This window comes from Aulonocara stuartgranti, assembly GCF_965226115.1.
Source record: "Aulonocara stuartgranti genome assembly, chromosome: 12".
In the NCBI taxonomy this organism is placed as follows: domain Eukaryota; kingdom Metazoa; phylum Chordata; class Actinopteri; order Cichliformes; family Cichlidae; genus Aulonocara; species Aulonocara stuartgranti.
Genome location: NC_138948.1, coordinates 5,357,759 through 5,624,416, shown reverse-complemented (window position 1 = coordinate 5,624,416; position 266,658 = coordinate 5,357,759). Strand labels below are relative to the sequence as shown.

Sequence of the window (266,658 nt, the reverse complement as noted above, 5' to 3'; positions counted from 1 at the left end):
GTTAGTTTTCCTCCCTCCATAGAAGTTTGATTTGAAGTTTCATGTGCAGTTTTTTTCTCTTCAAATCCTTCGATAAAAACATTTTGATTCAAAGTGAGCTGCAGGACAGCAAACTGTGAACCAGACAGACGAGAAGCTTTATCTCTCCTGTTTATTGAGGGCAATAAGTCTGAAGGGAGGTTTTAAAGCTTCGCACTTACTGCAGGTAAGAGTCACTGCAGAAGGAACCTGTCAAGGTAAAAAAAAAAACAACAACAAAAAACCCAACTTCTCTATATCTGAATGAACGGCTGCTGTGGGCATGAATTTAAGGGGTTCTGTTTTCTTTTTTTATCTCTGTCTTATCTGCATGTGAAATCAATAAACAGATCAACAAATTTCAGGTCAAAATCTTTCTTACTGTTTGGTTTTATACTCGGCATTCAGGGATGATTTCTTAAGTCTGATCTTCATTTAGTAATCTTATAAACATACAGTAATGGGACACTCAGTTTATAATTTACTGCCTTAATTACTAATTTATGTGACGCTAATCCTGCTGTGATATCCTGCAGATGTGACTTTCTTTTATTTCATTCACTTACCTGAAGTAATTTCTATACATTGTATGTAAGGGCATGTGATACTGGTACTATTTAGATTCAGAGCTGGTTCTTTTTTCATTCATTTTGTTTCATTTTTAGAGAAAGATTTCTGTAAATAGGGATTTATATTTGATGAATTGTAGCAACATAGCTGTGTATATGGGTACAGTCATTTACAAACACCAGTGATCTTTACATAAACAACAAAATAACAGTCTTTTCTAACAATACACTATTTAAATATATATATTTTAAAGTACACAAGCTAAGTCAGCTGTGTGTGTCAAAGGCTCATCACACACAGGCAGAGTAATCAGCAAAGTGTTGTATATATTATGCATACAAATGTAAAAGTTTATAAATGCATCTTATTGTATAAAGTTCTCACGTCTATTTTCTGACTAAATATTTATATCAATAAACTAAAAGTCAAGTAATATAATTTTGATTGCCTCGGACATGAATAATAATTCTTTCAATGTATTCTGACTTGTCCAACGCAGATTACTGGTAAGTATTCCTCTATATCTGTTTAATTAAAAATAAGCAAAAAATTAATTGGATTAAATTTGACTCCTATTTTTAATAGTTTTCCATTTTTTTTCCATTGATTTAAAACTGTGTTGACCACATGAGTTTTTTAATGGTTGTTTATTTTTAGCTTTTAGAAGTGTACATTTCCATGTTGCAGCGTTCGCGCACAGTGATTGCCAACTGATGATGACATACTACTGCTGGTGTTTCTTTGTGTGTCCAGATGAGGTGGTGTGTTGCTGTTCTCCTGGCAGTGCTGCAGCTGTGCAGCCCGGCGCTGCAGTCTGACCCGCTGCTCTACGTTTTCCAGCTGCAGGATAGGGAAGAAAAACCCAGCAGTCAGTCACATTATAATCCTACAGTTTATCACAGCATGTTACTTTAATGACTACATGACTCCTCCCACTAGAAAAATAAGAACCGTATCTGAGCTCCAGTTCTAATCACTTGCACCTGTAATTTCAACACTCGAACTTGCACACAGCTGAATCATCTACTTCTGTGTCAGACTGATAAAACCTGTATGTCAAGGATCATCAGTGTTCGTGAGAGCAAAGTCTGCAGTTTGAAGACTTCTAACTTTTAAAAAATGCATTGCTTAAAAATGTGTTTTAAAATTTATTTAGGTTTTTCAGGGGAGAAAAATTACACTGATAATTTAAAGTCTTAAAACTTAAATAAACTCATGTATCAAATATGACACACTGGGCATTAAGGGGTTAAAGCACTGGAAAAGGGAGATTTTTCTGGCCACACCAACCCTACTCAGCCTTCTTGGCAGATTTGGATTTCTTTATTTTAGTTTTTTCTCATTTTGTTTCCCCCAAAATATATTCAAATGATGCATTGGTCTTTTGGCTCTGTAGAACATATCCAACTTGCATCCGAGATGTGTAAGTCCAGTTAGTCAGGCTGGGACTAAAAATAAGAGGAATGTTGGAAAAGGTTCAGAGGAAATAGCAACCAGGTTTAATCGAAGGGATTGCTTTGTAACACTTTTTCCCATCACCTCATGTATGGTGTTATGGTGTGTTAAGATTGTGAAGGTGCTGAATTTATATTAAGACCCTAACCCAATAACTGTCACTAGTGGATACACTTTCACCCTCATGGTGCTTAAAAAATAGGTATGAAACTACCTGATGTCAACAATGTTTCTTTCTGCTTAACACTTTGGTTGAAAGCAAGTGTCAGTCTTTCATTCAAACTCTATTCTGCTTTTTTTATTTTTTAAGAACACGTCTTAACAGTTTTGGTAGTAAATGTTTCAAATGAGTTGAAACTTTTGTTTGTCTAGAATAAATCCTACAGCCACTATCTTTCTATCTTGTCTTACAGAGCCATGGCTTAACCCCACCTTGGGAAATGTTGTTCCTTCCCGGGGAGCTCTCAGCCCCCCTAAAGTTGTAGAAACCTCAGAAACTGAGACGACTTCACACTCAAGCCCCATGTTTGGTGAACATGTCAACCTTAGGTGGGTCACATGGAGCGGTTCCCTCCCAAATGGCGCTGTTGCCATCTTCAACGGCTACACCGAACGTACCGACTATGTGTGCAAAGTCAACTGTGAGGCTGGTTTCTACACTCCCAGCAAAGGGAACTTCTGCCAGTACCCCTACGCTGACAAAGAGTATGCATCCTCCAAGTTCGAAGTCCTGGTTAACGTGGACCACTTTGAGTTCCTGCAGTGGGTTGAAGATTCATATGGCTCTGTTCCTGAGTATGCCATCAAAACCTGTCCCAACTCAGACATATATGTGGGTAAGAATAAGTATGGTCTTGGTAAAGTGGTGACCAAACATGAAGCCTTCTTCCTCCCCTGGGAGGGGGATGAGTACTGGTACAAAAACTACCAGGTGCTTGCTATCAACAGAGACAGCTACAGCCAGCACATCTCTCATGTGGAGTATGCCATTGACCAGATGGAGCTGTTCCACCATCCTCCAGAAGCCCTGAAGCTCACTAAGGTCACCAACCTGGAGTGCAGAAATGTGGAGAAGACAGTCACACTGGAGAAGACCAGCACAGTGGAGAAGAAATGGGACATCGGCAGGGAGACCCGCAATGGCTCTGTGTCCACCATGACAGCCAAAGTTCCTATCTTTGGTCCGGGTAATGTGGAGTTGTCCAAGGAGCAGACGGTGACCTTCTCAAAGGGGACCACCATTGTGGAGTCAATCAGTCACGCTGTCTCTGTGGAGCTGCTGGTCCCACCCAATCACTCCTGCACCGTGAGGATGGATGGCAGAAAGATGAAGGCTGACATCCCTTTCACCGGCCGGCTGAGCAGGACCAACCACAACGGAGACACCCACTGGACCTACATCACTGGCACCTATGACGGCGTGAGTGTTGGCGAAATCAATGCTGTGGTGGAACGGTGTCAGCCAGTGCCTGATGCTGTCCCCTGCTCCCCAGATCAAAACTGATGATGAGTCTGCTGATGCTTTGTTTTTCAAATAAAGCGCAATCAAAATTCAAGGTGAATCGTTGTTTTGCATTCTTTAATTTTTGGAGGATTTAAAAGAATTTTGACTCATCGAGCTCCAAAGCCCTACTGCTTATTTTGATATCTACACACTAATTTTAAACATGTGGCATGCATTACATTTTGCTGTTCATCCGTTGATGAAAAGTTTCCAAAAGTTCAAGTGAAAGGGAAATTGCCAGAAATTGGGAAACTACTGTGTTCCACCACAGCCACAGCCATTAAACACAACAACAAAAAGTAGTTCTAAATAGAGAAGATGAAGTAAAATAAAGTAAAATAAAATTCAGTTTGTACATAAAAACACATTTCGATAAATGTAATCAAAACTCGTTTAAATTCAATATTTATTGAAATGTAAATAGTGTTAAAAGGTTCATTGTTTGCTATTTTCAGTCAATAGACTTCCAAATTTGTGTTTGCTGTAATAATCAAGTCGCCGAGCTAGATGGCGCTGTGTCCCCACAGAGGAGAAAAAGTCTGTCCGCCATGTTTTCTTGCTAGCGCTCGTTGAGCGGTTGGTAGCATGACAGGAGGGCAGGAAAAGGTTACTTCACATTTTAAAGACTGGTAATAATTACGGAAATTCTTATGATTAATTACAAACAGATAATAAATATCTGACAAAGTTACAGTTCATATAGTGAACCCCAGACGAAATCGATGAATTGACAGAATCGACATGAATGCCCGAACAGGTACTGTTGCTTCATGACTGTAAATACATGTGGAAACGCCTGATTTCTTATTAACTGTCAAGAGAAGACGACCGGTTCTATGAGCCGAATGAAAAAGGGCTCAGTTTTAAGTAAGTTTTGCCAGTATTTGTTAAACTTTTTCAAGAAGTTGATTAACTTTCTAATGATGCGACGACTTTTGACGAGAGTCATAAACAGAGTTCTGCTGAGTGATCCGTTTTCACCTGCGATGATAATCGAAGCAGAAATACACAATCAAGGCCGCCGAAAGATGGTAAGTGTTAAACCTCGTAATCAGCTATATACTGTCTACTACACTCCAAGTTCTCGGGCAGCTGTATGTGTTTACTGCTATAGGTTTTGTAAGCCCCTAAAACCAGTCGTCAGATCTCGCCAAACTCCATTGAAAGATCTGAGAACTTAAAATTTTTGTAGGGTTTGTCATATTGTTCATCAACTTACTACATTTTCAAAACACTTACTGAGTTACTCAAACCCCCCTTTGTAATTTGGCGTAATTGTCCTTAAAGTAATTACTGGTTAATGTGGGGATAATTTTAGAAGGAAAATGCTTTCTGAGCCAGCTTGGGTCTTTCCTTATTGTTGTATTTTTTTCTATTTTATTTTAATCAGCATATCTAACAGTTTTATTTTAAAATGATGTCAGCTGTCCTCCCCTGTGTTAACTTGTCTTTGCCTTCATAGGCTTTTGTTAAAAATGAATGAAACCTCAATAAAGACCCTACAGTGTTTGCAGTTTGTAACATTACAATGTTGTCTATAGTTGTTTTTCCTGTTAACAGAGCTGTTACTGCTGCCAGTGTATCAGTACCATCAATACAAGGCAATGGCTGTATATTCTACGTGTCCAAAACACAAAATATCTCGTGTTTCTGTTGTTGTTGTTTTTCCCCCACTTAAAAACATGATCACTGCTCAGATGAAGCGAATACCAAATGAACGAAATTTACACTCAAGTTCAGTTATATCGCTGAAGTTTGTGTTAATGAGTTTTTGGTCATTTTTAAGTCTAAATCTAGAATCTCTCTGTGTTTGCATCTAGCTCCAGTTTAAAAAGCTTATTTACTCAGTTGCTTTTACTTTGTCTGAATATATGTGTAAATATGTATAAAAATGTAACAGTCTGCTTCCTTTGACTCAGACAGTCTTCTGTTCCTGTAGCTTCACTGCAGAGGTGTATGCCTTTAACTGTGTGTCTGCGTTTGCTTCAGGTGGTGGGGCTGGGTAATCCGGGGATGGAGGGTACCAGACACAGCGTTGGTATGACAGTACTTGGTGCTCTCGCTGCCCGGCTCGGTGTGGCAGACCGCTGGCGTGGCGACAAGTACGTGTCCAGTGAGGTCATTTTGTCAGAAGTCCAGCAAACGAATGTGGTGCTGCTTCGTCCCCGGCTGCTGATGAATGTCAATGGAGTATCAGTGGCCAAAGCAGGTGAGGTCATTTCTGTCTTTGTAAGTGATTTTCATTAAATAAATTAGGCTTTTTTTCTTTCTTATCATCAGCTGTGAAATGTGGCATGTCTCTGCACAAGCATACTGAGGTGGTTCAACCTCCGTCATCTGTCACTCAGGCAGCCAGAAACAATTCAAGCTGGAAATTTAACTCCATTGAGGTTCAACCTGTGTTATTCAGCCCTGTCACTATATCAGACTTCTGTCTATGTGATTGAAAACAATCAGTGAATTATATTATTGAATGTAAAGAAAATTTAGTCCATGAATTGGAGACTTGTACAATATTTTATGTAGAGAAGCAGCTGCTCAGTACATGCCTTGGATGGATTCTGAGAGTTCTGTCTACTCATTCCTGCTTTTATAATATCATAATTGTAGGAGCCATTTTTGTGTTGTTACCTTATGTGTAACATTTTTGTGTTTTCACAGGATGTTGTGTTTATGGGACTGTATAGACGTGTAATTAGCATCAGGTGTTGTTGGTCAGAAGAAGTGAACAGTTTGTGACCGCTGCGCTGTTGTGAGTTATGTTAAATGACGTTGGATACTAAGAGAACTGTTGAACAACAAATACAACCGATGGAATGCAATAAAGATGTTAAACAGACAAGATAAGTACGGCTCGAGTTATTGGACTAAGTCAAGTTTCATTCCTAACAGTGGCACCGCATGACCCCCACCATCGAACACCTCAGTGGCTTCAGGCGTAGGCTTAGCCTCTACAACAATAATAAAAATGTTCAATCTCACAGAAAACCAAAAAGACTCGACCACTTCACGCGGCCTTCATTGGACATCGCTTCTGCTGAGAGGAGTCTTGTGTTGATCTTCTGATTGTGTGCTCAGTTTGCTTTAGGCTGAATAAAGACTTTGACACATCTTCTTTATTTTACATGTGAGAACTTTGATTTTTATTATTCTTATTTCAGACTTTTTGACAGTTTACAGGTGTACGTGATGTCTGTGTGTTTATTTTACTTGCACATTTATATGAACAGAAGGAAGCTCAGGTTCAAAGTGTTTAAGGGTTCTGTACTAGTAAAGTTTTGTTATCCTGCTATATTATTAGAAGCAACCAAACTAAGAAACTTTTTTTTTTGTATGTTTTGATTTGTTTAGCTGCCAAATATGGCGTCAAGGCTGAAGATATCCTGCTGGTCCACGATGAACTGGACAAACCTCTGGGGAAAATCGCCATCAAACATGGAGGAAGCGCCAGGTGGGTCATCCTCTATCATAGTGTTGGGTCTTGGATTGCTTCGGACTCGCCGCGATCTGTTTACATCACCAACAGTATTCATTATCTTAAGCGATGTATTGACATTGGTGAGGGAAAGCAGTCACTAAAGTATCGTCAGGGTACATTTAACATTAACTTTAAGGCCAATAAACAAATATACTTCTGCGTGGAAGTGCAAGTGCGGCTTTTAAACTGCATTTGCACTCATTCGTCCAAACTTTCAGACTGGAAAGTTTCTGTCTTCATGGGGAAAAAACAACAGCAACAAGGCTCCACTATATTTTAAAGACCTGACAGTGTCTTGTCCCAATAGAGCACTTCTCTCTCACACTGCAGGTTTACTTTAGAGCTTCCAAAAGTAGAATAGGAGGCAAAGCCTTCAGCTTTCAGGCTCTTCTTCTGTGTAATCAGCTCCAGTTCGGGTTCAGGAGACAGACAGCCTCGCTACTTTTGAAACTAGGCTGAAAACTTCACTTGAAACTTATTTTTTAATCAAACCTGGATCAGATGGAGGGATCAGGTGACCTCAAAGCATCCATTAGTGATGCTGCTATAGTCTCAGGTTGTTCAGGGACTTCCCATGATGTGCTCAGCACTTCTCTCCACCCCCTTTATTCACTCCCTGTGTGTTTATGCGTCACCACTGCAAGTCATTAACTCGAGTCTTCTTTCCTATGCAATTTGTGTTTGTCCTTATTCTCTCTATACTCTCCTTTTTTCCACTTCTCTTTTATCTGTTCTCTCTAATATTTTAGGGTCTTTACCTTTCACTATTAAGCAATTTGAAGCAACTGCTGTTGGGAATTGTCTTTGTACACATAAGATTGAATTCTCAACACCTCAGTGTTCAAACTTGGAGCATGTGTGAGCTGCTTGAGCTCTGCCTGCTGTAAACCTTGGTGTCTTCCCGATGTCGAGACGAGAAGACAGAAGCAGCACAACCAGAAATAACAGCGAAATGAGGCCTGTATTTTAAAACCAACAAACTTCTAATCAGCACACACAGCTTCTCTCTTGGGCCTTAGTCATTCTGGTTCGTCTCTTGTCTCTTTTCTTCCTCCTGCTACTATTTTTGCTCTTGATTGCTCTGTTGTGATGAAGCCTCCCCGAGCTCTTGAGACTCTTATGGCTGACTCTCTTGCAAATGGTCTGTTTTTATTAATTTTATGCCATGACGCTGGTTGTATCTCATTAACTGTTTTGTCATTTTACTTACTAACAATAAGAATGGTGTTCAGTTAAGAGGCATCCCCTATCAGTACGCTTCTCCTTGCTACTCAGAACAAGCTGTATGAAGCAGTTTAATCCTGCTTGAAAAGCTACGTTAGGCATTCCAGCCGTGTATAACCAGATGGTGATTTATGAAAATTTAATGTAATGCAAGAAACTGCAACTGGTGCATCTGGTATCCTGAAGATGGACAACAAAACCAAAGAAGAAAAGAGGTTGTCAGATTGATAAAATAAATGTCGCTTCTCCTTCCCCACAGAGGTCATAATGGAGTCCGCTCCTGTGTGGACTGTCTTCAGACTGATGTAAGTCACTGCTCTGTGTGTGTGTGTGTGTGTGTGTGTGTGTGTGTGTGTGTGTACTATCACACTGAATTCTGCTCTTTTTTTTTATTTTAATGTCAGATTTATACTGAGAAACGTTTCGTCACTCATCCAAGTGGCTTCTTCAGTCTCAGCTGACTGCAGGTTTCCCCAAATGTATAAACAGTACATTTGCATAATGACTGAAACCAGTCCACTGAAGGATCAATGGGCTGGGAGGTCAGTTAGCTGAGACTGAAGAAGTCACTTGGATGAGTGACGAAACGTTTCTCCCACTACGCTACGTCCAGATGAACAGAATCAACTTTTGGAGATTTACTTTCCTGGATGATTGAGCATGCATCAAGACGAAACTGTTAACATAGTTTGCCGGTCACTTAATATCCATATGCAAAAGTCCTGAGCCGCCCCTCATTTGTTTATACTTTGCTAGGAAAATGGGAAATAGATGTAACGATTTATTGAAACATGCAAACATACATGGAAGTGCAGTTTTCAGTTCTAGCAGGCTGGTATGACCACCATCATTCTTATTCAACACATTCTGAACTCTGTGAGCAGCTTTCTTGTAATTTACTTAAATAGTCTTCAGGAATAGTTCTCCAGGCTCTTTGGATGTTTCTGCATTTTGTTACAATCTCTGTTAAGATGATCCCACACTGCTTCAATAATGTTGAGGTCCAGGCTCTGATGAAGCCAGTCCATGACTGGTAGTGCTCCACTGTGTTTTTCTATCCATGTATGCTTTAACTACACTGGCAGTGTGTTTGGGATAAGTGCATCAAGGGACAGGTGCATGCATCAAGATGTGTTTGGGATCATTTAATGCTTAAATATGAAGCCATTGCCAATCAGATGCTTTCCAGATGGTATTGCATTGTAACATTTTGCACTTCATTATGTTCATGACTTATTCTGTTTTGACATGATCCCTAACAGCACTCGCTGCTGTACCTCTTTCTCGACCTCCTCTGTACATATTGATGACAGTTTGAATCATGACGCTTCCTCAAACAGTAGATGGATCAGCTGCAGGTCTTTTCTGGATTTTTTCCCCACAGTTTCTTAGGAACCTGACTTTCAGATATCTAGAGCAGATCATCTGCTGTAGATATTATTTAGGCATGGCACTCAGCAAAAGAAAAGATATTGGTCAGGTAAAAGGACTGGACTGAAAAAGTAAAAAAAATAGGCCGTGTCCTAAGAAAAAGTTTGAAAACCCTTCTGAAAGGTGGAGAACTATTTCTCAAGCTTTAAAAATTGAGGTGTAGAGACTTTAGTATTTTACTGTAGTCAAATGCACTTTGAAAACATGGACATATACTCAACCAAATCTAAAATAGTAGCAAATAACAATTAGATGAAGATATGTGTTTACAGCTTAAAACGCAGAAATAAAAAACATGTACATTGTTTAACACCAGGATCTTTTGTCTCCTGCAGGTGATGCCTAGACTTCGGATCGGGATTGGCCGCCCGACAGGGAAAACGTCTGTCGACCGTCATGTTCTGGGCAGATTCACCACAGAGGAACAAAAACTCCTGGATTCTGTTTTGGTCCAGAGTGTGGACCTCCTCCTTTCCCAGCTTTCCCAGCAGGACTCACAACAGGACTCCCCGCTCCCCTCCTCACCAGCAGGGGGCAGACAAGCTGCACAGAAGAGAAACGAGAGGGCCCGCTCAGGCTCACCAGCTGAGGACTCTGCAGCAGCTCAGAGCTGAAGCTGAAACCTGAACTCTGTTATCACACATAGAACTGCCTCAAAGAGAAAACATGAACCACTTTATCTGTATTTATTCACTTAAAGGTGATGTTGTTACATGAAAAGTCTCAGAGAACAAGAGGAGAACCGAGAAATCTTGTTGTCTTCAGGTTTGTTCCCTACACGATGAACCAGTTTTCTTTATTCACTTCGCTGAAAAGCCGGAAGTGAAGCCAGAAGCTTGGCTCAGTCTGTAGCAGAGGACAGTCTGTCTGTGAGATATGAAAATAAATCGTTATTAAACGAAATAAATTTGATTATCTGATTTTCATGCACATTAAGAGCAGTTGAGCATTTATTTACATTAAAAACATTTAAAATCTGCAAACTATAGACTCTCTGACACCAGTACTACTATACTAATACTAATAATACCTGCCCTGACCGACTAATTCTAATAAACTCACTGACCACTTCATGAGCTTCACCGTGCTCATACAGGTCTGGACTCCCTTTTGCCTTCAGAGCTGCCTTAATTCTACCTGGCACAGATTTAACAAGCTGCTGGAAACAGTCCTCAGAGATTTTGGTCCATGTTGACACGATAGCATCACACAGATGCTGCAGATTTGTTGACTGCACATCCATGATGTGCATCTCAAAGGTGCTCTATTGGATTGAGATCTGAGATCTGTTGAAGCTGTTAAAGTACAGCAAAGCCATGATATGTTCAAGAAGTTTGAGACGATTTGAGCTTCATGGTGTGTTTTCCTGCTGGAAGAGGCCCCTCTGATCATAAAGTGATGGACGTGGTCAACAACAATAGGTGGGCTGTGGCTTTAAAGTAATCCTCAGCTGGTAATAAGGGGCCCAAAGCGTGCCAAAAAATATTTATAATATGAATATGTCCTCACAAAGATAGCCAAACTAACATGCATGTATCTGTGTGAGAGTCCTACACACAGAGTGGAGCAGGCGGTCACTATGCTGGTAATAGAAAACAATTTTGAGCCAAACCACCACCCTAATCCTACCGCACTCACTCTGATTCACAGCAGTTCACTCATAGTTGCAGACACACTGACATATCTAAAAATATTCAATTTACCTCCCACAAGTGACGCATACAATATATGAAATACTCTTCTTAATATGTGATGGGATGCTAACAACAGTTTATTATACTTTGCACTCTGCATTTGCACTTTCTTCTTGCAGTCGGTCAAAGGTCAAAGTCTCTGAGCCTTCAGTCGTGTGTTATTGATTTTTTTGTTCTTTATTTGATGATCATGTTCTTTAAGTTAGAGGCTTCCTGGGTGTTTTTTATTCGTGAGCAATGTCAGTAGAAGGAGCTGAACCGCTCTAAAACAAAGACTTGTTGAAGCTCATCTTCTCTTTTTTTGTATCTGAGAGTCCACATGTGACTCTGCCCCCGACATACGGTTCTCCTCTCCAGCTCGTCCTCCCTGTTGTGGCTCTTTTGGCCAAAAACATATTGATTTCCTCTTCCGATTGTCCCACTAATTGCGCCTCTTCATCAATTATGTGTCTTTAATGAGTTGCATCCCGTCAAGAGGTGCGCTGCATTCTCACACTGCTGAGAATGCCAGAGGAAGGTTAGCGGAGGAATGGAGGGTTCGGCGGGGGAGGTGGCGTACAAAAAAAGGGCAGAAAACAGCGGAAAGAGGCTGACGAGCCGCTGAATGAGGGAAATCAATACAAAGGAGGCCAGTAGATTGCGATGGAGGGCAGAAGAAGAAAGGCAGGCGAGAAACAAAAGGGGGCAAACATTGTTTAGACCCAGATTTTTGAGGCCTTCTGTCCTGCTGTAGCTCAGAGGTACAATAGCTGTAGGGACACACTTGTGGACATGAGGGAGAAAAAGGGGGGAGCTCAAAGGAAACTTCTATGACACCCCCCAGCACACACACACACGAACACCCTTCGCCCTCCTAAACCCCCCATCTTTCTCTGCTGTGACCCCGTTGAGCCACCTTTTGCTTCCATCAGGCCACTTTCCCAGCCCTTCCTCTCTGGTCAGCTTTATGAGGCCTTACCAGCAGCTTCAGTAACTTTTCTTCTGTGTGGGTCAAAGGTCAAAAGCAGGCTGAACACCCAACCTTTAGAGAAAAAAAATAAATTTATTCAAGAACAGCCCTCAAACCCTCCCCCTGCGCTCTATTCCCTGGAATAGCAGCCCAGTGGGGGGTCTTCCCTCTAACTCTGAAGTAGCACAAAACGAGCCCTCGGACTCCGCTGGCAGTGGGAATTTAGATAATTTAGCTTATTAAGCAGAGCTATGTTAATGGTATGTATATGTTTAATCAATGATACTTTATATTTGGCCCTTTAGAACATCATTTTCCACACTTGAATAAAAGTTGGTCCTCACTTGGTGAACCCTACTCCCGACTTTTCCCAAAGCTTGACCAAAGACTTATATTTCTGAGTGAAATGTCTCAACTTTAATGGATTATTTCGCACATTTCTAGCTCCATGTTTTTATACTTTGACTCTACCAGGGCAGCTCAGGGCAATTCAGAGTTCAAAATAATCCTTATTCATCTTACATTGGGAAGTGCTGCAGCCCCTCAGTTTATCCCTAATGTGAAATAAGCTGTTGGGGGTCCTCTTTCTTTAAGGTGATCCTGCCTTTAAACTAGCTTCCTTCTGATTGGTTTCAGGAGGTTTGAAACGCAGGTAGGTGGGGCTTCCTGTCTTTATGACAGCATACTGATCCAAATGTAGGAAAAAACTCCTTGAAACTAAGTGTCTGAAGCCTGAACTTTTGGGATAACAGGGATTGTCTTTACATGCAGTGACCTCATAATATGATTATCTGAACCTTTAGGAATGTTAAAGGATAAGGCCTGAACCTCCATTTTAGCAGAGTAGACTTCCCTGGAAAAGCACAACAAGTCTTTGATGAGTTTTGATTAGGCAGAAGTGTGGGGACAGCAGCTTATTGAATTTGAGGATGTTTTTTCAGTGGGATAAACAAAATCAAGAACTATCCTCAGAGTATTCTTGGGTTTTTCAAGTTAAATCTAAAACCACTAAACTAATGTCTTAGCTCTGACTCAGCTTAGAGGTTCATAACGTACATACAGTGTCAATGATCACGTACTTCCATACTTTGAATATGTACTTTGACTCTGTAAATGTTGTCATGCTATAAAAACAAAGCTACAATAACTATTATCAGAGAGAGAGAGAGAGAGAGATGCCTCTTTAATGACACAAGTTTGAATTTATTTTGGATTTTCTCTAATACACACAAGGTCAAAAGTATACATAAAGGCTCAAATACATACACTCACTTAAATCTTTTAATAAGTGGGGCTAAAGCTTCTTCTAAGTTGACAAGGCCTAACCTAACTTCTCTTTAGTAATCATGATTGACTATAGCTGGTAGTTTTTCTTTCTGAACTCATCGGATTGATCATTGTTCAAAGCAGTGGGAAAGTCCAAGAATAGTAGAGTTGCACAATTTTACCTAAGTACAAGTTATTCTAATATGTCGCCCCTTTGCCAGCGTCTGGAACAACACCCAAAATGTCACCAGTGCAGTCCAGAAGATAATTGATTAGGATGTTCAAGAACAAACCCAGAAGCCACCAAGACTCAAGCCTGCCATGAATTGAAAGTGCTGGAACACCAGGGTGCTGGCAGAGAAAGAAGCTTCTGCTCAATGACTGACATGTTCAAGCTTGACTGAAATTTTCTGCAAGCCAAATGCCTTCTGGAGAAAAAGGTTTTATGGTGAAACGAGACAAAGCTGTCCGATAACTTCATGAGTCTTTGGACAGCCTATAATGTAAACTACATAAGTGGCCAACATCATTGTTGGAATTTATGCTGTGGTGGTACAATATGTGCAGTTGTGGCAAACGCGCTCCTGTGAAGTCCTCCAAAATCCTAATTGTGCATCTTTGGAAGATAAATCCTGTTCCATAAATGCAATTACATCAAGTCAGTGCAGTCCACAATACTGTGACTGGTCTGATTGTTCCTGTGAACTTTTTCTGTGCTACTTTTTGGCGGCAGTATTGTGTACAAAATATGTACAAATATATTTGCCCCCCCTCATCTACATCCTAACTTACAACGTAACCAGAAACCCCTCTTAACCGTACACAACATTTTACGCCATTCATGTTGTAATGGGCTGGGTGGACCCAACATGTAGTTAAATTTCTCGAGAGGTGCACGTCAAGTTACATTGAAGGTTAAGGTAGGGTTTAGAGCTGTTTCCGGTTACGTCATAAGTTACAACGTAGATCTCCCAAAGCATAATTAAGCCGTTACTCCTTAAGTTGCGATGTAGGGTTTCAGAGGAGTTTGCACCTATGTAGCTACGGCACAGATTTCCCGCTGCAGTAACAGTAAAGGTGAGGCTTGTAAACCTAAGAATTCTATTTTTGTTGTTGTTTTTCTGACTGGTGCCAATATTTTTTTTTTTACAGCTGAAATTTTGTTAACCTATTTAAAATTATATTCTTACAATGCTGTACTGAGTTATGATGATAGTATGGCTGAGAATACCTTCATGATTTCCTAAATATATCCTTTATATATCCTAAGGGACTCACTGTGGTGCTAAATAGTAAGCTAACAGCGACCTTAGTGTGTTTTATCTCTTCATTTATTACTGTAATGTTACAGCAGGGACATGTGCTGCATCTGAGGTCCTTCAGTATCACTACAGTTTCTTTTTTTTTTCTTCCATCATCACAGAATAGACTGAAGCCATCCTGGTTTCCCATGGCAGTTCAGCGTGTTACAGTGAATCCAGGCCCATTGGGGACCCCTTTCTCATTCGCCTCTTTCCGATGAGCAAGCATTAATAACGCGTCCTTTTCTCCTTTCATAGCCATAATCTCCAGTGATCTCAGGCCTCCCGCACTAAATTATTCTTACAGGCCCATGAAAAGGCAGCAGCGGGGCCCTTTAAGAGGCAAATGAGCATCCAACGTGCAAAGATGTTCCCAGCAACGGAAATGTTAACTCACCGTATAGAGCAGAGCAGGGCAGAGGGAAACCACTGGCATGTCTGATGAGAAGGGATGGAAACATTTGCCATCGCCCTGAAGGCAAAGCCTGCTGGGTAATTTATCCTTTAACCCCTTGTCTAACTGTTTACATTTGGCTTTAAGCTGATGGGTTTATTTAGAGCAGTGCTCAAGGAGTGCAACCGTAGAATAAAAAGAATGTTGACTCCACAATGTAGGATTTATTTCAAGCTTTCAGACCACCATGAAAAACCAAATGTCAACCATGACCGATGCCAATATTTAGATATACTTTGGATTTCACACACAGCCGTACATTTCTAAGCATTTCTCTCATTTTGTATAATTCTGCACCAAGTGATTTTTGTTTGTAGTGCAGTAGGTAGTAACACTTTCAAAGTAAAATACAATTTATAATCATATTGTTTCCAAAATCCTTAACATACTGTAGTTGCCACATTCAGATATTTTAGAACTATAGAAATATTTTGGTAAATGTGTAAAATACACAGCTTTGCACATAATTTTTGCCAGAATATCTTTCTTTTTCTTTAAAAGACATCATTTCATAACAGAGACAGCTGAAACAAGTATTTACACTGTCATTTTTCAAATAAAATAACACATATGCTATATTATTACTGTTAAACCAGATATAAGAGGTTTCTCTTAGATGGCCCTCAAGGTTTCAGTATAGGAAAGGGCGCCTCTTCTGCTAATTTCCAGCTTCGATATATTTAATCTTGCATTATACAAAAGTGCTTGAGTGATCCAGACCTCTATCTATGTTCGGTTGGGCACTGGAGCAGCCCCTCAGTTAATAGTCTGTCTAAAACGAGCTCTTTTACCCCCCCTCCCTGTGAGACAACTTTAATCTGACTGGTTGCCCCTCATAAAGAGAAAGTTTGAATAGCAGGTGGGTGGGGCTTCCCTGCTTCAGATGACCATATTAGGGATGTCTCTTTTAATGACATCATACAGATCCAAGTGTTGAAAAAAAAAGTCTCACAAATTCAGCCTGTTAGAACCGTCTGAAACCTGAGCTTTGTTCTTATAAGATTAATGGTTGACTGACTTCATCGTTTGAAACTTTGGCCATGTTTAATTTAAACATTCACCATGGAAACAATGTATAAATACAACTGAAGGTAAGGATTAAGTGATCATGTATCAACCCTGCGCTCATTGAAGTTCTCATCTTTTTAACGTGCTATATCAGTCATTGAAAGCTGAGTCTTGGGCCAACTAAGATTTAAGAGTGGACATTAAGCTTAGTTTCGGGAGATTTTCATAGCACATAATCTAAACCATGTAGAAACATTGTAATGATCAACCTCATGTTGTGGATGGACTTCTTTTAGATGTTTTCTTTGCAGATGTTTGATACATTCATCTCTTTTAAGACCTGAGGGAACAATTTAACCCTCACATTTTCCCCATACTAAAGTGTTTAATTAGCCTAACCTTAGTACTAGCTATATCGTTATATGTCAGCTAGCCCATTTCACTAACCTCGTCAAGCCTCTATGGCATTTAATTTTTCTTCTTTGTTTGTGTACAAAATTATAGCAATTAAATGGCAAAACATAAGGAGTTATATTAGAGGAAACAAAAAGGGTTGTTTCTGCCACTGTAAAAAAAAAAAAATCGGATCAAAATTTCAAGTTATTTCCTCAATTTTGAGCTATTGTCCCAGATGTTAGTGAGTAAACTGTTTGACCTCAAAAAACTTTTGAGATTTTTTATTTTTATTTTCTGGTAGTGCAAACAAGCTCTCTTGGTAATGTGATTTTTATCATTTAAAATAGCTACCAAACTGAGAGTTTGTGATTTGTCTGTGAGTTTTACTTTTATGATTGTTCACTACCATAAACTGTGAATATGTTCACAGCTGCTGACAATAAAGTAATTGCACACTTATATCAGTAGATATATGAGGAAAAGTGTTCCTTGATGGGTTAACAGTGATCAAAACAGGAAAGTTTACATTGTTATTAATTATTATTTTCAAAATCTAAACAAAGGTCATTTTTAATTTTTTTTTAAATTAAATTTTACATTTCTCTTTAACTTTAATATGGTAAGTTTATTTATATATACTTTACTATAAGTTGGATTAAGGATAAAATTTAACAAAAACCTCTGTTTATGTTTTCTTAATAATCTGATGATAAATTGGAGAGAGTTCTTTATGGATTAACCAAAAGCTTAACCACAAAATATTAATTTGCGTCAATTAATTTTTTTAAGGTGTTAGGTCTGCAACACAAACATGGCTCAAAGTGTGTTTATTATTTGACTTAAAAAAAATTATGATTCATTAGCAGGAATAGATTTTTATGCTTATGTTGACTTACAAGGTCAAAAAGGCTTTTACTTGTTTTTTTATTTGTTTTGTTTTGTTTTTTGTGGGCAAACATAGAAAAGCTGTAGGAAAGTTTAGTTTTCATGATCCACAGCTCATATTACAACATCCGTTCTGTCACGTGATAGAAAAAAAGACGCATTTTTTGCATTTTTACAGGTTGTTGACCACCTTTAAATCCTTCTTTAATCTTTATTTACTAATGAATTAATTTTAATTTGTCTTGTACAAAGCTCCATCTTCCCAGTCAGATGGAGAGACCCAGAAGAGAATTTCATTAGCTTTTAGCTTAGCATGATTACTGAGATAAGGTGGGAAATTCTATAACTGCTCGCTGATCGTGGTTTCTTTCATGCTCCTAGTTAAATTAATGAACAGCTAGAATCTAGAATTTACATGCTAATAAATGTACAGTTTTATAATTTACATGATTTCTTTCTTAATTAAAATATTTTCCAAGCACATACATAACAGACATATTCAAAAATGTAATTATTACAACCAACGAAAGTTTCTCTATATTTTTAATTATATATTTTAATTAAGACTCACTTTCACAGGCTCCTGTGATTGGAACCAGCAGCATTTCTTCTTTAAATGTTGTTTCTAACTTTCAAGCTCAACAAAAAAATTTGATCTGCTTCAGGACAGAAATAAAGAATATAATAAAGAATGAATAAAGACCTTTTCTTTAAAATAGGGAGCATTTTACGGGTAAAAAAAAAAACACTGGCTGTTTATGATGCACAAGTTTCCTTAAAAAAAATCTCTTTGCTTGAGGTCACTGTGATTTTATGTCCCCCTCTTTGTTTGTTGTTGTTATTGTTGTTGTTTTCCCACCATCACATCATCAGCGAGGGAAGTCTCTGCAAGCTCCAACTATCTTAGCAAAAAGGAAAACGTCATGCACACACAGTGTGTGTGTGTATGTGCGTGCGTGTGTGTGACAGAGAGAGAGAGTTACAGTGCAGTGTTTGTGTAGGAGGGTTAACAGTGTTTTGATTGTAATTAGGAAAGAAGAAAAAGCTGAAAAAGAGAGAGAGAAAGGGGGAAAATGAGACCGTTGTTTCTTTAAGAGGTTTGCTCCTTCATTGGCAGCTGCTCTCTCTCTCTCTCTCTCTCTCTCAGTGCAGATTCATTACTTCTTCTTCTTCTTCTCCTCCTCGGGGCACAATGGGCATTTATCATCACCCCCGCGGTGCGTGTGTATGTGTTTATTCAAATCTCTGTACCAAGAGCGGAGCGGCCCCACTCCGGAGCTCTCTCTCGGTGACACGGACGCACGGGGGCTCATTGTTGGAGGAGCCCCAGAAAAAGCCCACCAAATCGGCCAGTAGGAGAGAATGAGGAGGATGAAGAGGAGGAGGAGAGCAGCAGCGACAGAAGGAGTCGGGAGTCAGCAGCTGCGGTGCTGTTGATGGTAGCGGCATGCTGTCCACTCGCACGCCGTCTCTCCATGCGACCATCCGGGGGAGCGTCCAGCTTCGCTGTCCGTCTCTTTGCTTCCATTTCCAGCATCTTTTTCTCTCTTTTTCTCTCCGTGCTGCTGGAGTAGCCTGCTGCTTCCAATTCGCTCTCCTGGAACTACACGCGGAGGAGCAGGTGCATCATGCAACCTGCGTGTCATTTGTCCTTTTTCTTTTCAGGGGAAAAAAGATGAAAAAGAGGTAGATGGTAGTTTCATCTTTTCTTTTCTTTTAGCTTTTTTTTTTCTTTTTCGGGGGGTAATGAGGGGGGGCGACAAGGGGAAAGGAAGGATGGGAGGATGGAGGAGAGATGCGTCTTAACAGGTGCAGATATGGCGGAGAGGAGGGTTTTTTTTTTTTTTTTTTTGGGCACAAAACTGCTTTGATTCCCGGATTCCTCCTTTGGTCAGCAGATGAGTTCGTGTCTGGGTTTGGTGTTTGTGAATGGAGGGAGATTTCCCTTTTCCCGCTCCATCAGCTGCTGTTTTGGGAGATTTTATTTTGGAGAGTGGCTAATTAACGGCTGTAATTGGATAATGTGGCTTTATGTGGCGCTGCTGTTGACCTCACTTTGAGCTCAGATTGAATCGTGATGAAGGAGAGTCACTTGTAAACACCTGAACCCCCTCCTTTAAAGCCTCTCTCTCCCTCACGAGCGTCTCAGTTTGGCTCCTTTTCATTTTTCTGGTTCATTTATTTGTCTTATTTTGAGCTCTAGCTGCTGATTGTCCAAACGCAATTCTTGTGAAATTTCAAATCCAACCCGAGAATTGTGCCTGGACATCTGTTGCTGGACGCTCCTGCACCTCCTGCTCCTCCTTCACCAGGATAAAGTCTGTTTTTTCCCTCCTCTGCATGTTCCTCGTTTGGTTTTTCTTTTAAAAGCATGATCACGTTTAACGCGTTTGTTTCCATTTTGATGTGTGCTGAGGGATTTCTATCAGAGGACCACTGTAGTTTTTTTTCCTGACATCTTAAACTTTCATTTCTCCTCATTTTTGATTCATTTTAGCGAATCAGAAAACATTTAAACACTCGCTTTCCCTCCCCTCCAGATTTCGTTTCATTACGGGCCTGCAGGAGTTGGAAGAGAAGGAGGAGGCCAAGCAAAATAAGTAAATAAATAAATAAAGACTGATAATTAAGTATTTTACAAGCTGAGACGTTTTTTCCAAGTTGTTGGAGTGAAACTAATATTTCTCCGGCAGGCCCAGCTCCACAGCTTCTCTCTTTATTCGCACTTTTCCTGCTGAAAACCTCGCTGGGAAGGTTTGTTGTCGCTCCACTGGTGAGGTTTTGTTACCGCCTTTTGTTGGCGTTTTGGGGATTATAATTTGCATAATTCTTCAGGAATGTATCATTTTAATTTTGTTTAACAAACCGTGACCTTTTCCAAACCCTTTATCCTTTTGATAAAGGACGCCATTACAAGCCAATAAAGAGGAATTCGTTTGTACTCATTCTACTGTTAATGAATAATAAAGAATTAATGATCATTGGAAGAATCCGATTTTTTTTGTTCCATTTTTCTTCTTTTCTTCATGTTTTTGTGTTTATTTCCCTCCACATGCATCACTTTTTTTTTAATTATATTTAATTTATCAGAGCATAAGTTAAAGTTTATCATGTTAAAAAGTTGGAAAAGGAATGAATGAAATGAAATTTTCTTTTGATCCAAAAGGCCCACCATGTTCAGTTTCTTTGGGTGCTTGGTTTTGGAGTCCCAGTTTATTTTCTTTTTCATGAGAAGTTTGGATTTTGGCAAAGAAAAGAAAAGAAAAAAAGAAATAAACGGCCAAGTTTGGGAAAAATTTTGGTTCTTAAGTTCATTAGATGTAAGACAAACTAAATAAATCCATTAAAAAATACAATTGCAATTCATATCAATATTTTTTTTAATAGAATTGTTCCCACAGTGAGATTTTTCTATCTGAAACAACCCACTGAAGATTTTTAATTGTATTTTTTCAGTTAAAATCGTGTGAAAACTGTGGCACCACAGGAATCTGAAAAGCTGTCAGCAGCAGGGTAAACCAAACGCTCAGTTTAACTTTGGCCTCCTTTGGGTTTGGGACAGGGGTCTGTTTGATTTTCACACCACAGCATCACCTCAGCTCGGATGCGTTGGGTGTCCTCAGACTAATTTGCTGCTGTAATCCGCTCTCAGCGTGTTGCCTGAGGAGCCGAGCTGCTCTGGGATGGAGCTCACAGGATTAAAAACTCAGGGAGGTGTGTGTGTGTGTGTGTGTGTGTGTGTGTGTGTGTGTGTGTGTGTGTGTGTGTGTGTGTGTGTGTGGTAAATGCACCACCACCCAAGTTGGGGAGACAAAAGAAAGAAAGAAAGAAAACCACAATGTTTGTCTGCTGAGTGTCACTGAATGCCCCATAATGAGTGGATCAGACAGGAGACCCTCTCATATCCAAACAACATCTTGAGATCAGGAATGCTTTAAATTTGAGTTTCAGGTAACAAAATTAGCCATAATTTGGATAAAACACTAGATTTTCCTTTAAAACCAAAGAGTGTTTTATTCAGGAAAAGTTCTTGTAGCCGGTATCAGTTTTGAATTGGCAAAATCTGGAATTATGAGGTTAAAAGTAAAAATCAGAAATCTCTGTTTTCTGATTTTGTTTCTTGATGTACAGACTCAGACTGGTTAATCAAAAAATGTCTGGTTCTTCCACTTTTCTGTAAAACTCTACATAAAACCAGTTCTCTTTTTGCAACCCCTCATCTGTGCTCGCTTTCATTTCTTTTAGATGCCCGAGGAGATAAAAATCATCAAGTAATTTACTAGAAAATTGCAAAATTTTAAAGCAAGAGCCCTAAAACAAAAAAAACTAATAACTGTGTAACATTGGCAGGGATTTCTGGGCTTCTGACTAATTGGTTTAAATTTGCTGGATTATTACACTTGGTTTGATTTTCAGCTTTTTAAAAAATTATTCTGAGGAATAATTTTTGAAAATATAAAATTATAAATGATAACATTTCTAGTGGGAATGTTATATAGTCATTCAGCTTTGAAGAGCATTCAAGCATAGAACCAAACGCTCAGTTTATTTCCCATCATTTGAAGAAATTCTACAAAGTCGCAAAAACGTTTGCAGCTGAAGTGCTGATGTAGCTGAAGCTTCACTCGTTGTGGCATTGAGGGTAACTTCAGGCGCACTTGCAGCTGAGTGCAGCTCAACGAGGGATTGATCAGTATCGGCAGTAATATTGATGACAAAGATATCTTGAGGAAACAATTAGGAGAGCAGTGTAATGATTAGAGGGATCATTAGAGCCATTTAACCTCCATGGCATCTGCTGATGAGGTATGGACTGATCGCTGATGTGTTTCCACTAACTCTGGGGTCCTGAAAGCTCGATGGTGAAACTCGGGATTGTTTGGTGTAACTTGAAATCTTTGTGCTTGAAATCACAAACTATAGGGGAAAAAATGAGCATTTGGACATATAGGTTTGAAAAAGCTCCTTTGTGAGCTGCCGCTTCACTGTTTCAGGCAGACATCTTTGGCCTGCATCTCAGAACAAAAGGACGAGTTCATGTCCGTCTACATGTCTTTGTCTCATCACACATATTCTCCGGATTAATTGAATAGAAATATGATTTCAGGTGCTGACGCAGCTTTAAAACCTTTGAAAATGCTTTCTCTTCCGGTTTCGGCCTCCATGTTGGTCACTGCCGGACGGCATTCGTCTCGCTTGCGTTCTGCTCTGGGTCACTCACTTCCTCCTTCACATGCCACCTCCTTCTGTTCCCAAGAACACCATCACTTCCACAGTCACATGACCCAGGTTGTGTCATCGTCAGGACACACACGCGCACACACACATTTAACGCCGCAGAGTATAAAGCACGGAGGACGGAGATAGAGATGAAGGGAGGGGACCGGATGTGGGCGGAGGAGGAGGTAGAAGAAAAGGAGGGGGTGTGGGAGCATCACAGAGGTGACGTCACATCACGACCTCCTTCCCAGCATCCCTCCCTCCCTTATTCCCATCACACACACACACACACACACACTCAGGCAGCAGAACCAGCATCTCACAGGCGCCTACAGGAACGCCACGGAAATGACCTCCTGTGACTCCACGGAGACGTGACGTCTTTTCAGTAGACGCGAGGAGGCCGTTCGTAGGTACATCTGTGTGGGTGAGCCCCTTCGTCTGCAGAGGCGGTTGTGGACAGGTACAATAAGCGGGTCGCCCCCGCTGAGTGCTGGTGAGGCTGAAAGGGGTTAATGCTTTTGGTTGGAGGTGTCAGAGGGACTGCAGATGTCCATATGATATGATCCCCTCCCCTTCTCATTCCCAGCAACGCACACCCACCCAAACGCCATCATCAGCGGCAGCAGTGAAAATATCACCGCCGCTGGCGCTTTGCAGGGAAAACTGGCGGCCATGTTTTGGCCCTTAAAACAACGGATCTAAAAAAAGTGGCTACCTTTACGACTCACGCACACGAAACACTAAAGTGCGTGCTGCCTGTGTGAACTTACACCCTTTTCATCCTTACATCCTTTTCTTTGCGCCGCCATTTGCTCTACCATTTCATCGCCAGCCAGCAACGCCTGGGACGTCTTCACCCGTCTGCGACCGGGCTGCCATCACTACCATACCACCCCCCCACCACCACCACCTTCTCTAACCCCACACTGCACCACTGTTCAATCCCAGTGCAGACACACAGCTGCAGTTCAGCAGGGGCGCTCTGACATCACCGCCTCCTTCCAGCCAATCATCTGCTTTGTTTATTTTAAGCAACATTTACTGCTTGGCCAGTGGAGGACATGCTTTTTTTATGTAGCAGCAATTTCACATGTCTTTGTGGTCGACTGTTCCTGTAACGAGGAGTAGAGGTGTTTTAATCAATATCGTAAAGAGGGTGGGAGGTTTTTTGGGGTTTTTTTAAACAGTGAATAGAAAGAAAAGTCCTTCAACTATCAACGCAGCAATGCATCACTGCGATGACGCCTGTGCGGTTGCAATAAATGCAGCCATGCAGAGTTTGGCTAAAGTGCCACAAATAAAAAAAGACAGCTTTAAAAAAAAAGCCTTCATGGAGGAAAGGCCGGACTGACCTCAGGTCGCGGTGCTTTCTCAATAAATCAGTCAAGGAATTCCTTTCATTCATGTTCAGCACTTTGCGTTGGCTCTATTTTAGGCTGTCGTCTTGCTTTCAAAGCACTAATATTTAAAGACAATGTTATTAGAGCTCTTTAATTCCCTGATTTAATTACTCTGAATCATCACTAACTGATTGTGTCTGGTTAGCAGTTGGAAAGAGTCAAAGAATCTGGGTGAAGATTTATGGGTAAATTTGTTAACAGTAAAGATGCTGGTTGGAGTATAACTTCCAGAAGTTGTTTAATTGTTCAGTTGAAATGATTATTTTCCTTCTTTCCCTGATTTGGGATCTTACCCTATCCCAGCATCCTCCTGTCACACCAACTTCATTACAACCGCGAATCTTCTCTGTGGTCTTCCTGGCAGCTCCATCTTAAACATCTTTTAGCCGGTACATCCACTATCCCTCCTCTGCACCTGTCCACTCCATCTCAGCCTTGCCTCTCTAACTTTATAAAACTGCCCAACCTGAGCTGTTGCTGTGATGAACTCATTTCTAATCCTGTCCATCGTGGTCACTACCAATGAAAATCTTAGCATCTTAACCCACAAGAAAGTGGTCCGTTTTTCATAACAGCCTCCCTGCTGTCAATCACAGTCTTTAATCTGGCATCTGGCAACTGTACAGAACGACTGAGGCTCCTTTTAACAGAAGTGTTAAGGATTTTCTCAGGAGGTGTGAGTGTGTATACTGCTCTAATAATAATGTTTGACACAGAAAAATCAGAAGGCACACCTGGCCGTGCCTCGCAGCATACCAATGTACCTCAGCACACCATTTGGGAACCATTAAACAACAGAGGTGTCAAAATCATTTTGGTCCATATACAAATCAAGTAAAATCGCTGCGATCCATTCTAAAAAACCTCCAAAACAATGCTTCCAGCTGTATGCTAGACACTCCTGGTTAGAGGATAAACTGACTGGGTTATAGTATTTTTGCACTGTTGAGAATTAGAAGGAAGCTCCAAGGATTTTGCACCTGTGATTTAGACTATTATTGAGCAATTTTGGAAGAAAAAGAAAAGTCATAGCACCCCGCTGTCTCGAAATACAAAGAAGTGATTAGTTCTAGATTACTCTGTTTAAACAGTGTTCACATGAATAAAAATGTAACAAGGCTGTAAAGTGTAGATTGTTTTCTAAATGAAATAACTTGAAGCAATCTTTCTTTTCTCCAAGTTACATGATTTTCCTTCTTTTCAGCGAATAGATTTATTTATACATTTTGAAGAAAAAAAATAAATCTGACACATCTTGGATTAAAGGTTTCAGAATTTGAGAAAAATATTTTTTAAAAAGCACATGTATGGTGGGGAAAAAAACAATAAAACAGTATTTAACTATTATTTTTAAGCAAACAATGTCTATAAAATGTTAAAGTATTTTAAACTATGTGTTAAACTATGTGAAACCCTTTGATTGGATTATGATATTTAGACTGGATACAATATGGGGTTTAAAAAGTAAATAAATAGTCAATTCAAATAATTTACTATTATTATTACCTAAGGGTCAGGAGGGTTTTGTGTGTGGGAAGGTTAAATTTAGAGGGAAAAAAATCTTTAAATGTGCAAAGACTATAAAAGATGGAAAACTTAATAAACACATATATTTCCTCTTCCACACATACACACCCATGAGGCTTTTGGTGCACTCATTCCTGCACGTAAACAATCTGCCTAAATGACATCTACTTTTAAAAGCAAACACTGCGATTGTGCTGCTGCTTGTTCGGTGGGATCAGCGAGCTGTGCAGAGCAGCTGCAGAGTCGCAGCTCCTCATCTCTTTCAGCGCTATTACCATAATATGTGGTGGGAAAGAAATCGCTCATCAATCAGAAGTGTTGGGAAAGTGACCACGCCAAAGACCCGGGGCTGGCTGTTTGAGCAGCAGGCTCACAGGGGTCAGCTGGGGTGCTCTGTGTGTGTGTGTGAGCGTGTGTGTTTTGTCATTAATCACTGCAGGTTTGAAGAGAGCGAGAGGCGTCACACCCTTTATCCTTCCCTGCTCTTCATCCTCTGCCTCCTCCCACACGGCCGGTGGCCTTCGCACCCCATCTGACCATCACATTGAGGCCAAGGTCAACCTGATCACACACCCCCCCCCCCCCCCCCCCCCGACTAACAACTCATCTCCCATCAGCCCTCTCCAGGAATCAACCTTCACCCCCAGCCCACTCGGAGACGTCCTCGCCTCACATTCCCCCCACTGCGTCCCCTTTGTTAACCTGTTGTCCTGGAGACTCGATTGCCACTGAGACCACCCTCTACTGTGTGTCCATGTGTGTGTGTGTGGCAGAGGTCAGGACAGAAGCTAAAATAACAGATAATCCCACAGAGCACCGATCAGGCTATGACACCATGGAGGCCACTCAGAGGCAACCTAAACAACAATAATTTCACAAAAGGAAAATTACACTTATCACATAAAATACGCGCACAACATAGAAACAAACAACTTAAAGCTTTTTTCCAAAACACCAATCTGGAAGCTTTCTGGCTTCTCTTTAGTCTCCTTCTATTAGCCAATCAGGTCTGAGCAGGTAGCGTGCCGGTTAATAGGGAATGCCAAAAAAAGGGAACGCCAAAATTCAACGTTGGAACCTCTGAAAAAGCCAATTGCAGACAAATTGGCTTTTTCATTGGGTTTTTTAAACTCACCTGCTGCTTTTAACAGTGACTGACACATGGAACAGGACGTCTTAGCTAAAAGCTCTGTGAGGCACCATTTCAAGGTTAATGCTCATCTTGGGATGTAAAATAAGGCAGCTCTATCACATGGTACAGGGGTATTACCTTGTCGCACATTATGTCCTTTGGGTGCCTTGATGCAGTGGCTGCAGTCAAACAGGCCACTGAGAAGTAACGGTCCAGTTTAAGCTATATCCACACGTACACGGTATTTCTGAAAATAGAGATTTTACTCTTTCATTTTTACAAAAAACCCCTTAAATCCATAAATCTATATCAAGATGCTAAAGCAACAAGTAATGATATAACCCCAAAAGTATCAAAATGTTAGCTAATCAGAAGCCTAAAGGTAAACATTATTAGGCGAACACAGATGAAGAAATGAGTCTTCTATTTAGAGAAACAATAAGGCTGAACTAGTGTCAGTGTCACTCTGGAGAAAACGTGGACTGGGAGACACGTCAGGAAAAATCCGTCGACATCTGTGCTCTGTTCTTACTCACCCCGATGCCTCAGTGTTTCTAAGTGTGGGGACAGTAGCTGTGGGCAGACAGTAAGATTAACAGCAACTGTCATTTACTATGCACTGAGAGATCAGAGTGATGGCAGCTACATAAATTGCTGGTTGGTCGACCAGCTGGTTGGAATACTTTGTTTCGTTTTTTTCCCCATGCACATTAGATTTAGGCACTCAAAAACATGCTTTGATCTCAAACATTGTGTTATTTCCTTCTGAATTATTACTTAATCTAACTGTTTCATCCCAAAAACATAATCTTATTCCTAAACCTAACCTAAAGTTCTTTTTTGTCAGGTTGAAATCAAAGGTTGACCCAATGCAGACCAAAAACAAACAGGAAAAGCAACTAAATGAGAACAAATCCAAAATGCACAGGCTCAGACAAAGAGGAAGGAAGGACTATTTATACACCGAGGAGTAACCAGGGACTAGAAACAAACAAACAGATGAAAGTAATCAAGACAACAATCTATCAACCAATCTACCAAAGTAAAAAAGGTCACAACCTAAAACACCTGTTCCTAAACATGGAGACAAGAATACTCCCATCAAACACGAAAACACGATGAAGGGAACACAGAAGGACAAATGCATAAACACAGAAAGCGAGAAAGGACAAATGAAAAGGGAAACACTGAGGGAACTAAACACTGTAATAAAACTAAAGTTAACCATCCAAGAATACTAAAGAAGAAAAAAATCAGGAATAAAAAAAAAAAAATCTCACTTAAAATCAAAACGTCAAACATAACAAATATGGTCAAACCTAAGCAGAAACCCAAACTTGAATATATTAAAAGAGTTATCTAGTGGCGTGAAAATTTAGGAGGTACTGACACAAGTATTTTAATATGGCGTGTCATGATCTGCCATCAAAGAGCACCTTCTGTGTAAAGGAACCATATCTGTTTAATAAAGTAGCATTTTACATCTGCCAAGGCTGGCAAAAATGTCACCAGATATATCAAGTATAATCAAAATGTTGGACTCGAAATAATAGTCTAGTCTGCTGTAAGCTTTGTTACAGGTTACTGAATGGTACATTCCATTCTCCTTTCGTGTCCCCACCATATTGTCTAGTGTGTGTATACACCCCACCAACCAGCCCTGTGTTTGCTGTCCATTGAGATGAACTGGAGAAGCTGGGTTGGATCACCGTTCCTATTGTAAAGAGGACTGCAGCACCTTGCAAGCTGTAAATAATTATATTAGAATGACAGCTGTGGTTGTAAATTGTTCTGCACAGGTTGCTGTTCTTGTCTAGTTTTTGGGTTTTTCTGGGGTTGGAGACACTTTGTTAAATGTTAAATTCTGAGACTTTGTTTCTAGCATCTCACCGTGACTTCAGAAAGACACAAGAATGTGACTTTTCCTGGAAGAGAAGAAGAAAAATTGCTAGTGAGTCTGATCCAGGCAGCAATTTGACAAATATTTAGTTGGCAAAAGCATATTAACTTGAAGAAGGAAAGCTTCTGCAGGCTTTTTCACTAAACCACAGCTGTCAGCACCACAACATCTGGTGGCAGGTTTTCTGATCCAGAAGCTGCAGTGCTTAAAAAATGTATTCGACCGTATTTCAGACATCTGTCAACTTGTTTAAAACTTATTTATTTGGCAAATAACAAACAAAAATCAAGTTAGTGGCAGCTTAAATTTGGCTAAGTCGGTAATTAATTAAATATAGCATTCCACCATTAAAATGAAAATATTCTGTTCAGGAATGCAAGTAAACAAAAGTAATTTAACAACAAAATAAGCTCTTTGCCATTTTTTACAGCTTCTTTGTAAAACAGCACATTTTAAAATTCATTGATAATGACAGCAATTGTATTTTAGCATTAAAATATTATTTTGATTATAGAGCTTGCGCATAATGGTAAAGTGACGCTTACAGAAACATTATCTTGGTAACTACCAATGCTATTTATTTACGGTACCTATTAACCACTGTCTATGACTCTAGCACGTCAAAAGTGATTATATTGAGACCATTGTAGTGCTTAGCTGTCAGCTAATGCTACCAAGTTCGGTTCTTCATCAACAAATGTCATGAATGCAGCAAAGACACAGATACTTCCTAATTAGTGATGAGTAACATGCGTAACCTGTGTCGTTGTTGTATCATTCTGTTCTGTCTGGGGTTGCACTGTCTTGGTTTTGGTTTTTTTGTAATTTTTGCACACTTGCACTTTATGTAGCCCTGTGTTGATTGCCTATGTCACATGTAGCACCATGGTCTTGGAGGATCGTTGTCTTGTTTTGCTGTGTACTGTACCATTGCACATGGTTGGAATGACGACAAAGCAATTTGACTTGACTTGAAAAAAACAACAACTAAAATTACACTGACGGCAACGCAGACTTCTTGAATGGTTGTGAATACAATTAATCTCACAACAACCCAGATTATTGGTCACATAGTTGCAGTAAAATTCCTTTAAGAGACTTTAGCAGAATATGTAGCAGTCCATTTCAGTTACTCGATTGTGGCTTGGACAGTCTCGGTCGTTGTGTCCTTGGGCAAAACACTTCACCCATTGCCTACTGGTGGTGGTCAGAGGGCCCGGTGGCGCCAGTGTCCGGCAGCTTCACCTCTGTCAGTGCGCCCCAGGGTGGCTGTGGCTACAATGTAGCTGCCATCACCAGTGTGTGAATGAGTGGATGACTGGATGTGTAAAGTGCTTTGGGGTCCTTTGAGACTAGTAAAGCGCTATACAAGTACAGACCATTTACTCAGTTAGCTGAGAGTGTACTTTGCAGACATTTTGCAGCTGGAGCTACCTGTGTTTCAAACACACCTGTTAATCAAAATATCTACATCTCTTCTCCTGTAACCTGCTTTGTATACCAGCTATAATACTGGGGGATACTGGCTACAGTAAACATGTTTACTTCTCTGGTAAAGCTGGGTTTTTTAATATGGGAGTCCGTGGGGTCGGACTTGCTTTGGCAGGCTTCTTTCTTTCTTGATTATTACATCATGTGTTTGAACTTTATGGTTTCGGTTAGATGTCAAACACTTGGTGTCTTCACCGAGTGCTGCTGCTGTCGAAATATAAATCATAAAAGCCTGACACTGCTGAAGCTGCAGTATTGTACACTGTACAGGATCAGATATGTTTGGAAGTCAAACTTCAGGCAGTAGATTACTAAAATGACGGTTATTCCATATTTATTTTCCCCATTACATTTAAAGGTTGATAGAAGCCAGCGTGGTCACAATTATATTTCCTTTTAAAATCTATGAACTTTTGCATATGATGGTATGCTATTCTACACACACAAATTTATTGAAATATCATGTGCAACTTTTGAGTGAGCTCTCACTCTGGTCATTCCTACACCTCATTCCTACATGCCGTCCCATTCCTCTCCATCCTACTGGGGGGACAGCCGGCTGCAGGAATGCAGGCCCGTCCCAACCGTCCCAAATGACTGCACACACAAAAAAGGATTTAACTCTTTGTCACAATTGTCCCCTCACACTCCGGCCTGCAAAGGGAGGAAAAAAAACAAAACAGCACAAGACTCCTGAATCCACTGCCCCTCCACCATCTCGCCACCCTCAACCATGACCCACCCCCCTCCCTCCACTGTGGCCCCTACCTTTCTCCTGACCCCGGCCGCGTGCATAAAAGACCCATCAGAAGTATCGCTGGCCACATTTACAAGTGAAAGAGGCTTAATAATGGAGCGGTTAGGGAGAAGAATGAGAAGACAGAGGGGCACTCACAGATGTGGAGGTGCAAAGGGAGGGGGGAGGAAGGAGCAGCGTCCCATTGTTGCCCCCGCCACCGTCACCACCCAGCTCTGGTGGAAGGAAGGAAGAAGGGAGGGTTGGCGAGGGGTGAGGAGGTAAAGTGTGAGGTGAAAGTTACTTTTTACACAGATTTTGATGGAGGAGCAGAGAGGAGGAAGTAAATGTGGTGAATAGGAGGTTGGGGGTGGAGCACAACATTAAATTGCAGAAGAATAAATTAATACAACTACACTACTCTTACCTAGGAAAAAATAAAGGCTTGTCCAGCTGTTCTACTGGGAGCGTGTGAAAAAAAAGCTCAAAGGTCGCGGTGTGTGTGTGTGTGTGTGTGTGTGTGTGTGTGTGTGTGTGTGTTACGGTCATCCTGGCTTTTTCTTTCCCTGCGTCTCTCATTGTCCTGAACTGCATAGATGGCAGCACACAGCAACAGCAGCTGGGGTGAAGAGGCCTCTAAGCTGACCTTTGAACCCCTCCTCTTCCTCACACAGCCTGTGTGGTGGTGCTATTGGTGGGTGGGGTGGAGGGCGGAGAGCAGAGGGTGGGGGTTGATGAAGTCATCACAGCAGGGTCGTGGTGAGATGTGGCATATATAGGAGGCAGCCTGGTGCCTTTTGAAAGGATGAGGAGATGTTTCCAAAATTTCATCAAGCAGAGAGGAAACTGAAGTTTGGAGGTTTTGGCTGGTTTCCTGTTTGGTCGGTCACCTCCAGCAGGTGAGAAAAATGGCAGTTGGGCATCTCCAAAGAAACCAAGTTGGCTGAGAAAACAAGCTACAGTAATCTGTAGTAAATCTGGCAGCATCTGAAAAGTTTTCATTGGCCTTGGCTCAAAATTTGACATTTAAATGACAAACTTGACTCTAATGTTGTTTAACTTGACGTTTCTTGGGGTGCATACTTCAAGCACATCTCGTTGCTCAAGAGAGTAAAATCTGACAAAATGAAGAAACAATATTTAAACCAAATTTTGTCTCACGCCAACCTCATCTCCTAACATGAATCTACAACCAAACTGCTTCATTATGTTTGAGAAACGACCATGTTCTCAAATCTCAGAAGCACCGTGCACCATGATTCTTACTTTGGATGACACCAACATGACCTACAGTTCTTCTGTGATGAATATTTTTGATGATTTGTGATTAATTTATGTTCTTTAATTCAAATAAGTCTGCCTTCTTTCATCTGGGAATACTGGTAAAAATCAGAAACTTCCAGTAATGCACCTCTCCTCCAGTTTTCCCATGAATTTATGTGGCACAATTCCTTATTTTGTGTAGTTTCTGCTCACACTCTAACCAGTCACTTTAGATAGCTGCCCCTCCCTGAGCCTAGTTCTGCCTCTTCGTGTTTAAAGGGAGTTCTTCCTCCCTACAGTTGCCAGGTGTTGTTTAAACAGGTAAATTATACTTCTGTGTCAGATCATCGTTACTTACATCATGACGGGACCCCATTTTAACTCTACGTTGAAACCTGACGTGCACCTCCCTCCCAGGAAACGTAACTACACGTCGTGTTGACACATACCACGGCGTGAATGTGTGAAAGTGCAGTGTGGGGATAAAGGTAGTTTCCGTTTACATCTGTTAGGTTTACCTAAAATAAAGACAAACAAAACCTAGAAGTCTGTCGCACAAAGAGAAACTCAAGAAGTTAACCCAAAGTACACTGCTGCTCACACACACTACCAACAAAGGTATTCTGGCACTGGAGTGCTCTTCTTTCTCGTGCTCCCTTATCTAATTACTGAATGCGTTTAGCTGTAAGACGCGGTACCTAAGGCAGCAGAGAGAAAATGCAACACATGTCCACACATGCAAAATGGGCGCTACACAATAAAACTGAATTGAAATGAACATATGAAGATGTAAATTTTTAAAAATAACTTTCACCCCAGAGTTTTGACTCCAGGGTTCATTTTTAAATCTCATGTTTAGGTGACTGTGTGGTAGGATTTAGAAAAAGCCAATTCCAAAAAAAGTGGCCAGACAGTGTAAAATGTAAAGAAAAACAAATACAATTGTTACAAATCTCATAAACAGTTATTTTATTCACAATATAGAAAACATATCAAAACTTTAAAGTAAGAACACTGAATACTTTGAAACCATACTGTTAATGATAGTATGAGTGCTTTTAACAAGCCAGAAGGCCACTCTCCTCTTTAGTCTGGAGGATGGTGCATCCATGTTTTCCACTTTGCCTCAGTTGATAATAAACAAGCTTTGGGCCAGAGAATGAGATCTGTACAGATATGACTTCTTCCATATATAATGGAGCTTTGCTCTGCATTTGTGGATGGCTCCATGAGCTGTTCAGACACTGATTGGTGGAAGTGTTCCTGAGCCCATGCAATGATTTCTATGAATTAATCATGCCTGTTTTTTAATCCAGTGTTGCCCTGCAGGCCATAAGATCACAGGCATCCAATTTAGTTTCCAAACCTTTATCCATTACACAATCTCTGACTCATTTGATATCATGTACTGTAGGTGATGAGATATTTTATACTTTATACTGCTCGTATCATTCCCAATCATGTTACTAATCTCCATCTATCCTAACCTGTTACCAGTTAAATACACGATATTGCTCCAGCGGTTTTCTTTAAGTAACACCAACGTTTTACAGCATTTTGCTGTCCCTGTCTCAACTTTTTTGAGACATCTTGCTGCCATCAAACTCAAAACTAGCTCTTTTGAAATATATATTTTCTAATTTTTTTTTGTGATTAAAATGTGCATCTATGAGATTTGCAAATTATTGCATTCTTTTTTTTTTATTTACATGCTACTCAGTGTCCCAATAGAGGGTAGATAAGAAATCTGATGGGGTGGTGCTTTTACCTAAATATTAATATCAGCTGATGTGATGATGTTTATCAGGTATAATTGTCTAGGTTAGGTGGATGAGAATCTCAGCCTCAACATGAACAGGAACATCTAGTCTAGGGACTGTGAAGTATTGCCAATATTTATATCGAAATCAATGCAAGAACTTTTTCACAAATTGTACATAAAATAATGTGAGTTAGTTATAAATTCAGTGATTTGTCCCATATTTCAAGACCATCTTGCACCAGCCTTCCCTTTTGTTTCTCCAGTGAAACGTCCAGAATTTGATCGCTAAATTTTAATTTACAAAATGGTCAATGGTAGTGATGAAGAACCACTCACCAGTGCTGTCACCTATTGGTTAATGAACTCCAGTTTCGAGGCTTCGTGCATTTGAGCCGCTGTTGTGTTGAAATCAGATGTGACAGCAAGGGACAGATCTACTGGCTAATGACTTGTCAATCTCAAATTGTTAATTAACGAGCATACCCAGGACAATTCTCCTTTCTGAAACTTGAAAATCATAACCATGTGAGATAAAATGAGTGATTTAGCCCAAAAACCATCATCAAAGTTTTTTCAGTCCAAGACCTGTTTCCCCTTAGACTTCTGTGGGACTTGAAGATGTTTTTGCAAACACGTGTATCGCCCCCTGTTGGCAATTAAAGAATGCAGCTGGATGCGTAATGATCACCATGTAATTTAACCCCAACTGTGTCTTTACCAGAGAGAACCCACACAGAAAGGATTCAAACCCAGGACCTTCCTGCTGTGAGAGGATGGTGCTAAGTACCACCCCACTGTGCCAACTCAGTGTAAAAATGAGGTGTCATGCGTAAATGAGTTGGATCTAATGTCAAGTAAGTTAAGAGAAATGTCCACACAAGTGAGAATGTAGCTTCACGGACTGAAAAGAGTGAACAAACACAGCCTCCTGAAGACCTCTGACACCTGTTCATTTCCGATGGAGAAACTATTAATTTCCTGCTCAACGAGATATCAGAGCTACGTCTTTCTCAGAGATCTAATCAGCATCGCATCTCGTACAGAGAGCTGATACACAGCAGCTCCAGTCATTCACAATCAAGGACAGGTGGATAAAAAAAAAAAAAAAAAAAAATCATGCTTCACCCTTTTTGAAGCAATTTGTAATAAAATACCAGAAAAACAGGCTTTTGTAAAGTTTTCAGTGCTGGATAATGTTGAGAAAGGATGAGTTTTAAATGAACATGTTGTTGTATTACATGACCATTATCTACTTGTTGAGTTACAGCAAATAACAGTCGTTAACCACTCTATGTGAAGAACACTGACTTCACTGCAGGTTTTACAGATGTCTTTCAGTCTCTTGATATTTCAACTGTTAGACTATGCATATGTAATTACCGTACAAAACAGTGACTTATCTTTAAAAAGCATCGTCAGTGTAGTAAATTTAACAGCAGCTTTTTCATGCACAGTCTTGACCCCCAAAGTCTTGATGCATGCTCAATCATCCAGGTAAGTAAATCCCAAAAGGTTGTTTCTGTTCCTGCAGTCAGCTGAGACTGAAGAAGTCACTTGGATGTAGCGTTTTCTCCCATTGAAAATGCTACGGCCGGATGAACAAAATCAACCTTTTGGGGTCTTGCTCCTCAAAGTTTTTCAATGAATGCGGCAGCAAATGTCTTAGTTTTTTGTGATTGTGGGGTCTTACTAAGCATTTTCAGTATGAGTGTCATTATGATTGGAGGAATAATTATCTCAGATTGAGAAACACAGAACTCCGAATTTATTTACGTTAAACAACTTCTCGATTCAGTCGCTCCGAGCACTTGGGTTTCCAGTGTGGCAAATAAATCACAATAAATGATAAACAGAAGAATGAAGGTAACTTCGAGTTGGTTAAGCGAAAAAAAAAAAAAGAAACTGGAGATTAATTTAGCAAAAGAATGGGGAATGCCAGGCCTCAAGGGCCGGTGTCCTGCAGGGCCTTGATCCAAAACAGCTGATTTAAATGGCTAAATTACCTCCTCAACATGTCTTGAAGTTTTCCAGAGGCCTGGTAACGAAGTAATTATTGGATTCAGGTGTGTTGACCCAGGGTGAGATCTAAAACCTGCAGGACACCGGCCCTTGAGGCCTGGAGTCCTGCAGTGACCTCTGCAGTGACCAGTTGCCTGATTCAACATAAAGCACCCAAAGGGTTAAAAAGTAATTGGACCCTTTAATATCTTTCTTTGAAAGTTTGAAAATTTGAAATCAGAGTGGTGATTGTTAAAAAACTGAATCAAAAATAAATAAACAAATAAAGCTGTAGTTACATGTCATATTCACAGAAGTAATAGGAACAACTTTATTAGGTGATCAAACGCGTTTCAGCTTATGGCCTTCACCAGGATCAACTGAGTCTTCATGCCATCAGATGTTTGATCTTTTCCATGCACCTTGGAATTGGTGAAGTTGTCCCAGAAATATTTGTTGATATTCTCAGAAGTAAAAAGAATATTTTCTATTAAAATGCAAGAAAACAGAGAAAGCTCCCTGTTTTAATAAATAAATACTGGACAAAAGGCACAGAACACCTTTCTTGTGCCATTACATTTTATTTTTGCTTTACATTGTAGCAGTAAAAGGTGCACAATACCTCAAACGCTTCAGTCACGAATGTTCAGAAGCTGGACCTGAAACTTGTGTAACTCAGAAGAAACAACAAGGACAAAAACCAAAGTGTTTTGTTGTGGAGATTGTATTAACCGTGGTAGTGTGAGGAGTCTAACTGTCGCCGATTATGGATGGCATAAAAATTTTCATACAAAACATGACTGAGTTTTAGCCTGGAGTCTGCCTTCTCCATAGCAACACAGCAAAGCTGAGTGGAAAAAGTAAAAATCAATCAAAAAAAACTGGCGTTTGATTTGACTATTAGACTTTTCTGTACTGAAAGCAAAGCTAATGAACGCTGATCCCTGCGGCTGTCTTGAGTTTCACGAGCCTCTGTGTGTGTCAACCTTCACCCTGATACGATAAGAATTTCATCTTCATCCTGTGAACTCCGTTACCCTTGTTCTTCACTGCATTTAACACGCAATTTATTACAAGAAAAAATTAATACTTTATAATTAGTAATTTGGTGTAAACAATCCAAACTTTTGGAAATATTTCATAATTGACAAAGAACACCAGGTCTTTTTAATACTCCATAAAGTGCACTTTCAGTGTTTTAAAAACATCCCTACCTGCTGCCTTTACAGTACAGTTTAAAGCAATGAAACAAAATAAAAGCACTACAGAACTCACTCACATGGGAGTAAGTGAATTAAAATGCACTGAGCTCTTGGTGAACTCAGCTTCACCTCCGTTACACTTGTCTAAAACAAAGTCTTTACTGCCACCTGATGGCAGAAGTGGTCACATGCTCCCAAAATATGGCACCGAGCCTGCAGGGCTGCAGCACACAAGTTGGGTTTTTTTTCCCCAAAGTAAAACTCATCTCTTCTTCTTTCATTTGCTTTAAAATGATCTGGCAAAGGAGCTCCTTTATCCTGTGACCTCTTTCAGTCCTAAAATATATTCTACTTTCTAATAAGCCGACTGATGACGTGTACTTTCATGTCAAGCTCTCTTTGCCACAAGCCAAATATGTCGCTTCATCCGGGTGAAAAACTTGGATAATGATCGTCGAAAGTCAACACTTAGCAAAAATCCCATTGCTGACAAATGTTACCCAAAATAAAAACAATCTTGTGTGATCCCTTTTGGGAAAAATATTAGAAAAATGAAATGAAGACAAAACAAACAAAAAAAGGTCTTCGCTCACTCAGCAAAGAACCTCCAGCTGTTTAGTCCGCTCTGGACACCTGTGACAATTCCTCATCAGTGTGACCATGGAGGGATGGCAGTGTTGACAAAGAATAAATTAAGACTGGATAAATAATGAGCCTAAAAACAAGAAAACATCAATTAATGACTTCCAGTTGAAGCCTTTGAAACCTGAAACCACAACATACCAACAAAAATATATAAAAATTAAAAGGTAGAGCTGGGTTTGAGGTAGAGTGTGGCATGACTCCTGAAAAAGTCAGAAAATGCCAACTATACCTTCATGGAGATTGCAATATACAATCACTGATTGCAAATCCGGACAGTCAGGAGTTTCACGCCCCTTGATTTCATGCTCCCAGGGCATCCTAGCCTCCAGATGCTGCTCTGACCTGCATGTGAGCATCTTTCTCAGATTTTCCCTTTCAGTCCTAAAAGTTAAACCCAGTTCCCCTCAGCTCACAGGAAAAAGTTGATTTTGGCAGGGACAGTCTTACAGCCAGTGTTGGAGAAGTACTTTCCCTTAGCTGGAGTGTAGTTCATGTCTCCCCCTACTGCCTCCACCACGTCATTGCGGCTGCAGCTGCCCCGCTGGCAGAGCTGTGAGTGCACGCAGCGCTCAACGTGGTATCGGCTCAGGGGCAGGAAGGGAACAAAGCGGGTGATGAGCTTCTGCTGAATGATGTTGGACTTGAAGAGGCCGCCTGAATGGGGGGTAAAAACTCACTTCAGTTACTGAAGTAATGAAAGCTTTCATCAGCAATGTACTGGAAAATTAGCTCAAAGAGGCTGCTTAATTTCTGTGTTCATTATGATGCACTGCTGCAGAGCAATGATGCTGCTTCTATTATGGGCTTTAATTTTATATTCATGATTAACTTAAATGAATCAAAGTCAGAAGACCAGTTTTAGCTCTGGAAGAGCACCAAAGCATCAGTATCACTGCCTTCTTCCTCTTCTAGTGAACATACAGTAAAAAAAAACAAAAAAAACACTGTGTTTGAACAAACCAAGGTGAGAACACTGACATGAAAAAAACTATTTTACCTCCTGACACCAGCATTTAAAATGTCTTAACCTTCTCACACTTTCAACATACATCTTCACCTGCTTCAACTGAAAATCCAGGTTGTACAGAAGCCGGAGTCATCACATCACACCTTTCCCTAAACCTCCTGATAATGGCTCACAGTATGACTTAGAATTGATTTTAGGATCTATTTCAAGGTCCTTCATGGCTTCTCTCTGTGCTACATATCTGAACTATGAGACCTTTACTCAACAATCTGAGTCTTTGTCCAGGCTCTCATGTGACTGTTATCTGGTGCTGAGGCTACAGCCTACTGGCCAAGCGTTTATGACCCATTTCATTTGATTGCAGTTACTTCTTTTTTAATTTATTTCTCCCTTTAAATGTTATTGAACGCAAGTATTGATCTGTAAAGCATTTTATGTGCTCTGTAAATAGAAAACATTAATATTTTATCATGGTTATTGTTACTTTTACTTTTTCTACTTCAAGCACTTTGCAACTTGTTCTCTAATATTTGCCTTCCTCTTGTTTTTGTCTATATTTCTCCTTTTTGTTATTTCTACTATATTTACTATTATTTATATTTTATTCAGTTCTCAGTTGATCAGCTGAGAACTCCCACAATTTCGTTGTACATGTACAATGACAAGGGCCATTCTATTCTGTTTTATTCTATCCTATACACAGAAAATACCGTACTGAACTTTAATCAAACTCTGAAGCGGTTTGGGATGAAACCACCTTACCCTAAGAGTGTGGAGTACTTAAACATGTAAAATGAGTCTTACTTGTGTTATTGTTGTAAACTGCCTGTGCGATGGCCTCCTGCAGGTTGTCCAATTTGATCTCCTCTCTCTCTCGTCCAGCCTGACGGTTCTCCAGAGCCACTTTGTTTATCACCTCCTCTCCTGCAGTGCTGCACACAAGAAACACAAAATAAGCTGCCTGTCCCTTTGTAATAAAAAAAAAAGTTTCTTCTTTAAGCATCACCGGGAGAGAAATAAAGTTTTGAGCATTAACCGTTCATGAAAGCTTTAAGTTATTTTGACAAAGAGAATACAAGAACTTCTTTTGGAGAGAGTTCATATCTGCAGAATTAGTGTCATATAGATCCTTCTTGGTGCTTTAGGAAGCTAAACACTGGACATGCCTCACTGGATTAGGGGAGTGTTAAGTACCTGATAAAGAGGTATATCGCCTTGCGGTAGTTGGTGCGAAATACAACATGAGACGGACCCAAAAAGGGCTCCAGGACATCAATGAGGCCTGGAGGCATCTTCTCCATCTCATCAAAAATGAAAACTGAGCGAGCGCACTCCGTCAGGTTTCCCTGCACCCAGTCCTTCAGCTCCTCCTACAAAACCAAAGGATGGATATTTAATTTCACAAGCTCCCAACACATCACCTATGACTGCAACTAACAATGCTTTTAATTACGTCTGCTGCTGTTCTGCTTTTATTACTTAATTATAGGCTGTGTAACATGTATAACTGCAAATACTGTTGTCTGAAAGGCGGCACTCGCTTGTGAACTTTTAGTATATAATTAAATGATTAGTAACTAGTTCCCACTTAGTTAATTCTATAGACAGAGTCTGCTGAACATAAAACAAAAATGATCATATGAGTCAAGTATCTTTTTTGTGTCTACTTGTGTGATCATTTTTGTTTTGACCAGCCCATCTTCCCTGAAATTGGGAGCAAAATCACAGGACTCTCTTGTAAGTTCTAAATGTATGTTCCTAAGAAGAAAGCAGTGTCCTGTTTGCACATTAGGAATGACAGCATTCAAACTTCCCTTTGTTATGGTCAACAAACATTTTATATTGAACACACAATAAAACGACTAGTACATTACTTCAGATTTTAGATATAACCATTTGTATTTCTCAACATACCCTGTACTGCTTGACTCGGTGGGGCAAGGGGAAGTGCAGCGTGGGGACAAACTGGTGGACATACGGGCTGCTCATGGCTGAGCCGTACAGATGATTTCCCAGCATAGAGCTGACCAGCGTCTTTCCCGTCCCAGAGGAGCCGTGGAAAGACAGCACCAGTGGCTGACTGGGGCTTTTATTATGAAGGAACCTCCCCACCTCCTCTGACACAATGTCCTGAGCCAGATGCTGTCCATAGACATTCTTGTAGAGGTCCCACTCCAAGTCTGGCGATCAGAAAAAAAGAACAGTCACAATCTTTGTTGGTGCAATACTACAGGGCTGGGGTGCCCTGTAATAACCACAATAAAGGGTTATAGGAATAAGCTTCAGGAACAAAACAGAGCAAGAAAAATCTACTTCTCGTGGCTGTTGTCATGAAAAACCTGCAAAGTAGACAACTAGCTAATTTAATTACAGATATTGTAAGAAATTTCTTTTATTCAGCCAGCTAGCATACCAGTTAGAAAATCAGCAATAAGCTACAATGAAAGCCTTAATTGCCTCCTCGGGAACACTGTACACTAAAAAAACAAAAAACAGTTAGCGGATATAATTTTTATAGGAAACATATGTAGTATAATACAGCAACAATAAAATACAGTTTCATATACAAGCTAGCTTGCTAACACGAAGCAGCCTCCGTAGGTTAGCATCCACAAGTACGTCTCACCTCTAATATTCGGCTTAAAGTCACAGTCGCAGCTGTCCGATATGGTGCAGTAAAGTTTCTGGAAAACGCAGCAGACTGGGTTACAAAAGAACAAAAACAGCACAAACAGTGTCGCCAACATTTTGGCTGCCTGCTTGTAGACAGAAAAGCTCAGTTTGGAGCTTCTCCTTATCGCTACCGGCTGATTTTGTAGTTTTTTCCTCCCCGGAAGGCGCCCAGAAAGACGTAGCTCAGTGACAAACTGGACTACAATTCCCAGAGAGCATCCAGCACGGGCCGTGAATTGTAGGACACGTTGGAGGATCACAGTCCAGAAAAACGTAAGACTTTGGCAAACTTTACTAGAAATCTTCCTGACAGATTACTTTAACTGGAATGGGGAATAAGAGGGCGAAACGGTCTGGTATCAGGATTTTTTTGTTTGTTTGTTTGTTTGTTTGAAAGAAAGTTGTGACAGCACGTTTAACAGAGTTGTTGCTAACAAGTCACAAACTTTCTTGTTTTTAGTCGAAACATCAAACCTGAACCCGAGACTTACAGTTAATTCACAGATATTCCATATGGCGTTTAGGTAACAGTGAAACAGAAGCAGAAGGTAGACTAATAAGTGCGGAAAGGCCACATACATAATGTAGCCTTCAATTTTACTAGATAAATAGAATCTTGCATACTGGAACATGGGTGAAAATAGGAAACATGGTGTAAAGTAATAGGTTATATAATTTATATTCATAAACCTAAATGGGATGGATCTAAACCTCATTTTTTATCACTTTGATGTTTATTTATTTATTTACTTATTTACCTGGTATGATTCCATACTTTCTAGGAACTTTAAACAACAGGATATTAAAAAAAAAAAAACGTTGTTGTTGTAGCTCCAAATGAAACAGAGACAAACCATCTGGGTTAAAATATCATACTTAAAAATGCAATTCAAGTAATTTCTTAAACATGTTTAATATCCATTTTATGTAATTATGCATGTAGATTTTTGAAAAATTCAAATAAAATGTGTTTGTGTTTGTGAAAGGTCTTCTATTAGCAAGTCAAAACAAAAAACAAAAAAACCCCCAGAGCTATAAATCCAAGTTGTGTCCTGCATACAGCAGAGGGAGCTATTAATGTGAAAATGATCTTTGATGGAGTCATGTGTTATAACATTCTGGGTCCTTGCAAAATAAAATAACTTAATTTGTTTGTTTAGGGTTTTTTTCCCCTCACTTTTTGTCATGGACAGCACACTTCAGATATGCACCTCAGTGAGATGTCTGTTTTTGTAGTTTTATTAACAGTGACCTAAGCTTCATGCATATGATTAAACCTTTTTTTTTTCAAACTAAAATACAATATTTTGCAATGTTACATTTTAAAACATCTTGAATAATGGTAATTGGGTGTATATTTCAGTTCTACAGGTTTATGGTTTTGAGGTTTGGGGAACAGACTAAGGAATGTTGGTGCTGCTTCAGCACAGGATGTGCTTTGAGCGTTTTAGTGTTTTGACTTCCTGTCTTTGGTTTATCACTCTAGGGACTCTTTTCACCTAACCAGTGTTCCACTGTATCATTTTTAATGAGAGTTTTCTTGCTGTTCTTTGTAGTTGGGTTGTTTTCCTTTATACTCTGATCATTTTCTCTAGTTTCTTGACTCAGACTTTTTGACTGATTGTCTTCATTGCTTCCAGCTGTCTCCTGTTTCCCATCCCCGTTCAGCTCACAGTGTAAAAAATAGACCTGTCATTCTCTTGTGATGTGTTATCTCTACACGTTTCTGTTACGTCTTCTGCAGCTCTTTTAATTTATTCTGTTGCTCCCCTTGCTTAAGTTTTTAAACTTAGAATCTTCACTTAAAACTTGAACTTTATGTTCAGTGTTCTCTACCTCCTGCATATGGGTTTTGGCACTGACGCATTTTTAATGAAGCATTTCCATGATTTGTTTGTATGGTCTTTGTAATACGTGTTACCCTGTAACAAAAGTCACGAATTTTTAATTCAATTCAATTTTATTTATACAGCGCCAAATCACAACAACAGTCGCCTCAAGGTGCTTTATATTGGAAGGTAGTCCCTACAATACATACAGAGAAAACCCCAACAATCATATGACCCCCTATGAGCAAGCACTTTCACGACAGTGGGAAGGAAGAACTCCCTTTTAACAGGAAGACACCTCCAGCAGAACCAGGTGCAGGGAGGGGCGGGGCCATCTGCAGTGACCGATTGAGGTGAGGGGAGGAAGACAGGACAAAAGGCATGCTTGGGAAGAGAGCCAGAAATTAACAAGTTTACAACTGAACAGGTATTTTAGAGGTTTTGCGCAAATGGAAGACATATTCCAAGGTTCCTCACACTGTTACTAGAGGCCAAAGTAATGTGATCTGGAGTAAGATATCATATTTCTCATCATATTAGACTTTGGGTCCTATTCCAATAACCTCAGTTTTATCTGAACTTAGAATCGCAAAGTTACAGGTCATCCAGGTCTTTATGTCTTTTCCTGCAGTTTAACTAATGAGTGTCAAAAATCTGAAGTGGTTTTGTTAATTTCATTTTCCTGATTGTAACTGAGTTTAGAAGCAGGTGATTCACTTTGAAATGTAAGTTCACCACAGCAGAAGAATACAGGAAGAGTTTGGTATTTAGGGCCCGAGTTCATCACTCCGCAAAAATATGCTACACACAGACTGACATTGGGGAGTGATCGGTAACCTCCTCAAGCCTGTAGGTAAAAGCTTTAATGGTGGAAGCGTTGAAACAGTAGGGCAGTGATTTAGAAAAGCTTCAGCACCGACATGTCAAAGGCAGAGAGGGGAAATTTACAGCTAAACAGACCAAAAAAAATAGAGGTTGCCTTTGTTATATGGCCCGGGGAAAGTGAGGCATGTTAGTGTGTATGCTGCAGCGCGGCTCGAGTTGCCAGCTAGCTCACAAGCATGACTGTTTTTATTCAATAAAACAACCTCCAGTGAAATAAATGTTTATTTACACTTTTTGATAAATAAAAAGTAAAACTGTTTAAGATTACAAAAATGATCTGCACCTGTGTGCCGTACTCGTGCAGTTAGGATCAGTTCACTCCCCTTACATTAAAAGTGACATTGTTATAATAAGAAGAAAAGGAAACAAAGAGGAAACACGAACTGACCCCAGGTTACATTTAATAATCTCTTCAAATTATAAAATCCTAATTACTGAAAAGATACAAAAAACTAAACAAAAACTGAAATACAGATGTACAGTTATTCTGTTATTACATTCTACAATGTGACATATGTTTGTGGATTTAGCTAAGGTCCAGCCTTTAGGGAGATTAAAACATTTACAAACATGAGCCTATCAGACTGAGGCACAGCCTCGGTAACCTAAAGGGCACCAAATATTTACACTTCCAAATCATGTCGCCCTGTGCCACTGTGGAGTACATGCAGTCCTTTGTTAGGTAAACTAACACAGGACAATGTTGATCTGTGACGTTGTTGAAGGAGTGCAAGTCCTCAGTCAAAAATAAAAACACCCTCTGGAGACTCCATCAAAGCATTTAGTGGTTTCTTTCACAAACTGTCGTCATTCTGCTGAAGCTTTCAGACAAAGTTCCTCAACCTTGAGTTACATCAGTTTAGCTTCAAAAGAAACTGGAAAAGTGCTGGTATGGGAAGGTAAGCATTTATAAAATTTCAGTCTCACTCTTCAAGTATCCCGGTCTGCTACATGTGACAGATTTGAACTAAGTGGGTGCACTGCTTCGTTCTGGTGTCTACACGCTTAGGAAGCCTCCTTGTTTGAAAGATCACAGCGCTTTCCCTTTTAATGAGCTTTCAGTGGAGGAGCTTCTCAGTGTCCAACACAGTAATTGTCCATGTATGTAGGCATGAGCTCATAAACAAGGCCTCTAAAAACAGTGCTGGGGTCAGTGTCGTCTGATGGGTGGCTCCAGCTTGTTGGACAGGGCGGTGAGCACCTGGTCAAACTTAGAGTATCGCAGAGCCTGTTGCTCCTCGGCCCCCCGGCTCCCCCACAGCAGCCGCATCTGGAAATCAGTCAGGAAAAGCTCCAGGACTTCGGCCTGCTCCCCGAAACCTGCAACATCACATCAGTTTAACATTATTAGCAGCACAGGAGTGTAGAAAGGAACCGGAGACTACCATTTCTACCACAGAGGTCCCTGTAACTGGACCTGTCTCAAACATGAACAAGAACAGAATATATGTGTGTGAATAAGAGGGATGGACAGGGAAGCTGCAAGGAGCAGAGGTAATGAAGGTAGAGTTTAAATATCAGAGGTCAACTATCAGAATAGACATAAAGTGCACAAGAAAGGTGAAGAAGAGAGTGAAGCCAGGGTGGAGGGGGTGTGGATGAGCACGAGGGGTGATGTGTGACAGAAGCCAGAGCGAAAGAGAAGTTTTATTACATGGAAGTGAGACCTGCGGTTGGCGTGACAAGAGGTGACATGACATCATACCCATAGGGAATAGGGTGCTCCTGATGGATGAAGACCCCATCAGGAGCAGAAGAAGCAAGGAAGAGTTTATTTACAGGAAGTGAAAGAGGAAGTTCTTGCAGTTCACTATACAGCCTTGGGTTGTTCATTTGGCCTACCAGTCGTGAAGCTATTTCTTACTGATTGATAATAATATAAACTTCAACTTAAAATAAACCATCAGCTCAAGAATGACCTTAGAATGGGATTTAGGAAATTAAAACACTTTTCCTAATTATTTTTTTATAATCAGATTATTTAATGCTGCAGCATGTACCAGTCTCTTCAATAAAAGGTTTCAAATGTAGTTTGACTTGCATGCATTTCATGCATGCCTCAATCTGACTTTATTATATTTTATTGCAGGTTGCCACCTGGTTGGAACCAGTGTGTTGGACTTTTTCCAGATTGAAAAAAAATACATGCTCTAGTCTACCAACGCTTAAGTGGCTGCTAAGAAATGCTAGGCTACTTTTCTGCTAGAACTTGAGGAAAGCAGTATTTAAAAAAAGAAAGGGGAAAACGTGAAAGCACATTAGAAACAACATGAAGAACAGCAGTAAGCTGCAGCACCTAACATGCGATCCGTGTTCCTGCAGTGGAATGGCAACTGTGTGGAGAGTAAATACAGCAGGTCCCAAGACGGATCCTTTCGTGTTTAAATTTTCTAAAGGTTTGTATTTAATTTGCTAATGTTATAAAGCAGACATACTGCATTTTGTTTTCGTCTCTCACCTTGTAATTTGCTCTCAGCGTTAGAGCGGTAGATGCCCCCTAGCTGGGCAATGGTTCTCGCCGCCCCGAGGTGGAACATGACCACTTCCACCCCAACTTCCACCGTCTCCCATAGTTCTGTCCCCTCCTCACCCACCACTGCATTCTTCTCCATCAGAGTCAGAAGAGGGAGGACGTGGGGGAAAGTGGTGTTGGACAGCGGACAGCTTTCTGGAGAGTTGAAAGACAGATACAGAGATCATGTTTGTTGTGGAAACAATGGTGTAGCACCAAGATATGAGCAGGAATTGTTTCTCCATGCTTTTATCATGTGGTGTCGAGTTCAGGAGACGCTCTACCTCTTCCATCGTTCAGGCTCTTCATAAATGGCCTGAGAGTTTTTTCATAGAGAATGGCACCTTCTGTGTGCCGCTGCCGTAACGCCATCCAAGTCTCCTGCAGACGGGACACCTGAAAGACCGAAGAACAACACTATTGCTTTTGTGCCTTCCTCTCGTTTTGTATATATTTGTTTTATTCAATTTGTCTTACTATTTGTATTACCTGCACAGCTGAACCCACAATTGTTTGACAGCTAATCTTATAGAAATTGTCCCTGTCTTTATTTTTTTCAGTCTGAAAATATAGTTGAGATGTATATGATTCCTAAAAATATTCAGAGGTGATGTCTTTTTTTATGTAAAGACAGTTTTGAATATATACAGAAACTTTGCCAGAAAAGACAGGCCAAGTTAAAAATATATATTAACAATAACTAAGAAAAAATATAAAATGAAGAAACTTTTCTGCATTTGAGTTAATAAAATCACTGAAAGGTTAATAAGTTATCAATAAATGACTTTGCACCTTTTGTTTGAGGATGTGATGAAGCACCCTGATATCAGAATTGTGACATTTTACAGCCTGACACCTTGAGGCAGGGAAACCCAAAAGAAGGCCGAAGGCTAAATCATGTAAGTGATAACATTAAATATCAGTGGGCCTCTTAGCTATTCCTGAAATTAAGCATCTTCACTAAAGGTGAGTCACAGTAATAATAATAATAATAATAATAATAATAATAATAATAATAATAATAATAATGGATTGCATTTATATAGCACTTTTTGGGGCCCTCAAAGCGCTGTACAATTCCACTATTCATTCACTCTCACATTCACACACTGGTGGTGGCAAGCTACAGTTGTAGCCACAGCTGCCCTGGGGCAGACTGACAGAAGCGAGGCTGCCATATTGGGCCATCGGCCCCTCTGGCCATCACCAGTAGGCGGTAGGTGAAGTGTCTTGCCCAAGGCCCGGGGCTCGGACAGTCACATATTAAACAAATATGTAAGACTGCGGTCTTCCATTTGCGCAACATCTCTAAAGTTAGAAATATCCTGTCTCAGAGTGACGCTGAAAAACGAGTTCATGCATTTATTACTTCCAGGCTGGACTACTGTAATTCATTATTATCAGGATGTCCAAAAAACTCGCTGAAAAGCCTTCAGCTAATCCAAAATGCTGCAGCAAGAGTCCTGACAGGGACTAGAAAGAGAGAGCATATTTCTCCTGTTTTGGCTTCCCTTCATTGGCTTCCTGTTAAATCCAGAATTGAATTCAAAATCCTGCTCCTCACATACAAGGTCTTAAATAATCAGGCCCCATCTTATCTTAATGACCTTGTAGTACCATATCACTCTATTAGAGCACTTCGCTCTCGCTCTGCAGGCCTACTTGTTGTTCCTAGAGTATTTACAAGTAGAATGGGAGGCAGAGCCTTCAGTTTTCAGGCCCCTCTTCTGTGGAACCAGCTTCCAGTTTGGATTCGGGAGACAGACACTAGCTCTGCTTTCAAGATCAGGCTTAAAACTTTCCTTTTTGCTAAAGCATAGTTAGGGCTGGACCAGGTGACCCTGAATCCTCCCTTAGTTACACTGAGTTATTAATCTCTGTCTCTCTTCCACAGCATGTCTTTTATCCTGTCTTCCTTCTCTCACCCCAACCGGTCGCTGCAGATGGCCCCGCCCCTCCCTGAGCCTGGTTCTGCCGGAGGTTTCTTCCTGTTAAAAGGGAGTTTTTCCTTCCCACTGTCGCCAAAGTGCTTGCTCATAGGGGGTCATATGATTGTTGGGTTTTTCTCTGTATCTATGAAGCGCCTTGAGGCGACTTTTGTTGTGATTTGGCGCTATATAAATAAAATTGAATTGAATTGAATTGAACCGGCAACCTTCCGGTTACAAGACGAACTGCCAACTCTTTGAGCCATGATTGCGCCCTTATCAGTATACACAGTAGGCAAGGGGTTACAGCCTCATGTTTGTTGTACTACGCTGTTCCATTAAGTCAATATTTGTTAATCTCTTACCTATACCCTGGTTTAACTTTACCCCGGGCAACCTTTGTTACACATCCCTTGCTCTTCCGGCTGTTTCCTGCGTGCTTCCCCTATCTCCATGAACACAAATAACCAAAGCTCCGTGCAGTGCATGTTTACCTGCGGAAGCTCCAAGGCTCTCATGACTGCAGCGAAGCCAAACATATTGCCCATTGTGCTCTTGAGCTCAGCAGCGATTTGGATGATTTTGTGAAGCAGGCAGGCTCGTTCTTCAGTCGTCCCCGTGCAGCCCAACACGTGCACAGCCAACATAATCGACATGGTTTGAAACCTGCAGGAATGTTATGTTATATCAGGTCATGTCAGCCCACACAGTGATCACACTTTGCTTAAAGAGGTCCTTAAAGTCAGAACAAGACTTCCAACAGCAGGAATAGGGAGACAACATTGAAAGGGAAAGCAGACATATGACTAAATAAATCACGTAGTTAAAAGAAGGCTAAAAAAAAGATGGAAAGAATTATAAATTACTATGAATAAATTAGGAATAACACACCATGTCATTGCTGTTGTGACACTCCTGTGTATAAATGCCCCACTTAACAGCAGAAAGTCTTATAGCCTGGTAACAAAGCCAGGTTGGTCTCTCTAGTCTAGTCTACTAACTTAATTAGCAGCATTATAGTTTATGGTTCCAGTTTGTAAAAACATTTGATAGTAGATAAATTTGCAGATAACTAAAAACCAACTTGGTGGACAAAAGTCTAATAAGGCTCATGTCAGATATACACCGTTCTATCACGCTAATGAACAGCTGAACTGGTTGAACAGTATTCACCTCTCCAGCAGGTCTAGTCTTAACTGTTGTCCATGTGGCAGCGTGAGCAGCTCCATCCCGGAGGTAACGCCCATCATTCTTTGCACCTCTGGCGTGACCTCCAGAATTCTGGCCACCTAGGAACACACACAGATGTAAGAACTGCTGCATTAGATTTCAGTTAGCGGAAACAGGATGAGCAGGAAAATACACTTTAAAATCTCCTGAAACATCTGCATGTTTTCACACATCAGTAACACTTTGATTTAGAAATGGTTTAGAATTTGCATTCAAACAAATACCCCATAGTTTACCTGTTATCACTAACGCATAGCTAGCCCTAGATTTCCTTCAGCATAGTTGCCACTGCGTTCAGACTAAAATAAAGAAATCCCTAAACCTTTCTGCAGAGCTGCAGTCCATCCTTAAAAAAGTCCCTATTACTTTACAAATATTGATTAGAGCAGCTATAAACAGTACCATGCAGTCAGCCTTGGTGATGTGTTTGGCCATTGTCCTGGGATCGACCTCCACCAGAAGCTCCTTCACCCTCCGCAGGACGCCCACTTCTAGAGGCTTATTCTCTTTTCCCATCAGTGGTGACTGGTACCTGCTGGGTTTGAAACAGGAGACCGTCTCCACCACAGGTGAAAAGTACACATTCCCATCCTCGGCCCTCAGTGGGTCGACTCCCGCTGACCCCTCTTCTGCCTGCAGCCTCTCCACATAGCTCTGAGGACCAGGGTACAGCTCTGTGTAGCAGCTCCCGTCTGCATGAGAGGAGGGAGAGACCTGGGTGTGGTGAGGTTGGGGTCTGTCAAGATGCTGTCTCTGTAGGGTGCTGCTGGGAGAGGGCAGAGGTTGGACGGTGTCCGAGCGCCTCGGCAGGGACGGAGTCACAGTGGGAGTCCGGCTGCTGGACGGAGTTCTGGATGTGGGGGCTGAAGAAGAAGGGAGGGAAAATTAGGAAAAAGATGTTTACAAATATTTATCCGAATAAAGCAGAATAAATATATACATTTCGGACACTACTTGAGATACATAATAAGAGGAAGTGGCACATTCTATGTGGATGATTATTATAGACTAATGAACCCATGACAATGAAATATACTGATAGAAATATCATCAGTATAGCTGATCACTGTGGTTAATAGTTTTGAACAATTAATTTAGGGCTCTAAGGCAGAGAGGAATATTATACCATCATGGCTTTTGGGTTGACTCATAGTTAATTAATGGTAAACTTTCATATTTGTGCGCCTCTTATTTTCACCTTAGTCTGTGTCTTGGTGTTTCCCTTTTCCAGTTTAGTTCCTGCTTTATTTTGAAGGATAATTTCTTTTTTGCTTTCTGCATTTTCACTTCCTTTCTGTCAGTTTATTTCTGCCTTCATTATTGTCTAGACTGAGTTTACTGGTGCCATGATATTTCTCTCCCCGATTTGGATCTTTACTTTCATGTCATTTAGTTTATTCACCGTCTTGGTTTCTTTGACTTCACTCAGTCATGTCAGTTAATATCAAGCGGCGCTGCTCAATTTGTTTTTTAATAAACAGAAATGTAGATTCCTTTTTATCTTTAATTGTTGTCTCTGACTGCAATTAATCTACCGTGTGAGGACATCCAGTAGAATCATGTGAATCATTTAATTAATTAGTCAATTAATAGGACACACCTACAGTATAATGTATCTTTTGAAGACTTGCATTAACTCTTTCGAACTCTATTGCAGCTTTACTTGGGAATTTTTTCTTGTTAATGTTTTTTTTCCTGATCATTAGCTCATGGCCTGCTATTTGTTTTAATGTGCAATTTATTTGTCTTGTGAAACAACACGTTCACTTTTTTAAGTCAGAGGGCGAGGTAATGAAGTTCATGTAGATGAACTCACTATTTGAACACACTGTTTGATTAATGCACGCCAATAACCTTCTACTTACATCACACTCAATTACAACAGTTTATTTCTATGTTGCCTCCAATTTTTCAATTACTTCCATTTTATCCTCAAATGTCTTCACCCAAAACCATTCATTCATTTCAGATACACTTGTCTTTGTCTATAGTAACCTGTAGCAACAGTATTATCTACTACATCTATAGATCAGAGTTCACAACATTTGATCCAGTTTTCTCTTATACAACCAACCTTGCTGCTGAAAACTACAAAAGGCTCTGAACCAGAGCCCGATGGCAGTCATTCACTCAGAGACCGGTGAAGCAGGCTGGACACACAACCAACAGGCTCTGGTTGAAACGTGAGATCTTTTTACAGGGACGCTCTAGGTAAGATCAGCAAGAGTTTTAGAAGATAAAATGGCATTTTAATGTAAACCCCAAATACCTTTAATGCTGTTTTAGAGCATTTCTTTGTGTAGTTACGCTGCGAGTTCTGTTCTGAAATATGCATGACCAACCAGCTAAGTAGTAGCATATGGATTCTCACAGAGGAACAGAATATTTCCCAGATGTCTCCTCTCAACAATAACAAGGCTGAGCTTTATGATTGCATGGAGGAATCTCACTATATAAACCATCCTCATTCACAGTCATAGTTTGTTCTGATCACAAGGAACAAAAGCAAGAAAAAGAATGAATTGTTTTGGAATCGGATGCATTTCAGCTTGGAAATTTGTTTTCTTTCGAAAAAAAGAAGGGAGCTTCAAAGGTCACACAAGTTCAGACTTTCTCAAATTAAATACAGAGAGAACATGGAGTTACTTTTTTTGATGCAAAACAAAGATTTTTCTTATAAAGTTTTGTTTTGATTATTTTAAATTCGGAACTAAGGAAAAAATGTTAAGTCTTGCAAGCACAAAAGGTCTTTTGACTGGTGGTGGTCAGAGGGCCCGGTGGCGCCAGTGTCCGGCAGCCTCGCCTCTGTCAGTGCGCCCAAGGGTGGCTGTGGCTACAATGTAGCTGCCATCACCAGTGTGTGAATGTGTGGGTGGATGACTGAATGTAGTGTAAAGTGCTTTGGGGTCCATAGGGACTAAGTAAAGCGCTATACAGATACAGTCCATTTACCATTTAACATTAATCAATGGCAGCTTTTACAATATTTATAATTGTTGCTTTATAATTGCTTTATAATTTCATACCCACTAATGCTGGCAGCTGTGAAACAGGGAACAAAAAACAGCTTTGTTGCCTGCTTTTAAACCTCCTGAGATTTAGAGGCAGGAATTTTCACACTGCAGTTGAACCAGTGAGCTGCAGAAAATCTGGAAGCTATGCAAGTATTAAAGTAGGGTGCCTCAGCTTAGTGAAAAACAACTGGAAATCTTTTGTAGAAAGACTGGTGGTGGTGTGAATCAGGGTGGTTTTAGCTATATGGCAACCTTTGCTGTCAAACATAAACTGAAATGACTGAGTTATATTATTTACTCAGATTAGTAATCTAGATCACTAATGATGTACATTATAAAATACCAAAGTATTTTACAATGCCACATTCCCAAAGTGAAATTACAAGGCTCAGAAGTTAGCTTTTTAAATACATCCCGACTTCTAATCAGGAAAATAAATTGGCCTCTTGGATTTAACTGTCATTCTTATGTTTAATAAGAATCACTAGATAGCATCTAATGTGTTCTTAAACATTCATAACTTACGTTTTGGTTGTCATCATTGCAAGTTGCAGAAATCCATTGTCATTTCTTGATCTGGAGTCACTACATCACTGCCAATATCTTCCAGTGTGTATGCAGGAAGGAATTTTTTTAATAATTTTTCTTTGTTTTTAAGTTCATAGAAACCCTTAAACTCAAGGCCCTTACTAAACAGAAGGAGAGATTTAACATCTTGACATCTCTGTCAGAATCTCTTTCAGAGATGTGCCATCCAAGCTTGCTGGCAGTGCTGCTATAACGTCACAGAGCACACGGTGTCTATTATTGTGTAGACATTTATAAATAAGAGCTTAATGAAGATGCTTAATTTCTTAAGAAATAAACAGGTGGCGTGATCTTTATCAAAAGTGGATGTTGCATCTGTGGCTAAACCCCTGTACCCAAAAACTTTAAAAATCTACTGTGTGTGAGGCTGTGTAAGTAAAGCTTGCCCTTTACATTTTATTACAGCTATTATTAAATGGAGAGTCCTCTTCACACACTGAGGTTAATTATGAAGCTCCACAGGCTTCTGTGCAAAGACCAGTTCTGTTTACATTATACGTGCTTTAGAAGACATAGCATACCACAGGTCAGCTCAGCAACATTTCGACTTTGGCTTGTTTTTTCTGGTTAACGTTAATTACGTAATTTAGAATTAAAGTTTAGTGTTCTTAGCATTTAGGATGGCCGTGGCGAGTAACTCGAGTGCTGTAAACATTTCATGAAACCTCATCAAAAGTTATCTGAGTTGGAAGGGTGGCTGTTAATAAGCCATTCTTAAGGAAGGAGAACAGAGAAAAATAAGGCTGAGGTGTGCCAAATTACACAAGAAATTGACTGGAAAAAGAAATCAGCTGTAATATGTCTTATGGAGTAATGAATCCAAATTTGAAATATGCATGGAAGAGGTCCGAAGAGAGATACAACAGTGAATGTCTATAGCCGTCTTTAACACAGCGTGGATACTCTACCGTGCTTTGAGGCTGGATTTCAGCCAGTGTTGTTGGAGCTCTTATCCAAATTAATCAAATTATGAATGTAGAAAAGTTCCACCAGATTTTGATCGACCATGTAATACCACGTAGTGTCTGATTGGCTTCAACTTCATTTTTCAGTACGACAATGATCGCAAACATACTGCCAATGTAGTCAAAGTATGCCTGGATGAAACAACGCATCAGTCATGGATTGATCTCTCCAGGGTTCGAACCTCAAGATAATCGAAGCGGTGTGGGATCATCTTGACAGAAAACAAAACAAAAGGCAGCCAGCATCCAAAGAAGAGTCTCGGATGTCTTTCAAGAAGCCTGCAGAACTAAGAAATTACAAGAAAGCTTACCTATTAGAGTTTAAGCTGTGTTGAAGAATGAAAGGCAGCTTTAACTGAACAAAAGGGGAAAAAAATCCCACATTGACAGCTAACTCAAGAGACAAAAAGCATTAGAACTCAAGTCATTACCTTACTTAAGGATAAATAAGTTAATTAATTACATTAATGCATAAGCAGAAAATAACCTACAGTAACTGCTTTGCGATATGGAAGTGCAAAAGACAACTGAAAGGGAGGATAGTTTCTATATATGTGGTTTCTATTAAGGGACAGAGGAACGATAAGAAACGATAAGAAATCAAGGACAAGGAGTGTGGTGTAGATAAGTGAGGAAATCCGATCATTACTACAAATTTAGTTGAAATTTAAATATTTTAACTATGGTGTGTGAGGTGGGCCCCTGGGTGCCTCCTGTGAGGGCTGTCTGTTTTCCACATTCTGCAACGGTAAAATACGACTTAGAGGCGGATATTTGTTTTACTTTATGGGCAACAGTTGTTCTTGCTCGCCTCCTGTTGACAAAACTCGCCTCATGGTTGACTCTGAGAAAAAAACTCTTTCTCACAGAGGGGAATAAACTTATTCGAATATAATAATAATAATAATAATAATGGATACTTTATTGATCCCCATGGGGAAATTACTTGTTTTTCTCTGCATTTGACCCATTCACTCAGTGAAGCAGTGGGAAGCCCACTAAGCAGGCGCCCGGGGAGCAGTGTGTAGGGACGGTACCTTGCTCAGGGGTACCTCAGGGTAGCCGTTAAGTGGATTCGAACCGCCGACCTTCCAATCATGGGGCGACCACTTTACCTACTGAGCTATCCCTGCCCCCTAATATGAGCTTTTTTCCACTAAGGCTTATTTTATGGGGAGATGTACGAAATTATTTACCGGGTTACAAGCAATGATAATATCGGCTGTTGACTCCTCAGCGTCATCATTTTCTGTCTATTGAGAAAACCCATTGTAAAAGTAATGAAGAAAAAAACTCTACCAAGGAGCAGGCTGCGCAAAAGCTACCTCATATAGATGTTTTAATAATAATAATAATTTTTTGGAGGACGCGTTATAGGTTATAAGCATTGAGAAAAAACTGATATCTGCTGTCTCATTCCTCCTTGACCCGCGGTGTGTGTGTGTGTGTGTGTGTGTGTGTGTGTGTGTGTGTGTGTGTGTGTGTGTGAGAGAAACAAGAGCTCCTGTCACGGCTATTATGGTTTGTTTTTCAGTCTCTTGTAAAAAGGACTCTCAAAGGGAAAAGTAGTATTCACTAAGGGATATTTATTCATTTTTACACATAGGCAGCCTGTAGGTTACAAGCGGATAGAAAGTTCTTATTTTCATCACAAGCTATGGCGTATCTTAAAGGTTTTTTTACTGCGTCTGTATTATAGGAAAATAAAATACTATTGAAAGAAACGGTTCTCTACAGGAAGTCACTCTTTATTCCCATTACAAACGCCGGTGCAGCTTAAGAAAGTAAAATTACATCCGCTATTGTAAAAAAAAAAAAAGAAATACAGAGAAAATTGTCATAATATCGAAACAGAATTCAAACTATGAGTTTGTGGAAAACTAACTGCCGCTCTGTCTCTCTATACAGCACAGAGTCAACTGCTGCGTCACCGCTGTGCTTCAGGAACCCTCTCTGATCTCCCCCCAGCAACCATACCCCTCCCCTCATGCTTAGGGAACATGACGCATCAGGTCTGAAAATGACTAGACACTTCCGGAGTATTTCCGGTAGGGTCATAAGGTCCGGATCGAGGCCTTCCATAGTAAATATGCTGTATTTGAATATGTCATATTCAAAGCCTTCTTTGGGAGAGCAGATTTCTTCGCCGTCCAAGTACACAGGAGCGCTGCTGGGCTGCAGAAGGAAATCCATCTTGCGTCTGTGCCTTAGAAATTGTGCTCCTCCTCTCTGCTTTTATTCTCCTCCCTCTAAAAACTTTTTTCTTTTTTTTCCCAACAACAGGTGCCGCGCTTCCGGGGGTTCCCCCTCCCTTCTCCGGATGCAATTCGTCACGCTTAGGGGATCAAATTACACACTTCCGGGGGGGGAGGGGGGAGGTCAAAAGGTCATGATTAGGGCCATCAATCAAATCGGATCAAATTTTGTCATAAGCTGTAGGGAGTATCTCTCTAACTAGTTAAAACATATATTCAGGATTTATTAAAGTTTTCCATCTGACACCTATTTATTATGCAATTTTTCTTTTTTCATTGAGGGATAATTGAAGTCACTATTTTTGTCAAGTTTCAGCTTTACCATTTTGTTACATGAAACATTTTAAAAGTTCTTATTGTTTTTACTCTTAAACTTTTTGAGGTCGAAGTCATCATCAGCAATGACCCCCAACCCCGAGTAGTATTTATTTAAAACTGTTTCCCAAGGTTTTGATCATCAGACGAAAAACTACTAAACATTCTCACTGACGATATATGAAAAACTATGAAGGGTTAGGTTTAACGTGATTACCTTTCATGAAGCACTAACGTCTTATTTGCTGCGTGAGTAAAGTGAAGTATTGGACTGTATCACTTTACTGGAAGAACGTGAAAGCTGAAGAATTTGTTCAAACTGGTCTTATCCTGAAGAACAGAAATTTTCCATCACTTTCTAATAAGAAATAAAGAAGCTTATCGGTGTTTCCTTACATTATTTAAATTGACCTGAATCAATGCAAGTTTTTAGTTATTGAAACCAAAGAAGACTTGTAGAACAATCTCATAGTGTTTAGAGTTTCACTTTAGTTTTTCAAATTCACCCGCATTTCATTATTTTTTTTTTAAATTTAATTTATTTTTTTCAAATGTTACAGTGAATTCTGCCTTTTTCCCCCTCATATTTACACTTTAATTAAGATCATATGAACAGTCTGGGGTTCCACACCACAATCACCTTTACTGTGCAACATGCTCGTCTCTAGCTCCCAAACTTCTTGTCAGCCTCTATTTACTGAAGGAACACAAACTTTAACTTATCTCTTAAAAGAAAACATTACTGCAGATAATGAGCAAAGTCATATTTAAAAACAAAAAGTAAAAGATTAAATGTTTAACATGAATATTCATAAGAATCAACGAAGTTTACATATATAAATGTTGACTCTAGAATTCAAATCAAGTACAAAAAGGTTTAGCTGATTGTAACGTTTGAAATGAACTAATCAAGAGGACAAGTTTCACGTTTTTTGTTGGAATCATTGTTTAGTCATACAGAAGTTATTTCTTGTTTTGCTGTTTCTTTGTGACTACGGTGTTAAAAAGGTATGAAAATTTAGCGGCAAAGTCACTAACTTATCAATAATGAGATCAACAGGAGATACTCACTGCTGTGAGTAAGAGGCTCATGACTTTAAGATAATAATCTACATCTATAACTTAACCTTTAAATCTGAGTTTTTATCTTAAAAGCCAAAACCAAAGCAGACCTGGCAAATACATCTGACCTCCAAATTTATATATTGGCCAGTCCATATTTTCCCAACTTAAACTTTATCTCAGGTATATCTGTCATTAGTTATTAGGGTGATACAAGCTCTTGAACTCAAACCATTTGCTTAAGAAATAATCTAACATCTTGACATTTTTGTCAGAATCTCTTTCAGAGATGTGCCATCCGAACTTGCTGGCACTTGCAGTGCTGCTATGCTCTACATTGTTGGTAAATGGAGGGAAAGTCTTGGTGTTCCCTGTGGATGGAAGTCACTGGATCAACATGAATATCATCATCGCAGAGCTTCACTCCAGAGGTCATGAAGTCACAGTGGTGCGGCCAAACGACACCTGGTACATCAAGTCAGAGTCCCCTCACTACAAGACCATCACTATAAATTCCTCGGCCGGATTTGATGAAGAGCGTTTTGGGGGATTTGTTATGAAAACACTAATCATGCGTCGACAAGGTGCTTCTCTTTGGACACGTTTATCAATGGAATATGATTTAGTGAAAGAGTTTTATGAAATGAATAAGAAGGTGCTTGAGATGGTGGAACGCATGTTTGAGGATACCAAGCTGATGCAGAGCCTCCGTGATGCCAAATATGATTTGGTTCTGACTGATCCTACGATTGGTACAGGTGTTCTTATGGCTCATCGTTTGGGTCTTCCACTTGTCTTTAATGTCCGATGGACTATTCAGGGTGAAGGCCATCTAGCAATTGCACCTTCCCCACTCTCTTACATCCCCATACCAGGGACAGAGCTGACTGACAAGATGACTTTCATTCAGCGTGTCCAGAATATGCTCTACTTTTTCTTCACATGTTTTCAAATTTGGTACGTCACAGAACCAAACTACAAACCATTTGTCCATCGTCATTTTGGCAGTGATGTACATTACATGGAGCTGTTTCAGTCAGCAGACATCTGGCTGATGAGAAACGATTTCACCTTTGAGTTCCCTCGACCCTCAATGCCAAACGTTGTCTACATGTCAGGATTTCAGTGCAAACCCTCCAAGCCCCTGCCTAAAGAGCTAGAGGACTTTGTCCAGAGCTCAGGTGAACATGGTGTCATTGTGATGACACTGGGGACGCTGGTAGAAGAACTTCCAGAGGACATCGCTGAAGACATTGCTGCTGCTTTTGCAGAACTTCCTCAGAAGGTGATTTGGAGGCACAAAGGCAAAAGACCATCCACCCTTGGTAATAACACGCGAATCTTGGACTGGTTGCCCCAAAATGACCTCCTGGGTCACCTCAAAACCAGAGTGTTTGTGGCCCATGGAGGCACCAATGGGATACAGGAGGCCGTTTACCACGGTGTGCCCCTGGTTGGCCTGCCACTTATGTTTGACCAGGCTGATAACTTCTTCAGGATGAAAGCAAGAGGTGTGGCCAAAGTCCTTGATATTGCAACAGTGAACAAAGAAAACTTCTTGGAGGCGCTAAAGGAGGTACTCTACCAACCATCCTACAGGGAGAAGATGAAGGAGCTGTCCAGCATCCAAAGAGATCAGCCTATGAAACCGCTGGACCGAGCCATGTTCTGGATCGAGTTTGTCATGCGGCACAAAGGAGCGGCGCACTTAAGAACGGAGTCTTACAAGATGTCCAGCATCCAGTACTACTCGATCGATGTGGCAGCCTTTCTGCTGGCAGTTATTCTGCTAGTATTTACCATTTTTATATCAGCAGTCAGGTTTCTATTGCGTAAGTTATTTTACAGAAACAAAGTCAAAAAGGAATGATGATTGTGTTGCAAACTGTGTATGCTTGCCATCTGTTGTCTATTCAGGAGAAGAACAGAGATAAATTTGTACTGGTAGTGTAACAACCTTGAGTGTGTGCAGCTCAGTGCAACAATACAAACCTCACATTTTCTAATGACCTCAGTCTACTCATATTTTAGATGTCTTTTTGTTTATTTGCATTTGGATCTTGAAACTTTGAAACGGAAATACATTGCAGGAAAGTTTGGTGACAAAGTAGAAAATAAGTAAAGGAATGAGTTGTGGGTTTAAATTAATATGATTTTGAATATTTTGCTGTTCTAAACACTTTAAGAATCACCACATTTCCTAAAATTGTCTAACAGTTAAACAGGAAGACAATTAAATGTTTCTCATGCCTGTATGGTGATGATGTTTAATGCGTTATTAAGAGCACATAAGAAGAGTTTGGCCTCGTGCAGTGCTCAACTATAGAATATATTTTATTACATGTATTGCTGCAGAAATTTCACAAAACTTTTTTGGAGATATTTTTCAAATTTATTAAAAAAAAAAAACTTCTGTAACCTGACCAACATATTCACAGTAATATAGAAACAGTGTGCAAGTAACTGAAGTTCACTGTGCAGGGCTCTAGAGTGCGACCAATTTGGTCGCAAATGCGACCAAATTTTTCAGTGGTGCGACTAAAAAAAAATATTTGGTTGCACCTGTGCGACCAACTGTTCGGGTAGCAAAAAAAAAAAAAAAAAATCTGCAACCTTCCCTGTGGTCAACAACAGACACACATTTTGCCCCTATCGTGGACTTAACCAATCAGAGATAGTCAGGGGCGGGACCTCTCTGATTGGCCGTGGTCCAGTTGAAAGTGCAGGTGGAAGTGGGAGGTGAGGAGCTTGAATAAAGCGATATCAATTCATTAAATCCTGAATCGACTTTTAAATATAACTGTGTTTTGCCAGAAACGCCAGATTCTCAGATTAAAGCTGACAAAACCATTTCAACAACAACCAAACAGCAAATGAGAGCAGGTACACGGATTCCACACAAAGACGTAAACACAGAACGGACCGACGCATCAGAATCAACTTTGTCTTTCTCGGCTTTCTCACCCGACGGCCCGTAGACGGACACGCTGTCGGAGCTTAGCGATCCTGATGCGTCCGGTACGCGCTGTGATTACGTCTTTTTGCGCTGATTCTGAGCTGCAGGTTTTGTCTCTCTCCAACCAAAATTCACCGAGCCAGCAGCAAAAGAAGCAGCAAACTGCGCTTCACATTTGATCAATGTCGTCATGAATTTTGCTGTTTTGCTTCCACGACTATTAAAATCACACTTCATGCACAGTTAGCTCTCTCTCTATCTCTCTCTGTACTTCAAGAACAGTTTCCCGTCTCCAATCTCTGTTTTCTGTGTTATTCATTCGCTTATTACCCACCAGTCTACTGTTGTTTACAGCGCTGTGGCTGCTGTCTTTTTCTTTTTCACTTAAATGACCTCGGACAAGAAAGCCTGTTTTTTCTGTTATTCAATACTGAAGAAATTTAAACTTTATATGCAGAACATTGTAGAATATTTTTAAGGTTATCTGCTATAAAAAGCCAGACCAGGAAAATCTCCTTCATGTTTTTCTGTGTTTTATTCTCAGTTACTTTCACACAAAGGCATCTGCTGTGATGTTCACAATTCTGAAGAAGTCAGTACTGATAAATGATGAGAATTATAATATTTCTGACTGTCTGAGGCTAAGTTGAATCGAATTGGGACTTTGAAAACCGGAATCGAATGGATTATAGAAATCAGTGATGATACCCAGCCCTAGTGAGCAGCCTAGGCACGACAGAAGTGGATGTAGCTTTAATAGGAAAAGAACTATTGCTAACTTTTCTGTTAAGGCCTGATCCTTCTGAAATTCATAGCCAGTGCTCTGACACGGTGTCATCAATCTTTGAATGCTGAAAAAGCACAGTGTATCCAGAAAAACACATTATATTATAGAAATTATTATAAAATTTGTGTACGCCTAACTTTTGTGCCGGTACGCCCATGGCAAAAAGTTAGTCTAGAGCCCTGCTGTGTACTGTATATTTTTCCCACTTTATTTTAAATGTTGCTGGAATAGAAAATAAAGTAAGTTGAAATCTGATACAACCATTTTGGTGCACTGTATTACATATTACCATAGAACACTATTGATCACTTTGTTGATTTAAAAAAATATATACAGCAATGTCTCCATTGTTACATTTATTTTTAACTTAACTACATTTAACTACAGAGCCCCGCAAGGGACATTGGAGGAAAAAAAAAAAAAAGATGAACTTTAGTGAAACCTCGCAAAATAGGCTGCAATCCTTCACAGGTCGCATTTGAAGGCTGAGTCGGTGTATCCTTCGTGGCTACTTAGTTTTAATATTACTCTTTCTGGGTGACAAAATAAACTTTTAAGATATTTACAGGCATGAATGTAGCTGTGTAAACTTCAAATATCTGCACTTTTTATCAAGACATCAATTATTTGCAAAAGTGCACCGACGTTTTCGGAGACATCTGTTACCCACCAGCTCAAAGTTGACCGGGAGGTCGAGGCCCACTAGAGCTGGGGGGAACACCGTACTCGCAAAAGTTTTGCGAGATCTCGCAGAAGTTCATCTTCTTCTTTTTTTTTTTTTCTGCAATGTCCCTTGCGGGGCTCCGTATTTAAGTACTTGAATCATATATTCAGGATTTAGGAAAGTTTTTCATCTGACACCGATTTATCATGTGAGTTTTCTTTAGAAGTCAAGTTTTTTTGTCAGATTTGAGAAGTACACTTTTTTGTTTTCTTTTTTTAAAACATGAAATATTTGAAAAGTTCTTATTGTTTTTACTTTTAAACTTTGAGGTCTAAGTCGACATCGGCATTGACCCCAACCCTAACATTAACCCTATGCAAACAGAATATGAGTAAAGTGATATATTGGACTGTACTACTTTACTGGAAGAACGCAAAGGCTCACGAATTTGCTCAAATTGGTCTCATCCTGAAGAACACAAATATTTGGTCACTTTCAAATAAAAAATAAAGACGCTTATTGGTTTTTCCTAAAATTATTTAATTTGACCTGAATCAATACAAGTTTTTAGTTACTGAAACTAAAGAAGACTTCATGGAACACTAAATTGGTTAACAATTTAAAGCTGTTCTGCAGCAATGGAGGTTGATCAAGCCTTGAAAGCTGGTGCTACTAATTCCTACAGGTGTCCCAATTTTTTGGATCACTTACACCCCCCTCTGTCTGCATAAAAGCAGTGTGGGAACACACTGTGTTACCAGACCCAAATGAGCATCAGTTGAACAGTATTGTACAGCAGAAAGCAGTGTGTTGCTACAAAAATGGCGAGAAAAAGACAATTAACAGTGGAAGAGAGCCAGACCATCATAACAATTAAAAATTTAGGTCTGTCCTACAGAGAAATTGCAAAGAAAGTCAAGGTGTCAGTGAGTACAGTTTCCTTCAACATCAAGAGGCACTCAGAAACTGGGCAAACTCTGACAGGAAGAGGTCTGGAAGACCCAAAGCCACAACTGAATCAGAGGACAAGTTTCTGTGAGTTAACAGCTTGAATGATAAGCGGCTCACAGGACAACGGCTTCAAGCACAGCTTAATGGTCGTAGTAAGCAAGTCTCAGTTTCAACTACGAAAAGAAGACTTTGAGCTGCAGGTTTGACAGGACGAATTGCAGCAAGAAAGCCTTTGCTAAGGTGTAGGGATGGGTATCGTTTAGGTTTTATCCGATACCGGTGCCAAACCAGTACTTTTGAAATGGTGCCAGTGCTTAAACGGAGCTCGAACTGGTGCTTAAAGAATGGAGAACACAAACTTTGTCCAAAAATCTCTCATATTTAGCTGTTTTTTTCTAAAAAGATAACAATGTTAGCCTTTTCTGCGGCTATAGGGCATATATGGCATCACTCTGGGCTGGAAGCAGTTCTTAAACAATGGAAAAACACAAACTTTGTCCAAAAACCTCTCATGTTTAACAGAGTTGTTGCTAACAAGTCACAAACTTTCTTGTTTTTAGTCGAAACATCAAACCTGAACCCGAGACTTACAGTTAATTCACAGATATTCCATATGGCGTTTAGGTAACAGTGAAACAGAAGCAGAAGGTAGACTAATAAGTGTGGAAAGGCCACATACATAATGTAGCCTTCAATTTTACTAGATAAATAGAATCTTGCATACTGGAACATGGGTGAAAATAGGAAACATGGTGTAAAGTAATAGGTTATATAATTTATATTCATAAACCTAAATGGGATGGATCTAAACCTCATTTTTTATCACTTTGATGTTTATTTATTTATTTACTTATTTACCTGGTATGATTCCATACTTTCTAGGAACTTTAAACAACAGGATATTAAAAAAAACAAAACTTTGTTGTTGTAGCTCCAAATGAAACAGAGACAAACCATCTGGGTTAAAATATCATACTTAAAAATGCAATTCAAGTAATTTCTTAAACATGTTTAATATCCATTTTATGTAATTATGCATGTAGATTTTTGAAAAATTCAAATAAAATGTGTTTGTGTTTGTGAAAGGTCTTCTATTAGCAAGTCAAAACAAAAAACAAAAAAAACCCCAGAGCTATAAATCCAAGTTGTGTCCTGCATACAGCAGAGGGAGCTATTAATGTGAAAATGATCTTTGATGGAGTCATGTGTTATAACATTCTGGGTCCTTGCAAAATAAAATAACTTAATTTGTTTGTTTAGGGTTTTTTTCCCCTCACTTTTTGTCATGGACAGCACACTTCAGATATGCACCTCAGTGAGATGTCTGTTTTTGTAGTTTTATTAACAGTGACCTAAGCTTCATGCATATGATTAAACTTTTTTTTTTTTCAAACTAAAATACAATATTTTGCAATGTTACATTATAAAACATCTTGAATAATGGTAATTGGGTGTATACCTTCAGTTCTACAGGTTTATGGTTTTGAGGTTTGGGGAACAGACTAAGGAATGTTGGTGCTGCTTCAGCACAGGATGTGCTTTGAGCGTTTTAGTGTTTTGACTTCCTGTCTTTGGTTTATCACTCTAGGGACTCTTTTCACCTAACCAGTGTTCCACTGTATCATTTTTAATGAGAGTTTTCTTGCTGTTCTTTGTAGTTGGGTTGTTTTCCTTTATACTCTGATCATTTTCTCTAGTTTCTTGACTCAGACTTTTTGACTGATTGTCTTCATTGCTTCCAGCTGTCTCCTGTTTCCCATCCCCGTTCAGCTCACAGTGTAAAAAATAGACCTGTCATTCTCTTGTGATGTGTTATCTCTACACATTTCTGTTACGTCTTCTGCAGCTCTTTTAATTTATTCTGTTGATCCCCTTGCTTAAGTTTTTAAACTTAGAATCTTCACTTAAAACTTGAACTTTATGTTCAGTGTTCTCTACCTCCTGCATATGGGTTTTGGCACAGACGCATTTTTAATGAAGCATTTCCATGATTTGTTTGTATGGTCTTTGTAATACGTGTTACCCTGTAACAAAAATCATGAATTTTTAATTCAATTCAATTTTATTTACACAGCGCCAAATCACAACAACAGTCGCCTCAAGGTGCTTTATATTGGAAGGTAGTCCCTACAATACATACAGAGAAAACCCCAACAATCATATGACCCCCTATGAGCAAGCACTTTCACGACAGTGGGAAGGAAGAACTCCCTTTTAAGAGGAAGACACCTCCAGCAGAACCAGGTGCAGGGAGGGGCGGGGCCATCTGCAGTGACCGATTGAGGTGAGGGGAGGAAGACAGGACAAAAGGCATGCTTGGGAAGAGAGACAGAAATTAATAACAAGTTTACAACTGAACAGGTATTTTAGAGGTTTTGCGCAAATGGAAGACATATTCCAAGGTTCCTCACACTGTTACTAGAGGCCAAAGTAATGTGATCTGGAGTAAGATATCATATTTCTCATCATATTAGACTTTAGGTCCTATTACAATAACCTCAGTTTTATCTGAACTTAGAATCGCAAAGTTACAGGTCATCCAGGTCTTTATGTCTTTTCCTGCAGTTTAACTAATGAGTGTCAAAAATCTGAAGTGGTTTTGTTAATTTCATTTTCCTGATTGTAACTGAGTTTAGAAGCAGGTGATTCACTTTGAAATGTAAGTTCACCACAGCAGAAGAATACAGGAAGAGTTTGGTATTTAGGGCCCGAGTTCATCACTCCGCAAAAATATGCTACACACAGACTGACATTGGGGAGTGATCGGTAACCTCCTCAAGCCTGTAGGTAAAAGCTTTAATGGTGGAAGCGTTGAAACAGTAGGGCAGTGATTTAGAAAAGCTTCAGCACCGACATGTCAAAGGCAGAGAGGGGAAATTTACAGCTAAACAGACCACAAAAAGTAGAGGTTGGCTTTGTTATATGGCCCGGGGAAAGTGAGGCATGTTAGTGTGTATGCTGCAGCGCGGCTCGAGTTGCCAGCTAGCTCACAAGCATGACTGTTTTTATTCAATAAAACAACCTCCAGTGAAATAAATGTTTATTTACACTTTTTGATAAATAAAAAGTAAAACTGTTTAAGATTACAAAAATGATCTGCACCTGTGTGCCGTACTCGTGCAGTTAGGATCAGTTCACTCCCCTTACATTAAAAAGTGACATCGGTATAATAAAAAGAAAAAGAAACAAAGAGGAAACACGAACTGACCCCAGATTACATTTAATAATCTCTTCAAATTATAAAATCCTAATTACTGAAAAGATACAAAAAACTAAACAAAAACTGAAATGCAGATGTACAGTTATTCTGTTATTACATTCTACAATGTGACATATGTGTTACGATCTTGTATGTCCATGTGTTTGTTTGTGCAGGTGTTGTGTTTTTTCTATGTTAATTTAGCTGTGCCAGGGCCCTGTTCCGATTGGTGCGTGGATATACTGCCCCGGCGTGATTGGATCCAGCTGGAGAACCCGCCCATTAAAAGGAGGCTGGAGTGCTACAGCGAGAGAGGTCCTCGCGTTTCTCCTCATCACCCAGCAGTAGTCCTGTGGTAGCCGCTGGCTGCAGTACGTTTGAAAGTTGTGGAAGTGGAGTGGGTAGGGGTGAGCTGCCGTTTCTTTTGATCACCCGTTTTCTCCTGTTTTGAGTTAGTTAAGGAGGTCAGACTCGGTCTTTATTTTTGACTTTGTTTTGGTAAGGTCAGGGGTGCGGGATTTGTGTAGGTTTGTTCTGTTTATTGTTTTGGCCTTGGCTCACCCTGAAGTGTTGACACTCCCGTTTTGGTTCTCTTTATTCACATTGTAAATAAATCACCTCATATCTAACGGATTCGTTTCGTGTGACTGCTTGGGTCTTGGGGGGGAAGCGAGTGCCTCGCTAATGTTATGGCCTGGCCCTAGACGGGTCGTAACATATGTTTGTGGATTTAGCTAAGGTCCAGCCTTTAGGGAGATTTAAACATTTACAAACATGAGCCTATCAGACTGAGGCACAGCCTCGGTAACCTAAAGGGCACCAAATATTTACACTTCCAAATCATGTCGCCCTGTGCCACTTTGGAGTAGATAGAGTCCTTTGTTAGGTAAACTAACACAGGACAATGTTGATCTGTGAGGTTGTTGAAGGAGTGCAAGTCCTCAGTCAAAAATAAAAACACTCTCTGGAGACTCCATCAAAGCATTTAGTGGTTTCTTTCACAAACTGTCGTCATTCTGCTGAAGCTTTCAGACAAAGTTCCTCAACCTTGAGTTACATCAGTTTAGCTTCAAAAGAAACTGGAAAAGTGCTGGTATGGGAAGGTAAGCATTTATAAAATTTCAGTCTCACTCTTCAAGTATCCCGGTCTGCTACATGTGACAGATTTGAACTAAGTGAGTGCACTGCTTCGTTCTGGTGTCTACACGCTTAGGAAGCCTCCTTGTTTGAAAGATCACAGCGCTTTCCCTTTTAATGAGCTTTCAGTGGAGGAGCTTCTCAGTGTCCAACACAGTAATTGTCCATGTATGTAGGCATGAGCTCATAAACAAGGCCTCTAAAAACAGTGCTGGGGTCAGTGTCGTCTGATGGGTGGCTCCAGCTTGTTGGACAGGGCGGTGAGCACCTGGTCAAACTTAGAGTATCGCAGAGCCTGTTGCTCCTCGGCCCCCCGGCTCCCCCACAGCAGCCGCATCTGGAAATCAGTCAGGAAAAGCTCCAGGACTTCGGCCTGCTCCCCGAAACCTGCAACATCACATCAGTTTAACATTATTAGCAGCACAGGAGTGTAGAAAGGAACCGGAGACTACCATTTCTACCACAGAGGTCCCTGTAACTGGACCTGTCTCAAACATGAACAAGAACAGAATATATGTGTGTGAATAAGAGGGATGAACAGGGAAGCTGCAAGGAGCAGAGGTAATGAAGGTAGAGTTTAAATATCGGAGGTCAACTATCAGAATAGACATAAAGTGCACAAGAAAGGTGAAGAAGAGAGTGAAGCCAGGGTGGAGGGAGTGTGGATGAGCACGAGGGGTGATGTGTGACAGAAGCCAGAGCGAAAGAGAAGTTTTATTACATGGAAGTGAGACCTGCGGTTGGCGTGACAAGAGGTGACATGACATCATACCCATAGGGAATAGGGTGCTCCTGATGGATGAAGACCCCATCAGGAGCAGAAGAAGAAAGGAAGAGTTTATTTACAGGAAGTGAAAGAGGAAGTTCTTGCAGTTCACTATACAGCCTTGGGTTGTTCATTTGGCCTACCAGTCGTGAAGCTATTTATTACTGATTGATAATAATATAAACTTCAACTTAAAATAAACCATCAGCTCAAGAATGACCTTAGAATGGGATTTAGGAAATTAAAACACTTTTCCTAATTATTTTTTATAATCAGATTATTTAATGCTGCAGCATGTACCAGTCTCTTCAATAAAAGGTTTCAAATGTAGTTTGACTTGCATGCATTTCATGCATGCCTCAATCTGACTTTATTATATTTTATTGCAGGTTGCCACCTGGTTGGAACCAGTGTGTTGGACTTTTTCCAGATTGAAAAAAAATACATGCTCTAGTCTACCAACGCTTAAGTGGCTGCTAAGAAATGCTAGGCTACTTTTCTACTAAAACTTGAGGAAAGCAGTATTTAAAAAAAGAAAGGGGAAAACGTGAAAGCACATTAGAAACAACATGAAGAACAGCAGTAAGCTGCAGCACCTAACATGCGATCCGTGTTCCTGCAGTGGAATGGCAACTGTGTGGAGAGTAAATACAGCAGGTCCCAAGACGGATCCCTGTGGTCTTTCGTGTTTAAATTTTCTAAAGGTTTGTATTTAATTTGCTAATGTTATAAAGCAGACATACTGCATTTTGTTTTCGTCTCTCACCTTGTAATTTGCTCTCAGCGTTAGAGCGGTAGATGCCCCCTAGCTGGGCAATGGTTCTCGCCGCCCCGAGGTGGAACATGACCACTTCCACCCCAACTTCCACCGTCTCCCATAGTTCTGTCCCCTCCTCACCCACCACTGCATTCTTCTCCATCAGAGTCAGAAGAGGGAGGACGTGGGGGAAAGTGGTGTTGGACAGCGGACAGCTTTCTGGAGAGTTGAAAGACAGATACAGAGATCATGTTTGTTGTGGAAACAATGGTGTAGCACCAAGATATGAGCAGGAATTGTTTCTCCATGCTTTTATCATGTGGTGTCGAGTTCAGGAGACGCTCTACCTCTTCCATCGTTCAGGCTCTTCATAAATGGCCTGAGAGTTTTTTCATAGAGAATGGCACCTTCTGTGTGCCGCTGCCGTAACGCCATCCAAGTCTCCTGCAGACGGGACACCTGAAAGACCGAAGAACAACACTATTGCTTTTGTGCCTTCCTCTCGTTTTGTATATATTTGTTTTATTCAATTTGTCTTACTATTTGTATTACCTGCACAGCTGAACCCACAATTGTTTGACAGCTAATCTTATAGAAATTGTCCCTGTCTTTATTTTTTTCAGTCTGAAAATATAGTTGAGATGTATATGATTCCTAAAAATATTCAGAGGTGATGTCTTTTTTTATGTAAAGACAGTTTTGAATATATACAGAAACTTTGCCAGAAAAGACAGGCCAAGTTAAAAATATATATTAACAATAACTAAGAAAAAATATAAAATGAAGAAACTTTTCTGCATTTGAGTTAATAAAATCACTGAAAGGTTAATAAGTTATCAATAAATGACTTTGCACCTTTTGTTTGAGGATGTGATGAAGCACCCTGATATCAGAATTGTGACATTTTACAGCCTGACACCTTGAGGCAGGGAAACCCAAAAGAAGGCCGAAGGCTAAATCATGTAAGTGATAACATTAAATATCAGTGGGCCTCTTAGCTATTCCTGAAATTAAGCATCTTCACTAAAGGTGAGTCACAGTAATAATAATAATAATAATAATAATAATAATGGATTGCATTTATATAGCACTTTTTGGGGCCCTCAAAGCGCTGTACAATTCCACTATTCATTCACTCTCACATTCACACACTGGTGGTGGCAAGCTACAGTTGTAGCCACGGCTGCCCTGGGGCAGACTGACAGAAGCGAGGCTGCCATATTGGGCCATCGGCCCCTCTGGCCATCACCAGTAGGCGGTAGGTGAAGTGTCTTGCCCAAGGCCCGGGGCTCGGACAGTCACATATTAAACAAATATGTAAGACTGCGGTCTTCCATTTGCGCAACATCTCTAAAGTTAGAAATATCCTGTCTCAGAGTGACGCTGAAAAACTAGTTCATGCATTTATTACTTCCAGGCTGGACGACTGTAATTCATTATTATCAGGATGTCCAAAAAACTCGCTGAAAAGCCTTCAGCTAATCCAAAATGCTGCAGCAAGAGTCCTGACAGGGACTAGAAAGAGAGAGCATATTTCTCCTGTTTTGGCTTCCCTTCATTGGCTTCCTGTTAAATCCAGAATTGAATTCAAAATCCTGCTCCTCACATACAAGGTCTTAAATAATCAGGCCCCATCTTATCTTAATGACCTTGTAGTACCATATCACTCTATTAGAGCACTTCGCTCTCGCTCTGCAGGCCTACTTGTTGTTCCTAGAGTATTTACAAGTAGAATGGGAGGCAGAGCCTTCAGTTTTCAGGCCCCTCTTCTGTGGAACCAGCTTCCAGTTTGGATTCGGGAGACAGACACTAGCTCTGCTTTCAAGATCAGGCTTAAAACTTTCCTTTTTGCTAAAGCATAGTTAGGGCTGGACCAGGTGACCCTGAATCCTCCCTTAGTTACACTGCAATAGACGTAGGCTGCCGGGGGATTCCCATGATGCATTGAGTTTTTCCTTTCCAGTCACCTTTCTCACTCACTATGTATTAATAGACCTCTCTGCATTGAATCATATCTGTTATTAACCTCTGTCTCTCTTCCACAGCATGTCTTTTATCCTGTCTTCCTTCTCTCACCCCAACCGGTCGCAGCAGATGGCCGCCCCTCCCTGAGCCTGGTTCTGCCGGAGGTTTCTTCCTGTTAAAAGGGAGTTTTTCCTTCCCACTGTCGCCAAAGTGCTTGCTCATAGGGGGTCATATGATTGTTGGGTTTTTCTCTGTATCTATGAAGCGCCTTGAGGCGACTTTTGTTGTGATTTGGTGCTATATAAATAAAATTGAATTGAATTGAATTGAACCGGCAACCTTCCGGTTACAAGACGAACTGCCAACTCTTTGAGCCATGATTGCGCCCTTATCAGTATACACAGTAGGCAAGGGGTTACAGCCTCATGTTTGTTGTACTACGCTGTTCCATTAAGTCAATATTTGTTAATCTCTTACCTATACCCTGGTTTAACTTTACCCCGGGCAACCTTTGTTACACATCCCTTGCTCTTCCGGCTGTTTCCTGCGTGCTTCCCCTATCTCCATGAACACAAATAACCAAAGCTCCGTGCAGTGCATGTTTACCTGCGGAAGCTCCAAGGCTCTCATGACTGCAGCGAAGCCAAACATATTGCCCATTGTGCTCTTGAGCTCAGCAGCGATTTGGATGATTTTGTGAAGCAGGCAGGCTCGTTCTTCAGTCGTCCCCGTGCAGCCCAACACGTGCACAGCCAACATAATCGACATGGTTTGAAACCTGCAGGAATGTTATGTTATATCAGGTCATGTCAGCCCACACAGTGATCACACTTTGCTTAAAGAGGTCCTTAAAGTCAGAACAAGACTTCCAACAGCAGGAATAGGGAGACAACATTGAAAGGGAAAGCAGACATATGACTAAATAAATCACGTAGTTAAAAGAAGGCTAAAAAAAAGATGGAAAGAATTATAAATTACTATGAATAAATTAGGAATAACACACCATGTCATTGCTGTTGTGACACTCCTGTGTATAAATGCCCCACTTAACAGCAGAAAGTCTTATAGCCTGGTAACAAAGCCAGGTTGGTCTCTCTAGTCTAGTCTACTAACTTAATTAGCAGCATTATAGTTTATGGTTCCAGTTTGTAAAAACATTTGATAGTAGATAAATTTGCAGATAACTAAAAACCAACTTGGTGGACAAAAGTCTAATAAGGCTCATGTCAGATATACACCGTTCTATCACGCTAATGAACAGCTGAACTGGTTGAACAGTATTCACCTCTCCAGCAGGTCTAGTCTTAACTGTTGTCCATGTGGCAGCGTGAGCAGCTCCATCCCGGAGGTAACGCCCATCATTCTTTGCACCTCTGGCGTGACCTCCAGAATTCTGGCCACCTAGGAACACACACAGATGTAAGAACTGCTGCATTAGATTTCAGTTAGCGGAAACAGGATGAGCAGGAAAATACACTTTAAAATCTCCTGAAACATCTGCATGTTTTCACACATCAATAACACTTTGATTTAGAAATGGTTTAGAATTTGCATTCAAACAAATACCCCATAGTTTACCTGTTATCACTAACGCATAGCTAGCCCTAGATTTCCTTCAGCATAGTTGCCACTGCGTTCAGACTAAAATAAAGAAATCCCTAAACCTTTCTGCAGAGCTGCAGTCCATCCTTAAAAAAGTCCCTATTACTTTACAAATATTGATTAGAGCAGCTATAAACAGTACCATGCAGTCAGCCTTGGTGATGTGTTTGGCCATTGTCCTGGGATCGACCTCCACCAGAAGCTCCTTCACCCTCCGCAGGACGCCCACTTCTAGAGGCTTATTCTCTTTTCCCATCAGTGGTGACTGGTACCTGCTGGGTTTGAAACAGGAGACCGTCTCCACCACAGGCGAAAAGTACACATTCCAATCCTCGGCCCTCAGTGGGTCGACTCCCGCTGACCCCTCTTCTGCCTGCAGCCTCTCCACATAGCTCTGAGGACCAGGGTACAGCTCTGTGTAGCAGCTCCCGTCTGCATGAGAGGAGGGAGAGACCTGGGTGTGGTGAGGTTGGGGTCTGTCAAGATGCTGTCTCTGTAGAGTGCTGCTGGGAGAGGGCAGAGGTTGGACGGTGTCCGAGCGCCTCGGCAGGGACGGAGTCACAGTGGGAGTCCGGCTGCTGGATGGAGTTCTGGATGTGGGGGCTGAAGAAGAAGGGAGGGAAAATTAGGAAAAAGATGTTTACAAATATTTATCCAAATAAAGCAGAATAAATATATACATTTCAGACACTACTTGAGATACATAATAAGAGGAAGTGCCACATTCTATGTGGATGATTATTATAGACTAATGAACCCATGACAATGAAATATACTGATAGAAATATCATCAGTATAGCTGATCACTGTGGTTAATAGTTTTGGACAATTATTTTAGGGCTCTAAGGCAGAGAGGAATATTATACCATCATGGCTTTTGGGTTGACTCATAGTTAATTAATGTTAAACTTTGTGCGCCTCTTATTTTCACCTTAGTCTGTGTCTTGGTGTTTCCCTTTTTTAGTTTACTTCCTGCTTTATTTTGAAGGACAATTTCTTTTTTGCTTTCTGCATTTTCACTTCCTTTCTGTCAGTTTATTTCTGCCTTCATTATTGTCTAGACTGAGTTTACTGGTGCCATGATATTTCTCTCCCCGATTTGGATCTTTACTTTCATGTCATTTAGTTTATTCACCGTCTTGGTTTCTTTGACTTCACTCAGTCATGTCAGTTAATATCAAGCGGCGCTGCTCAATTTGTTTTTTAATAAACAGAAATGTAGATTCCTTTTTATCTTTAATTGTTGTCTCTGACTGCAATTAATCTACCGTGTGAGGACATCCAGTAGAATCATGTGAATCATTTAATTAATTAGTCAATTAATAGGACACACCTACAGTATAATGTATCTTTTGAAGACTTGCATTAACTCTTTCGAACTCTATTGCAGCTTTACTTGGGAATTTTTTCTTGTTAATGTTTTTTTTCCTGATCATTAGCTCATGGCCTGCTATTTGTTTTAATGTGCAATTTATTTGTCTTGTGAAACAACACGTTCACTTTTTTAAGTCAGAGGGCGAGGTAATGAAGTTCATGTAGATGAACTCACTATTTGAACACACTGTTTGATTAATGCACGCCAATAACCTTCTACTTACATCACACTCAATTACAACAGTTTATTTCTATGTTGCCTTCAATTTTTCAATTACTTCCATTTTATCCTCAAATGTCTTCACCCAAAACCATTCATTCATTTCAGATACACTTGTCTTTGTCTATAGTAACCTGTAGCAACAGTATTATCTACTACATCTATAGATCAGAGTTCACAACATTTGATCCAGTTTTCTCTTATACAACCAACCTTGCTGCTGAAAACTACAAAAGGCTCTGAACCTTACTCCTGCTACCTTAGAGCCAATGCGGTCAGAGGTGTTTTGCTCGTCAGAGCCCGATGGCAGTCATTCACTCAGAGACCGGTGAAGCAGGCTGGACACACAACCAACAGGCTCTGGTTGAAACGTGAGATCTTTTTACAGGGACGCTCTAGGTAAGTACTTAGATCAAAAACCCAAGATCAGCAAGAGTTTTAGAAGATAAAATGGCATTTTAATGTAAACCCCAAATACCTTTAATGCTGTTTTAGAGCATTTCTTTGTGTAGTTACGCTGCGAGTTCTGTTCTGAAATATGCATGACCGACCAGCTAAGTAGTAGCATATGGATTCTCACAGAGGAACAGAATATTTCCCAGATGTCTCCTCTCAACAATAACAAGGCTGAGCTTTATGATTGCATGGAGGAATCTCACTATATAAACCATCCTCATTCACAGTCATAGTTTGTTCTGATCACAAGGAACAAAAGCAAGAAAAAGAATGAATTGTTTTGGAATCGGATGCATTTCAGCTTGGAAATTTGTTTTCTTTCGAAAAAAAGAAGGGAGCTTCAAAGGTCACACAAGTTCAGACTTTCTCAAATTAAATACAGAGAGAACATGGAGTTACTTTTTTTGATGCAAAACAAAGATTTTTCTTATAAAGTTTTGTTTTGATTATTTTAAATTCGGAACTAAGGAAAAAATGTTAAGTCTTGCAAGCACAAAAGGTCTTTTGACTGGTGGTGGTCAGAGGGCCCGGTGGCGCCAGTGTCCGGCAGCCTCGCCTCTGTCAGTGCGCCCAAGGGTGGCTGTGGCTACAATGTAGCTGCCATCACCAGTGTGTGAATGTGTGGGTGGATGACTGAATGTAGTGTAAAGTGCTTTGGGGTCCATAGGGACTAAGTAAAGCGCTATACAGATACAGTCCATTTACCATTTAACATTAATCAATGGCAGCTTTTACAATATTTATAATTGTTGCTTTATAATTGCTTTATAATTTCATACCCACTAATGCTGGCAGCTGTGAAACAGGGAACAAAAAACAGCTTTGTTGCCTGCTTTTAAACCTCCTGAGATTTAGAGGCAGGAATTTTCACACTGCAGTTGAACCAGTGAGCTGCAGAAAATCTGGAAGCTATGCAAGTATTAAAGTAGGGTGCCTCAGCTTAGTGAAAAACAACTGGAAATCTTTTGTAGAAAGACTGGTGGTGGTGTGAATCAGGGTGGTTTTAGCTATATGGCAACCTTTGCTGTCAAACATAAACTGAAATGACTGAGTTATATTATTTACTCAGATTAGTAATCTAGATCACTAATGATGTACATTATAAAATACCAAAGTATTTTACAATGCCACATTCCCAAAGTGAAATTACAAGGCTCAGAAGTTAGCTTTTTAAATACATCCCGACTTCTAATCAGGAAAATAAATTGGCCTCTTGGATTTAACTGTCATTCTTATGTTTAATAAGAATCACTAGATAGCATCTAATGTGTTCTTAAACATTCATAACTTACGTTTTGGTTGTCATCATTGCAAGTTGCAGAAATCCATTGTCATTTCTTGATCTGGAGTCACTACATCACTGCCAATATCTTCCAGTGTGTATGCAGGAAGGAATTTTTTTAATAATTTTTCTTTGTTTTTAAGTTCATAGAAACCCTTAAACTCAAGGCCCTTACTAAACAGAAGGAGAGATTTAACATCTTGACATCTCTGTCAGAATCTCTTTCAGAGATGTGCCATCCAAGCTTGCTGGCAGTGCTGCTATAACGTCACAGAGCACACGGTGTCTATTATTGTGTAGACATTTATAAATAAGAGCTTAATGAAGATGCTTAATTTCTTAAGAAATAAACAGGTGGCGTGATCTTTATCAAAAGTGGATGTTGCATCTGTGGCTAAACCCCTGTACCCAAAAACTTTAAAAATCTACTGTGTGTGAGGCTGTGTAAGTAAAGCTTGCCCTTTACATTTTATTACAGCTATTATTAAATGGAGAGTCCTCTTCACACACTGAGGTTAATTATGAAGCTCCACAGGCTTCTGTGCAAAGACCAGTTCTGTTTACATTATACGTGCTTTAGAAGACATAGCATACCACAGGTCAGCTCAGCAACATTTCGACTTTGGCTTGTTTTTTCTGGTTAACGTTAATTACGTAATTTAGAATTAAAGTTTAGTGTTCTTAGCATTTAGGATGGCCGTGGCGAGTAACTCGAGTGCTGTAAACATTTCATGAAACCTCATCAAAAGTTATCTGAGTTGGAAGGGTGGCTGTTAATAAGCCATTCTTAAGGAAGGAGAACAGAGAAAAATAAGGCTGAGGTGTGCCAAATTACACAAGAAATTGACTGGAAAAAGAAATCAGCTGTAATATGTCTTATGGAGTAATGAATCCAAATTTGAAATATGCATGGAAGAGGTCCGAAGAGAGATACAACAGTGAATGTCTATAGCCGTCTTTAACACAGCGTGGATACTCTACCGTGCTTTGAGGCTGGATTTCAGCCAGTGTTGTTGGAGCTCTTATCCAAATTAATCAAATTATGAATGTAGAAAAGTTCCACCAGATTTTGATCGACCATGTAATACCACGTAGTGTCTGATTGGCTTCAACTTCATTTTTCAGTACGACAATGATCGCAAACATACTGCCAATGTAGTCAAAGTATGCCTGGATGAAACAACGCATCAGTCATGGATTGATCTCTCCAGGGTTCGAACCTCAAGATAATCGAAGCGGTGTGGGATCATCTTGACAGAAAACAAAACAAAAGGCAGCCAGCATCCAAAGAAGAGTCTCGGATGTCTTTCAAGAAGCCTGCAGAACTAAGAAATTACAAGAAAGCTTACCTATTAGAGTTTAAGCTGTGTTGAAGAATGAAAGGCAGCTTTAACTGAACAAAAGGGGAAAAAAATCCCACATTGACAGCTAACTCAAGAGACAAAAAGCATTAGAACTCAAGTCATTACCTTACTTAAGGATAAATAAGTTAATTAATTACATTAATGCATAAGCAGAAAATAACCTACAGTAACTGCTTTGCGATATGGAAGTGCAAAAGACAACTGAAAGGGAGGATAGTTTCTATATATGTGGTTTCTATTAAGGGACAGAGGAACAATAAGAAACGATAAGAAATCAAGGACAAGGAGTGTGGTGTAGATAAGTGAGGAAATCCGATCATTACTACAAATTTAGTTGAAATTTAAATATTTTAACTATGGTGTGTGAGGTGGGCCCCTGGGTGCCTCCTGTGAGGGCTGTCTGTTTTCCACATTCTGCAACGGTAAAATACGACTTAGAGGCGGATATTTGTTTTACTTTATGGGCAACAGTTGTTCTTGCTCGCCTCCTGTTGACAAAACTCGCCTCATGGTTGACTCTGAGAAAAAAACTCTTTCTCACAGAGGGAATAAACTTATTCGAATATAATAATAATAATAATGGATACTTTATTGATCCCCATGGGGAAATTACTTGTTTTTCTCTGCATTTGACCCATTCACTCAGTGAAGCAGTGGGAAGCCCACTAAGCAGGCGCCCGGGGAGCAGTGTGTAGGGACGGTACCTTGCTCAGGGGTACCTCAGGGTAGCCGTTAAGTGGATTCAAACCGCCGACCTTCCAATCATGGGGCGACCACTTTACCTACTGAGCTATCCCTGCCCCCTAATATGAGCTTTTTTCCACTAAGGCTTATTTTATGGGGAGATGTACGAAATTATTTACCGGGTTACAAGCAATGATAATATCGGCTGTTGACTCCTCAGCGTCATCATTTTCTGTCTATTGAGAAAACCCATTGTAAAAGTAATGAAGAAAAAAACTCTACCAAGGAGCAGGCTGCGCAAAAGCTACCTCATATAGATGTTTTAATAATAATAATAATTTTTTGGAGGACGCGTTATAGGTTATAAGCATTGAGAAAAAACTGATATCTGCTGTCTCATTCCTCCTTGACCCGCGGTGTGTGTGTGTGTGTGTGTGTGTGTGTGTGTGTGTGTGTGTGTGTGTGTGTGTGTGTGTGTGTGTGTGTGAGAGAAACAAGAGCTCCTGTCACGGCTATTATGGTTTGTTTTTCAGTCTCTTGTAAAAAGGACTCTCAAAGGGAAAAGTAGTATTCACTAAGGGATATTTATTCATTTTTACACATAGGCAGCCTGTAGGTTACAAGCGGATAGAAAGTTCTTATTTTCATCACAAGCTATGGCGTATCTTAAAGGTTTTTTTACTGCGTCTGTATTATAGGAAAATAAAATACTATTGAAAGAAACGGTTCTCTACAGGAAGTCACTCTTTATTCCCATTACAAACGCCGGTGCAGCTTAAGAAAGTAAAATTACATCCGCTATTGTAAAAAAAAAAAAAGAAATACAGAGAAAATTGTCATAATATCGAAACAGAATTCAAACTATGAGTTTGTGGAAAACTAACTGCCGCTCTGTCTCTCTATACAGCACAGAGTCAACTGCTGCGTCACCGCTGTGCTTCAGGAACCCTCTCTGATCTCCCCCCAGCAACCATACCCCTCCCCTCATGCTTAGGGAACATGACGCATCAGGTCTGAAAATGACTAGACACTTCCGGAGTATTTCCGGTAGGGTCATAAGGTCCGGATCGAGGCCTTCCATAGTAAATATGCTGTATTTGAATATGTCATATTCAAAGCCTTCTTTGGGAGAGCAGATTTCTTCGCCGTCCAAGTACACAGGAGCGCTGCTGGGCTGCAGAAGGAAATCCATCTTGCGTCTGTGCCTTAGAAATTGTGCTCCTCCTCTCTGCTTTTATTCTCCTCCCTCTAAAAACTTTTTTCTTTTTTTTCCCAACAACAGGTGCCGCGCTTCCGGGGGTTCCCCCTCCCTTCTCCGGATGCAATTCGTCACGCTTAGGGGATCAAATTACACACTTCCGGGGGGGGAGGGGGGAGGTCAAAAGGTCATGATTAGGGCCATCAATCAAATCGGATCAAATTTTGTCATAAGCTGTAGGGAGTATCTCTCTAACTAGTTAAAACATATATTCAGGATTTATTAAAGTTTTCCATCTGACACCTATTTATTATGCAATTTTTCTTTTTTCATTGAGGGATAATTGAAGTCACTATTTTTGTCAAGTTTCAGCTTTACCATTTTGTTACATGAAACATTTTAAAAGTTCTTATTGTTTTTACTCTTAAACCTTTTGAGGTCGAAGTCATCATCAGCAATGACCCCCAACCCCGAGTAGTATTTATTTAAAACTGTTTCCTAAGGTTTTGATCATCAGACGAAAAACTACTAAACATTCTCACTGACGATATATGAAAAACTATGAAGGGTTAGGTTTAACGTGATTACCTTTCATGAAGCACTAACGTCTTATTTGCTGCGTGAGTAAAGTGAAGTATTGGACTGTATCACTTTACTGGAAGAACGTGAAAGCTGAAGAATTTGTTCAAACTGGTCTTATCCTGAAGAACAGAAATTTTCCATCACTTTCTAATAAGAAATAAAGAAGCTTATCGGTGTTTCCTTACATTATTTAAATTGACCTGAATCAATGCAAGTTTTTAGTTATTGAAACCAAAGAAGACTTGTAGAACAATCTCATAGTGTTTAGAGTTTCACTTTAGTTTTTCAAATTCACCCGCATTTCATTATTTTTTTTTAAAATTTAATTTATTTTTTTCAAATGTTACAGTGAATTCTGCCTTTTTCCCCCTCATATTTACACTTTAATTAAGATCATATGAACAGTCTGGGGTTCCACACCACAATCACCTTTACTGTGCAACATGCTCGTCTCTAGCTCCCAAACTTCTTGTCAGCCTCTATTTACTGAAGGAACACAAACTTTAACTTATCTCTTAAAAGAAAACATTACTGCAGATAATGAGCAAAGTCATATTTAAAAACAAAAAGTAAAAGATTAAATGTTTAACATGAATATTCATAAGAATCAACGAAGTTTACATATATAAATGTTGACTCTAGAATTCAAATCAAGTACAAAAAGGTTTAGCTGATTGTAACGTTTGAAATGAACTAATCAAGAGGACAAGTTTCACGTTTTTTGTTGGAATCATTGTTTAGTCATACAGAAATTATTTCCTGTTTTGCTGTTTCTTTGTGACTACGGTGTTAAAAAGGTATGAAAATTTAGCGGCAAAGTCACTAACTTATCAATAATGAGATCAACAGTAGGAGATACTCACTGCTGTGAGTAAGAGGCTCATGACTTTAAGATAATAATCTACATCTATAACTTAACCTTTAAATCTGAGTTTTTATCTTAAAAGCCAAAACCAAAGCAGACCTGGCAAATACATCTGACCTCCAAATTTATATATTGGCCAGTCCATATTTTCCCAACTTAAACTTTATCTCAGGTATATCTGTCATTAGTTATTAGGGTGATACAAGCTCTTGAACTCAAACCATTTGCTTAAGAAATAATCTAACATCTTGACATTTTTGTCAGAATCTCTTTCAGAGATGTGCCATCCGAACTTGCTGGCACTTGCAGTGCTGCTATGCTCTACATTGTTGGTAAATGGAGGGAAAGTCTTGGTGTTCCCTGTGGATGGAAGTCACTGGATCAACATGAATATCATCATCGCAGAGCTTCACTCCAGAGGTCATGAAGTCACAGTGGTGCGGCCAAACGACACCTGGTACATCAAGTCAGAGTCCCCTCACTACAAGACCATCACTATAAATTCCTCAACCGGATTTGATGAAGAGCGCTTTGGGGGATTTGTTATGAAAACAGTAATCATGCGTCGACAAGGTGCTTCACTGTGGACTCGATTATCAATGGAGCATGACTTAGTGAAACAGATGTATCAAATACATGTCAAGGTGCTTGAGATGGTGGAGGGAATGTTTGAGGATACCAACCTGATGCAGAGCCTCCGTGATGCCAAATATGATTTGGTTCTGACTGATCCTACGATTGGTACAGGTGTTCTTATGGCTCACCGTTTGGGTCTTCCACTTGTCTTTAATGTCCGATGGACTATTCAGGGTGAAGGCCATCTAGCAATTGCACCTTCCCCACTCTCTTACGTCCCCATACCAGGGACAGAGCTGACTGACAAGATGACTTTCATTCAGCGTGTCCAGAATATGCTCTACTTTTTCTTCTTAACTTTACAAAATTGGTATATGACAGAACCAAACTACAAACCATTTGTCCATCGTCATTTTGGCAGTGATGTACATTACATGGAGCTGTTTCAGTCAGCAGACATCTGGCTGATGAGAAACGATTTCACCTTTGAGTTCCCTCGACCCACAATGCCAAACATTGTCTACATGTCAGGATTTCAGTGCAAACCCTCCAAGCCCCTGCCTAAAGAGCTAGAGGACTTTGTGCAGAGCTCAGGTGAACATGGTGTCATTGTGATGACACTGGGGTGTGTGGTGGAAAAACTTCCAGAGGACATCGCTGAAGACATTGCTGCTGCTTTTGCAGAACTTCCTCAGAAGGTGATTTGGAGGCACAAAGGCAAAAGACCATCCACCCTTGGTAATAACACGCGAATCTTGGACTGGTTGCCCCAAAATGACCTCCTGGGTCACCCCAAGACCAGAGTGTTTGTGGCCCATGGAGGCACCAATGGGATACAGGAGGCCGTTTACCACGGTGTGCCCCTGGTTGGCCTGCCACTTATGTTTGACCAGGCTGATAACTTCTTCAGGATGAAAGCAAGAGGTGTGGCCAAAGTCCTTGATATTGCAACAGTGAACAAAGAAAACTTCTTGGAGGCGCTAAAGGAGGTACTCTACCAACCATCCTACAGGGAGAAGATGAAGGAGCTGTCCAGCATCCAAAGAGATCAGCCTATGAAACCGCTGGACCGAGCCATGTTCTGGATCGAGTTTGTCATGCGGCACAAAGGAGCGGCGCACTTAAGGACGGAGTCTTACAAGATGTCCAGCATCCAGTACTACTCAATCGATGTGGCAGCCTTTCTGCTGGCAGTTATTTTGCTAGTATTTACCATTTTTGTTTCAGCAGTCAGGTTTCTGATGTGTAAGTTTTACAGAAACAAAGTCAAAAAGGAATGATGATTTTTATGCTTGTCATCTGTTCTCTATTCAGGAGAAGGACAGAGATAAATTTGTACTGGTAGTGCAACAAACCTGAGTGTGTGCTCAGCGCAGCAATGCAAATCTCACAATTGTCTAATAAACTCGGTTTAATCACATTTCAGATGTGTTTTTGTTGTTGTTGTTTTTCAATCTTAAAAACTTAAAATGTATATAATTTTCAGTGTTTTTCAGTAAAAAGTTAGAAAATGAGGCAAGTAAATCAATAAATTAGTTACGGGTTTAAATTCATGTGACTTAGAATATTTTGCTGTTGTAAACACTTTAAGAATCACCACATTTCCTAAAATTGTCTAACAGTTAAACAGGGAGATAATTAAATTTTCCTACACCCGTATGGTGATGATGTTTAAACCTTCATTAAGAGCACATAAGAAGATTTTGGCCTCATGCAGTGCTCAACTATAGAACATATTTTATTATATGTATTGTTGTAGAAATATTACAGAATTTGATGGTGATATTTTTCATGTGCATAAAAAAAACTTATGTAACCTGACCAACATATTGACAGTAACATAGAAACAGTGTGCAAGTAGCTGAAATTCACTGTGTACGGTATATTTTTCCCACTCTATTTCAAATGGTGCTGGAATAGAAAATAAAGTAAGTTGAAATCTAATACAACTATTTTGGTGCACTGAATTACATATTACCATAGAACACTATTGATCACTTTGTTGATTTAAAAAATATATATACAGCAATGTCTCCATTGTTACATTTATTTTTAACTTAACTACATTTAACTACAGAGCCCCACAAGAGACATTGGAGGAAAAAAAAAATAAAGATGAACTTCAGTGAAATCTCGCAAAATAGGCTGCAATCCTTCACAGGTCGCATTTGAAGGCCGAGTCGGTGTATCCTTCGTGGCCCAACCTATCCCAGAATTCATAACACGGCCCAGCCAATTCCAGTTTCTAACAATGGCGGCAAATATCTGGACTTTTTATCAAGACATCAATTATTTGCAAAAGTGCGCCGATGTTTTCGGAGACATCTGTTACCCACCAGCTCAAAGCTGACTGGGAAGTCGAGGCCCACTAGAGCTGGGGGGAACACCGTACTCGCAAAAGTTTTGCGAGATCTCACAGAAGTTCATCTTCATTTTTTTTTCTGCAATGTCCCGTGTGAGGCTCCGTATTTAACTACTTGAATCATATATTCAGGATTTATGAAAGTTTTTCATCTGACACCGATTTATCGTGTGAGTTTTCTTTACAAGTCAAGTTCTTATTGTTTTTACTCTTTAACTTTTTGAGGTCTAAGTCATCACTGGCAATGACCCCAACCCTAACATTAACCCTATGCAAACAGAATATGAGTAAAGTGATATATTGGACTGTACTACTTTACTGGAAGAACGCAAAGGCTCACGAATTTGCTCAAATTGGTCTCATCCTGAAGAACACAAATATTTGGTCACTTTCAAATAAAAAATAAAGACGCTTATTGGTTTTTCCTAAAATTATTTAATTTGACCTGAATCAATACAAGTTTTTAGTTACTGAAACTAAAGAAGACTTCAGGGAACATTAAAATGGTTAACAATTTAAAGCTGTTCTGCAGCAATGGAGGTTGATCAAGCCTTGAAAGCTGGTGCTACTAATTCCTACAGGTGTCCCAACTTTTCTGGATTACTTGCACCCCCCTCTGTCTGCATAAAAGCAGTGTAGGAACACACTGTGTTACCAGACCCTAATGAGCATCTGTCAGTGCGCCCCAGGGTGGCTGTGGCTACAATGTAGCTTGCCATCATCAGTGTGTGAATGTGTGTGTGAATGGGTGGATGACTGGATATGTAAAGCGCTTTGGGGTCCTTAGGGACTCGTAAAGCGCTATATAAATACAGGCCATTTACCATTTTGAACAGTATTGTACAGCAGAAAGCAGTGTGTTGCTACAAAAATGGCGAGAAAAAGACAATTAACAGTGGAAGAGAGCCAGACCATCATAGCAATTAAAAATGTAGGTCTGTCTTACAGAGAAATTGCAAATAAAGTCAAGGTGTCAGTGAGTACAGTTTCCTTCAACACCAAAAGGCACTCAGAAACTGGGCAAACTCTGACAGGAAGAGGTCTACTCTGGCAGACCCAAAGCCACAACTGAATCAGAGGACAAGTTTCTGAGAGTTAACAGCTTGAATGATAAGCGGCTCACAGGACAACAGCTTCAAGCACAGCTTAATGTCGTAGTAAGCAAGTCTCAGCTTCAACTATGACAAGAAGACTTTGAGCTACAGGTTTGAAAGGACGAGTTGCAGCAAGAAAGCCATTGCTAACGTGTCATAATAAGACAAAAAGGCTTGCCTGGGTCATGAAACGCCACCATTGGACCACTGAAAACTAGAAGAAGGTATTATGGACTGACGAATCAAAACTTGAAATCTTTGGTTAATCAGGCAGGATCTTTGTACGCCATCGAGTAGACGAAAAGATTGACTTTGACTTTGACTGTGGAACAAAGTCAAAGTCAACTTTATTTGTCAATTCTGCCACATGTACAGGACATACAGAGAATAGAAATTTCGTTACTCTCAAACCCTAGATGAAATAGCAAATGAACATTTAAATATAAGAGAGTGATTAAAAAATGCAAATAAAATAAATTAAAAAGTAAAAATTTAAATAAATACAATACAATTTAACAAGAAAGCTATGCAATATACAATATACAATATTCAGGTAAGGGTAAATGACATTGAGTGTAAACCAGGCAGAGTAGTGCAAATAGGCAAATAGTGCAAATGGAGATTTAGTAATATACGGTAAGAGATAGTATAACAACAAAGTCTTATGAGGTAATGGCAGTCCAATGCTCCACAAAGTGACTGGTAACTGGTGCAGGCCAGTGAGTGAGTCAGAGAGAGAGAGAGAGTGTGAGTGAGTGAGTGAGTGAGTGAGTGAGTGAGTGTGTGTGTGTGTGTGTGTGTGTGTGTGTGTATGTGACAGAGTTCAGTGAGACCATGGAGGAGAAGAGGGGAGAGGGGGCAGAATCGGGAGGGAGTTAAGCTTCCTGACAGCCTGATGGATGAAGCTGTCCTTCAGTCTGCTGGTCCTGGCCTGGAGACTCCGCAGTCTCCTCCCTGACGGCAGCAGCTTGAAGAAGCTTTGCATTGGGTGCGTGGGATCAGCCGCTATGCAAAGGGCTTTTTTAGTGAGACGGGTGCTGTAAATGTCCTGGAGGGAGGGGAGAGAGACACCAATGATCCTCTCTGCAGCTCTCACTATGCGTTGGAGGGTTCTATGACAGGACACATTGCAGGCTCCAAACCACACAGTGATGCAGCTCGACAGGATGCTCTCGATGGTGCCTCTGTAGAAAGTGTACATGATGGGGGCTGGTGCTCCTGCTCTTCTTAGTTTGCGGAGAAAGAAGAGACGCTGCTGTGATTTCACTGTGATTTCACAGTGTGTGCCATCCACTGTCAAACATGGAGGAGGAAGTGTGACGGTCTGGGGCTGTTTTGCTGGATCCAGGGTTGGTGATTAGGACAGAATGAGCAGCACCCTGAAACAAAACAGCTACCACAGCATTCTGCAGTGCCATGCAATACCTTCTGCGCCTAGTTGGTCAGAGGTTCATCTTACAGCAAGTATTAGGAAAATATATTTTCTAGTATTTATTTGCTGTGTATTTTGTTTTATGCATTGAATAACAGGCCAGTATATTACAGGCCACTTTTCAGTTATAAACTGTGTCATAGGTCATTGCTTAGCAGAGATGGGCAGTAACGCCTTACTTGTAACACTGATTACTTTTTTCAAGTAACGAGTAAAGTAAGGGATTACTATTGCAAAAACGGTAATTAGATTACCGTTACTTTCCCATAGGAACGCTGCGTTACTGCGTTACTAAAACCGTGATTTTTTTGTCAGAATGTCTCACGACAGTGACGTAAGCGAGTGCGCTGTTAGTGACAACAGCTGTGTGCAGATCAACAATGGATCATATATCGAGTGCAGAGAGAGTATGAGCGTGCAGCGTTTAAAGCGTGGAAGTACTGACCTTACTTTGAGTTTGATTCCATAAAAAATAACAAAAACATTAGCGTCCATCGTGCGTGGGAAGAAAACTTCTTTTTACAGCGAAAAAAACCCCAAAACTTCCAAGCAAGCACCAAGTGCACAACGAGGTAATGGGAAATTCACAGAGAAACTCGCGGATTCTTCAACTGACCGCGGCACACCTGCACCAGGGTAAACCTCCGCCTCCCACAGTCCTGCTTTACAGGTGAAAATAGAGCAACAGGACCGCTGAGTCTTTGACTTTATTTATTTTCTGCTGTGTTTTACTTGCATCTATTTGAAAGAGTGAGTGTAAACACAAAAAATATTTTATTTTATGTGCGGGAATGTGTAGAAAATAGGTTTAAATGTTAAACTAATTTATTCAAGTCAGAGAATGTTGCATATAATTAAATTTTTACTTGATGCATAAAGTTAAAAGATTAAAACTGATAAAACAAGTTAAAAAAAGAGACTTTTCCATTTGATTACATTTTGTATGATGGATTATGTAGAAAAAATAGAATTGGGCTGAAAGATCTATCGCTTTATCACCTATTCAGGTTGTAAATCGTGTTTTTAAAAAGTAACTAAGTAATTATTACTTTTGAAAATAAGTAATCAGTAAAGTAACGGGATTACTTTTTGGGGGAAGTAATCAGTAATTAGTTACTGATTACTTTTTTCTTTTTTCAAGTAACTTGACCAACACTGTTGCTTAGCAAGACTGAAACTGTGCAGAATAGGAAGCTGCAGAGTTGCAGAGAGCATGGCGTGCGTTTGCTCTGCTAAGAGAGAACAAAAGGAAACCCTGGGGCAAGAGGCAGTTAAGAAAGATTTCTAAGTAATTGCATAAGATCACGGAAAAAGGAATTGTGTCTTACTGTCACTAACGGTAACTGATGCGTGTTATGTTATCTGCTTACACATGAGGGGGCGTGAAACCTGACATATAAAACAGTATGACGTGTGCTTCCTCTTTGAGATCTATGCAGAGGGTGACGTTGTGTACATCTCCCACATATGTGTTTAATAAATAATTGTTGTTGACTGGACTTGATCTGAGTATTGGTTGTTTATTCTCAGCACATCAAAAAAGAATCGGGACAGTTTTTGGTGTTTCTGCCCGGTTGATGTGAGTCTGAGTGTTAAATTGAGGAGGACAGAGTCCAGTGTCAGACGGACAGGAATCAGCAGATCAATCGGGTGGACGGGGCCCACTAAATTAAAGGTAAGCACAACCTTTTGATTAATAACTGAATTGTGCTGAATTGGAAAGCTAAACTAAATTAGCACTTTCGTTTGTGGTACTGAATCTGATACATATCTGATGTTTTAGAAAGTGACTGCTGTTTGAATGGTCATGTCGCGTTACGTCACTGACACAAGACAGACGCCAATTATCAGCACCGCAGAAGCGCCCGAGAAGACATCGTGAACGCTTCCTGGCCATCCAGTGAAACATGAACATTTTATTTGTACTGTATAATCTGCAGATTCTGACAGAAATCTGCAACTATCCTTTGAAGCACCGCTCCTCTCTAAAACAGCAATAAGGATAATTATTAGGCCATATGTAAATAACACCATAACTTTATAACTTAAAGCACAATTGGAAAACAAAGTCCGAAACAACTCTTTACATTAAGGGCCATCAGTCAAACAATACTGTTTGGTCTGGGTCTAAACAGAGCGCGTTGTGTGACGTCTTCTTTTGCGCATGTGGGCCTCTTTGAGGGTTCACACTAGAGCACGTTTGCTGTCACATTTTATTTGTAGTGTGAACAAGCAGACAAAAAAAATCGGATTAGATCAAAAAATCAGAATTGAGCATTAAGACTTGCAGTGTGAACGCAGCCTTAGTTGGAAACTGTGGTCCTTAGACTGAGTGTATCAAAGCAACGAGGATGTGGTTCTGATTGTGTTGTTTTTGTTAGACTCAATACAGACGAGTGAAAGCTAGATGTAACCCACATCAGATTTGTGGGTTGTGCTGCTGCATAAGGTTGGAGGTGTAATTTTCCCTCCCCGCCGCTAGGAGGCGAGTATGCCTTGAGATGACTTTCTGTTAGTCAACATTTCCTGTTGTGGAAGCCATTACTCACGAGGCAACCGCTACTCACGAGGCAACCGCCAAATTAGCTGAAAGATCCTGGATCTGAGATCTGTGAAATACGGCCGTGGGAAGCTGCGTCAGCTGGACGAGCTATCTCACCACGAGCTCCGGTAAGGGATGCTACATGAATGTTAGCACCATAAAGACATGTAGTTGACTGCTGTCAATATATTTTCTGCTTTAAAAAATAAAACCAGTCGGAGTTGTGATATTTATGTTTAAAGTACTGTAAGATCACTGATGTGCAGATGTTTAATTTTAAGTGCTAAAGTATACATTAGAATGTGCCCAGCTAACCGCTAGTATTAAGTTACTGCTTAGCGATCTCTGTGTTCTAACATTACTGTGATTCATCTGAGTTTGTTAGCTTTCCAAAACGTTGGAGAAGCAGTAATATTGTCATGTAGTGCTTAAATGCACCCTTTCAGTTTTGTTGACTTAGAAGTTAATTCATTTGATGAAGATGCAAAAAGTTCATAAAATGTGATTATAAAATGTGAGGGATCTCATTACTCTGTTGAATGTGTTAATGTTTAAAGAAGTTGATATATTTTTCTGAGAAATAATTCAGGTTGAAATATCTGAAAAAAGAACAGTTAAAAGCAAGCTGTTAAAAGGATAAATATGGGAGAGTGAATCTTATAAGTTTATTTATTCCCAAAAGGGTAAATATAAGGTATATTTTCTGTTGCACTAAGACCTTGTGTGATGTAACTCAAATTATTTTAGGATGGTTGAGACATTGTATAACTAAAATAATTTGTTATACTTGAGCAATACTTGACTGAAAGACGAGTGATGGAAGAAGAATAGATAAAATAGTAATGTATGCACTCTGCACTGTGTGCATAGATTGGTTTTTGACCAGGACTGGATCATTTGAGATCTGAACCCTGTGGGTTCAGTGGCGAGCCAATCCCGAGAGTGACTGTCGACGGACCCGAGTGCGGTGTGGCCAGCCGTGGGATCCATCTTCAGCGAACCTCAGGACTATTACTACCTTCCTTGATACAGATAAGACTAACACTTTAAAAATCGACCCGGGTAGTGTTCGAACCAATGGACAGAAACACACACACAAGGAACTCTAATTTCTCTTTCTAAAGAGAAGTGGACTGAGCAACGGGAGCCGAAGCTCTTTAATTGAAACTCTTTGGAGAATTTCCTTAAAGAGGATGTTGTTTTGATTTTATTTTTGGGCCCTTTAATGTGCGTTTGTGCACTGTAGGAAGCCGGCTTTAGACAGGCAGGGTTTGTAAACTTTACAACTTTCAATACAGTTTCTACTCAAATCACATCTATTCTATCATTGTGTGGTTCCTTCTCTGCTGATCCTTTCAAGGCTCCATAGTCTTACCTAGAACTTTCTGATACTGGTCCAAAGTCGTCGAGACAATAATTTAATGCATATCTCATGTTGTTTAATTGTAATACCTGTTACATAGAGCTGGGTGTAAGTATTATTCATTCATCTCTCCTCACTATTCCCCCTGCTTAAGGGCACAACATTAGGTTTCACATGATTACATTTAATGAAGGACTAAAGACTTATTTGCTGCATGAGTAAAGTGAAATATTGGACTTTACCACTTTACTGGTAGAACATGAAGGATCAAGAATTTGCTCAAATTGATCTTATCCTGAAGAACAGAAATGTCTGTCTCTTTCAAATAAGAAATTAAGAAGCTTATTAGTGTTTCCTTACATTATTTAATTTAAACTGAATCAATGCAAGTCTTTAGCTACTGAAACCAAAGAAGACTTGAATATGGGCTCAAAATGTGGTCATAAATATTTTGTACTTGTAAAAAAGATTTGTGTGTGTGTGTAAAAAAGATTTGTATGTGTAAAAAGAATTTGTATGTGAGTAAAAAAGATTTGTGTGTGTAAAAAAGATTTGTGTGTGTAAAAAAGATTTGTGTGTGTAAAAAGGATTTGTATGTGTGTAAAAAAGATTTGTGTGTGCGTAAAAAAGATTTGTGTGTGGACTTAGAAAAAAAAACCCTGCAAGTTACAAGTGCGAATTTTGACCCTATTTTTCTTCCTTTCATCTGATTGGTCAATGTCATGTCAATCACAAATGTAACAATCCAATCGGAGAACAGATGGGTTTGGCTGTCGGAGGGGCGCTTTTTTGAACTGCAGGTCCTTGAAGGGTGATACAGTTTGAAGCTGCAGGATCTCTATATAAATATCCGATAGCAGCTAGGTCCCCTAACTTTCAGTAGCTGTTGAAAGGATAAAGTTGTGGTATATCAGTGGTTAGAAATACCATTATTACTTTAGGATTAGTTTAACACAAAGTCAGGGCTGACCCAGGACCATTGCTGTGAGTCACAGTGCGCAGCATAAAAGTCATTTCACATCGGACGCAGGATGTGCTGCTAATGCTAACTGCTAACTAAAAGCAAAGGATCCAGAATTTGTTGCGCTGGCTGCTGGGCTCTGTGGGTTTTTGCAGCAGCTCTACCTGTACTAGATGCACCTGCTCCTTGTCTTTTCTATCTCTGACTTTATGTCCTCTACAAGAGTTTCTGGTTTTTTTGCTGGTTCCTCAAATGTTCAATAAAAACATGTATGCTAATTCATAACGAAGAAAGCTTTGTAATGAAGACTGTCATTTCCAAAACACTGCCCGCCCCCACCCCGCGGTCCGCAGCGCTGTTGAAAAGGCTGTGGAAGTCCCTGTATTAAACACGTAGACCTGTGACACAAAAATCACCAAACTCGGACGACCACAGACTGTTTTCCTTCGTGGTGATGAAGGAAAACGCTGGGTTGGCATGTAAAAGGGCATTTATTCCCTTCAAAGACCTGCAGTTCAAAAAAAGCGCCCCTCCGACATCCAAACCCATCTGTTCTCTGATTGGATTGTTACATTTGTGATTGACATGACATTGACCAATCAGATGAAAGGAAGAAAAATAGGGTCAAAATTCGTACTTGTAACTTGCAGGGTTTTTTTTTTTTCTAAGTCCACACACAAATCTTTTTTACGCACACACAAATCTGTTTTACACATACAAATCTTTTTTACACACACACAAATCTTTTTTACACACACACAAATCTTTTTTACACACACACAAATCTTTTTTACACACACACAAATCTTTTTTACAAGTACAAAATATTTATGACCACATTTTGAGCCCATACTTGAAGGACAATCTCATAGTGTTTAGAGATTCACTTTAGTTTCTTATTTCTTATTTTGCTTTTTGTGACTGCGATGTTAAAAAGGTATGAAAATTTAGCAGCAAAGTCACTAACTTATCACTAATGAGGTCAACTGTACGAGATGCTCACTGCTGTGAGTAAGAGGCTCATGACTTTAAGATAATAATTCACATCTTTATCTTAACCTTTAAATTTACGTTTTTATCTTATCTAAGCCAAAACCAAAGCAGAGCTGGCAAATACGTCTGACATCCAGTGGTCAAGTTTAAATATTGGCCAGTCCATATCTTCTCAACTTAAACTTTATCTCAGGTATTTCTCCTTATTTATTAGGGTGATTCAAACTTTTAAACTCAAACTCCATCTCCTCATAAGAGATGATCTAACATCCTGACATCTTTGTCTGACTCTTTCAGAGATGTGCCATCCAAACTTGCTGGCACTTGCAGTGCTGCTATGCTCTACATTGTTGGTAAATGGAGGGAAAGTCTTGGTGTTCCCTGTGGATGGAAGTCACTGGATCAACATGAATATCATCATCGCAGAGCTTCACTCCAGAGGTCATGAAGTCACAGTGGTGCGGCCAAACGACACCTGGTACATCAAGTCAGAGTCCCCCCACTACAAGACCATCACTATAAAGTTCTCGAATGGTTTTAACAAAGAGCACTTTGAGGCATTTGTAATGGAAACACTAATCATGCGTCGCCAAGGTGCTTCACTGTGGACTCGATTATCAATGGAGCATGACTTAGTGAAACAGTTGTATCAAATGCATGTCAAAGTGCTTGAGATGGTGGAGGGAATGTTTGAGGATACCAAGCTGATGCAGAGCCTCCGTGATGCCAAATATGATTTGGTTCTGACTGATCCTGCAATTGGTACAGGTGTTCTTATGGCTCATCGTTTGGGTCTTCCACTTGTCTTTAATGTCCGATGGACTATTCAGGGTGAAGGCCATTTTGCAATTGCACCTTCCCCACTCTCTTACATTCCCATACCAGGGACAGAGCTGACTGACAAGATGACTTTCATTCAGCGTGTCCAGAATATGCTCTACTTTTTCTTCTTAACTTTACAAATTTGGTATATGACAGAACCAAACTACAAACCATTTGTCCATCGTCATTTTGGCAGTGATGTACATTACATGGAGCTGTTTCAGTCAGCAGACATCTGGCTGATGAGAAACGATTTCACCTTTGAGTTCCCTCGACCCACAATGCCAAATGTTGTCTACATGTCAGGATTTCAGTGCAAACCCTCCAAGCCCCTGCCTAAAGAGCTAGAGGACTTTGTGCAGAGCTCAGGTGAACATGGTGTCATTGTGATGACACTGGGGTCTGTGGTGGAAAAACTTCCAGAGAACATCGCTGAAGACATTGCTGCTGCTTTTGCAGAACTTCCTCAGAAGGTGATTTGGAGGCACAAAGGCAAAAGACCATCCACCCTTGGTAATAACACGCGAATCTTGGACTGGTTGCCCCAAAATGACCTCCTGGGTCACTCCAAGACCAGAGTGTTTGTGGCCCATGGAGGCACCAATGGGATACAGGAGGCCGTTTACCACGGTGTGCCCCTGGTTGGCCTGCCACTTATGTTTGACCAGGCTGATAACTTCTTCAGGATGAAAGCAAGAGGTGTGGCCAAAGTCCTTGATATTGCAACAGTGAACAAAGAAAACTTCTTGGAGGCGCTAAAGGAGGTACTCTACCAACCATCCTACAGGGAGAAGATGAAGGAGCTGTCCAGCATCCAAAGAGATCAGCCTATGAAACCGCTGGACCGAGCCATGTTCTGGATCGAGTTTGTCATGCGGCACAAAGGAGCGGCGCACTTAAGGACGGAGTCTTACAAGATGTCCAGCATCCAGTACTACTCGATCGATGTGGCAGCCTTTCTGCTGACAGTTATTCTGCTAGTATTTACCATTTTTGTTTCAGCAGTCAGGTTTCTATTGCGTAAGTTATTTTACAGAAACAAAGTCAAAAAGGAATGATGATTGTGTTGCAAAATTTGTATGCTTGTCGTCTGTTCTCTATTCAGAAGAAGGACGGAGATAAATTTGTACTGGTAGTGTAACAAATCTGAGTGTGTGTGCAGCTCAATTCAGCTATACAAACCTCACATTTTCTAATGACCTCGGTCTAGCCATATTTCAGATGTATTTTTGCTTATTTGTCAGTATCTTAAAAACTTAAAATAGAAATTATTTTCAGTGTTGTTCAGGGAAAAGTTAGTAAATGAAGCAAGCAAATCAATGAATCAGTTATGGGTTTATATTCATTTGATTTGGAATAGTCTGCTGTTTAAACACTTTAAGAATCACCACATTTCCTACAATTGTCTAACCGTTAAACAGGGACACAATTAAATGTTTCTGACTGTCGTATGGTGATGATGCCTAATCCTTTATTAAGAGCACATAAGAAGAGTTTGGTCTCATGCAGTGCTCAACAATAGAATATATATTTTTTATATGTATTTTTGTAGAAATTTCACAGAATTTTATGGTGATATTTTTAAAATTTATTACTAAAACTTATGTATCCTGACCAACTTATTCACAGTAATATAGAACCAGTGTGCAAGTAGCTGACGTTCACTATGTACTGTATATTTTCCCACTCTATTTTAAACGTTGTTGGAATACAAAATAAAGTAATTTGAAATCTGATACAACTTGATACACGCACTTTATTATATTTTAACTATGGATCACTATTCATCACTTTGCTGTTTTAACAAAAAATAAATACAGAAATGTCTTCATTGTTAAATTTAATAACATGACTACATTTAGCTAGAGAGAGATACTCCCTACAGCTTATGACAAAATTTGATCCGATTTGATTGATGGCCCTAATCATGACCCTTTGACCTCCCCTCCCCCCCCGGAAGTGTGTAATTTGATCCCCTAAGCGTGACGAATTGCATCCGGAGAAGGGAGGGGGAACCCCCGGAAGCGCGGCACCTGTTGTTGGGAAAAAAAAGAAAAAAGTTTTTAGAGGGAGGAGAATAAAAGCAGAGAGGAGGAGCACAATTTCTAAGGCACAGACGCAAGATGGATTTCCTTCTGCAGCCCAGCAGCGCTCCTGTGTACTTGGACGGCGAAGAAATCTGCTCTCCCAAAGAAGGCTTTGAATATGACATATTCAAATACAGCATATTTACTATGGAAGGCCTCGATCCGGACCTTATGACCCTACCGGAAATACTCCGGAAGTGTCTAGTCATTTTCAGACCTGATGCGTCATGTTCCCTAAGCATGAGGGGAGGGGTATGGTTGCTGGGGGGAGATCAGAGAGGGTTCCTGAAGCACAGCGGTGACGCAGCAGTTGACTCTGTGCTGTATAGAGAGACAGAGCGGCAGTTAGTTTTCCACAAACTCATAGTTTGAATTCTGTTTCGATATTATGACAATTTTCTCTGTATTTCTTTTTTTTTTTTTACAATAGCGGATGTAATTTTACTTTCTTAAGCTGCACCGGCGTTTGTAATGGGAATAAAGAGTGACTTCCTGTAGAGAACCGTTTCTTTCAATAGTATTTTATTTTCCTATAATACAGACGCAGTAAAAAAACCTTTAAGATACACCATAGCTTGTGATGAAAATAAGAACTTTCTATCCGCTTGTAACCTACAGGCTGCCTATGTGTAAAAATGAATAAATATCCCTTAGTGAATACTACTTTTCCCTTTGAGAGTCCTTTTTACAAGAGACTGAAAAACAAACCATAATAGCCGTGACAGGAGCTCTTGTTTCACACACACACACACACACACACACACACACACACACACACACACACACACCGCGGGTCAAGGAGGAATGAGACAGCAGATATCAGTTTTTTCTCAATGCTTATAACCTATAACGCGTCCTCCAAAAAATTATTATTATTATTAAAACATCTATATGAGGTAGCTTTTGCGCAGAGTTTTTTTCTTCATTACTTTTACAATGGGTTTTCTCAATAGACAGAAAATGATGACGCTGAGGAGTCAACAGCCGATATTATCATTGCTTGTAACCCGGTAAATAATTTCGTACATCTCCCCATAAAATAAGCCTTAGTGGAAAAAAGCTCATATTCGAATAAGTTTATTCCCTCTGTGAGAAAGAGTTTTTTTCTCAGAGTCAACCATGAGGCGAGTTTTGTCAACAGGAGGCGAGCAAGAACAACTGTTGCCCATAAAGTAAAACAAATATCCGCCTCTAAGTCGTATTTTACCGTTGCAGAATGTGGAAAACAGACAGCCCTCACAGGAGGCACCCAGGGGCCCACCTCACACACCATAGTTAAAATATTTAAATTTCAACTAAATTTGTAGTAATGATCGGATTTCCTCACTTATCTACACCACACTCCTTGTCCTTGATTTCTTATCGTTTCTTATTGTTCCTCTGTCCCTTAATAGAAACCACATATATAGAAACTATCCTCCCTTTCAGTTGTCTTTTGCACTTCCATATCGCAAAGCAGTTACTGTAGGTTATTTTCTGCTTATGCATTAATGTAATTAATTAACTTATTTATCCTTAAGTAAGGTAATGACTTGAGTTCTAATGCTTTTTGTCTCTTGAGTTAGCTGTCAATGTGGGATTTTTTTCCCCTTTTGTTCAGTTAAAGCTGCCTTTCATTCTTCAACACAGCTTAAACTCTAATAGGTAAGCTTTCTTGTAATTTCTTAGTTCTGCAGGCTTCTTGAAAGACATCCGAGACTCTTCTTTGGATGCTGGCTGCCTTTTGTTTTGTTTTCTGTCAAGATGATCCCACACCGCTTCGATTATCTTGAGGTTCGAACCCTGGAGAGATCAATCCATGACTGATGCGTTGTTTCATCCAGGCATACTTTGACTACATTGGCAGTATGTTTGCGATCATTGTCGTACTGAAAAATGAAGTTGAAGCCAATCAGACACTACGTGGTATTACATGGTCGATCAAAATCTGGTGGAACTTTTCTACATTCATAATTTGATTAATTTGGATAAGAGCTCCAACAACACTGGCTGAAATCCAGCCTCAAAGCACGGTAGAGTATCCACGCTGTGTTAAAGACGGCTATAGACATTCACTGTTGTATCTCTCTTCGGACCTCTTCCATGCATATTTCAAATTTGGATTCATTACTCCATAAGACATATTACAGCTGATTTCTTTTTCCAGTCAATTTCTTGTGTAATTTGGCACACCTCAGCCTTATTTTTCTCTGTTCTCCTTCCTTAAGAATGGCTTATTAACAGCCACCCTTCCAACTCAGATAACTTTTGATGAGGTTTCATGAAATGTTTACAGCACTCGAGTTACTCGCCACGGCCATCCTAAATGCTAAGAACACTAAACTTTAATTCTAAATTACGTAATTAACGTTAACCAGAAAAAACAAGCCAAAGTCGAAATGTTGCTGAGCTGACCTGTGGTATGCTATGTCTTCTAAAGCACGTATAATGTAAACAGAACTGGTCTTTGCACAGAAGCCTGTGGAGCTTCATAATTAACCTCAGTGTGTGAAGAGGACTCTCCATTTAATAATAGCTGTAATAAAATGTTCTGGCCGACGGTGTTAAACGCTGCACTTGTGTCTAGCAGGGAAGATTTCAACTTTTCAATATGAATGAAGGCTGAAAACTGATTAGATTAATGTCTGATGATCTTTTCTGTGCTTCTTCAAGTTTGTAACACCAAACATATTAAAGGATGATGTAAGGTTCACAGGAAGAGTTTAATTAGACACACATTTACTATTTTCTTTATACTCTTTCTTTCTTGACATGTTTAATATGCTTACTATCAGAGGAGAAAATGACCCTTGTGTAGTTTAAAAACTTTTTATTTAATCAAACTGTAATGTTGTTGAACTCTGACGGACGTGTCTTTTAATCTTGTCAACAAATCCTTAATCACCTAAATCTGCCATTTATCATCTAGTAAAATGTTCCCTCTGCTTCTGTTGCACATCTCCCCCGACACTCTCTGCTTCACCTGTCCTGTGCAGGTGGTCCAACCCCTGCCTGCCTCCTTAAACCGGGGTGTTTAAATCTCTTTACCTCTGTTGTGAACTTCACACAAAGTTTGTGGTAACAAAATCAAACTGACGAGGATCTCGTTTGAAAAAAAAACAAACACACACACAGTCACGAGACAAAATAAAAACAGACTGCTCAAAGCAAAAGCAGAGCCCTCACAGCTGGTAGTACAAAACACAGCGACAACATGCGTATTAGATACCCTCAGTGCCAAAAGCATAAATATGAAAAAGGTGGGATCACCAAGAATATCCTAAAAACGGCGTTGAGGTGGGTGTTACAGTGAAAAAACAAAAAGCAGCCAAATTTTCATCTGAAAATGTTGAATTTTAGTAAAAACAATGCTCTGTAGTTTGATACTGTCGTTACAGACAAAGCAGATGTTTAAAGCCTTCGGACGCTCATTTGAAATGCACACATTCTCCTTATCAGCTGGAAACATTAAAGCCGTAAAATGACTTTTTCGAACGGATAAAAACTATTGAACAGCAGCAATGTTGAGCCTGTTCCAGAATTTGAATGTACATGTGTTGAAGGTGTGGGTCTTGTTGAATTATTAAACATACTTTCTTTAATTTTTCGAGCCACAAAAAAAACAACTTTTAATTTCTTCTGCTTGAGTATCGGCCTCGGGTAGCTCTACTTATCATTGCTCAGTCAGTCGTCTGTTTGCGCTACTTTTTCAAGGAGCAGCGGATTATTGGTAAGGGTGACTTTATGTGTTTAGCTACTTAAGTGGAAGTACTGTGGATAGTTTTACCTTACATACATAGATCTACCAGTACAGCTTCTGAGGTAACTGTTTACAAAATGTTATAATCTATCCACAAGTTCTTTGCAATTTTACATTGATAAACATTATCCTTAACACATTTGGCCCACGTAAAGTGCTATGGCCATCACACTGTCATTTAGAATTGTTTAAATAACTCGTGTCTTAAGTCCTTCCATCAAACAGAAAATAAAAAAATAAAAAAAGTCGCATGGTTCACTTTATATTTCTAACATTTTGTGATATAAAGTCGTTCATAACAAACTGAAAGGCCGGGAGTTTAAAATGGAAACCGATGGAAGCAGAAGTAGAAGACTATAATGTCACAGAGCACACGGTGTCTATTATTGTGTAGACATTTATAAATAAGAGCTTAATGAAGATGCTTAATTTCTTAAGAAATAAACAGGTGGCGTGATATTTATCAAAAGTGGATGTTGCATCTGTGGCTAAACCCCTGTACCCAAAAACTTTAAAAATCTACTGTGTGTGAGGCTGTGTAAGTAAAGCTTGCCCTTTACATTTTATTACAGCTATTATTAAATGGAGAGTCCTCTTCACACACTGAGGTTAATTATGAAGCTCCACAGGCTTCTGTGCAAAGACCAGTTCTGTTTACATTATACGTGCTTTAGAAGACATAGCATACCACAGGTCAGCTCAGCAACATTTCGACTTTGGCTTGTTTTTTCTGGTTAACGTTAATTACGTAATTTAGAATTAAAGTTTAGTGTTCTTAGCATTTAGGATGGCCGTGGCGAGTAACTCGAGTGCTGTAAACATTTCATGAAACCTCATCAAAAGTTATCTGAGTTGGAAGGGTGGCTGTTAATAAGCCATTCTTAAGGAAGGAGAACAGAGAAAAATAAGGCTGAGGTGTGCCAAATTACACAAGAAATTGACTGGAAAAAGAAATCAGCTGTAATATGTCTTATGGAGTAATGAATCCAAATTTGAAATATGCATGGAAGAGGTCCGAAGAGAGATACAACAGTGAATGTCTATAGCCGTCTTTAACACAGCGTGGATACTCTACCGTGCTTTGAGGCTGGATTTCAGCCAGTGTTGTTGGAGCTCTTATCCAAATTAATCAAATTATGAATGTAGAAAAGTTCCACCAGATTTTGATCGACCATGTAATACCACGTAGTGTCTGATTGGCTTCAACTTCATTTTTCAGTACGACAATGATCGCAAACATACTGCCAATGTAGTCAAAGTATGCCTGGATGAAACAACGCATCAGTCATGGATTGATCTCTCCAGGGTTCGAACCTCAAGATAATCGAAGCGGTGTGGGATCATCTTGACAGAAAACAAAACAAAAGGCAGCCAGCATCCAAAGAAGAGTCTCGGATGTCTTTCAAGAAGCCTGCAGAACTAAGAAATTACAAGAAAGCTTACCTATTAGAGTTTAAGCTGTGTTGAAGAATGAAAGGCAGCTTTAACTGAACAAAAGGGGAAAAAAATCCCACATTGACAGCTAACTCAAGAGACAAAAAGCATTAGAACTCAAGTCATTACCTTACTTAAGGATAAATAAGTTAATTAATTACATTAATGCATAAGCAGAAAATAACCTACAGTAACTGCTTTGCGATATGGAAGTGCAAAAGACAACTGAAAGGGAGGATAGTTTCTATATATGTGGTTTCTATTAAGGGACAGAGGAACAATAAGAAACGATAAGAAATCAAGGACAAGGAGTGTGGTGTAGATAAGTGAGGAAATCCGATCATTACTACAAATTTAGTTGAAATTTAAATATTTTAACTATGGTGTGTGAGGTGGGCCCCTGGGTGCCTCCTGTGAGGGCTGTCTGTTTTCCACATTCTGCAACGGTAAAATACGACTTAGAGGCGGATATTTGTTTTACTTTATGTGCAACAGTTGTTCTTGCTCGCCTCCTGTTGACAAAACTCGCCTCATGGTTGACTCTGAGAAAAAAACTCTTTCTCACAGAGGGGAATAAACTTATTCGAATATGAGCTTTTTTCCACTAAGGCTTATTTTATGGGGAGATGTACGAAATTATTTACCGGGTTACAAGCAATGATAATATCGGCTGTTGACTCCTCAGCGTCATCATTTTCTGTCTATTGAGAAAACCCATTGTAAAAGTAATGAAGAAAAAAACTCTGCGCAAAAGCTACCTCATATAGATGTTTTAATAATAATAATAATTTTTTGGAGGACGCGTTATAGGTTATAAGCATTGAGAAAAAACTGATATCTGCTGTCTCATTCCTCCTTGACCCGCGGTGTGTGTGTGTGTGTGTGTGTGTGTGTGTGTGTGTGTGTGTGTGTGTGTGTGTGTGTGTGTGTGTGTGTGTGTGTGTGTGAAACAAGAGCTCCTGTCACGGCTATTATGGTTTGTTTTTCAGTCTCTTGTAAAAAGGACTCTCAAAGGGAAAAGTAGTATTCACTAAGGGATATTTATTCATTTTTACACATAGGCAGCCTGTAGGTTACAAGCGGATAGAAAGTTCTTATTTTCATCACAAGCTATGGTGTATCTTAAAGGTTTTTTTACTGCATCTGTATTATAGGAAAATAAAATACTATTGAAAGAAACGGTTCTCTACAGGAAGTCACTCTTTATTCCCATTACAAACGCCGGTGCAGCTTAAGAAAGTAAAATTACATCCGCTATTGTAAAAAAAAAAAAAGAAATACAGAGAAAATTGTCATAATATCGAAACAGAATTCAAACTATGAGTTTGTGGAAAACTAACTGCCGCTCTGACTCTCTATACAGCACAGAGTCAACTGCTGCGTCACCGCTGTGCTTCAGGAACCCTCTCTGATCTCCCCCCAGCAACCATACCCCTCCCCTCATGCTTAGGGAACATGACGCATCAGGTCTGAAAATGACTAGACACTTCCGGAGTATTTCCGGTAGGGTCATAAGGTCCGGATCGAGGCCTTCCATAGTAAATATGCTGTATTTGAATATGTCATATTCAAAGCCTTCTTTGGGAGAGCAGATTTCTTCGCCGTCCAAGTACACAGGAGCGCTGCTGGGCTGCAGAAGGAAATCCATCTTGCGTCTGTGCCTTAGAAATTGTGCTCCTCCTCTCTGCTTTTATTCTCCTCCCTCTAAAAACTTTTTTCTTTTTTTTCCCAACAACAGGTGCCGCGCTTCCGGGGGTTCCCCCTCCCTTCTCCGGATGCAATTCGTCACGCTTAGGGGATCAAATTACACACTTCCGGGGGGGGAGGGGGGAGGTCAAAAGGTCATGATTAGGGCCATCAATCAAATCGGATCAAATTTTGTCATAAGCTGTAGGGAGTATCTCTCTCTAGTTAAAACATATATTCAGGATTTATTAAAGTTTTCCATCTGACACCTATTTATTATGCAATTTTTCTTTTTTCATTGAGGGATAATTGAAGTCACTATTTTTGTCAAGTTTCAGCTTTACCATTTTGTTACATGAAACATTTTAAAAGTTCTTATTGTTTTTACTCTTAAACTTTTTGAGGTCGAAGTCATCATCAGCAATGACCCCCAACCCCGAGTAGTATTTATTTAAAACTGTTTCCCAAGGTTTTGATCATCAGACGAAAAACTACTAAACATTCTCACTGACGATATATGAAAAACTATGAAGGGTTAGGTTTAACGTGATTACCTTTCATGAAGCACTAACGTCTTATTTGCTGCGTGAGTAAAGTGAAGTATTGGACTGTATCACTTTACTGGAAGAACGTGAAAGCTGAAGAATTTGTTCAAACTGGTCTTATCCTGAAGAACAGAAATTTTCCATCACTTTCTAATAAGAAATAAAGAAGCTTATCGGTGTTTCCTTACATTATTTAAATTGACCTGAATCAATGCAAGTTTTTAGTTATTGAAACCAAAGAAGACTTGTGTTTAGAGTTTCACTTTAGTTTTTCAAATTCACCCGCATTTCATTATTTTTTTTTTAAATTTAATTTATTTTTTTCAAATGTTACAGTGAATTCTGCCTTTTTCCCCCTCATATTTACACTTTAATTAAGATCATATGAACAGTCTGGGGTTCCACACCACAATCACCTTTACTGTGCAACATGCTCGTCTCTAGCTCCCAAACTTCTTGTCAGCCTCTATTTACTGAAGGAACACAAACTTTAACTTATCTCTTAAAAGAAAACATTACTGCAGATAATGAGCAAAGTCATATTTAAAAACAAAAAGTAAAAGATTAAATGTTTAACATGAATATTCATAAGAATCAACGAAGTTTACATATATAAATGTTGACTCTAGAATTCAAATCAAGTACAAAAAGGTTTAGCTGATTGTAACGTTTGAAATGAACTAATCAAGAGGACAAGTTTCACGTTTTTTGTTGGAATCATTGTTTAGTCATACAGAAGTTATTTCTTGTTTTGCTGTTTCTTTGTGACTACGGTGTTAAAAAGGTATGAAAATTTAGCGGCAAAGTCACTAACTTATCAATAATGAGATCAACAGGAGATACTCACTGCTGTGAGTAAGAGGCTCATGACTTTAAGATAATAATCTACATCTATAACTTAACCTTTAAATCTGAGTTTTTATCTTAAAAGCCAAAACCAAAGCAGACCTGGCAAATACATCTGACCTCCAAATTTATATATTGGCCAGTCCATATTTTCCCAACTTAAACTTTATCTCAGGTATATCTGTCATTAGTTATTAGGGTGATACAAGCTCTTGAACTCAAACCATTTGCTTAAGAAATAATCTAACATCTTGACATTTTTGTCAGAATCTCTTTCAGAGATGTGCCATCCGAACTTGCTGGCACTTGCAGTGCTGCTATGCTCTACATTGTTGGTAAATGGAGGGAAAGTCTTGGTGTTCCCTGTGGATGGAAGTCACTGGATCAACATGAATATCATCATCGCAGAGCTTCACTCCAGAGGTCATGAAGTCACAGTGGTGCGGCCAAACGACACCTGGTACATCAAGTCAGAGTCCCCTCACTACAAGACCATCACTATAAATTCCTCGGCCGGATTTGATGAAGAGCGTTTTGGGGGATTTGTTATGAAAACACTAATCATGCGTCGACAAGGTGCTTCTCTTTGGACACGTTTATCAATGGAATATGATTTAGTGAAAGAGTTTTATGAAATGAATAAGAAGGTGCTTGAGATGGTGGAACGCATGTTTGAGGATACCAACCTGATGCAGAGCCTCCGTGATGCCAAATATGATTTGGTTCTGACTGATCCTACGATTGGTACAGGTGTTCTTATGGCTCATCGTTTGGGTCTTCCACTTGTCTTTAATGTCCGATGGACTATTCAGGGTGAAGGCCATCTAGCAATTGCACCTTCCCCACTCTCTTACATCCCCATACCAGGGACAGAGCTGACTGACAAGATGACTTTCATTCAGCGTGTCCAGAATATGCTCTACTTTTTCTTCACATGTTTTCAAATTTGGTACGTCACAGAACCAAACTACAAACCATTTGTCCATCGTCATTTTGGCAGTGATGTACATTACATGGAGCTGTTTCAGTCAGCAGACATCTGGCTGATGAGAAACGATTTCACCTTTGAGTTCCCTCGACCCTCAATGCCAAACGTTGTCTACATGTCAGGATTTCAGTGCAAACCCTCCAAGCCCCTGCCTAAAGAGCTAGAGGACTTTGTGCAGAGCTCAGGTGAACATGGTGTCATTGTGATGACACTGGGGACGCTGGTAGAAGAACTTCCAGAGGACATCGCTGAAGACATTGCTGCTGCTTTTGCAGAACTTCCTCAGAAGGTGATTTGGAGGCACAAAGGCAAAAGACCATCCACCCTTGGTAATAACACGCGAATCTTGGACTGGTTGCCCCAAAATGACCTCCTGGGTCACCTCAAAACCAGAGTGTTTGTGGCCCATGGAGGCACCAATGGGATACAGGAGGCCGTTTACCACGGTGTGCCCCTGGTTGGCCTGCCACTTATGTTTGACCAGGCTGATAACTTCTTCAGGATGAAAGCAAGAGGTGTGGCCAAAGTCCTTGATATTGCAACAGTGAACAAAGAAAACTTCTTGGAGGCGCTAAAGGAGGTACTCTACCAACCATCCTACAGGGAGAAGATGAAGGAGCTGTCCAGCATCCAAAGAGATCAGCCTATGAAACCGCTGGACCGAGCCATGTTCTGGATCGAGTTTGTCATGCGGCACAAAGGAGCGGCGCACTTAAGAACGGAGTCTTACAAGATGTCCAGCATCCAGTACTACTCGATCGATGTGGCAGCCTTTCTGCTGGCAGTTATTCTGCTAGTATTTACCATTTTTATATCAGCAGTCAGGTTTCTATTGCGTAAGTTATTTTACAGAAACAAAGTCAAAAAGGAATGATGATTGTGTTGCAAACTGTGTATGCTTGCCATCTGTTGTCTATTCAAGAGAAGAACAGAGATAAATTTGTACTGGTAGTGTAACAACCTTGAGTGTGTGCAGCTCAGTGCAACAATACAAACCTCACATTTTCTAATGACCTCAGTCTACTCATATTTTAGATGTCTTTTTGTTTATTTGCATTTGGATCTTGAAACTTTGAAACGGAAATACATTGCAGGAAAGTTTGGTGACAAAGTAGAAAATAAGTAAAGGAATGAGTTGTGGGTTTAAATTAATATGATTTTGAATATTTTGCTGTTCTAAACACTTTAAGAATCACCACATTTCCTAAAATTGTCTAACAGTTAAACAGGAAGACAATTAAATGTTTCTCATGCCTGTATGGTGATGATGTTTAATGCGTTATTAAGAGCACATAAGAAGAGTTTGGCCTCGTGCAGTGCTCAACTATAGAATATATTTTATTACATGTATTGCTGCAGAAATTTCACAAAACTTTTTTGGAGATATTTTTCAAATTTATTAAAAAAAAAAAAACTTCTGTAACCTGACCAACATATTCACAGTAATATAGAAACAGTGTGCAAGTAACTGAAGTTCACTGTGCAGGGCTCTAGAGTGCGACCAATTTGGTCGCAAATGCGACCAAATTTTTCAGTGGTGCGACTAAAAAAAAATATTTGGTTGCACCTGTGCGACCAACTGTTCGGGTAGCAAAAAAAAAAAAAAAAAATCTGCAACCTTCCCTGTGGTCAACAACAGACACACATTTTGCCCCTATCGTGGACTTAACCAATCAGAGATAGTCAGGGGCGGGACCTCTCTGATTGGCCGTGGTCCAGTTGAAAGTGCAGGTGGAAGTGGGAGGTGAGGAGCTTGAATAAAGCGATATCAATTCATTAAATCCTGAATCGACTTTTAAATATAACTGTGTTTTGCCAGAAACGCCAGATTCTCAGATTAAAGCTGACAAAACCATTTCAACAACAACCAAACAGCAAATGAGAGCAGGTACACGGATTCCACACAAAGACGTAAACACAGAACGGACCGACGCATCAGAATCAACTTTGTCTTTCTCGGCTTTCTCACCCGACGGCCCGTAGACGGACACGCTGTCGGAGCTTAGCGATCCTGATGCGTCCGGTACGCGCTGTGATTACGTCTTTTTGCGCTGATTCTGAGCTGCAGGTTTTGTCTCTCTCCAACCAAAATTCACCGAGCCAGCAGCAAAAGAAGCAGCAAACTGCGCTTCACATTTGATCAATGTCGTCATGAATTTTGCTGTTTTGCTTCCACGACTATTAAAATCACACTTCATGCACAGTTAGCTCTCTCTCTATCTCTCTCTGTACTTCAAGAACAGTTTCCCGTCTCCAATCTCTGTTTTCTGTGTTATTCATTCGCTTATTACCCACCAGTCTACTGTTGTTTACAGCGCTGTGGCTGCTGTCTTTTTCTTTTTCACTTAAATGACCTCGGACAAGAAAGCCTGTTTTTTCTGTTATTCAATACTGAAGAAATTTAAACTTTATATGCAGAACATTGTAGAATATTTTTAAGGTTATCTGCTATAAAAAGCCAGACCAGGAAAATCTCCTTCATGTTTTTCTGTGTTTTATTCTCAGTTACTTTCACACAAAGGCATCTGCTGTGATGTTCACAATTCTGAAGAAGTCAGTACTGATAAATGATGAGAATTATAATATTTCTGACTGTCTGAGGCTAAGTTGAATCGAATTGGGACTTTGAAAACCGGAATCGAATGGATTATAGAAATCAGTGATGATACCCAGCCCTAGTGAGCAGCCTAGGCACGACAGAAGTGGATGTAGCTGTAATAGGAAAAGAACTATTGCTAACTTTTCTGTTAAGGCCTGATCCTTCTGAAATTCATAGCCAGTGCTCTGACACGGTGTCATCAATCTTTGAATGCTGAAAAAGCACAGTGTATCCAGAAAAACACATTATATTATAGAAATTATTATAAAATTTGTGTACGCCTAACTTTTGTGCCGGTACGCCCATGGCAAAAAGTTAGTCTAGAGCCCTGCTGTGTACTGTATATTTTTCCCACTTTATTTTAAATGTTGCTGGAATAGAAAATAAAGTAAGTTGAAATCTAATACAACCATTTTGGTGCACTGTATTACATATTACCATAGAACACTATTGATCACTTTGTTGATTTAAAAAAATATATACAGCAATGTCTCCATTGTTACATTTATTTTTAACTTAACTACATTTAACTACAGAGCCCCGCAAGGGACATTGGAGGAAAAAAAAAAAAAGATGAACTTTAGTGAAACCTCGCAAAATAGGCTGCAATCATTCGCAGGTCGCATTTGAAGGCTGAGTCGGTGTATCCTTCGTGGCTACTTAGTTTTAATATTACTCTTTCTGGGTGACAAAATAAACTTTTAAGATATTTACAGGCATGAATGTAGCTGTGTAAACTTCAAATATCTGCACTTTTTATCAAGACATCAATTATTTGCAAAAGTGCACCGACGTTTTCGGAGACATCTGTTACCCACCAGCTCAAAGTTGACCGGGAGGTCGAGGCCCACTAGAGCTGGGGGGAACACCGTACTCGCAAAAGTTTTGCGAGATCTCGCAGAAGTTCATCTTCTTCTTTTTTTTTTTTTCTGCAATGTCCCTTGCGGGGCTCCGTATTTAAGTACTTGAATCATATATTCAGGATTTAGGAAAGTTTTTCATCTGACACCGATTTATCATGTGAGTTTTCTTTAGAAGTCAAGTTTTTTTGTCAGATTTGAGAAGTACACTTTTTTGTTTTCTTTTTTTAAAACATGAAATATTTGAAAAGTTCTTATTGTTTTTACTTTTAAACTTTGAGGTCTAAGTCGACATCGGCATTGACCCCAACCCTAACATTAACCCTATGCAAACAGAATATGAGTAAAGTGATATATTGGACTGTACTACTTTACTGGAAGAACGCAAAGGCTCACGAATTTGCTCAAATTGGTCTCATCCTGAAGAACACAAATATTTGGTCACTTTCAAATAAAAAATAAAGACGCTTATTGGTTTTTCCTAAAATTATTTAATTTGACCTGAATCAATACAAGTTTTTAGTTACTGAAACTAAAGAAGACTTCATGGAACACTAAATTGGTTAACAATTTAAAGCTGTTCTGCAGCAATGGAGGTTGATCAAGCCTTGAAAGCTGGTGCTACTAATTCCTACAGGTGTCCCAATTTTTTGGATCACTTACACCCCCCTCTGTCTGCATAAAAGCAGTGTGGGAACACACTGTGTTACCAGACCCAAATGAGCATCAGTTGAACAGTATTGTACAGCAGAAAGCAGTGTGTTGCTACAAAAATGGCGAGAAAAAGACAATTAACAGTGGAAGAGAGCCAGACCATCATAACAATTAAAAATTTAGGTCTGTCCTACAGAGAAATTGCAAAGAAAGTCAAGGTGTCAGTGAGTACAGTTTCCTTCAACATCAAGAGGCACTCAGAAACTGGGCAAACTCTGACAGGAAGAGGTCTGGAAGACCCAAAGCCACAACTGAATCAGAGGACAAGTTTCTGTGAGTTAACAGCTTGAATGATAAGCGGCTCACAGGACAACAGCTTCAAGCACAGCTTAATGGTCGTAGTAAGCAAGTCTCAGTTTCAACTACGAAAAGAAGACTTTGAGCTGCAGGTTTGACAGGATGAATTGCAGCAAGAAAGCCTTTGCTAAGGTGTAGGGATGGGTATCGTTTAGGTTTTATCCGATACCGGTGCCAAACCAGTACTTTTGAAATGGTGCCAGTGCTTAAACGGAGCTCGAACTGGTGCTTAAAGAATGGAGAACACAAACTTTGTCCAAAAACCTCTCATATTTAGCTGTTTTTTTCTAAAAAGATAACAATGTTAGCCTTTTCTGCGGCTATAGGGCATATATGGCATCACTCTGGGCTGGAAGCAGTGCTTAAACAATGGAAAAACACAAACTTTGTCCAAAAACCTCTCATGTTTAACAGAGTTGTTGCTAACAAGTCACAAACTTTCTTGTTTTTAGTCGAAACATCAAACCTGAACCCGAGACTTACAGTTAATTCACAGATATTCCATATGGCGTTTAGGTAACAGTGAAACAGAAGCAGAAGGTAGACTAATAAGTGTGGAAAGGCCACATACATAATGTAGCCTTCAATTTTACTAGATAAATAGAATCTTGCATACTGGAACATGGGTGAAAATAGGAAACATGGTGTAAAGTAATAGGTTATATAATTTATATTCATAAACCTAAATGGGATGGATCTAAACCTCATTTTTTATCACTTTGATGTTTATTTATTTATTTACTTATTTACCTGGTATGATTCCATACTTTCTAGGAACTTTAAACAACAGGATATTAAAAAAAAAAAACGTTGTTGTTGTAGCTCCAAATGAAACAGAGACAAACCATCTGGGTTAAAATATCATACTTAAAAATGCAATTCAAGTAATTTCTTAAACATGTTTAATATCCATTTTATGTAATTATGCATGTAGATTTTTGAAAAATTCAAATAAAATGTGTTTGTGTTTGTGAAAGGTCTTCTATTAGCAAGTCAAAACAAAAAACAAAAAAACCCCAGAGCTATAAATCCAAGTTGTGTCCTGCATACAGCAGAGGGAGCTATTAATGTGAAAATGATCTTTGATGGAGTCATGTGTTATAACATTCTGGGTCCTTGCAAAATAAAATAACTTAATTTGTTTGTTTAGGGTTTTTTTCCCCTCACTTTTTGTCATGGACAGCACACTTCAGATATGCACCTCAGTGAGATGTCTGTTTTTGTAGTTTTATTAACAGTGACCTAAGCTTCATGCATATGATTAAACCTTTTTTTTTTCAAACTAAAATACAATATTTTGCAATGTTACATTATAAAACATCTTGAATAATGGTAATTGGATGTATACCTTCAGTTCTACAGGTTTATGGTTTTGAGGTTTGGGGAACAGACTAAGGAATGTTGGTGCTGCTTCAGCACAGGATGTGCTTTGAGCGTTTTAGTGTTTTGACTTCCTGTCTTTGGTTTATCACTCTAGGGACTCTTTTCACCTAACCAGTGTTCCACTGTATCATTTTTAATGAGAGTTTTCTTGCTGTTCTTTGTAGTTGGGTTGTTTTCCTTTATACTCTGATCATTTTCTCTAGTTTCTTGACTCAGACTTTTTGACTGATTGTCTTCATTGCTTCCAGCTGTCTCCTGTTTCCCATCCCTGTTCAGCTCACAGTGTAAAAAATAGACCTGTCATTCTCTTGTGATGTGTTATCTCTACACATTTCTGTTACGTCTTCTGCAGCTCTTTTAATTTATTCTGTTGCTCCCCTTGCTTAAGTTTTTAAACTTAGAATCTTCACTTAAAACTTGAACTTTATGTTCAGTGTTCTCTACCTGGGTTTATATATATGGGTTTTGGCACAGACACATTTTTAATGATGCATTTCCATGATTTGTTTGTATATTTTTTGTACTCATGTACATGTTACCCTAAAAGAAAAATCATGAATTTTTAATTCAATTCAATTCAATTTTATTTATACAGCGCCAAATCACAACAACAGTCGCCTCAAGGCACTTTATATTGGAAGGTAGTCCCTACAATACATACAGAGAAAACCCCCAACAATCAATATGACCCCCTATGAGCAAGCACTTTAGCGACAGTGGGAAGGAAAAACTCCCTTTTAACAGGAAGAAACCTCCGGCAGAACCAGGCTCAGGGAGGGGCGGGGTCATCTGCAGTGACCGATTGAGGTGAGGGGAGGAAGACAGGACAAAAGGCATGCTTGGGAAGAGAGACAGAAATTAATAACAAGTTTACAAGTAAACAGGTATTTTAGAGATATTGAGCAAATGGTAGTAAGTAGTCCTACATATTCCAAGGTTCCTCACAGTGTTACTGGAGGCCAAGGTAATGCCATCCAGAGTAAGATATCATATTTCTCATCATATTAGACTTTAGGTCCTATTACAATAGCCTCAGTTTTATCTGAATTTAGAATCGCAAAGTTACAGGTCATCCAGGTCTTTATGTCTTTTCCTGCAGTTTAACTAATGAGTGTCAAAAATCTGAAGTGGTTTTGTTAATTTCATTTTCCTGATTGTAACTGAGTTTAGAAGCAGGTGATTCACTTTGAAATGTAAATTCACCACAGTAGAAGAATACAGGAAGAGTTTGGTATTTAGGGCCCGAGTTCATCACTCCGCAAAAATATGCTACACACAGACTGACATTGGGGAGTGATCGGTAACCTCCTCAAGCCTGTAGGTAAAAGCTTTAATGGTGGAAGCGTTGAAACAGTAGGGCAGTGATTTAGAAAAGCTTCAGCACCGACATGTCAAAGGCAGAGAGGGGAAATTTACAGCTAAATAGACCACAAAAAGTAGAGGTTGGCTTTGTTATATGGCCCGGGGAAAGTGAGGCATGTTAGTGTGTATGCTGCAGCGCGGCTCGAGTTGCCAGCTAGCTCACAAGCATGACTGTTTTTATTCAATAAAACAACCTCCAGTGAAATAAATGTTTATTTACACTTTTTGATAAATAAAAAGTAAAACTGTTTAAGATTACAAAAATGATCTGCACCTGTGTGCCGTACTCGTGCAGTTAGGATCAGTTCACTCCCCTTACATTAAAAGTGACATTGTTATAATAAGAAGAAAAGGAAACAAAGAGGAAACACGAACTGACCCCAGATTACATTTAATAATCTCTTCAAATTATAAAATCCTAATAATTGAAAAGATACAAAAAACTAAACAAAAACTGAAATACAGATGTACAGTTATTCTGTTATTACATTCTACAATGTGACATATGTTTGTGGATTTAGCTAAGGTCCAGCCTTTAGGGAGATTAAAATATTTACAAACATGAGCCTATCAGACTGAGGCACAGCCTCGGTAACCTAAAGGGCACCAAATATTTACACTTCCAAATCATGTCGCCCTGTGCCACTGTGGAGTACATGCAGTCCTTTGTTAGGTAAACTAACACAGGACAATGTTGATCTGTGACGTTGTTGAAGGAGTGCAAGTCCTCAGTCAAAAATAAAAACACCCTCTGGAGACTCCATCAAAGCATTTAGTGGTTTCTTTCACAAACTGTCGTCATTCTGCTGAAGCTTTCAGACAAAGTTCCTCAACCTTGAGTTACATCAGTTTAGCTTCAAAAGAAACTGGAAAAGTGCTGGTATGGGAAGGTAAGCATTTATAAAATTTCAGTCTCACTCTTCAAGTATCCCGGTCTGCTACATGTGACAGATTTGAACTAAGTGAGTGCACTGCTTCGTTCTGGTGTCTACACGCTTAGGAAGCCTCCTTGTTTGAAAGATCACAGCGCTTTCCCTTTTAATGAGCTTTCAGTGGAGGAGCTTCTCAGTGTCCAACACAGTAATTGTCCATGTATGTAGGCATGAGCTCATAAACAAGGCCTCTAAAAACAGTGCTGGGGTCAGTGTCGTCTGATGGGTGGCTCCAGCTTGTTGGACAGGGCGGTGAGCACCTGGTCAAACTTAGAGTATCGCAGAGCCTGTTGCTCCTCGGCCCCCCGGCTCCCCCACAGCAGCCGCATCTGGAAATCAGTCAGGAAAAGCTCCAGGACTTCGGCCTGCTCCCCGAAACCTGCAACATCACATCAGTTTAACATTATTAGCAGCACAGGAGTGTAGAAAGGAACCAGAGACTACCATTTCTACCACAGAGGTCCCTGTAACTGGACCTGTCTCAAACATGAACAAGAACAGAATATATGTGTGTGAATAAGAGGGATGGACAGGGAAGCTGCAAGGAGCAGAGGTAATGAAGGTAGAGTTTAAATATCAGAGGTCAACTATCAGAATAGACATAAAGTGCACAAGAAAGGTGAAGAAGAGAGTGAAGCCAGGGTGGAGGGGGTGTGGATGAGCACGAGGGGTGATGTGTGACAGAAGCCAGAGCAAAGAGAAGTTTTATTACATGGAAGTGAGACCTGCGGTTGGCGTGACAAGAGGTGACATGACATCATACCCATAGGGCATAGGGTGCTCCTGATGGATGAAGACCCCATCAGGAGCAGAAGAAGAAAGGAAGAGTTTATTTACAGGAAGTGAAAGAGGAAGTTCTTGCAGTTCACTATACAGCCTTGGGTTGTTCATTTGGCCTACCAGGCGTGAAGCTATTTCTTACTGATTAATAATAATATAAACTTAAATAAACATAAACTTAAATATCAACTTAAAATAAACCATCAGATCAAGAATGACCTTAGAATGGGATTTAGGAAATTAAAACACTTTTCCTAATTATTTTTTTATAATCAGATTATTTAATGCTGCAGCATGTACCAGTCTCTTCAATAAAAGGTTTCAAATGTAGTTTGACTTGCATGCATTTCATGCATGCCTCAATCTGACTTTATTATATTTTATTGCAGGTTGCCACCTGGTTGGAACCAGTGTGTTGGCCTTTTTCCAGATTGAAAAAAGAAAAAAAACATGCTCTAGGCTACCAACGCTTAAGTGGCTGCTAAGAAATGCTAGGCTACTTTTCTACTAAAACTTGAGGAAAGCAGTATTTAAAAAAAGAAAGGGGAAAACGTGAAAGCACATTAGAAACAACATGAAGAACAGCAGTAAGCTGCAGCACCTAACATGCGATCCGTGTTCCTGCAGTGGAATGGCAACTGTGTGGAGAGTAAATACAGCAGGTCCCAAGACGGATCCCTGTGGTCTTTCGTGTTTAAATTTTCTAAAGGTTTGTATTTAATTTGCTAATGTTATAAAGCAGACATACTGCATTTTGTTTTCGTCTCTCACCTTGTAATTTGCTCTCAGCGTTAGAGCGGTAGATGCCCCCTAGCTGGGCAATGGTTCTCGCCGCCCCGAGGTGGAACATGACCACTTCCACCCCAACTTCCACCGTCTCCCATAGTTCTGTCCCCTCCTCACCCACCACTGCATTCTTCTCCATCAGAGTCAGAAGAGGGAGGACGTGGGGGAAAGTGGTGTTGGACAGCGGACAGCTTTCTGGAGAGTTGAAAGACAGATACAGAGATCATGTTTGTTGTGGAAACAATGGTGTAGCACCAAGATATGAGCAGGAATTGTTTCTCCATGCTTTTATCATGTGGTGTCGAGTTCAGGAGACGCTCTACCTCTTCCATCGTTCAGGCTCTTCATAAATGGCCTGAGAGTTTTTTCATAGAGAATGGCACCTTCTGTGTGCCGCTGCCGTAACGCCATCCAAGTCTCCTGCAGACGGGACACCTGAAAGACCGAAGAACAACACTATTGCTTTTGTGCCTTCCTCTCGTTTTGTATATATTTGTTTTATTCAATTTGTCTTACTATTTGTATTACCTGCACAGCTGAACCCACAATTGTTTGACAGCTAATCTTATAGAAATTGTCCCTGTCTTTATTTTTTTCAGTCTGAAAATATAGTTGAGATGTATATGATTCCTAAAAATATTCAGAGGTGATGTCTTTTTTTATGTAAAGACAGTTTTGAATATATACAGAAACTTTGCCAGAAAAGACAGGCCAAGTTAAAAATATATATTAACAATAACTAAGAAAAAATATAAAATGAAGAAACTTTTCTGCATTTGAGTTAATAAAATCACTGAAAGGTTAATAAGTTATCAATAAATGACTTTGCACCTTTTGTTTGAGGATGTGATGAAGCACCCTGATATCAGAATTGTGACATTTTACAGCCTGACACCTTGAGGCAGGGAAACCCAAAAGAAGGCCGAAGGCTAAATCATGTAAGCGATAACATTAAATATCAGTGGGCCTCTTAGCTATTCCTGAAATTAAGCATCTTCACTAAAGGTGAGTCACAGTAATAATAATAATAATAATAATAATAATAATAATAATAATGGATTGCATTTATATAGCACTTTTTGGGGCCCTCAAAGCGCTGTACAATTCCACTATTCATTCACTCTCACATTCACACACTGGTGGTGGCAAGCTACAGTTGTAGCCACGGCTGCCCTGGGGCAGACTGACAGAAGCGAGGCTGCCATATTGGGCCATCAGCCCCTCTGGCCATCACCAGTAGGCGGTAGGTGAAGTGTCTTGCCCAAGGCCCGGGGCTCGGACAGTCACATATTAAACAAATATGTAAGACTGCGGTCTTCCATTTGCGCAACATCTCTAAAGTTAGAAATATCCTGTCTCAGAGTGACGCTGAAAAACTAGTTCATGCATTTATTACTTCCAGGCTGGACGACTGTAATTCATTATTATCAGGATGTCCAAAAAACTCGCTGAAAAGCCTTCAGCTAATCCAAAATGCTGCAGCAAGAGTACTGACAGGGACTAGAAAGAGAGAGCATATTTCTCCTGTTTTGGCTTCCCTTCATTGGCTTCCTGTTAAATCCAGAATTGAATTCAAAATCCTGCTCCTCACATACAAGGTCTTAAATAATCAGGCCCCATCTTATCTTAATGACCTTGTAGTACCATATCACTCTATTAGAGCACTTCGCTCTCGCTCTGCAGGCCTACTTGTTGTTCCTAGAGTATTTACAAGTAGAATGGGAGGCAGAGCCTTCAGTTTTCAGGCCCCTCTTCTGTGGAACCAGCTTCCAGTTTGGATTCGGGAGACAGACACTAGCTCTGCTTTCAAGATCAGGCTTAAAACTTTCCTTTTTGCTAAAGCATAGTTAGGGCTGGACCAGGTGACCCTGAATCCTCCCTTAGTTACACTGCAATAGACGTAGGCTGCCGGGGGATTCCCATGATGCATTGAGTTTTTCCTTTCCAGTCACCTTTCTCACTCACTATGTATTAATAGACCTCTCTGCATTGAATCATATCTGTTATTAATCTCTGTCTTTCTTCCACAGCATGTCTTTTATCCTGTCTTCCTTCTCTCACACCAACCGGTCGCAGCAGATGGCCGCCCCTCCCTGAGCCTGGTTCTGCCGGAGGTTTCTTCCTGTTAAAAGGGAGTTTTTCCTTCCCACTGTCGCCAAAGTGCTTGCTCATAGGGGGTCATATGATTGTTGGGTTTTTCTCTGTATCTATGAAGCGCCTTGAGGCGACTTTTGTTGTGATTTGGCGCTATATAAATAAAATTGAAGTGAATTGAATTGAACCGGCAACCTTCCGGTTACAAGACGAACTGCCAACTCTTTGAGCCATGATTGCGCCCTTATCAGTATACACAGTAGGCAAGGGGTTACAGCCTCATGTTTGTTGTACTACGCTGTTCCATTAAGTCAATATTTGTTAATCTCTTACCTATACCCTGGTTTAACTTTACCCCGGGCAACCTTTGTTACACATCCCTTGCTCTTCCGGCTGTTTCCTGCGTGCTTCCCCTATCTCCATGAACACAAATAACCAAAGCTCCGTGCAGTGCATGTTTACCTGCGGAAGCTCCAAGGCTCTCATGACTGCAGCGAAGCCAAACATATTGCCCATTGTGCTCTTGAGCTCAGCAGCGATTTGGATGATTTTGTGAAGCAGGCAGGCTCGTTCTTCAGTCGTCCCCGTGCAGCCCAACACGTGCACAGCCAACATAATCGACATGGTTTGAAACCTGCAGGAATGTTATGTTATATCAGGTCATGTCAGCCCACACAGTGATCACACTTTGCTTAAAGAGGTCCTTAAAGTCAGAACAAGACTTCCAACAGCAGGAATAGGGAGACAACATTGAAAGGGAAAGCAGACATATGACTAAATAAATCACGTAGTTAAAAGAAGGCTAAAAAAAAGATGGAAAGAATTATAAATTACTATGAATAAATTAGGAATAACACACCATGTCATTGCTGTTGTGACACTCCTGTGTATAAATGCCCCACTTAACAGCAGAAAGTCTTATAGCCTGGTAACAAAGCCAGGTTGGTCTCTCTAGTCTAGTCTACTAACTTAATTAGCAGCATTATAGTTTATGGTTCCAGTTTGTAAAAACATTTGATAGTAGATAAATTTGCAGATAACTAAAAACCAACTTGGTGGACAAAAGTCTAATAAGGCTCATGTCAGATATACACCGTTCTATCACGCTAATGAACAGCTGAACTGGTTGAACAGTATTCACCTCTCCAGCAGGTCTAGTCTTAACTGTTGTCCATGTGGCAGCGTGAGCAGCTCCATCCCGGAGGTAACGCCCATCATTCTTTGCACCTCTGGCGTGACCTCCAGAATTCTGGCCACCTAGGAACACACACAGATGTAAGAACTGCTGCATTAGATTTCAGTTAGCGGAAACAGGATGAGCAGGAAAATACACTTTAAAATCTCCTGAAACATCTGCATGTTTTCACACATCAGTAACACTTTGATTTAGAAATGGTTTAGAATTTGCATTCAAACAAATACCCCATAGTTTACCTGTTATCACTAACGCATAGCTAGCCCTAGATTTCCTTCAGCATAGTTGCCACTGCGTTCAGACTAAAATAAAGAAATCCCTAAACCTTTCTGCAGAGCTGCAGTCCATCCTTAAAAAAGTCCCTATTACTTTACAAATATTGATTAGAGCAGCTATAAACAGTACCATGCAGTCAGCCTTGGTGATGTGTTTGGCCATTGTCCTGGGATCGACCTCCACCAGAAGCTCCTTCACCCTCCGCAGGACGCCCACTTCTAGAGGCTTATTCTCTTTTCCCATCAGTGGTGACTGGTACCTGCTGGGTTTGAAACAGGAGACCGTCTCCACCACAGGTGAAAAGTACACATTCCCATCCTCGGCCCTCAGTGGGTCGACTCCCGCTGACCCCTCTTCTGCCTGCAGCCTCTCCACATAGCTCTGAGGACCAGGGTACAGCTCTGTGTAGCAGCTCCCGTCTGCATGAGAGGAGGGAGAGACCTGGGTGTGGTGAGGTTGGGGTCTGTCAAGATGCTGTCTCTGTAGGGTGCTGCTGGGAGAGGGCAGAGGTTGGACGGTGTCCGAGCGCCTCGGCAGGGACGGAGTCACAGTGGGAGTCCGGCTGCTGGACGGAGTTCTGGATGTGGGGGCTGAAGAAGAAGGGAGGGAAAATTAGGAAAAAGATGTTTACAAATATTTATCCGAATAAAGCAGAATAAATATATACATTTCGGACACTACTTGAGATACATAATAAGAGGAAGTGGCACATTCTATGTGGATGATTATTATAGACTAATGAACCCATGACAATGAAATATACTGATAGAAATATCATCAGTATAGCTGATCACTGTGGTTAATAGTTTTGAACAATTAATTTAGGGCTCTAAGGCAGAGAGGAATATTATACCATCATGGCTTTTGGGTTGACTCATAGTTAATTAATGGTAAACTTTCATATTTGTGCGCCTCTTATTTTCACCTTAGTCTGTGTCTTGGTGTTTCCCTTTTCCAGTTTAGTTCCTGCTTTATTTTGAAGGATAATTTCTTTTTTGCTTTCTGCATTTTCACTTCCTTTCTGTCAGTTTATTTCTGCCTTCATTATTGTCTAGACTGAGTTTACTGGTGCCATGATATTTCTCTCCCCGATTTGGATCTTTACTTTCATGTCATTTAGTTTATTCACCGTCTTGGTTTCTTTGACTTCACTCAGTCATGTCAGTTAATATCAAGCGGCGCTGCTCAATTTGTTTTTTAATAAACAGAAATGTAGATTCCTTTTTATCTTTAATTGTTGTCTCTGACTGCAATTAATCTACCGTGTGAGGACATCCAGTAGAATCATGTGAATCATTTAATTAATTAGTCAATTAATAGGACACACCTACAGTATAATGTATCTTTTGAAGACTTGCATTAACTCTTTCGAACTCTATTGCAGCTTTACTTGGGAATTTTTTCTTGTTAATGTTTTTTTTCCTGATCATTAGCTCATGGCCTGCTATTTGTTTTAATGTGCAATTTATTTGTCTTGTGAAACAACACGTTCACTTTTTTAAGTCAGAGGGCGAGGTAATGAAGTTCATGTAGATGAACTCACTATTTGAACACACTGTTTGATTAATGCACGCCAATAACCTTCTACTTACATCACACTCAATTACAACAGTTTATTTCTATGTTGCCTCCAATTTTTCAATTACTTCCATTTTATCCTCAAATGTCTTCACCCAAAACCATTCATTCATTTCAGATACACTTGTCTTTGTCTATAGTAACCTGTAGCAACAGTATTATCTACTACATCTATAGATCAGAGTTCACAACATTTGATCCAGTTTTCTCTTATACAACCAACCTTGCTGCTGAAAACTACAAAAGGCTCTGAACCAGAGCCCGATGGCAGTCATTCACTCAGAGACCGGTGAAGCAGGCTGGACACACAACCAACAGGCTCTGGTTGAAACGTGAGATCTTTTTACAGGGACGCTCTAGGTAAGATCAGCAAGAGTTTTAGAAGATAAAATGGCATTTTAATGTAAACCCCAAATACCTTTAATGCTGTTTTAGAGCATTTCTTTGTGTAGTTACGCTGCGAGTTCTGTTCTGAAATATGCATGACCAACCAGCTAAGTAGTAGCATATGGATTCTCACAGAGGAACAGAATATTTCCCAGATGTCTCCTCTCAACAATAACAAGGCTGAGCTTTATGATTGCATGGAGGAATCTCACTATATAAACCATCCTCATTCACAGTCATAGTTTGTTCTGATCACAAGGAACAAAAGCAAGAAAAAGAATGAATTGTTTTGGAATCGGATGCATTTCAGCTTGGAAATTTGTTTTCTTTCGAAAAAAAGAAGGGAGCTTCAAAGGTCACACAAGTTCAGACTTTCTCAAATTAAATACAGAGAGAACATGGAGTTACTTTTTTTGATGCAAAACAAAGATTTTTCTTATAAAGTTTTGTTTTGATTATTTTAAATTCGGAACTAAGGAAAAAATGTTAAGTCTTGCAAGCACAAAAGGTCTTTTGACTGGTGGTGGTCAGAGGGCCCGGTGGCGCCAGTGTCCGGCAGCCTCGCCTCTGTCAGTGCGCCCAAGGGTGGCTGTGGCTACAATGTAGCTGCCATCACCAGTGTGTGAATGTGTGGGTGGATGACTGAATGTAGTGTAAAGTGCTTTGGGGTCCATAGGGACTAAGTAAAGCGCTATACAGATACAGTCCATTTACCATTTAACATTAATCAATGGCAGCTTTTACAATATTTATAATTGTTGCTTTATAATTGCTTTATAATTTCATACCCACTAATGCTGGCAGCTGTGAAACAGGGAACAAAAAACAGCTTTGTTGCCTGCTTTTAAACCTCCTGAGATTTAGAGGCAGGAATTTTCACACTGCAGTTGAACCAGTGAGCTGCAGAAAATCTGGAAGCTATGCAAGTATTAAAGTAGGGTGCCTCAGCTTAGTGAAAAACAACTGGAAATCTTTTGTAGAAAGACTGGTGGTGGTGTGAATCAGGGTGGTTTTAGCTATATGGCAACCTTTGCTGTCAAACATAAACTGAAATGACTGAGTTATATTATTTACTCAGATTAGTAATCTAGATCACTAATGATGTACATTATAAAATACCAAAGTATTTTACAATGCCACATTCCCAAAGTGAAATTACAAGGCTCAGAAGTTAGCTTTTTAAATACATCCCGACTTCTAATCAGGAAAATAAATTGGCCTCTTGGATTTAACTGTCATTCTTATGTTTAATAAGAATCACTAGATAGCATCTAATGTGTTCTTAAACATTCATAACTTACGTTTTGGTTGTCATCATTGCAAGTTGCAGAAATCCATTGTCATTTCTTGATCTGGAGTCACTACATCACTGCCAATATCTTCCAGTGTGTATGCAGGAAGGAATTTTTTTAATAATTTTTCTTTGTTTTTAAGTTCATAGAAACCCTTAAACTCAAGGCCCTTACTAAACAGAAGGAGAGATTTAACATCTTGACATCTCTGTCAGAATCTCTTTCAGAGATGTGCCATCCAAGCTTGCTGGCAGTGCTGCTATAACGTCACAGAGCACACGGTGTCTATTATTGTGTAGACATTTATAAATAAGAGCTTAATGAAGATGCTTAATTTCTTAAGAAATAAACAGGTGGCGTGATCTTTATCAAAAGTGGATGTTGCATCTGTGGCTAAACCCCTGTACCCAAAAACTTTAAAAATCTACTGTGTGTGAGGCTGTGTAAGTAAAGCTTGCCCTTTACATTTTATTACAGCTATTATTAAATGGAGAGTCCTCTTCACACACTGAGGTTAATTATGAAGCTCCACAGGCTTCTGTGCAAAGACCAGTTCTGTTTACATTATACGTGCTTTAGAAGACATAGCATACCACAGGTCAGCTCAGCAACATTTCGACTTTGGCTTGTTTTTTCTGGTTAACGTTAATTACGTAATTTAGAATTAAAGTTTAGTGTTCTTAGCATTTAGGATGGCCGTGGCGAGTAACTCGAGTGCTGTAAACATTTCATGAAACCTCATCAAAAGTTATCTGAGTTGGAAGGGTGGCTGTTAATAAGCCATTCTTAAGGAAGGAGAACAGAGAAAAATAAGGCTGAGGTGTGCCAAATTACACAAGAAATTGACTGGAAAAAGAAATCAGCTGTAATATGTCTTATGGAGTAATGAATCCAAATTTGAAATATGCATGGAAGAGGTCCGAAGAGAGATACAACAGTGAATGTCTATAGCCGTCTTTAACACAGCGTGGATACTCTACCGTGCTTTGAGGCTGGATTTCAGCCAGTGTTGTTGGAGCTCTTATCCAAATTAATCAAATTATGAATGTAGAAAAGTTCCACCAGATTTTGATCGACCATGTAATACCACGTAGTGTCTGATTGGCTTCAACTTCATTTTTCAGTACGACAATGATCGCAAACATACTGCCAATGTAGTCAAAGTATGCCTGGATGAAACAACGCATCAGTCATGGATTGATCTCTCCAGGGTTCGAACCTCAAGATAATCGAAGCGGTGTGGGATCATCTTGACAGAAAACAAAACAAAAGGCAGCCAGCATCCAAAGAAGAGTCTCGGATGTCTTTCAAGAAGCCTGCAGAACTAAGAAATTACAAGAAAGCTTACCTATTAGAGTTTAAGCTGTGTTGAAGAATGAAAGGCAGCTTTAACTGAACAAAAGGGGAAAAAAATCCCACATTGACAGCTAACTCAAGAGACAAAAAGCATTAGAACTCAAGTCATTACCTTACTTAAGGATAAATAAGTTAATTAATTACATTAATGCATAAGCAGAAAATAACCTACAGTAACTGCTTTGCGATATGGAAGTGCAAAAGACAACTGAAAGGGAGGATAGTTTCTATATATGTGGTTTCTATTAAGGGACAGAGGAACAATAAGAAACGATAAGAAATCAAGGACAAGGAGTGTGGTGTAGATAAGTGAGGAAATCCGATCATTACTACAAATTTAGTTGAAATTTAAATATTTTAACTATGGTGTGTGAGGTGGGCCCCTGGGTGCCTCCTGTGAGGGCTGTCTGTTTTCCACATTCTGCAACGGTAAAATACGACTTAGAGGCGGATATTTGTTTTACTTTATGGGCAACAGTTGTTCTTGCTCGCCTCCTGTTGACAAAACTCGCCTCATGGTTGACTCTGAGAAAAAAACTCTTTCTCACAGAGGGGAATAAACTTATTCGAATATAATAATAATAATAATAATAATGGATACTTTATTGATCCCCATGGGGAAATTACTTGTTTTTCTCTGCATTTGACCCATTCACTCAGTGAAGCAGTGGGAAGCCCACTAAGCAGGCGCCCGGGGAGCAGTGTGTAGGGACGGTACCTTGCTCAGGGGTACCTCAGGGTAGCCGTTAAGTGGATTCGAACCGCCGACCTTCCAATCATGGGGCGACCACTTTACCTACTGAGCTATCCCTGCCCCCTAATATGAGCTTTTTTCCACTAAGGCTTATTTTATGGGGAGATGTACGAAATTATTTACCGGGTTACAAGCAATGATAATATCGGCTGTTGACTCCTCAGCGTCATCATTTTCTGTCTATTGAGAAAACCCATTGTAAAAGTAATGAAGAAAAAAACTCTACCAAGGAGCAGGCTGCGCAAAAGCTACCTCATATAGATGTTTTAATAATAATAATAATTTTTTGGAGGACGCGTTATAGGTTATAAGCATTGAGAAAAAACTGATATCTGCTGTCTCATTCCTCCTTGACCCGCGGTGTGTGTGTGTGTGTGTGTGTGTGTGTGTGTGTGTGTGTGTGTGTGTGAGAGAAACAAGAGCTCCTGTCACGGCTATTATGGTTTGTTTTTCAGTCTCTTGTAAAAAGGACTCTCAAAGGGAAAAGTAGTATTCACTAAGGGATATTTATTCATTTTTACACATAGGCAGCCTGTAGGTTACAAGCGGATAGAAAGTTCTTATTTTCATCACAAGCTATGGCGTATCTTAAAGGTTTTTTTACTGCGTCTGTATTATAGGAAAATAAAATACTATTGAAAGAAACGGTTCTCTACAGGAAGTCACTCTTTATTCCCATTACAAACGCCGGTGCAGCTTAAGAAAGTAAAATTACATCCGCTATTGTAAAAAAAAAAAAAGAAATACAGAGAAAATTGTCATAATATCGAAACAGAATTCAAACTATGAGTTTGTGGAAAACTAACTGCCGCTCTGTCTCTCTATACAGCACAGAGTCAACTGCTGCGTCACCGCTGTGCTTCAGGAACCCTCTCTGATCTCCCCCCAGCAACCATACCCCTCCCCTCATGCTTAGGGAACATGACGCATCAGGTCTGAAAATGACTAGACACTTCCGGAGTATTTCCGGTAGGGTCATAAGGTCCGGATCGAGGCCTTCCATAGTAAATATGCTGTATTTGAATATGTCATATTCAAAGCCTTCTTTGGGAGAGCAGATTTCTTCGCCGTCCAAGTACACAGGAGCGCTGCTGGGCTGCAGAAGGAAATCCATCTTGCGTCTGTGCCTTAGAAATTGTGCTCCTCCTCTCTGCTTTTATTCTCCTCCCTCTAAAAACTTTTTTCTTTTTTTTCCCAACAACAGGTGCCGCGCTTCCGGGGGTTCCCCCTCCCTTCTCCGGATGCAATTCGTCACGCTTAGGGGATCAAATTACACACTTCCGGGGGGGGAGGGGGGAGGTCAAAAGGTCATGATTAGGGCCATCAATCAAATCGGATCAAATTTTGTCATAAGCTGTAGGGAGTATCTCTCTAACTAGTTAAAACATATATTCAGGATTTATTAAAGTTTTCCATCTGACACCTATTTATTATGCAATTTTTCTTTTTTCATTGAGGGATAATTGAAGTCACTATTTTTGTCAAGTTTCAGCTTTACCATTTTGTTACATGAAACATTTTAAAAGTTCTTATTGTTTTTACTCTTAAACCTTTTGAGGTCGAAGTCATCATCAGCAATGACCCCCAACCCCGAGTAGTATTTATTTAAAACTGTTTCCTAAGGTTTTGATCATCAGACGAAAAACTACTAAACATTCTCACTGACGATATATGAAAAACTATGAAGGGTTAGGTTTAACGTGATTACCTTTCATGAAGCACTAACGTCTTATTTGCTGCATGAGTAAAGTGAAGTATTGGACTGTATCACTTTACTGGAAGAACGTGAAAGCTGAAGAATTTGTTCAAACTGGTCTTATCCTGAAGAACAGAAATTTTCCATCACTTTCTAATAAGAAATAAAGAAGCTTATCGGTGTTTCCTTACATTATTTAAATTGACCTGAATCAATGCAAGTTTTTAGTTATTGAAACCAAAGAAGACTTGTAGAACAATCTCATAGTGTTTAGAGTTTCACTTTAGTTTTTCAAATTCACCCGCATTTCATTATTTTTTTTTTTAATTTAATTTATTTTTTTCAAATGTTACAGTGAATTCTGCCTTTTTTCCCCTCATATTTACACTTTAATTAAGATCATATGAACAGTCTGGGGTTCCACACCACAATCACCTTTACTGTGCAACATGCTCGTCTCTAGCTCCCAAACTTCTTGTCAGCCTCTATTTACTGAAGGAACACAAACTTTAACTTATCTCTTAAAAGAAAACATTACTGCAGATAATGAGCAAAGTCATATTTAAAAACAAAAAGTAAAAGATTAAATGTTTAACATGAATATTCATAAGAATCAACGAAGTTTACATATATAAATGTTGACTCTAGAATTCAAATCAAGTACAAAAAGGTTTAGCTGATTGTAACGTTTGAAATGAACTAATCAAGAGGACAAGTTTCACGTTTTTTGTTGGAATCATTGTTTAGTCATACAGAAATTATTTCCTGTTTTGCTGTTTCTTTGTGACTACGGTGTTAAAAAGGTATGAAAATTTAGCGGCAAAGTCACTAACTTATCAATAATGAGATCAACAGTAGGAGATACTCACTGCTGTGAGTAAGAGGCTCATGACTTTAAGATAATAATCTACATCTATAACTTAACCTTTAAATCTGAGTTTTTATCTTAAAAGCCAAAACCAAAGCAGACCTGGCAAATACATCTGACCTCCAAATTTATATATTGGCCAGTCCATATTTTCCCAACTTAAACTTTATCTCAGGTATATCTGTCATTAGTTATTAGGGTGATACAAGCTCTTGAACTCAAACCATTTGCTTAAGAAATAATCTAACATCTTGACATTTTTGTCAGAATCTCTTTCAGAGATGTGCCATCCGAACTTGCTGGCACTTGCAGTGCTGCTATGCTCTACATTGTTGGTAAATGGAGGGAAAGTCTTGGTGTTCCCTGTGGATGGAAGTCACTGGATCAACATGAATATCATCATCGCAGAGCTTCACTCCAGAGGTCATGAAGTCACAGTGGTGCGGCCAAACGACACCTGGTACATCAAGTCAGAGTCCCCTCACTACAAGACCATCACTATAAATTCCTCAACCGGATTTGATGAAGAGCGCTTTGGGGGATTTGTTATGAAAACAGTAATCATGCGTCGACAAGGTGCTTCACTGTGGACTCGATTATCAATGGAGCATGACTTAGTGAAACAGATGTATCAAATACATGTCAAGGTGCTTGAGATGGTGGAGGGAATGTTTGAGGATACCAACCTGATGCAGAGCCTCCGTGATGCCAAATATGATTTGGTTCTGACTGATCCTACGATTGGTACAGGTGTTCTTATGGCTCACCGTTTGGGTCTTCCACTTGTCTTTAATGTCCGATGGACTATTCAGGGTGAAGGCCATTTTGCAATTGCACCTTCCCCACTCTCTTACATTCCCATACCAGGGACAGAGCTGACTGACAAGATGACTTTCATTCAGCGTGTCCAGAATATGCTCTACTTTTTCTTCTTAACTTTACAAAATTGGTATATGACAGAACCAAACTACAAACCATTTGTCCATCGTCATTTTGGCAGTGATGTACATTACATGGAGCTGTTTCAGTCAGCAGACATCTGGCTGATGAGAAACGATTTCACCTTTGAGTTCCCTCGACCCACAATGCCAAACATTGTCTACATGTCAGGATTTCAGTGCAAACCCTCCAAGCCCCTGCCTAAAGAGCTAGAGGACTTTGTGCAGAGCTCAGGTGAACATGGTGTCATTGTGATGACACTGGGGTGTGTGGTGGAAAAACTTCCAGAGGACATCGCTGAAGACATTGCTGCTGCTTTTGCAGAACTTCCTCAGAAGGTGATTTGGAGGCACAAAGGCAAAAGACCATCCACCCTTGGTAATAACACGCGAATCTTGGACTGGTTGCCCCAAAATGACCTCCTGGGTCACCCCAAGACCAGAGTGTTTGTGGCCCATGGAGGCACCAATGGGATACAGGAGGCCGTTTACCACGGTGTGCCCCTGGTTGGCCTGCCACTTATGTTTGACCAGGCTGATAACTTCTTCAGGATGAAAGCAAGAGGTGTGGCCAAAGTCCTTGATATTGCAACAGTGAACAAAGAAAACTTCTTGGAGGCGCTAAAGGAGGTACTCTACCAACCATCCTACAGGGAGAAGATGAAGGAGCTGTCCAGCATCCAAAGAGATCAGCCTATGAAACCGCTGGACCGAGCCATGTTCTGGATCGAGTTTGTCATGCGGCACAAAGGAGCGGCGCACTTAAGGACGGAGTCTTACAAGATGTCCAGCATCCAGTACTACTCAATCGATGTGGCAGCCTTTCTGCTGGCAGTTATTTTGCTAGTATTTACCATTTTTGTTTCAGCAGTCAGGTTTCTGATGTGTAAGTTTTACAGAAACAAAGTCAAAAAGGAATGATGATTTTTATGCTTGTCATCTGTTCTCTATTCAGGAGAAGGACAGAGATAAATTTGTACTGGTAGTGCAACAAACCTGAGTGTGTGCTCAGCGCAGCAATGCAAATCTCACAATTGTCTAATAAACTCGGTTTAATCACATTTCAGATGTGTTTTTGTTGTTGTTTTTTTTCAATCTTAAAAACTTAAAATGTATATAATTTTCAGTGTTTTTCAGTAAAAAGTTAGAAAATGAGGCAAGTAAATCAATAAATTAGTTACGGGTTTAAATTCATGTGACTTAGAATATTTTGCTGTTGTAAACACTTTAAGAATCACCACATTTCCTAAAATTGTCTAACAGTTAAACAGGGAGATAATTAAATTTTCCTACACCCGTATGGTGATGATGTTTAAACCTTCATTAAGAGCACATAAGAAGATTTTGGCCTCATGCAGTGCTCAACTATAGAACATATTTTATTATATGTATTGTTGTAGAAATATTACAGAATTTGATGGTGATATTTTTCATGTGCATAAAAAAAACTTCTGTAACCTGACCAACATATTGACAGTAATATAGAAACAGTGTGCAAGTAGCTGAAATTCACTGTGTACGGTATATTTTTCCCACTCTATTTCAAATGGTGCTGGAATAGAAAATAAAGTAAGTTGAAATCTAATACAACTATTTTGGTGCACTGAATTACATATTACCATAGAACACTATTGATCACTTTGTTGATTTAAAAAATATATATACAGCAATGTCTCCATTGTTACATTTATTTTTAACTTAACTACATTTAACTACAGAGCCCCACAAGAGACATTGGAGGAAAAAAAAAATAAAGATGAACTTCAGTGAAATCTCGCAAAATAGGCTGCAATCCTTCACAGGTCGCATTTGAAGGCCGAGTCGGTGTATCCTTCGTGGCCCAACCTATCCCAGAATTCATAACACGGCCCAGCCAATTCCAGTTTCTAACAATGGCGGCAAATATCTGGACTTTTTATCAAGACATCAATTATTTGCAAAAGTGCGCCGATGTTTTCGGAGACATCTGTTACCCACCAGCTCAAAGCTGACCGGGAAGTCGAGGCCCACTAGAGCTGGGGGGAACACCGTACTCGCAAAAGTTTTGCGAGATCTCACAGAAGTTCATCTTCATTTTTTTTTCTGCAATGTCCCGTGTGAGGCTCCGTATTTAACTACTTGAATCATATATTCAGGATTTATGAAAGTTTTTCATCTGACACCGATTTATCGTGTGAGTTTTCTTTACAAGTCAAGTTCTTATTGTTTTTACTCTTTAACTTTTTGAGGTCTAAGTCATCACTGGCAATGACCCCAACCCTAACATTAACCCTATGCAAACAGAATATGAGTAAAGTGATATATTGGACTGTACTACTTTACTGGAAGAACGCAAAGGCTCACGAATTTGCTCAAATTGGTCTCATCCTGAAGAACACAAATATTTGGTCACTTTCAAATAAAAAATAAAGACGCTTATTGGTTTTTCCTAAAATTATTTAATTTGACCTGAATCAATACAAGTTTTTAGTTACTGAAACTAAAGAAGACTTCAGGGAACATTAAAATGGTTAACAATTTAAAGCTGTTCTGCAGCAATGGAGGTTGATCAAGCCTTGAAAGCTGGTGCTACTAATTCCTACAGGTGTCCCAACTTTTCTGGATCACTTGCACCCCCCTCTGTCTGCATAAAAGCAGTGTAGGAACACACTGTGTTACCAGACCCTAATGAGCATCTGTCAGTGCGCCCCAGGGTGGCTGTGGCTACAATGTAGCTTGCCATCATCAGTGTGTGAATGTGTGTGTGAATGGGTGGATGACTGGATATGTAAAGCGCTTTGGGGTCCTTAGGGACTCGTAAAGCGCTATATAAATACAGGCCATTTACCATTTTGAACAGTATTGTACAGCAGAAAGCAGTGTGTTGCTACAAAAATGGCGAGAAAAAGACAATTAACAGTGGAAGAGAGCCAGACCATCATAGCAATTAAAAATGTAGGTCTGTCTTACAGAGAAATTGCAAATAAAGTCAAGGTGTCAGTGAGTACAGTTTCCTTCAACACCAAAAGGCACTCAGAAACTGGGCAAACTCTGACAGGAAGAGGTCTACTCTGGCAGACCCAAAGCCACAACTGAATCAGAGGACAAGTTTCTGAGAGTTAACAGCTTGAATGATAAGCGGCTCACAGGACAACAGCTTCAAGCACAGCTTAATGTCGTAGTAAGCAAGTCTCAGCTTCAACTATGACAAGAAGACTTTGAGCTACAGGTTTGAAAGGACGAGTTGCAGCAAGAAAGCCATTGCTAACGTGTCATAATAAGACAAAAAGGCTTGCCTGGGTCATGAAACGCCACCATTGGACCACTGAAAACTAGAAGAAGGTATTATGGACTGACGAATCAAAACTTGAAATCTTTGGTTAATCAGGCAGGATCTTTGTACGCCATCGAGTAGACGAAAAGATTGACTTTGACTTTGACTGTGGAACAAAGTCAAAGTCAACTTTATTTGTCAATTCTGCCACATGTACAGGACATACAGAGAATAGAAATTTCGTTACTCTCAAACCCTAGATGAAATAGCAAATGAACATTTAAATATAAGAGAGTGATTAAAAAATGCAAATAAAATAAATTAAAAAGTAAAAATTTAAATAAATACAATACAATTTAACAAGAAAGCTATGCAATATACAATATACAATATTCAGGTAAGGGTAAATGACATTGAGTGTAAACCAGGCAGAGTAGTGCAAATAGGCAAATAGTGCAAATGGAGATTTAGTAATATACGGTAAGAGATAGTATAACAACAAAGTCTTATGAGGTAATGGCAGTCCAATGCTCCACAAAGTGACTGGTAACTGGTGCAGGCCAGTGAGTGAGTCAGAGAGAGAGAGTGTGTGTGTGTGTGTGTGTGTGTGTGTGTGTGTGTGTGTGTGTGTGTGTGTGTGTGTGTGACAGAGTTCAGTGAGACCATGGAGGAGAAGAGGGGAGAGGGGGCAGAATCGGGAGGGAGTTAAGCTTCCTGACAGCCTGATGGATGAAGCTGTCCTTCAGTCTGCTGGTCCTGGCCTGGAGACTCCGCAGTCTCCTCCCTGACGGCAGCAGCTTGAAGAAGCTTTACATTGGGTGCGTGGGATCAGCCGCTATGCAAAGGGCTTTTTTAGTGAGACGGGTGCTGTAAATGTCCTGGAGGGAGGGGAGAGAGACACCAATGATCCTCTCTGCAGCTCTCACTATGCGTTGGAGGGTTCTATGACAGGACGCATTGCAGGCTCCAAACCACACAGTGATGCAGCTCGACAGGATGCTCTCGATGGTGCCTCTGTAGAAAGTGTACATGATGGGGGCTGGTGCTCCTGCTCTTCTTAGTTTGCGGAGAAAGAAGAGACGCTGCTGTGATTTCACTGTGATTTCACAGTGTGTGCCATCCACTGTCAAACATGGAGGAGGAAGTGTGACGGTCTGGGGCTGTTTTGCTGGATCCAGGGTTGGTGATTAGGACAGAATGAGCAGCACCCTGAAACAAAACAGCTACCACAGCATTCTGCAGTGCCATGCAATACCTTCTGCGCCTAGTTGGTCAGAGGTTCATCTTACAGCAAGTATTAGGAAAATATATTTTCTAGTATTTATTTGCTGTGTATTTTGTTTTATGCATTGAATAACAGGCCAGTATATTACAGGCCACTTTTCAGTTATAAACTGTGTCATAGGTCATTGCTTAGCAGAGATGGGCAGTAACGCCTTACTTGTAACACTGATTACTTTTTTCAAGTAACGAGTAAAGTAAGGGATTACTATTGCAAAAACGGTAATTAGATTACCGTTACTTTCCCATAGGAACGCTGCGTTACTGCGTTACTAAAACCGTGATTTTTTTGTCAGAATGTCTCACGACAGTGACGTAAGCGAGTGCGCTGTTAGTGACAACAGCTGTGTGCAGATCAACAATGGATCATATATCGAGTGCAGAGAGAGTATGAGCGTGCAGCGTTTAAAGCGTGGAAGTACTGACCTTACTTTGAGTTTGATTCCATAAAAAATAACAAAAACATTAGCGTCCATCGTGCGTGGGAAGAAAACTTCTTTTTACAGCGAAAAAAACCCCAAAACTTCCAAGCAAGCACCAAGTGCACAACGAGGTAATGGGAAATTCACAGAGAAACTCGCGGATTCTTCAACTGACCGCGGCACACCTGCACCAGGGTAAACCTCCGCCTCCCACAGTCCTGCTTTACAGGTGAAAATAGAGCAACAGGACCGCTGAGTCTTTGACTTTATTTATTTTCTGCTGTGTTTTACTTGCATCTATTTGAAAGAGTGAGTGTAAACACAAAAAATATTTTATTTTATGTGCGGGAATGTGTAGAAAATAGGTTTAAATGTTAAACTAATTTATTCAAGTCAGAGAATGTTGCATATAATTAAATTTTTACTTGATGCATAAAGTTAAAAGATTAAAACTGATAAAACAAGTTAAAAAAAGAGACTTTTCCATTTGATTACATTTTGTATGATGGATTATGTAGAAAAAATAGAATTGGGCTGAAAGATCTATCACTTTATCACCTATTCAGGTTGTAAATCGTGTTTTTAAAAAGTAACTAAGTAATTATTACTTTTGAAAATAAGTAATCAGTAAAGTAACGGGATTACTTTTTGGGGGAAGTAATCAGTAATTAGTTACTGATTACTTTTTTCTTTTTTCAAGTAACTTGACCAACACTGTTGCTTAGCAAGACTGAAACTGTGCAGAATAGGAAGCTGCAGAGTTGCAGAGAGCATGGCGTGCGTTTGCTCTGCTAAGAGAGAACAAAAGGAAACCCTGGGGCAAGAGGCAGTTAAGAAAGATTTCTAAGTAATTGCATAAGATCACGGAAAAAGGAATTGTGTCTTACTGTCACTAACGGTAACTGATGCGTGTTATGTTATCTGCTTACACATGAGGGGGCGTGAAACCTGACATATAAAACAGTATGACGTGTGCTTCCTCTTTGAGATCTATGCAGAGGGTGACGTTGTGTACATCTCCCACATATGTGTTTAATAAATAATTGTTGTTGACTGGACTTGATCTGAGTATTGGTTGTTTATTCTCAGCACATCAAAAAAGAATCGGGACAGTTTTTGGTGTTTCTGCCCGGTTGATGTGAGTCTGAGTGTTAAATTGAGGAGGACAGAGTCCAGTGTCAGACGGACAGGAATCAGCAGATCAATCGGGTGGACGGGGCCCACTAAATTAAAGGTAAGCACAACCTTTTGATTAATAACTGAATTGTGCTGAATTGGAAAGCTAAACTAAATTAGCACTTTCGTTTGTGGTACTGAATCTGATACATATCTGATGTTTTAGAAAGTGACTGCTGTTTGAATGGTCATGTCGCGTTACGTCACTGACACAAGACAGACGCCAATTATCAGCACCGCAGAAGCGCCCGAGAAGACATCGTGAACGCTTCCTGGCCATCCAGTGAAACATGAACATTTTATTTGTACTGTATAATCTGCAGATTCTGACAGAAATCTGCAACTATCCTTTGAAGCACCGCTCCTCTCTAAAACAGCAATAAGGATAATTATTAGGCCATATGTAAATAACACCATAACTTTATAACTTAAAGCACAATTGGAAAACAAAGTCCGAAACAACTCTTTACATTAAGGGCCATCAGTCAAACAATACTGTTTGGTCTGGGTCTAAACAGAGCGCGTTGTGTGACGTCTTCTTTTGCGCATGTGGGCCTCTTTGAGGGTTCACACTAGAGCACGTTTGCTGTCACATTTTATTTGTAGTGTGAACAAGCAGACAAAAAAAATCGGATTAGATCAAAAAATCAGAATTGAGCATTAAGACTTGCAGTGTGAACGCAGCCTTAGTTGGAAACTGTGGTCCTTAGACTGAGTGTATCAAAGCAACGAGGATGTGGTTCTGATTGTGTTGTTTTTGTTAGACTCAATACAGACGAGTGAAAGCTAGATGTAACCCACATCAGATTTGTGGGTTGTGCTGCTGCATAAGGTTGGAGGTGTAATTTTCCCTCCCCGCCGCTAGGAGGCGAGTATGCCTTGAGATGACTTTCTGTTAGTCAACATTTCCTGTTGTGGAAGCCATTACTCACGAGGCAACCGCTACTCACGAGGCAACCGCTACTCACGAGGCAACCGCTACTCACGAGGCAACCGCTACTCACGAGGCAACCGCCAAATTAGCTGAAAGATCCTGGATCTGAGATCTGTGAAATACGGCCGTGGGAAGCTGCGTCAGCTGGACGAGCTATCTCACCACGAGCTCCGGTAAGGGATGCTACATGAATGTTAGCACCATAAAGACATGTAGTTGACTGCTGTCAATATATTTTCTGCTTTAAAAAATAAAACCAGTCGGAGTTGTGATATTTATGTTTAAAGTACTGTAAGATCACTGATGTGCAGATGTTTAATTTTAAGTGCTAAAGTATACATTAGAATGTGCCCAGCTAACCGCTAGTATTAAGTTACTGCTTAGCGATCTCTGTGTTCTAACATTACTGTGATTCATCTGAGTTTGTTAGCTTTCCAAAACGTTGGAGAAGCAGTAATATTGTCATGTAGTGCTTAAATGCACCCTTTCAGTTTTGTTGACTTAGAAGTTAATTCATTTGATGAAGATGCAAAAAGTTCATAAAATGTGATTATAAAATGTGAGGGATCTCATTACTCTGTTGAATGTGTTAATGTTTAAAGAAGTTGATATATTTTTCTGAGAAATAATTCAGGTTGAAATATCTGAAAAAAGAACAGTTAAAAGCAAGCTGTTAAAAGGATAAATATGGGAGAGTGAATCTTATAAGTTTATTTATTCCCAAAAGGGTAAATATAAGGTATATTTTCTGTTGCACTAAGACCTTGTGTGATGTAACTCAAATTATTTTAGGATGGTTGAGACATTGTATAACTAAAATAATTTGTTATACTTGAGCAATACTTGACTGAAAGACGAGTGATGGAAGAAGAATAGATAAAATAGTAATGTATGCACTCTGCACTGTGTGCATAGATTGGTTTTTGACCAGGACTGGATCATTTGAGATCTGAACCCTGTGGGTTCAGTGGCGAGCCAATCCCGAGAGAGTGACTGTCGACGGACCCGAGTGCGGTGTGGCCAGCCGTGGGATCCATCTTCAGCGAACCTCAGGACTATTACTACCTTCCTTGATACAGATAAGACTAACACTTTAAAAATCGACCCGGGTAGTGTTCGAACCAATGGACAGAAACACACACACAAGGAACTCTAATTTCTCTTTCTAAAGAGAAGTGGACTGAGCAACGGGAGCGGAAGCTCTTTAATTGAAACTCTTTGGAGAATTTCCTTAAAGAGGATGTTGTTTTGATTTTATTTTTGGGCCCTTTAATGTGCGTTTGTGCACTGTAGGAAGCCGGCTTTAGACAGGCAGGGTTTGTAAACTTTACAACTTTCAATACAGTTTCTACTCAAATCACATCTATTCTATCATTGTGTGGTTCCTTCTCTGCTGATCCTTTCAAGGCTCCATAGTCTTACCTAGAACTTTCTGATACTGGTCCAAAGTCGTCGAGACAATAATTTAATGCATATCTCATGTTGTTTAATTGTAATACCTGTTACATAGAGCTGGGTGTAAGTATTATTCATTCATCTCTCCTCACTATTCCCCCTGCTTAAGGGCACAACATTAGGTTTCACATGATTACATTTAATGAAGGACTAAAGACTTATTTGCTGCATGAGTAAAGTGAAATATTGGACTTTACCACTTTACTGGTAGAACATGAAGGATCAAGAATTTGCTCAAATTGATCTTATCCTGAAGAACAGAAATGTCTGTCTCTTTCAAATAAGAAATTAAGAAGCTTATTAGTGTTTCCTTACATTATTTAATTTAAACTGAATCAATGCAAGTCTTTAGCTACTGAAACCAAAGAAGACTTGAATATGGGCTCAAAATGTGGTCATAAATATTTTGTACTTGTAAAAAAGATTTGTATGTGTAAAAAAGATTTGTGTGTGTGTGTGTAAAAAAGATATGTATGTGTAAAAAGAATTTATGTGTGTGTAAAAAAGATTTGTATGTGTAAAAATGATTTGTGTGTGTGTGTAAAAAAGATTTGTGTGTGTGTGTGTAAAAAAGATTTGTATGTGTAAAAAGAATTTGTATGTGAGTAAAAAAGATTTGTGTGTGTGTAAAAAAGAATTTGTATGTGAGTAAAAAAGATTTGTGTGTGTGTAAAAAAGATTTGTATGTGTAAAAAAGATTTGTGTGTGTAAAAAAGATGTGTGTGTAAAAAAGATTTGTGTGTAAAAAAGATTTGTGTGTGTAAAAAGAATTTGTATGTGTGTAAAAAAGATTTGTGTGTGCGTAAAAAAGATTTGTGTGTGGACTTAGAAAAAAAACCCCTGCAAGTTACAAGTGCGAATTTTGACCCTATTTTTCTTCCTTTCATCTGATTGGTCAATGTCATGTCAATCACAAATGTAACAATCCAATCGGAGAACAGATGGGTTTGGCTGTTGGAGGGGCGCTTTTTTGAACTGCAGGTCCTTGAAGGGTGATACAGTTTGAAGCTGCAGGATCTCTATATAAATATCCGATAGCAGCTAGGTCCCCTAACTTTCAGTAGCTGTTGAAAGGATAAAGTTGTGGTATATCAGTGGTTAGAAATACCATTATTACTTTAGGATTAGTTTAACACAAAGTCAGGGCTGACCCAGGACCATTGCTGTGAGTCACAGTGCGCAGCATAAAAGTCATTTCACATCGGACGCAGGATGTGCTGCTAATGCTAACTGCTAACTAAAAGCAAAGGATCCAGAATTTGTTGCGCTGGCTGCTGGGCTCTGTGGGTTTTTGCAGCAGCTCTACCTGTACTAGATGCACCTGCTCCTTGTCTTTTCTATCTCTGACTTTATGTCCTCTACAAGAGTTTCTGGTTTTTTTGCTGGTTCCTCAAATGTTCAATAAAAACATGTATGCTAATTCATAACGAAGAAAGCTTTGTAATGAAGACTGTCATTTCCAAAACACTGCCCGCCCCCACCCCGCGGTCCGCAGCGCTGTTGAAAAGGCTGTGGAAGTCCCTGTATTAAACACGTAGACCTATGACACAAAAATCACCAAACTCGGACGACCACAGACTGTTTTCCTTCGTGGTGATGAAGGAAAACGCTGGGTTGGCATGTAAAAGGGCATTTATTCCCTTCAAAGACCTGCAGTTCAAAAAAAGCGCCCCTCCGACATCCAAACCCATCTGTTCTCTGATTGGATTGTTACATTTGTGATTGACATGACATTGACCAATCAGATGAAAGGAAGAAAAATAGGGTCAAAATTCGTACTTGTAACTTGCAGGGTTTTTTTTTTTCTAAGTCCACACACAAATCTTTTTTACGCACACACAAATCTGTTTTACACATACAAATCTTTTTTACACACACACACAAATCTTTTTTACACATACAAATCTTTTTTACACACACACAAATCTTTTTTACACATACAAATCTTTTTTACAAGTACAAAATATTTATGACCACATTTTGAGCCCATACTTGAAGGACAATCTCATAGTGTTTAGAGATTCACTTTAGTTTCTTATTTCTTATTTTGCTTTTTGTGACTGCGATGTTAAAAAGGTATGAAAATTTAGCAGCAAAGTCACTAACTTATCACTAATGAGGTCAACTGTACGAGATGCTCACTGCTGTGAGTAAGAGGCTCATGACTTTAAGATAATAATTCACATCTTTATCTTAACCTTTAAATTTACGTTTTTATCTTATCTAAGCCAAAACCAAAGCAGAGCTGGCAAATACGTCTGACATCCAGTGGTCAAGTTTAAATATTGGCCAGTCCATATCTTCTCAACTTAAACTTTATCTCAGGTATTTCTCCTTATTTATTAGGGTGATTCAAACTTTTAAACTCAAACTCCATCTCCTCATAAGAGATGATCTAACATCCTGACATCTTTGTCTGACTCTTTCAGAGATGTGCCATCCAAACTTGCTGGCACTTGCAGTGCTGCTATGCTCCACATTGTTTGTAAATGGAGGGAAAGTCTTGGTGTTCCCTGTGGATGGAAGTCACTGGATCAACATGAATATCATCATCGCAGAGCTTCACTCCAGAGGTCATGAAGTCACAGTGGTGCGGCCAAACGACACCTGGTACATCAAGTCAGAGTCCCCCCACTACAAGACCATCACTATAAAGTTCTCGAATGGTTTTAACAAAGAGCACTTTGAGGCATTTGTAATGGAAACACTAATCATGCGTCGCCAAGGTGCTTCACTGTGGACTCGATTATCAATGGAGCATGACTTAGTGAAACAGTTGTATCAAATGCATGTCAAAGTGCTTGAGATGGTGGAGGGAATGTTTGAGGATACCAAGCTGATGCAGAGCCTCCGTGATGCCAAATATGATTTGGTTCTGACTGATCCTGCAATTGGTACAGGTGTTCTTATGGCTCATCGTTTGGGTCTTCCACTTGTCTTTAATGTCCGATGGACTATTCAGGGTGAAGGCCATTTTGCAATTGCACCTTCCCCACTCTCTTACATTCCCATACCAGGGACAGAGCTGACTGACAAGATGACTTTCATTCAGCGTGTCCAGAATATGCTCTACTTTTTCTTCTTAACTTTACAAAATTGGTATATGACAGAACCAAACTACAAACCATTTGTCCATCGTCATTTTGGCAGTGATGTACATTACATGGAGCTGTTTCAGTCAGCAGACATCTGGCTGATGAGAAACGATTTCACCTTTGAGTTCCCTCGACCCACAATGCCAAACGTTGTCTACATGTCAGGATTTCAGTGCAAACCCTCCAAGCCCCTGCCTAAAGAGCTAGAGGACTTTGTGCAGAGCTCAGGTGAACATGGTGTCATTGTGATGACACTGGGGACGCTGGTAGAAGAACTTCCAGAGGACATCGCTGAAGACATTGCTGCTGCTTTTGCAGAACTTCCTCAGAAGGTGATTTGGAGGCACAAAGGCAAAAGACCATCCACCCTTGGTAATAACACGCGAATCTTGGACTGGTTGCCCCAAAATGACCTCCTGGGTCACCCCAAGACCAGAGTGTTTGTGGCCCATGGAGGCACCAATGGGATACAGGAGGCCGTTTACCACGGTGTGCCCCTGGTTGGCCTGCCCCTTTTGTTTGACCAGGCTGATAACTTCTTCAGGATGAAAGCAAAAGGTGTGGCCAAAGTCCTTGATATTGCAACAGTGAACAAAGAAAACTTCTTGGAGGCGCTAAAGGAGGTACTCTACCAACCATCCTACAGGGAGAAGATGAAGGAGCTGTCCAGCATCCAAAGAGATCAGCCTATGAAACCGCTGGACCGAGCCATGTTCTGGATCGAGTTTGTCATGCGGCACAAAGGAGCGGCGCACTTAAGGACGGAGTCTTACAAGATGTCCAGCATCCAGTACTACTCGATCGATGTGGCAGCCTTTCTGCTGGCAGTTACTTTGCTAGTATTTACCATTTTTGTTTCAGCAGTCAGGTTTCTGTTGCGTAAATTATTTTACAGAAACAAAGTCAAAAAGGAATGATGATTGTGTTGCAAAATTTGTAACCACTTTCGTTTCTGAAAATGAGCTCAATATAAATGTCTTTTGAATTTTCATCTTGTCAAGTGTGAATACAGATAAACAAGACAATGTTGCTGACTGACATTACTGATTATGTATAATCTTTATAATCCATACATGTACCCTTCAAAAAGTTAAATGAAATTAAAATGTAATTACAGGAAAAAAAACATTCGCAATTTGGCCATTATATTTACCATAATACAGACACAGTGTGCAATATATATAATGAAAACCATACTGTTGCACTGTCTTACCTGTCAGCATTAATCACAATCTGTCAGGATTGGTTATTTAAGAAAATGGCTAAATGTTTTTATTGCTGATGTAATTATTAATCTTGCTATATTAATAATTACTACATGATTTTGGGATTTCTGCTATCTAATTAGTTTGCAGCTTCAAAAAACACAATTTAAATTCTTAATAATAGTTTTGTCTTTTAAACCTTTGATGTCTACAAATGTTTGGACACACCTTCTCATTTAATGGGTTTTCTTTATTTTCTTGAGTATTTACATTGTAGACTCTCTGTCAAGGCATCAAAACTATGAATAAACACATACCGAATTTAAACAAAAAAGTGTGAAATAACTCAAAAAATATTTTTGATTTTAGATTCTTCAAAATAGCCTCCCTTTGCTTAGATTACTGCTATGCACACTCTTGGCATAATCTTGTTCAGCTTCATGAGGTCATGCGAAATACTTTTCCGACAGTCTTGAACGAGTTTCCAGAGATCACAAGCACTTGTTGGCCTTTTTGCCTTCACTTTGCTGTCCATATCATCCCAAACCATCTCAATTGGGTTTAGGTCAGGTGACTATGGAGGCCAGGCCATCTGGCACAGCACTCTATCACTCTCCTTCTTTATCAAATAGCCCTTACGCAGCCTGGAGGTGTTGTTTAGGTCATTGTCCTGTTGAAAAATAAGGACAATGACCTATATCTATCTATCTATCTCTCTCTCTCTCTCTATATATATATATATATATATATATATATATATATATATATATATATATATATATATATACACACCTTTATCAACAGCCTGATGTCTTTATTAGAATTCCTGATTATTCTTGCCCAGATCTTGTTATACTTTGCTCTTTTTTCTGTTTCCTTGTTCCTTTTGTGTTTAAAACATTGAAATATAAATATTCTTCATTATACATTATACATAATCATACATTAAACTCAGAGACCCATCCTTGCATTAAACATCAGCTAGATTACAGCAACTATGTTTGTGTCCAGCCTGTCCACTGTCATGCTTCTCTTAAGACTGAACTAATGCACATTTAGTATCTAAATTCTGGATAAGGAAACACTTTAAGCTTTGAATAAATTTTGAATGATTTCTTTTAACTCTTACTATTCATCAGATGTCATCTTTTACTGGAAAAGCAAAATGACTACATTTAAAACATAAAATCATGTCGATTGTGAAAAATGTTAAAAGGTTAAAGTGTCTAAGGGTTTAGCCCAGGTCTACACAAGTGACCTGCTGCTGAGGTTATACAAGCCAGAGAGCAAACAGCCACAGATCCTCTGAATCAGGTTGAAGTTCCTGGCTGTTGACTAAAAGCCAGGCAGACCAGGCTGTTGGGGCAATAACAACCCAATTAAGACTCTTTTTTTGACCTTCTTCCTACTGCTGTACTATTGATTTTTCATAATACTGATGAGTATTTAGGGATTATCAAGCTGTGAGGCAAGAAGAGAAAAAGTTTAACTTACAGCGGCTAGAAGGAGTAGAAAGAAACAATTCTCCAGGACTCAGCTGGCCATCCTGTTCCCTGTTCACGTCTGCCTCCTTGTGGTTGTTAGAGGAAGGACTACATGGAGAGAGATGGCACATATTACAGAACCACAGTACTCATTTTAATTTCATCCACCACATTTACTGTAGCAGATTAATACAAGATTGTAAAGAGGATGAGTTCATGTTTTTAATTAACTGCTCTATGAAGCCCTCCATTGTTTTTCCCCAAGTGAATCAAGAAATTCAACGTGGCAAACTTTTTATTGGATTATGTTTTTCTTTCTTACTATAAAATAAACTTTATAGCCTTAAACAATCAAAAGTCAGACAATTCATTTACAGTCCTTGTGTGCCATAGTTTTTCACATGAGTTCACGCTGTGCGTTTATTATGTTACACATAAAAATCGTAACTTAAAAGGAATTAAACAAGTGGAACCGCACCTTCTCGGACAGACCCTCTCCTCTCCTCCCATGCTACCGTTCCTCAGCCCCCTTTGACCCGATGAGGTGACGGCAGTGGTGCGGAAAGCCGTCTCCAGGTAGCTAAGTGGCAAGGTCCTGTTGACTGGCTGGTGAATCTGAGCTCCGCTCCACCGAGTCAGAGCCGCCCGGCTGCCCACATAGAAATGAACAAGGGCAGGTAAGGAGTCGAAGGCCTCGCCCTCCAAGCTGTACTGAACCCGAGTGTACGTCTCAGCGGACTGAACCACCGCCTTCCCGATGAGGAAGTGAAGCGTTTTCTGCTCCCACCGGCTGGTAAGGACAAAGTCACCCTGACTGGACTGAGAGTCCCTGACAAGAAAGTCACCATGGTTCACCACAAGGCTCTCCGACACCTGAACAGATGTTTTAATTTCTGTTAGTTATTAGACGTTTCATCATTTTTACATTTATACCGATGTGATTAAAGATGCAGTGTGATGTTTGACTTTTATTTTATGTTGTCTAATTGATATATTAATTTTATTTCAAAAAATGTTTGGAATGAATTGGGTTAAAAAAATACAATAATAGTCACATAACTTAAAATGTATCTGTTTTTAATAGTGATGTAAACAATATTTGTGAAAGTTTTTTTACATTTGCACATCTAAACACTCAGACACAGAGGAAGAAATCCAAGTTAGTTTAAATCTCATTCCTGAAAGTGTTTCTCAAACTTTGAGGGTTGGATAGGGCTGCTGCTGGAGGGTGAAACCACCAGGGGAAAAATAAAGTCAAACTAATTTAAATAAACAGGAGTCATGAAAAATAAACACGCATTTCCAAACACTATCATGCTGACCTTTATTTCACTAAATTCCCTTTTTGTATTGACACTAAATGATTTATAAGAATTGTGGAAGCATCAACGTTTCTGCTTCTGCTTTTTTGATTTTTGTATTTAAAATGAAAACTAAGAATAGAGGCTGGCATGTATTGAACAGAGAGAAAAACCTTTTGAAGGGGTTTTGTAATATAAAGTATACCTGAACTCCTTCTAACATCATTCTGTCTCCAAAGTTTAGCCAGACGCTCCCCCTTGTGGCCTAATAGCTACATGACTGTGGTATCTGAGTAAATGCTGTAGTAAGCTTTGCAGTCTGGGCTTTGCTGTGTGGGGTTTGCAGGTTCTCCCTGTGACTGTATGGGTTCTCTCTGGGTTTTGCGAATCTGAATGTTTTCTGTCTCTCTGTTAGCACTGCGATAAACCGGCAAACTGTCCAGAGTGTAGCCACCTTTCACCCTCTGTCTGCTGGGACAGGCTCCATTGACTCTCAACTGGATAAGCAGTTAAGAAAACTGATGGAAGTTATTTCTACAGGTTCTGATTGTTCAGTTCTGCTCTGAATCCAGTTCTAGCTGGATGGGGCAAATGCATTTCTTTAAAACAAGCTTGCTTTAATAATATGTTTTTTAAAACCCAAAGATACTCTCTGTTTTATCAGGAAGCAATGCAGCAAATCTGACAGAAAAAGAAAAGATGCAAAAGAAAAGGTGTTCTAATGGTGATATAGTTATCCATGCTTCAGTGAGCTCATTAGTCTCTTAGATTGAAGATGCTTTTTAACCAGCATGCGCTTTTCCCCTGAAACAACAACCTTTTCCCTTCAGGTAGCCTTCATTCCCACATCAGCCTATCAGCTTGTCCTGCCATCATAGGATGTTGGATACATCTGACTTTTTGATAGGTGCATTGCATATTTTTTAAACTTCATTTTATGTTTTAGTTTTCTTCTTTATTCTCTGTAGAACTACTTGGTTACATTACTCTTTATGTTACTTTTTTGTTACTCAGTATCACCTGTGTAGATTCCGATTAACAATCTAACACTAAACCTTTCATATTCACACATATCTGCACAAAACAATCCCTGTTCTAATAAGGAGAACACCTAAAAGTCCTTTCCTTTCACAGCCTAGACAAATATCTGACAAAACCAACAACCGATTCGGTGAAGAAACAGCCCACAGAGCACATCACAGGAAAAATATTTTTCCGTTAGTGGGCTCGACTGTATGAACAAGTATGGAAATGTACACTCCTACAAGACTTTTGTTGCGTGTTGAAAAACAAACTTTGACTCTTTGGTTCACGCTCACTTACACTCTGGGTCAGGAGATGTGTAGTACTCCTGAAGGTTTCCCTGATTGGTTAAGTATACTAATTTTCTTTAGCTCCAGTTGCTTCATCACAAGCCTCGCAACTTTGGTGATGAAGCAGCTGGAGTCCAATGTTTTAAAAAAGTGAAAGGAAAAGTAAAGAAACTAAAATTAAACCAACCTTTGAGAGCATACCCCCCCTCCCCCCATTCACTACCATCCTCACACCCACTTAACCACCACCGCCCACTATTTCCACTCTCTTGTTTTTGTTTCATTGCTGCATTTCTAATCGATTACTATCCCACGCTCTAGTCTGTAGTGACGTCGATCAGTAACTAAGAAACTAAAGCCATTTTTGTTACGTAATGTTCACAGCTGGTTTGTGGTGAAAACACGTGCTTGCTTGCTTGCAGGGCAGATGCTGGGAACTGTTTTTTTTCTCCCCCACATGTACTTTTCCAGATATTACCTGACGTAGCCGTCAGAACCACAGTTGGGCAATTGGACTATAAATAGACCTAGCCATTGTGAGATCACCCACTGATTTAAGCCTCTGCATTTTGAAGCTTCGTCTTTGGTCAATACCACATTTCTTAGTTTCTTAGAGCTGGAATATTCATACATATTTAAACTTACTAGCTAATGCTACCTACAACCAAATTCATGGAAAGTATTTACTACAAAGCAAGCCATATTATTTGCCAGATAACATCATTAAAAGTGCTCCGCAAGATACCAAACATGGTTGAGAGGTCTAGTTCGGTGAGTCAATTTAATGGAGGTCAGGCCTAGCAGGTAGTTGTTGGGTCTACCTGTTGACTCACCTGTCATTCAAAACAGTCATACCATTAAGATTAATAAAATTCATACAGTGGATAAGAGAGCTCAATAGTGTTTTTTGAACAAGGCTGTAAACATGTCTGTTTGCTGGATATACTTTGACATGGGCGTCAGCCTCAAGTGGCCATTAGAGGAACTGCATGTTTTTGTCACTTCAGTGTTGGTTTCTTTTTGCAGCCCTGGAAATGCTTGGTCAAAATTAAACAGTCCATTAGAGTCTGGCCCGTGTGATGCCCAGTTCCATGCAAGTGACGCTGTGTAATTGTCTCGTAACAACTGAGTACCCCTCGATGCCTAAACATTGAACAACTGCTGAGTGCTGCATAAGTAACAGTGCATAAAGTCCAGAACTGATTCTCTCAACATTGTCTGACCTTAATGCATGAAAGCTAAAAACATCCTTTATTCATATCCTTTTTGTGTAACCCTAAATGACACAAGTAATGAGAAGCGTTTTTAAAAATTATGACATTTTCATGCAACAGCTGCAAAAAAAAAAAAAAAGTGTGTATTTGCATGTGCGTATGTCAGAGGCAGACCTGCCAGGGGATGCATCCGTGGTACCAAGCGTGGCTCTTCAGGTTTGTGCCGCTCAGCCTCAGCTCTTCCTCCAGCTGCTTCCTCAGCTTCTCAGACGGCGCCTCCAACCAGAACTTCTCCTTGGAGAACTTAAAAGACATGACAGGCGCACGTTGAGAAACAACCTCCCCATGTACGAACACAGGAAGGCAACAACATGAGTTTAAGCCATTGTGTGACCTCTGCTGGCTAAAGGTCAAATCCCAGCAGAGTCTTTTATCTCCTGCGTTTTTCCTTCCTGAAAAAAAATGTAAACCAGATTGGCTTTTTAAAGAAATGGCTAAAATACAAGCATGTAGCCAATCTGCAGCCTTCTCTGCTGTTTTTGTGTGAATGTCTGTTAACAGAGGAAAGAGTGGGATGAGGGAGGAGGAATAGAGAGAGGGAGGATTGACAGCTCTGGCATTCCCACACTGGCATCCACAGTGGCGGCACCAGAGGCCCAAAACCCAGACCCATGCTGGAGTTTTGGCCTTGTCACTGTGGCAACGTCATTGTTAGATGGGGGTCATCGCTCAGCGGCCTTTGTCTGTCGTGTCTTTATGCAAAAAGAAGAAGAAGAAGAAGCTACTGTATACAAAAATTTATGTTAAGGACAAGCTGGGAATACTGGGAGTGTGGACACACACACAAACACATTCCTCAGCTTTATAGGTGACATGTTGTTTTTCTGGTCCCTGACACCTCCCACCCCCTTCTTCTTTGACAGAATGGTTTGCCCCGTTGAACTGGGAATCAAAGACTGGGAACGGGGCCAGGACCACTTCAAAACAAAATAAGATGGTGTGTGTGTTGTGAGGTAAAGACCTGGAAGCCTCCAGCTCTAATTTCATTAACATTATCATTCACTGGCAGCTTGTAACATTTAGAGAAGTGTGTTTGTCAAGTATCTAATTATAAGTCAATGGAGTGGAAATCATCTTGCTCTCCGGGTCTCTCTCCACCTTTCCTAAACAAGGCCGCCGGCCGAGACGCCACCATTTCCAGCGGTAACCAAGTCAGCTCAAAAGTATGTCACCGCAGAGGGGCTGCATTCCCCGAGGCTTTTCTGTCACTGTCCTGATTGAATTAGAGCCACAGAGCCGAGTGTAGGGAATCACAGAGGTTTGCTGAGAGGTCCATATACAGCTGGAAAAAGGCTTGACCACAGGAAGTGAGAAAGCAAAAGGAAGCTGAATCAAAATGAGAGTCAAATGTACTTTAAAGTCGCACAAAAAGGTAAGCTTACTTTCACATATTCTCCTCCACCATCTGTCATGTCCTGATGCCTAAAAAACAAAGGAAACAAGTTTGATTTATTAAGAATATTAGTTTGAAATTTTTCTTGTAAGAGTCCCCAGTTACCTAACAGCTAATAATTCACAGGAAAGTTTCTAAAAAAAAAAAAAAGAGTCTAATGAGGTATTAATAACAGGGCAAAATAAATATTGAACTAAGCAAATTATAGAAGAGGGTTCTCTCTCTTCAACACATCCAATGCCACAAATAAGCTCTAGGTGATCTGAGCAGAGTTTAGCAGATGTCAATCAAGTAAATAAATAAATAACTACGATTAACACATTTTAGAAAAATGTGTTTGTTTCATCTGTCTGCTAGAAAAAAACTAAATCACCAAATATCAGTATCAGTCTTTAAAATCCTGTATTGGTCAGGTTAGTATTTGTTTATTTATTTTTCTTCTACTTTTAATTTTTTGTTATTTATTGGATGCGATACAAGCACTGTGTTTTCATGAATGATGGCTGCTCTGAATAAATTAAGTTGTTTTTTTTCTTTGTTCATGAATTGCTCAGTAGAGATCAACAGAGCAGCTATGGGAAAAGAAAAATCGACCAACATACAATAAAGATCCAAGCAGGAAGAATCTGGGACCAATGACTAGTTTCTGTGTCGGAAAAGTCAAGCCAAAGTGGTAGTGCCCTAAATGTGTATTCTTTTTAATGACCACCAGGGGGACAAAGACGTTGTATAGAAGTCGATGTGAAACAGCACTCAGCGCATTGCTGTATGACCTCACTAAACACAATTTTAAATAGTTTCTGGTCTCAGTTGCTACTTTAAGCTCATATTGTAATCAAGTATGTAATCGGTCTGTCTGTTAGCAGTCTAGTGTTTTTAACATATGATTCTCATATTTTGTGTCTTCAACAGCATCTAGCGCTGATTTAATTTAGGTGAAAAAGATCACAGCAAATGTGACAATCATTAAAAACTTTATATTACCCAGAAAGTTTTTATGGATCGTCTTCAAACTTCACAACAGTAAGCTAGGCCTTGGGGGTCACGAGTACCTAGGTAGGGTAAGCATTTGCCCTTGATCATATTGTAATAAAAAAAAATGGCTGACGTCAGCATGTTATTAAAAAAAATCATAAAACATCAAAGTTTCAGTATAGCTCTCGTGTTTCTCAGGGAGCCTTGTTAGAGGAGAGAGAATCGCCCGCCGCTTGATCAGCTGCCAATGACTTGTAATTGAGAAGTTGTTAACTAGCAACTGTGGGGTGGTTCAGTCAGACCTCTCCCCCCGCCCACCTCCGCCTGTCATGTCTGGTTTCAAACTACCAAGAGGCCGCTGAGCTCAAAGCTTCATGACGGTGTTTTACTAACCAGTATGAGACGCCACAATATTTATGTCCAACTTTTATACAGTCTATAGCTGGGAGTCAGTTAAAACACTGCAGCTGAGTGTTTGCATGTCATGTTTACACCATACCATGTCGTCCTAACCCCCCATCTGCTCTGTGCAGCTACAGCTGGCACTATTTTTAGAGTTGCCGAGAAGAGGGTCGCTTCTGCGACGCGTCAGAATCAAAGTAGAGTCTGCAAGGTGGTGAAATAGCTGACACTGCTACATCATCCACTGAAGCTCCACAGGATTCAGTGTGTCTGAGTCAGGTAACTACTAAATGTAGCCAGGGGGTCTACAGCGCCTGCTGTTTCCAGAAACCACATTTTATGCAACTTTCAACAAACATTCAACGTGTTTTGTAATTTTCATCTACTGTGACATATTTCCTGTCGCACTCATGTAAGATTAGAGTTTAAACTGTTGCAGAGTCGTGGTCATTGACATAGCAACTCTATGGTATCAGATAAAACAGCAAACAACTGTCATCACGGTCACATTCAGCTTTTGTCTTTTATTGTTCAGCCTTGATTAAAGGCTGGAAATCCAACAGCCCTGTTTTCAAACAGCACGTTTTCCTTATTGTTTGTCATCATAATTTACTTGATTTTTAAAAAAATCCCATATCTTGATAAGTGAGTAGCAGTATTATCAGTTAGTTCTGGTAGCAGCAGCAGAAGTTGTACATGCTTTATGCTGTCTGCTGTCCATTGGCCCTCTTGCGAAACTCTCTGACAGCAGCAGTGAGTTCATTCGACACCGCCCAGCAACAACATGCAACCCAACAAACTCCTCCAGGGAGGATCGGGAATATTCCCGCTCGTATCTGCAAACCGTCTGTTTTTCAAGACTGAAGCAAAAGAAACATTTTTTCTCCATGATGTCCATCCACACAACAGCTGGATCCTCACCAAATCTGAGGCCTGTGGGGCTCACAAAACTAAACTCAGCACCCAGAGGACCACTGACACTTTTCAAATGATGCTTTAAACAAAAAAAACTCCCAAAAAGCAAAAGCTTTGTTTCTTTCTGACAGCTTTGATGCATTATGTCAGCGCAGAAACACAGCACACTGGCAGGGTGAAACTCTCTGCTCTTCCTCAACTGGCTGCATACTTCCAAGAGTCAAGGGAGGTGACCTTTTGTTCCCAAATACAAACTCTGAGAACAGGCAGCACACACTCACAGATGTGGACATACAGCATGAGAAACGCGCTGGCATTCAAAAACTAAACCCCACGCAGATGATTTTGAGCCCTGATATACTGCTTGTGCTGTTTGGGAATGATGCCAACGCTCACTGGCTGTTTTAATTATTAGATTAAACCCTTTAGGGCTAGGAAGGAGGAGGAGGGTATTTTTATGGCATTATTGAGGACAATATAATAAACAGGAAGTCAGACGAAGACAAAACTCCCAGGTTACAACACGGCACCCCATTCATTCCAGTAAAAGCTGCTCCATACCTGCTTTTTCAAACTCAGGACTGAAAAACTCCAAGTTTCCAAGTATCAGGATGTTCCAATTCTGAGATCCTTGGAGCAAATAAAAACAGAGAGCACCTCTCCCTCACAGGATAAAATAAAATAAATGAAAGCCTCTTCTAGATGTTCCAAATGGTTCAAAAGCGAGTATGGATACAGTCGTCCGATGTGGATCAGATATCGGGTGACAGCAAACGACCACAGTGATAGCAGTAAATACTGAAAGTGCAAATGCAAATTTTTTTTTACATTTTTTCTTTTTATCTATCTTGTAATTGACTGTAGCTTATTACTTAACCAATAAATGCAGGTTCAGAACATTTATATTGTATTATATTATATATTTGTTATATTCATGTAATTATTTATAAAAAAGTTAAGCTGATTTTTCCATTCAAAACACATAATGACTCAGTCATTTCCTTGCAATGAGGAATGTAGCTTATTACTTATTAATGACGAATTCTGTAAAAATAGGATGTGAACCTCCTTGAGAACAGGAAAAAAGCTGGTGGTTGCCCGGTGATTGTGTTTAAATTTTTCACTACTTTTCAAACAACCCAGAGGATAAAAGAGTAGCGCCCTCAACCCTGAGGTCTTTGTAAGGAGACGGCTCAGGTCACCTGATGTGAGATATAATGATAGATGTTTTTATCTCTATTTAAAGACGACAAACTGGAGACCTGCAGCTATATCTAAGAATAAGCTTATAACCAGCTTATAACCAGTGGTCAACATCCACTTATACGTGGACAGGATACTGTCACAAATGGTCAATATTCTTCTGCTCACATTTTTTCTTCACACTTGGACCGAACCACAGTTAAAGTCTGTTCACTGTTAAGTTATAAGACTGTTTGCAGTGGCCTTATCCATGAGGGGAAACTCCCTCCACTTCAGGGCTGCACTCCTCAAACCAGCACCAAATTTTACAGCAGTTCCTGCTCCGACTGCCAGCAGCTGTTACGCCATCAAGCAACAGCAACACAGTCAGAGAGACTCTGCCTGTGGTTTAACGCTTCCCTAATAACGACATTAGTTGCAAAGAGCTGAGGCTGACTGCAACAAACACAGAGTGGAAAAAGAAAGTCACCAAGCCTGGATGACTTTTTAAAAGCAGGTCAAGTTCAGCCTCAGTGACCACTTCTGCTCTGATGGCTTCTTAAACTTGAATTACCTCCTTTATTGCAATAAGGTGAGAATTCAGAACGTGCTGAGTTCGGGCAGTGCAATTCCTCCGAAACTGTGAACAGCTGAAAGCTGATATGACACCTCTGCGGCTGCGCTGCGGGTAAAACTACTCTTACTACTACTTACTAATAATTTGAGAAATCTCCAATTCGCCTGTCTCATCGATCGTTCGCGGGATATGCCTCAAACTTGATGGGTTTCTGGTCATTTGGATGAAGAGTTCCCATCGTTTTCCTGTTCTCAGTGAGTCCACTACTGTGACTGTGGCTCTACTCTATCTGCAGGGACGGGGCCCACACACCAACACAGCCATGTTTGTTTAAATATCTTTGTGAGGGCATTCATCCACATGAACGCACGTCACTTAGTTTAGCGATACCACATCTAAAAGTGTCCGACATGGCGGTGTTTTGGTCCCACACTGAGGTTTGAAGACCATCGTCTACATCTTAAGGCTTTGTAGTGTCCCGTGGGTGCAGGGTTGAAATGTGGAATAACAAAATTCAGACTGGTTCTCAAAAAGACAAACAGGCATTTAAAAAAAATGTTAGTCTTTGGTTTCCTGTGACAAACAGCTTAAGTCATCCAGTTATGTTTTCACTACACGCACATTCAACAAGTGTGACCATACAGCGGTCGTCTTTTCAAACCAGCAACTTCCAATTAACTGCACAGTCAGGGAAAATCTGTAAGTTGGGGCTACACTTACCCGGAACAGGCACTGCACCAGTAGTTAAAAGAAACACACTGTTAATGAGAGGCTGGACGAGTCGTCTCTGTTTATCCACAAATCCACTCTGAGCCTTTTCCCCTGACAGCTACAGGACACCATTTCCTCTTATTCTGCTACTGAAAGTCAATAATCAAACTAAAAGCTTTCCTTCGATGCTGATGTGAGTCTTAAAGCCGTTTAATGTTCGTTTTTTTTAACAGATACTGAGGATTTTTGGTTGGGAGATCTTCTTTCTCCTAAAGCTTCGAGTTTGAAAGAACGGGTGTTCGTCGACCCTAACTGGACTTCTTGAACATGACTCACTGTGTCTGTGTTGTTTGTGCTTTTTGGAGAGTTTTTAATAGAATTATCTGACCAATAATACGACTTTCTGTCTGCTACAAAACATCCGAGACGTGTTAGCGTCAGTGCTGGTGACTGATATTCTTAGCACTAGTTGATAGGTACCTGTCTTCTGTGTGATGCACACGTACAGTCTATGAATGAAGACAAACACCTTTTCCTTCAGATATGGTTATTTCTGTCTCCAAAACATAAATACATAAAATGACAGGAGCCAAAATGCTAACAATAAGACTTCATAATGAAACAACATAAGCCGATTTTTTAAGTAAAACAACCAAATATTCAGCATTCTCGTCATTTCAGATGTTCTTTTTTATAGATACAGACACATTTCCTTTTACTTTCACTCTTGTTGGCCTTTATCAACCTCTTGAACTCTCTAGCAGGTTAAGCGAGTTCAAATCAAATGATCAGGCTGGTGATAATTAGCAGGCCTGTTATTACAGCTGTCCGATGAACTGTATATTAAGTTGAGATTCTGGACGTATCAATATTTTGTTCAATATTTTGAGCATTTTTGTGATTCTGACTTTGTAAAATTTTGGCACCTCTGAGCTTTATTTTTCCAGTAATGCACTGGTATCAGATATAATTACATCTACACGAATCACACCGTCACTTCGCTGTTTTACTCAAATGTTTGGTGACATTTAGAAGCTTGAAACAGATCTTTGCAAACGAAAACTAACTTAAAGTCAAATTCTGATGATTTTTTTTCACAGTTTTACAAACTAAATTCTTAATTACAGCATAATGTTAACAGGAATAACAAGACAATATATACTGAAAAAAGAAAAATACCAAAAAGTTCAATTTGGGAAGACATAATCATTTACTTCAGCTTGATTAAGATAGACTTTTACCTGCAGGGCCATAACATTTAAGTATTTTCATAGCCTTTTATTTGTACAAGAATCATTCATTTCTTTTATAATTTGGATTAAAGCAGCAGAAGGTGGGATGCTTTTCCTTGAAGCCAGCACTAAGCGACTGACACAAGGTCGCAAAACTGACAGCATGCAGCGGGACATACAAGTCAGGTGGAAAAGAGACGAAGTTAAACCTGCTGCTGCATCTCTGCCAAAGAAGTCTTATCACTCTTCAGAGTGAAGCAGCGCAGGATCAAATTCCTCCGCTTATGTAACTAACAGACCGGTCCAGAGCCAGCAAGCCGACTCACTTCAAAGTCGACTTGTAGCTAGTAAATGTTTTACTGATCCTCGTTTCAGGTTTTATGGCACCAAACTAACCAAAAACACGCCTCTATTTCCGCCTTTACAAATATACTTCAAACGAAAAAAAAGCGACCGAAGGGATAAAAATATCAAAGCCTCGGAGCTGAGACTGTTCCCCGAAGCAGATTAACAGATGATCGCGACAGATAGTTTTCTCTGACTGTCTCACTGTTTCAGAAAAAACTAACTGTGTGTGTTCTTATTCAAGAAACACAAACCCTGATCTCACAGCCTGGCTCCGTGTCATCAGTGGATAAAGAGTTAATAGCGGAAGCGGTTTTCTCACCTTTCCCTCCTCACCGCGCTTAACTTTAAGTCCCCAACTTCACACATCTTGTCCCGAGGTCAGTCCTCACGGCTTCGCCCAGCTGACTGATAGCCGCGGTGAGTGGGAGCGGAGCTACTGCGCATGTCCGCAGCGACAGCCACTTTCACAGTGCATTTTAATCTTCACGTGTTGAATATTTGAGAGTTTTATTTTTTAGAGAGTGTCATAATGTTACTTACTTTCTTTTCGATAATTAATTAGTTATTATTTTACCACAGAGTTACTTTCATTGTCTCTTCTGTTACAGACAATATTTTCTATTGTTTCATTATATTTACATTTTAGATCTATTCATTTTAAATATTTTCATCCAGCATTATTTGATTCAGTGACTCGAGCTTATAGAGTGTTGTGCATTTTATATTATTTTTTAATTTAATTTAAGTTGATTTAATTTTTATGCTCTATTTTTAAGATTTATATCTTTTTTCTTTTTAAACAGATAATTTAATAGATCAGTGATCGATTAAGTGACTGATTTATTTCAGGTCAACTCAATATTAAATTAATTTCCACTAACAAGCAGCTGGGTGTCAGGAGGTCATGAAACATGACCTTTTTCAATCTCTCGTGATTATTACTATTTTCTACTAATAGTTTAAGTCTCACAAAGACACTTTTGTGAATTTTCAGTCTGTTTTTCTTATGTTTCTAACTAAAAACGTTTTTCTACTGATATGAACTGACTGCCTGAATAACAATCAGGCTGTGTATTTCTGACCTGCATCTTCTGAGAGAAAAATAAATAAACATCTCACTTGTCAGCATACTCCACTTCCTGTGAGCTTTTCATGGTTGTGGTGGTTTCCTGTGTACGTGTGACGCCTCGCAGTCTCTCTGTTTGGGGGTCCAGGTGGCTGTGGGCTGTTTCAGCTATAGGATCCATCGGCACATACAGATCCTGGTTCGAAGCAGCCTTGTGGCTCTTAACTGAAGGCTCTCTGGCTGTTTCTAAATCATTCTCGCTCTTTAATGCCTCACTGCTGGTTAAAAATTCCACAGCAGGATCACAGCTGTCAGATTCTGAGGTCAAAGGTGAAGTCGGGCTGGATGTCGGTGTCACTGGCAGTGACCGGCCCAACGTAGAAGCAGGCTGAGGCTTTTCCATGTTGTTCGCACTAAGGCTTGTCAGAGCACCAAGCAGGGGCGAGTCCCGGACATGCTCTCCCGCCTTCAAATTGCCCTGCCTCTCACTCATCCCTTTCTCCTCCTCCTCCTCCTCTGTCTTGGTCTTCTTCTCCTTTAGCCCCTTGAAGCTCTTCTTCTGCTTGTCATTGCGAGGCACAGTCCCCACATGTGTGTACATCTCACAGGAGCGAGCGTAGGTGGGGCTGTGGAGGCAGGACTCCATGTCGTCCACCGACTGGTTGCCCATCCCTGCAGATTTGTCCCCGGAAAAGCTCCCATCATACTCCAGGGACGCTTTGGTGCTCTTCTTCCCTGTTGAGCGGCGGAAGGAGAGGTTGGAGAGGCTCCCGAACAGTTTTAAATCTGGAGAAGAAGAGTTAGTTAAAAAGGAGTTTAATTTTTTTTTAAGTGCAAAAACATTAATAAAAGCATTTTTAAATTACGCAGATGGAGAACACAGAAGCCAATGCCTAAGTGATTTTAGTCTTTCGAATGGCCAACAGGGGGCGACTCCTTTGGTTGCATAAAGATGTCTGAATGTATAGAAGACTATGAGAAAATTAGCCTCTTCTGATTTAATCTATGACATCAGTATACACTTTGCTGGTGACTTTATGGTCTTAATTGCCCGTTTAAAGTCCTCCATCCACATATTCTCTTCCGTTTGTCCTTATCAGGGACGCAGGGAGACTGGAGCCTATCCCAGCTATCATAGGGCGAGACACAGTATACACCCTGGACAGGTCACCAATCTGACGTAGGGCTAACACAGAGCGACAGACCTGCTTAATAAAATGTGATGTTCATTTTGTAAATGTTAGTCCCATTTAGAGTGAAATAGATGGGTAAGCAGGGTATAGAGTGTACTGTGATTTTTGGCTTCCTGGTCAGATCCCTGTATGAGGTCTGGTTTTATTAAAGAAAAAGAAGAAGAACAAGAAGAAAGAAACACCTGGCAGTGACCTAAAATGCCAGCTGTTTCCTCCCTGTTGTGTCGTATACAGATGTTTTCTCAAAGCTGTTGCTGTCTCACATTTCTGTCCAAAGGTTTTGTGCAGCAGGGCTCATTTTCACTCACAGCATGTCACAAATTGCAATAGCAACAAGCTCTTGGCATCACATTCAAATGCAATAGTCGACCTGTAACCTCATATTTTGAACCAAACCACAGAAAAACCGCGTGTTTTTCAAACCCTAACCGAGTAATTAGTAGTGCCTTTATAGGGCCTAAACCATATATATAAACCATATATAAACCTAACCATATATATATAAAGTAAACAACACCTTTTTAGGAACAGTGATAGGCTTGTGTCAGAACCACAGACTTTATATACCCACATGTTTGTTTTATTTTTTACAGATTTGTTACTTGCTAATAGACGTTTACTCAGTAAAATCTTTAGATGACTCATACCGTAACTCATACCAGGCAACATTGTTAGTCAGATTATTCCTGGAATCCTTTTAAAATACTGTGAGACTGTGTTTAAAATTATCTTCAAAATAAGAGCTCAAAAAAGAAAGGACATCATGGTAGCCTCCATCTTTTGTATACAGTCTGTGATTTCAAGCTTGTTTATCAGAATTGTTTTAGAAACATAAACATGCAGTTTTTTTTAATTGTTTTTTTAGTTCATGACGTCTTTATATTCTCTGGCTTTAGATCTTTAGTCAGAGAGTTTCTCAACTTTTTTGCTTGCTGAGTGAGTTCAATCAATTTCTTTGTCATCTTTTATCTTTTAAAAAATAGAAAAACAGGAAAACACAACGTGTGTGTTAAAAACTGAAAAACCCCAAATTCATCAAGATTAAACGCGACAAAATGATTTTAATCTGGCTCGTTTTGCAGTGATGCACTGGCTGATCCCTGCACAGGGTCATCTTTTTAATTTGGGTTAGCCCCTTAGTGACATGAACATGCACATTTTAAACACACATTAGCATCAGTGCAGAGCCATTATGTCCCTATTTAGACCTACAGCTGCAAACCAACATGTTTTCTTTGCGTTGGAGGCATTTGAGGAATGTCATCGTACCCTTGTTTCTCTCTTATGAGGTGAAGCTCCCGAACTTTCACCAGTGTTCAAGTGTTTTCCCAAAGGACCAATTAGGCTCTGGAGGCACTGACTGTTGTTTATTTAATTCAGCAGCTAAACATGGACTCATGATTTGGAGAGAGATACAAAGATGGGGTTGATGGAGGGTAGATGTTATCTTTTACACTTGAGCCAGCATGTGTCACTTCCACATTGTTCTTAATCGATTTCCATGACCATAAAAATGAGAAAATGTTCTTTATTGCCTGTCATATTTTAGAGTAAATCCCACTCAGTGGAGTTAAGTTAAACACTGTAGTACTAAACAATCAACTTAAAAACCTCCTCTCTTTCCAATAAACAGATATGGGCATTTCCCTTTGTGTCATTTATTCCTTATTATACTGTTGGGTTTTGTTAAGTTTATGGTCAGTTTTGCTTCTGTTTTTACTTAATTCATCCCCTTCTCTGTGTTTTTTAGTGCTGTCCTGTCTCATCTCAGAGAGAAGTGAACATTTGTCCTAGATATGGCCCACATCTGTGGTTTTCTATGAACCACACTGAACCTTGAGCCAGAGGTCAGATCAGTTGTGACATCTGGGGCACATCTGGCCCACATAGTACTTTCTATAACCCATGCCTGACCTGCTTTATGCCCACAGAGCACCTGATGGTGCCATAACTGAACCGTACGTACCAAAAGTAGCCCAGACCAGGCCCGACTGTGCGTGCCTGCTACCTGGACTGTTTTTCACTCCCTTTGTCTCCCTCTGTTTGTTGTCAATGCATGCTTTGTCTCTCTGACATGCACTTCCTGTTTTATTTTGGTAGCAACTGTATTCGCTTGGTTGTAGAAACATTCAAAAATCCCAAAGAACTTGTTAGGCGTTGAGTTCATTCTGTTTTTAAAATGGTTTCGCTTTCTTTGAGATACAATTACTTTGAGGAACTAAGGAAAAATTATCTACTGTTAACTCTAATCAGATTTATGTATATAGTGCCAAATTATAACAGCAGACAAGCAGATTTTACAAAATTTGCAGCTACGTCCTTTGCCAATTTCTGTTAAGAAAAATAATGCCACGATGTTCCAAAATTAATGTTTTTCTGCAGCAAACAGATTCACTTCAGCATTTATGATCCTTGGCTATTTCTGTAAATGTCAAAGGACAACGTGACACTTAAAGCAACAACGTGACTCTAAAATTTGAACTTTTTAAAACTACTCAACTGAGCTCCATTGGAGGTTTTTGTTGTCCCGAAGCCTGAAGCTGATTTGTTTTCACAGAGCGAATAAATGTCCTCAGGCTGCCTCAAAAAATCAGTTTTTATAAGACAGCTACCAAGTCAAGCAGCAGAAGAAGAGATGCACAGAGGCCTGTTGTCCTGTCAGCAGGAATTCGCTGTCTTTTCTTAGCTCAGCTCTGTGCGCTCAGCCGGGCCGCTGTCCCTTCAAACAGCACAAAGGCACGTCTATGCTTCGTTAACAATGGAGCAAAAAGATGTTTGTAAGTGGAACAGTGGACAAAGCAACAGCGGACACACTGGAACGAGCGCCAATAGAGCACATTCATTTATGGGCTTGCACAAATAAACTTACATCAGCCTCTTTTACCAGACTCGTCTAATACCACTGTCTCTGTGCTTCTACTACTACTTTTCTACTTCAGCTCTACTAAGAGTTAATATATAGTAATATTATTCATGTCTTATGTACCATACATACAAGACATTTTCAAATATGTTTGCTTTAGATTACTTCCTCCGCTTTGATACAGTTCCATATTATAATATTTATAAATGTAACCTGTGATAAGTTACACTAAGGTTTTGGGGGGATTTTTAATGCTCAATATATTTGTGACTGATATCAACAGATGTTAAAGAAGATGTATTTTATCATATCATGGTGTGGGTCGCAATGTCGCATCACAGGAAGAGGTTCCTGTTTCAGGGCACTTCTTTAGTGTCATGTGTTCTCTCCTGATGTTCCAGCTTCCTGCCGCAGCCCAAAGACATGCATGTTGTGTTGAATGGTTATTCTGAAATAATCTAAGGTATGAATGAGTTCAGATTCAGTTCAGATAATGGATGGTTTTCATTCATTTTGTCTCCAGCAGACTTAGAGTCTCCAGCAGACTTAGAGTGCACTGGGGTTCAAGTTTATGGTGACTGAGCGTATATAGGTAAGTAAGGATTGTGCCCGATCTAAAAGTGGCCACCTGAGCTCATTTTATTTATATGCTTTTACATATAACCACTAGAGATTGCTTAATTTTAAAAATGCTTCTACACTGAAAAAGTGTTGCATTGCACTCCACTGTAGCAACAGAAAATTGGGATTTCTAGGTTAACACTGTTTATTTCACTGTACCTAAAATTAAAAATAACTTACCATGAAAATAATCAACACAAACAATTTGTCAAAGTGAGAATCTGTACTTCAAGTAAAAGGTTTATATTAAATTACAGTCTGAGTACAACTAATAAACTTAGCTGTAACAAAATAGGGTAATTATTAAAGTTGGTTCAAAGTAACATTTCTTTTCAGTGTGTTACGCTAAAGTCACACCAAGAAAAACTGTGGTGGAAGACGGCGGTCCAACTAAAATTACTGTAACTTTGTGCAATGAACAAGTTCCCTACTCGCTTTTGAAATGGTTGCTTCGAAGGACTGCGATCACTCACTTCAGTCTCACTTTGGTGCATCAAAACTGAGTTAGTCTGCTCTTATTTTTTAGATTGAAAGTTAGCAATTGCATGAAATCGCTTTGTGAAAATGTGGCAACTAAGTATGATAAATCAGTGAAGATCACATATCTGTTGCCATCCACATACACAGAAACCTACTTTCATAATCCAGCCAGAAGCTTAAAGAAAAATAAATTCAGAAATTCCTCCACAAACAGTGACGTAGCTGCTGCAGTATATCATTTAACTGTAACATGACAAAGGCGTTTGCAGCTTTGCTTTAAATGGGAATATAACATGAATACAACCAGCTGAATAAAAGGAGAACCTCCGACTGCAAAGACGCAAACTGGGTGCTGAGTAAGATTGACTGCCATGCGTAGGCAATCTGTTTGCATTTACAAATAAGTAGGTAGTTATTAGAAAGTCAGTCAGAGAGTGACTGTGTCAGTCTGAGTCTGCTAGGACAGGCTGCAGGTTGTCTTTAGGAGACCAGACTCAAAACCAAATTTAAGACGCTGCTTTTGTCATTTGGCTGCTCTGATATTCCAATCAGATTAAAAACATAATTTAAAAACATACAATAAACAATATCTGGTTGCAAATTTAATAAATTGTTTCAAATTCTTTTGGCTTTTATTAATAAATGATGAATCCCTCTTCAGCACTGAGGCTTGCTGTGAAGTCCAATCTGTCCTCACTAGTTATCTGTAGCCAGTGCAAATATCCTTTCTATGGAAGCAGCTTGCCAACCAGGCCAGTGAGCTTCAGCTGACAGCTTTACCTTTGCATGTAACAGTTACGTCTGGCTTTGGAAAAATAAGATGGCAACAGCAATTTACCAACAGTCAAACACATGAAAAAGGTTTGCAAGCGACAGACAAAAAAGCAAAGAAAGTGAACTGAACACAAGTGAACATCAAAAATGGCAGAACTATTAAAGACAGCAACAGAATTTAGCTAAAAGAATAAACAGAAGACCACAGCAGAGGGGGAGGTGTTTGAACTATCAATTACAGTAAAATGTGCAGCACCAGCCGCAGTGATAAGAGTAAGCAGAAGTGGCAAGGCAGCAGTAAAAATATTTTTGTGTCAGGAAGTCTGACTGAGATCAAGATCTGCTTTGCAAAAACAACACTGATAACTACTTTAATACACAAAAAACAGCCGTCACACACAAATTAAACATGGAGAGTGTTTTTATATCCGCTGTCCAGTTTCTGCAGCTTCCATTGCAGATACACAGTCACTGGACTTTTCTACAACACAGTTTAGAACATTTAATGGTAATTTATCACCTGTGTGTAAAACGTTTTTAAAAATTTATGTCTTCAAACGGCTTATTAGGCTTACTTCCTACTTCTAAGCTGGACTGCTGTAATTATTATCAGGATGTCCTAAAAACCCTCAAAGTTGCTCCAGAATGCTGCAGCCAGAGTTCTGACAGGGACTAGAAAGAGAGCATATTTCTCATGTATTCTCATCAATCCAGAATTGAAGTTAAAATCCTGCTCCTCACATGCAAGATTGTGAATAGTCAGGCTCCATTTTATCTCAAAAACCTCATCGTACCATATCAACCTGTTAGAGCACTTCGCTCTCAGACTGCCGGCTTACTATTTGAAAATAGAATGAGAGGGAGAGGCTTCAGTTTTCAGGCCTCTTCTGTAGAACCAGCTCCCAGCTTGGATTCAGGAGACAGACACATCTCTACTTGTAAGATCAGACTTTCTTTTGTGCTAAAGTGTACAGTTTACTGCTGGATCAGGTGACCCTGAATCCCCCCTTAGTTATGCTGCAATAATTCTAGGCTGCTGGGGGATTCCCATAATGCATTTCTTTTTCACTGACTATGTGTTAATAGACCTCTCTGCATTTAATTATTACTTGTTATTAATCTCTGACTCTCTTCCACAGCATGTCTTTTGCCCTGTCTTCCTCATCTCACCCCTACTGTTAGCGGCAGATGGCCCCGCCCCTCCCTGAGTCTGGTCCTGCTGGAGGTTTCTTCCTGTTAAAAGGGAGTTTTTCCTTCCCACTGTCGCCAAAGGTCTTGCTCATAATGTTGCTGGGTATTTCTCTGTTTTATCATATGGTCCTCATCTTACCATACAAACCACATTGAAGCAACTGTTGTTGTGATTTGGAGTTATATAAATAAAGTTGAACTGAATTGAACTGAGATCCCCTCATGACCCTGATAAGGATAAGCGGAAGAGAATGGACGGATGGATGATCAAGATCCCAAATATCTATTTACAACATGTCACATGAAATTTGTAGATTTATCTCAGAAAAAGCTGCGTGCCCGGCAGAGAGACACAGGCTAGTTTGATGCCACAACTTTTGTACTATTACTTAGAAGGATTACACCTTTCACCTAAATTTAAACATCCTTGTTAGTAGATCTGCAATGTTGTAAGATGACTGATAAGTCATCCAACAAAAATGTTGGAAAATGACTGTTTCAGTCCTGAAACTGAGGTTTTAAGCTTTGTATAGAACATAAGCACAACTTTAATTCATGTCATGCCCAACCAGTTTTATCTTGTGACCTTTGGACGATCTAAACTTTAGAAAAAAATATTGCTGGATTTCAGAGCAAAGATTTTTTTTTTTACTGTGTATGCTTTGTGTGAATTCTGCTGTCACTACCTTTTCTTTTTAGTATTTTACACCAAAATATAAAACTTTAAACAGTTTTTAAAATCAGCCTAAAATCAGAGAAAGTTCAGTCCACCATCAGGTGCTTCTCTCACTGACGGATTTGATTTACTTTTGCTGGATCCTTTAGGGCGACAGACAACAAGTACTTTTCCAAATAATTCCCCATCAGAAAAAAAAACATAACTTACTCAGTTTCCGTTTGCTCATGGCTCACTGGTGGAGTGTGTGGGCTTCCTAATAACATGTAAAGCACTCTTTAAAAGTGTCCTCCACGTCTTTCCAGCACCATGCTCTTTACTCAACAGAATGAATCTACTTCCTGTCTTGTGAACGCAGCGGAAGCTGGGGGTAAAATTTCAAGTTTTCGCTGTGCTGTCTTGTAGCAATCAGATGACAAGTCCTATCGTCACTTTACACTGGAAGTGAGAGGTGCAACAGCAAATTACTGTTTTCTCACTAACTCTCTACCCAACCAACAAACCAACAAACAGGAAATCTCATTGTGGTTTCTACAAGAAAATTATATATTTTTACTTTAAATATAATTTAAATTCAGACACTAGTAGATACACAATGGTAGCTGGAAACTCTTTTTTTGGCATCTCTATAATCTATACACAAGAAACATTAGCAGCAGTTATGAATTTAAAGATATATTCAAGACGTGTGGACTGTTTACCAATAAATCATCTCTTGTCTGTTGTTGCCTTTTAGCAAACTGTATAATGTTTGATTATGTATGTATGCCATAATCAAACACGTGAAGATGTTTACAGTATCCATCGGTATCTAGTGTGTGTGTGTTTTAATATACTTATTTTTATTTTATTGCTTTTCTTCTTTCATCACATCTGCATCATAAGCTTTATCCATACATTCAGATTTTTGATCAAAAGTAGAAAAAAGAGACACTGATGATCAATAAAATAATGCATCCTTTAAGTAACGCAGTCCTGCCTGTGTTTGGCATGTTTCTGCTGTACACCATACCAAGACAAAGCCTAAAAAGTCTAATTTAAACCAATTTTTAAAAAGTCTTTTAAAAGAAAACACTGCCATTTAAATAGTTTCACTTCCTGTTTCAGTTCTTAAAATCACTGGGTGGTGTCCAAACTCCCCTGAAACACCCTGCATGTTAAACATTTCTAAAAGGAGTGATTCAAAATCCTTTTCTGGCATGACCCAACTGCAGAAGAAAAAAAAATCTTATCTTGTCCCCATTTTTAAAACATTTTAAACCCCCCCCCCCCCCCAAACATTTTTTTTTTGGGGGGGGGGGGGGGGGGGGGGTTCCTCCAAATTATGTCATTCGTGGTTCTGTGCCCCACTATGGGGGCTGCAGTTTGAGAACAAATGTGACAGAATTGAAGAATAAAGACACGTGAAGTTTGGCTTAAGAAAAATATCCGCCCATCCATCGATCCATTCACTTCTGCTTATCCTTTTCGGGGTCGCGGGGGGCACTGGAGCCTATCCCAGCTGTCTTAGGGTATATATGTGGTGTTCATCTGAACAATAGACTGGACTGGACTCATAACTCAGACGCCCTCTACAGGAAAGGGCAGAGCAGGCTGTACCTGCTGCGGAGACTCAGGTCGTTTGGAGTGGAGGGCCCACTCCTGAAGAAATTCTATGACTCTGTTGTGGCTTCTGCTATCTTTTATGGCGTGGTCTGCTGGGGCGGCAGCATCTCTGCTGGGGACAGGAAGAGACTGAACAGGGTGATCCGAAGGGCCAGCTCTGTTCTAGGATGCCCTCTGGACCCAGTGGAGGTGGTGAGTGACAGGAGAACGGCGGCTAAGCTGTCATCCCTGATGGACAACATCTCCCACCCCATGCAGCAGACTGTGACAGCACTGAGCAGCTCCTTCAGTGGGAGACTGCGGCACCCACGGTGTGGGACGGAGAGATTTCGCAGGTCTTTCCTCCCCACTGCTGTCAGACTCCACAACAAAGACTTTAACTAAACAAGCACACACATCCATACATATGCAATAATACTAAGTGCAATAATCCTTTCTGTCATCGTTGTATTTTTACTCAGTTGTATATAGTATTTGTATTTGTATTCTATTTGTATCTTATTGTATATTTATTTTATTTTATTCTACTGTATATAGTATTTTATTTTATTCTATTCTGTACAGTTGTGTACTGTATTTATTCTTATTGTATTCTAATTTTTGCCTCATAACTTTTGCACTGTCCACTTCCTGCTGTGACAAAACAAATTTCCCAAGTGTGGGACCAATAAAGGTTATCTTATCTTATCTTATCTTATATATAGGGTATATATATATATATATATATATATATATATATATATATATATTCAAATGTATTTAAATAAAAGCTACAATTATTGACAAGTGTAGTGCATAAAATATTACAGAATGTTAAAGAATATGCAATAGCAAGTGTTGCTGTCTGCTCGTATTCTCATTGCTTTTTTCAAGCTGTTATAGCACAGAACATGTTCCTCTTTAACAGACACGAATCGTAGGAAAGGAAAACATGTAAGCGCAGCACGCGGACTTTCATCTGTTTACAGGCTCAGTAGGTGGAGGCACAGAGCTGTCAGCATCTTGCAACATTTCCTGCCAACATTTCCTGGTGAAGCAAAATCCCAACACCAACTGAAAGGATTTTACATTCATCTGCACCTTTGTAACTTTTTTTAACCACTTCCACTCAGTGACGTTCAAAACTCTGTGACCATATCAGACATCAGTCCTCCTTTCATGCAAAGCTGAAGACTAGTCAGAAAGTCAGAGGCGGCAGGAGCACAAGATTTTCTGAAATGATGAAATATTTCAGATTCCGCTTTATTTCCAGGTCAGCAATCAGACTGAAGCAGATGTCATCAGTTATGTTAATTCCAGCATTCAGATGATTCTCAGGTGGTTTTCATTTTAATCAGCCTCCGAGAAATATGTATGTGCCTCAAGCTTCCCGCACTAAGCAACAATGGGATTTAGTTTTATTCTTTATTTGTCAAGGACCACTACTGTGGCCATGACTGGTTTCTTAGAAACAAAATCTAAATGAAAAAGGAGACTCTTTAAAGGCGGAGCTTCTGTTGGGAACTTTACTGTAAGCGGCTGATGTGACAGCTGTTTATGTATTCTGAGAAAAAACTGCAACTCGTTTCCATAGTAGCAGTTTTACAAAGTATCCTGAACTGTTGAGATGAGGTGAAACAGTCTAAAGTCCAGTTTTTATTCTGACAAAGAAGGGACTCGGAGTCAACTCATAGCTGGACTGAAGGATTCTAAGGACGTACGCAGCTGGATCAGCTGGGCCCAAAGCACCTGTAGTGAGCACAGCATCAGAAGATCAATGCATCACACTTGGTTCAAATAAAAAACAGAACAGAAAATTCTTTTAAAATGCATAGAAGGCTTTGTAGTAATGCTCTCAGAGGACAAGCAGTGTCTCTAAACCATTTCTTGGAAGGAGACACAAGGAAAACCCCTCAGGCTGCAGGACTCAGAGAAACCAGTTAAAAATCCCCACTGAATAATTCCGGTTAGAGATCAGTGGCAATAGAAAGGTGACTGTGAGGCGACAAACACAAAGGAAAATGAAAAAGAATGCACAATAAGACTTTTCATTACATTTAACAAATTTCAGTTTTCATTATGGACATCTCATTATTGAGATTGCTCTGTTAAAAGCCATCACACTGAATTATCTAACATTGAATTATCCACACAAGTCGACACAAAATAATAATAATAACAATTTAATACTTGAGCCACAAGAAATTGAAATCCTGGCTGAGTTTGGAGCTGAGGAGGTCTCCAAGATATTCAGAGAGGGACAAAACCAAATGACGGCATCTGGTGATGGTGGCCACTGATTTTTCAAACGTGTCTGCTTCAGTGTGGGCTGTTTCGAATGGATTTTGATTTCCTGAATCCGAATACGACAGTTAAAACAGCTGACTGGTGGTCGTTTACACACATCTACATTATCTTGATGAGTTGGATGTCTTTTACGTCTGTTTGTGGCCACTTTATCTAAAAATCTGAAAAAGGGAAGCAGTTACACAGCGGCTATTCTACCACAAATAGACTGACTTTATTTTGAACCCAGCGAGGCCAGATCCAGTCGTTGCTGTTTCATCAATTACCCAGAATATTATGACATGATGTTAGTTTGTTTCATCACTTGGCAACGTGCCTGTTTACAGATGTCTCTACAACCAACCTTATTTATTCAGTGATACATGGCACGAAAGAGGAAAGACACTTCAAATTCTGAGGAACAGTAAATCAAATATATACTCTGCTCAAAAAAATTAAAGGCACGCTTTGAAAGCCCTTCAGATCTAATGGGGACAAACAGCATTCTGGATGTCTGTACTGATATGGACAGCGTGATGTGTTCAGAATAAACCTACAGAGAGTTGAATTCAAAGACGCCCTGAAAATCAAAGTGAAAAAATAATGCAGCGGGCTAGTCCATTTTGGCAAAATCTCAGTAGTTTGCACGGCCCCACATGCTTGTATGCATGCCTAACAGCGTTGGGGAATGTTCCCTATGAGACCACGGATTGTTTCTTTGGGGAGCTCCCCTCAAATCTGGACCAGGACATCATTGAGCTCCTGGACAGTCTGAGGCGCAACCTGGCAGCCACCCATGGACGAAGCATAATGTCCCAGAGATGTCCTATTGGTTTCAGGTTAGGCGAGCGTTATGGGTCGGTCAGTGGTATCAATTTCGCCTGTAGAGATCTGTGCATCCCTCCATGGATATGTTGCCCCAGACGATCATTGGACCACCACCGTTTGACATCGGTGGTATAGCTTTGAAATCGGTGGTGATTGGCCCGTAACACTCGCCTAACCTGAATCCGAGTTAGACTAATGAAGGTTATCTCTCTCATCATGTCAAATGATGTCACAGGTAACACAATGTTCTCCCCACCCTCTTCTGACCTTTTCACGTCTGTCGCATGTGGTCAGGGTCAACCTGCTCTCCTCTGTGAAAAGTACAAGGTGCCAGTGGTGGACCTGCCAGTTCTGATAAGCTCTGGCAAATGCCAATCTGGCTCCATAGAACCAGGAAGTAATCACAGGTCCCACTAAAGGACATTCAGTTCTCAGGCCACTTTCACAAAGTCTGTTTCTGACTGTTAGATCAGACATATTCACACCAGTGTCCTGCTGGAGGTCATTATTGTAACTCTGGCAGTGTTCATCCTGTTCCTGCTTGCTTGAAGAAGCAGATACCGGTCCTGCTAATGGGTTAAGGACCTTCTACAGCCCTGTCCAGCTCTCTTACATTAACTGACTGTCTCCTGGAATCTCGCATGCTCTTAAACCTGTGCTGGGACACACAGCAGACCTTCTGGTAATGGCATGTGTTGATGTGTCATCATGGAGGAGGTGAGCTACCTGTGCACCTCTGTAGGGTCCAGGTCTCAACAGCCCAATGCAAAACTATTGAAAAAGAGTCAAAAAAAAAGAAGAGCAGGGAAAAATGTCAGCAGCTGTCACCAACAAAACCATTGCTGCTTCAGGGGTTGTCTCATTGTTGCCCCTCCACCGAACCTGCTGTTAATTCCATAAACACCAAAGCAACTGAAACTAATTAACTTCTGTACTAATTAAAAGACCAGATCAGTGTCCCAGAAGTTTAAATGTCTTGATATATACTCTGTTTAAAAAATGGTATTTTAATTGTTTTGAGCAGTTTACATTAAAGCGTATATTTTAATGTCCATCCATTTGTCTTTGCTTATCCTTTTCAGGGTTGTGGGGGATAGTGGAGTCTATCTCAGCTGTCTTAGAGTGGGAGGCAGGGTACACCCTGGACAGGTCACCAATGTGTCGCAACTATGGGCAATTTAGAGTTTCCAAATAGCCTATCCCCACTAACTGCATGTCTTTGGACTGTGGGAGGAAACCGGCGGGAACCACACAAACACGGGGAGAACATGCAAACTCCACACAGAAAGCCCCTGGCCTGATGGTGGAATTGAACTCAGGACATTCTTGCTTGCTGTGAAATTGTTCTTGCACCGTGCTGCGCATAATTTAATGTGGGGTTTTTTTTTTTTTTTTAATGTCTAACTTTACCTTGTAGAATTACAGATTTCCCGCTAAAAGAAAAGTCCAGGTCAGAGTAGAGCTCAAAAGCTCAAGTGATTGATAGTTTGAGAGACTGTCCATCAGAAAATGAGCACCTACTAAAAAATATTCCACTAATTTCTGGTTTCAGTTAGGAACTTTAATCTTAGAACTGACCGACAAACACGTCATGAAAACCAACCAACAAACCATCGGACGTTTTAAGCGCCATTTCTGGTTTTAGTGACTCATAATTTCTAAAGTTTGATAACATGTATCCTGAAAGCATTTTGGCTGAGGACCAGTGATATCAAAACTTCTTTTAATCATTTAGTTCTGTTCTACGTTTACACACTGCCGGTGACACAGACTGAGGTTTGTGACATTTTCGATGAATAAAAGCTCGTTTCACACACAGACTGGTCTGTTACTGGGCCTGAACTGTGTTTTGTTCTGTCCCAGCTGCCAGCTGTGACTTTCTGTCTGCTGCATACAACAGCTGTTATGTCATCTAAACATTGAGTAAACCCAGACAAACAAAGGCTGTACCAAGGAAGACATGTTACTGTGTGAAAACAGCAAATCAGAGTACTCTCACAGCTGAAATGCAGCAAAACAATGACTGCCACCGTGCAGGTACAGCAGGAAGAGACTAAGTAGGGCAGTAGGTCGTTTCTGTATGAGACAACTTCCTGAACAACAAACACTTCAACGTGCAAATTTTCATGTGTGAAAAAAACCCATCCATTCACAGCAAAGACGTCCACCTCAACATTTTTCTGCCATCACGCCCACTATCTCATCTAAAAAGTTTCTTGAACTTGCAAACGAGCCAAACTTGCCCAAGCTGTGATTGTGTTAGAGGTGAGTGATAGAGGATTTAGATATTTATTTATTTATTTAGATATTTAGAACATTTACATAATTTTCTATATTGAGACACTTTATTTTATTTTGCTTTTGTGGCTCTTTTTCTACAATAAATATATCGTAAGTAAATCCATCTTTCTTTCTAGGATATCCTAGGTTAGAGGTGAGTGTTAGAGGATAGAGATACTTTTCACCCCAAAAAGCCTAAATATGTAGTTTATTGTTGATTGACTGCTGCTGTGGCGTTCGTGTTCTTCATGTTTCTGGTCTTGGCCACTAGGTAGCAGCATAACTCCTCAAACAGAAGGCGAGCTGGAACTCGAGGTGACTGTTTACATGTCTGTATGAGCAGCAGCACGTACTTCACAATTTTAACAGAAGCTCTTATTATAAGGAAGGAAGCGGTTTAGTTTCTGAGTATTGATAAGAGTCTTTCTGTTTAATTTGTGCTCTTGTGCAATTTGTCCAATTCTAAGAGTTTTCATCTTGAATTTCAGGGTCTCTAAACTTCACTGAAGTACAGTCACACCCGTTACTGCCGTTTAGGATCCTAATTGAGTAAGACCAGAAGAATTCACTTCAAATATATCTGAAGCGTTGGCTTTTTTTTCCTCTGATGGTCCTTTCACAAATCTTTGTCATCCAAGAGAATCACTTGCTCAAACAAATTCTTGTAAATTTTAAACAAAAATGTTCTCTAGAGAACTTTGAACTGGCTTACAGCGTAGAAAATGACTACAAGGACACTTACAGGAAACTTTCATGACTCTTCAAACTTCTTCAATTTCAAAGAGAAACTCCTCAGACCTCTCACATCTACAAGTTATTTTATTTTAAATATCCCGCACTGTTTGCTGCCCTTACACCACTGCACATACCAAACACAAAGAGCTATTTTGGTTTATTTTACAGAGCCAATAAACAGATCAGTAAGTATTTTGTTTTATTGATCTTTTATTTATTTGGACTTATTATTGCCATTATATTTACAGCATTGGACCGAGCAGCGAAGGAAACTCAGGCACAGGTTAAAGTCCAAAAAAAGTTGTTTTTTTTATTTAACCCAAAAACATAGTTGGTTAAATCATATAAAAGAAATCTAAATCTTGGGTCCATAAAAGATGCCAAAATAACAGAACTCCACTCGAAGTTGCCAACAAACAATACTGGTAACTCAAACAAACTGAGCTAATTAAGTGAGACAAAGGAAAAACTTAAATAGTGGCTGATCAGCCCACAAAAACACAACACACGAAACCTAACTGAAACTAATGTAACGAACTCCAATCCCCCCCATGATCCCGAGTTATGGAATGAGCCAATTTGCTGCTCTCCATATAGGCTTGCTCCGCCCCTTTTCCACCCCTTGGCTCCTCAATCAAGGGACTGCAGCAGCTGCAACTGAGGTAACTCCGAAAACAAAGAGATTAAATCATACATAACAGTGTAAACTAAAATGTGCGCACTTATTTTAGAGTACAGTGTTATGTATGTGAATTAATTCTAAACCAAAACCAGTTATTCATTGTCCCGTAAATTAATTCCTAAAGAAAGACAAACGTCAAAGCAGTGTTTTGTATAAGCCTCAACACTGATATTACCACTGTGTGGCTGTAACTGCAGCCACACAGTGGTAATATCAGCAGCATGTTTTTATCCAGTGAGACATTTTGCTTCACTTTTAGATTATTTAGATCATTTACATAATTTTCTATAATGAACCACTTTTATTTTACAGTGTTTTTGTGGCTCTTTTTCTAAAATAAATATACTGTAAGTAAATCCATCTAACTGCAGTCGATTAATTACCCAGGATAATATTTGAAAAGTGAAAAAATACTAAATTGATATCTCTCTTTAAATCTTGAGCTCTGTTGGTTTCTCTGAGCTTTCTGAAAGCACGTTGCACTCTTTGGGGATCTTGAATGCTCTGTTTTGCTGGTTTCATGGTTAAAGGATATGGGGGGGGGAAGCTAATATTTTGCATGCAAAAATCATTAATACATGAATTAATATAGTGAAGTAAAAGCATAAAGTTGCTCAGAGAGTTAGAGAGAGTGGAACTTTAGGTAAAATAAGTATCAGTGAAACAATAAAGAGCAGCATAAAAGAATACAACTTGCAGGTTTGCAGTCAGATTTACAGGTTTTGGATTTACAGAGCCGTGGTAAAATATTCTGTCTTTTATGAAATCAAAGTGAGATGCAGCATGACTCGGGAGTATCTGCATCTGAAAGCAATTTCATTGACCCAGGATCAGTTTGGAGTCGTGTGTGTGTTCTCAAAATAGGATTGCTGTCTGCATGGGGTGAAAATAAACATTCTTTTTTTATCTGCTGCTAATAAAGTTCATTTGTCCTCAAAAGAATAAAATTCTGTTTGTTTCCACATCAGTTTAGGACTTCTCTGAGGCTTAGACACGGTCAGGATGTAATCCTGGATGAGTTGTGAATCAGTTCAGTTCACTTTCTGTTCTATTTGCTCCAAAAAAAATGAAATCTACTGTCAGCTTAACACTGTTTTCGCTTTAAATAATGTCAAGCTTTTAGCTAAGGGGTTCTCTCTCAAAAAGGACGTCAGTCTTTTGGTCAAATGCAGAGACACGACCAAAGCAAATCCAAGTTTTTCTAATTTTACAATGAAAAAAAACAAACAAACTTGGAACATATTTGTGATATAAAGGCTGCAACTTGGCAACAGTTTTATTGCTAATTGATCTCAACTGGCAATCATGAGCAGAAAAGGCCCAAAAAAACTGTTTATATTGAGCAACATCGTCTTCTGAGAGCTCTCGTTATAGTGCCTCAAATCAGAGTGGGGAGGAGGAGGGGTGGATGGGTGATAAAACGTTACAGATCAGTGTTGGCATCTTCAGCCTTTTGTTTGGAATAATCATTATCTTAAAAATCTTAAAATTAAGTTAAGATTAAGATTATAACTCCCCAGCCTTAAAATTTTGTGCATATATATGTAAGCGTACATTACCATGACATTGCCACAACATCAAAGCTTGGTTATAAATTTATATGTATCTTTTTTAACAGTTCAGTTTAAAAAGTATGTCAATCAGAAACAAATAAAACATATTTGTTAATTTGGACATAGCCTCTGGGTCTGAAAACTGAAGCCAAGAGAAAGTGCTTTATACCTGCATTCTTGTTGGCAGCCAGCAGGGGGTGCTTCCTTTCAACAAGGCTACTCCTGAATAAATGTTGCAGTTCAACTTTAAGGCCATCACAGCCTCGGTAAGTTTCCCTTCCTAACAAATGCTGCTGGGTTTTTTTTTTTTTTTTTTAGTAAACCTAGGAGCTGAACTCACTAAACTGGACGTCTTGACCATATGTGTGCTATTGGTGCCTTTTTGAGCATATTAATGCAATTATTTAACAAATAATGCAGCTTGCTTGTTTTGGTGAGTGAAACGTAACGTAAAAACGTAAAAAATTTACTTAGCAATAATTAGCATTAGCTTGGCATCCATGCTGCAAACATTGGCAGCATAATTTATGTCTATGCCATCTTTTATATACAGTATATGAATTTAATAAAAAAATCCAACTGTATGGAAGTCAGTGGGAAAATTAGCTTATTTCTCACTGTGTATGTGACTTCTATCCTTCTATTCTTTTCTGCTTATCTAACATTTGGTCATGCTAGCAGCAGGCTAACCAGGGTATTTCAGACTTTTCAGTTCCTCCTGGGTGGTCCTGAGGTGTTTCTAGGCTTCTCCACCAGGTTCTGGGTCTATCCAAGGGTGTGTTCCCTTTTGGGTGTACCCAGAAAATCCCTAGGTGGCATCCGAACCAGATGCCCAAACCACTTCATCTTGGGGTAGCAGCTCTACCCCAAGATCCCTCCAGATATCAGAACTTCTGGTTTCAAATATTATTTTAAAAAGCAAGTTGTTCCTTTCACAAATTGTTCTCCCATTGAGAGTAAAACAAATGCTGAAGCAGGATTTGCTTAGGATCATGGCTACCTTTTGATTGACAACTTGTTTTGTTAGCATTTTTGGGAGGCATTAATCAATTTAAAGAGTACATCAGAGTTGTGTTCCAGGTTTACAATCAGTTTAAAACATCCTGGGAACATGAAGTGAAATCACAGGAGAGTCTTCTTGAAAGTGTCCCTGAAAGAATTGAGCGGCTGCTGAAGGACTTTCCTGGCTGCGCCATCTGTCAGTAAAGAAAAATGACGTCTGACATGATTTTGTCAAGGTCTCTTTACCTCAAATAAACATGGAGAATATGAGGACATCTGGTTGATCAAATTAAAATGTGTCCCTCATCTAATGACACCATCTGGCCCGCTGAGCTGTAAGCTTGCTAATTTATGATTATTTTTTTTTCACTGTGCTCAATGCTAAATCACTGCACATTAAACGCACGGCACTTTCCTGTGACAGTCGACTGAAGTAATTCTGAATGAAACACAGAATCAGATCCAGATCAATCAAGAAGGGATCAATGAGTGGAAAGAGCCTCGTTCCAGGCCAGATTCGAACCTAATCTACTCCTCATGTCTCATGTTATGTAAAGTCAAACACACAGCTTTTAAAACTAGATTTGCATTCGGATTCTTCTCTTTCAGCTGATCTGCAAGGATGCTGCAAGAACATTAGCCAAAGCAGGAGGAGGGAGCACATTCCTCTGATTCAAACAGTTCAACTGTAGCAGGCTGAATTTTCTCAACCTGTAATTTTGGACTAACTAGCAGCACGAGACCTGTGATCTCATTTGTAGTTACAAAGCATTTATTGTTTACAGTATAATTACATGACATGAATAACCCGGCTGTACACATGGTTAATGTGTTAATGCCCTCAATACCCTGGCTTTTATTCTGCAATCACAGACTTATTCACTTGTCTTATTTGATTGTATATTTATTTATGTTTTATATAGTGTATATTTTGCATAACTTGTACAGCACTTTGGTCAATTAAGGTTGTCTAAAATGTGATATGTAAATAAATAAACCTGACTTGGTCATTCCTACCATAAAGTTGGGCATTTTCCCGCTTGTCTGTGGAGATAGGCTCGCTTTTGTATCAGTTTTTAACTTTTTTTTCAGTTTCAAAACATCAAGTTAGTGGCAGCGAGGATTCATAATGAGACTTCACTAACCGGTCTGATGTGAATTATGTCTTTTTTTCTCAGCACTGGTAAAACCTCTCACCCTGCTAACAGTACAGACAGCTGTGGTTCGTTATAGTGCACTGAAGATCATTATTGTGTAGAAAAACAGGACAGGGCAACGTATTTACTTTAAATTGTCCTTGTGAAATTTCAGTATTGGGTTTTAATAAAGTTATTTATTAGTCACCGACATAAAGGAGGCCACACGCACTCTTAGGAAGATGTTTAGTGTTTTATTTTCATTAAGTAAAATAAGGAAACCAAATAACTGTCTGCCAGCAAGTCAGTAAGTATGCAGTGTATGAGTGAGAGCATCCATGTAAAACAATAACACAAAGGTTTGTCAGTCAGTCAGCCTGTATTAGAGCTTCTGCCAGAGCTACACTACACTACGCCCAAACTGCTCAGGTGTGAGGCATCCTTAACGAGGTCAGCTCCACCCACTGATTACCTGGAAGAGACTGGCAGACAGAGCCAACGAGGAAAGTAAAGCATAAAAGGAAAATAAATGAAACTGGCTGCCTTCAATTCAATTTTATTTATATAGCGCCAAATCACAACAAAAGTTGCCTCAAGGCGCTTTATAATGTACAGTAGATGCAGAGAAAAGCCCAACAATCATATGACCCCATATGAGCACGCATATTGGCGACAGTGGGAAGGAAAAACTCCCTTTTAACAGGAAGAAACCTCCGGCAGAACCAGGCTCAGGGAGGGGCGGGGCCATCTGCTGCAACCGGTTGGGGTGGGAGAAGGAAAACGGGATAAAGACATGCTGTGGAAGAGAAACAGAGATTAATAACAGATATGATTCAATGCAGAGAGGTCTATTAACACATAGTGAGTGAGAAAGGTGACTGGAAAGGAAAAACTCAATGCATCATGGGAATCCCTTGCGACCGGTGTGCACTGGTTATATTCAAATGACATCCACTGTAAAGTAATCTGTAACATTACGATTACCCACCAAGGAAAGTAACTTCTAAAAGTGCTTGGCTTCCCAAAAATGGTGAAACAATTACAGGGTAATGTAGTTTGATTTTTTTTAGACTCCTCAAACAGCAGCTCCCTTCATTTTTTATCAAATTTGACAGAGACATGGTGTGTTTGCTGAGGACTTCTTTCAGCGGTGGATTAATACGCACTTCTTCTTCTTGCTTATGTCCTTCATGTCTGCAGTGAAGCACTTGTGGCACTTTCTGTGCTTTAGAAAGCCCTTTACCCTGTTTATTTTATTTCTGCATGAGTAGTTTTGCATCTTGTGTAACAAGAGTATGAACCAAAAGCTTCTCTGTGGGTTTTTTGTCCCTGCCTGTCAGCCCTCTTGCATACATACCCTGAAGCATTAATGAACAGAGATCTCGTTGTGAATAATGACACAGAAATGTCAGCATAAAGGCAGTGGCCTCCTTTTTGTTATCGCGTGTGCTGAAATATTGATGAGCCTCTCTTTTTCGCCATTGCCGTCTCAGATATTTGCCTCTGACTGATGAATGCTGGGGCATTTTTCCTGCCAGGCAACCAGGACTGTTTACTGTTAACAAGAGCCGCAATGCAGGCCTTGTTTTTAAAAATCACAAGGGGAGAGGATGGGTAACCATCCTGCGACGTGAACAGTTTGTCACTATTTTCATCTCACCGCGGTCTGTGCCCAGTTTGCCGCTTTCCTCGAGAGCTGCTTTACATGTCGCCTTTGTTTTTAGCTTCTGGAGTCTGGAGGAGACTCATTCTGCTGCTAATTTCACCGGCTCTCCCTCTGTGCTTCATTTGCTGAGCACATCACTACGGCTGTGATTTATCACCACTCTGTGGCTTTCTGGTAATTCCCAGGTGAAACTACCTGTCTTAACAACTGCCTAAAATAGAAGACTTATCACCAAGAAGTAGGCTACAGAGGATGTGAATTTTCCCTCCTGTGTTCATGTGTGCGTTTGGAGTTCATCCCACTGCTTAGAAATCATTTCCCGACAAGATTCACACACTACTGAAAGGGTTTCTCTATTCGTGTCGAGACAAATGAGGGCTCGTGAGTTGCTGCTGAATTAAAAAGATATTTCTGCAGCACATAATCTCTTTCAGTGTGATATGAAAGACCAAAACCGATAAATCATTCACCGAGAGGTGTGCTTACCACCCTTGTTCTTACAAGGGCTCAATCATAAGTAAGGATCTTTTTTTTTTTTTTTTTAAAAAGAAGAAGCTTTTCCTCTTCACAAGAAAATGAGGACTGTCTTGTCAGGAGAAGAATTTGCATTAACTTTGAGGGGAGACTGTATTTTTATTTTGTGCATAAAATTCCAGCACAGAAATTTTAAAAAATGGATGGACGCTCCTTTTTGTTCCATTTTACTTCCTGTTTTTGTTTTTCCCTCCAATATGACCGTTTGCCTCACCCTGACTGGTTGTACTGTAGCTCTGTGTGCGTGTAGTACTGTTTCCCATTGTTAAATGTCAGTGAGCTTAAATGTGAGTATAGCTAGTAAAACAAACTTCAGAAACAATAACTTGAAGTAATTTTTTCAGAATAATTTTATCAGTTTCTCACAATGTTGTGGAAGAATTGTGGCCGACCCTCTTTACCGTACTGCTCTCAAAGTCTCCCAACACAGCATTTCAATTGGGCTGAGGTCTGGACTTTGCCTGGGCCTTTGCAACACTTTAATTTAATTTCTTTTTGAGCCATTCTGCTGTAGCTTTGCTCCTGTGCTTTGGCTCATTGTCCTGTTGGGTGAACAGGTTTGGCCTTTAACTGTCACATTTAAATCTGGAATACTTTGGTAAACAGAGGAGTTCATGGTCGACTCAGTGACTGCATTTTATGGCCTGAAGCTCAAGTGCATTTGGGTTATGCAACAGGACAAACCAGTACATCCACCTCTGAATGGCTCGAAAGGGAAAATAAAAAGAGGCCTAATAAAGACGTTCTTGACTTTCTTAGCAGCGCAGTTTCATTAGTGCTTCTCTCTTTGAAGGCTGATTTCCTAATAAAGACCAAACATGAATTAGATTGAGATACCTTTGCATGACCTTAAACAGGTATTCCGTGCCTGGAAATCCTCCAATGTGTCTGAATTAAACCAATTCTGCAAAGACTGTGCCCAAGTAATGTGAAAGACTCATTGCCAGTTATCACAAACACTTGATTGTATACCGTATTTTCCACACTATAAGGCGCACTTAAAATCCTTTAATTTTCTCAAAAATCAACAGTGCGCCTTATGTCTGAATTCTGGTTGTGCTTATTGACCTCGAACCAATTTTATGTGGTACACAGCGCTCAAAAATCTGTCAAAAAATGTTTTAGTACGACTTTGGTAAGCTATGAAGCCGCACCGCTTTGATGGATTGTCGGAGAATTACGGCTGCCGTAGTCAGAAGACTCGCGGAGTAATCTGGGTCCAAAACTCCGCTTCAGGTCCCAAAGTCAAACAAACACCGCGGCATCACTGAGAGTTAAAAACTGTCTAAATTCTTTCATCTTTAATAAAATGATCAGCGTTGCTGCTTTACCAGGTGTAACAATTAAGTTTAACATCCAAGCATCCATGAAAACAGAATGTATTAAATTTAATAGTTAGAAGTTAGCAGGAAGTTAGCAGGAAGTTAGCTCGCTAGTTTCCACCTAAACATGATATAGCATGTTCTGACTGAGAGATTTCTGAAAAAATTAAGACATACAGCTTTGCTTTCACTTCCAACATAAATAAAGACAGAAAACTAAACAGCAGAGACGTTTGTAGGGTTACTGAAGTTGGACTAGCTGGTATATAATAATGTGATGGCTGCTACGTGATTGCTAGCGACACAGCTATGTTAGCATAACATAAACACAGTGAAGCTGTAGGATGAACGCTTATTTTTTTCCACTCGATAAAAGTTAACGTGAGGGTTCCCGATGGTTAGGGACAAATGCAATCGCATGGCAGGATGCTGTAAACGGACCAAACTTCAGTCAGGAGAACAACTGAGAAAATCCATCTACAATACGAGGTTAGTCATTCATATATTGCAACATGGGAATAGAGCAGCTGCGAGAGAATTCAACATTAATGAATCAATGGTACAGAAGTGGAGGAAGCAAGAAGAATGAGTTGAGTAAAGTTTGACGTATCTGTTTGTTTTGCTTAATGTGTCTTATGGTCCGAAAAATATAGTAGTTATTTATTAGGTTTAGGCCTTTTCCACACAGGTAGCATTGGATAGCTTTTATCAAAACATCATTTTATATTTATTCAGTTTATCTTTGCCTAATATTACAATTCGTTTGATGTGAAAGATGTAAGTGTATCAAATGTGGGGGAAAAAAGACATCAAGAAGGGAGCAAATACTTTTTCACAGCGTGAATGTGGCACTCTGATTTCACTGCTGTAAATGTTCAATGGATTTAATTATGTCATCATTGTGTTCTTCTCCGATGGTTTAAAGACACCCAGCTTGAAATTTAGCCACAACAAGATTACTGTTACTTGCATAATTATGGCCTTCAACAAAACAACCTTTCCTGCAGCTTCAGTGTTGCAGACAAATGTCCAAAGCTTTAATAAAATCAGAACAATTTTGTTCTTGGTATGAGATGACCATGAAAGCTGTCAGCCTTTTCTTATCTTGAAATTCCAATAAATTTAAATATGTTTAATATTTGCTTACTTTTTTTTTCTTGACATTATGCAGATAAATTCTAACCACATGAAATTAATTTCAGTCTCTCCATTCTATCCCAACTATTGCCACTGTCATAGCCACTATGTGCAGTGTCTTCTTTTTCTCGTGGACACACACACATTGGCAGGTCTGGCCAAGGGCAGGCATGCTGCTTTGTTCAACAGTTTTTCTTCTTGGAAATTTCCACCAAGGGCATTTTAGTTGTAATCTTGTAAGCAGTGACCCAGCAAGATTCCTGATCTTTGCAAAATCTCATGACTGTTATGTCATCTTTAGATTCAAGTGAGTGCTAGACCGTCTTTTCAGAGCCTTAAATAGATAATGGACATGACATCAGTGGACTGCAATGCTTTTAGATGCAAATCTTCAATAAATATTATTCTATTAATTCATTATGTAAACTCAGCCCTCAGTTTCAATTTGTTCTAAATCTAGAGAGGACAGAGGGCACTGAAGATGGGCTCTCCCAGCTTTTTAAGGAACCTAGACTGGATTATTTTGTGCTGTGTAAATTCAGAAATGTTTAAATGACGTTCTTAGCAGCGCAGTTTCATTAGTGCTTCTATTATAATCTCTCTTTGAAGGCTGATTTCCATGAACAGGCAGAGCTGCAGTCTCTTTTCCCTTCCATCAATTGGCCAGCACCTCAGCGAGCATGCAAACCCAGTCTGAGTTTCACAGCAGATGGATGAGTGGCAGCAGCATGTATATATCAGCACAGATGGATGGATGCCAGCAGCAGCAGAGAGACGGAGGCAAGGACTTTGCATGTGCTGCTGTTTTGTTTTTGTTTTTTTTTCTTTTGGATCAGACGGAGGCCTCTGGGCAGCTTTTAAATATAAATGAGTTAAGTATTGATGACACTTTAATGATGTATGAGAAAACAAATTGCCAACATCTTTAGTGCTCTTTCTCTGCATGAAGCCATAATGCTGCTCACTGATTCTCACTTCTCTTCTTTACGCAGCTTTGATAACTCTTTCATGGTACGGCTCATCAGCTTTACGACAGTTCTGCACTTCACCTTTGCTCTTGAAAATCAGAACCAATACACTTCTCCATTTCTCAGTCTCACTCTACAAGATTGTGTTAAACAGTCTGGTTAAAAAGGCTGCTGTTCTCTCTCAGGGACCAGCCACCACTCTTCATCCTCTTCATAGTTCCCATCACTTTTTCTTTACTAATACTCTGCACTTTAATACATTCATCAGCTCCTCACAGCACTCCTACCACCTTCTCAGCACATTTCTATCTCTGTCTTAATCACCCTGACCTGCTGAGCATCCTTTCTAAAAACTCCAGCCCCTCTTTACCCTCCACTGATTTCAGAACCTCTGCTGTGCATTGAAGTCTTTAGCTAATCTGTATCTCTTAATCTCCCATACAAGATGATATGATGTGCCAGGTTTCTAAAGACAGTTTGGGCACTTGGGGAGGCCTTTGATTGATGCCCAATCTGCAAATTACTGGGCCGACGGCTCCTTTGGGCCCAGCCACGTGTTTCTCACAATCAGTCCCTTACCCAAAGACATGGGCCCAGGGTGGGGCACTGGTGATCAGTAGATGTTGGCATCATAGGCATATTTTGAGTCACACTTAATTTAGACCCTCAAACAGAACCAGTTTTGCTTTGGAGACCCGACCAGGGTTAAGAAACCCCAGCAACACCCTCCTGGGATCACTCGGAAATGTGAAATGGTGGTGATTCATTGAGGAGGACAAGTCTGAGTCTGAATATCCTGTGTGGGAGGAATAGTGGGGTAAGAGTGGAGCGGATGATTGGCAGATTGGTGCATTCAGCTTCTGCTGTGGTGAAAAAAAGAGCTGAGGGTGAACAGCAGTCACCTGTGTTCATCCATTCACAAATACCCACAAGCTGTGGGTAGTGATCAAGAGGAAAGGCAAGGCAAGGCAAGGCAAGTTTATTTGTATAGCACAATTCAACAACAAGGTGATTCAAAGTGCTTTACAGAGACATTAGAAACAAGAACAAGTGTAAGGATCAAGTGTACAGGCACAGAAATGAGCTTCCTCTGTAATGTGTCTGGGTCAGCCTTAGACACAGGGAGAAGAGCTCAGTCATTTGAGAGGAGCTCAGTGTAGAGCTGCTGCTTCTCACTGAAAAGAACCAAATGAGGTGTTTCTGGCATTTTCAGAGCAGTCTGAGCCTGAGTTTGTGTCTCATCGGGATTAGCCGTGCAGACACTGACCTCATTATTTAAACTTTGGCTATGTTTAATATGGATGTCCACCAGTATATTAGAAAAAAAAAATAGGTCACCTTTAGGCTAGAAAATGATGGTAATTTAGGCTCTGGACATTTTTAAAAAGAAGACTAAGTAGTACATTTTGGGTTTTATTTAATAACATAAAATATAAGTGGAAGATTGTACCATTTTCTGACATTTTGTTCAATTCTCACTTTTTCAAACAGCTGTTTGGGGGGTAAAACTTCAAGGTTAAGCTTTGTTTTGTGATGCAGGCAGACTAAGAGGTTGGGGAATGGATTTTTTCACTAAGGGTTCTCACAGTTACAGAAGTACAAATCAGTGTCTGCAGACACGCGTGACAGTCTTCCATGTGTAGTGTAAGCATAAGCATCTGCCAATGCTTGTCTCGCAGTTTGTCCCCATGTATGTGTGTTTTTGTCTATGTGTGTGTGTGTGAGAGAGTGAGACACTGCAGCCTCTTCTGACCTTGGACGCCCGTGAAGCTGCTGGAAACATGCAGCAGCTCATCAAATATTTACGGCTCCATCTAATTCAGGACTTCATGTGGTCTTTCTTCCTCTGGCCTCGGGCGATTGGCCAGAGGCTGCCAGTGCAGGGAGGAAATCATCTGCTCTCAAGTCCAAACTTACTCTGAACACATGAAAAGCACCAGTCACGCATCATGCCTTTAGGAGCTGTTACACAAGCTTTCTGGGGTTTAAACTGTAGTCGGGTCTGTGCTCTGGAATTTACGTCTGAAGAATGTTTTGGTCTTAAAATGAAATGATTATTATAGTAATAACTGAGATTGTTTTGATGTTAAAATTAAAAATTTTAAAAATCTCAAGCCGGCTCTGTGACTGTAGGGGGAACAATACTGGTCAGATATTAAAATGGACTGAAATGTAATTAGAGATTCATCTCCCCCTTGTGAAATGTAATCATGTGTCACTATTAGATCAATATACCAATTAATGCAATTAGTATGACTTGCAAATCTTGTTTTGCAAGTTGCAACAGCAAAGTGTCTGCAGTTCCTCTAGTGGCCACTAGAGGCTGGCTCCACAGCTCCCGTGTTTAAACCTCACAGCATAAATAAACATGTTTGCAGCCTAGAAAACTGTTTTATTCACTGTAGGCAGTTTCCCCAATTTTGTTTCTTTACAAGGGTTTTTTTTTTTTTAATAATCCATATAGAGACTATTAACAATTAAAGTGACACTGTTTCCATTTGATTGTGCCTTTTGACAAATAACATGGCCTGCTGTGTGGTACAACCCATGTAAGAAGCTTGTGCTTTTTTTTTTGTTTGTTTGTTTCTCTTCTCTTTACAGCTTCTATCCTTCCCTGCCTGTAGGCTCTGGGTTTGTTATAGTCCATATGTACTCATGTGAATAATAATAAAAATGAATAAATAAATAAAAAGGAAATACAATGTTTTTTGTCTTTGGGCAGGGGGAGCATTGACCCCTGAGGGTTGAAAGCCCTACCTTAGAGACAAGTCCACATAAGTACCTGTTGGGGTGGTGTGATCAGTCAAAACACCGTGGTTCACATTCCCATTCCCGCCTTTTTCCCCACTCACTGTTTAATTTTGTATTCACTCACTTCATGCATTTCCTTTCACTTGCTGATTAGAGTCAGTGACCTAAAACTATTTCATTAGGTTTAGGAAAGTAAAGCACAGCCATTCAAACTTTGCACTGAGAAAAGATGAGTTCAGAGTGACAACACCGTGTAACTAATGGCATCACCCTGTGCACACATACCACTGCTAACTGATCCACCGCAGCTGCTTTGAGAAACTTGCATAGTGTTACATCCTGAGAATGAGAACAGCCTGTGTGCAAACACTAGAACAGGATACCTAACCAAAGCACTTTTAGCCACTGAAAGTTAAAGGTTTAGCATATAAATTCACACAGTTCTGTTTGATTCTTAAGGAAGATGCAACTTCGAAAGTTTTTTGTGACTCTTGCAGAAAAACTTCTCTCTGCACAAGCCCACGTGTAGAATAAGCCTCGTGTCATTAATTAAACTCAATCGAATGAGTTTAGTTTTGTCAAAAGTAGATTTCAGAGCATTCATGGTTATTTGTCACCTGCTAAGTTAACAGCACCAGCTTTATACTTAGCTCTGTACTTTGTAGATGTAGAACAAATATAAATTGCTACTGCCTTAAAGAAGGAGAAGCAAAAACAAGTTACTAGAACAAATAGTTGAAGAAATAAATACGACAATCCTTTTTTTAAAGCTTTTTGTCATAATCATGAGGGCCTCCTCTGCTAAAAAAAAATGCCAAGTTTGTGCTCAAATCCTATGCAAATTACAAAAGTAATAGATAGTAATAGATAAATAGGTTGGTGAATGTGAAGAATTGATAGGCAACGGATGTTGAAGAGAACTGACTGATACATTCTGAGACGGTTTTGGTTGCATGCAGTTAAACAGCACATGTGGAAAGCGAAAGACAGAATGGATTTGCCTATGTACAATCATGTGATGACATTATTACAAAAAATTGTAATAATAAAATATTATTGATGAAAAGTGTGTGATGTGCAAAGAACTAAGAAGCAGTTAGTTTAAATTTCAGATGGATTTTCACAATGGGTGAAACGCTTATTCAAACTTTAGTCAGGTTTCTTTACAGGCAGCAGCTGTCCTTATGTGTTACAGTTAAACACGTAAAGCGTATACTAAATAAACAAATTCTAATTTGAAAGAATTTACTCAAGTCCGAGCTTTAAATCTCCAGTCTATCAAATGTCACTAAGCAGTCTATAACTTCTCTTCATCCTCTCCTGTCATGCCTATCTTACATCTTTCTCCGTCTCTGAGTGAAGTTACCTCACTCCTTTCTTTCAGGGAAATACCTGTGCCCCCCAGCTGTGTGGAGTCTTTCATAAACTGTTTATGCTGAGTCTGAGTCTGCAGAGGGTCCCGGTGATGTGGAAGACATCATGCCTCGTCCCTGTACCAAAGATGCCACGTCCCAGTGGCCCCCAGGATTACAGGCCCGTGGCACTGACCTCTCACATCATGAAGACCCTGGAAAGGCTCATCCTGGACCAGCTGTGACCCATAGTAAGACCACATCTGGATCCCCTTCAGTTCGCTTATCAGCCTCGTCTCGGAACTGAGGACGCCATCATCTACCTGCTCAATCGTGTCTACACCCATCTGGACCAGCCGGCGAGCACTGTGAGGGTCATGTTTTTTGACTTTTCCAGTGCTTTCAACACCATCAGGCCGACCCTCCTGGGTGATAAGTTAGCAGCGATGCAGGTGGATGCTTCTCTGGTGTCCTGGATTGTTGATTACCTGACAGGAAGACCACAATATGTACGTCTCCCACAGTGTGTGTCTGACAAGGTGATCAGCAACACAGGGGCACCACAGGGGACTGTCCTCTCCCCCTTCCTCTTCACCCTCTACACCACAGACTTCAGCCACTGCACAGAGACCTGCCATCTTCAGAAGTTTTCTGATGACTCTGCGGTGGTTGGATGCATCAGCAGGGATGATGAGACAGAGTACCGGGCTGTGGTCGACTCCTTTGCCACGTGGTGTGAGCAGAATCATCTGCAGCTCAACGTGGCAAAGACCAAGGAACTGATCGTGGACTTCAGGAAGACCAGGAAACACTTGACCCCTGTTTCAATCCAGGGGGTCAGTGTTGACATTGTGGAGGACTATAAATACCTTGGAGTACACATTGACAATAAACTGGACTGGGCTAAAAACACCACAGCACTTTACAGGAAGGGCCAGAGTCGTCTCTATTTTTTGAGGCGACTGAGGTCCTTCAACATCTGCCAGAAAATGCTCAGGATTTTCTATGAGTCTGTTGTGGCCAGTGCGATCCTCTATGCTGTTGCATGCTGGGGGAGCAGGCTGAGGGTCGCAGATGCCAACAGACTCAATAAACTAATCCGTAAGGCCAGCAATGTTGTGGGGATGGAGCTGGACTCCCTCAAGGTGGTGTCGGAGAGGCGGATGCTGTCCAAGATAAAGACAATGTTGGATAACACCTCCCACCCACTCCATGACATGTTGGTCAGTCACAGGAGCGAGCTCAGTGAGAGACTGAGATTACCGAAAAGCACCACTGAACGACACAGGAAATCATTCCTGCCTGTGGCCATCACCCTGTACAACGCATCCACTTAACACACTGTTTGCTGCTATAACTACACATGTTTCTTGTTCAGCTATTTATTTATGAGTGACTTATGTATGTATGTATGTATATATATGTATATATTGTACTATTCTTAGTTAGTGTATTGTCTGTCTTGTCTTAATGTTGGTTTATAATGGAGCACTGTAACAAAAAATAATTTCCCCCAGGGATCAATAAAGTATTCTGATTCTGATTCTGATTCTGAAATACAGCAGCTGCACCTTTAGCTAGCAACACACTGTGCGACAAACTACACACAAACTGTGTTTACTGATGTTTGTTGAGCTGATAGAAACATTACATTTAAAATTACCTGCTGAAAGACTGTGACCACAATGTATGGACTGCTGTTCTGGATTGTTCTAGCCCTCTTTAACCGAGTCCAGGGCAATTAATGCATTAATCATTTATTTTTTACCTTTTTCATCTCTTCCTTGCGATAAGCCCGTTGCTGAATGCACAAATACGATTGTCTTGTGTTACTGTTTCCTTCATTTAGGTTCAAATGGGTTTAATACTGGGAGGGAGCTCAGTGAAGTGAATTATCTGTAGATATACATAAATATTGTTAGTATCTGTAGAACATATAGATATTTATTTAAAAACATAGGAAGCAAATGTAAAAAACCTGTCAGAAAAATAAATACTCAGAGTACAGATACATGAACACTCTAATTAAGTACAGCAACAGAGTATTTGTACCTAGTTATCTCTGTCTTTTATATACAGTCTATGGCTGTGTGAGGCAGAAGAAAGTTTTAAATTTCATGCTCCCTGAAATTTGTTATTCTTTAACAGGCACAGCTTCCACACTCACCTCTCCCACCCACTCCCACTCCGCCCCACACCATGACTGTAAATGTGTTCTGACACCGTTTCCATACAGATTTAAAGGTGTTATCACTGTCTCTACTTTTGGTACCTTGCAGAGTAAACCTGAGTTTGGGTGACAGAAAAGATGGAGATGAAAGCTGCTTCACACATTGGCAAGCTCCATCTGTCAGAAATACTGTGAGGTGACATGAGTGTGAACGCTTTTATTCCCAAAGCAAGCGACGGGATTAAAGAGGAAAAGATTAATCACTCATGATTGTAGCTTCCTGTGAACGGAAACCATTTGTACTTCAGTTTTCAGCAGGTTTTGTAATCCAGCTCTGTTCACATGAATGTGCTAAGTCAAACTGCAAACTCTGGAGGGCTTTTTGATTTTATTCTCAGAGTAAATGTCTTGTCTGATAGTAAAATATCCAATCTTAGCCTTATCAGAGTTTTTTTTCCCATAAGGTTCATCTTAAATCTTTTCATGTGCACAGCAACGTAATGAATGTGGTTTATGGCCATGCTAGCATTAGTGTTTATGCTGAATAATCCAAAAGCTAATTGATGCTAAATGGTGCAAATGCAATGTCTCTCTGTTTGCGTTCTTTTCGCATGTTACATTCAACATACGTTGCCCTAAGTAACTTAATTTGAATATTGTTTGAATCACCACTAAATACAGAAAGAAGAATTTGAAAAAAGAGGCCTGGGAGGAAATCATCCATGGGACGGGTTTTTACCAGTTAGAACGAGCAAAAATCTGATCTATGGGGAGGCTTGTGTCTCCCAAAGACACCAACAGCACAAACACAGTCAAGGGGTCAAGTTCAGTAACAGGAATCAACGTGGCCACACCACAAGTTTAAGGCCTAACATCATCTGAATGAACAAATGATTAACAACAAAATAAATAAAATTCATAAAATTAACTTGATAAAAGATATTTGTGACACTGTAAAAATATTTATTTCTTCTGTAGTTGATGTCTGAACATGGGAGTCTCACGTGGCCACTAGAGAAAGTGGCGTTGCTTCTTCTTTAACTCGGTGCTTTGCGATGGGCAATAATGTGTTCATGCTAAAATGTCAAACGGAAAATCATCTTTTTTTATTCCGACTGAGAAAATTATCTCCGAATTCAGTCATTATCTATAAAATCCTAAGAATGAAGTGACTCACATGCTGTTTGTTACTTTGTTGCTGACAGTTACTTGCTACTAGATATTTAGAGCTCCCGTTGCCTAGGTAACCTGCTAATGTATTTTACCACCCTGCAATATATCAGTTAATGCTGTCCCTCACTGGTAATCACTTCAAAGTCCACCTCGAAGTTAAGAAAAGTTGAATTCGAGACTCGTCCACTACATGTTGCCATTTACGTCACTTTTAGTTACTTCCTGTGAGGACGCTTATGTACTCCACAATAAACAACCTTGGGCTTCACAAATCAGATGCTTGTGTCACCTTCACCAGGCCTGACAATCAAAATACACATTTTTACTTTTGTCTAATCATCTTCATCAAAACTGCAGATTAATGTGTAAATATGAGTATTAATATAGCCGCAGTAAACATTGATAATATTGTAACTGCTGCTTCTTGTTCGTCTTCTTCTTTCAGCTGCTCCCTTCAGGAGCCAGCACAGCACATCATCTGCCTCCATCTCACCCCATCCCGACTATCATTTCCTCTGTCATGCCAACCATCTGCATGTTCCCCTTCAACACGTCCGTTAACCTTCTCCGTGGGCTTCCTCTTTTCAGCTCTACCAAATTTCATGAAACAGAGCAGTGGTGCATCTTTCTTGGTCATAGTGATACTAGTCAAAGTCAGATTGATTCAAGAATTGAATGCCTCAATTAAAAATCAGCCATACGAAGGCTTTAGTTGGGATACATGCTTATTTATACTGATGCAGAGGATTTTAAGAAGAATATGTATTTGCAGCAGAGCACACACTGTTTTTGAACTTTATCCTGCTATTTTCCATTATACAGTAGATTAGCGCTAATGCTGGGTTTGCTTATGATTGCATGCATATACACACAGTCAGAGAACCTGGTGACCAGCATGTGTCCACATCCCTTCAAAACTTAAATACGCACATGTACAGCCAACACCACCTCACTGATTTTGTTTCACTGCTGTGCTCAGCTGCTTCTTGTCTTTTTAGTCTCTTCTGATCCCTTGATTGTAATTCAGCGGTGGAGGTGAAGGGCAGATGGAGGCGATGGGAAGATCTGCAGTGAGGAGAAAACAGAGGAAGAGGTTTCCTCAAGTGAAAGGTGTGATTAACAGCGAGGTTGAAGGTGACTCTGAGAAAAAAAAAGAAAAGGAGCTGAGAGAGTGTAAGGATTTGTGCGTCAGTGGAAGTGAAAGTGCAAAAGAGAAAAGCAGAGGAGGGAGGTGATGTGTCGACAAGACGTTCGCTGCTGTTAACATCATGTTTTTGTGTCTGCGTGAGAACAGAGTGAAGACAAAAGCCACGGGAAGAGTTCAAAGCTCAGCCTGTCATTATTCAGATGTCAGGCTTTATTGTTTTCTTTTGTGAGCTTTTATGGAGAAATGTTAAGTCTCTCATCTCAACCACTAATCTACAAAATTAATTACACAGATTTACAGCACTGTGGTGCAATAGTCACAAACTGCCTTTCAGTCAGGACCACTTCAGTCCAAACAACATTGTTCCACCTTTCCACAGTTAAGGCCGGGCATGCAAATTAACCTTAAGTTCAGTGCACCTTTTTCCTTTACAGCTGTAAGCTTTCACCTTTTAGTTCAGCCTGAGGTCGACCCATGTGGTAACTCAAGAACGAGCCAATGTAGGTTTTTCAAATTCCTCCCATAGGATTTATCTACCAAGAATCTCAGATGAGTTTGAATCCAGGAGTTTTGTAATTTCAGAAAATCTTGTGATTACAATAACTCAAACAAGGCAATGTAGGCTTTGTAAATTCATCCCATAGGTCAATCTACCAGGTCAGCTTTTAGAAAAAACACCTTGTGCTTTTCAACTTTATGCTATAGGTGCTGTTAGAGTGTTAGAGGCTGTTATAAATGCTAATACTGATAGATCAATAAATAGCCAGTATTGGGTGATAATATTGGCCTTCAACAAATCACTCAGGCTCTCTAAAATGATATAGACTGAGCCATCAAAACTGCAATCTGCTCTTTTCAAGCATGAGTTTGGCTCCTGGCTAAAACTGAACAAACGTTATGCTCAGTTTGTCTTGATTAAGAATATGAGCATGTCTGAAACTGTTTATCCAATCATCAAATCATCCGATCATTCATTACTTTTATGGCATTTGGGAAAGTCTTATAAAGTGAGCCAAAACTGCCAAATGCAACATCTAATAGATGATTTTTTAAAGTCAAATAAAATGATCTATGGAATATGTTCAGTGACAGCACACAACTGCAAAATGTTGCTGCAAAGCTCTGCATAGCACCTACAGACACACAACCATGCTGGGAGTTTAATAGAGCACTTAATCACTCGGATTCTTGGTCAAACAGCCTTTGCAGAGCTGTCAGATGTATCTGCTGCTTGAACTCTGGGACGCACCGATGTGAGCGCAGATCTGAGCAGCTGTTAATCGCTGAGTCTTCGTCTTCCTTTCCTTGGGCAGTCATCCCGAGTCAATTTAGATTTTTTTTCACAGGGTTTGAACTTGAACTGAACTTCAAAAAACTTTAAATGTTATTGAAATCTTCAGCAGTTTTCTTATATTCTTATACACAGAGCTAAATCCATTCCCCACTGTGTGTTTACATTGGACTCAGAAAAGATGCTGAGCTTAAAGAACTCAGAATAAGCAGGGAGTAAAAACCCATCTATAACTCACACACCTGTGATCAGCAAAATGAAATCTACTTCAACTGACAGGACGTGCCTTGGGGTTTTCCCCTTGTCAGCAAGAATTAGGGTTTTGTCATGAACAGCCAAGGACCAGACAAGACAAGCAAACTTATTTTTGGAAGATGAATTATCTTATTACAGAAACATCCATGAGTGAGATATAACCAAAAGACTGGACTGTTAATGTAAGGTAGTCTTGACTTCATCATTCGATGTGTGGCAGTACTAAATGTGTTTGCATAATTCAAACAAATTCATGTAAAAAGTAAAATGCATTCATACAATTTGTGATAGGAACACACCATCACTATGATGGCAGCGTAACCTGAAGCCAGGTGATGCGTCTCATTTTGTAAACCAAATAGTGGGTATAAAAACACAAAGCCAAATATGCAGTAGAGGATTGTGTCACTGTAACTGTGAACTGTGTTTTTGTCCTACAATGAATTAGTTCATTGTGCGTGTCCTCATTCCTGGGGCGTCACTTCGTACAGCTTTACTGCTAATGTGGCTAATTTACAGACAAGGCGTCCTTAAGCATTTGTGCTTTGATGCATCGAGTTATGGCATAACTAAGAGTGATGTGATACTCACAATGCATCATTGTCAGGGTAACTATTATTCAATTCAATTCAATTTTATTTATACAGCGCCAAATCACAACAACAGTCGCTTCAAGGTGCTTTATATTGTAAGGCAGACCCTACAATAATAGATACAGAGAAAAACCCAAGAATCATATGACCCCCTATGAGCAAGCACTTTGGCGACAGTGGGAAGGAAAAACTCCCTTTTAACAGGAAGAAACCTCCAACAGAACCAGGCTCAGGGAGGGGCGGGGCCATCTGCTGTGACTGGTTGGGGTGAGAGAAGGAAGAAAGGATAAGACATGCTGTGGAAGAGAGACAGAGATTAATAACAAGTATGATTCAATGCAGAGAGGTCTGTTAACACATAGTGAGTGAGAAAGGTGACTCTCCCTCCCATTCTGCTTTTGAATACTCTAGTAAGCCTGCAGTGTGAGAGCGAAGTGCTCTAATAGGGTGATATGGTACTACAGGGTCATTAAGATAAGATGGCGCCTGATTATTTAAGACCTTGTATGTGAGGAGCAGGATTTTGAATTCAATTCTGGATTTAACAGGGAGCCAATGAAGGGAAGCGAATACAGGAGAAATATGCTCTCTCTTTCTAGTCCCTGTCAGGACTCTTGCTGCAGCATTTTGGATTAGCTGAAGGCTTTTCAGTGAGTTTTTAGGACATCCTGATAATAATGAATTATAGTAGAAGTAATAAATGCATGAACTATGAAGGAGAATATTTTAACCTATTGTACGCAGTGCCAAACCTAAGTGAGACATCCATGATGCCTAAGCCTAGAACCCAGAAGAAAAATCTTCTGGGAAAAATGTCAATGTTCACATTTTGGACAGAGAAGACAGATGGTTGAAAGAGGAGAGAAAGAAGCCATCTATGTCCACTGTGAGCGACCATCTTTGAACAGAGGTGGTATTTTAAGACACCAACTATCTGCCATCTATAATAAGACGCTTTAACACTCACTCACATCCTGGGCCATTTGACCTCAGTAAATCACATAATAGGGTGGGGCTAGGTTTCACAATGGGTTCACCTGAAACCTTAGCTTATTGTGAACCACACCCATTTTCACACCTTGGCTCGTGTGATTAGGTAGAGGGTCAATAGGGGGTCCATGACCCTCTTGGGACTCTCCACCAATTGCTCTTAGAACTGAAGAAGCTTCTCAGATGAGAGGTGAAACATCTTCAAGGAAACTTAAAGAAGTCCAGACGCTTTTCTTTCCAAGCTCCTTAGACTACGATTAAAGCGACAAGCCAAGAGATCACAGAAAAACACACTAGAGAAGAGCTGGGCTACACTAACTGAAAAGAGTATAACAATCCAGCGAAGGCCAGTACTCCACGAGGCCTTGAATACTGCCTGGAGTAATCAGCTGGGATGAACAACGGGTGAGTAAGTTGTGGGTGTTGAATCCAGGGGGACACAGAACCTTCAGGCGCCGCCGTGATGGAGAAGGTAAGCACAACCGCTAGAGCAGCATCCAAAAGACCGTGACAATTAGAGCCTCAGACTAAATTGCTTTATCTGGTTAATGCAAACATATCTAACTTCAGCCAAGTTAAACTGCGCTGATGAAAATATATTCCTAACAAATGCACAGAAGCAAGAGAAACGCTGTTTCACAGTGTTTGCAAGAATGATTCAGACATTTCATCAAGAAATTAGTCTGATGGCTTTTTAGGGTTTTTTAATTAAGCAAACCTAAAGCTATTTTCACTTGGTTTCATAACTATAATATAATAACAGTGAAAAAAATGTATTAATGAGCCTCAGTCTTCACCTGCACTCTCGTGTTAGTCATTTCACATCTACACTAATTATTTCTGGTCAAAGGTAGAAAATAATGAATACCAAACAATGCAAATGAGTAAATAATTGATTTTCAGAAGCAAATAAAAAATAAATCATTGCTCTCGTGAAGCCTCACAGGCAGAGAGGTAGCAAAGGGCATCATTTTTCACTTTACAAATAAATAAAAATTCTCTACTGATCTTTGTGCTCATCAAAAGAAAACCAAATGCTAAATTTGCATTTGAATTGCCAAGATTATAAATGCCTTTTGTTTGCTTGCTATTAATAAACTAAGTTGTTCTTTTTCAAAGCGTGACTGCAGCAGACTGAGGGACTGATGTTGTGTAACAGCCCACTCATGTATTCAGTAAAAACACCGGCTATTCACTAAAGTCATTCTGTAAAGCTGAGTGATCAGCCACAAATTGCTTTGCCCCACATAAACCCAGTTAAGAAGGAATTATGAGGTTTGCTTAATTAATTAGTTCTGCGATTTTATCCTCACATAAATCATAAGTAAAGACAAACACGAGGTGCTTACGATAACAGCATTCAAAATTTATAATCCTTTATTGAAGATCCATCAAGTGATCGCCTAATGGGTGATCACAGTGCTGTGATGACTTATGCCAAGCACGTGACCTCAAAACCTCAAACATGTCCTTCTGGTAGTCATAAATCAAACCTGCAAACTTTTTGGAGGTGTTTTCTTCCTCCTAACTGCTTCAGCTCAAATGTATCCTCAGTATTCTTTTATGTTTACAACAGCTGTCCTGCTACGTGATCCAAATTCTGCTGACTATCAGTAAAATTAATAAAAAACAACCCCCTGACATTACCCGTTTGGATACCTTGATAAAACTGAGGGAGAATACATTTCATTGAAGCTGCTGGGGTGGCTGTGGCTATGGAGGTAGAGCAGGTCATCTGCTAATCAGAAAGTTGGTGGTTCCATCCCTGGTTCACTGCTATCCTTGGGTAAGATGCTGAACCCCAAGTTGCTCCTGGTCGGATTTACAAATTAATGCACAGTTCAAATTCAGCAAATGCACTGGTGATCTACTGAGAATGCTCTAACTGATAACCAAAGACACAGCCGGTTCATTCCAATAATGACCAGCAGCGTTCTCGCACCAGCAAACACAAATTAGTGGGACAAAAACAAGCAGACCAGATGAAGGACTGAGTAACACACTAAAAATAATGTTGTGTAAGTGTAGATTTCTTGCTGGAAACAGCATGGCAATTCAGAACCATGAGAAGCAGCTGAAGGGGAATCAATACAAGGGAAAACTCTTGTGTGGGCCTCTAGGTTGAGACAGCCGCAAAGCCATGAGCCAGAGGAGAGCTGGAGTGTGACAAACCATTCCACTATAATCTGTGTAGCAGCTGAATTATATGATATGAAGAAGAATGTAAAATATTTTTTAACTGCAAGATTCTTAAGTTAATTATGTTTTTGTGCCATGTGTCTATCCATCGCCCTTTTTCAGGCTGCAGGTATTTATTAAAGTCAATATTTCCCCTTTCATTTTACGATTCAGGTGTTAATCTAAACCACTTGAGGTCTACCAGTCACATTAATAGCTGCATTGCAGCAGACACTTTAATATGGTGTGCTCCAACAGAATATGCCTCAGCCTTGTAAGCAAGCCACGTTACATTTAGTTAAATTCTGCCCTGTTTCATCTAAAAGAGAAAGAAATAAACACTAACATTAACTGCTGGTCCTGGTCTATTTACAGGTTTTCTGCATTACTCTGTAGTTTCATGATTGCTAAGTCAGGCAAATTAACAAAGAAGCAGATGCACAATTATTTTTGTCCTTGAGATCACTGTTGGGCGCGTGACTCTAGTCTGTCTGGATTTTTATGTTCCCTCTTCTTGCAGTAAAACCGTTATCCTTCCTGTGATTTACTTTATGTGGAAGGTGATACTGTTATTATGCCTCTCAGCTGCTCACACCTGTACTTGCTTACAGACACCTCTACTGACTGGTGTAATCTCATGTGTGTATAACACTGACTACAACAGTCTAATGTGAGTTAGTGTGTCTCAGTCTGTATACGTCCGCTAGTGCACTATGAGTACTACACCATGTTCAATATTTGGTATTCTGTTTGTAGTCCGTTTATATTTTGGTTCATTTTCTTGGTTTTGTATTACTCGGTTACCATCTTCTGTGATACCTTTCTGACTCCCCAGTCGTGTCCCTATATCTGCCCAGTCTGTTTGTGTTCTGTCTATGTAGTGATCTGATTACCCATTTCGTTTTGTCAAGTTTCAGATTCCAGTTACTTCCTGTTTTATTTTGATAGTCTCTCATCCTGTCCTATTAGTTGGATTTAGTTCAGCTGTGCGGTTTTCCCCAGGTGTATCTACTTGTCCCTAATCCCCTCTTATGTACTTAAACCTTCAGTTTGCTCGTGCCTTTGTTGTGTCCTCTCTCATCTCTCAATGCTCCTCTAATGGTGTGGCTGCTTCTAATTTTATTTTTCAGTCAATTTGCCAAAAAAATAACACCATCTGTTGCCAGCAAATAAAATCTGTGTTTTAAGCTTATTTCCGCTCTCATGAGTCTGGCTTTGGGGTCCAACAGGAATTTTTTTAAAAAAATGCAAGCAATCATGGAGGGTAACCCATGAAGAAGAATAACAGACATGTTTACAAAAAGGGAAGATAGTCACTGAAGATAGTCCTATCTGTAGATTAGAGCATAAGAGTAAAACAGGTGTTCAGGTCCAGGCAGGCTTGGGTTTGGTATCTCCTTTCTTCTTCTGTCCATAGAAGGAAAAATGTCCAGGGCTGGCATTTCCTTGCTGGCCCACCTTGGGCTAAGTCTCTGTCACTTGGGCTTTTCTTCCCACATTTGCTGCAGTTCTCTGCCAGTGTCATCATGGTGGTAATCAGGCCCACTTCTTGCCCTCTAACCTTGTTTTTTATCTGCCTCTCAATTGCCTGCTTCAAGTCTGACCTGCAAACCTGTTTACCTGGATCCCTGCTCTCTGAGGGGTTTTGCAAACACCACAAGTCACCTGAACATGATTATCTCAGTCAGTTCCTTCACCTACAAAGAAAAGTACTTACCAGTTACTCACCTAGCTGTCCACTCTTTCTGACTCTCATCCACATACTTGAGATATTCACCTGCCTGCCAGTAACCCCTCCAGAGCTCCTGTTTCAGAAAAGAAACTGTTCTCAATAATTACAATATTTCATTGAACTCACCTTGGCTACTCCTAACTCTCCTCCCTGTCTCCCCTCTCTGACAGGGATGCCAGGAATGTTTCAGTGTCCCACTGGGGAGCTGGAGGAGGTGGCTGTGGAGAGAGGGTCTGGTCATCTCCATTTAAACTGCTGACCCCACAACCCAGACCCAGATAAGTGGGAGAAAACAGATGGATGGACTTTTGTGACTGATCCTCTGTATAAAAGCTACAAATGCAATCCATGCAATGCATAAATTACAGTAAGAAAAGGGTGTGCAGAACACAGATTTTATGTCTGTGAAGGTTCTCAGTCATCCAGATCATTGTAGTCTAAGGAGCTTGGAAAGAAAAGCGTCTGGACTTCTTTAAGTCCAGACACTTTTCTTTCCAAGCTCCTTAGAACACAGATTTTAAGACTTACCAAAACCTTGAACAAATCAATGAACAAAAGAGATCGTCAGCACAGATTCAGAGGCAAATCTGAACGTATTTACACACAAAAATGACGTAAAAATTCTATCATTATGTTAGTGAGGGCAGGAAGGCTCCTGGAAGTTTTGTAATTTGCATTTAGAAGTAGGAGGGGAAAAAAACTTAACGCTACCCAAGATTAATAAGCACTGCAAAATGCCCCTGAAAATCAGATTAATAGCTCGACACTATTTAATTTCAGGCCAGAACTCAAATTCAAAAACTGATTAAATTCTGCAATTAAGTATGCTGGACCCGAACCTGTGAACACTCCCACCAGAGCTGTCTGCCACTGTGTTTCACTGCTTCAGCTTCAGAGAGCACTGAATAAAAATCTGCTGCTTCTGGCTCGTCACGGGCTTTCTGAACATCCACTCGCTTGTCAAACAAAAGCTAAGCTCAGCATTTGTGATGGCTGAGTGATGTGTGCATCCAGAAAATGTCCATCTGGCAGTGGATTTCTCATCCATGTGTTTGTCTCCAGAGAGTTACTGCAGCTGAGTAATTTAACTGGGAACAGCTACAATGCAGAAACTCAAAACGCAAAACAAACACAAACATATTTTCAACAATATGAAGTTTACAAAACTTCATCTATTTAATTTCTCTGAGCACACAGGTTCACTGTGTGCATTAGTTGCTGCTTTCCTCCAGAATGCACCGCTGTGAATGTGTCCTCTAGCTTGCGCTGAACAAATCTGTAGGGCTGCCTTATTTAATCTGTGCAATAGTGTCAAAATAGAAGCATCCTGTCTCAGAGTGATGCTACAAAAAAGTAATGCATTTGTTATTTGTAGGCTGGACTGTTGTAATTCCTTATTACCATAAGTACTAACAGGGACTAGAAAGAGAGATTATATGCATTTTAGCTTCCCTTAACTGGCTCCCCGTTGAATTATTCTGATTACATACAACATCCGATGATCAGGACCTGTCTTACTTCAAAGCCCTATTAGTATTGTATCACGTCGACCGTGCACTTTGCTTTTAGACTGCAGGCTTACTCATGATTCCTTGAGTCTCTAAAAGTAAAATGGCAAAGCCTTCAGCCATAAGCTTCCTGGGAGCTCCCAGTTTGGGTGGAGGAGGCAGACACTCTGTTCTTTTTGACAAAGCTTTTAGTGAAGGCAGAGGTTAGTAAATACTAGTGATTAAATGCAGATTGGTGTATAAACACATAGTAAGTATCCAGCCCTATATGCCTATATTGTCAAAAAGCAAAGATTTCAGCCTAATCTTAAAAACAGAGAGCGTGTGTGTTTCCGAATACATACTTGGAGCTGGTTTCACAGAAGAGGGGCCTGAAAGCTGAAGGCTCTGCCTCCCATATCCTGGGAACCACAAGTAATCCAGCAGTCTGAGAGTGAAGTGCTCTATTAGAATTATGCAGTACTATGAGGCCTTTAAGATCACGTGGTGCCTGATTGTTTGTTGTTTTTCTCTGTCTATGCTCCTTTTTCTGTCTTTTTTCCCACCTTGTAGTTTTTCCTCCCCACTGTTGCCAAGAGCTGCTCAAAAAGGACCATTTGTCAACATCCTCTCTATAATATTGCAGGATCTTTACAATATAAATCACCTTGACATAGCTGTTGTTGAGAATTTGCACCATATAAATAAAACCAAACTGAACTGAACTTCATAAGTAGTCAGGGATCTCTTCCATATCGAATTCTCTTTTCACTGAAATCACAGAAAGAGAGGACTCCTTTTTTTTTATTTGCTCTGCTGCGGTGAATCTGAACATGGCCTAAAAAGTAGTCAGACTTTGCATAATGTAGCTGGAATGAAAGTCTAAATATCTAAGTTTTCAGCTTACATAAATCCACAGGATTGTAATAAGTGTGAAACCAGAACGATGCCAAGAGTGGAACAATCCAAACTTGTGCGTGTTTATATGAAAACAGGCTGTAGGGTTGCAGCAGTGAGGGAGGCTCTCTCACTCCACAGTCCACCTGCTGCTAAGTGACGCAGACAGGGCTGCCACACACGCGCGCGCAGGCACACACACACGCTCACCCCTGTAACCCGGCACTTTGCTGATGCAGCAGTACAACAGCCAGTGTGTCTCTCCATCTAAACAGTGTTACTTGAGAGCGGTGCAACATGACAGATAAGCCTCGTCCTTCTCTCCACTTGAAGGGCTGAGACGGCTGCTGATGCACACCGTTACAGATAGACATGGGGGACCTGACGTCTGTGGCGTTAAACGCATACCAGATGGAGGGAGTCAGCTTTGTGCGTGTGTAAATGTGAGATTGTGTGTGCGTTTGTGTGAAAGAGACAGCTGACTTTAAATGTGAGAGAGAGAAAAAGAAATATCGTAGGAGAATGAGAGCAGAAAAAATAGCGCGAGTGTGTGTCTTTGCTGCAGCGTGAGAGATACCAAACACAACAATGGTGCGCACACACCAGTTCAAACCACAGGAGCCTAAATGATCAGCTGTCACATGTCGTCTTCATCAGCCCCAACTTTCAGCTGAACCAGAGTGTGATTATTAATTAACGAGAACAACCAGCTGAGCATGGAAATTGCTGCAATTATTGCAATTTTCAACATGACGTGGCATAAAGTCATCAAAATCAAATGCTCATTTGGATAATATGTGATGTATATTAGCACGCTGCACTTCTTAGTTTATTCATCTGCACGGTGGTGGTGACTCACCAGCAGGATTACTTTGTATTACCTGAATTGCCTGGGCTTCTGCTGCCAGAGAGCTTTTTTTGCCTCTACACCTGAGATCAGTCAAAAAAGTGTGATGCTCCACTCTGCTGGAGGATCTAGGAACCAAAATCACCTCTCAGCATAACATTAATAATAATATTACAATATATCCATTATTGACAATATATCAATATTTCATCTTTAAGTGTGTCAGGATATGATTGGCAACAACAGGGAGACATATCTGAGTATATGGGCAGGACAGCTCGCCGTAGGGTTGGATGTGAGAGAGTGTGGTTGTTTGTCTCTCAGTGTTTTCCCTGTGATGGACCACTGACCCATGTAGTGTAAAATTCACAAAGAGCCACACTAGAAAATGGGAATCGGATCAAGGTCCTGACATGTTAAGTTTACTGAGAGGCATTAAAACAAAAGTTGCCTTCACGGCGCCTCATTTTAAGATTTGGCTTGAGATGACTCACTGGTGCACCGCTCGTTCCAGTTCAGTAGCTTTGTGTTTCCTGTCTGTAACTCCATATTTAGAGGTTTAGAGGAAAGAAAACAAAGTATATTGAATTAATCTGTATTCATTCATATCACAGCCAAATTAGAAACGAGAACAGTATGACAGAATTAACTGTCAATAATCCAGTAATTTAAAAAAATAAGGGGGTGTATTATAAAACCAGCTGGTTAGCACATCTGTACAATTCAGTGATTTGTCATACATGCTGATGTGAAAGTGCAGCTGGTACCTGCAGCTGTTTCACTTGCCAAACACTCGGTGGAAACTGGGGGTTTTCTCCTGGTGACCAGAATAATCGCTGTGAAAGATTTCATCACTAAAGTGTTAAAGGAATTATTAAAAATTTGTTCAGACCACAAACTCATCTCCATCAGACATGTTGGCAAATGTGATTAACAACAGAAAATTCATTTGTGAAGATGAGAAATCAGAGTAATTATGTATTCACTTGCTGCCACTACTTCTGTTTGCACGTATCTGATACACAGATCGTGGCTGATCTCAGGGCAGTCAAAGCAGAGCCAGGAGTAGCTTATCTAACATGCTGGTCTCCTGTCAGCCTCCCATCAAAGACCAGAGGGTTGTCCACAATATGCAAACAACCAGGAAAACCATACGCTTCAGAGCTTGACAAGCTGAAGCTTTGCAAGTGGAGCAAAGACACACCCAGGAATCATCTGTGGCTCAAAGTCGAGCTAAATCCAGAAACAATAATCAGCTGTAGCTTCGAGACGACAGTGATTTACACGATGGATGGAAATAGGCAACATGAGATCCTTTAGAGGACAGAAGACTGTTAGAAATGTAAGGAGAGAGGACACTTTTACTTTGTTGGGCTTTAATTGATGTCTATTTTTAGATGTCTCTGGGGAAGTATTACTTGCATTGGATGGATGGATGGATGGATGGATGGATGGATGGATGGATGGATGGATGGATGGATGGATGCATATCTATAGAGAGAGATCTATATACAGTTTAAGTGCTTGCATGGACATGCTCTACATTATCTCTCAGGTCTTTGACAATGAGGAGGTTAGTAATAGGGAAAGAGATCGCTTTCTTTTATGGAGCAAGACACATAAAAGTGTGTGTGTGTGGGGGGGGGGATCATGAAATCTACCGGCCTGTGGCTTCAACTGGACTGAAATCATCAGCAGACCTCAGTTTGAGTGTGTCACTGCAAACTAAACATCCCTTCTGAGAGAAAGCAAGGCTATTTGAATAGAATAGAATAGACAAGGAAAGCAAAGTGCAAGTTATATACTGGTGGAGTTATGAATTTAGATATCATAGATTTGATGCCATGTCCAGACTGCAGAAAGCAGCAGTCAGTACTGCCCTTATCTGACAGTGCAATCGAAAGAAGAACTCGTGCCAACTCAGATGAGCTGTTTTGTGCAGATGATTATTGTGGTGTTCCCTGAAATTTTAGTCCTTTGGTGCAAAAAAAGTTTGAAAACCACGGGTAAAGCTTTTTTCAGACATGGGATCATCGCTGGTTTCATCCAGTGGTTAAAGTGACATCATTCAGACATGAGTCACTTCTCTTTTAATGTTCCTCACAGCTTCACTGTAATAACACTAACTTGTGTTATTTTTTATTTTATTTAAATTAAATGACATGTAAATTTGATCTAAACTGAGTGACATGTAGCTGGCACAGGTTTGTTGGTCAGAGCGGTTGGAGGTGCTGCAAAATCTGCCCAGATGTTGTGAAACAACCTGGAATTTTTTGACATACTGCTTTTAACATGCTCCGTATCTGGGTCAAACTAAATCTTCTTTTAGCATGCTAATATGGTAACTGGAACACATCCTCCATGTGCCCTGTTGGCCACACCTCAAAAACGATGACATGACTAGCAAGCCTTGTCATAAATATTCTTCCACAAAAAAAAAATCACGTCTTTTGAGATAAAAGGAGATATAAGATTTTTTTTTTTTTAAATAAACAGAGAACCTGGAGTGTATGTTTGAATGCCGACATGCTCACAGAACATGTGGTTTCCCTTTTTCTGTAATTTACACAGACATGTAATAGTTGCATTGCTTGAAAATGAAACTTTAACAGTCTTCACACCTTTGCTGTGAATCTTCACACAAATTCCACTGTCCCTCTCTTTTATTTAAATGAGCCCCACATAACAGGATTCAGCAGGGAAAAAAGAAGCGTTCTTGAATTTCATCAGTTACAGGACAGACTGTCCTCGTGTCCCTGAAACAAACATTTCATGGTACGTGCAGCCATTTATAACAGTGCACAGGTTCTCTGAGGTCAGCGAGGGGTAACAAGCAAAGACCATCATGCACAAAATCCAGACTGTCCTCGTTTAGGTGAAGTGGGAAAGCACCTCCTTTGCCAGTGCACATCAATTTACTTTTTGTATTTATTTTATTTGTTTTTGTAGTAGTAATAGTATAAGTAGTGTATTCATCTGCAGATGTCCAGGTATCATAGGCTGAAAGGCAGCATACACCCAGGAAAGCTTTTGAGTCCATCACAGTGCAAAAACAGCGAGCCAGACAACCACACACTCACATCCACACTTAAGGCCAATTTAGATTCAACAGTTAACCTGAAAGGCCCATGTGGTCATTTCTATGGGGAAAACTAACATGGCTGATCACGCCTTCTGCCAGGCAATAATGAAAAGTGGAAAAAGGGTGAAGGAGAACACGCATGGGTGCACCTGACAACCAGGTTCAAACCCAGAACCCTTTCTTGTTTTTTTTTAAAGGATATGATCTAATAGCACTTCCTACCGGTATGCAATTTACAGCCTTTTGGTGACTTCAATATTTCATTGGCACAATTGTGAGTGCTGTTGTCTGTCTGGTTGTACTAATTACTGTTGTTTCTGTGGTGTTTGCTGTATGCACCTTAATCCATCTCTCACTTACTTGTAGCCTACAGTATACTCTATGTATAGAAGAATAGCAACAAAGTTGAGTTTATCGCCATCTGTGCTGCAGCACAATAACTTATGTTTAAAAGAGATTTAAAAATACTTTAACACAAACAGAGGTGTATTTAGAAGATACGTTTAAACAGAAAGCCAGATAGTTAAGTCAAATAAAATCAAGGTTAAGTTAAAGTAAAGTGCAAAAAAGGGCAAATAGGTGAATGTTAACATAAATAAATTAAATGAAGGAATAAAAGCAATAGAAGATTAAAATGTCAGTGTGCACGCTTCTTCAGGTTGTTTTACAAGTAGATGGTCCTGATGCCAAAATCGCAGTCACCTTTAGATCTAAGGTACACTCGCGCTGTCTTCACTTTAAAACTACAAATACACCCAGTGTCCATGAGGCTGATGTGTTTTATAACCCCTCAGTAGAAACCCAGTTTAAATCTGAAACGTGAGAGTTAGTGTTTTAGTCCAGACCAGCTGTGGAGAATAATCATGCAGGCACTCATATTTACCTCTTACCATGACTTAAAAATCAAGTGAAAACACATTTCAGATAGGCTCACATTCCTTTTGTGATTTCAACCTTCACGTGTGGGTATCTTCACATCGCCATGACTTTGTTTGGCAATGCTGGTTCTAGAATTGCTCTCATGCCATATTTGACTGGCAGTGCCAATGGTTTCTGCTCTGCTAATCTCTTTTTGCTGTTCTTGTTCATCACTTGTATTATTTTCAATGTAGAACCAAGCCTTTACTTGCATAAATGCATGCAAGCCTATTGCCCAGACACTCACCTAGACCTAACAAACAAAACAGGGTTTTGATGGTTTTATGTGGATGTGATCTTAGTTCTCAGCCATGAACAGCAAGAAGGGCCCCAGAGAAGAGAAGAGGTGAAACTAGGATACGAATTCTGCAATGCAGCCTGAGGCCAGACCCAGATGGGTTTTGAAAGATTACAGTAAAATCTTAAGATTCACTCTGAAATGAACAAAAAGTTAGGAACTGGGTGAGGCAATGATGCCACCTCACCCACTTCCGACCAACAGCCAAGTTACTCCCTTCAGAGGGAGCCTGAGTAAAGAGAATCCTTTATGGTAGTGTGTGAATGTGTGTGTGAATGGGTGAATGACTGAATGTAGTGTAAAGTAAAGCGCTATACAAATACAGGCCATTTACCTTTTTTTTTTTTTTTTTTTTTTTTTTAGAATGGAGGGAATTATGGAAGTCAAGGCTCCAGAAAATAAGAGGCTCAACTGAACGAATGGTTTATTTAATGGCACTAATTTTGTAGTACATGTTATAAATTGGATGTGTTTTTAAATTTTGAATTCATGTCTTTGAAAGCTGGTTGTCAGTTGGTGGGCATATGAACTGTACAGCTGTGTCACATTTTCTGTGGATAATTCAGCAGCAAAGTGATTCACACTAACTGGTAAGTGCACTGAGTGACTTTGTTGTGGGCCGAAGTCAAATTAGCTTTGAGAATATCGCGTTACAACCAGCCAGACTAGAGGTGCACGCCGGCCGCCGCAGAGGTCTGAGTGGTTGTTTTGCAGCAGCCTGCTATTGACTGGGCACAGCTTAAGAGTAAACAGTGCACCAAAGCACGGTGTGCAATGTCACGGCAGTTTTCAAATTAGAGGCTGCAGATGGAACATTTAAACAGTTGAATGGGAGGGCTTGCATGCACAGTAAGAATAGCTATGGACGATCATCCATTAATCTTCACCCAGCAGAGGCTAGCCTCCTGATGTAGCTACATTAAAGTTGTAATTTTGAGCTCTATTTTTAGTACAGCTGTGCCCAGAGTCCCTGAAAGTCCTTGGCTTGTGTTATCTAATCTGCAGGGAACTTACCTCCCCCTCAGCCTTTACACTTCAGCCTGAGTAAGCTGCACATCTCACAGAAAATCTTATCAACACTGCATCTAAAATGCAGAAAAGTACAGATTTACAAGCACAGTTTGCTTTGCTATATAGTGTACAGCACATTTAAGCCCAACAGTAGAAGCTCTTTTAGGCTCAAATTAAACCTGTATAGCCGAGTGAAAATCATGAAAATGCGTGCATGGTTGGTTGCAAATAGACAGAAGTTGCAGCACATAGATACAGTATCTGACTCAATCTAAATACCTGTGAACCCGAAGCATAACTGATCTATGAACTATGCCAAGGTACTGCAGATGGCATACCAGCATCTTCCATAGCAGCTGTGTGAACGAGTGAATGAGAAACACACTGTAAATAAGTTTGTAGAAGCACAAAGGTTAAATAAGCATAATGCATCTACCGACCATTGTTTCTGTGTTATAAATGAAATTGAGTTGGATGAAGAAAAGAAAAAAAAAACACATAAATAAACTGTAATCTGGAATAAAAATCAGATGGAATATTCAGTGTTCCCAGAGCACTGACTTTTCTATTATCAATAATCTTTATTATTCACCATTCATTACCAGCCATCACTAATGAGCAATAAAACAGATTTTAGTTTTAGTACTAATTTCTATCATCCATGGAATCAGGTATTTTTCTGTGTATTACTGACTGAGAGTGAAACTGTCAAGAAGCTTTAGCTTTTGTAGCCTAGACATACACAACAAATCACATAAATATAGACTGCCTGAGCATTGTGCTGATTAGACACATTCAGTTTTTCCTAAATTTAAGAGTTAATAGAGACCAAGTGTGGGAGAAATTGATATGTTTAATCTCATTCATTTTAGATTATCTCAGAATATTTTAAGTTATACCTTTCTTTTCCAAGAGTCTGGGTTAACCACCAGGCACCTATTGAAACTCAATAAAAGGCTAGATTTTAGGGAAAATTAAACTGTATTTGAAAATATTTTATATACTATATCAAATATATGATAGTCATGGTAACTGGTGGGTGCAGACTTACAGTGTCTCTCTGATAGAATAGCATTAGCTTTTATGCAGTTTTCTGTGTGTTCATAACTTGAGAAAAACTCCAAACTGAATTATAGATGAAAAACAACTTGCAAAAAATAAGCAAATTTCTGATTTAATTTTAATCCAGTTCCATTCTTTCAGTAACATTTTTCCACTCAAAAGGTCCTTAAAGGATACAAAAAAAAATTCTACTGGAACCAGTCCCTGAGGATTTTATCAGAATGGACCTGGTGGGTTGTATGATATACGATCTTAACCTATATAATTTTAATATATTTAATCATCTTATAATTTCTTTTTTTTTTTTTCTTTTTTTTTTTGGCCTGTCCCGTTTGGCTCTTTTGCCATCAGAATTGTTGTCTAAAGGCAAAGAAAGATGCCCAACGGATTTACTTTACCAAATTGACCATCCCAGCCTTGCCTTAATGGTCCATTTGATTCACCTTTTATTGTTTATTTTATTTTCACTTACTGAACATGGGACAGACTTGACTGGGGGAAAGAAGGGGAGAAAGAAAGAGGGAAAGAGAAACAGCTGAGAAGAGGGACGGGGGAGAAGGGCAAAAACCAAAAACCAACAGAATGAGCAGAAAAAGAAAAAAAAGAAGAAAAGAAGAAAAAAAATGCATATATCAATCACCTGGATCACCTGCTGAGAAAGAAAAAAGAAAACAAGCAGAAGAGAACAAGAGTAATAGAATAAACAACATCACAATGATATATGGGAATATGACAGTAAATACTAAATATTAAACATTATTGTGCAGCACATAAGATCAACAGAACACAGTGTGCTTTGAGGTAGGAGCCAAAAAGGGTGTAGTTTGTGGGTGTGATCACCCGTGTGTACACCTGTGAGCATGGACGCGCTTGTTTTTTGTTTTTTAAAAGGTTCCTTCATGTAATGATCTGCTAGAGGGTGTGGGGGGGCCACAGCCCCGTCCTCCAGGGCATGAAGCAGGTATGGAGGAGATCAAAACTCCAGACATCCAGAGGCCCCCAGAACACAAGAGACCAAGGAAGACCAACAGAGGGGCAGCCGCGCCACTGTCCCTTATAGAAATCATCTTATAATTTCTACAGAATCATGGAGGAATTTAGTGTGCATCTCATTCTGCCAGATTATTCCTTGGGATTAAGTGGAATAGGTGTTGAAAAAGGGGACAAAGATAATTAAAGAATTAGTGTAATTATTAAAAAAGAAACAAGCCCACATTCTCATATGTTTTTACATTTTGGAAATATAATATAATATAATAATATAACTACAGAATTTTAAATGTGCACCTTTTAGACTTAACAGATTTAATGCTACCCCCTTTTATTAAAATTATGACTTAAAATTATGACTGCTCTGCAGGTTAAAATATTATATAGGGGAAAAAAGACTGGTCCCAACAAACAGATTTTTATGCCAAAATGTTTGTTTGTTTTGTTTTGCTTCGCTTTTTAAAAACTTTTTTAATGGGGGATTGCAGCTTTTATATTGCCTGGTCCTATTGATCTGAAAATGTAAGACTGCTTCCATAGGCAGAAAAGGACAGAATGTAAGAATATTGCTTGAATTCTTGAATGTCACTAAATCTGAAAGCTGTACTGTACTCTAAAGATAGTGTGACCAGGGCACAAACCCCATTTATAGAGACAAACTGGACTGCAACCGCTCATTAGACGATCTCTGTTTTTGCAGTAGCGATCGTCGTGCGCATGCGCGGCGTCAGTCTCCACTCTCTCTCCCTGCGCTGAACGCTGACAGGCAGCAGGCTGGCCGGAGACCGTTGGTGCTGCTGCCGTTGTTGTTGTTGCTTCCGCCGCCACCGGCTTCACTCCACGTTGTGAGCTTCCGTCCGGATACAAAGTGACGCCGGAGCGGGACTTACATTCAGTTAAAGGACAGAAACAACAGCAGCAAAGTGTTTTCGGAGGCTTTGGACTCGCTGACCGGCTGAGCTTTCTCCTCTCCCGTCCTCCTCCCGGTCGTCCGCGGACAGTGGTTTGAGGTAAGTGTCCGCTTTTTGTGACAGTTTTTGGGATGAGCGGTCGGCTGCTGCCCTGCGGGTGCCTGGTTTAACTTCAGACCGGCTTTAGCTCAGCTTCAGGACTCCGTGTTTTGTTTGAACGTGTTTGAACCAACTGCTCGTTCACGAGACGGACAGTTTAACGGGAAGTTTTCCTCGCGCGTGGAGACCCGCGAACCGTCCTGAATGTGGCTTTTAAGATAAAACAAACTGTCAGCACTCCTCTACAGGGTATAAACCCTCTCCTGTAGGTAGCGTGTGTACTACCTGCTAGTAAATGCCAAATGAAGTTTTCGCTGGCGTTCATTTGTGGCTCTGACCAGCGGAGAAAGAGCACCTGTTTGTTGGAGTATTTGAGGAGGACAGGTAGGCCCGCATAGCGCAGATGCACCTACACCCTGCATGATTTATCACACATTACCCTGCAGGTTTCCACTGAACAGCATCAGTACTTTGCAGCCTTGGTAATGCTGCATGTTTAGTCTGCTGCACTGCCTCATAGTAATGCTGTAAATACAGCACTCCATCTGCTAAAGGCTGAAATATGGATCTTTTGGACAAACAGCCTTAATATTCATGCTACTCTCAGAGGCGTGTCGGGGGGGGGGGGGGTCATTGGGTGGTACTGAGCCCTCTTAGTGTAACAAACAAAAAACCCACAACAGGACAAACTAGGAAGTTTTCAGCAGGTGCGCATTTATTTACCACCCACATCAGAGGAGAAAACCTTTGCTTTCCATTGAATGTGCTTCCTTGTCAGGAGAACAGACTGTTACGTACATGTTGTAGCTGTGCAGTGTCACCAGGGGGCAGTGTCAGAAATGTGTGGACCAGGTCTGTGGGCTACTCAAGCTTGTGTTTATGTGGTTGCTGTGTCTTTGTAGCTATTGCTGTTCAGTGCATGACTGTATCTCAATACCGAAGTACGCAAGTTTGTACTTGTGTACTTTGCTAGTACTTCCAGTACTTCCAGAGGACAAGTGGAATGGCAGTGTATCTGATCACATGACATCTCAGCTCAGCCCAACTCATCTCCATGTTTTTACTCCAATCCATCCATCCATCCATTCTCTTCCGCGTATCCTTTTTAGGGTAGCGGGAGGGCTGGAGCCTATTCCCCCCACCTTGGCTATGTTTTTACGCCCATTCCCCCTTAATTTCATGGATTAATATTTACGGTGGAAATTGCCCATGATATGCTTAATTACTAGATTTCTTTGAAGAAGAACAATAAGCATAAAAAAGCCATCAAGGTGAAATAATATAGAAAGATTTAGAAAATAGCTTAATTTAGAAAAATTGCAGTAAACACTTGTCGTTGGCTGTAGCTCAGGAGGTGAAGCAGGTCATCTACTAATCGCATGGTTGGTGGTTTGATCCCTGGTTACTCCAAGTTGGCGTGCCAAATATCCTTGGGTAGGATGCTAACCCAAAGTTGCTTTCCGATGCATCCATTGGAATGTGAATGTTAGATAGAAAGCACTCACTAAGAAAAAGCATAGAAGAAAGTGTGAATGGGTGAATGAGGCGACTGTTCTTTAGATCTTAAAACAAGACTAATATGATAGTAGTCAGAACCTCTAGATTTAAAATGTAATTTATATGGCACATGTATGCACATGTTACTGAAATGGGAAGTGGACTGGTTGTTATATGGCACTTTTCTACTCTGAGCACTCAGAGCAACCTCACTGCTTTTAGTCTTCATGATTATTATTAGTGATTCATATGATCTGTTTCACACTGTTTATTGAACAAAGACAAACTGTTCAGATGCTAGAATGATTTCATTTTTATTCTGGTAGACTCTCACAACTTACAACAGACAGCTGGCGTTTAGAATAGAGTTGAGTAAATATTAAAAACATAATTTGATCATTTATGGTTTATCGTTTCATAGCTTGACATCTGTCTCCATGAACAGCATAAACATGCTGGCCCAGATGTTTCTGCTTCCAGAGAAAAGGCTCATACTTTCCTCCTGGATTAAAATATTTTTAATGTTCGTTTTAATTCAGGAAAAGCTGCCGTTACAATAAGTACAGCACATTTCTACTTTAGGGAACAAACCAATTTTCTCAGAAACAAGTAAAACACTGAAATAAACCAAACATCAACAGTTAGAAATCATATGAGTGAATTATATCTAGTGTTTAACTTTCACTGAGTGGCAAAAGGGTTTTGAAAATGATGTGCCAGGACTCAGATTTTCTGCCAGGTATAATGATCCTTGAATGAGTGGTCAGCTGACAGCTAGTGGGGTTAGACCAGCAGAAATGGATATCTACAAAAACATCGGAGCACTTTTGCAAGCAGGCAATGTCTTGCTGATAAATCAAACAGATATTTGAAGTTTACAAATCTGCATTCATGCCTAAAAACATTTTAAAAGTTTGTTTAATTCATCAAAGACAGTAATATTTTAAATTTTACTTACAGTTTTGGCCGCTGTCCTCCACTATTGCCGCTTTTGAGTTTCAGATGAAATGAATTCTGGGGTACTTGGCTGCACCAAGCACACACAAGTCATGATTAATGTACCCTCGATAGAGTGGGCGGAGCAAGAACACATCTGGGCATTTTCAGCAATTTTGAATTGGAACTGTACTGGGGTTGCTACTTATTACATTTCATAAGTACAGAAGTACACACATGTGTGCATTTTGAAAAACGGCCCATACCCAAAATAAGATTTGTTCTAGGAGTGTGCGAAAGGGCTCCTTGTTCCGTCTTTTCACAATAAAAGTTCTTGTCATACACTGTGTGACTGGGCTGTGCCATTTCATGTCATCCATGTATAATTTTTTGGAGTGGAATATTTCACAATATCATTGCTATCGCAATGCCATGTGTTTACATATCCAAGTGCACACAACAACAAGACAAGCCTCAGCAAGCCTCAGAGCTGGAGGCAAATCTCAGCCTCTGATAAAGATTTAGTACCTTCAGCAAACTCCACCAAAGCACAGTGCTTTGGAAGATATTCAAAAAAACCGTTCTGCAGCCCAAAAGTAAACAATATGATGGAAATTACTGATATGGTTATGTGGTGGAAAAGCAGCGATTTAAGCAGCTGGTTACAAAGACTTGAACGAAAATAAAACATTCAAGGTAAAAAAACAAAAACAAAAAACATTGTTTTATTTTGTGGCAGTGTTTTGCAGCGCTTCTCAAGTTATAAAGTTAAATTACTCTAGTTGTTGTTAGTGTTACAGTTATTTTATACTTAAAAGACTGCATAAAATTTCCTGGGAAAACATTCCTACTACTACCAGCAGTTTGGTCTATAAAATGACAAAGTGGCCTGTCCAACACAAGCATACAATGTACTATAGTGAGTTTTAAGGTAGGGCTGCTCGATTATGGCAAAAATGATAATCACGATTATTTTCACTGAAATTGAGATCTCGATTATTTGACGATATTTATTTAACAATAACAATGTATTGAATAATGGCTTTAAAGATTGTCAAAAAAGAATATAAAATAGTGTGCAAATACTCCTGCAAACAGTGCAAGTGTTTGCAATATAAGAAATAAATGAAAAATGTAAACATCTATGTTTAGTGAACTTTGCAGTGTTGCTCTGTGGTGCAGCTACGACACCGCAGCAAAGTTTACACACTGTCTACTTGATCCACGTCTGACTCCGCGAACCCGTAATGTTTCCACACCACTGAAGTTTTTTTTTTTTTTTTTTTTTTTTTTTTAACCTCTCTTTTCAACCAACGGCAGTCACTCTCCTCTCCAAATAACTTCTGCTTAGCTTTCCAAGCTTCCCTCGGGTCCTCTTAATTGTTGTGATGCGTGTTCGAAATGCAGAGAGGTGCGCTCGAGTTGCAACACGGAGCAGCGTGAGAGTAAAGCACGAGGGAGGTGATCGTTGAAAGCCCAGATCGTAATTTAGATTAAAATTCGATTAATTGAGCAACCCTATTTTAAGGTTTGAATAAAATATATGTAGGCAATGTGAAGATACATGGACATAAAATAAATCACCATAGTCCTGCTGCCATAAGAGTAAAAGCAACAAAGATCTTTCTCGTCTCAAAGGACTGATAATAATAAGTCAAATAATTTCATCATGGTTGTTGAGAATAAAGGCTCAGAGCTCTGCAGCCTCTGCAGCTGTAATGAGGATGTTCAGGTTACAAGGAGAAGGACTGGGTGAGACTACACTGGCTGTGTAATCATTGCCATCGCCTTGTGGTCATTTGAACACACCCTGGACCATGTTTGTTTAATGAGGAAAAGATTTGACATGCGGAAAAGAGTTTATGTAGCCATTGTTTTTGAAATGTCTCAGTTAGGGAACTTTAGTTTGTTTATATTTTATTTAAAACTGATTAAAAAAAATCATTAAAACCACAGGCATTCCTTAGAGAAAATGTCCTCATTTTTTGGAAATCTGATGTGTCATGTTCAAATGCAAAATGAGAATTCTTTCCTATTCAGACATTAATATTAATATGTACAATGTACCATTCATGCCTTGTAAATAATTCATTGTGTGTGTTAAATTGTGCCAGGCATCTTATAACTGTTTAATTATTAATTGGAGGATTAATTCTTCACGCTATAAATAGCTGCAGCTGTGATTGTTGGTGTGTAAAAATGGTTGACGTGCCCGGCGTTTTTGGCGAACCTTGCCATTAACCTTGCCGAACGTTTACTAATGTTTCTTTCTTTACATCTGCCAAGGTATTTTTCCCTCCATTACTTTTTCCCCATTTAGAAGTTTTTGTTCTATTCACAACCTGAAAAACCATCAAAAAACTCACATTTCTTCTCTCCGCTTTCTGCTGGTCTTTGTTGGCATTTTTTTTAACTTCTGGGAAAAAAAATATTTATAGGTGGAAATAATACAACGTGTGTGTGTGTGTGTGTGTGTGTGTGTGTGTGTGTGTCACACTACATGGCTATCTGCTGACTCCAAACACTGGCTCAGTCTGACTGGAAGAGACCTGGGCCATTTGCCAGTGATCATGTCTTATTCACATGTATAATTAGCCTGACAGTTGTTAAGTGTGTGCCCAATTTTAGACAGGATGCTACAAGATCATCATCAAAACAACAGATACCAGTATTGGGAGTATCTTTTGAATCTGCGAGGTTCAGTAGAGTTCTCAGGCAAACAATGCCAAGCAGCACCAAAGCTTTTGACAAAAGACGTTTCACACAAAAAAGAATTGAATAAGGATTTGGATTTACCATGGCAGTAGTTGAAGCTTTGTGACATTCAGGTGTGAAATTCATTTTAGTTAATTGGCTGCATACAGGCAGATATCAAGTAGGCTGAGCCGGTCAAACCTTTGGATAACAACTTTTATCTTTTATCTTTTTTTTTTTTTTTTTGTATGTTCACATTTCATGGGTTACTTGATGTTTTTTGTGTTAGTTACAGAAAAATACTAACTACTAAATACTAATACTAAAAATACTAACTGTTACTAATACTAATGTTTAGATTTGTATAGGGCTGAATGATAAACAAATTATAGCAGTACTAAAAATGCCCTTTGTTTAAAAAGAGTGTAAATCATTCAGAAATTAACTAAAACTATCAACAGAATGTGAAGATGGCATCTTATGTATTGTGCTGCTTTGATACTGGTTAAAGTTGAAATGGGGACCATTGCGAGAGGGGAGAAATTGAAACCTGGGGAACACAACAAGGTGGAGATAAAATGAGAAATCAAGACAAATCCAGTGTGTATTTATATCAGACATCACAACTTCTACTCTTCCCAGAAAGTTAGACAAATTGATTCATTGTATTAAAATGCTTAATGAATGAAACTGCACATTATATTTATATGTCTATGTAAACGGTGAAGTTCTAATCTGAATTTTAATCACATTCAGGGAATTTGTACAGTTTAGATTTGTGTCCAAGAAGAGACATTTTAAAAATTATTAAAACTGGTGTTGGCTCAAGGTTTGTGTAGAATTCATGTTATTATTGTAGACAGTTGACATATTTTGTTGGCTAGAAGAGCTGATATTCCATTTATCCAAGGTAGGGCCTGGCACTAGGAGACACAAGCTAGTGTCACAGACCCTGAGGCTTGTTCTCTTCCAGGTCTGAAAGAAGGGATCTTTTGATGTAAAGTGAATGTATTAACCAGTACACCAGGGAACCATCGCTTAATCAAACTGAGAAAAGTAAAGCAAAATAAAATATAAAAACACACCATATTTATATGCTAAAAATGGGTAATTGTAGCCTGTTCCTAGGTGGTTGCTAGGCAACATGATGGCATCATGATATCTGATATAGATACAAACCTTCAGGTTCCTAAGGTGTACCTGGTACAGGTAATCAAACAAACCCACAGACAGAGTTGTGGTCACATAGAGCAGAGCAGCAGGCAACACAGCAGCAAAGAATCATACAGGAATCTTCCAAAACTCTGCCTTTAAACCTGAGAGAAATTATATTTTTATATTAGTGGTGATGGTATTTTTTTTTTGCTTTGTCACCCAACCCTTTTCTTATTTTACATCCACTAAGGAGGTTGACTTGGTTTGGTTTGTCTGGATTTTTCAAAAATATCTGTATGTTAGCAAGAACGCTTAAAGTTGTGGGTGGGTTATTTTGCCTGAGTTTGGGCTTTGCCCAACTTGTAAATTATTAACCTTTAGAGTCATAACCAAGGACTCTTGATTCTTGGTACATTTGTCATCACATCTTCACAAATGCATATCAAATTAAGATAAGAAAAATTCCAAATTCAGAGTTCTTAAGAATTGCCCACACCCACCCAAGAAAATAATCCGAGACTGAAGTCATGCACTGTGTGGAGTGAATTTTTAGCTGTGGGGGAGGCTTGGAGTCTTGGACCGCTCTTATAACAAGTGAATCAGAGTCATTGGATTCAGAGGCCAAAAATAAGCCTTTTTACCAGATGTAAAGTAACTTAAAAAACCCTCATGCCTAATCTATGTTTAATTATATTACTCTGTCACATGTCTGTGCCAGATTGAACCAGCTGATTATGACTTAACAGTCACTTCTGAAGCTGCTGCTGTTTTAAATGACAGTTTGAGGCTCAAATGAAAGCAAGTTGGTATGGAACAGCAACAGATCCTCTCCTCCTCAGGTTTTACTGCTTGAAAGGCAACGGGGAAGAGAAATTGGGATCTTCTGGTCCTTACCTCTGCTGTAATGGACAGTCAGCAGCTTAAAACATGGAAATATTAGTGTTTGGGAACAAAGAGGAGCTCTGTACTATTACTGCTCCCCTGCATTTGCATTCCATGCATTTGCCTGAACCTGATAAATACACACACACACGCGCACACGTCACAGGTTCAGGTTTCAGATGGGGGGGTTGTACTCGGTGAGCAGAGCACTGCTCGAAGCAACTGGCTTCTCCAATCCCAAGGAAGGTAAATAGAAACGGTAACCAGAGCCTAACCTTGGAGCTCAGCCTCCTTGGGATGGGGTGCAGCTAAAAGTGTTGACGAGGATGCAACACTGCTCTTGTAAATGAGGATCAAGTGTGTGTGTGATATTTTGATTTCAATTAGAGTTGTCCTGTGCTGTATGTAAGGAATACACAAACAGTGAATACTAAGAGTTTATTTGAAGCTGTGGTGACCAGTGGTGCTGAGGTTGACTTCAGATCAGCACAAACTCATTGTGTCTGACATAAAAAAACAAAAAAAACAAAACCATGCAGTGTTTATTTTTCCACCATAAGTGTCATGAGCTTTAATTTTTTTTCCTTGATACTTTTATTAACTGAGAAGTTAACAGATTAGGATGGGACAAGTTGGTAACTGTTTTGAATGACTTCCTAGTTCTTATGCCAATCAAGAGAAGAAATGTTACGTCACTGATATTTTTGTTGCACATTATGTAGAATTGCTATTGTAGTAAATCAAAGGAAACCCATTGGCTTGGCTTCTCTGACCTAACCACTCAGAAAAATCTCTGGACTCATCACTTAAAGCATTAAATAACAGAGAACATTATCTATTATTAAAACTTTTTTTTCTCAAATGTAGTACTGCCAGTAAATCTCTTACTTATGTAGTGGTGAATGACAGGCCAATGACAGGCCATGATAACTTTGTTATGAAAAAGACTATAAAATGAACAATGATCCAGATTCATCTCGCTCAAATGAAATGAGGAATTCAGACTCCATGGGCGTAATCGATTGTTAAGGACAAAATACAGGTAAAAGTTAAAAATGCACGCCCTCCTTTTTTTTTTTTTTTACAAAGTCATCCAGTGGACGGGATTGGACGTTTTTGGTGGACTGCATGCTGGACATCCCAGCTGTGCAGCTGTCTAAAATCACTTCACGGTCTTTTCCCAACGTGTCGGTTGTGACATTAGCTCTGGAGCACCATCACATGGTATTTTTTTTTTTTTTTTTTTTTTTTTTTTTTTTTTTAGCTATCCCCAGCTGTTGTGGGTCACTTCAGGTTCTGCAGTACATGCAGGGGATGGCAGTGATGCTGTCCTTTTGATTTGCCCTCCCTGCAGTAGCACACAGTGTCTTTATAGCAGAGCTGCCTGCACTAAGTGAATATCTCAGGATGTTTTATATTCCCTGTTGATCTTCCATTTTCATGAATAACATATACTGAGCATGCCTTTATTTTTTTTAGCATGGAAAGGCTTTGAAAACACATTTAGATGATCGCGGGAAGCTAAAGCTCTCCATGGAAACCAGCCTCATGAAAGTATTTGCTGTTAGAAGATCTCAACCCAGACAGACCTGCCACACTTATTTAATAACTACATGTATGAATGAGAAATGGTGGATTAACTTGCTAAAAAATGTGGTGATTAGGCCAAAACCGCTATTAAGTATTCACTGGGAACTGTTGTATAATGACTAGCTTCAAGGTAGCATTGTTTTACTAATTCTTATAACTTTTTTAAGGCTGTAGTCGTTTATTTTATATTATTTAATATTGTACTACACTATATTTCATTCATCTCATTCTCTTTCTCTTGACAGTAATGTCTTTAAAGATAAGAAATGTGTTTTGGGGTCAACTTGAAAAGCAGATACAAAATGTCAAAGTGAGATCAGAGGTTAAATGTGACATAATATTTGGATGCTAACTGTATGACATTTAGATTTCCCATATACCTTAGTCACCCTTTGTAAAAATACACAAAGAAATCTAGCAGTGAAGGTCATACTTTGCTTACATCTTGTGGGAATCTCACTGGTGCATATCAATAGTGAAATATCTCTGCATCTCTTTAAGCTACAAGCTTCTCGTTTTTGTTGAAGAGTGGGGGATTAATCCTTTTAACCTGAAAAATATGTTCATAAATTGACTGTGCATTATTGAGATGAGATTATACATTTTTCCACCAATAATGGTGATGTTTAAAACTCGCAGTCAAACAGTAAATTTAGAGTTTATCACAGAAATAGATTGTATTTTATGACGGTAAATAGCGGCAATAACAAGTTCCTCTTACTTTCTTCTCCAGTGGGGGAACTTCAACTCCACTGTTGGACTACGGGGCGGTAGTCCTTGTTCTTCTGTAGCCTCAGTGAGCTGCAGAGTTACAGAGCAGAAGAAGAATTGGCATCGCCAGCCACCATCAAGAGTTCATCAAACTGAGCTGAAAGACCACAACATCGTCGACCTGTCAGTATTCTGGACCATAAGTCCATGACTGAAAGGAATCTTACATATAAGATGCATCTGTGATGCTGCAGTTCAAGAAATATCTAATAATGAAAACATAATCAAAAATCAAACATAAATAATGGAGATGGGAGCAATAAGATTTGATGTTCTTTAATAATGCATTATTACAGTGGAGGCCACAGATTCAGCCTGTTTTTAGAGACGGATAACTCAATATTTGGCTAGTAGTAGTAGTATGGCTTCTGTAATTCAAACTGTTTTTCTTTTCGTTTTTGTCCTGATATTTGTAAATTTGTCAGATCCGCACAAACCCATTTGTCCTTTTAAAGGACAGCCAATGCCTGAGATTAAGATTAAAACTTCATTTTCTTTATTTCTTATGACAGAGAAGCTTTGCAATGCTGGACACATGTAATCACATAAATTATGAATTGAAACTAACATTTAATGAAAATTACATCAGCATATTGTTCTCTCGACCTGCTGCCAGCATTGATCTTCAGACTCCGGTCTGCTCTCATGTATTGGCTGGTCTGCAGAGGCTTCTTGTTCTCTGTAACTGAACAGAGCTGTTGAGGTAAAACTGTGAAACCTGAGTAGAGACTTTCCTACCACCATCAGCTCCATCTTCTCTTATTTCAGCTCATCCTTCGCCCTCATTTCACCAAGCTAGAGAGCCCGGCTCATCCTGCATTACAAACCTCAGAAAGTAACCTTGCTTTAGAGCCCTGATGATGACAGAATCCAGTTGGAGCCGGCATCTCTTTGGTTTTGCTAGGGTGAAATGAATATCTCATCATCTGAGACATTTTTTTTTTTTTTTTTTTAAACTTTTTTTCGAGAGTCCCTGAGGACATCTCTTCTCCTGAGCTGTTTGATGTGCTCTGAAAACAGAAACCCTGCAGCACTCTGGATGTTTGAATTGTGGTAGCTGCCAGTCAGTTTATTTCTGCCAGCACCAGAACTTGTTTACCAAACCCTGCATGGACTTTGATCACAGCCCTGTTAGCTTACATTTACACTCAATTCCTCAATGACATGCATCAAAAGCCAGACCTCTCTTGAAGTATTTCTTCATTTGCTATTTAACTATTTAATGTGTGTTGTGGTTGTGACTATGAACTTGTGTGGTGCTATTCAGCAGCTCACTGTGACTAAACTATGTCTGGTTGCTAATTTTATTTCTACTTTGCATGAGTGGCCAGTTTTCAAGTGGACAAGTCTCTTACTTTTATTTTGAAAGTTCCACTAACCAGCTAGCCCAAGCAGTACATCTCTGGAGTTGGAACAATTGGTGGTGGGCTATTTAACTGCTGGCTGGTATTTTGGCCTGAATTATAGTCAATATTTAACAGTTTAACTTTTTTAAAGTAGTGACTCGATGTCATAGCCTCTGAATAGCAATAAATGAATGTATAGATGGATGCTATCACCTGTGGAAAACCATTAAACCTGGAGCAGTAAAAGGTTGTGCAGCAGCAATAAAAATCAATGTTCCACCGAAAGTAGTGAAAAGGAAAAGATGGGCAGTAAAAAAAAAAGGTGAGGAAGGGCTGAACATATCAGATCTTTTAAAAGGGAAAAGAAAAAAGAAGGGCACAGGGAGATGATGCACCCAGATGTGCAAAACTGACATGTTTTCAACAGCACAAAGCAACTGGAAGCTGTGGATAAAGAGTGAAATGTTGAAGAGTTCAGACTTTTAAGTATAATACTTGTCAATCTTTTACAGAGAATTTTGTATGCGACATTTGTATGTGGCCAAATATCACAAATCTCTTTAATTTTTTCAAAGATGACTTGCCTATGAGAAATACAAAAATTCATTGTATCCATTGTCTTTTTATAGTGACAAAAACCCAAAGTCTTCCACCAATATTGACCTATAAATTAGCAATGATGATCTTAGAAATTACTTTTGTCCTGGCTCAGTGGCCAAGTTTCTGCCACAGAGGTAGCAAGTACTTCTGAAGGAAAGATAATGTACTCTGGTCAGACATGCTTCATCTCCACCAACTTGGACTCCAGCTGCTGACAGTACTGCTTGAGCTTCATGTAACAGATGATTATGTTGTTTAGCTTTTTATTGGTCAAGAAATATTTTGCTAATACAATGATTGCAGGAGAAGAAACATGAACAAGATTGTTTGAGAGTTCACTTAGAAAAGCAAATGTACCAATTTTCACTTCATCTGTGCCTATGTGTGTGTACACATCGGATATTTCCTGACTCAAAATGCATTTTTAAGAGAGAGGCTATTGTGCTTGTTACCATGATTAGTGTATAGTTGATGCAAAGAGTCCATGCCACCTAATTGAAGACGTCTTTGCATTTTCCTGGTATTTCTGCTCATTTATTTTTATAACCTTGATCCACAGATAATGAAATATTGTTATTGCCACTCTAGTGATTTGACTTTGGGAGAAGTCCAGAGTCTCTTTGGGGAAGGGTGACAAACTTTTTTTTTTTTTTGTATAATAACCGCTGTCACAAATACAATGTAAGTCTGTGAGGGAAAAACTGTTCTTCATAGTCTGATTGTCCTAACATCACCCTGTAAGACTGCCAATACCTGATATGATTGCTGTGAAGATGGGTGGGGGAGGTGAGCATCATTTTAAATCCCTGTTTCTGCTGGAAATAAAACAGTGCAGTATGAGATGGGAGAGCCAAAACAATAGTACTCAGAATAACTGCAAGGTTACTAATAAATCTGTCACTTAATAACTTGAAACAACTCCTGTCACATTTATTGGGTTTTCTATGTAATTTCTAATGTAAAAATATTGATTAATTGATCTTTCAGAGTCAGCAACACATGAACCAGTCTCACTTTAGGAGTTTGTGTGCTGCCTTAGTGCTGTCTAATTTATAAATGAAGATGCATTAGTAAACTTATGAATTTTTTAATCTCTGTATGCTGAACTTGCACAGACATTAATGTATACTGTATTACATTTTGGCACTGGTGCAGCTTCCTGATCAGCTGTCAGGCTCAAATTCAGTTCTGATGTGTTTACAGGCTGCTGGAAATAATGCATTGATTATAATGGTCAAAGGTACTCACAGTAACATGTAGGGGGTCAGTTGTGAATGCTGGGTTGCCAGTCCCAATCAAAGTCTGACATATATTTTATAACAACCAATCAACCCTGCAAAGAACTAGGATTTGTACCAGTCCTAACAAGCTATACGCATCCCAGTGCATTACCTGCACTAACCAGGCTGTAGTCTCCAGTTCTTCCACACAAACTCCAGTTACTGTGCTGAATCAGGGGTGATGGAAGCCTCCCAGGGATACAGGACTAGGATGGAGGATAGTTGGTTTCCAGATTTGGCAAGAACAATGTTCGCCTTCACAGTAAACGCTGTGCCTTACCCCTGAAAGCAGCATGTTTCAACTAAATGCTTTTACTGTCAAAGCGAATTTCCGTTTCTGGTTTGCGTCATTCTCGTCACACTTTAGCTACCTCTTAGCGAGTAGCTGGTTTAGTTGGATACTCATTTATTCCTAGCGACCAGTGGTTGCCAGGCAGTTGCCAATGAGTCTCTAGACCGTTTGAAAGAGATGGACTTGAGCCACTGCTTGTTTGAGGTTTGCTGGAAAAAGGCGCATAGAAGCAGGGTACTTTGCACACAGCATGAAAGGATGGTCTTCACTTTCTCCTCTGTGCATTTGCGTTCATCCAGCTTCCTGCAGATGAAGGACAGAGCTTATACACTGGATAAGCATAAAAATGGATTTCAGGGTGACACTGGCACATTGAGCTGAAACTAGCCCTTTTATCTATCATCAAGACATCAGCAGCCAATGATCCCTAAACACAGCATGAGGACCAAAGAAATATGCTGTGACTTTATTTCTGTAGATACTTTTTGTCATCATTCAATCAGTCAGCAGGAAATACTATCAATTATCTGTTGACTAGACTGTTGGTGTCTATTTTTCCTAATATAATTCAGGTTGGTAGCTATGACACCCAATTAGGGCAATTAAACTGAAAATAATGTTAAATTGAAGCGTATCGTGCCAAAATAATTGAACTTTACAGTTTTCTTTGGAATGAATGTGACATGTTTGACTGCATATCATTTTGCTGTCCAGTAAACGATGTGAGCAACAAAGGATACTGGAAAACTTTCTGGGAAAATCTGGGCTGATTAAGAGAGACGTGCATCTCACTGTAGATGCACAGCTCTCATATCTAGAAACATGCTGAGGCGGCAGCTCTGGTGCAGGTGAATATTTATTTACAACGGTGGGCACAAAACAGCACTGGTGGAAAAACAAGAAACCGGAAACCTAAACTGGGTAAGCTAATAACACAAACCAGAAACGAGGATGCAGGGAGGTCCGGGGAAATACACAAGAGACGCAGGGAGACCGAGGGGAAACAACATAGACAAACCAGCAACTACCATAACAGAAGACACAACTTAAATACACCCAGAGAAAGTACGGGGAGAACATAGACATAACAGGCTGGGGGAAACATGGAATAAACACAAAGAGAGACGAGAGCTCATAAATACACAGAGGGGCACAAGGGGGTAAGAGTCACAAAGGGAAAAACACTTAGGGAACACCACAATAGGACACCTCAGAAAACCTGGCCTAAATAAGGAGCGAAAATACAAGGAACCAAGAATGCTGGGCCAACATGGCCCAGGACCATGACAGAACTGAATCCTGTTTAGAAGATACAATGCTGGTTTTTCAAAGCTGTGAATAAATCTTAGAGGGAAAATTAGTGAGGGTTGAAGGAGTAGAACAGGTTTGATTTTTTGATTTCTAGAAGTAGTGGTTATAATGTAGGCTTACACATACAGATATTACATAGGAGGTATTTTTAGGATAAAGGGGGAGCTTATAAATAGAAATGATTTTTATACATATTGCATTTTGTGCTTTTAAAGGAGTTGTGGCTCAAATTTGTCTCTGGAGGGTCACGAGCCTTTGGCTAGCGCTATGATTAGCCAATCTACTGTGAGGATAATATGAGTTCATGAAGGATTGCACACGCTTACAGACACAGAGTTAAGAAACACACATGACAGTATTGATTCCAGGCAAAAGGCCTTAAATTCATTTAGCTTTTAACTGAACTTAAAAGAAGGACCAAAGAGGAAGGAAAGCATATATTTTGGTTAGGTCTGATAAATTAGAATTAGAAGGTATTGTTACATTAAAGGGAGCAAATGAAATAAAAAGGCTATACCAAAATGGGTTATAACATAGGAAATGTGAGGTTAAAATGAAGTTAACACATAGGAGTTGTTTCAAGGCAGCATTTAGCTATGATGAAATGTATACAGGAGTAATTGCTTATATGCTTAAACTTAATTGATTAAAGTGGTTGTTTTCTTTTAAGAGTAGAGGAACTTGCAGCAGCGACAATTTGTGCACAGGATGTTGATGATCAGATAAGGGAAAAATAGAGCGAGCAACCGGACGTGAAAGCAGGGCTTAAAGAGTTCTAAAGGGATGAGTAACGTTGAAGAGTATACATAAATACAAGTCAATAAGTTAAGAAGATAATTAGGATCAGGCTTTTGATTAAAGAGTCCCAGATAGGATAAGTTAGGGAGATGCAGGAAAAGGTGTTTTGTTTCTTTTGCAGAAGATCGATCTCGGCGACCACAGGAGGGGCGAGGATCCTGGAGATCTCGAGGTTCGAGACCACCAGAGAAGGGTCTGCGTGAGGACACAATGTATTGTGACCTCTGGTGTTCCAGAGGTCAAAAGAGGGAGTGTCGAGAAGGGAAATTATTTTACTGCTATTGTTAAATAATTGTCATTATTACCATTGCATTAATAATATAATCTGCAGCATGGATATTGCATTCAGAGGGTTAAACAGTGTCTCTTTCAGAAAGACTGAGTTGCAGGCTGACAGGAAGTTGTATGCAGAAGTGAAAGCAGATAGTTATTTTGAGCCGCAGGCTAAGACGAGGCTTTAACAATGTAACAGATAGCTTTAAGAAGGCCTTAAGCAGTTATGACTATTTCATACACAATGCATATCTGTGCTTATTAAAGAGTTGGAGCTCGGTCAATTAATTGGGGGTCGGAAGCTTTGTTCGGCGCGATGTTCGGACAATCTATTGTGCAAGTGACTTGGAGCCATAGAAGGAATTGCAATACATGCTTACAAAACACTTATATATCAGATCATTTTATATTAAGGTTTTAGTAGAGGTTCTTGGTTAAAACATTTATTTAGTAGAAGACATACACATAGTCTCAGTGAGCTTCTGGTCTGGTAAAAGGTCAGAAGTGCAACAGGTGAATTGAGAAAGAGCATTTGAGGACGAGACACAGACAGTAGGTGAAGAGGTGACACAAAGAGCATGTGAGGTCGTGACACACACACATAGAGTTAAATTTATTTAGAGGAACCGTCCTTGTTGTCTCGGCAAGAAAGAGGAACAATTCATTTTAAGATAAGAACGGAAAGTACCACGCCATGAAAATAGAAGATGATTTTCTAGGTGAAAAGTCATGATGATGTTGATCTGATCTATGTATAAAATGTACCGGTGACGCATGAAGGGGCGTCAGTAAATCAAACCCTGATGCTATAAAATATCTGTTCATGCTTTGATTAAGTCGAAGACTACTTCCTGTCTGCGTACAGAGTTGTCTTCCCACACGTGTGTTCATTAAAATCATCGTTTGACTTCACCCGGCCGGATCGGTGTGGTTATTCTTCGATCACCTCTTGTACCCTTCCTCAATATTGAATCTTAACAGTTTCTATTCTGTTAAAGGAAAGAAAAAGGAAATGTCACTAGTGTGATGTCAGTGGAGAGTTTGTTTTGTCTCAGTGGTCCACTCAGACTCTCAAATATGCTGTCTGTATTTTTGGCACGTAAATATCTGAAGTAGACTCAGATGGTTTGGATGAAATTACATTTTTTTATCACCACAAATGTAATTAATGCTATTGATATCTACGGTAGTTTTTTGGCTCTGATCCCAACCCAAGTTCAGTAATAGAGCAGACAATATTGAATTGACTGGAGTCCAGTGTTTACCACAGAACTGCTTTCTACTTGTGGTGATAGCAGGGGTGCATACACGTGTGGATGAGAGTGCGCATGAAAGATGGCGAATGCTGTTCGCATCCTAAATGACTTCTGTTTAATAAGTGATGACCTAATGATCCTATTTCTCGTTCCTTAAGCCTAGCGCATTGGATGAGCTCTCATCCTCATAATGAATATTTTCACCTAACAAAGCCACGCCAGGTGGCTGAGTTTGTTAGCTGCGTAAATCCATAATTTTTCGACAGTCCTTACTGTTATCATGGCTTCTCAGGGTGTGTTACCTGTTTTTGTGAAAACATGGTTTTGACACAGTTTAATGTGTATTCTGCTCTGTTCCTTTGTTGGGTTTTAAATAACTAGAATATCCCCACACTTCCAAATTAGGTCAAAAGGCGACAGTGTCCTCGTCTTTTCAGACTTGGGCTGTGTGTTGGGGTGCTAGCGCTGTTGCTTTAGTTTTCATTTTGTCTTTTTTTTTTCTTCCTACGTAAAATCCTTACATACTAGTGTGTAGCAGCCCACACATTAGCACATGTGATGCTGCTGGCTATGCTCTGTGTATCAACCTAACCTGACATCGCTGTAACTCTATTGCAGCCACATGACTGGTCTGTGGGGTGCTATTACCATTGTCACTGGCTGTTCATGTTGTCTGTGAAAGTATGGATCTCTGTCAACTTTATATTGATGTTTTATATTGCGATAGAGGAACTTTTTTCACGATAATTATTTTAATGTTTTTATTGTCCAGCTGTACGTTGCTGTGCTAATATATTTATATTAGCATGCCTATAAGTCTTTTTGCTAGCCAAAATAAGCTCGACTTTGCCTCTAGACATTGCTGGTATTTAGTTTTCCATCTTTCTACACATCCAAAGTTATAGCACTGCTCCTTTTTATTTATTTATTCTTTAATGGAAGCTTTAGAAACCAGATAACTACCCCAGACTCTGTTGATGCTTGTAAATCATTTTTTTCATGTCTATGTTGATATGAGATTTTCTTGTAACTGTTGGGAGAACAGTTACATGAGCTGAAAGAGTTAGCTCCCGGTGGTCTCAGTGTCTGTTTGCTTTTGGGAACTGGATCATTTGAATCTGAAATGAATAATAATGTCAGACTTAACAAGTGGATAAAGTAAGAGTCTCTACTTTTTGGAAGCACGCTGTCTTTTCTTCTAGCTGACAAATAGTCATTATTCTGCTCTGTAGCCCTGGTGAGCTGTAGGTTCTGTTTAGAGCGACCATGTTGCTCACAGTGGGTTTTGTAGAAGAACTACCATCTCAAGCTGTGATCCACAATAGTGGAGTTGAAATCCATCAGGCCACAAGAGAGACAACTTTCTGAAGAAGCATTTTAATGATATCAAGGACCACTGCGGTAGGGGTCTGCAGCTATTAGGAAAATCTGAAACTCTCATGTGAAATTTAGTATTTTGCTTAGTGTGGCCTGAGTTTGTTATAAAAAACCAGATCAAACTAATGAAGGAATGTAAATATTTGGTGATCAGATTAAAACCTGACAATTGAAACAACAAAACTGTCCAAATAACTTATTTGCAGGTTGTTTTTCTGTGTGGCTTAATATAACCACTTCAGTGCTTACATCTCGAGGTAAGGACTGTCTCAGGGTTTATACTATAAGATGGCTTCGACTGTCAGGCTGATGAGAGCTTACATTTCATCTCTTTGCTAACCCTGAGTGATATCTCTCATCTTTTGGTAGCATCATAGAGCTTTTTTTACTCAAGTCAGACTTTTGAAATTACTTGCTGCTGAACTTTAAATCAACTCATTAAACCAGGTTTAAACTGGAAGAAAATAAAAACACTTATTGGTGTATATGAAGTTAAAGCTGAGGTCATCTGATGCTGTTAGGATGGGTGATTTTTTTTTTTTTTAATATTTTTTTATTTCCCCCTCCCTCTCATTTCTTCGCTTCTTTTATTTCACACAGCAGGAAAGCTGTGAATAGGTATGTAAGCTGTGAGTGTGATGAGGTGGAGTCAAGAGGCACACTAATGAAAGCCATCAGTGGACTGAACTACTTCAGAGGAGACTCTCCCACAGCTTCACCTGAGCGCTATCCAGTACGGGAATTGCATCATGGCCCTCAAAAGCTGCCAGGGCTCAAGCTTTCATCTTCACTGTTGAGAACATAAAAGCTCAACTTTCTTTGTGTTTTTCATAGTGTATTTAGGGCCTGACAGTGAGTAGGTTTGGCTCAGGGCTCAGGACTGTTTCAGGCTGTTCTGATGGCCCAGCTGGTGGAAAGTACAGCCACAGCAAGCTGGTTGAATCTCAAAATGCTCTTTATATGTGAAAAATCACTTTAAAGTGAATGGACCTATTATGCTAATTTTCAGTTACAAGTGTTTATTCTTAGACTCCACTACAGTGGCTTTGCATGATTCACAGTTATGATTCATTTATGTTCTGCTCGGCTTTGGTACAGCTCCTTTATTTATAAAAAAAATAAATAAATTCCTGTCCTAGCTCTGAAATGTAAAAAACAAACAAACAAAAAAAGGTATTTGAGTCCCTAGTTGTTATTGTTGTTGTTGTTTACATTTATAATAACAAGAAAAGAAATTTTTTTTTTCCAAAGGTACAGAAAATTGTATACAATAAAAAAAAGTTTTTGTTTTTTTTACTTTTAAAGTTCATCTTACAAAACTAACTGCTGGTTTCCTGCTGTCAGTGTTGGAAGTCTGTGTGTGCAGGGCCACAGATGGCAATGGACTCTTGTACCTCAGGAGACCAGCAAAATGTAAAGCTTGTTGACTCTCCTTTGCATCATTTGGAAGAAGAATAGCTACTGCACTGCTGTCTCTAATGGCAGATCTTAATAAACTAAACTAGTCATCATGGCTCACGCTGAACTAAACTATATATGAGTTTGCACTTTGAAATCAACATTACAGTTTCCATGTCTTCAAATTTAGTAGGATTTTTGTGCGTGACCTCAATTTTACCGTAAGATGGTAAATGCAGCAGACTGTGCTGATGCTTTTGAAGTCATAACCTCTCTGAACTCGCCACTTTCCTACTTTACAGGTCTTTCTGTTTGTTTAGTTTGTTAGGGCTCTTCTTCTTCCTCGCATGTTTGGCATCATTTTGAAATGCTTTGTTCCTATAATAGGATCAACCAATCATCTGTCATTTGCATGTGACTGCGTATAGATCCACAACGGACTATAAAGGCAGGGAAAAATGCATCGCTATAAAGGAAAGAGCTGTGTTGATTTATTTAACAAGAATAAAATAGAGGAATAATGTTACCCTCATTATTTTGTTTTAATTGTTATTAGTGGCTCTATAGTGTGGTGGTGTACAGTACGTGTTTGCCTCTGATTTTGATCCTGGGAGGAGACACCTTTGTGGTTGCATCATTAAGGGCATCTGGTGTGAAAAGTCTGCCAAACCAAACATGCGGCACAACCCACTGTGACAGCCACCTGTGAAACAGGGAGCAGCCCAAAGTAGCTTTTTCATTTTGTTTTCATAGTCAATAAAAGTTAAAATCATAATGAAAATGTAAAATTCATAAGCAGCCCTATCTCAGTCATGAAAAACAGTTTTTCTTGGTGTTTGCTTTCATTTTCACATTCTGGTTAGGGAAGGTGGTCCACACTGCTAGGTTTAGACACCCAGTGTACTGTGCTGTGGAAAGAGATTAAACTTTAGGCCAAAATACATTATAGGAACATCTTACAAAGCTTAACACAACATTGATAATGAAACTTTTACTTGTGCGTCTTCATACGACCGTAACATCACCACCTCTTAAAGGCAACAGCCTACTGAGGCACCTAGAAGGTACAGAGACTCGTATCAGCTCAGGTTGGCCGTTCATTGAACTGAACTTTCAGTGAACACCGAGATCAGGTGCTGAAACCTCCAGAGATAATATTTAAAGAGCAACTCTGATGGTTTATGTGTTATGGTAAAGTCAGAGTAGAGAGACCGCTCAGGCCCTTGTGTGATTTGCTCTGTTTTGTGAAAGATTAAGGGATTCAAGGTAAAATCTAATGATGCTGCTGTACCTTGGATTTGGAAGCAGTATAAAAATGCATGTTTTTGTATTTGTTTCAAAGCACTATTTCTACGTATACTATCTCTTTTATGAAAGAAACCAACAATTTTCACCATTTGTGTTACATATCGTTTGAATTGAAATAAAATCCTTAAATTTCATGGCCACTTCATCAGTATTTTATTTTGATGCCAAATCTTTGCAAGGTTGCATAAAAGAGCTCATGTTGGGAAATGGATTTTTAAAAAATAAAACATCATAATATCAGGACAAAAACGGTCCCTAAATCCCTGCATAGACTGCCCCGAACTTTGAAAGTGGATTTCAGAGTGCGGCTCACAGCTTTATTTGATTCCTCAGGTGTAGTGGCAGCAGGTCTGCTGGAGCGCCGCGAGGTGAAAAGTCTGGCGGTGAGATAACTCTCTCCCAGGCACTGGATTGTATGAGGTGAATGGTTGTACTGAATTGGGCTGAGTCCATGAAGGCTGCCTGGACGGGAGCCCAATACTATGCTGCTGTGTATTATAATTAGCTTCTTACACTGGAACCTTATTCAGGGCTCACACAGGGCTCCCAGGGAAGTTTGGGAAAGGCATTTCATTCTGTGCACTCCCTTCAAAATACACAACAACCACACTAAAATAACAATGAAGGCTATGCAAGAAGCAGAAAAAATAGATTGAAAGAAATTTGTTTGGGCTCATTGGTGAATGGGTCAAATGTTTCAGTTTTTATATCATAAAGGGATGAGCCAAATGCTCAAATAATTCTATGCACCATTTACTGTAGCACACAAATAACTGCAGTGGGTTTTTGGTCAGTTTCCACAGATGATTTTTGTGCTGAACTCACTCCTGAGTGGACATTATTTACCTCACTTTATTTGTCTAATCGTGAAAAAAATCTAGCTTCTTTATCTGGCGTATAAACACATATTACATTACAATGTTTTTATGTGTCATTGTTACATGTTTTAAGTAATCATTTGAAATTGATCTTAAATGACAGTTTTGGCTTCCAGTGTTTATTATAAAAGAATCTTTGTGCTTAAGATGGTTTTTCAGTGTTTCTTTTGACTTGTCAGGTGTTAGGTGTTATTTATTCTTTTTTTTAATGCCTACTTAATCATTTATAGCTTAACTGTAAATTTAGTTAATTACCAAAATGAACTGAAACATGAAGTTAGTCTTTTCTAAAGCTCCAACACTTCAAGTTCATATTTGTAATTTATATTTTATTGTGATTTTATTCGTACTGCGATTTTACTGGAAAGCACTTTGGTGTACTTCGGTCTTAAAAATGTGCTATATAAATAAATTTTGATTGATTGATTGATTTACTTGTGTTCTTGCTAAATGAAAAACTACACTTGTGTGCTATACTCCGAATGTCAGCTTGTTACTCTAAGCAGTAGCCTGTAGTCAGAGTGATACTGACACCCATTTACTCAAATATATAGTTGTTCAACAGTGCAGATATGTGAAATCGTTTAGGAAGGAAACGGCCGAGTGTAAGTGTCCACGTTCTCTGCCCTCTGAGTTCCTCTCTGCTGAGCTGTGAGTGGTCAGCCATGCATGGCCACATGATGTCTCCATTACCTGGCTAAGAGGCGGACATGCTGCCTGCCACACGCACACTTATATACCACCTGCTGCTTGTGTTCACTGCAGGCAACTCGCTTCATTGTCACTCTTCTGATTGGTTGCAGCCCGTGCCATGAGGCGAAATTGGATACAAGAAGTGTTTTACAGCTGCACATATACCAAAGTCTGCTCGCCAGCTTATTTGTTGTTGTTTAAGGAGTCCTCTGCAGGGCGTTTTGCACTAGTTCAGTGGTTCTTAACCTGGGTTCGATCGAACCCTAGGGGTTCGGTGAGTCGGTCTCAGGGGTTCAGCAGAGCCTCCACCGTGACATGCACGGCTCATTTTGTGCACCAATAAAAAGGATATCTATGTCTTGAATTTGAAAAAAATCATATTTTATTTTTCACTAAAGAGGGGTTCAGTGAATGCGCATATGAAACTGGTGGGGTTCGGTACCTCCAACAAGGTTAAGAACCACTGCACTAGTTATTCTTTGAGGCTGTATGGGTTGCATCCCTATTGTTGTCTGTTTTAATTATTTGAAGCTGACAGCTAGGAGAAAATGAGCAATTAATGTGGACTTGAAAGGTAAAAAATGGGTTTATTTAATGTGAATCTCTGTTTACAGTAGGACAGTTCAAAGCAGCTCTTTAACCAGGGTACAATAAAGCTGGAGTTGCCATTAACAGTTTACTTTCTTGATTAAATTTTTTAAGCCTTTATGAAAGTTGATATTTTGTGGGTTTTTCCTTTTTTTCTGTTTCTCATGGGGGTAAGAATGAATAGTAAAAAAATAATATTTTTACAGTGATTATTTTGTTTGGTGAAGGACCCGGCTCTATGCTAGTAAAATTCAAGAATTAAACATAGAGCTGGATATAATCATAACAGGTCCGTGTGGAATAAAAACTTCAGGTATCTTTAGTTCAGTAAAGAAAAGATACCCAAAAGATATTCAAATTTAAGAGCAGCACAATTTAACAACTCTGAATATTTTTTTTTTTGCTTGAAAAATTGCTAATTAATGAATAATTGTCCTGCCTATAAAAACTGACTTTTTTTATCTGGACGTAGTTCTCCAACTGGAAACGCTAAGTTCAGATGAACAGAACTGACTTTTCTTACCTGGATGATTGAGCATGCATCAAGAAATTTATTGGACTGGCTGTTCCTTAGATGAGGTGTGGCTTAAAAGCTGTTAATGGAAGTCAGGCGAAGGGCAGCCAGTCAGAAAAAAGGCTCCTAGGGAGCAGAGCTTTAAAGAGATGGGAGCAAAACGGCGGTTTTTCAGACAAAAGATGCACTAAGGCTCTCTGTGACTTCATGGTATAATATAAATAAGGATTATTGTGAATTTTGAATCGCGTAAAGCTATTATAAAATGGCTCAAGAATAAAAATATAGAGCTGGAAATGAGTTGGGTGAGGCAAACAACCTAAAATCTTCAGTGTGAAAAAACTAATACCTGAGTCCTGACATTGAAAAATTACTGCCTACCCACTGAATGAAAAAACTGTTTGGGTAAAATTTTAGCTTTGAGTTTCCATAGAACAGATGCAAAAAGGAAAAGGTTGCAGACTCCTGAAACTTTTCAAAGATTAATCCAGGCTTCATGTTCAGGTGACAGAATTTGAAGAATCCATAGAATCGACAATAAAACCAATGGATGTTAGAAATGCATTCAACAATGAAGACTAACCAGGCTTACCCTTACAAACACAGCGGTACTGTCTGTTAAAACAGAAAGCGGGTTTCTATTCAATTACTGTTGGTAAATATCCACAGTGCAAACTCAACTTTCCTGTTAATTTCCTGCAGCAGTTCACACAAACAGAAACACACGTACATGCATGAAATGTAAACTTAATCTGCTGCATATAAAACTTTCTTGGGCAGAAGCAAAAGTGCTTTACAAACACTATAAGGATAATAAGGAAGATGGTACAGCAAGCAATAAAAATGCAAGGCAAGCTTCCTTCTATGGATGAGAATAATAAGGCAGAAGTGAAGAAAGCAGCTGCTCTCTGTTCTGTCTCACAATTTCCAGGCGGAAATTCTTCTTTGAGTCATTGTCGATACAGAGACAGCTTTATCTGGGAGATGGTTACACTTCTGTGCTATGACAACATCCTCACATTCACAGTTTGACTCAGTTTTCCTTTGCAGGAAAACTTTGGTGGGTAAAGTTTTGGCTATTGTCAGCAGAGTCTGGCAAGTTTGAAATCCCTTACCTGCAGGGAGAAAGAAGGACAGAGAAGCACAGCTTAGTTAATGAATTCAGATCCTGAATTAGCTTAAAATGCTCAAAAAAAGTTAAAGTAAACATCTATGATCAAATAACAGCCAAGTACAGTCCATCTGGAGAAGCTGGCAGCAACACAGCCAGACTCGAAGTTTGTGTCGTATTGTTATTCCGTCTTACCTGTTATACACTTTAGCTCAATTCCTTTGGGAGGGATTTCTATTTTCCTAAAAAAAGCAAGTGTGCACTCATCTAGAAGCCAAAACAACAACAACAACACAGTGCTGCTGAAGTATATTTGCTTTATGGTTTTTATTTTTCTCTTTTTTTTTTTAACTCTGTCTGAATGCAGTGCAAAAAACGAGTGCAAAGAATAAAACACTTTAGCACTAAACAAATTTACAAATTATTATACAAGAAGCTCATTTTTTGTTATACATTTGTAAAATCTCTGCAGTAGATCCTGAGGTAGACATTCTGTATTAACTTAACTTAAATTTTGCAAATATATGTGACAGATTAGGTTTTTCAAATTAATAGCTCCAGAGGGACAAACAGAAATTCTGGTACCTTGAACCACTTTTGAAAAGGTTTTTTAGACCTGTCTGCTGCCCTGTTAGTGGGAATAAGTGGACAGATGGTAAAGATGGACACTACTAGGTAATAACATTTGCTTGTTCCTTTTTTCCGTTTTTAAACTTCTTGGATGCATGAGCTAAACCCAGGCAGGCTTGAAGTCCAATGGCAAAAACTTTGCTGACAAAATGATTAGGCCTACTTGTGTCAAAGTACCACATTAATGGGTTATTGAAGGGTTTCACTTGCCTAGCTGAAATATAAGGTTCTTGTTAAAATGGTCCTGTTTGGACCATTTTGAGTTCTTACAACAAAACTGCTTAAATTTAGAATCTCTTCGTCCTAGTGTGACACAAGCCCAGTGCACAACATTTGTCTAAAGTGTGCATACAATTACACAAACATGGACACACACTGCTGCTGATGCTTTTTAGTATCAGCCAGGGATGAGATTGTTGTGCTTACTTGGATATTTTCAGGCCCTCAGTGCAGCGCTGATCCATTAATGCATTAATGAAGGCCTAATCCTCCTCTGGAAAAAAAAAAAAACCCACTGAAGCTGCCGTTTCATAACTAAATAGTTGAGTTTCCTGAGCTCTCTGTGTGGGCGTCACCCGGCTGGGCTTTATAAACTTCACCTTCCTCCAAAGGAGCCTGACTGCAGGTGATCGTGCAGATAGTGGGCTCAGTCTATTGCTAAAACTGCTGCTAATGATCAGAGGTTAACCGTTCTGTGGAGAGACCTGAACACATGCCGCGAGGCGCCAGCCTAAAGCTTTATGTTCAGTGTGCATGCTCCAACACTGCAAAGATGACAACAATTACTCATTTATACATTTTTTTATCTGCTTGTTAATTTTTATTTATTTTTTTGTTATCATTTTGAGAGCTTACATCTGTACACATAACTCCTGAATTAAATGTAGGCATGTTCAGCACCAGAGTAGTTCAGCTGATTGTTGTCTGCACGACTTTGATGGTACAATTTTAAACAGCTGTAGAAAATAACAGGACTGGAGGCTGAAGCATGCTGTGCCAGACTGCAAATCGGCAAAAAACACAGCAGGGTGTTCTCCATATACCTGCATATACAACTGACAACCACAGTAAATAAGTGAAAATTTAAAGTACCGTTATTTAGCTTTAGATGTACATTTATAATAAAATATTTAAGAGGAAAACATTATTAGAAACTGTTTATACAAACAAGCAGAACATGGGTCAATATGGGCAATGAATGCTCTGTCATTGTGCTACGGTGTGAGCTTTGCACCAGGTGTCCTTTGGCACTGATGTCATCACTACTGTTGGATGCAGAGAGGGATCACTGGCCTTCTAAAATGTTTCAGAGCCCACATTTGGATACTGGAGAGTGTCTCTTAGTGGAGACTGTGGTTAGGGTCCAGCTCAGGAGCTTTCGTGATTTTTGCTTTACTTAAGTGCTGCCAAGCATTGAGAATTAGTTTTATTTTTAAAATGTTTTTTCAGACACAAGCTAGCTCTGTTACACTTACTTATGTATTTAAAAGGCTCGCCATGACTGTTAATTACACATGTAATGACAGAAAGAGTTACTATGGGAAAAGAATGCAAAAATATCAAAAATCCAAATAAAAGTTCTCTGGGCAAAAAGGTCCTCAGCTGATATCAGTCCGGAGCGTGGTGCATGAAATGATTTACTGTTCTGTCATCAGTCGCTGTGTGTCTGAAGTAGCAAGAACTGCACCTAAACTCCCGCCAAACAGCTGTTATGGCTTTGTCACACAGTATGTAGTGTGGTGGGTGGATAGCCAGTGGGTCTAACACTTTCATGGTGGAAATCCAGAAAACCATCCACTGTTAGCACTGTCTTTTTTTTTTTTTTCCACAATCACTTATTCATTTTCATAGTCAAATGTGCAAATGTTTGTAATATTTGATTATATAATCAAATTTAGAATATTTTCTGACAGGCTTACCTGGCTCAGCTTTGACTCGGTGCCATTATGGTATTGGCTTAAAATACACTCCTTCAGAAAATTAACCCAGACCTTTTTTTTTTCTTTTCTTTTTCTAACAACCATTTAATTGTGACACCGGGGGATCCTTAACAAGCTTCCAAATATGGCAAGGCCAGACTTTAACAAATACTGCTGTTCTGTTAATTTTGTCCAAATGATGATTTCAACAGAAGCCTGAAGGCTCTAGTCAGTCTTCGGACTCTCCCTGTTGGTCCGAGAGTCTTGATGGTGCATTAGGGTTCAGAGCCAAAGAACAGAGCTGTGTGTTTGTTAAGGAAAGCTTATTTCCAACAGTGATACAATATATAATCTGCTGATTATTGAGGATTTCACAAGTACACTTTTATTGCGCGGGCTGTCCTGGTGTATTGATGGCCATCTGTGCATAGTTTGTCACGTATTTTAATGTTTTATCCATCCGAGAACATGCAAACACACACGTGCTTCCATCCACACTTCAGCCGCTAATACAATCGAATTCTGTGGAAAACACCATCAATAATTTATAATTAGCAACTTTTCCTTAAAGCTAGTATGAAAGAAGCATGCAGTCACCCATTGGTTAGTGTGTTCCCACGACGAAGTCTAGAGCTGAGCATTGGTGGTCGGATCTCAGTGTGAAACTGTACGTTTTTTGGCTAAAACTTTAGTGCATATAGTTCATCATGGAATGAACTGTGTTCCAAAAACTGGGGATTGAGCCGATAAAGGACCAGTCATGTCACAGAGAAAGTAAGCATGTTTTCCCAGACATGCTCTTTTTCTTAGAGGAGTCTCCCCCTCCTGGCAAGGCCTTTTTTTATTCCTTACAAAACTGAGGCTCACACCCTCGGGCCCACCTGTGTTTTTTTTTTTTGTGTTTTTTTTTTGTTGTTGTTTGTTTGTTTGTTTTATATATCTATACCCATATAAGCAAAAATACATAACAAATGAAATTTTTCCCCCTTTAAAAAAAAAAGGTAGGACTTGTGTAGTTCATCTCACACAGCCAATAATCTAGTTACTATCTCAAGACACCTCAGTTGTATATCATAAATCTTGACCTCAACTAATGGATCTTTACAGCCAGTACCAATTTAAGATTTAAACGCAAACAATTGCAGAGAAAACAATTGAGCCCGGACAGGCCGTGGTGTGAACTGTTAGTCGATATGCTCTGTTTTAAATTGTGTGGACCGTCACCCTTTGCTTTGTCTGCTTAAACTACGACCAGGATGCCTGATGTTTGGAGGCCTCTGCCTCCAATTAGCACTTTTCTAGAGACCCTGATGTGGTCTCGCCTCTCATCTTTAAAGCAAATGTGTAGAAATTCTGCAGATCCCAGCCTGTGATATGGGATAATGGCTTCTTTAAAAAGACTGTGAGCAGCAGCTAAAACTTCACAGACAACCAGGTGTTAATTAACATCCCTCTTAATTTTGATGATATTTTACACGCTATTTTTATCTCTGGCTGTTAGCCCTGACTCTTCTTTCCAGTGCTTGGCTTTGTTAAGATCTAGAAATTGAGTCTTTTGTACAAATCTTTAGAGGCTCACTGAAATGTATAACACTTATTGTAACATTACTCCCTTTTTCTCGCATTCTAGTCTTACACAGGAAACTAGGCCTGGCTCAGACATCTCACCCTGTCTGCGACTCCTGGCTATAAATTCAGAGCATGCTGTGATATTTTTTTAAGGTAAATATTAGAGATGGCACGATACCACTTTTTTATGTCCGATACCGATATCATAAATTTTGATATCTGCCGATACCGATATGAATCCGATATAGTGGGTTTTTTTAATCAATAAAACTGTTTTTGTTTTTTTGTTTTTATATCTTGCTGCATTTTGTATACGTTCATACTCAAGTTTAAATAAACAACAACACTAAAGCTCATCAATACTGATCAAACTAATAAAGTTAAACCTACTCCATCCTTCCTATTCTGGTATTTTAAAGAGTACTTAGCAGAAATATTAAGCAACCTAACTAATAGGGTTGCAAACTCCCAGCAAAGAAAAATAGGGAACCACCCCCCACCCTCCACCTCATGATGCTTAATCGATGTAATCAAATTTAATTTGATGCAGTGTGAAAAAAAAATGCACAGAAATAAATTATTTTTCAAGAATAATTAAATAGATTCAACATCTTTCTTCAACAGAATTGCAGACTGCACAGATGGTACCTTCCCAAAGGAAAAAGTACTATAGCTTACTAGGGTAAATGGTAAATGGCCTGCATTTGTATAGCGCTTTTCTAGTCCATAGGACCCCAAAGCGCTTTACACTACATTCAGTCATTCACCCATTCACACACACATTCACACACTGGCGATGGCAAGCTACATTGTAGCCACAGCTGCCCTGGGGCGCACTGACAGAGGCGAGGCTGCCGGACACAGGCGCCACCGGGCCCTCTGACCACCACCAGTAGGCAAACACGGGGTTAGTATCTTGCCCAAGGACATTTGGCATGCAGCCAGGATGCAGCCTGGGATCGAACCACCGACCTTCTGATTAGTGGCTGACCTGCTCTGCCACCTGAGCTACAGCCACCCAGTATATTAGACTTAACAGTTACTATATACAGTAATGGACTTCTATATATTTCACACAAGATTAAAACTTTGGGTGTAAGATCCAGATAATTATTTATTAAAAGCTAGACATTTTAATGAGAATAAGAAAGAAAAGTATGTCTTTGTGCCCCCTTTTCCCTGTTAATGCCCTATCGGCCCCCCTGGCTAAACTTTGCTAGATCCGCCCCTGCACAGTTACCAGCCATCAGCTGCGTAGAAAAAGATCCTCGAGTAGAAAGTAATAATAAATAAATTCTAACAACAGCTTATCAAGCTTAAACGTGCTGCTGTTGTTCAGCCGCTGGTTTCCTCTTTCTGGTGCAAAGTGGGCCAAAAACAAAGAAGAGAGACTGACTCGCGACAGAAAAGCCGATCAGCTGATCATTGATCAGTTTCATGATTGAAGTAGCAACAGGAGAGGGAGGGAGAGAGAAGAGGCAGTCGCTCCATATATCGGTTGTTAAGCTTAACGTGTGGAATGCTTTACAAACATTCAGAGATCAACTTACACACTTGCTTTACTTCTCTCTGGGAAAACTTCCTCGGAAATGAAATGCTGGTTTGGTACCAAGGCTACAAATACACACAGCCGCTCTATCACGTGAGCACACTGCTCTGAGGTGCTACGGTTATGAGCCGAGTTACGCCATGTCGCAAGTTTTGCGAGGTGCTTTTTTGATATTTGATGGATCGGATTACATTTTTTATTTCTCTCCGATATCCGATCCAGTAATTTACGTCAGTATCGGACTGGTCCATCTCTAGTAAATATAGCCTTGTCCCTAAAAGCATCTACCTTCGGATGTGTACCTTCGGATCTCTGTTGCTGAGTGTAGCTCTTCCCTGCCAGCTGTGGCTCACATTTATAACATTTGTAGTTGGGTTTATTGGCTCTGCAGCAGAGTCGGACATCTCGGGCTCTGCCAGGAGATCACAGAGGATCTGTGCAGCTGGTGAAATATGTTCTCTGCTGTGCTGTGAGGCGTCATAATGTTCAGGGTTACAGTACCTGCACTGAAACGCATTATGATTCTGCAGAGCTGGTGGGAGCGCCCACACAGATTGCCTCAGTGTTAGGAGAAAGCTGCAGAGAATGAGGCTCTGTCACCGAGGTTAGCGGGTCAAGACTCACATTGTTTTTGAAATTAAGTATAGAAGAAGGAGTTTCTGACCCGTCTTCACATCCTGCACATCTGTCATAATATGTGCTCTCACACTGAAAACCTGCAGCATGCCCCAAAAATATCCAAATCCGGAGTGTGTTCTGGAAATCACATTGCAGTCAGGATAAAGGAGTGAGTGTGCACAGACTGATGGACGGGGGAGATGGTGAATGAGGCTACGGTTTCATGTTGTCAGGACTTGCATGTATTTTTCTGTACAACCCTTATCAGTTTGATTTTACATTACACAAATTTTTCATAGTAAATTAGAAAAGTGTATACTTGAGTTTTTTAATGCTTATTTTTTCCTTTTTAAGTTCTCTTTTTTTTAAATGAAAGATGTTAATGTATGGAACATTACAAATAGTAATGAGAGAGAGACTAGGATGCAAAGGTGAGTCTCAGCTTGAATCTGATTGGCTTGCTGAAGCAGCCTAACAACTTCCTGTTTAATATTTGACACAGAAATCCAAACCGACAAGCATTTTGCGTTAGATTCATAGATTGTATAAAATATGGATGTAACTTTCTGGTCAGAAAAATGTCAATTTGGAAGTGCCTTAAACCTGCAATTTATCTGAAGGTCACCAGATGGCGATAGTTGTGGTTGCAAAAACGCTTGCAATTGGCTGGGAAATGGCTTTCTTTCTGGACCTCTGTAAATACTTACGAGTTTATGGGCTCAGTTGCTCACCTTGTGTCATACTGAATAAAACCAACACTCTTATTTTGTACATTTTGGTCATACCACGTTATAAAAAGGTGGATTAGCCATGTTTTCCACGGCACATCGACTAATGTCAATCACAAATCAGCGAGCAGTCAATTTGTTTTGGGTTTTTTTGTTTTTGTTTGTTTGTTTGCATTTTTGTGTAACCAAGATGGCGGAGGCCAAACATTTTTTTTTTTTTAAATAAACCATGCTCGATGTAGACAATTGGCAAATAAATAACATTAAATGTTAAAGATTTATCAAGTCAAGCTCAGAATGAAGTTTGAAAGGACTTCACAGGCAGAAAAACATATTTAAAAATGGGAGAAAATTAAAATTTATCAACATATTGAAAATGCGAAACGTACAAATACACAAGGAAAAATCCAAAACAACCAAAACTTTAACATGCATTAAAACCAACCGAGAGAGAAGATGAGAAAGAGCGAGAGGAGGAAAAACACACAAACTTAGAAGAAAACCAAACAGCCAGCATGGTATAGATAAAGAAAATGTGCATCGGCTTGACCTGATTACTAAATGTGACTGAAACCTAACAGTTGGTGTGTCTGGTCTCTGAATATATGCTTGCTCAAATTGGATTCAGATTCATTTTTGACATTGGCTATTTGAGAGTTTGGCCTCATGCTTGGAACAAGCTGCATCCTGTTTTGAATGAGCTTCATTCTGCTGAAAGTCCAGCAAACAACCCTTGTAGTAATACAGCTTTCTAGAAAGGAAATGAGCGTGATGCATTGATTACTTGACAGTGCAATTCTGTCGGACACCTGGCAACAAATCTCCTGGGAAAGAAACTAAAACAGCCAGGCTATAGGCTTTTGTTTTCCCCAAGCTTTTGGTAGTTTTTCTCTGCTTAAGTGGTGGATGGTAAAACTGGAAAATACAGAGGAACTATACTTCACAAAATAAATTCCTGAGAGAGAGGGTCATGGAAACAAAAACTAAAACATGAAATCATGTTAATTTTATTCTCATTAGTTTTTGAGCCGTTTTACTTTAGTTTGCAGGTATCACTTCAGAAGCAAATCTCAAGTGTAGGAAACAGTGTCATTCTCAGCACTTGGATTATTATGAGAGAGTCTGGATTGTCTTTTGTCGTCAGATCAAATGTTAGTCAGAAAAGCTTTGTATAAGAGAAAAAGCCTTTTTCTTCTCTTCTTCCCATCCCCCGCTGGTGCAAGCTCACAGGATTGCGCAGGGCATTATTTGAAGTCTTGTATGAACATAAAAGCCTGCTCATAAAAGTTCCCTGCAGTGAAAACGACCTAAATAAACACAGCCCTGAAATAAAACTCTCCCCAGGTTCAGCTAACCTTTCCTCAGAATGGAGGATGGGGACAGGAGAGGCTAGAAGAGGCATTAGGGACCGAGTGCCTGAGCATGGGATGGTTTTGTAGTGGCAGAATGCAGCTATTTGGTGGATGTAGTTGTCCAGAGTGCATTACAGCAGCATGAGTGGTTGCATTTTTAGCCAGGCTACAGTCTGACCTCTGACGCTGGTAGTGATGGTAGTGTTTCAGTCCCACTGGGGATGGAACCAGTAGCACTTCTGCCTTTCTGCACACACAGTCGCACACATTCACAAAGGTTGTATGTGGAAGTTGTCTATTTGAATTTCAGTGAGATTTCTGAAAATATCTTGAGCTGTGAAGCTGTTTGTTTGTCTGAATGCATCATTCATTCATACCTTAGTCGCCTACTGTGGCTCACGCAATCCTAGCAATCTCTTACAACATCCTATATTCTGCCAGTTGTGTTTCTAGTTTCCAATCTTCTGACTGACACCAGGTTTACTGCATCTGCTCACGTCTCCTATCGGATTGCTTTCTGTATATGGCCACATTCAACAGAACATGTAAAATACAAACTAAGTGTAACACATCCGAAAATGTGATCTGCAGTATTGAAAATACTGTGTTATTCAGGCCACTCTCATTCCAAAATCTTGTGACGGTTTGTGTAACACATCCCAACCACCTAAACATTATTACTGCCCAGGGCACACCCAGATCTCATCAACCTCTCCCACAGTTCAAGGAACGTGCTCAGAAAGAGCCCATAGCTGAGTGACTGTCCAATAAAAGTATCTGAACATGTGTCAGAACAAGCCTGATCTGCAGAGGTCCCAACCCACAAGCCACAGTGCATCCTCTGCCAGTGGTGTGTGGTAGACACCAGAGGTCTTTTGTCCGTACCGCAAAATATGAGAGCTGTTGTGAAGCATGAGTGGGACCTACCCACTGTTACATGGTTTTAATTTTATAGCTGATCAGTGTGCAGACATTGTTTTTTTGGGCTCAGCCTATGACCTGTGCTTTTTTGCAACAAGCCTTGCCACTATCGCCCTGCAATAAAAGCTATTTTCAGTTTACTCTTTACCTGAACCATTACACACCTGTGCACACCAAGACAGAACATGATCTTAATATAAAAAAGGTGGCTAAATGGACCCCAATGACAGTGTAGTTCACTACAAATCATGCCAAACATATCAATAGTGTCCTTGCAGTTAGCTACAGTAATTAAGGATGCCTTCATTTCTTTGCCATAGCTGTTGCTTAATCCTCCTCCTCCTGGTTTGTATGTTTTTTTTAAATTCATGCATTGAAGTGCCACATTTCATTTTACAACCTTTCGAAGCCCCTGTTGGTAAAGTAATGAGAGCTCAACAGCAGTGTTGTGGGATGGTCACGACATGGGAAGATATAACTGGAGAATTCCTTTCACATTCAGTCTAATTTAGAATTCACGTTAATGTAAATCTAGACTACAGGATACTTTTAATTCTTATTGTTGGTTAAAAACATATTTTAATACATTTTAAATGCACATAATTTGCTTTGTTTTTCATGTAACTTGCAATAATTAAAGAAAGTGCCTCACAGAAGAAAAATCAAGCAAATATAATAAAAGTGTCATCACACTTGTTGGCAGATGCTAAATATTAAAAGCCTAGGTCTGGATTATGATATCTTTGTGCTCCTTATTATTTAATTAGGGACATGTAAGATCCCTTCGTGTAACTGATCCCCCTCTCTGTGCCTGTCCTCACAGCCAAGTTGTTGCCTGGCTCGACCCTCCTCTGTTATAAATAACCAGTCCTCATAAGCAACTAAGGTTATTTGTATTCCATGTGCAACAAGCACTGCATTTGTACCACGTCACTGAAGCGCAGTGAAACTAATTTTGCTTTTGTTGCTTAATTCTTGCAAACATTTGTCTTTGACAGGAGTTTAATGATGTTAATGACTGTTTGACAGAATCAAATGAAATGCATTTGCAGAGTTTTTGTTCTTGCCGAAGCTCTGAGATTGGGGAGTGCGTTTTAATTTATTGTCCTATAATGTGGGTGTTTTGAAGCCCTTTGAGACTCTAGCTGTGATTAAGTTTATGCAAATAAACCTGACTCAAAGAGAGTGGATGCATTTAACGCAGTGTTTACATCCTTTATTATGCAGGCTTTTCAGTGTAAAACATGTCAGTCCAATGATAAAAGTTGTGTGGAAAGTGTATTTTTTAACAGTCTTGCTTGCTAGTGCTCGCTCCCTGGCCTGCTTTTTACTTTTTTTTTCTTTTCTTTTTTTTTTTTAAATCATCATTGTCTTTTTGTCACATGCTGAGCTCACCATCTGCCACTGCTGCAGTATCGTCAACGTCCTTAAAAAGTCATTGCTGTATACTTAATTATCTTGCTTTAATCACCTGCCCTCTTCAGGGAGATGAAAGGTTATTAGAAAATGAGCCCACACGGGGATTTTATTAAAACTGAAGCACAACTCTGTATGCAAGTGTATATACAGCCACGGTTGGGGATGTAGGTCCTGTTGTCCTTGTACCATGTGCTTCTTTTTTTCTTTTTCTTTTTATATGTGGTTGAAGCTACATCCATCACACTTGAATCCTTCCTCTGGCTGTATTTATATTAGTTCTGTATGACTTGTTTGTGTTGTTCTGGTTTTTGTAGTGTGATTGATTTTAGATCCTCCTACAGTTCTGATCAATTCCACTTTTAATCATAAAATGCTGATTTAAGAAAACAACACAGTCAATGAGATAATTTTGTTTTTGAGCATATTGAAGTTCCGACATGTCACGTCACAAGGAGGCTCGCCTGCTCTTTCTTAACGAAATTAATATAATATAATATAATATAATATAATATGATATAATATATGACACTAAATAATGGCACATTAATCAGCTGCCTCTGTAGTGAGTTTCCTTGGGATACCTCTGGGATCTTGGACTGCAGCGGTAGTCCAAGGAACACGAGGAAATCACCCAAGTAATAGCAGTGTGTTTACCTCCACCTGCAGCTCTGTAAAACGGTGAGAGCAATTTTGAATTTTTCTATTATTTTGTCTGCAAATGTGTCACTTACACGAGTGTAGAGAAACCCGTGGCCTGGTCCTCGGTCTGTCTGCCAACAAAAGAAGTGGTAACTACATCACCTTACTGCGTCCTCCATCCTCTTCCTCCTCAGTAATCCATCACTGGCACTCAGTCAAATCACACTTTTCATGCTAGAGATGTGTTAACCAAATGGGAGCAGAGATGTAGCAGAAAAGTGGAGTGAGGAGGCCTGAATCCTGTGGCAGAAATGCAGCTCTCTTAGTGTGAGAAGCAGGCTCGTTAGCATTCATGTGTTGCGTTCCTGGTCTCTCACACGTAGCAACATCCTCCATTATTGAGCAGTAGTAAATGCTTTGAAGTTGTGCTGTTTGGGGAGTTTGTGCTCCAAAAGAGAGTAGGAGTGGGGACGCGAGGCTTTGAAAGGCAGAAATCTCAGCTAGTTATTGTGTTGTATTGATCAAAATCCTTTTTCCTGATATTTCTCTGCCCACTGTTGCACTGTGTTTTTTCCTTTTACTGGATGGTAAAAAATGGCTGTTCCACATAAAGCAAAAGAAGCAGCAGCACCACCAGCCTGCTCTGGTCTGTCATTGAAAACAAGGTCAAGGTGACGGAGAATCTAATTGACGCTTGGCTCAACCCCGCCAGTCCCCCCGGGATGTTTAACAGCAGCGCTGCTCACTCACCCTCCTGCACCGCCATTGCCACGTGGTTACACCACAAGCTGCGACTTGCATCTCATTAGCATTTGACAGTGTGGGCCAAAGCTGCAGTTTCATCTAATGCATTTAATGGTGAGACTATATTCAGAGTAATTTAATTAATGCCTTAGTGTGAGTCTGCGGTCAGATAACATTAAAACAATTTCACAGCAGCGTCACAATCAAAGTGGTGTGTTTCAAATTGTTAATAGCTGGTTTATTTTTATTCACAATAGGGAGCACATCTTTGATATCATCCATATTAAACATAAAGCACCATCAGTGGGTGAATTTTTAGATTATTATAGCCAAATAACTTACACTTGGTACATGGTACATGTTTACAGGTCTGTGATTTGAAGGAGTTGTTGAGCAAACTGAAGAAATCCTATGGATGTCATCATATATCTTTTCTTTCTGTTTTTCTCTTTAATTTTGACTGTTTATTATTCTGCACATGTGAGAATTCAACCTGGTAAATATTTTCAAGGTGCAGTTGCTTAGTAGCGCCACATGGTAGTGGAAAGGCAGTTCCTGTTAATAACGTTGGACAGAAATTGGAGGCAGCCAAGGGTGTAGCAGGAGGTAGCCCTCGGCGAATGGAGCTAAGGGACTAAAATACTTATTTCTACATTTACACCTGCTTCTAGACTTTTTAAAAATAATTTTAATTTTCACAAATGTGAAATGGATGATCTGATTGGATTTATAACAGGACAGATTCCCCTGATTGCATTAATTTCCAAGCAATAGCTAGAGATTAAATCACAACAGAAACTTGGGTGCGTAACAAGCTGCTGACTTTCTTGTGTATAAAGTACAAAATCCAGAGTCTAAATTCCTGAATATATTAGAAATATTTTTGGTAAAGAGTTGTGGAAAGACACTGATATGTTTTGCTGAAATATTCTGCTCTTTTAAGACAATACGTTTATTGGTTTATTCATTCTTTTCAGTTATTGTGGAATGGAAAGCAACATTTCAGCAAAGAGTCGACCAATCACACACATTACTAATGCAAACTCCTCACAGAAAGTGGTTATGAAATTCAAATCTAGAAACAAATAATGCGCCATTGTGGCACCTATAAAAAAGAAAATCACTGCTCAGAATAATCCCCCCTGGGATTTACAGAGTATGTGATAGGTTACAAAAATTAGGTGGTGAATGATGGTTAGCTTTCAATTCAGTTTCATTCAGTTTCATTTCATTTCAAATCTCAAACAGTCACCTCAAGGCACTTTATTTTGTAAAGTTAAAGCCCTAAATTATTAGAGAGAAAACTCCAACAATTGAACGATCCACCCGTGAGTAGGCAATTGGTAACAGTGGGAAGGAAAAACGTCATTTTAACAGGAAAAATCCTCTGACAAAACCCGGCTCAGGAAAGGCCAGCCATCTGCCAAGAGAAGAGAGCAGAGGAAGGTGGGACAAAAGAGACGCAAACGAGAGAGCTGGAGTTTAAAATTACTGACACATAACTGTAAACAGGACTTTAACTCGGGAGATTGTGGTTCATGCCCTGTGTTATTACTAGAGATGGCACGATACCACTTTTTTATGTCCGATACCGATATCATAAATTTGGATATCTGCCGATACCGATATGAATCCGATATAGTGTTTTTTAATCAACAAAACTGTTTTTTAAAATATCTTGCTGCATTTTGTATAAGTTCATACTCAAGTTTAAAACAACAACTACACTAAAGCTATTCTGTTATACCTGTATACAAAAAAAATATTTCATAGTTCAGCAATACTGATCAATCTAATAAACTTAAACCTACACCATCCTCCCTATTCTGGTATTTTAAAGAGTACTTAGCATAAATATTAAGCAACCTAACTAATAGGGTTCCAACTCCCAGCAACAACAAAAATAAATAAATAAAAAATAGGGAACCACCCCTCACGCTCCACCTCATGATGCTTAATCGACGTAATCAACCTTAATTTGATGAAGTGTGAAAAAAATGCACAGAAATCAATTCTTTTTCAAGAAATATTAAATAGATTCAACATCTTTCTTCAACAAAATTGCAGACTGCACAGATGGTACCTTCCCAAAGGAAAAAGTACTATAGCTTACTAGGGTATATATATTAGACTTAATAGTCACTATATACAGTAATTGACTTCTATTCATTTTACATCAAATTAAAACTTTGGGTGTCAGATAATTATTTATTAAAAGCTAGACATTTTAAATGAGAATAAGAAAGAAAAGTATGTCTTTGTGCCCCCTTTTCCCTGTTAATGCCCTATCGGCCCCCCTGGCTAACCTTTGCTAGATCCGCCCCTGCACAGTTACCAGCGTCAGCTACGTAGAAAAAGATCCTCGAGTAGAAAGTAATAATAAATAAATTCTAACAACAGCTTATCAAGCTTAAACGTGCTGCTGTTGTTCAGCCGCTGGTTTCCTCTTTCTGGTGCAAAGTGGGCCAAAAACAAACAAGACAGACGGACTCCCGACAGAAAAGCCGATCAGCTGATCATTAAGCAGTTTCACGATTGAAGTAGCAGCCGGAGAGTGAGAGGCAGTCGCTTGTTAAGCTTAACGCAGGAATGCTTTACAAACATTCAGAGATGGACTTACACACTTGCTTTACTTCTCTCGGGGATAACTTTGTCGGAGATGAAATGCCAGGTTGCTAGCGAAGCTCCAAATGCTATCCAGACCACCGACAGGTCCCGCATGCCACAGCCGCTCTATCACGTGATGCATACTGCTCCGACGTGCTAACGTTCTGAGGTGAGTTACGGCGTGTTGCAAGTTTTGTGAGGTGGTTTCGTGATATTTAATGGATCGGATTACATTTTTTATTTTTCTCCGATATCCGATCCAGTAATTTAGGTCAGTATCGGACCGATACCGATACGTAATATCGGATCGGTCCATCTCTAGTTATTACCATTTTTTTATTTTCAGAGTAGAATTTCTGAAACAACAGTGGAGTCTGTGGCAGATTGACGTCAGCAACGTCAGATTTATGTCCCGCCCTCACATAAAAACTAAAAGATGTGGTGGATTTGTGGAAAGTGTGGTTCCACTCCAATCTTTGCTTTACTCTGATGCTTTTCTGAAAGTTTTCTCAGTTTTCATACCTTCTGTTTTAAGTCCACTATAGTTGTACGAGGATGGAAGATTTGTGATTAATAGATGTGCAACATGGAGCACAATGTCCAAAAATGTGACATTTGGGATTATTGTTTAAGTCTTGATAATGCAGCTTCACATTTATAGCATGTAGCTGATGTTTATTCAGAGCAGCTTAGAATAAGCTCTAAATCCTGGATCACCCACATTATAAGCAACAAACTGTACAAATACAAAGATTAAAGCAATACCAGCAATCCAACAAATGAATAAACTCTCTGAGTGTGTGGGTGTAACAAAGGTTAATGGAGGACTTAATCTTTATATTTTGTCTCCGCAGTGAGACTCTGACCGAGGAGCCGACAGTCGAGAGGTGTTCGACTGCATGAAGAGGCCGAGTGACGGGACTCTGGTCCTCACCTAAACCCCTCCCACGACCTCTCCAAAAGCCTGGACATGGTGAGTCTCCTGATTATGTCTGGTGTTTGTATATTTTGTGTGTTTAGCTATCAATAGTGTGTTTCCAGCTGTTATATACACATATTCACCTGTAGTGTGAACACTGATCAGGTACATGATCAGTCAGCACGATGACCGATCATGTCTACCTCGTTCAGGGAGAGGAAAAATACATTGAAAACAAAATTAAAATGCTAGAATTCTCCAGTATAGCACGACAATTTGATAAGAAGAATAACTCTACTTTTCCATGTCCTATTTTTGAGAAAAAGCTGATTGGATGATGCCCTGTGATCTTATCACCCCAATCATAGCTGTTATTAATGGTTATCAGTCACATACACATCCCCAGCGGGCATCTTCTCTCCCGTTGAGCAGGCTCCATAGACTCTTACCATTCATTGTAACCACTGACCAGCGGAGAAAACCAGATTATGTAGACATCTAGTGGTTGTGTGAAGAAGTGCATGTAAAAGCTCTGATGGTAAATGCTGTGATAAATGTTGTGACAAAGTTTAACAGGCTGGGTTTTAACCCAGACTGTGATTTATTTTTTATTTCCTCACCCTAGAGCTAATTGTCAGCAACTGCAGTTCCTCTAGAGGCCACTTGAGGCTGTTCAAAGGGAAGTAAATCCCTACTGACTCCCAGGTTACAATGATAAACTTTACAGCTAAAATAATAATGTACCACAAAAAAGGTTTTGGCCTGTATGCCTTGTTCCCTCTTTATATCGGCTTTATGGTGGATTGTTTCTTCTCCACTGTTGCTAAGGCTTTAGGTGTATGAGCAGTCAAACACCTAGTCATACAACACGGGCAGCTGTTCTTGTGATGCTTGTGGTTCTTGTGCCCTTTGGACCATTTATAATGGAATTATAATGGAATTATCTAACAAATAATTCCAGGAAGTTTGGTCTTGAGATTAGTCTGTCAATAGACTACTTGCACTAGGGCATGTGACGTATTTCCGTTTCCAAATAGTACCGCTTGTGCGTTTCCGGTACGTTTGCTTATCTATCGGTAGCTATGCTAATGTCGCTTCAGAATGAGTATAAAAAGGAAAGTATTTAAAACAGAACATTTTCAAAAACAGGAGAAGAAATACTCCGAGCATTGCTGTGTCCCACTTTGTTCAGCTTCAGCCAAATTTAATGGCATACTAAGTTTTCATGCCTTTCCGACCCATTCCGACTTGAGAAGACAATGGCCGGTAAACATACACCGGGATCATTTCACGATCACCTCTCACACCAGGGTCTGCTGCAGACACTTTGCCAGTGATCAACTCATAGAGCCAACAACCCTCGATGGTCGAAGGAGGCTTATTAAAGGTGCTGTACCAACACTTTTTGAGTGGAATGGCTATAAAGTTGAACCACCGCGGCGTAGTGTTTGGGAGAGAACGGAGCGACGCCCTGAACTAGTTCCTCCTGACGATCAAGAAGAGCAAAGTCTTACAAGAGATCATGACTACTGCTCAGTCCCTGAGCCGTCTGCATTGGACATATCTGCATCAGCTGCAGAAGACCTGTCCAAAGACGTGGAGACTCTGAGGAAGGAAATACAGGAGTTACGTGTCCAGCGAGAATTTGGGTTACAGCGTTTTGCTGGCTCTGACACTGACATCCGATTCTATACCAGGTACACCTAAGTTCTATTCAAGCTAACTGTTTAAAATATACCAAGGTCACCATCAGTTAAATTTCGAAAGTTTTTCCAGTCTTAATGAAAACAAAATAGATATTTACTTTTCATCTCTAATCTGTATGCTGGTTCGGTTAGTGACAAGGAACTATTCAAACAATCAGGCATTGCTGAGAAGTTGACTGAAGACATGGCAGTGATGGTAGATAAGGGCTTCCTAATCACTGATTGTTGTAAATGCAAAGTGTACTGCCCACCTTTTCTATCTAAGCAGAAGCAGATGCCAGCATACCAGGTTAAGGAGACGCAGGCCATAGCCAGACTCAGGGTACATGTGGAGCGAGTCATTAGGAGGATCAAACAGAACAAACTTTTTGATAGCATCATTACCATGTCACATGTTTATAATATCAACCAACTGTTTGCAGTGGCATGTATGCTGTCAAATTACCAGAACACAGCATTAGTTAAAAAATGGGTTAAGTGAGACAAGATGGATTTTTCCCAAGACACCAGTGCCAGTAACTTGTGGAAAATGACCTGCAGCTGAGGCCACTACAGTTGCATTTCTTCCTTCTCAGCTGACAATACTTGATTACAGAACTGGTACTTGAGTGCTGATAGTTGAGTTTCAGTTATTGATAATTCAAATTCATTGCAAATGTTTAATGTTAATAATACTGTTTAATTATATTACTATATTACTATTCAGATTCAACAAAACTGTTTATCAAAATTATAAAGTAAATCACTAAATCGTTTTAAAATCATAAGTGACATTGAGCTTTTGGAACATCAAAAATACCATTTGTCATTTTCTACAGTTCAGTTGTGTTATTGTCTAAATGTATATCAGTATGCTAGGCATGGAGTTTTAAATACTTACCATGTAAATAAGTTCTGCACAAATTCAACGTTTTAATGTGTGTTTTTAAAAATTAAATTGATGCCATTGCTTAAATAACAGTTTATTGATGTCACATAAAGGTAACATGTAACAACAAAAGAATTCATGAAATATATTGAAAATAAAACATCAGTTATTTTGTTCCAGCCAGCCTGAAGGATCTGTTTTTCTTTTTGCTATGTTTTCACTGTTCATTTTTTCAAACACAGGTATCTTGGCATATATATGTAAAAAAAGAAATAGTCTGCCTTTTCTCTGATTGCATTGTGCACATCTGTATCCATGTATATTCTTTGCACTAGGTAGTCCTCTTGTGCCCACACAACAAAGTCACACCACTGCATCCCACTGATGAGCAGTTGTCCTTGCACTTGCCAGTAATATGCGTGGCTCTTTTTTAGTTTAGGGGTACCACATTCCATCTGCACATATTTGCAGTCAATAAAGTTTTGTACATTGGGACATTTGAATTCGACGAAGCCAAACTGGGGGTATTCATTGGGGTCAAAAACAACACCATCAGGAGATGCAGCAAGCAATGGGGTGAATGACCAGACCACAGGGTGAGTAGTTAACATTCATTAGCCTACTATACTCTGCTGCTATTGCAGGCTCCATCTCAGTTCCTCTCCTCATGTCTGCTGTCTGCCTTGTTCCCTTCAATATACGCTCTGCTAGTGACTCGGCCGAGCTCTGGCCTCTGACGTGACACACCTCCCGAAACCTAGAGGCAGTCACTCTGGGCCTGCGGAGCTGATGCCACTCAGACGAAGAGCTTTGCTCACGTGTAGCTTCCTCTATTTTGTGAGCCATTTCCAGAATTACAGACAAGCTTTTCAGATGCAGAAGCTCTTCTTCTGAGCACACAAACACACAATCTGATGGCAAGATGTCATACCCCTCCAGAGGCAAGTGCGGTGTTGGTGGTGCATCGCGGTGTAGTGTGATGTACCGGGTTGTCAAAACCGGCTGCTGATATGACAGAACACTGCCCTCCTGCACCAGCCCAAAGGCACTTTCCACAAGGGGCTTGTCAGGTCTCATGTTCATTGTGGTCACAAGTGGCCTGTCCTCAATATTAAATTTTGCATATGCCTCCGTTATTCTGAACAAGCAGGGATCTGGTAACGGACCCACCATGCCTCTGTAGAAGCCACTCCTAAAGAAAACATCAATGACAATAATGTAAGGAAGAAGGTTGTTATACTGAACAACAACTAAACTAAAAACTAAAAGGTGTAAAACAGTGGTGCATAAGTTAGAGACTGGGATGTATATGTACATGACTGAGTTAGCAGTCTTCAGAAAGTGTAATGTTGTATGTAAATTAATACCTATTCTGACACATGTATGTATGAAAAAAATAGCAACATACATTTGTAACACGTGAAACCAAATTTTACAAATGTAATTACCGTACTCCAGTCTGGGCCATCCTATTTGGTACCGGCTTAGTGAAGATCATGGAGTTGATGGGTCCTGGCTTCACACCCTAACAGAAGACACATTTACTATGGATGGTGTTGCTGTTCATATGTAAACATGGACTAATTCAAAAACTTTAACCTCATTTAAATTACCACTGTCCGTGGCTTGTGCCATTGCTGTTCAGATTCCGTGCAGCTATGCACAGGGGGGGACAACCGGCACTCTGAGTTGTGAGTAGTGTGCTGTTTGGAAGAGCAGTGCCACTGTGTGATTGCACATAACAGCGCCTGCCACACAGGAGCACTGGCTATGTGTCAGTATCACCGGCGATGAATCCAGAAGCTTAATCTAAGAAGAAAGAACGAAAATTAAAAATGTAACATCTTCATGGAAGAGCCGAACAGGAACATAGTTCAGTGTTATGGTTACGCACCCTCCTGAATGCTTAGTGTTTCCTTCTCTCCCTATTAAAACAACTTAACCATGCTTGATAACTGTAATAACTTAGATTGTGTATATTTGCAGTATTAACTTGTTGTCAAATGTTTCTGATCACCCAAACACACGTTGATTTAACTATCTGACTAGTCAAATTAGGAGTGATAAAGCAGGGAGACAAGGAAAACATTCAAGTTGATGGGCCTTTAGGAATGAACTTAACTAATGCTTAAATGAACTGAACCCCACTGAACGGGGATTAACAACTTTACACAGCTTCCTGCCTACACTTAGTCTGTGTGGTGCCTCACTCTTCCTCATTGACCTGTAGCACAGGGCTCTCACACCGACCTCCCCTGACAACCTGTCTTTATTGGACACTGAATAAAGATACAAGTACCATTAGCATTATTTCTGTATTACTCATTTCAGCATGTCTTAAACATATATATTTTACACTTAGCAAGAGTAGCATTAGGTAGTTAACTACCTCCATAGTTAGCCAACTACCTAACGCCATTATAACAGTGTCTAACTACAAAAGTGACATTAGTTAAGAAAACCTCAACTATAGTTTAGGACGACATAAAACACCGTTTAAGAAAACATGTAATGTAGAGAACTGACATCAAATGAAGGACATAGCGGAGTAACGTAGTGTTTGCATTTGACGTTAGCTAGCGTTTCTTTGTCAGTTAATTTACGTTTTCTTACCTTCGTAGTTGTGTATATATGATGCAGCATATAACTTAAATCCTTTATCTAATTTGCTGGCGGGGGTAGTCGTCACTCTGCAAATCCGATGAACATCGGTGATGTTCAATTTTGGGAGCTCTTGTAGGCAGCGAGTGTAGCACGTCGCCATGGTTTAACCGCACCGGAAGCACTGGGGCAGGACTACATAGAACGCGGAAGTGTTAGTGCAAGTAGTCCATTGGCACTAATTGGCACGCAGGCCTCTGGGCTTTCACAACGCAGTCTTGTACTTAATGAATGACAACAAGATAATCACTGCATATTGGGTACTTTCAGAATTGCCTTAAACTTTTATGGCATAGGTTCAAGAAGCATTTGTCATGAATTTTAGTGCATGTTGACATGATAGCATCACACAGGTGCTGCAGATTTTTCAGCTGCACATACATGATATGTATGTTCAACACATCCCACAGGTGCTCTGTTGGGTTGAGATTTCAGAGATGCTGTTCTGCTTGCTTTGGTTGAAAGCAGTCATCTGACACTAACAAACACGTCACATTCAAAGACACTTAAACTGCCTTTCTTCCCCATTCTGATACTAATTTTGAAATTCAGCACACGACCTTGACCATGTCTATGTGCCTAAATTCACTTATTTTTACAACCATATGATTGGGTTGATTAGATATTTTACAAACAGTTTATCAAGTACACCTAATGAGGTAGCTGGTAAGTCTAGTCTATGAACCAAACAGAATTTGTGAAGGAAATGTTGTTAAATTGCAATCGAATGATGGATCCAGGCACCGCCACACCTCCAGCCTTCAAATGTAGATTTTTGTTGTTTTCTTTCTGACTCGAGACACAGCAGGAGAAGAAAATAACCACATTTGCATTAGAGTATACAACACTTTAAGCAGAAGAGGCCACCTGCGTCTGATAACGACTGATAACAGTCATTTAGTTAAGTAACGTTTTCACACTCATCCTGATGGTAAAGATTCTCTGAGGTAAACAACATCCAAGGAGTAGAGTCTTCAAGTACTTTTCTGATAAAAGTGAAGCATTAAACACAGTAATGGAGTCCAAGTCTTACACTCTCACCTGTCAGGCTTTTAAACCTCTGAATCACTTTCTCTTAAAGTCGCAGTTTGCACCCGGTCCTTTTGAGCTCCAAACAAAACCGTTTTGAATGGTGCCAGTCAATCATTCCTGGTGCTGAAGGACTCACTAAGAATGGACTGAAAACAGTCTTTACCATCAGACAACCCCCACCTTTTATTATTAGCAGAAAGTATCATCCTGTATGTGTCAGCCTGTAACATTTTGTGTTCACGCTACTTCCTAAGTTTTGTTTTTAACCAAACAGAAGATATTATCTATTGCATTTTTGTTTGTGCACTCACCAGAAATAATGTCTTCTGGAGAGTACTGGCAGGTTAGTGGCTTGTTTATGTGTCAGACAATATAATTAATCGTAGACATTGAATGTGCCAGCCAAAAGGATTGGAAGCTTGTTTATGTTTTGTTGGGGTTTTTTTGTTCATTATTTTTAATTTTGCCATGTTAAAAAACACTTGCCTCCTTTCCTGCTCTGAAATGGTCTAAAATTAGTGGAACTCTTGTCAGGCAGTACGCTGAGAAAACCAAAATAACTGCAATAATGCCTAAAGCTATATTACATTAAATTTCACGAATGCTAACTGTTAAAAAAAAAGTGTCTTTACTATACAGATTTTAAAAACAAATACAAATGTATATTTTACTTTGTGGTGGTCAAAGATTCCACAGGTGGTTTAATTACTTGCTTTCTGTATTTAGAGCACATTTGCAGACTGTCATGAATGAGGTGTGCGGACAGCTGAGGTAGGGCTGTTTGGTATAACGATCTATATCGGATGACGATGTAAAAACATCTATCGTTTCATTTTACGCTATCGTTTGTTTCGTGATGTCGCAAAAGAAACTGTTTACGGCAATATTTTTTGATCGTTTTGGTGGTCATTGTAGTGGCTACATATATATTTGTTTAAGTTCTCTCTTTCTCTTATATTTAATATAAGCACATTATGGACGGACAACCGCCTGTTTTTATGTGTTGTTGTTAGCAACGACGGTAAAACCATCACGTATCCACTAGAGCTGGGCGATATGAGATTTTTTTCATATCACGATATGTTTTTTTCATTTCAGGCGATAACGATATCTATCACGATATAAGCCAAATAACTATATTTGTAAGATTTAAATGTGCCGTTGCTCACAAGTAAAATGTGAAATAATCAGCAGCTTGTTTTTATTTAAATATTTATTTCCCATAATAAGTTCAACAGGGTAGATGTACTTAAGGAACATGAGACTTTTTCAGATAAATAAAGGCAAATATTGCAAACTACACAAAAGGCAGCCACTAAAGCGTTTAAGTTTCAAAATAGAACAAACAAAACAGACTAAATTGTCAATTCCACTTAGAAACAAAATATTAATTCTAAAAATAAATCTTAGTTTGTTTTACAGAAGAACAGACAAAACTGACTAACTTTTGTCAATATCAAATAAACTGAGAACTAAAAGGAAATTCTCAATCTCTCCTTGTTGTATAGCTTAGCTTTTCAAACAGTTTTAACAGTTACTTTAGTCTGACAAAAGCCGAATGACGAATTAGCGCTTCCAGTCAGAGACTGAGGCTACGTCCACACGTACACGGGTATTTTTGAAAACTGAGATTTTCCATTTTAAAAAATAATCCCGTCCACACATAAAGGCAGAAATGAAGGAAAACGCTGCTATGAACATGCCAAAGCGGCAGGTGGCGCTAGATTCCTAACCGTGCAGAAATGTTGGCCAATCAGAAGTCTAGAAGCCTCGGTGGGAAAAAGTAAACAAAGCTGGGGCATAGAAGCAGAACCGAGTCGTATGTGTGGAGGGACAGTAACTGTGTGTATATGTAAGCATTTAAACACTGCAGAGAGTAGAATTAACAGTAACAGTCTTGTAGAAATTCATTTCACCGAAACAATAACGTGGCGCACAGTGTGACGCATGCACCAGTTTATTGTATTTCCAGACTTGCTTTCGGCACAATTTACAGTGCACGCTACTCTGTTTTTTGTCAGACTTGAAATAGCCGAAATACCTTCCCACTACAGAACTTCTATGGCTCTTCCGTTTGACAATCTCTCCGGCATTGGAACCATCATCTGTTTTCTCTTCGGTCACGCTCGGTTGATTTTTCTAGTCGGCACACTCATGTCCTCCATTATGCGCTGGCTCCATTACCCGCTGGCTGCTTCCCAAACAAACACACGTGCGGCTTGGCACTTGTGCTGTACCTAACAAGTCACGCGACGCGACGCTGCGGCTGTGATTGGTTCGGCTCTGCGCTACTTAATTTGGATTGGCTGACCTTTTTTTTTTTTTTTTTTTTTTTTTTTTTTGAGGACAAGAGCGGCGAGGTCTATCGCGATAGCTTAATTTCTCTATCGAGTAAAAGTTATATCGCGATACATATCGTTATCGTTCTATCGCCCAGCTCTAGTATCCACTTGTTTATTTTCCACATAAACCTTTCACAATAAAGCTCAAGATCCTGTTGAGACTTTTCAAAATAAACTGAATCCCGTGAACTAGTATCCAGAGTGTTTATCGATGAGAAACAAAAAAGAGCCGCCAGGTGCTAAAAAATAAACCTTAGACTCAAACGTTAGAACAGGCTATTCCCCGCAGCACGCCGTGTAATAAATACTCACAAAGAAAACGGCGGCCGTTACAACTTGTGTCTAAAAATGTATCGTTTCATGCATCGGTTAAAACACTCGACTCCAGGTACACAACGCCCAGCTGGAAACACTTCACGCAAGTCGAGCTGCCCGAGATTCACAAAATTTACAGAAAATGTTAAATTTTTGTAATTTGTATCATTATCGGGACTGATAGATGTCTTATATCGGGATATGAGATTTTGGTCATATCGCACGGCCCTAACCTGAGGTCTGATTCATAGTAGGAATTTCTCGCATATCTTAGAGAGGAGATATCTGCAGACCCGAACCACCTGGGTGGACCAAAATAAGTATTTGTAGACTTGAGCAGAATCACTAAAAGTTTCCATCATGTGTCTTTTTTTTCCCGTAAGTGAGCCTCTATATTCAATTTTAAAGTAAATCTATATTCAAAATTGAAAAAATGAATATACTGCTCTTTGCCTTTGGCCACTAAATTAAATAATTGACATGGCTATAGAGTGAGTTCTTAAAGGCTGGATGTAAGGAGTTTTTGTTCTTATTAAATTCAACATCTGGTTAAGTCACTCATTGGTTTCTGAAGCATACAGAAGTCCCATTGACCTTGGCATTTTAAAACTGGATGTGATGAGCGAGTGGATCTGACTGTGATGCCACAAAGTTCAGGTTTAACTCACTTTCGAAGCCAAACGTAAGTGAACTACTGTAGTGGCTTGCCGCTTGGTTTAAGCATGCAGCTAAGATGTCCTGAGAGAGCGTTTATGTACATCTTTTTATCAATGAAGAAAGACTTCTGGATCCATATCTGTATATGTCTGCTGGCTTAACAGTAAACCCGGCTGATTTTACTCTGTGAAAACCTGTTTGTGTCAGGTATCATCCTCCTGAGTGATTCCACAGTGAAAACAAAATGTTAAAGGAATTACTTCTGATTTGTATGTTAGATTTAAGTACAAGACATCCTCCGAAAAACCTTGCAATGCAATTAATTAAAGCAGTAGATTTGATTATCTTCTAATTGCAGCGCGAGGTTGAACTCCCAGCTGACTCGTAGGCCACAAACAAAAGGAAGCAGCCCGATATGAAGCCAGGCTGTGATCCAAATCGGCGCCGATGCCATGAAACTCTTAATCTTTCATGTAGATCTTGTTAATGTTTGTGTGTTATGGTTGTCGACGCTGCCCACACTTGCCGCTACACAGCCACGAATGCCCCGTGGCAGTTCAGCGAGAGATTAGCTAGGTCGTGATGAATGACCCCCGCAACTCCAGCACAAGCCCTCGAGATTCGTGGCCATGAATTATTAAAGCACCGTCATAAATAACTCACCGTAATGAGGGGTGCTTACACGCTGCAGGCAGGGAGAACAGGAGGAGAGAGGGGAGGACTGGAGTAGAAGAGGAAGGGATGATTGAGAGAGGTAGCAGTTTGACCTTGGACTGAAAGCCTGCCGTGATGTTCGACCGGCGTACTCTGGCTTGTAAAAGCGAGCGCTGATACGCTTTGCACATCAGCCCTTTTTCATCTACCCCTCAGAGAGATGGGCTCCATCCCTAAGCACATGCCATAAATGTTAATGTTAAGTAACAGCAGCAGAATCTAGGCCACGCACAGATTGGCAGCAGCGCAGGTTGCTTCAGGTGTAATGCTGTCATCGTGCTGACTGTGAGGAATCTTTCTGACACCAGAAACAAGCATTTGCAGCAGCAACAGGAGAAGCACCGGGAATCGAAGTATAAACGGTGTGTTCAAGTTCAAAGAAATCGATTTGGCTTTGGATTTAGTCTGCTTCCTCCAACAGCGGCTTCAGCTTCAGCCTGCTTTCTCTGTAATTAAAAGGAGTTGGCAGTGCTTTGATGATGGTGTTTGATGAGTAACAATGATGATGATGATAATGATAATCCAAATTGCAACCATTGAACCAGTTTTCTGGTATTTTGGCATTGATGACCTTTAAAACTTGGCTGCTGAATATCTGCATATGTGAAATCTGTTATAATCATTGATCAAATTTGGCACTTTAGTGACATGGCCATAAAACGAGAGAGAGAGAGAATATTCTGCTGCTTTAAAAGCCTCCAGGTTTCTGGGAAGACCCTTCCTACATATGCAATTGCAGACTTGGTTTTTACCTTCAGTTCAGCTTTGGTCTGGAAGAAATTTGTGTTTTAGCCCCGCCCCCCTCAGCATTGCTCTCATTGGCGGCCCCATGTAAACAAAAGGATTGAACAGCAGATGGTTGGGGCTGCAGTGTCTGAGGTGACCATCATGTTGTGTTATATAGTCCTGATCATTTTGTTTTACTTGTTTGGGAAGCAGGTTGTAAATGAGTAAATAAAACTGTTGTGGGTGGACCTGTCCTGCATTTTATCTACTGTAAACCACATCAGCAGTTAGTTTGCTTATTAAATGCTCTATTTATGGCTTTAAAAGCAATGGACAATGAACACAAAGAGTAATGAACGCACAGAACACATTCTTAGTTTGAATCATTACTCTGTTGACAGCCTGGTGATGATCCAGATCATCAGCACTGAATAATTTCACTCATCACTGGCAGAGGAGTGAGTTAAGAGAACCTCAATTTCCAGGGTTGTTGTTGGTGAGCAGATTGTTGCTCCACTAACTCAACTGTCGTGACAGAGCCTGTAGAAGCCTGTAAAAGATTCCTGTTATTCAGTAGTTATTACTCCTTAGTTTTCCCTGTAAAGAAAGTAAGTTGTTATATTTTTGCAGTAATATATAACACTAAACTTTTCATATCTCCATGTATCTGTTTAAATCTCTATCCACATAAGCGTAAAAGGAGGGTTTTAGTAGCCTGTTTAAATAAAAGCTGACAGCCAAGTCAGTAAAAAATCAGATATAACCAAACAGATGTTGTGTAGAAATGCAGAGTCCTACAGGACGGTTCACCTCTGCTGTCGTCAATTAAGCTTTGGCTTCTTGGTTAGGGTCTGCATGCAGTCAGCTACAGGCTTTTAGCATCATAAATCCTGCCTGTGACCACGTTAACGTGTTGCTTTTGTAGAGCTTCGACATGTTAACTGGGGTTGTCACGATGCTAATTACCCAATACTAGAAGATACACAGGAATATATTCAATACTTGATACATTTTTTTGATATGACGGGAAAAAATTATAAAACAAAAATAAAGAGGCATTAACATAAACGATGGCACTAATTTTAATCTGTCGAATGTACTGCAAAGAAATATAGACATTAACATAATTTTAAGATGTATGTATATGACAGATTCTCGTAGGTAGTTAATAAAAAAAACAAAACATTTTAGGCTTTTTGACTTGGTGCTGTGTTTCTGGTGACTTGGCTCCATATTTTCATTGCTGACCAGAGCTGGTAAGGTCGACTACACTGTTTTTGTCCAGCTGCTGCTAGACTTTTCACAGCCTCAGTCTGAGCTTTTAAGAGTAGTGTTACAGTTTCTAGACACAAACACTTGTATTATTCTGTTCTATTAATGTTACAGACAGGGACTGATAATGTTTGATGCCAACTCTCACATAAATATTATTTTATTATTAGCCATAGCTGCTAGCTGCTACCTTAATGATAAGTTAACAGATAGCATTTTTGATCTGGCACAGGTTTTATGCTGGATGGCCCTTCTTGACACAATCTTCCTGTTTATCCAAGCTTGGGACCGGCTGAGGCCGGTGATGCTAACAGTAAAGTGCACCGACCATGTTACCATTTATAAACACTGTTCAGTACCTGAGTGCTGTTAAAATGGGAGCTTTGCTGACCTCACAAAATTTCTCATAAAAGGCACGGTGCTTACCTGTCTGCAGGTGCTGCGGGGAAGTTGTGCATTAGCGGGAGAGGTGTTTAGTATTAATTAATATCTAAATAGTGACTTTTTTCCCCTTAATCTATTTTTTAAAATTGTTTTTCCTTTGTTTACGGTCACGTTTTGCTTTTCCCTCCATGCAATAAGAAGTTGTTGTTGCAATAATTGTCCTTAAATATTGTACACCTCACTGTTCTTCTTATTCTTATTCTAAATGACTTGAGTTTGAGTGAATGTTGCACACATATAATTCTTTCTATCTAACCATCCTGCTAACTGAATAGCTTGCATAGGTAAATAACAACTAGTTTAGTGATTAAGGGTGTAATGTGTGATGTTACCCAACACTGTCCATTCATGAACTTTACATGTATACGTCTAGTGTGGCTACTTGATTATGGCAAAAATGACGTTTTGATCGCGATTACCTAAAATCGATCAGTCACAGATTGAACAATATTAGACTTAACTTTGGAAAGGAAGAAAGTTGTCATCTTAATGAAGTCAGTTTCTTTGAAGTTTAGTCAAAATAAATAAATGATTGTGAACAGAAGCAAGCTTACCACAGGCTGCTAAGGAGTGAAGCACATGTAGGAAGACACTGAGGTGTTTCTACGCCAGACGAGAGACTTTATCTCTCCGGCATGTCCTGGGTCTGCACAGGTTCACGAGTTCCCAGTAGGACATGCTTGAAATGCCTGATCTAGGAGAGATCCAAGAGGCATCATATGCTTAAGCAGGCACCCTAACCACTTCAACTGGCCTCTTTCTATATGGAGGAGTAGGACCTCTACTTTAAACCCCTGCTGAATGAATTAACTTCTCACCTCATCTCTTAAGCTGACCCCAGTAAGGAAGCTCTTTTCTGTCGATTGTAGCCTTCTTTCAGTCACTAACCACAGCTCGTGACCATAGAGGAGGGTCAGAACAAAGATCAACCAGTAAATTGACAGCTTTGCTTTGAGCCTGGCTCTTTTCACATCAACGTTAATGCGTCTGTCGTTCCCTTTCTAGACTCATCCTCCAGAAGAAGCTGTGATACTCAAACTCCTGCACTTGAGGCAACGACTTATAATCTGCACTCCACACTCTGTCAGCTGACAGCCATATTTATTGCAATCAAATATTATTCTGCAAATTATTGTAGCAGTTTTTAGAATTTTTGTTTAATCTTTCTTGTGAGATAACAACGACCGACTAAGTTTCCCAACTAGCCTGCTCACTGCTCAGTCCACTGTTTTGGCTCTCAGGAGCTTTCAGCTACCTCAAGACCAGTTTGATAAAATTCATCACTCTCCAACACTGCCTGTGGAAATCAGTGTCTCTCTGTTGGCTAGGGGCTAATTTCATCCGTGATGTTTGGTGAATACAAAAAAATGTGGATTCACAGTCAGGGAAATGGAGTCAAACATGCTCTCACAGTTGACAGAAAATCAGCAAAAAAAAATTTTCTGCTCTGTGGTTTTGTTTTAATAGGAAACTCTTTCTGTTATTTATAACTGAGAATGTTTTAAACTGCATCTTCAAGTCTTGTTTTTCATTTTAAAACATTTTCTACTGAAAAAAGAAAAAACATTACAGCCTCTTTTCAGTCATTGGGTCATTATGTGCTCACTGGTGTGATATTTATGCTGATTAATAACGTTAGATCAACTAGACCATCTCAAAGGTCACAAGTTGTAAAGGCCATGGGTCTGAGTCCATTTAAGTCCATCAGTGAACATATTTCCTGTCTCCATGTCTTTGAATCTCACTATGACCCTCCACCTGCTCTCTCTGTGTGATTCATGCCTGATGTAAGCACCAGCTGGAAAGACAGTAAAAAATTCTCTCTCTCTCTTTCTCTCCAGAGGTCGTTTCGGTCGTTTGCAAACGACGACCGCCACGTCATGGCCAAGCACGCCAGCATCTATCCAGCCCCTGAGGAGCTGGAGGCTGTCCAGACGCTGGTGTCTACCGTGGAGGGAGCCCTCAAGAAAGTCTCTGATTGGATGGATGACCTCAGCAAATCCTCAGGGAAGACATCCACCAATAACGAGGCCGGGGATGACACGGTGGAGGAAGATGCTGCTGAGAAAAAGTACGTCCCACGGCGAGTGCTCTTTAATGTTTGTACCGTGACCATGACTTTTATGTTCGTGCAGTATTTTACTTCAGCTCAGTTTTATAAGAACTCGTTTTCAGAGCGTAACATGACATAAATTTATGTCTTGTTCTAGTTTTTAAAGAATGTTTTTACCTTCAGCTGTTTCCTGTGCACAGCTCGCTCCCGTTATAAAACTGTGTCGTATATCTTCATCGGGTAGTGAGGTGTGATGACTGGGCAATTAAACACGCACAGCGGTCATAAATTCACTGCATTTGGCTTGTAGCCTAAACATCCACACAGAGCTTCTATATTAGCAAAACACCTATATGAAGATTTAGTGCAGAGCTGGTTTTATACAAATAAAAGGGAACCAGGACGGTTAAAGAAAATCTTTGGTTTTTCATGTGATGGTGCAGGTCAGTACAGACACATGTTAGTACACACATGAACTGTTTTTCTTTGGGAGGAGGGGATCCTGAAGGAGCTTTGTGAAGTACACGTGGTACCTGCCCCTTTGCTCAGCATGTCATTCACGATCTGCAGGACTTCTGCAAGTGACACGCACATACACAGATTGAATATATAAATACACCAAGCCTGCATTCTCTTTAATGGTCAGCAGGGGGTGACTCATCTGGTTATAAAAATACTTCTGGTTGTACTGAAGTCTATGGGAATGTTTGGCTTCCGTGTGCTTCACAGGCATTAAAAAATATAGTAAAAGTGGGAATGACCTGCATATTACAAAAATCCCAAGCACCCAACAATAATAAAATGGGCCAAATTTAGATTGGGTATGGGTATGCTTTCATTTTTATTTTTTTTATGGAAAGAGCTGCAAAACTCTGATTGCATACTTCATACCACATATACTACACATAAAGCATTTTTAAAAAATGTATTTTTATTAGCCTTGAAACTAATCAAATGTATAATTTCCTACTATTATCTCTTATTTTTCATATTTAAGGAACCATTAACAAAAGTTCTTGTCAATGTTTTCTGTTTTTAAGTTAAACAATTTTTAAATATTTATTGGCCTAAAAAACTAGTGAAAAAGCTAACCAGTGAGGAAAAATACATGAGAAATATTTGTTTTAGCTCAGATTTGTTTAAAAAAAAAAAAAAAGAAAAGAAAAAGGATCGTTACCTTTGCAGACAGCAGAGATCGTTCACTAGATTCTTGTTCAGCATTGTTCAATGTTGCTAATCCATTTGGAATATCAGACCCTGTTGAGCAGCCCAGGGCTCGTTCTCTGGCTTCAGTGTGTGTGTTATCACCTCTAAACTCTCTGCATGGCTGTGGGATAATCTGACGCTGGCTGCCTTCCATCTGCCCTCAGGCTGGATGCTGCATCGGTGCTGTGTGGGGTGACGCGTGTCGGCCTGGTAGCCAAAGGGCTCCTCATCAAAGGGGACATGGACCTGGAATTGGTTCTAATGTGCAGAGAGAAACCCACCAAACTGCTGCTCTACACCATCAGCGCCAACCTCCCCCTTCAGATCCAGGTACGCTCAGCCACACCTCCACCACTGTGGTGTTCAGCACTCCGCATTTAAAATGAGCCACGCAGCTGAGGGAGGCTTTAAAAAGTGTTTATGATCCAAGCTTCAGTGGAACAACACCCACAGAGGTTGTTTGGTGACATTGAAGAACAGACGTGCTCATAATGATGATGATGATGATAAGACCAGTAGAGGAGCTCTCATGTGGCTCAATGGGACAGTAATGTATAGTGTATAAAATACATCAGCTGCGATGAATATCAAGCCTTTCCCTTAAAAAAGGTTTAAAGTAATTAAAAAAAAAGAAAAGAAAAAAACAACTTCTTTATAGACAGTTCAAATAATTCTGTGTGCATCCGAGCGAGTGCTTCAATTAATGCTTCATATTAATTGGAAATCTTGGAGACTGTTTTTCACTTTGGTCTCTCCGACCGTCATCATGTAAAATGTTAGCAACCAGGTTTTTTGTGACTCACTTTCTTTACGACCACTCGCCACACAGTTAGAGGATAGACATTTTTCCACTGTACACTAGTGACTAATGGTTGACATGCAGTGGTGACTGGTCTCTTCGCAGGTGTGACTGAGGCCTTGATTAAAAAAATTTATGTTTTAAAATATATTCATTTGGATTTTTAAAATGATGCAGGCACTCTAATGAACCGTGGACAGTAAATGGAGAAAAGCAGAAATAAAAGTCAAGGTTTCAGACTCCGTTCAATCCAGAATCCAAATACTTTCTCTTCACTGTGATGTGTAACAAAGATAGGCTTTCAAAACTAGGAAGGATTACATGGTTTTGTACCACACTTGCGTTTGGCTTGTTTATAAAAGCCTAAATTTATTAGATCATTTTCATGTTCTTAGGTTAATTAATTTTAATATTTAAAATGGGTTGTTATTGATATTCCAATCCATGCAAAAAACAAATAATCGTTTAATCATTGTTTAGACCTCTAATTAAGACTCCTGCAGAGCTTTAGCAGCACATTTAAAAATAAATTTAAGCACAAACCAACGGAGGAGCGCTGCAGTCTGAATGGAGCACAGACTTTTATAGACATCTGTCTGGGTGACGGTGTTTCTTTTTTCTTAAACCAGAAAAGGATTATTTTTAGTCCATGGGAGAGGAGAGGGTACAGAGGAGATGATTTGAAGTGGATATGATATAAGGAAGTGACTGCTGCTGCTGCTGAGATCGTACTTGATTTATGTCTGCCATTCTGTTTCCTTTAGACATCCAAAGCCCAGACTCTATAGTGTAAACTCACCCCTGCACCTCTGGCCACTGGGACTTTCCCTGCTTTTGCTCATTTCACTTGAATATGATGCATCCCGACACTCTGAGAGCTCAGCGAGTTTAAGCATCCCAGCTCTGAGCTCTGTGCTCCTGAGTCGTACAAATAATTTCATCAGAAGATCGCCTCCCTACGCAGTGTTTCCCCAAGCAACTGCAGTCGCTAACAAAGCAGCAGTGTCATCCACAGAGCCTAAATTTCTTCCTCTTCCCCTCATCTCAGTTAATTACCTGCCAAAGCTGCCGTGCGTGCTTTATCATCAAGGGAGGAAACCATTTGAAGCTCTCGTTTCCTGGGCCAAACTGGCAGATTGGCAGGCAGTGGGGTGATTGATGGGGTCATTTCTCAGAGAGACGCGATAGAGAGAAAGCACTTGAAAACATGCCACTGAAGGTAACAGCAATCTTAAGGGTGGAATAAAAGAAAAGAGGCATGCTGGGAACCGGCTGGCAATAACAGGCGTGTAAACTCGAGATGAAAAGCTGCATGTAAACACAACTGTTTGTGCCTTTTGCCGCCTTGATGGGCCTGCTTAGTGTTTCATTGTTGAGATGTGCTTTGCCATTATTTCTTTCAGTGCCTAAAGGTCATCTTTCACACGCATTTCCATAAATTATAAAAAGATAATCTGTTATTTAAATAAAGGAATGGTTGCAAATGGGCAGAGGCTGTTCAATAATAAGGTCAGCAGGATTATTTAGTTTTAATATAATGACTCATGTACAGGTAAATTCCTGATATATATGTTCACAGCTGTTACAACCCCACTTTGCTACGTGAAGGGAGAGCAATATTCGTTAACCAGATGGCAGAAGGTTTCGTGAGCTAGTCCGAGCAGGTTTCACAGTCCACAGATAAAAGCAAACACACACAATAAAGGAAAGACGCGGGAGTGCAATGTGATTGGCTGCAACACAACGCAAAGACACAGAGTAATAAAAGCGTAAAAGCTACCAGAGGAAAAAAATTTAATCCTTAGGTCACTGACCTGACTGACTGATATCTAACAGCTTGGTGTTTGTAGAAAAATTAGTAACAGTTAGTACCTCATCCAGCTTTCTGCCTCAAACAGAGAGAAACATGAGCAGCTTACTGAAACTGAAACCTCGCTGGGAGAAAACCCACAGCACGCAAACCTTTCTATTGATGCCTGCTATGTTTGTAAAGGAATTAAGTAATTTTAATCAAGTACCAAACAACAAAGAGGAATGGGGCAGACCGCTCGCTGGACCAATCAAAGGCAGGACACAGGAGGAGTCAGGAGCTGAGGAAGACATGGAAAATGAACAGGTCTGCACAGACTAATCAGAATAAAAAACTGTTAAATTACACAAGCAGGGAGGATTGGAGTGACCTGGGGCCTTAACAAAAACACTAATCCCACCAATACGACAGAGGTCATGTGACACCCACCGATGGGGCGCTCTGAGTTTCTCTTTTTAACACAGTAATTTTTTTAATTCGCTCATAATTCATACATTTTTCTTGCTTGTAATCACTGTAAAATTCCTACCAGGAAATAGACTGTTTATTCAAAATGTCTATTGTCTCAAACATTTGCTTCTGAATAAAATGTGATGCTCACTTTGTAAATAATGGACTCCATTAGAATAAAAATACAGCCACTGTCTTGTCACGTCCAACTAGGAGTAGGGAAAAAGTCAAACTCTAAATCTTTAATGTAAAGGAGGCAGGGGTCATACACAGGAAAACAAACAGCAAGACAAATATTCCATGAAATGGAACAAAAGGTCATACACGAGGGAAAATGAAAAACAAGAGGAACAACAGAAACCAGCTAGAAAGCCTGAGCCAAAAAACAAGACCATCTGGCGAGTGGAAGGTGAAAGCCGTGAGTTATATATACTGAGGTGACTGATTGAACACAGGTAGGCAAATTATACAGAGCTGGTACTAACAAGGGCGGAGAAGATAATCACAAACTGACAGTGTAAATAGACCAGGAAGTGTAACATAATAGAGGAAATTACTTTAAAAAAAAATCACAAAACATGCCGGAGATTCGTTTAGGAAGCCAATGAAAAAAGAAAGCTGATGATTTCAAAATCGAATTAAAGCAAAAGTATAGAGCATCACCTCTTTTCCTGTCCACTGATACTTTTTAACTGCACATGACCAAAGCCTACTCAAGCAGTAATTGAGCTCAGACTACAAGCTGAAAAACAGAAAGCAGAAAGCTCCTGGGAGGAAAAACTCTGGGATCTTGAGACAGCTGTGTGACATGAAGGACTCGGGGGGGGGGGACACCAACCCAACCGGAGATTTTCCAAAAATGGTAATGAGCTGTTGCATTCAGCAGATTAGGAATAACATAAATGTATGAGCAACTTCATCAAATTCAGTGCTTTTTAACACCCAGCATGTGGCTGCTGCTTTGAGTTTCTTCACATGGCTGAGACTTCTCATAAAACAAGAGAAAATACGAATAGCTCTGTAAAAACTAAGTATGTCCGTTCATATTTTACATCTTATTTTCTTAATTTAACAATAAAATCTGACCATTAGTTCCCTGAGCTTGAGGTAAAACAGTCTCCAAATAGGTAGAGCAGTGATG

The 266,658-nt window shown here is 39.8% G+C and overlaps 13 protein-coding genes and 1 long non-coding RNA gene across 32 annotated transcripts in view; 9 read left to right on the top strand and 5 right to left on the bottom strand.

Annotated features, from left to right (window-relative positions):
- The first annotated feature begins 1,339 nt into the window (after nucleotides 1-1,339).
- On the top strand, nucleotides 1,340-10,610 carry ptrh1 (peptidyl-tRNA hydrolase 1 homolog). Of its 5 annotated transcripts, none has more exons than XM_082553552.1 (6): nucleotides 3,560-4,176; nucleotides 4,305-4,578; nucleotides 5,537-5,756; nucleotides 6,899-6,998; nucleotides 8,509-8,554; nucleotides 10,016-10,610. In XM_082553552.1, the coding sequence occupies exons 2-6, from the start codon at nucleotides 4,384-4,386 to the stop codon at nucleotides 10,292-10,294; spliced, it is 840 nt and encodes a 279-aa protein (XP_082409678.1). In that variant the 5' UTR covers nucleotides 3,560-4,176; nucleotides 4,305-4,383; the 3' UTR covers nucleotides 10,295-10,610. The 5 variants fall into 5 exon arrangements, with proteins under 5 accessions (XP_082409676.1, XP_082409678.1, XP_082409680.1 ...); XM_082553554.1 differs by having other exon boundaries at nucleotides 3,560-4,304; nucleotides 4,493-4,578; XM_082553553.1 differs by having other exon boundaries at nucleotides 3,560-4,414; nucleotides 4,493-4,578.
- A 26,016-nt stretch (nucleotides 10,611-36,626) lies between these two features.
- Nucleotides 36,627-41,710, bottom strand: tor2a (torsin family 2, member A). The gene is made up of 5 exons (XM_082554705.1): nucleotides 41,506-41,710; nucleotides 40,794-41,059; nucleotides 40,074-40,249; nucleotides 39,684-39,811; nucleotides 36,627-38,566 (listed from the first exon to the last, which is right to left on the bottom strand). The coding sequence occupies exons 1-5, from the start codon at nucleotides 41,624-41,626 to the stop codon at nucleotides 38,322-38,324; spliced, it is 936 nt and encodes a 311-aa protein (XP_082410831.1). The 5' UTR covers nucleotides 41,627-41,710; the 3' UTR covers nucleotides 36,627-38,321.
- Nucleotides 41,711-41,777: 67 nt separating this feature from the next.
- On the top strand, nucleotides 41,778-60,224 carry LOC309718995 (UDP-glucuronosyltransferase 2B31-like). 3 transcript variants are annotated; one of them, XM_082554700.1, is made up of 3 exons: nucleotides 52,082-52,147; nucleotides 56,412-56,551; nucleotides 58,411-60,224. In XM_082554700.1, exons 2-3 carry the CDS (start codon nucleotides 56,491-56,493, stop codon nucleotides 60,003-60,005), a joined length of 1,656 nt encoding a protein of 551 aa, XP_082410826.1. In that variant the 5' UTR covers nucleotides 52,082-52,147; nucleotides 56,412-56,490; the 3' UTR covers nucleotides 60,006-60,224. The 3 variants fall into 3 exon arrangements, with proteins under 3 accessions (XP_082410827.1, XP_082410828.1, XP_082410826.1); XM_082554701.1 differs by lacking the exons at nucleotides 52,082-52,147; nucleotides 56,412-56,551 and adding an exon at nucleotides 41,778-41,825 and having other exon boundaries at nucleotides 58,411-60,223; XM_082554702.1 differs by lacking the exon at nucleotides 56,412-56,551 and having other exon boundaries at nucleotides 52,077-52,147; nucleotides 58,411-60,223.
- On the bottom strand, nucleotides 44,471-50,818 carry LOC309719515 (SH2 domain-containing protein 3C-like; the record flags this gene model as incomplete). Its single annotated transcript, XM_082555677.1, has 6 exons — nucleotides 44,471-45,586; nucleotides 46,725-46,934; nucleotides 47,063-47,174; nucleotides 49,201-49,372; nucleotides 49,880-49,995; nucleotides 50,339-50,818. Coding segments are annotated over 6 exons (1,260 nt in total), but the record flags the coding sequence as incomplete, so codon positions are not given.
- Nucleotides 60,225-67,412: 7,188 nt separating the features above from the next.
- LOC309719514 (SH2 domain-containing protein 3C-like) lies at nucleotides 67,413-73,810 on the bottom strand (the record flags this gene model as incomplete). Its single annotated transcript, XM_082555676.1, has 7 exons — nucleotides 67,413-68,216; nucleotides 69,362-69,571; nucleotides 69,700-69,811; nucleotides 71,924-72,095; nucleotides 72,603-72,718; nucleotides 73,062-73,522; nucleotides 73,786-73,810. The coding sequence occupies 7 exons, from the start codon at nucleotides 73,808-73,810 to the stop codon at nucleotides 68,047-68,049; spliced, it is 1,266 nt and encodes a 421-aa protein (XP_082411802.1). The 3' UTR covers nucleotides 67,413-68,046.
- A 1,015-nt stretch (nucleotides 73,811-74,825) lies between these two features.
- Nucleotides 74,826-82,940, top strand: LOC309718996 (UDP-glucuronosyltransferase 2A2-like). Of its 2 annotated transcripts, XM_082554703.1 has the most exons (3): nucleotides 74,829-74,912; nucleotides 79,207-79,346; nucleotides 81,209-82,940. In XM_082554703.1, exons 2-3 carry the CDS (start codon nucleotides 79,286-79,288, stop codon nucleotides 82,798-82,800), a joined length of 1,653 nt encoding a protein of 550 aa, XP_082410829.1. In that variant the 5' UTR covers nucleotides 74,829-74,912; nucleotides 79,207-79,285; the 3' UTR covers nucleotides 82,801-82,940. The 2 variants fall into 2 exon arrangements, with proteins under 2 accessions (XP_082410830.1, XP_082410829.1); XM_082554704.1 differs by lacking the exon at nucleotides 79,207-79,346 and having other exon boundaries at nucleotides 74,826-74,912.
- A 4,450-nt stretch (nucleotides 82,941-87,390) lies between these two features.
- On the top strand, nucleotides 87,391-94,791 carry LOC309718559 (UDP-glucuronosyltransferase 2A2-like). 5 transcript variants are annotated; one of them, XM_082553930.1, is made up of 3 exons: nucleotides 87,391-88,083; nucleotides 88,192-88,817; nucleotides 90,416-94,791. In XM_082553930.1, exon 3 carries the CDS (start codon nucleotides 92,567-92,569, stop codon nucleotides 94,145-94,147), a length of 1,581 nt encoding a protein of 526 aa, XP_082410056.1. In that variant the 5' UTR covers nucleotides 87,391-88,083; nucleotides 88,192-88,817; nucleotides 90,416-92,566; the 3' UTR covers nucleotides 94,148-94,791. The 5 variants fall into 5 exon arrangements, with proteins under 5 accessions (XP_082410056.1, XP_082410058.1, XP_082410055.1 ...); XM_082553928.1 differs by lacking the exons at nucleotides 87,391-88,083; nucleotides 88,192-88,817 and adding an exon at nucleotides 88,835-89,078 and having other exon boundaries at nucleotides 89,821-92,460; nucleotides 92,565-94,791; XM_082553932.1 differs by lacking the exon at nucleotides 88,192-88,817 and having other exon boundaries at nucleotides 92,565-94,791.
- Nucleotides 94,792-101,809: 7,018 nt separating this feature from the next.
- LOC309718807 (UDP-glucuronosyltransferase 2A2-like) lies at nucleotides 101,810-105,288 on the top strand (the record flags this gene model as incomplete). The annotated part of the gene is made up of 2 exons (XM_082554378.1): nucleotides 101,810-101,852; nucleotides 103,694-105,288. Exons 1-2 carry the CDS (start codon nucleotides 101,825-101,827, stop codon nucleotides 105,286-105,288), a joined length of 1,623 nt encoding a protein of 540 aa, XP_082410504.1. The 5' UTR covers nucleotides 101,810-101,824.
- A 6,536-nt stretch (nucleotides 105,289-111,824) lies between these two features.
- Nucleotides 111,825-161,688, bottom strand: LOC309718380 (SH2 domain-containing protein 3C-like). The gene is made up of 12 exons (XM_082553535.1): nucleotides 161,564-161,688; nucleotides 153,609-154,341; nucleotides 146,137-146,176; nucleotides 144,869-144,997; nucleotides 141,345-141,739; nucleotides 140,877-140,974; nucleotides 117,822-118,282; nucleotides 117,363-117,478; nucleotides 116,684-116,855; nucleotides 114,451-114,562; nucleotides 114,113-114,322; nucleotides 111,825-112,940 (listed from the first exon to the last, which is right to left on the bottom strand). The coding sequence occupies exons 1-12, from the start codon at nucleotides 161,580-161,582 to the stop codon at nucleotides 112,771-112,773; spliced, it is 2,655 nt and encodes an 884-aa protein (XP_082409661.1). The 5' UTR covers nucleotides 161,583-161,688; the 3' UTR covers nucleotides 111,825-112,770.
- Nucleotides 119,560-127,622, top strand: LOC309718383 (UDP-glucuronosyltransferase 2A2-like). Of its 2 annotated transcripts, XM_082553540.1 has the most exons (3): nucleotides 119,565-119,630; nucleotides 123,889-124,028; nucleotides 125,891-127,622. In XM_082553540.1, the coding sequence occupies exons 2-3, from the start codon at nucleotides 123,968-123,970 to the stop codon at nucleotides 127,480-127,482; spliced, it is 1,653 nt and encodes a 550-aa protein (XP_082409666.1). In that variant the 5' UTR covers nucleotides 119,565-119,630; nucleotides 123,889-123,967; the 3' UTR covers nucleotides 127,483-127,622. The 2 variants fall into 2 exon arrangements, with proteins under 2 accessions (XP_082409667.1, XP_082409666.1); XM_082553541.1 differs by lacking the exon at nucleotides 123,889-124,028 and having other exon boundaries at nucleotides 119,560-119,630.
- On the top strand, nucleotides 132,148-140,151 carry LOC309718385 (UDP-glucuronosyltransferase 2A2-like). 6 transcript variants are annotated; one of them, XM_082553546.1, is made up of 3 exons: nucleotides 132,148-132,751; nucleotides 132,860-133,485; nucleotides 135,140-140,151. In XM_082553546.1, exon 3 carries the CDS (start codon nucleotides 137,514-137,516, stop codon nucleotides 139,092-139,094), a length of 1,581 nt encoding a protein of 526 aa, XP_082409672.1. In that variant the 5' UTR covers nucleotides 132,148-132,751; nucleotides 132,860-133,485; nucleotides 135,140-137,513; the 3' UTR covers nucleotides 139,095-140,151. The 6 variants fall into 6 exon arrangements, with proteins under 6 accessions (XP_082409672.1, XP_082409675.1, XP_082409671.1 ...); XM_082553544.1 differs by lacking the exons at nucleotides 132,148-132,751; nucleotides 132,860-133,485 and adding an exon at nucleotides 133,656-133,800 and having other exon boundaries at nucleotides 134,543-137,407; nucleotides 137,512-140,151; XM_082553549.1 differs by lacking the exon at nucleotides 132,860-133,485 and having other exon boundaries at nucleotides 137,512-140,151.
- A 7,960-nt stretch (nucleotides 161,689-169,648) lies between the features above and the next one.
- On the top strand, nucleotides 169,649-173,306 carry LOC309718287. The gene is made up of 3 exons (XR_014279939.1): nucleotides 169,649-169,728; nucleotides 171,489-171,567; nucleotides 172,913-173,306. It is a non-coding gene; the product is annotated as an uncharacterized lncRNA (long non-coding RNA).
- Nucleotides 173,307-206,001: 32,695 nt separating this feature from the next.
- Nucleotides 206,002-266,658, top strand: part of LOC309718381 (spermatid perinuclear RNA-binding protein-like) — a 102,458-nt gene continuing 41,801 nt past the window's right edge. The window contains exons 1-4 of one of the 2 annotated variants that reach the window (XM_082553536.1): nucleotides 206,002-206,300; nucleotides 246,398-246,516; nucleotides 261,041-261,270; nucleotides 262,623-262,788. In XM_082553536.1, coding sequence (XP_082409662.1) covers nucleotides 246,514-246,516; nucleotides 261,041-261,270; nucleotides 262,623-262,788 — 399 coding nt within the window. In that variant the 5' untranslated portion in view covers nucleotides 206,002-206,300; nucleotides 246,398-246,513. The remainder of the gene's footprint in view (nucleotides 206,301-246,397; nucleotides 246,517-261,040; nucleotides 261,271-262,622; nucleotides 262,789-266,658) is intronic. The other variant, XM_082553537.1, reaches the window with a different exon arrangement.
- Nucleotides 249,115-250,808, bottom strand: LOC309718389 (uncharacterized protein). Its single transcript, XM_082553557.1, has 3 exons — nucleotides 250,650-250,808; nucleotides 250,485-250,561; nucleotides 249,115-250,228 (listed from the first exon to the last, which is right to left on the bottom strand). Exons 2-3 carry the CDS (start codon nucleotides 250,532-250,534, stop codon nucleotides 249,589-249,591), a joined length of 690 nt encoding a protein of 229 aa, XP_082409683.1. The 5' UTR covers nucleotides 250,535-250,561; nucleotides 250,650-250,808; the 3' UTR covers nucleotides 249,115-249,588.

Bases quoted from the DNA above. Each gene is read 5' to 3' on its own strand.
- LOC309718380 (XM_082553535.1), bottom strand. The intron at 146,177-153,608 runs GTGAGATGTTTA...TTTGTTTTTTAG, and splicing joins GAAGTGGAGTATGCTGACAA to GCATCAGGACATGACAGATG. The intron at 144,998-146,136 runs GTAAGCTTACCT...ATGTCTTTTAAG, and splicing joins GTGGAGGAGAATATGTGAAA to TTCTCCAAGGAGAAGTTCTG.
- LOC309718995 (XM_082554700.1), top strand. From the start codon at position 56,491: ATGCTTAGGGAACATGACGCATCAGGTCTGAAAATGACTAGACACTTC. The intron at 56,552-58,410 runs GTAGGGTCATAA...CATTTTTGTCAG, and splicing joins ACACTTCCGGAGTATTTCCG to AATCTCTTTCAGAGATGTGC.
- LOC309718383 (XM_082553540.1), top strand. From the start codon at position 123,968: ATGCTTAGGGAACATGACGCATCAGGTCTGAAAATGACTAGACACTTC. The intron at 124,029-125,890 runs GTAGGGTCATAA...CATTTTTGTCAG, and splicing joins ACACTTCCGGAGTATTTCCG to AATCTCTTTCAGAGATGTGC.
- LOC309718996 (XM_082554703.1), top strand. From the start codon at position 79,286: ATGCTTAGGGAACATGACGCATCAGGTCTGAAAATGACTAGACACTTC. The intron at 79,347-81,208 runs GTAGGGTCATAA...CATTTTTGTCAG, and splicing joins ACACTTCCGGAGTATTTCCG to AATCTCTTTCAGAGATGTGC.
- ptrh1 (XM_082553550.1), top strand. From the start codon at position 1,342: ATGAGGTGGTGTGTTGCTGTTCTCCTGGCAGTGCTGCAGCTGTGCAGC. The intron at 1,457-2,456 runs GTCAGTCACATT...CTTGTCTTACAG, and splicing joins TAGGGAAGAAAAACCCAGCA to AGCCATGGCTTAACCCCACC.
- tor2a (XM_082554705.1), bottom strand. From the start codon at position 41,626: ATGTTGGCGACACTGTTTGTGCTGTTTTTGTTCTTTTGTAACCCAGTC. The intron at 39,812-40,073 runs GTACTTAACACT...TCTTGTGTGCAG, and splicing joins GCGATATACCTCTTTATCAG to CACTGCAGGAGAGGAGGTGA. The intron at 38,567-39,683 runs GTAAGACTCATT...CCCCCCATTCAG, and splicing joins AGTTTACAACAATAACACAA to GCGGCCTCTTCAAGTCCAAC.
- LOC309718559 (XM_082553932.1), top strand. From the start codon at position 92,567: ATGTGCCATCCAAACTTGCTGGCACTTGCAGTGCTGCTATGCTCTACA.
- LOC309718385 (XM_082553549.1), top strand. From the start codon at position 137,514: ATGTGCCATCCAAACTTGCTGGCACTTGCAGTGCTGCTATGCTCCACA.
- LOC309718389 (XM_082553557.1), bottom strand. From the start codon at position 250,534: ATGATCTTCACTAAGCCGGTACCAAATAGGATGGCCCAGACTGGAGTA. The intron at 250,229-250,484 runs GTAATTACATTT...TGTTTTCTTTAG, and splicing joins ATGGCCCAGACTGGAGTACG to GAGTGGCTTCTACAGAGGCA.